The sequence below is a fragment of the Cervus elaphus genome, chromosome X (assembly GCF_910594005.1).
Source record: "Cervus elaphus chromosome X, mCerEla1.1, whole genome shotgun sequence".
Classification (NCBI taxonomy): domain Eukaryota; kingdom Metazoa; phylum Chordata; class Mammalia; order Artiodactyla; family Cervidae; genus Cervus; species Cervus elaphus.
Window position 1 is genome coordinate 149,203,078 of NC_057848.1, and position 288,358 is coordinate 149,491,435.

The 288,358-nt window shown below is 37.5% G+C and overlaps 1 protein-coding gene across 1 annotated transcript; it reads right to left on the reverse strand.

Annotated features, from left to right (window-relative positions):
* Positions 1–61,932: 61,932 nt before the first annotated feature.
* LOC122690527 (choline-phosphate cytidylyltransferase A-like) lies at positions 61,933–212,077 on the reverse strand. The gene is given in 4 exon segments (XM_043897462.1): positions 61,933–62,184; positions 62,187–63,094; positions 203,930–203,981; positions 211,981–212,077. Coding segments are annotated over 4 exon segments (1,194 nt in total). The 3' UTR covers positions 61,933–62,047.
* Positions 212,078–288,358: the final 76,281 nt, after the last annotated feature.

The window sequence follows — 288,358 nt, forward strand, 5'->3', positions numbered from 1 at the left end:
TTAATAGGAAATCGTATTTGGAGACCACAGTCTGGGCGCTAGTAGTGCAAATTGCTTCTGGGTTAGTCCTAGTTCCTAAACCTTTACAGTGAAGAGACCTATGAAATACATTGTGTTTTTTGTTTTTTAACTTTTGCTTATACCATGCAGCATGTGGGATCTTATTTCCCTGCCTGGGGATCAAATCTGTACCACCTGCAGTGAAAGTATGGAGTCTTAACCACTGGACCTCCAGGGAAGTCCTGAAATACATTTCTTTCCCATGAATTTTACACCATGCATTTCAATTCTTTCAATTCAAGTTCATGACCCTAAGAAGGTTTTTACTTTCAGAAATGTTATTCTTTTCTCCCACATCAAGCAAAAAAAAAAAAAAAACCTCAGTTACCAGTTGTACCAACATAATTTTTCTTTTCTTAACTACAGAGTACACACACAACTATGTTTGAATTACAGTATCAACATTGCAAAAACCTACTAACTATTGAAAATAGTTTGAGTTTGTTTTTTTTTTTTTATTTTTAGTTTCTTTTGTCTTCAGAGTACATGCCACCGGTGATATACAGTCAAATTATTGTACTTACTATTTTATTTAAAAAATTTTTTTAATTGATTTCTAATCTTTTGGGCAAGATTTTAAAAATCTTTTTAAAAATTTAATTGATTTAAAAAAATTTTTAATTTGGTTTAATGATATATGGGGACTTCCCTATAGCTCAGATGGTAAAGAATCTGCCTGCAATGCAGGAGACCTAGGTTCGATCCCTTGGTCAGGGGGATCACCTGGAGAAGGAAATGGCAACCCACTCCAGTATTCTTGCCTGGAGAATTCCACAGACAGAGGAGCCTGGTGGGCTACAGTCCATGGGGTCGCAAAGAATCAGACATGACTGAGCAACTAACACACACAGTGATATATATCTCATTCTGACTTTTGTTTCTTGCTTTGCTTTCTTTACAAGTTACTGTGTTTTAGGTTCTAACCATGTATTTATGACATAATTTATTGATTCTATTTGCTGAGTACTTTTTGGTATGCAATGGCTAGTTTTTAATCTATCTACTCTTGCAGGTAGAGACAGTCAGATTACCACATGATCTCCAACTTCCGTCAATTCTCAGAATCCCAAAATAATACAATGCAGGTCATCATGGCTGTTCACCTTAGACTGGAATTGCTGCATTTTAGAGTATCCATACATTTAGTTGTGCTAGGTCAGATGGCACCATTGTCTGCTCATACCAGTAATAAATGAAGTAGCCTAAAGCCTGTATCTACTAATATTTGGAATTATTCAACTTTTTGATGTTTTTTTTCAGTCGCCAAAATGTTGCTTTGTAATTGTACTGTATTTGAAGATAATAGGCCAAAGAATGTGCAGAGTTGCAGGCAGTGGATTGCATTTTCCTCAACCCCCACTCCTCAACCCCAATAGACACTAGAAGAAAAACCATCTTATCTGGGGCTCATACAAGAGATTACAGAAATATGTATTTAACAAGTGGAAGTTTTCTTGGGCCTTCTTGTACAGTTTTAGGAGAGGAACTCAAAGAAAAGATGAGACATCCAGATAATAAAATAGATGGAAACTCAGCATATCCAAATTTAGCTGTAGATAATACATTTATACTCACAGGTCAATGAAGCTAACAAAGGGACTACTAGTATTTTGCGCACTTGTGATGTCCTAAGTATTTTGCTAGTTGTGTTAATACAGGGGATCCTTTTGAGCCTCACAACAGTGCTCTAAGGCAGGATTATTTTTAACCTTACAACCATCGACATTTTGGGCAAATAATTCTTAGTTTTTGGTAGGGAGGTGAGCTGTGCATTGTAGGATGTTTAGCACCACACTGTTCTCTACCCATTAGATGCCAGTCGCAACCCTTCCGGTTGTGACAACCCAAAATGTCTCTACAGACATTCCCAAGTGTTGCTTTGAGGGTGGGATTGCCTCCAGCTGAGAGCCACTGCTTTAAGGTAACGATCACCATCCATATGTGTCTGGTAAAGACAATGAAGTTCACAAAGCTTGAATAACTTGGTCAGAAAACAAGAAAAAATTTAGGAGGTTGGATTTGGACCCACATATTCTTTGCTTAAAAGCCCCTGATATTTTCTTTACTATCACCAATAACAAAAATTTGCTTTTTATTTATGTAGTTCAGTTATTTTCAAACCATTTTCTCTGCTCCTATGCACAGGAAGGACATAATACTGAAAGAAAACCACCATGTTAGATAATTAGATCAGTCTTTCCTCTCCACATTCCTATTCTCAGAGAGGTACTCTGGTGTGTGCATGGTTTTCACTGATTATACATATCAGTTCACCAAACGTTTGCCATCTTTTAAGGCAGCAGGGTCAAGTGGTTTTCTAGAAGGAGAGAAAGAGTATCTAATGATAGTCAAAGAGTATCTAATGATAGTCAAGATGATGACAGAGATGTGTTAACCAGATCTTCAGAATCTTGGAACTCTATTCTCCCAACTATATCATATCAGCTAGGTAGAAAAAACTCAAGACTTGGAGTACAGGTCAGAGGGACTTACTGTTAATTGGTATGCAGTTTCGATTTTGTGACATTAGACCTTCTGGACATAGTGGTGATGCTTGCTTAATACTACTAAACTGTATAGTCAAAAATGTCAGCATTTTGTATTATGTGAATTTTACAAAAAATAAAACCCAAAACCCCTAAGCATCATATTTGGTGTTAGGAATATGCAAGAGAGACAAGTTTTCATTTATCAAGCCATTAGTTAGCTTTATTTTTACTATTGCTCTAACATACCCGAAGTCATAAATAAGACAAAAAGTTTACATAATCTGGGAGATCTACCAAAATGTTAGTTTAAGAGAGCAAACACAAAAACAATGTAACGCAAGTTGTTGTAATGTAGGCCTATTGCTTTATATTTAGTATGTCTGCCCTAATTCCTTTTTAGTTGCAAGGCACAATTACTAGTGTTTATTGCCAGGACTGTGTTATTTATGGGCTGAACTCCCATCAAGAGGGTCTTCTTTCTCTGTCAGCAATGGCTTAATGAAATCGCCTTTCACCTTTTGAGACAGGCCTTTAAATTCTCGCTGTACAAATGGAAATGCTGTAAGTCATTTTCTTCTAATTGCTTGTGGACAAGGATTGACAAGCCACCACACAATTTTGCTTGATTGGCAGGTACTTCTCTGTAGTCCAAGCCTGAACCAGCAATTTCAGCACAAGATTTAGATATCTTGTCAGAGCCTGGTGGTGAAAATTAGCCTTCTTCTGAGCTCTCTGAAAGAATTATTTTGAAAGGAAAGAGCAGTATATCACAATTCTTTAACACAAAATAGGAAGTTTTGTTTGACCATCCTGTGAAATAATTTTGATAAGTTGCTGTGTATTTGCCATTTGGTGGTTCTTTCATAACCCTCAAGTGAGAAACATACAGGAAAAATATTTTTTGGGCTCAGATTATTTTTATTTTAAATTTTTATTATTTATTTTATTTTTGTATGTATGGCGTGTGGGATTTCAGTTCCCTGAGGGGGAATGGAACATGTGCCCCCTGCAGTGGAAGCATGGAGATTTAACCACTGGACCACCAGGGAAGTCCTCTAGATTATTTTTAAATTATGTGTTTTTTAAAGTATTAAGATTAAAATGACTGATTAAAAATTAAGATTTTAAAAAAATTCAGTGTATATTAAATTGTGGTATGCTGTAGGAAATGAAGGGTAATGTATATGCATGAGTAACACTTTTCCTCTTAAAGAAATGCTCCTCTTCATCTTGATGCTATTTCTCAGTATTTCATCCATTATTGCAGATTGCCACAAGTGTTGAACTTACTGCCATATATGCCTTCACTTTGGCACATTTTGAAAATAATATGATTTCATATGTGTCTTACTTAAAAGAAGGTCAAAATTTTTGAACTGTTATGAAAATAACAGGTCAAAGCTTTGAGATAAAGAACAGATAGAAATAGTCAAATCTTCAGTAGTTCTCAAAATCTTTGGTCTCAGGAAAGCTATTTAAATTCTTAAAACATTAAGGAGGCTCCCCAGAAGCTAGTGTTGGTGTGGATTGAACCTATTGATATTTATCATATTAGAAATTAAAACTGAAAAGAATGTAAAACATTATTTAAAAAATAGCAATAATAAACCCATTACGTGTAGATATAATTTTATTTTAAAATGTATCTTCATAGTAAAACAGTAGTGCTAAATATGGCAATGTTTTGCATGTCTGAAACTCTCTTAAATATCTAGAACTATATTATTAGGGGACAAAATGGCACCCATTGGCTTTGGCAGAGTGACAGCATGAAAATGACACCCCACAGTCTCCCTCGCCAGAGAGAATTCCAGGAGGCCCCTGCCCCTCTGGTGAAGCCTTAAGATGAGAAAATGAGTCTTTTCACATAAAATCTGAGTGCTTTTCAAATGATTGCTCTTTCTCACATCTGTACAGCTCTTTGGGTCTCATGGAGGTGACCCCCACTTTTTTGAAAGCCAAATGCTCTGGGTGCAGGTCTCAAAAGTGGGATTGCCCAATGTAGGGTACGAACACTTCACTCCTCAGATGTGCAAAGCTCCAAGTTCATGAATCCCCTCCCTATCATGGGTTGCTTCCAAGGGTGGAAGAGGGGGAGATTATGGTAAAACTGGTTCTCTGCCTCTCATACTAGCTCAGTATGGCTTTTTTTCTCCTTTGCCTGATGTGAATGAAGCAGCTGCTCAACTAGTTTGCAGGTCTTTTTTCAGAGAAAATTGTTCCATAGATTTGGTGTACTTGGGGAAGGAGGTGGGTTCGGGAGCTTCCTGAGCAGCCATCTTGAACTGCATGGCTCAACAGAAGGCACTTGATTTCTCATATACATTTAATGAACCACTGGAAAATGTGATTGTAATTACTGAAAGAGAATGAGACTGAAAAAAGCAAATGACATTATTATTATGAAAATAGTTTTGCTTGCAGAGCACTGGGACAGTTTCAGGGAAGACTGGAGGTCCCTGGACCACACTTTTAGAATCCATGCCTTAGACTGAAATTTATATTACATAGAAGGTGAATTTTTATTTTTCTATTTGGAACTAATAAAATGTTCCTTTTGCTTGAGGCTAGCATGAGAATTGTAAGCTTTTCAGACTAATTTTACTACTTTTTTATTTAATGGTTGTATTTCACCTTCTGTAGAAAGCCTTCTCATATTTGGGCCAACCTTTCCACTGACAAGAGTATTGTGGGGATGGCATTCATAGCGTGGCAGAGAACTTTTTAATAAGATGCTTAAGGCTGCTGAATCACAAGATAAATCCAATTCTATCAAAGATCAAAAAAGAAAAGCACCACTGTTTATACTATATTTTTTAGAAGTACCCTTTTTATCTGCTCATCTGTGAGGAACAGCCCCAAAGATGACCTTGAGGGCAAGGTGAAATAAAACTAAAACCCATTTGTATGTGGATGGAATCTGCATCCATTTGTTTAAATTTTATATAGGGAACAGTCATACTATTGGTAATTTTTTTCATAGAATATTGTTCTTTTGTTACAGTCTCTTATTCTGGTATTCCTGGAACTATCAGAAATAGTGACAATTACTCTTACTATAGATTCCTATAAATTAATAAAAAATAATTTTAGTATTTGATCTACACAATTTATACATACTTTTACCCTAACTAGCTAAATCCCTGACCTTGTACTTACCTCACCTAGATTATGGCAGCCATATTTATGGCTTGGCTTTATATTTTTATATCTTTTCTTAAGTCCCTGCTAAAGTTTGTGTCATAGTCACCTAGGGATCTTTTTCAAAACTTAAAAGTCAGATAAACTTCTTGCATGTTCCTGATATAGACAACTTGTTGATCTATTTTGCATCTACCTTTTCTGCAATTCATAAGACATGTAAAGAATTATAGGCCACCTCAGTGGTGTGCTGGCATGCCTTGTATCTGAAATCCCCTGCTCAGGAACTGGTGAATACTTACCACAATCTCTAGAGGCAAGGGTTACAATTTATTGAAAAAATTTTAATTGAGGTATAGTTGATTTACAACACTGTTAGTTTCAGGTATACAGCAAAGTAATTCAGTTATATACTCTTCATATTTCCCATTATGGTTTATTTTCAGATTGAATATAGTTCTCTGTGCTACACAGTAAGTCCTTGATGTTTGTCTACTTTATATATAGTCACATGTATCTGTGAACACCATATTCCCAATTTATTCCTCTCGCCTTTTTCCTCATTTGGTAACATAAGTTTGCATTCTATCTCTGTGGGTCTATTTCTGTTTTGCAAATAAGTTCACCTGTATTATTTTTCAGATTCCACATGTAAGTGATATATGATATTTGTCTTTCTCTGATTTACTTAGTATGGTATTTTCTAGATCTATCTCTGTTGCTACAAATGGAAATATTTCATTCTTTTTTCTTGCCAAGATGAATGGATAAAGATGTGTGACACACACACATATGTACATGCACATGTATTTCACAGAATAATGAACTATTACTCAGCCATAGAGAATAATGGAAGGGTTTTCATCAGACTAGATAGAACTTCTCATTCCCTGAGAAAATTTCTTTCCAACTAATTCCACTTTGCTATGGTGCTTAGTCACTCAGTCGTGTCCGACTCTTTGTGACCCCATGGACTGTAGCCTACCAGGCTCCTCTTTCCATGGGGATTCTCCAGGCAAGAATACTGGAGTGGGTTGTCATTTCCTCCTCCAGCCTTAGCTATGGGAATACCTGCAATTCCAGGGTATATTTGTCATTTGCTCTAGTGTAGAGTTACCTTGGTAATCTTTAAAGAATCTGAAAACCCTTTTCTAGGCATTTGAGAGAGAGGAAGATGTTTTTAATGTAGTTGATATGAGAATCCCCTCTAGGGGATCCCCATGTGTAATCAGAGTATTCTTCAATTTCCCCAAACCTGTAATTGGAGGAGGTGATGGAGGGGGGTCAGTTGGAATGCTGAGCTGCTAGTAGAATCATAAGGCCCTTCTCATTATTCTCCCTGTAGGGGGAAAAAATCTGAACACTATGTTGGTTACAAAGCATTTTATTTGACAGTTTTTTTTTTAATATGGGAGATTGAAATCAATATATGATAGATTCTATCTGTTGATAGTTGAAGCAAACACATAAACTACATGCACAGTCAGAGTTTGGAATAATGAGGTGCTAGGAGAGACCTAAGATCCTTTCGTTTACAAAAACAAAGCTTTAAGAATGTGGTTCAAAGTCCTTGAGATGGTTCCATGATGATCCCTGTATACATACAATGTTGAATTGTGTGATTACGAACAGCCTCGCCCTGGCAAGTACAAAGTGTGGTGTGACTTCCTGGCTTAGGTATTAGAAGAATCAGGTACTAGATACAAAAGTGAAACCTATAAGGCCACTGTTGGTGTTCTGAGATGTCATGGCAATGCATACATTTAAATGTATGCAGAAATAACTTCCTTTGTTAGACAAATGAATATTCCTTTTAATCTTGTTCCTTCAGTTGTTTCTTTTTAATTTTTTTGCTTATTTGAGCTGGTAGGTAAATAATAATTATGCAATTGAGAATTCCCTGGAAGTCCAGTAGTTAGGACTCTGTGCTTCCACTGCAGGGGGCACAGGTTCAATTCCTGGTCGAGAATTAATATCCTGCATGCCACATGGCATAGCCAAAAAAAAAAAATGCACATTATCTCTTCTGTTTGTTTTATCTCTTCCCTTTCTACCCTGTATTTCAGTATTATCATTTCTATTTTATGGATAAAATTGAGACCCATGAAATGCTGATTTCACTTGGCTAATAAGTGATTGCCTTGGTATGTTCACCTTGCTGTTGTTCAGTCGTTAAGTCAGGTCCGACTCCCACAACCCTATGGACTGTGGCATATCAGGCTTCCTTGTCCTTAACTGTCTCCTGGAGTTTGCTCAAACTTATGTCCATTGAGTCGATGATGCCATCCAACCATCTCATCCTCTGTTGCCCCCTTCTCCTTTTGCCTTCAATCTTTCCCAGCATCAGGGTCTTTTACAGTGAGTCAGCTCTTCACATCAGGTGGTCAAAGTATTGGAGTTTCAGCTTCAACATCAGTTCTTCCAATGAATATTCAGGGTTGATTTCCTTTAGGTTTGGTCTCCTTGCTGTCCAAGGGACTCTCAAGAGTCTTCTCCAGCACCACAGTTTGAAAGTATCTTCATCTTGAATCCCTCTCAACCCCGACTCCAATATAATCCAGCCTCTTTTATCCATTTATAGATAATTAGATACCTGAAAACATTCAGCAGTGTAAATTATATAAGGTCAATTTATTGATCATTGAAACTTAGGAGGAGCAAAAGTGGGCCTTTGGTTTTCAGCTCTTTGACCAAATCACCCTTGATTTTTTTCCAACAAAAATAGAAATACAAAAATGGTAACTGAACATTTCAGTTTCAGTTCTCTTGGATATTTTGTGATATTTTAAATATTTTCATGATTTTGGTATAGCCATGGTTCATGAGGATTTTCTTCAGCTCATTTTCCTTTTTTAGCATGAGTCAGTGTTAATTTTACACACACAGACACCCTATTGTTCTAGGGAAAATATCTCTGGAGAATAATTACCTTGCCGTGTTGACAAATTGTTTAGCCTAAATAACAGTGCCATCTGCTGAAAAGGACGAGTGAGTCACAGAAAAGTTTTCAGAGGGCTCATTTTGGCTGGAGATACAAGGACTGAAGATGAAAAAAACAAAAACAAAAACAAAAACACTAGAGGAGGTGAAGTCAAACAAAGGCTAAACCTAGAGGGAGACAGAACCTCAGGGTACAATAAACTCCCCCCATTGATGAGGAACTCTACAGGCCTTGATGTGATATAAATTAAAACAGAACAACACTTTAGTCATGTTGAGAATTTCAAGACATTATCATTGAAGTCATAATTATAATACAAGTGAAATTCTGCAGTTAATCGAAGGGGGTGTGAAGAAATGGTACAAACTAATTAAAAATAAACAGGTCAATGAGAATAGGTTCTTCCTGTTCTTAAGCCTCCTCAAAAATATTCTGATGAAAGTTTGGTGATAGATGGCATTAAGACATCAAGATTAAGAAAGAAACATTAGTTGCTGCTTCTCAACAATACTTGAATTTTACTGATGTGTTCTGCAGTTTGTTAAAGGCAAATCAAATAGGCGAATTCACTTTCAAAGGACTGTCTTTAAAATAAACTTCTTAAATGTTATGTTATTACTTCCCATAATATTTGTAATTGCTGGTTGTCTCTTTTCTAACCCTGTCTCAGGGAAAGTTCAGCAATTACTTACTGGTGTTCTGAGAATGAATGGATGCTATGATTATAATGAAAGGTTTGTCCTAGAATGCTTTTGAATCAAAGTAAGTAGTATGTGGCCCTTTTATTACCATTAAAAAGAGAGAATCTAGAATGTGGGCCTGTTGAATATATTTTGATGATGTTAAATGGATCATTGCATTTTCCTTGTTTTAATGTATTTCCCTACTGAAGTTTTATGTTTTCCTTTTATGATATTATACAATGCCAAATGTCTAAAGGGAAAATGAAAATTTAGAACCTCCTGAACTACGCATTCCTTCTATGCACATCTTTTTTTTTTTTAGTTTTTTTCAATTTAAGTTTCTTTCATATGTAGCATATTATAGAATTTAGCATTGTTAACTAGTGTGAAAACATTTATTTTTGAGTGGATAAATTCAACCCATTGATACTTCTTGCTATGTTTCTCTGTCTCTATCTGCCGTATCTTTTTGGAATTAAGGAAGTTTTGACTATTTTCTATAATTAGTTTTTTATATATTTAGTCTCCTTGGCCTCCTTTTCATTTAGCTATACTTCATTGGTTCCCAACTATGAAATTAGTTTTAGCTAATTAATACCTTCTTTTCCATCTCTTCCCTTCTCTCTTAGCATCACATTTGAATCAGTCATTTTTCTTTTATTTAATGCTTTACACAATCTACAAGTTTATTTTACTTTTTGTGTTCTCTCCCATCTCTCTCCATTTTAGTTGAGATGATCTGTATTTTCAGAACATATTGGCCATTGCGTATTACATTATTAACCTTATAACCAACCAGTGGTCTTAAGTACAGATAATACTCAATTCTCACTGTCACTCTTGAAGTCGCCCTCTCTCCAGTCCTTTGGGATGCCTAAAGATAATTCTCTGGAACTTTACTAGCTGAAGTCTCATGGTAAAAATATTTACTGAGTTCTTGCATGTTCAAAAGATTGTCTCTGGCCCTGGTCTTAACACTTAAATATTTACTTACTGGGTATACAAAATTCTTAGCTAAGAGTATCTTGACTAAAGTTTAATACCTGGACATTTCCATTGCTTTCTGATATTAAGTATATACTTTGGGAAAATCTGATAATAGTTTATCTTTCCCTTATATGTGACTGAATTTTTGCCTGAATATTTCTCTTTTTCCTTATAATCTAATACTCATACTAAGATTTAAGAGAAGAAAATTGAAAATTTAAGGAAGGGATAGGGGCACCTCATAATCATTGCACTGTTTTTCTCCATAGCCAAGATACAGAAAAGATCTAAGTATCCATGGACCAGTGACTATACAAAGAAAATGTGGTGTATATATACAATGAAATAATATTCCTTGAAAAAAGATAATCCTGCCATTTGCAACCACACAGATGGACCTTGAGGACATTATGCTAAGAGAAATCAGGGAAAGAAAATCCTATGTGATCTCACTTACATGTAGAATCTAAAGAAAGCTAAAGTCATGGCAACAGATGATAGAATGGTGGATGTCAGGGACTGGGGAGAGGGGAATGAGGAGATGTTGATCCAAGGGTGCAAACTTTGTGTTATAGGATAAATAATTTGGGGGTATCTAATGTATAGCATGGTGACTATAGTTGAATGTTGTTCAAATGTTGCTAAGAGTAGATCCAAAACATTCTCAGCATTAAAAATAAAGTGATCATGCATGGGTGATAAATATATGTTAGCCTTATTATGGTAAACATTTCACAGTATATACCTGTAACACATCATCACCCTGTATGCCTTAAACTTACAGTGTCAGTTTTATGTCAGTAGAGCTGAAAAAATAGTTTTACTTACAGTAACGTGTAAGTTACTTTTTAAAAATCTGGTTTGTGGGCAGCCATTTCTTCTGTACCTTGACTGTCTATACATTATTTTGTTCTTTTTTTTTTCCATATCCTAATTTTGTATGGAGTTTTAACCAGGATCCATTTTTGTTTGGTATTTTGAAACCAAATTCATTTTCCTATTCTTTAACAGAACAATTTAGGCCAGGACAGCTTTCCTTACACCATCATTCTCGTGTTTGTTCTTTTACTGTTTTCATGAATTAACAATAAATGCTGCTTCATATATTCTGGAATCTGGCTCCTCTGTCCCTCTCCTTAAATTTTATTTGAAAAACTTCCCTTTTCTTTTCTCCTATTGGTCCTGTCCTCCTTAACTTGGATTATAATACCAGTAATTTCTTCTTAGTGATGGGCTTTATTCTGGTAGAAAATTTGTTTAAGCGGTCAACAGGGCTCACAACACAGTAAACCCTTCATTTCTTATCTCAATCCTTTTACACTCAGTCATAAATTTAAGGACATTGAAATATGAAAAGATGTATAGCATTTATAATCTTGTTTCCTTTCTGTATATCTAATCTTTTATTACTGTATCAATAATGTGAAAGTGTTCTAAATGCCACCTTATTAACAGCTGTCCTAAGACACTTCATATTCAATGTAGGCATCTGTGTTTGAAATTTGTAATTTTTAAAAGGTCTTAGACATATTTGCATTAAGTAGGTATATGGCCCTTGTTTCAATCATGTGTTGAGGATCAAAAATTTTGATAATTGTTATTGTATGCTTGAGAGTGAATGTGTAATGAAGTTAGATTAAAGAGTTAGATAAAATTACCTTAAGTACACTTTAATGTTATCTCCTAAGGAATCCTTCCCCAAAGTGCCACCCAAAATCTTAAATCATAAAATGGATGTTTAAAGATAAAAGTAAATAAGTCGGTAGTGAGTATGAAGGGACCAGATGAATAGTGTGTAGTTCAGAGGGTAGTTCTGGATGACTTTATATTTGAACTGAAACTTCTCCTATCCCCAGTTTTCTTGGGAAGGAAATAAGAGCAATGTTTTAGTAGTTTATAACAAATAATATTCATTGATTACAATTGTTATTGTCATTTTTGTCTTTATTGTTTTTTGATTGTTTTTTAATGTATTTATTCACAGGTATATCTAAATGGGCTTAGGAGATTCATATGCTTCATTTCCAGAACATTTCTGCAGAAATTCAAGTAAGGAAATTGCCTTATTACTTAAATTTTTTTTAATATAACTTATTTTGTGAAGAGCCTGTTCACAAAAGAGACTTTTGAGTTGTAAGAGTTCTTAATGCAATCTAGATACAAGGTCTTTGTGAGATGTGTGTTTCAAACATTACTTTTGTGTTTAGTGCATTTACTGTCTGTCTATATTTGCCTTAACCAAGACAGTGGAGATCTTTTTGTTTTATTTTTTAAGAAGCTTTATAGTTTTAGCTTTTACCTCTATGTCTATATTTTGTCTTGAATTCATTTTTCCATGTGAGTAGAAACTGAGGCTCGTATTTTCCTTGAAGGATATTCAGTTGTTGCTTCGTCATTTGTTGAAGATTGTTTTCCTGGTTGAATTCTGTTGACACTTCTGTCAAAATCAGTTCATCTATATATGTGTGTATTTCTGGACTTGATATTATATTGATCGAAGTGTATTACCTCAGATAAGGACCACACTGCCTCGACTGCTGAAACTTTACAGTAACTCCTGAAATCAAATCATGTAAGTCTGACAACTTTGTTCTTTTCAAAATTGTTTTGTCTATGCTAGGTCCTTTGCATTTCTATATTTCAATAAAGCCCACTGAGATATTAATTAGGATTATGCTGCATGTATAGATCAATTCATAGAAAGAAGAAATCTTAGCAATACTGAGTATTCAAATATGTAAACTTGGTAGAGATTTTCTTTATTTTGGCAGTAGAAAGGAGTGGTATATCTTTTGTTAAATTTATTCACAATATTTACATTTTATGCCCTTTTAAATAGATTGGTTATTTCATTTCCAAAGTTTTTCTTCCATATGGAAATGGATGCTTCTATATAAATTTTGAATCCTACATATTAGGTGGGTAAAATCTACATTTTAATTCTCATAGGATTATTTACACTCCTTAGGCCATTTTATGGAGATAAGGTTGTTGGTGACATTTTTGCTTATTATTTGATAAATATTATGGCCTTTATTTCATTTGCTTGTCCTACTACACTTACTATAACTTCCAGAACAATGTTTAATGAAACTGGTAAGAGCAGATGTTCTTGTTCTTTTCCCAAGTTTAGTAAAAAGGTGTTCAATGTAGCATGATTAAGTAAGAGGTTTGTTGTAAATATTTCATATGTGCCCTTTATCAGATTGAGATAATTTAAAAAAATTTAAAGAATCATGTTTCCTCTTCTAGGAATGGAAAAAAAAAGTAGCTATTTGTAAGAGTTGGAACGGGACCCTTTATGATGTGTTAGAAGGGAAAGGCTACCTACTCCAGTATTCTGGCCTGGAGAATTCAGTCCATGGGGTCACAAAGAGTTGGACAAGACTGAGCGACTTTCATGGGCTTCCCTGTGGCTCAGCTGGTAAAGAATCCACCTGCAATGTGGGAGATCTGGGCTCGATCCCTGGGTTGGGAAGATCCCCTGGAAAAGGTAAAGGTTACCCACTCCAGTATACTGGCCTGGAGAATTCCATGGACTGTATAGTCCATGGGGATGCAAAGAGTCAGACACGACTGAGCAACTTTCACTCACTCACTCAGAGAATCTAACAGAGATGAAAAATCTAGCTACAGCACCGTTAATTGCTAGGTATAAAATATGTATTTTTCAGTACATCTGTTTAATAAAGAAATACTAATAAGACCTACTATACTTCACACTAGGTATTCCCTAAACAAACCCATAATGTAGCCACATTTGTTGTTCAGTCACTCAATCATGTCTGACTCTGCATGGACTGCAGCATGCCAGGATTCCCTGTCTTTCACCATTTCCTGGAGCTTGCTCAAACTCATGTCCATTGAGTCAGTGATGCCATCCAACCATCTCATCCTCTGTCGTCCCCTTCTCTTGCCTTCAATCTTTCCCAGCATCAGGGTCTTTTCCAATGAGTCAGCTCTTCACATCAGGTGGCCAAAGTATTGGAGCTTCAGCTTCAGTATCAGTCCTTCCAATGAACGTTCAGAACTAATTTCCTTTAGAATTGACTGGTTCAATCTCCTTGCAGTCCAAGGGACTCTCAAGAGTCTTCTACAATACCACAGTTCAAAAGCATCAATTCTTCGACTCTAAGCTTTCTTTATGGTCCAACTCTCACATCCATACATGACTACTGGAAAAACCATAGCTTTGACTAGATGGGCCTTTGCTGGCAAAGTAATGTCTCTGTTTTTTAATATACTGTCTAAGTTTGTCATAGCTTTTCTTCCAAGGAGCAAGCGTATTTTAATTTCATGGCTGCAGTCACCATCTGCAGTGATTTTGGAGTCCAAGTAAATAAATTCTGTCACTGTTTCCATTGTTTCCCCATCTATTTGCCATGAAGTGATGGGACCGGATGCCATGATCTTAGTTTTTTGAATTTTGAGTTTTAAGCCAGCTTTTTCACTCTCCTCTTATACCTTCATCACTTTCTGCTATAAGGGTAGTGTCATCTGCATATCTGAGGTTGTTAATATTTCTCCCGGCAATCTGGATTCCAGCTTGTGCTTCATCCAGCCCGGCATTTCACATGATGTACTCTGCATATAAGTTAAATGAGCAGGGTAACAATATACAGCCTTGACGTACTCCTTTCCCAATTTTGAAGCAGTCCATTGTTCTGTGTCAGAACAACTGTTCTAACTCTTCTAAGTGTTGCTTCTTGATCTGCATCCAGGTTTCGCAGGAGGTGGGTAAGGTGGTCTGGTATTCCCATATCTTGAAGAATTTTCCACAGTTTGTTGTGATCCACACAGTCAAACTTTCACATAGTCAATGAAACAGAAGTAGATGTTCTTCTGGAATTCTCTTGCTTTTTCTATGGTCCAACCGACTTTGGCAATTTGATCTCTGGTTCCTCTGCCTTTTCTAAATCCAGCTTATACATCTGGAAGTTCCCAGTGTCTGTACTGTTGAAGCCTATCTTGGAGAATTTTGAACATTACTTTGCTAGTATGTGAAATGAGTGAAAATGTGTGGCCACATAGATACAAGCAAATAAATACACATTTTTTTTTTCTCCTGAAGATGATGTTTTAAAAAAGCAATTATAAGTATTCTGTACTTGTAATGATGATAAGTCCTTACAAAATATGAATTAAATAAAGACAACTTAAGTAAAAATATTTTTCCATTGAAATCTTATCCTGCAAATAGAGTAATGCAATATCTTTAAAAAATTAGCTTCAAAATTATAATTGTAGCTTATTTAATATTATCCATTTGCTTTCTTCATACCCAGGGCTAGTAAGATCTATATTATGATACAATGTGAATATTTAGTAATCACTGTTATTTAACTAGCATTAATTACTGTAAATTTGTGAATAGTTAATATTTAAGTAGATAAACTAGCCTTATGAGTTAAAATATATTTTCTGCATGTCTTCATACGTTTCAAAATTAAGAACTCCAGACAATTAATAAGTAAAATCATAATGTATCCCTAACATAGGTCCACTTGGTGGGTAAATAGTAATCAAATTCTGCATCATTTACTACATATATCTCCAAATAAGAAGTTTGGAAAGTCATATTTAATACATAGGAGACAAGGCTAATGTGACAGCCCTGGGAGAAAGAAAAATTAAATTCATCCTATCATAAAATCAAGCACAACCCTTTATTCAGCTTTTATCCAGAGCTACTGTTGCAAATAGGCATCTCATAGCAGCCAACAATTTATACTTGGATAAATGAAGGTAATATATTGAGAGAAAAATTGCCTTCAGTTGTCCAAACCACACTTAATTCTTCTTTTAGACAGATATTGAGCTCAAGTGGGAACCAAACTTACAGAAGAAACATATCCTAAGAGCAAAATCAAACCCCATGACTGCCGTAAAATCAAAATCAAATGAGTGGTTATCTAAGGTACCTCTAGAAAGTAAAATAATCAAATAGGAGCAAATTTTAAACAGTTTAATGAGAAGAAATTTGAGCAAACCAAAGGGCTGGAAAATGATTATTAGTAGAAATTTATTCTAAACATACTTAGGCATGTCTAATTTGGCTTATCCCAATTTGGACAATCTAGGTACCTCAACTAGGCTCTAATTAGAAAGAAAAAAACCATATTGTTTGACTTTATTTTTAGTATAATTATTCATTTAATCCCTTTATTTAACAAATGTTGAGTGTTGATTACATTCCTGGTACTTTATTTAGTGCCACTGAAATCATCAGGGGAACAACATGGCCAAGCTTATGCCTATCACACCAGTTTCCATAATACCAAGCCTAAGTGCTGGACTCAGAACAGCTTGCAATTGCACTGAGGCCTGGCAATGTGTGCCTGGACATCAGGGGCTGATCTTTTCCTCTGGCTTATTTGCGTGATTAGCAAGGCCAGTTGGCTGAAGTTGAGGAAGAGAAGGGAGAGGAGTAGAATAAAATATCAGGGGAGTCTCAGAGGACCGGAGCCTGTAGAACCTTGTAGATGAGGGTAAGCTTTTTGTTTCTATTCTAAGAGAAATGACAGGACTGGGAAGAACAGGTTTGGCAAGTGGGGGAGATGGGGAATTCAATTTTTAACCTAACAGGTTTGACATGTCTATTAGACATTCACATCCAGATATCAAGTGGGCAGTTAAATAACTGACATTCTGAGGATATATGAATTGGAAAGTGAGCCTGAGTCTGTTTGAGATGACCTAGCACAGAGACAGAAGTAATCAAAAGACTCAACACTAAGACACTCCCTCACTAGAGGATGGGAAGCTAAGGCAGCATTGGTAAAAGAGACTAAAAGTAGGCAGAGGGTAGGAGGAGAACCCAGAGTGAGAGGTGTCCTTGAAGTGGGGGAAAAAATGAGAAAAAAAACAATGTTAATTGCTGCCAGTAAATCTACTGATTTAAGAATTGAGAATTGGCTGATAAAGTTGTTACTACTGAGGTTGTTTGTGACCTTGTCAAAAATAAGTTATTGTTATAGCAACCCCAAATCCTCTGTGGCATGAAAGCAAGAAAGAATCAGAGGAAACAAAGTATAAGCAGTGAGCATAGACAATTTTGGGAGGATTTATATTGTAAAGAAAACAAAAATTAAACCACTAGTTATGTTATATTATAGCACATTCTGCTGCAATTAGAATTATCTCATAGGTTAGAAAGGAATAATATGGAGTTAAGAGAACTGCAGAAAAAAAAAGATGATGGTTTTTTTGCATTCGGGGAGGTATTGCCTTAACCAGGAACACACCAAAATCATTCATACCAGTGAGAGAAGTCAAATTACATGGGTATCAATTTGAAAATAAAGATTTCCAGGAATCATGAAAGAAGTAGTTTTTAGAATAGAAGTGAGCCAGCAACTATGTGTTAAATATGAGGGAAGGGGCCATTATACATAAATGCCTGCATCAAGGAGGAAATAATAGTGAGTGATATGTCAATGGTATTTACCTTTACATTTGAAATTTCCAGAGAGAGAGAGTAATAGTACAGTTGCCTGAAAGTGGCAATAAGAAGCAGGAAAGACACTGACCTTACTTTGAGGCTACATGGAGCATAGGGTCCTCAGAGGAATGAGTACTCTCAGGAAAACATTCAGGAAAACATTCAGGAAAGATGGGATTTTCCAGAGAACAGAGTGAAAAGATGTTGAGTGTTGGAGAAAGGCGATGATGATGTAAAATTAGAGTGCCCAGAATATATGCGATGAGTTCTTGGTGATGGGTAATAAGTGAAAGACCTTGGGTTTCTTCTTACTGATTCTGCATTAAGTATATTGAGAGTGTCTAGTGATGACCTTCCAGGTAGTTTTGGTGATGAAGTTTATTTTCTGAAAAGGTGGTAGTTTTCCATACCCACTTCTTCTTCTGAGACAGGTGGGCTCCAAATCACGCAGTGGTGGGGTTATGGGGAGTGGGAAGGCGGAGTGTGCTTCAGTTACATTTAGTTGCACTTGTCTCTGAAGAGACTTGAAACTGAAGTCTCAGTTTTCCTTTGATGTAAAAAGTAGTGTTATTACTGGCATTAAATAATGTTTTTTTCCCAATAAAGTGTTTAATGCATAATATGACACATGGCAGACGTTCATTAGCTAGTGACTTTTAGATATATTACTTAGGTATCATTACAATTGCTACAAATGATTTTAAGGACTTGATATTTAGGGAGCTTTTTAGATTATTAAAATGTACAGATATGCCTAAAATAGCATGTTCTAGAAAAGCAAATGGATGCAGTTTCTGATGATGTATGCAGCATTAAAAAATTTATTTATGGACTTATCTGCTTGTCAGAGTGCCTTTTTTTAAGTTGTTCAAAAAGCATGTCTTTGATGTAACTGTAATAGGACTTATAACTAATTATAATTCTGCATACCACTGTAGTTAACTCGTGAATTAACAAGGTGTTGAGTCAACAAGTCCTATGATGTCTGTAAAGTATTTCTGGCAACAGCAGAGTCTTTAAACACCAGTACTTGATCATTTAGTTTACTTCTGCATATTTGATTACATTGTCTCTATGGGTTTGCTTTGATCAATAGGTTATTAAAGACATTAATTTTTCTGTCTTACTAATTCTGATCCAAGAAATGCAACTTCTCAAAGGTGAGAAGCTAAATATAGTCTATTTATTCAGAAACCATTTAAGTATGCAATGATATGCTCTCAACATGTACTTTAGACATCTCTTTCTCTCAAAATCTTTTGGTCTGCCCATTCATTTGGTACTAAGTATTTGAAATAAGTTGATAGTGTTCATTGCTCAGTGGTGTCCAACTCTTTGTGGCCCTATGTACTGTAGCCCACCATGCTCCTCTATCCATGGAATTCTCCAGGCAAGAGTACTGGAGTGGGTAGCCTTTCCCTTCTGCAGGGGATCTTCTCAACCCAGGGATCAAACCTGGGTCTCCTAAATTGCAGGCAGATTCTTTACCAAGGGAGCCACCAGGAAAGCCCCTGACAAATAGTGGCCTAAACTGAGTATGAATAGACATGATTGGATTGCCCTGCTCTCTTGAAATAATAACTTTTATAAATGCGTAACACACTCTGCAAATCTTTTTGTGTTTCTCTCTGGAACAATTTATCATATTTGTCATATTTCTAGCCATGGTTGCTTAGTTGTGGAATCCTTAGAACTTAGGGACTTAGGATCCAAAATGATCTTAATTTTTTTAACAAAAGAATCACATGGATGCTCTTTATGAATATTATAAACCTAGACATAAAATAAACCATGTAGTTAAGGTGAATAATTATCATTATTGGCCTGAAAATATATTATGATTTCTTATGTTTACACTCTGTACACTTGGGCATCTACCAAGCACTTTGACCCACACTGTCTCTAATTCTTAAAGTCATCCACCGAGAAGTGTGTTATTACTCTGATATTACAGATCATAAAACTGAAGCTTGAAGAATTCAAGTGATAGTGCTTAAAGTTTCACAGAGAGCTCAAGAATGAGGTTCTACACACATACACATGGTTTTGCTGTGCTGCTTTGCTAGTCCTGTGTCTTTCCCTCATACTCTACACCAGACCATTCTCTATATAACATGGTATCATATGGCTTTGATTTTTTAATTAGGCAGCACATCATTGTTAAAATAATATTCAAACCCGAAATTGACAATCTGGTCAATGCCTTCAACCTTATCCTCTGTAAACTCATTTATCTTAGGCCTAGAAAAAGAGAGGCGGAAAGGCCACATGCCATATATCTAAGTATTTCAAAGATGGCCCATCATGCCATATAGTACATAAAATAAATTTTATGCTTTTATTTTCTTCCAAAATGAAACAGTATTCATCAAAAATCAGAAGATACAGTATAATTCATAAATGAATATAAACATTTTAAATCAAAATGATTGAAAACTCAGTTTTAATTTTAAAAATGTACTATTGACTCTATAAAATATTTTGTACAGTATCAGCTCTTTGCACTTCTAGTGTTTAGTGTCTGTCCACTTGACAATGTAAACCATGATGTGTCTATGTCTACACATGCGAATGCAAACTTAAAAGTAATTTAAATTTTGTAATATTGCCAAATATTTCTCAGCTGTCATATGCAACTTTGGAGAATTCCATGCTAATTCCTATGTACCTCTGGAACCATATGTTGGAACATTTAGAGGGGCAAAAGATGAGTATTTTGAAGAAGTCCTGGCAGATTCTGTTCCAACAGGAGGACCCTGTTTGCATTCATGCTGAGGGAAATAATTTAACAAGTTAATTAATTTGTCTTTTCCTTAAATGCTTCTGTCACCCAAAATCCGCCCCTAATTCTGAAGCAGTATTCATCTTTCCCACCGGCAATGGTCCAACTCTTAAACCTTTATGGCATTTGGATGCAGTAATCCCTGGTGGCACAGCAATAAAGAATCCGCCTGCAATGCAGGATATCCAGGTTTGATCTCTGGGTCAGGACAATTCCTTGGAGAAGGAAATGACAACCCACTCCAGTATTCTTGCTGGGAGAATCCCATGGACAGAGGAGCCTGATGGGTTACAGTCCATGGGGTTGCAGAGAGTCAGACATGGCTGAGTGACTAAACAACAACAAACAACCTTTTTTTACAATTTTACTTGATTTTTTAAAAGAGCATCTGGGGAAGAGTTTCCCTGGAGCCTGAACAGAGTTTGATAAGTTCAGGGTGTAGAAGTTATTCTGTGAGCATCAGACCCCACAGACTATAGCCACCCAGGGTGAATAACCACTTTAATTTTACGTGTCTGTGACATGTGGGACCTAACTGGGAGTTAGGATGTGGGAGTCCCACATCCTCTTGCCCAGATCTCTGGGTGCTACTGTACTACTACAAACCTTCCCATAAAAGCATACTGGTGCCTTTGTGTTTCCTTAAATGTTCTGATTTTAGGTTCCTCTGCTTATGAAATTCTATTTGTAATCTTCTAGCTTTAAAAGATTTCTTGTTTCCAAGGTCGGATACAAATACCAGCTTTTATTTTTATTTTATTTTTTATGTCGTCTCTAGACATTTAAAGTTTCTTTTTTTAATTTTATACTGGAGTATAGTTGATTGATAATATTGTGTTAGTTTCAGGTGTACAACAAACTGAATTAGTTATACATAGACTTGTATCTGTTTCAAGTAATTTTTCCCGTTTGGGTTATTACAGAGTATTGAGCAGAATTTCCTGTGCTATACAGCAGGCCCTTGTTGGTTATCTATTTTAAATATAACAGTGTGTACATATCCATCCCAAACTCCCAATCTATCTCTCTCTTCCACCCTCCCTGCTGGTAGCTGTAAGTTTCTTCTCTAAGTCTGTGAGGCTGTTTCCTAACACTAGTTTTTAGTCTTCACCAGAAGTTAGCATTCTTTCTGAATTCATGGGCCATTTATGCTCTACTTTGGCTCAAGTTTGCCATAGGTCCTGGAGGAGTCCCAAGCAGCAGGATTTTAAGAACTTGCCCAAGCCACCTTTAGTGAGAAGAGCTGTGTTTTGTTTTGTTTTATTTATATTTTGTTTGTTTCTTACAGTTGGGATATCCATTTAAGTTATTTAAAGAAAAATAAAAGAAGTCACAAATCCCTGGAAGTTATACCTTTTATTATAGTAATGAACTCATGCATATTACCCATCCCATTATATACTAGACTGCCACACCTATTGGGGAGAGAACAATGACATTTCATCACTTCTTTGCTCTAATACCGATGTGTTTCTTATTGAATAATATCATTCTCTCTCCATCCAGCACTCTTGGTCTTATATTCACAGTCAGATAATTTCTATTTGGTCTCAATGACTGGATAAAGATTGTAAAAAGGTAGAGAAGGACAGAGTTGAGTTCCATCTAAGCCAACAAATCATCCAAGTCACATGCTGTGCTTTGATGTCTCTTCAAAGAGGGTCTGGATGCCTGAAGAGAATGACTAGGAAGGTTATTAGTGAGAAATCAGAGAGGACATTTTACAGACACGTGTTCTGACAAGGCAGTTTCCGGTTACCATTAACAGGTCAAAGCAGGGTACCAACTTGAACTTGATTTCTGGCCAGCAGCCCAAGTTGCAATTCCTCTCAAGTACACACTGATGGAACTCTGTAGTGGGAAGAAGCGAAACCAAATCTCGAACAGAAATATGAAAACTCACTACACTGAAATTAGTATCACTTATCAAGCTCTAGGCAAAATGGCAACTTTTAAGAAATCAATGCTTTTATTCCCCCTCTTAGTGTATTGATTTTAAATCTCAGTTAAAGTAATAAGTTATCCTTCTACTTGTAACAATGTATACCTTATTCTAAGTTTTTCTTAGCTACATTTTCTTCCCAAGCAGCCTGAAGCAACCCTTGTAAGTAGGCTGGCCAGGTAAAATGCAGGAGGCCCAGTTAAATTTCAGTTTCAAATAAATAATGCATATTTTGTAGCATAAGTCTCAAATATTTCATGGGATATAGCTATACAAAAATATGCATTGTTTATCTGAAATTTAAATTTTAGACTTTTTCCTTTTCTTTCTCTTCATACCTTTGTTAGGCTGGTTACTGTTTATTTTCTAGTTTCAGATGGGGAGCTAGAATAGTTTCTTTTCCCTCTAGTCTAGAGATTTGAAACAATGACTCTGTATTTGAACCACTAGAACAACTTCAGAAAAATGTGCTTGGCCAAGAACCACCTAGGGATGAGATCCAGATATATTTTTAAAAGCTCCTAAGGTTGCAGTCATGCACAGTTATTACACCGAGAAGCACTCACTGAATTTAATGGCATCCTTCTACCCACCTAAGACCTGATAGAAAAGAAACACAATGTTCCCTAACCAAAGAGGGGACTAAAGGTTAGTATTTCTAAGTGCCATGTGGGAATTGACCCAAATTGACAGCAGAAAACCATTAGCCCCACCATAGAGCTGCCGAGCAGACGACCCACAAGCTGCAGAACAATTATACCAAACAAATTCTCTCACTGTTAAGAAAGTTCTAGGACCCACAACATATTTCCCAACCTGGGGGTCTGGCAAAGGAACTGAGAATCCCTAGGGAATTTGACTTCAGAGGCCAATGGGATTTGATTACAGAACTTCCACAGGACTGGAGAAACTGAGGACTCTTAGATGGCACAAATAAAACCTTGTGCACACCAGGAGCCAGGAGAAAGGAGCAGTGTCCCCACAAGAGACTGAGCCAGACTTGCCCATGAGTGTCCAGGAGTCTCTGGTGGAGGCGTGGGTCAACAGCGGCCTGCTGCTGTGTCAGGGGAACTGAATACAACAGTGCCTGCACAAGTCCTTTTCAAGGAGGTCACCATTACCATCATTACCTCCACCATAGTTTGGCCTCAGGCTAAACAACAAGGAGGAAACACAGCCCCACCCATCAGCAGAAAATTGGCTGAAAGATTTACTGAGAGGAGAAAATTTTGCCAAGAGCAAACACCCTCTTCCAACAATAAAAGAGAAGACTGTACCCATAGACATCACCAGATGGTCAATACTGAAATCAGATTGATTATATTCTTTGCAGCCAAAGATGGAGAAGCTCTATACAGTCAGCAAAACCAAGACTGGGAGCTGACTGTGGCTCAGATCATGAACTCCTTATTGCAAGATTCAGACTTAAATTGAAGAAAGTAGGGGAAAACACTAGACCATTCAGGTATGACCGAAATCAAATCCCTTATGATTATACAGTATAAGTGAGATATAGATTCAAGGGATTAGATCTGATAGACAGAGTGCCTGAAGAAGTATGGACAGAGGTTCCTGATTTTGTAGAGGAGGCAGTGATCAAGACCATCCTGGAGGAATAGAAATGCAAAAAGGCAAAATGGTTGTCTGAGGATGCCTTACAAATAGCTGAGAAATGAAGAGAAGCTAAAGGAAAAGGAGAAAAAGAAAGATATATCCATCTGCAGATTTACAAAAAATAGCAAGGAGAGATAAGAAAGCCTTCCTCAGTGATCAATGCAAAGAAATAGAGGAAAACAATAGAATGGGAAAGACTAGAGATCTCTTCAAGAAAATTAGAGATACCAAGGGAACATTTCACTCAAAATGTGCTTAATAATGGACAGAAATTGTGTGGACCTAACAGAAGCAGTGGATATTAAGAAGGCAAGAATACACAGAAGAACTATACAAAAATGAACTTCATGACCCAAATTAACATAATGGTGTGATCACTCACCTAGAGCCAGACATCCTGGAATGTGAAGTCACGTGGGCCTTAGGAAGCATCACTATGAACAAAGCTAGTGGAGGTGATGGAATTCCAGTTGAGCTATTTCAAATCCTGAAAGATGATGCTGTGAAAGTGCTGCACACAATATGCCAGCAAATTTGGAAAACTCAGCAGTGGCCACAGGACTGGAAAAGGTCAGTTTTCATTCCAATCCCAAAGAAAGGCAATGCCAAAGAATGCTCAAACTACCACCCAATTGCACTCATCTCACACACTAGCAAGGTAATGTTCAAAATTCTCCAAGCCAGGCTTCAACATTATGTGAACTGTGAACGTCCAGATGTTCACATCGGATTTAGAAAAGGCAGAGGAACCAGAGTACTAATTGCCAACATCTGTTGGATCATAGAAAAAGCAAGAGAGTTCCAGAAAAACATCTACTTCTGCTTCAGGGACTATGCTAAAGCCTTTGACTATGTGGATCACAACAAACTATGGAAAATTCTTCAAGAGATGCGACTACCAGACCATCTTACCTGCCACCCGAGAAATCCGCATGCAGGTTAAGAAGCAATATGACAGAGGATGAGATGGTTGAATGGCATGACAAACTCAATGGGCATGAATTTGAGCAATCTCTGGGAGTTGGTGATGGACTGGGCAGCCTGGCGTGCTGAACTCCATGGGGTCGCAAAGAATGACACACGACTGAGCGACTGAACTGAACTGATTGTGTAGAGGAGCAAAGTTGCCCATCCTAAATTTGTCTCCTTGGGAAACTGAAAACAGTCAAGGCCCCAAAGTCCCAGGAAATCTTTCTTTTTTACCTCCCCTTTAGCTTCCTAAACACTTTATGGAAAGAGCCTATAATGAGAATAGAGCTATCAGAGGTATCTTCAAAGACTTGAGCTAGATGTGGTGGACCAGCAAACATTTGTTTCCCGAACATTTGCTTTTCCATCTCCTTGTGAAGTGACTTCCCCCCGATTTTAGGTCCAAAATCACTACCCCCAACATCCTCTTCTGTCTTTAGATTGGTATTTAGGGTGAGGGTTTCAGCCAATTGATGAGTTACTCAGTTCTCCTGCATCTTTCCCATGTTATTAAACTTTTGTTTGATTCCCCCCCCCCCGCCCCGCCCCGTTAATCTATCTTACGTTAGTTTGGTTCCTAGACCAGACAGAATAACCAAGAAGGGTAGAAGGATATTTCTTTCTCCAGACCACAGAGATGTCTTGTCAGAATACAATTGTTCCTTTCTAGTTTGTCTAACAGAGAAGGCAATGGCACTCCACTCCAGTCCTCTTGCCTGGAAAATCCCATGGGTGGAGGAGCCTGGTGGGCTGCCGTCTATGGGGTTGCACAGAGTTGGACAGGACTGAAGCAATTTAGCAGCAGCAGCAGCAGCAGTTTGTCTAAAACAGGATCTCAGGAGATAACATAATAACAGCACAGGACATTTGCTTGTCTGTCCTGCACTCTTACCAAGGCTGAATGGGGTGGGGATGGGGGAAGGCTGCAAGCAGGACTTAAGCACTGTAGTTACATAGAATCTTGACAGTGGGCTTCCTCAGTTCACAAAGGAAGGCAGGGTATTTAGAGACTGGCTTCCCCAGGCAAAAATAATTTACCATTTCTTTTAGTACTATTAACGAAAAGCACTGTTTCATTTCAAGCATAATGTTGGTATATAAATGAAACTGTTGCATTATAATCAAGTAACACTAGTCCATTTTAATATCTGTAAATTAAAGACGAGTTGAATCAGTAAATGATCTGGTGAATCTAAAAGCAAAGTCTTCCTACTAAGTTATATTTGTTCCAAGTATCCTGGAACGTTATTCTACAAATTTTGTTTAGAAAAGCTGCCAGACACCATCTGGCACCTTTTTAGAAATGCAGAATCTTGGGAATTCCCTAGCAATCCAGTGGTAAGCACTCTGAGCCTCTACCGTGGAGGGTCTGGTTTCTATCCCTGATCTGGGAACTAAGATTCTGTAAGTGACATCACGTGGCCAAAAAAATAAAATAATAAAAAAATAGAAATACAGAATGTCAAGTCCCAGTTAGGAATCAAAATCTGCATTTTAACAGTATCATTAGGTGATTTGTATGTGAATTAAAGTCTGAAACACATTGCTCTAGAACCCTGTGTGGGTCATGGCCCAGAGACTTCTACCATGGCAGTATTAAAGTGCAGTATAGTAGGGAAATAATATATACTTAAGTACTTGGTGATTAACTAGTAACTTCTTATATTTTAAAGCATCTTTAAAATGCTAGGATGTATTTTATCTGTATATATTAATAAACTTGCTTAAACTTACTTAGGTCAGAGTCAACATTGCCATTGACCAGTTCAGTATTCATACTTTTAAAGTATGTATTCTTTTTCCCATGGTTGCATCATGAAATGTTGCAAAACTACTCTTACTGCTGCTGCTAAGTCACTTCAGTTGTGTCCGACTCTGTGCGACCCCATAGATGGCAGGCCGCCAGGCTCCCCCGTCCCTGGGATTCTCCAGGCAAGAACAGTGGAGTGGGTTGCCAGTTTCTTCTCCAATGCATGAAAGTGAAAAGTGAAAGTGAAGTCACTCAATCCTGTCCAACTCTTAGCGACCCCATGGACTGCAGCCTACCAGGCTCCTCCATCCATGGGATTTTCCAGGTAAGAATTCTGGAGTGGGGTGCCATTGCCTTCTCTGAACTACTCTTACATTCTTGATTAGAGCTCTGAACTGGCTATGTGTAAAATGATTGATGCCAATTCAACCAATCCCAAGGTTTGGGGCATTATAAATTAATGCAAACTTTTTGGTGGCTCATTTTTCCATATGGCACCAAAAGGCTTAAATTGGATGTGTCTGGCTGAAGCAAGTTCATTATTTATACTAAACTTTATAGTAAAGAAAAACATAGTGTGTTTTCCCTCCCAGATGCTATAACTGTTAGGTTATAGAATAGGGGATGTCGTTTAAAGACTGTCACTTCAGAGTGCATAATCAGTTAATATCACTGAGAGTTATGATGGTTTTACAGAAACAGAAGGAAAATTAAAAGTGCAGTAATGAACTGGGCAAAATATCAAGCATATGAAAAATATTAGTAATCAAATGCTAACTAAAGGAAGAGTGGCAAATTACTTATATATACTGTCTAGGTTTGTCATAGCTTTTCTTCCAAGGAGCAAGTGTCTTTTGATTGCTTTAATTTATGTTAAAAACAATATTTTACGTTATCTCCTAGGAGTTTGATCTTTCAGATCTTACATTTAGGTCTTTAAGCCATTTTGAGTTAAATAGATACCTATAACTGTTTATTAAATGATTTATTTCCAGACAGATTTCCCTAGGAAAAGGGCACAACAAATATATTTGAAAGCTTATATGTGCATATATGAAAGAAGTATTCTTGGGCTTCCCTTCTCAGCTGGTAAAGAATCCACCTGTAATGCGGGAGAGCTAGGTTTAATCCCTGCGTTGGGAAGATCCCTTGGAGAAGGGACCAGCTACCCACTCTAGTATTCTGGCCTGGAGAACTGCATGGACTGTATAGTCCATGGGATCACAAAGAATCGGACATAACTGAGCAACTTTCACTTTCACAGTACACTATGGGCCTCCCAGGTGGCCTAGTGATAAGGAATCCGCCTGCCAGTGCAGGAGACGTGGGTTCAATCCCTGGGTTGGGAAGATCCCCTGGAGGAGGGCATGGCAACCCACTCTGGTATTCTTGCCTGGGAAAACTCATGGGCAGTGGAACATGGTGGGCTATAGCCCGTGGGGTCACTGAGCACATATGCACACACACAGTACACTAGTTATGTATTGCATCTTCCATGGCAGCTAAGTGTGGCTCTGTGACTCGGCTCTGGATAACTGAATATATATTAGAGTGGTATAAAAAAGTCTGGGACATTTCCTTATGGGGAGAATGCTTCTTTAGAGGAGGAATCCTCCATTTTTTCTTAATAGTTAGCCACAAGGCAACTGTGATGTCTGGTGTTAGAGCAGCCATCTGATCACCACAAGGAAGTCACATAAAAGAATGGTAGCACATCACTACACACTGGACACATCACTTCTGTACCTGCTATATAATCCTTGCAATAACTGTCTAGGCTATTATTTAAAAGAAAAATAAACTTCTATCTTATTTAACCTGTGGTTATTTGGATCCTTCAACATCCACAGTGATGCCTGTGCTTACCTGATAGAGTGACCTTTTGGATTACCTGCACCTTTTTTGTTGTTGAAGGGACAGAGGAAGCAGCATTTGACAACTCTAACTAGAAACTCTGCTCAATCTCTGGCAATTTATATGTCCTATTCCACAGTAGCCTGAGCTTGACCTCCTATTAGAAGTTACTGCTGTTATTTTTACCTCTTCTTAAGTCAATTGCAGATCCTCTAGAAATGGGATTAGACAAATCCTGTCTGAACAGAGTAACAGAGCAAACAACATTTTGTAATTTGCTGATAGAACCTTTCTTCCAGCTTACAAAATAAGTCTCAGGAGTAGTGGGTAAAAACAGCTCTAGTTCAAGACAGTGCTTTTTACAAGGCTTTCTAAACACTACTGTATGTAGTACCTACCTTGATATTGATTGACAGAAATGATTGGAAAAAAAAAGATAGCCAAGACTCCTGAGTAAGTGAAATAATATTAAATTGACTTTTGTAATATATGGAGATGTTAAATTATAATAATTTAACACTTAAATAGTCTGTTGGAAAATATACTTCAGTCTATTATATACTGGTCTTGAAAACTAACGGAGACTTCAGTTGCTTTGAAAATATGAAGATATCTTTATGCTGTTTGAACTCTATGTATTTAATGATGATTGATTTCATATTCTTATGTGCATGGTCTTCCTTCATTCAGTTATTATCTGTGATATTAGTCTGAAAAAAAGGTCAGCATGAAATACTTTGTGTCACAAAGTGAAATAATGAAGGTAGTGTCTGTTACATTAATGTTGAAATCTGAATTAAATATATTCATTTAATTGAGGAAGCATTCATCATATTCCCAGTACCTGAAAATGGAGAACTTTTAACCATCCACAACTTTATTATACACTATAGTCCTTCAGAATATAAGATAAAACTAAGATGAGTGTGCTATTGTAGTTATCTGTTTCTAGAATGAACTTGCTAAAGGAAGGAGAAAGACATTACAATGATAAAATAATAAATATTTTTGAAAAGCATTCATTTGCAGCTCTGAGTCTTAGCTGCACATTTGTAAGTATAAATGTGACACCTATTAATCTTTCTTTGCAATAATGTAAGAATGAAAAGTAAGTACTAATGTTATTGGATATGGGTTAGCAAACACATATGGTTAATTGATTAGCTGCAAAATAAGAAATTCTTATTTGTTTTACTGTATTCCTTACAAAAAATTAACAGGCAATTCATACTCTATATTGTTTTGCTCCCAAGCAGCCTTTTTAAGGTTGCTTTTAGATAACAGTCACAGACTCACAGCTGTTAGACAGTCTGTGGATCCCCAGGGACATGTTTATTGGCACATTCAGGAGTTTTGTTTGCTTTATATACATTTGATAACATTCTCCTGTATTTTCCACCAACCCTCCTCTTGTGAAAAAGATGGGAATCAGGTAAACATATAACACACACACACACACACACACACACACACACATATAAATGATTATTTGAGACAAAGTGAATTTTGATTTAATAGTTAGCTATTCTGCCAAAGATTTGAGAAGGAGATATAAACTTTGGCCCTTGCCTATGTACTTAGCTGGAATCCTTCAAATGAACCCAGGATTTGATCATTGTACTCTCCAGGCCTATTGGCTGCAGCAGTTTTGGATGAAAATGTGAAAATGATAGCCAACATGGACTAATAGAATTAAGTTTAATCAGTTCAGAGATTCTCTATAAAACTCACAGCTTTATTTGGAAAACAAATTGTTGACTTGCGAGAGATGGCACATAAGAAAACTCTAATGGCCTTTACTGATTCTGTGTTCAAGAGAGAAGTAATGAGGTTTTATAATGATTTTAAAGTTTACAATATGTATTATAGTATTTCATATTTCTTATAGCATAATTAGCCTGTAGCACTATATATATGCATACTTGTCATATGAACACATATGTGCCCATATATGTATATTATATATGTCAAATTACTCATATCTAGAATATATAAAAAGCACCTATAAATCAGTAACAAAAGATTAGCAATGCAATTTAAAAATGGACAAAATTCTTAAAACAGAAGCTATGCAGATGACACACAAATGTCTAATGAACACATGAAAAAGTGTTCAACATCATTAAGCCATCAGGGAACTGAAAATTAAAACTACAATGAAATGCTACCACTCACTCTAAAATTAAAAAGATCCACAGCACCAAATATTGATGAGGCTGTGGAACAAATGAACTCTCATGCATTGCTGATGGGAGTACAAAATGTAAAATGGAAAGATTTGTTTATAAACTGGCAAATTCATATGTAAAATTAAAAATAACATCTTCCCTTTGACCCAGCCATTCATTTCCTAAGTATTTACATAAGACAGATGAAACTTTATCTTCATAGCAACTTTATTCATAATGGGCCCAAACTAGAATGACCAAGTGAATGGATGTACTAAATTGTAGTATATTTGTGCAATAGAAAACAGCTTGGTAATACCAAAAATGAATTACTGGTACAAGCAACAGTGTGGAAGAACCTCAAAAACATCCCATTAAGTGAAAGGATTCAGAGCAGATACTGCATGACTGTTTATATTAAGAGCAAAAACAAACAAAACTCATCTGTAGCAAAAAGAAATCAGAACAGTGGTTGCCTGTGAAGATGGGGATTGACTGCAGGGGATATGGGAACTTTTGGGGCATGATGGAGATGTGCCAAATTTGGTTTGGGTTCATGGTAGATATATCTGTTTAACTCACTAAAGTGTCCACTTAAGATTTGTGTATTTCACTGCATGTAGAATTTACCTAAGCAGTGATAATTTTAAAATTGTTGTTGTTCAGTAGCTAAGTTATGTCCAACTCTTAGTGACCACATGGACTATAGCACTCCAGGCCTCCATGTTCCTCACTATCTCCTGGAGCTTGCCCAAGTTCATTCCATTCAATGGGTGATGCTATCCAACCATCTCATCCTCTGGTGCCCTCTTTTCCTTTTGTCTTCAATCTCAAAACCCAAAACTAGACATTGCAAACAACTGTAGTTGAATACGGAAAGTTTGGGCTTTGCTTTCTCTTATCATTGCACTCCAGCCATTTCATTTGATCCTGGGCCTGTCACATTGTCTCTACTGAACCACAACCACAGTCCTCTTAAAAACCACCTGTGCTGCCAATGCACTCAGCGTTTCACTGAATAAAGACATTTAAGATTATAGCATACCCAACCTATCCAGGCTTCCCTGGTAGTTCAGTCAGTAAAGAACCTGCCTGCCATTGCAGAAGACAGGTTCAATCCCTGGGTTGGGAAGATCCCCTGGAGAAGGAAATGGCAACCCACTCCAATATTCTTGCTTGGGAAATCCCATGGACAGAGGAGCCTGGCAAGCTACTGTTCATGGAGTCGCAAGAGTCGGACATGACTAAATGAATACACTAAGAAGAGGACAAAAGGGAAAAATTCATACAAAGTCCAACCATTAGCTCATCATTGTAGCCTATTTGGAACAATTCTTTAAAATATACACATACAAGTACAGTTAAATGATTATGGAATCTCATACTCTTTTTTTAAATTTTTTGCCACTCTATGTGGCCTATGTGGTATGTAGGGTCTTGGTTCCCTGACAAGGAATCAAACGGGCAGCCCCTGCATTTGAAGTGCAGAATCTTGGTCACTGGTCCACCAGGAAAGTCCCATATTCTTAAATTACTAAATATGTATCTAAATGATTTTTTAATGGCTACCAGTGATGATGCTGGCTGAGACACTCTGGGCAAGAATTAAAATCTGATACCCTGGATAGGTGTTCATACCTAAATGATATATGAGGTTCTTTCAGGAATCTCCATGAGGAATATGAGGAGTTTCATGGTCGTGTCTCTTGCAGGCAATCAGAGGCAATAGTAGCTAGATGAGCCTTGGTACATAGGGAGACCATGTTGTTGAGACCAGACTACCCTCCATCCGTGCCATCATGACCATTCCACTTATGTGCCCATCATGGCAGTTCTGGGATGGCCAGCATTGACCATTGGCTAATATCAATTGGCCACATTGTTTTGCCTGTCTGGTTGTTGAGTGCCTCTTAGTGGAGGATGCTTTCCAGAGGGTGTTAACATAATAAAAAAGATACTCCCATTTAGTTCTCCTTCTCATGTCTATCCACGTGCCTTTATGCCAGACCTTCTTGTCTCTAATCTCCCAACCTTTCTCCTTCCAGACCCTGAGCTATTGACCAGGCCATTTACCACTACTCATGAATATATACAGATTATAACTTGTGGTCATTTCTTACTTTAGCTAAAGTGACTGACTCGGTGAACTGCTCTCAATTGTATCCACTGGGTAGATTTTCCCTTCTCAGTCTTTTTTTTTTTTTAATTGAAGTGTAGTTTATTTGCAATGTTGTGTTAGATTCAGGTGTCCAGTAAGGTGATTCAGTTACACATATATGTGTTCTTTTTCAGATTCTTTTCTATTATAGGTTTTATGAAATATTAAATATGATCTCTGTGCTAGGCAGTAGGTCTTTGTTGTTTATTTATTTTATATATAGTGGTGTGCATCTGTTAATCCCAAGATCCTAGTTTATTCCTCTCCTTTGATAACTAGAAGTTTGTTTTCTTTGCCTCCTCAGTCTTTTAAAGTCATTCGTGAGAGTGCCTGTAAGATAGTCACTATTCCTTCTCAAAACTGTCCCATATTCTGACCTGACATCAGCAGAGCAAGCCCAGGGTTTTCTTCTCTCAGTTCATCATTCAAGGCCTTTTTATACAGAGTAGATGTGAGCTGCAAAAAGACCAGTGTGGCAGTGGTAGGGAGTCATATCTGAATCTGAGCTTATTTTCTGGGGATAAATAAGAAGAATAGGCTACACTCAAGCTGAGTTGACCCATAAAAGACGGTCTGCTCACCACAGCCCTTGCTGATTAGTGACTCCTTTCATAAATCTAGGCAAATATCATTTTTATTCTTTGAGACTAAATTCATATTCAGTTTGCCAAGTTCCACATGCTAATGCAATTTTATAGCAATCAGAATTTAGGTATTGATTGAAGTTTTTATAGATAATATTGAATCTTTCTCAAAAGGGTAGTGACATGTCTCCATTTTATCAAAACTACTTTTGTCTTTCAATAGTTTTAAATTTTTCTTCACTTTCCTGTATGCATTTCTCATTAGGTTTATTCCTCTATTATTATTTGTGTTCGCTCATAAAACATTTTTATTGGGTATTGATTTAAAACAAAAGGTTATTTTTATTTTATCAGGAAAAGTTCATAAATGCTATTCTTACATGATTTTGTTTATCTTGGATTTTTGTTATGATTTGCAAATCAAAACATTCAAATGTTGCATAATTATTGCATAAATAGAATAAATCCTACCTGATCATAGTGCTTCTTCAGTTCACAGTCGCTCAGTCATGTCCGACTCTGCGAACCCATGGACTGCAGCATGCCAGTCTTCCCTGCCCATCACCAACTCCTGGAGCTTGCTCAAACTCACATCCATCGAGTTGGTGAAGTCATCCAACCATCTCATCCTCTGTCGTCTCTTTCTGCCTTCAATCTTTCCCAGCAGCAGGGTCTCTTCCAATGAGACAGTTCTTCACATAAGGTGGCTTAACTGTTGGAGCTTCCACTTCAGCATCAGTCCTTCCAATGAATATTCAGGACTGATTTCTTTTAGGACTGACTGGTTGGATCTCCTTGCAGTCCAAGGGACTCTCCAGAGTCTTCTCCAACACCACAGTTCAAAAGCATCAGTTCTTTGGCGCTCAGCTTTCTTTATGGTCCAACTCTCACATCCATACATGACCACTGGAAAAACCATAGCTTTGACCAGACGGACTTTTGTCGGCAAAGGTCTGTGTGGTGCTTCTTGCTTACATGTAAAGCATACATATGTATATATATTTTTTCTTTTATAAAAAATAAATATGAACTTCTATAACACTTTTATGTGGAAGTTGCCACATCTTTTTTCTCTTCTAATACTGTATATCTATGTCTTCTGTTTTGTGGATTTAGTTTTGCTACAAACTGTGATCAGTGCTTCTTGAGTTTTTCCAATGCCTGTTCCTAACACACTCAGTGAATTCAGCTTCCTAGGTTTCTGCAAGAAGGATGAAATTTTTCTTTAGACTCATGTTTCATTGATAAATCCATATACATTGTGTAACATTTTATGCTATATATGCATTTCTTTTGCTATTAAAATAAGTACAGTTGTTTTCTTTTTCTTTGTTTCCTCTGAATAGTCAAGGTATAATTGATAGTTTTTCATTTCCTAAAGGCTTTTGTCATCCTAGAAAATTATTAGTCATTCTTGTTGAGAATGCTTAGTCTAATCCAGAAGTCATCCAACTAAGGCAAACAGGCTAAATCCTGTCTGTTGCTTGTTTTGTAAATAATTTTTTGGAATGTGGCCACACTCATTCATTTACATATTTCTTTTGACCTGTGTGCATGGTACAATGGCAGCTTTGAGTACTAGCTAGTATGGCCTTCAGAGCTTAAAATATTTACTCTATGATCATTTACATAATGTTTGCCAATCGTGGATCTATATATTTATTAAGGAAAGTTCCTGTATTTTTAAAAAATGTGATGTTTCTCTATTTTTCAATGATTTCATATTAAACTTCTCTCCCATTTTTCATGGTTTTATTTGATCATTGTCTAACTCTTGGATTTAATTTTCTTTTACTTTTTATTGTGATTTATGCATAATCATGGAACATTTCTATTCTAATTTCTTCCAAAATATTTCTGGAAGTACATTTTTCCCTCATATTTTGATTTTTTAATTTTAAAAATTTGCTTTTGATTTCTAGTTTCACTAAACTGTGCTCCAATAGTGATACCTATATAAAATCCATGGTTTGCAAATGGGTTTTACTTATGGCCTATGATGTCATTTTCAGAACATTCTAAGAATATTTGACAAGATTTTGAAGTCCCTGAAAAAGAAGCATTTAAAAGTACATCTCTTCAGTTATTCTATTTGACTAACTGCCACAACCTGTAAGATACATCTTAAGCATTTCTCAGGCTACATCTGGATCTTGTGAAATGGGATGAAGCTTTGTCGAACTTAGTAAGAAAAAATTTATTCAATTAGGAGTGTGGAAAGAAAATGATAAAAAAGTTTTGCAGATAAAATAGGACAAGTCCCTGTGTTGCCAAATCCATTTTAAGGCAGGTGCACCACAATGGCATGCCTGGGGACACTTGCCTGTTCATAGTTTTAGACTCAGAAACCTGCCTTTCACAGTGCAATTAGGGCTCCAGGCTGCTGGGACAATATAGTTCTCTGGTTACAATATCCTTGCAGTAATAGAAAACTTGGATCCTAGTAATGAATCTTTGAACCTGTCTTTTAGTCTTAAAAACATTTGTGTTGACCCTCTGATTCTCCCCTAATTGATTTAAATACATGACAGTGAGTTCAGAAGCAGCAGATAATTTAAATCTATGACATGAATTAAAGACTAGAGTGGGAAAACATGTTTTATCTACTGGGTTGGCCAAAAGGTTCGTTCAGGTATTCCTGTCTTACAAAAAACCCAAGCGGACTTTTTGGCCAACCCAGTATTTCTTCTTATAGCAAAATAAAAAGGCTATTCACCTCCTGAACATAAATTGTTATATTCATTATAAGAACTTGGATAATCAGCTAAGGATAATCATTTATCTTTTATAAACAGTAGAAAACTAAAATTTTATATAGGTCCTCTGAAAAAAAAAGGACTGTAACTTTTTGAAACAGTAAAATAGAGTTTACACATTAGTGGTTATAAAATAAGTATGTAATATCCAAGAACTGCAGTACTTTGACTTCATAAATCTATCTTTTAGAAAGAAATATAATGAGTATTATGTAGAATTGATGTCACAAAGACAAACGCTTATAGAAATGAATTAAGAGTTGCTTTTAGTTAAACAAAACTGCAACCACATGTGCTGGAAATAAATTTCATTGTTAATGTGCCCAATACTCAATTATTTTTTCATGTTTTAATAGAATTTGTAAGAACGGCTTTCATTTCAGTAAGGTTTCAAATACCCTTTCTTCAGGGGGATAAAGTGTTTAATCACCATTTACTTTTACTTAAAATCAGTGCATAATAACGCTGTATAGTCTGGAGAGGCAATTAAAAGGGAAAATATGCCCCCAAAGTTGGTACAAACTGGCAGTATTGCCAATGCAAGACAGATGCAATGCAAAATATTTTTATTATTTTTACAAAATGGACAGTAGGATTCAAATTAAGAACCAGTCTATGGAAAACTGCCACAAGTCAACATTTGAAGAAATAATTAGTTTGTAAGGATGTCTAGCATCTCCTTAACCTCTTGCGTTGATGTACCAGCTCCTCCTAGAAAATATCAGTAGTAAGTCACAAGGCCTTTCCAAGACTATTAATTTAACTTTTAAAATGCTCTTTGTAAAAAACAAAAAAGCATGGCATATTTTTCAAATGTAATGTTTCACTATTTATTCTTTTTAAGCACAGCAGCCTTTTCAAGATATGTTTTTCTGTATAATTTAAAAACATGATTGGCCAAAACTAAAACAACAACAACAACAACAAAAAACATGATTGGTCAAAAAAACCAAAGCATGATTGGCCAAAACTGGTCCTTCTACTTTTGTCCCTTGAACAGTGTGACTCTGCCCAGCCCCCATGTAGTTGAAAATGTTTTACTCCCCATAAACCTAAGTACAAATAGCCTATGTTGACTAGAAAACCTACCAGTAATATAACCATAGGCTCAGGATTAGCAGCTCTGTAGATAAGGACCGTCCTGATCATAAACCTGACTGCATGTGTACAAAACCATAGAATTAACCTTAAATCCTGGAGCTTGTTTCTCTTCCCTACCAATGAATGTGAATGTCCTTCGTGGCATTTTTTCCCCCAGAATAGGGCACTTTCATCTGCATTAAAAACCTGTTCAGGTAGATCTCCTTTTTCCTCACAGATGTCTTTATGGCATCTGGGACCTAATGCACTCCAGTATTCCTGCCTGGAAAATCCCATGGACAGAGGAGCCTGGCAGCCGTCCATGAGTTCTCAAAGAGATGGACACAACTAAGCAACTTAGTACAGTACACATCGGCATTAAAAACCTGTTCAGGTGGATATCCTTTTTCCCCAGTGACATCCTTTAGGGTATCTGGGAACTCTTGGTCGGCAGAAACTGCTTCTCCTGTCATATTGACATTTTTAAAGCCAAACTTCTTTCTCAGATTATCAGACCATCCTTTGCTGGCATTAAACCCTAGAGCCTTAGATCTTTTGCCTTCCTTTTGCTTTAGGTTGTCATATAATGACTTTGTTTTTCTCGAATCCTGTTAGAGTCTGTAGGGTAGGCCTTGCTGATAGCAATGCTGTACCACATAAAAGCTGTATTTTCTCATATGAGATAAAAAGGTATTTCTTGCAAAAAGTGCAAGGCATAAAAACAGCTTCAGTTTCATGAATTTTCCTTTTCTTTCTTTCTTTCTTTTTTTTTTTAAGCAATGATCCTTATGCTGAACTCATTCATCATAGGGTGGTGGCAACTGCAGCTGTGGATTTCAATCTGCATATCAAGCAATTCAACTTTTTCTTGTAATGTCATGACTTCCCTCTGTTTCTTGGGAATGCTTCCAGCAGCACTAGTGGCACTTTGGGTCCCATGGTGTTCCTCAGGGTATATGGCCTCATACTAAACATGATGAGAAATCCCTGAGAACCCCAGGAGATCACTGTCTACAGAGATACGTAGTGTATGAGGGATGAACACACATCATCACACGACATGATTAGAGTCACAGGTTGTTTTAAGCAGATACTTGGGACACTTGAACTCAGTGTAATAGCAATAGGAGGTGGCCAGGGAATTATTACAGTAGGATAATGTGTATTAGGCAGTTAGGATGTAATACTGTGTCTTAATGTTCACATTTCTTTCGACTGTGAATGGTGCTCTGCATGTACTGAAAGTGTGTGTGTGTGTGTGTGTGTAAGTTTTGATGAATTTTAATTTTTAATAGTTCTCATATATTTTATGGTAGTAAATGATAAGATAGACTAGTATCTGCATATATTTTATGCATTACCTAACCTGAAGTAATTTTAGACTACATGGTTCATCTGTGAATTTTTTCAAATTGTCACCAATCTCCAAAACACTTTCCAATATGTATTGGAAAAAAAATTCCATGTATAAAGGGACCCAGGCAGTTCAAACTTGGGTTGCTCCAGAGTCAGAAGTATTTTCAACAAATCACAGATTTTAATGATATGGATTGGTAAGTGTATATAAATGCAAAAAAAAATTTAAACTTCAGTTGTTTAAAATATCCCATAGGATAAATCAAACTGATCTAAGTGACAATAAATTCCTAATCATCTCAAATACCAAAAGTAATTTTTGCCTTGATTATTTTGCCATTTATAACCATATATTTACAATATGGAATAATAAACTCTTTTTAAAAGACATTTTATTTTGTATTAGGGTATAACCCATTAACAATGTTGTGATAGTTTCAGGTGAACGGCAAAGGGACTCAGCCATACATAAACATGTATCCATTCTCCCCCAGACTTTCCTCCCATCTAGGCTGTCACATAACATTGAGCAGAGTTCCATGTGCTATACCTTAGGTCCTTGTTGGTTATCCATTTCAAATACAGCAGTGTGTACATGCCCATCCAAAACTCCCTAACTATCCCTTCCCTCCACCCTCTGCATCCCCTGGCCCGCCCACAACCATAAGCTTGTTCTCTAAGTCTGTGAGTCTCTTTCTGTTTTGTAAGTAAGTTCATTTATATAATTTCTTTTTAGATTCCACATATAAGGGATGTCATACCATGTTCAGCTTCAGCATCAGTCCTTCCAATGAGTATTCAGGGTTCATTTCCTTTAGGATTGACTGGTTTGATCTCCTTGCAGTCCAGGGGACTCTCAAGAATCTTCTCCAGAAACACAGTTTGAAAGCATCAATTCTTCAGTGTTCAGCCTTCTTTATAGAGTTTGGGGGAAAAAAACAAAAAACAAAACAGAAACAGATTCACAGGCTTAGAGAATGAACTTATGGTTACCAGGTGGGAAGAAAAGTGGAGAGAGATACACTGGGAATTTCAGATTGACATGTACACACTGCTATATTTAAAAATAGATTACTAGCAGGGACCTACTATATACCACAGGGAACTCTGCTCAATATTCTGTAATAGATTAAATGAGAAAAGAATTTGAAAAAAAATAGATACATGTATATGTACATCAATCATTTCATGGTACACCTGAAACTAACACAACATTGTTAATCAACTATACTCTAACATAAAATAAAAAGAAATTAAACTGTGAGTGAAGTGAAATATTTATAGATTGAGAGAAAAACCCCACCAACCTATAATTGTGTAGCATACCAAATCATCCTTTAAGAGAAAAGGAGCTATAAAGACTTCTTCAGACAAACAAAAATTGAGGGAATCTTTTCCAGTAGACCTGCCTTGCAAGAAATGTTTTTAATTTTTTTTCAGAAAGAAGAACAATTTTATAAGGAAGCAGTTCAGATCTATATTTTAAAAAGGAAGAGCATTAGAGAATAAGTGAAGATGAAACAAAAAGTCTCATGTAGAAGAAAAATGAAGAGCCGAAGGAACCACAATGAATCACTGAAAAGCAGGAAGGAAATGTTTAGAATGTTATTATATTAATACATGCACACTTTCTCTCTTTGTATCTTTGTTACTGTTGCAGTTAGAGAAAATATTACCTTAAAATCTATTGTCTGTTTAGAATCACTCATAGAATCATGTCTAAGATTAATTTTTCATGCAGAAAGAGCTTTCCAGTGGTAGTTTCCCATTGCTCCTTTAACAAATTAGCGCAAGTTGAGTGGCTTAAAATAACATGATTTCCTTGTAGTTCTGTAAGTCAGAAATCCAAGAGGGGTCACTGGGCTATAGTGAAGGTGTCATCAGGCCCATGTTTCTTTTAGAGGATTGAGAGGGGAATGTACCTTTTCTAGTTCCTAGAGGCTGCTTAGATTCACTGGTTCATGGCTCCTTCACCACTTTCAAAGCCATCTTTGTAGCCATTTTTCTCCTTTCCTGACCTCTACTCCCACATCATCGCATCTTTCTGTGCCTTGGTCCCTTTATCTCTCTGAAAAGGACCCTTGTGATTATACTGGGCCAACCTAGATAATCCAAGATAATCTTGTCTTAAAACCCTTAATCACATCTGCAGAGTCTCTTTTGCAGATATAAATTAATATAGGCACAGAGTCCAGCAACTTGGATGTGAGTGTCTTTTTGGGGGGGATGTAGTTGGGGTGGGGTGGGCTTCCAGGGGGGCATTATCTATTTCACAATATCTCTATATCACTTTTACTCTCTCATGGTACCCAAATAGCATCCCTCAGCCATCATCACTTTCTTTCACATTAGACTCAATGAGGGTTGGGGACTTTGGAGGTTAGTTCAGCCTTTGATTATTCCACTGTGTGCTGCAGTGGCTGGCATGCAGTAAACACTCTGAAATCCATCGTGAATGGATAGCCAAAATATATCCAGATCCCAGATGTCTCGACTCCCGGTCAGAGGCGCTATCTAAAACATCACAATGCTGCCTTTTTGATTAGTATTATTATTTTATTACATGTATTATTCTGAAAGTAGTTCCCATAGATTGATTTTATACTTAAATTAGATAAAATGCCTTCTTGTTCTTAGCACTGCTGAGAAGGTACTGTGTGCTCACATGTAATCCACATCAAGTACAATACAGGTTCGGATTGTAGTTACAAATACAAATACAATCAGGTTCAGATTGTAGTTAGACTGGATCATCACCCATGCTAGAGAATTTAGTCACTTAGTCTTCTTTTTACTTCTCATAATTTACCAAGGAAAGAGAAAACATGCCATGTTAAGTTGCAATTTTGTTTTGGAAAACATAGTTTGAAACTGATGGAAAAAAATGAATCAAAAAAAGTCTTTTTTATACATATTTAATTACTTTAGATAGTATTAAAGTAAGCAAATTAATATACTTGAAGCTATTTCAAGTTTTAAGAAAATAATGCTCCTCTTATATATCTGTAGTAAAGCAATTTTTATCTGAAAGGTTAGTCTAAGAAGATTGAAATTCCTTTAACACAGGAAAGAAAAAATTACATGCTCCATCCACAGGTTACCATGGTTTCAGTTTAGCAAAAAAAAAAAAAAATTGGAAGGTCACCAATAAGTTCTGAGCATATTCTTTTTTACAGAAAGAAGTCATCCCAATGCAGTGTAAAATCCTAACAAGATTTGGAACAATACAGGCACTTTGAAAATTACAAAACCATTAGTCAATGCATATTAAGGTGGCTTATTACCCTCTAGTGCCACAGCCTTTTAGCTGCTGATAGAGATCCAGTTAAGAAATAAGATTATGAGTCTTTTCTTGAAACTTTCACACACTATTTTTTCAGAAAAAAATCAGATAAGAAATTATTGTTCATATTACTTCTCAATTGGTAGCAATTTAAGAGGTTGATATTCAAGCTGAGAAATGTTTCCTGTCCCTGTACCAAAATCTTGTACAGTCACTTTTAGTTAAATGATGCAGAAGACTCCCTGATTGCAAGGAAGGAAACCCCAATTTGAACTTTATTAAAGAACAAAAGAGAATTTATTAAAAGAACAATGTCTCCCTAGATTATGTTCTAATAGCTTCATGATGAATCTCCAATATGAAAATCCCAAGGAAGGTTTTAAATACCCCTATGTGGGTTCCTACTTAGGTCACATGCCTCCTTGCTCTATGAATGGTTCTTTACCAGGTAGGGAATATCCTATGATTGACCTAAATTCACTCAGTTACCTATTGCTCACCTCTCTCTCTGATAGTGACCAAGATGGCCTCTTTTAGCAAATACAAAAGAAGGGTGTAGTAGGTAGAATAATGGCCCCTCAAAGATGTCTAAAACGTAATCTCACAAACCTGTGAATTTATTTGGTTATATGGTAAAGAGGCGTTAGGTTGGTAGGTGGAATTTATCAGGTCACCTTGAAATAGGGAGATTATTCTGGATTATAGTCAAAGCTATGGATGTTTTTTTCCAGTAGTCATATATGGATGTGAGAGTTGGACTATAAAGAAAGCTGAGTGCTGAAGAATTGATCCTTTTGAACTGTGGTGTTGGAGAAGACTCTTGAGAGTCCCTTGGACAGCAAGGAAATCCAACCAGTCAGTCCTAAAAGAAACCAGTCCTGAATATTCATTGGAAGGACTGATGCTGAAGCTGAAACTACAATACTTCGGCCACCTGATGTGACGAGCTGACTCACTGTAAAAGACCCTGATGCTGGGAAAGATTGAAGGTGGGAGGAGAAGGGGATGACAGAGGATAAAATGGCAGATGGCATCACCAACATGATGGACATGAGTTTGAATAGGCTCCAGGAGTTGGTGATGGACAGGGAAGCCTGGCGTGCTGCAGTCCATGGGGTCACAAAGAGTCGGAAATGACTGAGCGCCTGAACTGAAGTGATCTAGGTGTGCCCAGTGTAATCACAAGGATCTGTGAAAGAGGGAGACTGAAGAGAGGCAGAGAAAGAGAAGTGACAACGGAAAAAGGGCCAGGGAGGTGCGATGCTGCTGGCTTTGAAGATGGAGGAAGGGAGTCGTGAACCAAGAAGAAGGGTGGCCTCTAGAAGATAGAGGGCTTCCCTGGTAGCTTGGCTGATAAGGAATCCGCCTGCCATGCGGGAGAGTTGGGTTCAATCCCTGGGTCAGGAAGATCCCCTGGAGGAGGGCATGGCAACCCACTCCAGTGTTCTTGCCTGGAGAATCCCCATGGACAGAGGAGCCTGGTGGGCTACAGTCCACGGGGTTGCAAAGAGTCAGACACAACTGAGCAACTAAACACACTAGAAGGTAGAAATGGGAGGGAAATGGATTATCTCCTAGAGAGCCCTGCTGATAGGGAGGTACACTAACTAGGGGTCAAGAACAAATTTTAAAATGACAATAAAAGTTAAAATGTTAAAATTTATCTTTGTTATAAATCAGTGTAATTTGAGCAAAGTTTCTGTTCTTCTAATTTCTCTCCTGCTTCCTTGATTCTCTGCAATAAGGAGCCTGGGGTGGGGGTGTTGGTTGGGCTTTATTTACTATAATGGGAAAAAAAAGGGAACCTTGCATTCATGGAGTATATGGGAATGGGAATGATCTGTCCTCCTGGTCGCAAGGGGGAGTAGGGATTCAGTTTCAGTTATTGTCCTGTGGATCAGATACACAGCTTCTGATATCTTCTAGTTTGTGGACTGGTGATCATGTTTAATAAAGAGACCCAGATCTGACATTCAGAATCTAAGACAACAATCATTTGTTCTCAGCCAGTCACTTGGTCTACCTTTACCTCCACTTGTCCTCTTAGCACCTCTGAGTCTTCTTGCTAGGGCACTTATTATGTGCCCAGGCCAAGGTAAAGCTTCAGGCTCATCTCTCTAGCCATCTCTCTTGACAACCACTGTGCTGTTGCTCAAAGACTGTTGCATTTGGTCCAGAGAAAGGCTTGTCAGATATGTCCAGGGTTTTAGAGTCCCCCAAGTTTTACCCAGGGAGCAAATATGGCTTGCCTCCCTGATAATCTCAAGACCTCCATACTTACCTTGGTACTTCTAAAGTGCTCCCTTCCCTGGGTCCAGCCCAATTGTGAGTGGATTGAAGGCAAATTTTCCCACTGCCTTTCCCATTTCTCACAAACCACTATGGAAGAAGGGCAGACTCACCATTTGTTTTATATTATAAATTGCCCTAGATTGTATCTTTCTTCTTCTCTTTAGAAACTAAAATTCACTGCTCTGAAAAAGATGAGATTTCTCTATAATCTAGTCTTCCACCTCTCAATATGTTAATGGAGCTTCAAAGACTATGAAAATTCTCATCTTTCTTGATAAAACTTTTTATCTTGATAAAAGCTTTTAAGATTCTTATCATGCTTTTAACTGGAAAGTGAATTTTGAATTCCAAAAGCTGACTATTGATCCTTGTTTCTCTTTGTAATTCTGTTCCAACAATTCTAATCTTTCCCAAGTCAAATGAATGTCTCTGACTGAAGAGAGGGGTGTTGTAAGCATAGAAACATAAAAGATAAAGGAAAATGTACGTAGTTAGTGAAAATGTTATATCTTATACATGTCAATAGATTTATTTGTCATAATATTTTAAATGTTTTGAAAATACATTCATATGTAACATGTATGGTTAAGGAAATTCAAAGTATTAAAGTCTATTAGTACTTTAGGCACATGTCAAGATTGCTCACTACCCCAAAGATTTGGCAACACTAAGGTCATATATTCTTCACCCACAAGTCCCGTTAATCCCTCAGTGATCATACCTCATTTGTATGCTCCTCCTATGAGACAGAAAACTAAGGGAACCTTTTACCTGGTTGCCGAATGGACATTTTTGTATGGTGAGTTAGTGGAGTCAGAAGTAGCCACAACTCAAAGGGACAGTCACTCAACAACCACCAAGGAAAAACAATGGAGAAAAAAAATGAAAGGAGTTCCAAGTGGCAAGTGTTTTCTGCTAAGCAATACTGAGAAAATACATATAAAATATAAAATCTTGAACACTGCAAAAAACCCCTAAAATAGTAGAACAGTGTGAACTATTTTGATCACATGATTAGCAGTTAAATATAAATGGCCATGAAAAGTTCTGAGTCTTACCTAATATCATCTTAGATTATTCCAGTGGAATAATAACCACCACCACAAACATTGACTGGATGCTTATCCTGGGCTTGGTGTTTTTTCAAGTGCTAAGTATTTTCATTTCTAATATTCAAAACACCTAGTGAAATAGTTTTTATTGTCTCAGTTTTCAGTTCAGTCGTTCAGTCGTGTCCGACTCTTTGTGACCCCATGAGCTGCAGCACGCCAGGCCTCCCTGTCCATCACCAACTCCCGGAGTCCACCCAAACCCAAGTCCATTGAGTCGGTGATGCCATCCAACCATCTCATCCTCTGTTGTCCCCTTCTCCTCATGCCCTCAATATTTCCCAGCATCAGGGTCTTTTCAAAGGAGTCAGCTCTTCGCATCAGATGGCCAAAGTATTGGAGTTTCAGCTTCAACATCAGACCTTCCAATGAACACCCAGGACTGATCTCCCTTAGGATGGACTGGTTGGATCTCCTTGCTGTCCAAGGGACTCTCAAGAGTCTTCTCCAACACCACAGTTCAAAAGCATCAATTCTTCGGCACTTGGCTTTCTTTATAGTCCAACTCTCACATTCATACATGACCTCTGGAAAAACCATAGCCTTGACTAGATGGACCTTTGTTGGCAAAGTAATGTCTCTGTTTTTTAATATGCTGTCTAGGTTGGTCTTAACTTTCCTTCCAAGGAGTAAGCATCTTTTAATTTCATGGCTGCAATCACCATCTGCAGTGATTTTGGAGCCCAAAAAAATAAAGTCTGTCACTGTTTCCCCATCTATTTGCCATGAAGTGATGGGACCGGGTGCCATGATCTTAGTTTTCTGAATGTTGAGCTTTAAGCCAACTTTTTCACTCTCCTTTTTCACTTTCATCAAGAGGCTCTTTAGTTCTTCTTCACTTTCTGCCATAAGGGTGGTGTCATCTGCATATCTGAGGTTATTGATATTTCTCCCGGAAATCTTGATTCTAGCTTGTGCTTCATCCAGCCCAGCATTTCTCATGATGTACTCTGCATATAAGTTAAATAAGCAGGGTGACAATATACAGCCTTGACATACTTCTTTTCCTACTTGGAACCAGTCTGTAGAGATTAGCAAATTGACACACAATGAGGTTAAATAACTTTTCTTTCTTTTCTTCTTTTTATTTTCTTGTTTATTTATTTGGTTGTGCAGGGTCTTAGTTGTGGGAACTCTTAGTTGCAGCATGTGGGTTCTAGTGCCCTGACCCAAGATTGAACCCTGGCCCCCTGCATTGTAAGTGGGGAGTCTTTGCCACTGGACCACCAGGGAAATCCTGTTTAGGTAGATTTTCTATGGGCACACAGATAATTGGCGTGAAGCTTGACTTTTGATTTCTGTATTATTACTTAACTTCCTGCTCTTTATCTGTTAGCTGTGATATTTCTCCAGAGGAACTCATCTGCTTGATAGAGTTATAGACTTCAGACTTTGCCCAGGTATGACCAGATGGTTGTGCATGCAGCATGACTGTAATATCTCTGGGTGGATTCCTTAATTATTATCTAAAAAATCCTTAAATCTTTCTCATTTAGACATGCATAATCTACTATTACTCAAAGTTGATCAATGATTATCACTGAGAGTATGACAGTCTTAAATCCTGGTGTTGGGCTTTAATGAATAGGGACAGCCTCAAAGACTCAATCCAAAACTCAAGGAGACTTCCCTGGCAGTCCACTGGTTAGGACTTTACCTTCCAATGCAGGGGGTGCCAGTTCAATCCCTGGTCAGGGAGCTAAGATCTGGTCTGCCTCATGGCCAAAAAAAAAACACAGTGTAAAGCAGAAGCAATATTGTAACAAATTCTATAAGGACTTTAAAAATGATCCACATCAAAAAAACAAAAAAAATCTTTGAAACAAAACCAAAACTTAAACTACCACATGGTATGGCAGGAGGCTTCTCTGTCTGCAGCCTTAGTCATTCAAGAGAACTATTGTTTCCCACTTGAGATACTAACTGGTAAACAATTCAGAATACCTACCATCTGCTCTGCTACTGCAGAAAGTGCCCAAGCTTCCGCCAGTCTCTCTTTTGCCCACATAACTGTGGTTTTGTGGAGGACAAGGTTCTGCCACCATTCAAGGTCCTACCTAGAGTCTTCAGAGCTTGGAAGACAAGTGCCCTGGCTGAGAAAACTAGTCCTAAATTCCTCATGGAGACAGTTTTATGAATAAATGTATCCACTATTTATGACTTTGCTTTCCATTGGATGAGTAGTTCTGAATACCGTAATGAATGAAATTAATAAAATTAACAGTAGGAGAAATTTAAAAAACTACAGAAGAGCAAAAAAATCAAAACAAAAACCTACTTTGTGTCATAATCAGTCTGTAATTAAAAAACAGCTATGTAAGTTTTACATACACATTTTACTTTGGGCATTCAGTTAATAACAAAGAAACAAATTTAACAATATTGAGAGAAACATGACATAACAGGGCTGATACAATTTTATTGAGGTTTTGTTTAGGAATTTAGAGTTATAAACTATATTAGAAATAAAGTGAAAACCTAAATGCTAAAGTCTTGTTGTAAACTATTAGGAAATTTTGATAAAATAATCAATACTTGAAATATAATTGTAAATCTCTGACATACAAAATAAAATATAATAATAAATCATATAAATATATAAAATAAAATATAATTGTAAATCATTCATCTTATCAGCTCAAAATTTATTTGTGAATTTAAGAGAGTAAAACGTAGGAGTAGTCTATGATAAACAACAGTATCTATTGCATGTTTAGTGTCTGCTGACTGCCACACATTATAATTATCTTCTTAACCCTACCAGGAATCCTAAGATGGTATTACCCATGCAGTTTTACAGACATCGTAACAGAGGCCTAGAGATAAAGTCTCTTCCTCCAGATTAAAGTGAAGTGTTTGACAGAGCCGAGTTTCAAACTCAGACCCCTCTGAACCATTCCCATCAGTACTACTGGTAAAACAGCATTCTAGATATAGAAGAGGGAGAAGAGTCATTGATTGGTTCTATACACAAAGCACATTCTTACAAGACAAGAGGACTGAAGGTTTATTTTTATTCAGGTGAAGGATTTCTCATGCAACTTATCTCAAGTGGCATAGCCTATGAGAAGAAATCAAAGCCAACAAACAAAACAGAGGTGGAAGATGTAGAAAAAGCAAAGTCCTGAGCTGGTCCAAGGTTAATTGTTACATCACACCTGTGACCGGTCACCTTGAACCTGAGAAAGAATATTAGAATGAAAGAATGTCCTTCCTTGGGACACCTTCCAGAATATAAAACTCATAGTTTGTATCTGTATTTTTGTTGCTGTTGTTGCCATTGCTATTGTGATTGTTACTATTTTTAGAGATGATTGCAACAAGGGAATAAGAAAGATGGGCAAACCTTATCACATTGCTTTTTGGGTTTTGTTTCGTCTGCATCCACAATCTATTGAGTTAAAAGGGCGCTTTTTTAAAAACAGTGCTTGCTGAATATTTAATTCAGTTTAATCCTGGTTGACAGCACATGAGTAATTTCAAAAGAGATTTTCAGTCAAAGGGGTAAAGCTCAGTAGTAGACCATTTGACTGTAAAAGACATTGGAAGATGGTGGGCACAAAAGAGTGGCCCCTGATTTGCAGTACTGGAAGGGGACCTTTGTCCAGCTGAGAGCATGTGATTCAGTGTAACCCATGGCTCTTCTTTCAGAGATACACACACACACATGCACACACACACACTGACATATGTGCACACATGAATGCTTTTTCTCATCAACTCTGAAAACTCTGACATAATATGGCAGAAAGAAAACAGCTCCATGACCACATGTTATAAAGTCAGATAACCTCTGTCGGAATGGTGTCTCTCCCCCTTTATCCTTTTATTACCAGCCTGATTACTCCAAGTAAGTAGTTTCCCACATTATAAAATAGTTATAATTCCTCCCTCCTGTAATTGTTTTTTTTTTTTACCTTTTTTTTAATGTGGATCATTTTATAAGAGTCTATTGAATTTGTTGCTACCTTTTTTTTTTTTTTTGATGTGGATCATTTTATAAGAGTCTGTTGAATTTATATATGTCCTCAGTCATGTCCGACTCTTTGAGACCCTATGGTCTATAGCCCACCAGGCTCCTCTGTCCAGGGGATTTCCCAGGCAAGAATACTGGAATGGGTTGCCATTTCCTACTCCAGGGGATCTTCCTAACCCAGGGATTGAACCTGCATCTCTTCCATCTCCTGGAAGCAGTGTAATTGTCTTGAGGGGTAAATGAGATAACATGTGTAAAAATATTTAGTAAAATAACTGGAAATCACTTAGCAACCAAAGGTATATAATAAAATAACAAAGTTATTTTTATTCTTGGTTTTGAAGGGAGCTCTGTTTTTTCATTTTGTTTTGTTTTGGTTTTTGCTATGGCTACCTTGTTTCTCTCTCCATGAATGAGTCAGACTCAAGTTCAGATTACTCCATTATTCAGAAGAATCACTACAGTTTATGGACATAAATTAGACTATGTTTTTCCAATTGGAATTTTTCATTAAAGATGAAAAATGGTGGATAGGCTCACTGTTCTCAGTCTCCCTTTCAGATGGCAGAAAGGAACAGTGGCAACATTTCAGACATCAAGGAAGAGCAAGGATAAAACTTGGCCACTGAAAATGTCCTCCTTTGAAATTTGTTCTTCATTACATCACTCTTTTTAGGAATTCTTCCAGTTCTCTCTTGTTCTTTGTTTTTTGTTTTTTTTCCCATCCTCTGTTTGCTCATCTTTCCTCTGCCCACTCCTGTAGATAAAATGTCTCCAACTATGTTTATCACAAAGAAAAGTCTCCTTGATCAGGTATGTGTAAGAGAGGTTGCTCTAGACAAACTTATATAAATGTTCTGTGCCTCAGTCTGGCTTTCTGTAATTACAAAAGATGGCAGTAAGTTTAAAGTTACTGACAGATGAAGTCCAGGACTGCAGTCACTCTTTTTTGTCACTGAGGTGCAGAACCATGCCCTTTAGCTGTGCCTAAGCCAGACTGGCTCTGGTGAAAAAACCCTAACGAGAACATGTCCCTGCACAGAAAGTAGTTTTATCTGCTCCCAGAATTTAACCTAGTGAGGACTTAACCCACAGAAAGGGATGAGATTTTTCCTAGAAATGTTTATGGATATAACACTATCAAGTAAGCAATTGCTTCCACAAAGTTTTTCAGCCTTTGGATTTGTTTACTGAAGAAGGAAAAAAAAGAAAGCTAGAACCAAATAACCAATTTCTAAAATTAGAAAAAGACAGCCATAATGAAGCAAAAAATAAAATACATTTAGTTTTGCACAAAGTACTGTAACATGTAAAATAATATCTATTTTTGCAGAGATGGCTAATACCTGCTGTATAAAGAAGGCTCTTATCACTCACCTTCTAATTTGTAGATGAAAATATCAGTAAGAGTATTTAGAATACCATTTCATACAATTTTCAGATATTAGGACATCTTGACATATCTACTGTGTGTTAGCCACTCAGTTGTGTCCGACTCTTTGTGACCCCATGGACTGTACAGCCTGCCAGGCTCTTCTGTCCATGGGATTTTCCAGGCAAGTATACTGGAGTGGGTTGCCATTTCCTTCTTCAGGGGATCTTTCTGGCCCAGGGATTGAACCCGGGTCTCCTGCATTGCAGTCAGATGCTTCACCATCTGAGCTACTAGGGAAGCCCATCTACTACAGTGAGATATCTACTACAGTGATGAAATGGTAATAAAATCAGTTCTCCTCCATGTCCCTTGGCATTTATTTCCATCCTTTTTTTTTCTCATATTTCTTCATGATCCTTAATGTCCAAACTGAGTCACTATAATTTAGAATGACAGTGTCATTCTCCCAACTGTTTGTTCTGTCCCCTTGAGACCTAGCACCAAATAGCCTTGGAGAACCAGCAAAGTTGAAAATGAAATGTATAGATGTTGACAGAGATTAATCAACGTGGACTGTAAGACGTAGATGGCTGTCTTGCTTAAAGTCATTTTTTCACTTCTGAAGTGTGAGACACTTCCATTCACTGTTCTAATCAGTAGTCTTTTGTAACTGATGCAACCATGGGCACTTGAGTGGGTAAAAATGAGCTGGTCCATTTGTCATTTATGTGGAGAAGGGGACAACAGAGGATGAGATGGTTGGATGGCATCACCGACTCAATGGAGATGAGTTTGGGTAAACTCCGGGAGTTGGTGATGGACAGGGAGGCCTGGGGTGCTGCAGTCCATGGGGTCACAAAGAATCGGACACGACTGAGCGACTGAACTGAACTGATATTTACATATTCATTTCCAAATGTCCTTAAATGCCACAACCAACAAGAGAGGTTCTTGTGGTACCTAATGAAAGGAAACATGAAAGAAGCTTGAGAAAAATAAGAATTTGCAGTAAAATCTGCTTCTTTCTTTTATACTTTGATACACTCAGTTGTAAGAATGATTCTGCCAGATGAAGGTTTAATACTTTCAGATATGTAGAATGATAGGAGAAAGTTCTCTTGGTTTAAGGAGGCTATTAGTTGAGGTAGTAGGGAAAAAAAGCCTACAGGCTTGATTTGGGCATCAGGGCATGGGTACACTGTTTTTGGATTTTTTTTTCCCCACAGCTAGGAAACATTTTGCTTTCTCTGATACTGTTCACCAGATATTCTCTCTTTTTTAGAAAAAAATGACCTAATCTCTTAAAGTGCAATGAAGTTATTTTTGCCCTTCTAGTAATTTTTTGAATCTCTAACTTTTTCAATAAGATGTATTTAAAAGAAGCAAGAGGATGTATAGTTTATTACCAATATTCCTATGTTTTATATGTATGCTAATTGGATACCCCTATACAACATTTAAAGTATTTACTACTTTAAAAAAATTCATTAACATATGAAGCTGATAGACTTGATAGGTCTCTGTGAAACTAACACATTCTATCCTTATTGTATTATACATTTATATATTTATTCCTTTATTCATAATTATGTATTGTATCCCTAGGCAAAAATGTAGTGAGATTATAGACAGAATCTCTGTGGGAAGAAAGATAGATAAACCCAAACATACCCATATAAGTGAGTGTACAGGTGAGGAGGGGTCATGGAGGAGCAGAACCTCATTTTTGAGAGAAAGTAAAAGACTGTGAAAATAGATTCTGAGTGAGATGATAAAGAGCAAGACATGGAGAACCAGAGGGAGTTAGGAGTAGATTCGTATGCCAGAGGGAATAAAATCCAGTGTACAAAGATATTTGACAAGGCATCCTCCCTTTCCATTTCTTATTGTTAAATATAATTATGACTTTATCTCTAATGTCAAACCCCAATCCATTTTCCCAAAGCTAATGGAATATTTTTTCAAAAATCAAATCTGATATTACTACCGTGGTTACAAATTTGCACTAGTTTCCTATAGACCTTAGAAGAAACAGCAGTCTTCTTAAATCCTGCTCTGATTTGACCCATGTTCTATTAACCCCTTTTGTAGACAGCTTTTATAGACTTGAAACTTCATTTAGTAACATTAGTTTATATTGACAGTTATAAGAAATATTTACTTAAACCCAATAGCTCTGTTTATTGTTAAAATGTTGAACACAAATATTTCTATGAATCCAACAGCTGTATTTACAAGAAGAATGTTGGCAGTATTGTATATTGCATTATATGGGATTCTTTCTATGAGGACTCTTGAAAGAAATGGCTCTCTGGTCTAGAAATAGCTGTGTTTCTTTAGAGGAACTGTTTGACTTCATCCTGTTACGTGTATTCTGGATCATGTAACAAGTATTTTGCCTCTTTGACTAGTCTAATGGAATGCTTAGAACCCAGAATACATTATCTTCATTAGGAAATGTTTAGGACATTAAGGCATTTTTTAAAAAAGGAAACTAACCTTACTATTTGCCTTTATCTTACTTTCCTTTGTAATTTATCTTGACCCTATTTTTTCCTCATCTCTTTCATCTATTTTCCCATATAGGTATAGTGTAAGAGTCTGAAATTCACATTGAATTCTCTCAAACAAGATATTACTTGAAAGGAGGGAAAGGGGAGGGAAAAGGAGGGGAGGGAGATAGAGAAAAGCACACAGTTCTCTCAACTGTAACTTTTACTCTTTAAAAGTTATAAAGGGAAACAGAAAAAACTATTCCTCCATACTCAGGTTATACATGTATATACTAGCCTTCTCCTCTTTGTTTCTGAAATGTATCTTTGACAAGCATTGAGACATCTGGACTTGGCAGATTAGCTAAAAGAGTGCTTTCGTCTTTTGAGAATTTCTTTGGGGGGGCCATGAATCCCCTATTCTCACTCTGTAATTGCCCAGCTGACCCCCAAAGCCAGGAGAGGTCACACAGTCTAGTCCTAGCCATTTAGAACATCCCATTCCTGCAAGTAAAATGGCTGATTTGGGAATAAAATCACAACTCAAAGCTAGCCAGTCAGAGCCCTCTGTGAGCTTTGCCACAGAACTTGTATTGCAGACCAGAAGAATGAGGGAAACCTCAAAGAGCTTCACTTCTTGTCTTTCCGTTTGCAGAGCCTTAGAATTGGGCCACCTCTGTTAGGATGGAGAGCTGAAAGCAGTAATAGAAACTTAAACTAATGCAATTACACTTTCTAGATACCTAAGCCAATGATTATCTTTAGTACTTATATCATTTGATTTAGATCTTTGTCATTTGCAGAATCATGTGTCATTGATTCAAGCAGAGGAAAAAGGTCTTAGAGTCTAGTAACAATACTGCTACCCAAGGTTTCTCCTCTCCATGAACACACTATCTTTCACATTCTTTCTGCCACCTATATGCTGGGAAAGCCCTCCAATCTCACTCTACCTTTATCTTATTATATAATTAGGTCCTCAAAGTAGACACTTTGCTTAATATGACACAGTAATTCTCCCATCTGCAGTTTCCCTTCTCAGGTGTACTATGTGAATTACTGCAAGGAGTTTAATTATTAAATCAGGCTCACACAAATAATAGATCTTACCCAGCACCAATTCCACTAACAATCCGAAGGATACAGGTAAGCCGAGATGTAGGGGTATAGTGGTTAGCATAGCTGCCTTCCAAAGGATACAGGTAAGCATCAGGAAGAGATGGAAGTTGTCAGGTGTCCATTTTCTAATGAGCTGTGATAAATTTTGCTTTTGGATTAACATGAAATTTTGAGAATTTTTGACTCCTGCATTTTATATACTGTTAATTTCACAAAGAGGATAGTACTCACTTAACCCTCTCTCTCCAGCTAACCATGCTTATTGTTTATTTAGAATAAAAAAGACCTAGATCTTAAGTATGTTTATAAGATAAGCTGGTCATCACCCATCTCCTCTTGTTCTAGGTGGGAAGAGAACAGATGATAGGTCTGTGACTAGCTCTGAGTGCCTAAGCCCCCAATGTAAAGCCTAGATGATATATGGGACTGATAACAATGTTACATAAGTATTGTCAACTTTTTACTATACACTATGCCAGAAATAGAGGCTCACTTACAGCTAAAGGATGCTCCCTTGGCTTTACAGAACTCCTAGTATAGTAGGAACAATATGTAAGTAAATAATATAGTGTATTTGTGACTAGAGCTAAAATTGGTACCACATGATTAAGTTAACAAAGATGAAGGATACACAGATCAGACTGAGAAATCCATCACACAGCTTTGAAAAGAAGGTACTTGACACTGAGTCTTTAAAGATAATAATAACTTGGCTAAGAAAAGACAGGGTAGTCATACCAGATTCAGAAAATAGTAAGGATACAGACAATGGCCAGACAATGGAAACATTGTCTGATAAGTCAAGTGATTTTTGGTATAAATAGTTGGTTACAATGAAAGAAGAAAGTTTGTCAGAGTATGTTAAAAAAGAAACCAATGAAGCAAGTATGGCTTGGATCTAGGGTTTTATTTTCATTTTGGAACCTAGGGGTTTACAATGAAAAAATTTAAGGTCACAGGGATATATTATACCTATATTTACATTACTCTTCTCTTATTTTCTATTCAACTATTCACTACACTTTCAGCAGATATTAATATTTTTTGAGAGGCAGGCACTGTCATAGAGACTGATTTTACAAGAATGAGTGTATGAGACAAAATCTTTAATTTTACAGGTAAGTGGATAAGGGGAAGCAGATGAAAAGTAACAAATACTCATTATTATAAAATATGTCATTTGTGCCAAGCTCATATAGGGATCTCTGAGGATCAAAATACCAGGTGGGACCTACCAGGAGAGTTGGTCAGTGAAGGCCTTTCTGTGGAAGTCACATTGAGAAGGACACATGAAAGAAGAGAGAAAACCAGCCTGGTGACTCTGTATGATGAGCAGAGGGAACTCCATGAACTTCTAATGAACCAAATACTTTGGTGTACTTAAGGAACATATGGAAGCTAAGAGTAGAGTTAGGAACAAGTACAGAAGGTTTTATAGTAATTCCTGTGAAAAACAATAATGAGGATATTGATAAAGTTAGCATTTCTTGAGCACGTACTTAGAATCACATACAATTGCTAATATATACCTGTCTGACCTACCATATAGGTGTATATTAGTACACACTTATATGCTATAAGTACACACACACACAAATATATAGCATATATTTGATTTAGTTCAAATCCCTTAAGATTATACGTGGAAGTGACAAATAGATTCAAGAGATTGGATCTGATTGACAGAGTGCCTGAAGAACTATGGATGGAGGTTTGTGACATCATACAGGAGGCAGGGATCAAGACCATCCTCAAGAAAAAGAAATGCAAAAGGGCAAGAAGGTTGTCTGAGGAGGCCTTACAAATAGATGAGAAACAAAGAGAAGCTAAAGGCAAAGGAGAAAAGGAAAGATATATCCATCTGAATGCAGAGTTCCACAGAAGACCAAGGAGAGATAAGAAAGCCTTCCTCGTGATCAATGCAAAGAAATAGAGGAAAACAATAGAATGGGAAAGACTAGAGATCTCTTCAAGAAAATTAGAGATACAAAGGGAATATTTCATGCAAATATGTTCATTCACAATGAAGGACAGAAAAGGTATGGACCTAACAGAAGCTGAAGACATTAAGGAGAGGTCGCAAGAATATACAGAAAAAACTATACAAAAATGATCTTCATGACCCAGATAACCATGATGGTGTGATCATTCACCTAGAGCCAGACATCCTGGAGTGTGAAGTCAAGTGGGCCTTACAAAGCATCACTGCAAACAAAGCTAGTGGAGGTGATGGAATTCCAGGTGAGCAATTGCAAATCCTAAAAGATGATGCTATGAAAGTGCTGCACCCAATATGATAGAAAATTTGGAAAACTCAGCAGTGGCCACAAGCCTAGAAAAGGTCAGTTTTCATGCCAGTCCCAAATAAAGGCAATGCCAAAGAATGTTCAAACTACTGCACAATTGCACACATCTCACACACTACCAAATAAATGCTCAAAATTCTTTAAGCCAAGTTTCAACAGGATGTGAATTGTGAACTTCCAGATGTTCAAGCTGGATTTCGAAAAGGCAGAGGAACCGGAGATCAAGTTGCCAACATTCATCGATCATTGAAAAAGCAAGAGAGCTCAAGAAAAGCATGTACTTCTGCTTTATTGACTACGCCAAAGCCTTTGACTGTGTGGATCACAAGAAACTGTAGGAAATTCTTAAACAGATGGGAATACCAGACCACCTTACCTGCCTCCTGAGAAATCTGTATGCAGGTTAAGAAGCAACAGTTAGAACCGGACATGAAACAGCAGACTATGTCCCAAATCGGGAAAGGAACATGTCAAGGCTGTATATTGTCACCCTGCTTATTTAACATATGCAGAGTACATCATATGAAATGCCAGGCTGGATGAAGCACAAGCTGGAATCAAGATTGCTGGGAGAAATATCAATAACCTCAGATGCACAGATGACACCATCCTTATGACAGAAAGTGAAGAACTGAACAGCCTCTTGATGAAAGTGAAAGAGGAGAGTGAAAAAGTTGGTTTAAAACTCAACATTCAAAAAATGAAGATCATGGCATCCCATCTCATCACTTCATGGCAAATGATGGGGAAACAATGGAAATTGTGAGAAACTTTATTTTCTTGGGCTCCAAAATCACTGCAGATGGTGCCTACAGCCAAGAAATTAAGACGCTTGCTCCTTGGAAGAAAAATTATGACCAAACTAGACAGCATATTAAAATGCAGACATTACTTTGCCAACAAAGGTCTGTCTAGTCAAAACTATGGTTTTTCCAGTAGCCATGTATGGATGTGAGAGTTGGAATGTAAAGAAAGCTGGGTGCCAAAGAATTGATGCTTTTGAACTGTGGTGTTGGAGAAGACTCTTGAGAGTCCCTTGGACTGCAAGGAGATCCAACCAGTCCATCCTAAAGGAAATCAGTCCTGAATGGTCATTGGAAGGAATGATGCTGAAGCTGAAACTCCAACACTTTGGCCACCTGATGTGAAGAACTGACTCATTGGAAAAGACCCTGATGCTGGGAAAGGTTAAAGGTGGGAGGAGAAGGGGACAACAGAAGATTGGATAGTTGGATAGCATCAGTGACTCGATGGACAATCAGTTTGAGCAAGCTCCAGGAGTTGGTGATGGACATTGAAGCCTGGCATTTTGCAGTCCATGGGCTCGCAAAGAGTCGGACTTGGCTGAGTGATTGAAGTGAACTGACCAACTCTTACCACCGCAAGACTTAAAGCAACAGCAAGCAGATGATTATATGACTGAAGAGACAGCAGCACGTTTCAGTAAGTTCCGTGGTGGTCTAAAGTAAAATAGTGAAAGTAAGATTATGAGGTTGAAGCAAATGGAAAAACTCATCAAAGACCTTTCTGTGGAAATGTGTAGGGCATGAGAAAAATAAGGTATCTAGAGTGAGTCAAAACCTTTGACTTGAGTTATTAGGTAGAAAGTGACAGTATTAAGCGAAATTAGGACAAATGGAAGAAGAGATAAAAGTTCAAATTGGGGAATGTTCAGTTGTAGTGTCTGTGGATTTGTAACCTAATGGTTAGATGGGTAGGTAGAAGAGAGTCTGAGAAAAATCAGGAGATAGTTTTGAATTAGGAATTAGCATAAAGTTTTGGTGGTTGAGGTTTGGAATTTATTTTGGTTACTCATGATAAATATATCAAAAGAAGAGAACCAGGACAGGAAAACTGCTGATTCTTAAGTGCCATATTAAGGATGAGAATCCACTAAAAATCATTGTCCCTACTGGATAATTTTGATTAAATAAACAGGAACAGGATAAAATAGCATTGTGCGAAAGAAAGGAGGAAAGTACTGTTGAATGTTGGTTCAGTTTTCTTGTAATTCTAGAAAAATTTTGGAATGTCTGTAGTAAATAAAATCAATTAAAATAATGCACATGCATCTAATATAATCACTTAATTGCACCTTTCATCTTCTTTGGTCCTGTTCCCCTAACAGTGAGATGGGAAGTTTATATCAACCAGGGACGTGAATGCAGGGGCAAAATATGGCCGTCAAGGGGACTTCTCACATTATGGTTGAGACAAACCAAGGAAAAGGACTGAAGCTAAAAGTTTAGGGCTAGGCAGTTGTCAGGACTCATAAGAAAAGGGTATCCACATAAAATACAATAAATAAGAAAATCTGTACAATGTGAATTTGAAAAATTCCTTATACCTTTGCATAGTGGACATTATATTGACTTATTTTTCCTTCTTAACAGATAGAGCAGAACAAACAGATGAGTTAGTTTGCAACTATAAATTACCCATTAACTTATGAAAGCATATGTCTTATTACATCATATTTAATATTCTTTTGATTAAATGGTACTGTCATGTTTAAAAATGATGTAAGAAGTGGACTTAAAACAGGTGTACTTTCTAAGGACATTAACTTTGAACTTACTTGATGAAAGACAAAAGAAATAATAAAATGCTTTTGTTTTTGTCTATACCTAGGATATAATAAAATTTTAAACACACAAGTATTATTGTATATTGAGAGTGCCATTGGACTAGATCCCAGAGAGTGATATTTAAGGCTTATTATTACTGATGAGTAACACTGTAATTTTTTCCAGTTAGCTGGAGAGCATTATGAAACAGTTAACTGTGTGGCTAAGTTTAGACTACAAAGAACATTTCTGACCAGCCTAACATGCATTTCAAAGCACTAAATATAACTTTGGTACCTAGACAGAAAAGAAACTGTTTGCTGAATTCCAACAAAACTCCCTTACAGTTCAAAGAGACAATTAAGACCTTCCTCTTGTATCAAAGACTACAATTGGCCATTATACTAAACACTCAGGACTCTGTTTTAAAAAGCAATTTCTTGAAAAAGTGTATTTCGTCTCCAGGTCTAGACTAAATGGTCATTTTCATTTTTCACTTATAATAGTTCTCCCTCAAGCTAATAAACTACATGGGGTGCTTTACTGAGGTCCCTAAGTATAATTTTGAATATAATTCACAGAAAATAAAAATTTGGCTTACTTTAATATTAGGGCTCTTTATTGTGGAATATACATTTGCCACTGAATAATTAGGTGATGGTATAATTAATATCAATACCTAAGGAAGCATAAAAATAATTTGTACTTTATACAAATTCAGTTTTATTAATATTGGGTAGTGTACATTGTATCATCATTCAGCTAATAGTCATTAGCCACCCTGTCTCTACATCAGGGAATGAGTAGACTCCCTGCCCACTGATTTTTGGCATGGGGAATTGACTTGATTGGAACAATGTAAATGTGGCAGAAGAAACTATGAATTCCCAGTCAAGAAACTTCAGAAGTTTCTGCTTAGCCATCTGGGAGCTTAACTATAAGCATGAGAAAAAATTTTCCCTGGTAGCCATTGCCCCTTCATGCTGGGTTCATAATGAGACCCATAGAAAAAACCCTTCACTCCACTTGGAGGCTGAAGCAGAATTCTTGAAATGAACCACAGATGACCTACAGCTTGAAATGGAAAGACATACACTAATGCTTAGGTAGAAAAAGGAGAAAGTTTTGTGGTAAGCCATTGACTTTTGGGGTATTTTGTTATGGAGCATTATCGCAATATCTGGTCAAAAAAAATTCATAATTGTTCCTTAGAATTCAGAATGTTTTAAATAAAATCCTACCATCAATTGGGTAATAAAAATACATGTTATGGCTGATTCATATCAATGTATGACAAAACCCACTGAAATGTTGTGAAGTAATTAGCCTCCAACTAATAAAAAAATTAAAAAAAAAAAAAAAAAAGAAAGCATTTTACAGTGGATACCCAGCAAAAAAAAAAAAAAAAAACATGTTAATATTTGTAACTTTTAAATGAAAATTTCAAAAGACTATTTTACCCAATTTGCATGAATAGTGTAACATAATCGCTAGATGATAAGCAAAAAACAGAACATTTGTTTGTATGTCTTATTTCTCAGTGACAGCTTTGCCAAAGTGTTAGATTCTCCTATTTGGATAAATATTTTGCCAACTACGTAAAAAAGCAAGATGTATTTTTACTAGTATAAAGTATTCTACTTCTTTAAAAGATAGCACTGAAATGAAATTTCAACAGTTTTCCTTTGAATACTTTTCAGCTCCATGTTGTCACCTTTTGAGATGGTGTATGAGATGATGTTGTGAAAGTGCTTTACTCAATATGTCAGGAAATTTGGAAAACTCAGCAGTGGCCATAAGACTGGAAAAGGTCAGTTTTCATTCCAATCCCTAAGAAAGGCAATCCCAAAGAATGCATTATGCACAAATGCAATCACCTTACACGCTAGCAAAGTAATGCTCAAAACTCTCCAAGTCAGGCTTTAACAGTACGTGAACCATGAACTTCCAGATGTTCAAGCTGGATTTCGAAAAGGCAGAGGAACCAAAGATCAAGTTGCCAACATCCATTGGATCATAGAAAAAGCAAGACAATTCCAAAAAAATAATCTACTTTTGCTTTGCTGATTACGCCAAAGCCTTTGACTGTAGATCACAATAAACTGTGGAAAATTCTTCAAGAGATGGGATTACCAGACCATCTTACCTGCCTCCTGAGAAATCTGTATGCAGATCAAGAAGCAACAGTTAGAACCAGACATGGAACAACAGACTGGTTCCAAATTGGGAAAGGAGTATGTCAAGGCTGTATATTGTCACCCTGCTTATTTAACTTCTATGCAGGGTACATCATGCGAAATGCCAGGCTGGATGAAGCACAAGCTGGAATCAAGATTGCTGGGAGAAATATCAATAATCTCAGATATGCAGATAACAGCACCCATATGGCAGAAAGTGAAGAGGAACTAAAGAGCCTCTTGATAAAAGTGAAAGAAGAGAGTGATGAAGTTGGCTTGAAACTCAACATTCAAAAAATGAAGATCATGACATCCAGTCCCATCACTTCATGGCAAATAGATGGGGAAACAATGGAAAGAGTGAGAAACTTTACTTTCTTGGGCTCCAAAATCACTGCAGATGGTGATTGCAGCCATGAAATTATTATTTTTTTGACATTTTAAATTTTTTTCATTTATTTTTTTTTTTTTTTTGGGAGAGAAGAAGCTTTTTTATTTTCCCCACCATGGGAGAAAGGGAAAAAAAGGAGAAAGGGGCTTGCTTCCTCACTGACTGCTTTCTGGCCTGCCACCAGATTTCTGAGGGGAGCACAGCTCTATGGATCAACACTTTCCTCGGTGTGTCCACCCTGTCGGCTCTGTGGACCATAGGCATCATTTTTCGTCAAGCCAGGCTGCACCTGGGCGAGCAGAACATAGGAGCCAAATTTGTTCTGTTCCAGGTAACTATATCCAGTGCTCCTTCTGGACCAAACATTTCCAGGAAACTTCCAATGAATTCTCGGGATTTCTCTTCCCATTTTTGAATGAGGTCAATGCTTTTCTCTTCCACCTTCTGAACAAATTCTTTTGACTTTTCCTCCACATCTTTCACTTTCTTCTTTACTTTGTCAACTCGTTCCTGCAAGTGGTATTTCTTCTCATTGATAAAGCTGACATTGAGTTCCTTTGCTGTGTAGCCCCTCTGGAGGTTCCGCCTGGCATACACATCATAGTCACGGACAATTCGAGTGATGATGTCTGATGTGGAGATACCTTCTGTCCTCTGTGTTGGAGCAAACATGCCTGCTTCCTTGATGTGCTTATAAACATCATCACTCCCAGCAGAAGAATAAGGGATGTCATCGTGAGCCACAAAATCAATCCGGTGTTCTGCCAGGAACTCTGGTGTCAGGGTCCAGGGGGCATTCCTCACCACCTCATCCACATAGCGGCAGTGCTGCACTGCATCATAGCGCTCATTTTCATTCATCACGGTGAAGCCTTTGAAGTTGTGTGTTAGCTCATCACTGCAAACTCCCACAATGAGGTATGTATTAGGGAAAAGGTTCTTTGCTTGCATTAGAGCCCGGGCATGACCAGAATGAAATAAGTCAAATATTCCATCTGCATAAACTCTCACAGGCCGTTCACAAGGAGTTCCTCTGCTGGCTTCTTCCATAGTTACCCTGACATAGGGCTTACTGAAGTCTACTTCAATTTCATCAGAAAAAGGCGCTGGCTGCCGTAAACCAATTGCACAGCGTGGCATTTTTAAAGGAATTCCATCTTCTTCTGTCGCCCCATTGGGTCCAGGTGACCCAGTGACGCGGCGCTCTGAAGAAATTCGACGGGACAGTGACCAGGGGCCGGGGAAACGTGAGCTGCAGTTAAAAGAAGATGGATGCACAGAATTCAGCCAAAGTCAACACAAGGAAGAGGAGGAAAGAGACACATTTATTTTTATTAGTTGGAGGCTAATTACTTTACAATATTGTAGTGGGTTTTGCCATACATTGACATGAATCAGCCATGGATTTACATGTGTTCCCCATCCCGATCCCCCCCTCCCACCTCCCTCCCCATCCCATCCCTCTGGGCCTTCCCAGTGCACCAGCCCTGAGCACTTGTCTCATGCATCCAACCTGGGCTGGTGGTCTGTTTCACCCTTGATAGTATACTTGTTTCAATGCTCTTCTCTCAGAACATCCCACCCTAGCCTTCTCCCACAGAATCTAAAAGTCTGTTCTATACATCTGTGTCTCTTTTCCTGTTTTGCATATAGAGTTATCATTACCATCTTTTTAAATTCCATATATATGTGTTAGTATACTGTATTGGTCTTTATCTTTCTGGCTTACTTCACTCTGTATAATGGGCTCCAGTTTCATCCATCTCATTAGAACTGATTCAAATGTATTCTTTTTAATGGCTGAGTAATATTCCATAGTGTATATGTACCACAGCTTCCTTATCCATTCGTCTGCTGATGGGCATCTAGGTTGCTACCATGTCCTGGCTATTATAAACAGTTGCAGTCATGAAATTAAAAGACGCTTACTCCTTGGAAGAAAAACCATGACCAACCTAGACAGCATATTAAAAAGCAGAGACATTATTTTGCCAACAAAGGTCCATCTAGTCAAAGCAATGGTTTTTCCAGTAGTCATTAATGGATGTGCAAGTTGGACTGTAAAGAAAGCTGAGCACCAATAATTGATGCTTTTGAACTGTGGTGTTGGGAGAAGACTCTTGAGAGTGACTTAGACTGCAAGGAGATCCAACCAGTTCATGCTAAAGGAAATTTGTCCTGAACATTCATTGGAATGACTGATGCTGAAGCTGAAACCCCGATACTTTAGCCACCTGATGCAAAGAACTGACTCCTTGGAAAAGACCCTGCTGCTGGGAAAGATTGAAGGTGGGACGAGAAGAGAACGACAGAGGATGAGATGGTTGGATGGCTTCACCGACTTGATGGATGTGAGTTTGAGCAAGCTCTGGGAGTTGGTGTTGGATAGTGCTCATAATACATTAGGTATGGGCTTCCCTGGTGGTTCAGATGGTAAAGCATCTGTCCACAATGCGGAAGACCAGGGTTCAATCCCTGGTCAGGGAAGATCCCCTGGAGAAGGAAATGGCAACCCATTCCAGTATCCTTGCCTGGAAAATCCTATGGATGGAGGAGCCTGGAAGGCTACAGTCCATCAGGTTGCAAAGAGTCGGACACAACTGAGCGACTTCACTTTTTCACTTTATAATGATGCTAGATCAAAACATTGTTTTATATACACACACACTCTGCAGTGTAACACATTGATTCACATCACATAATCTATTTCAATAGACTTCTCAGGTTTTCCTCATCTCTTTTCAAGCTGCATACATTTTGGGCAGGATATCCAAGCTTTATAAGCTCTAATTTTCTCATCTGTATAATTGGGGATAATGGATAATCTACATTGATTGTGAGGATAATCTACATCATTGACTGTGATTATAACGGATAATCTACATCATTGATTTATATGTTGTTGTGAGGATTAAATGCAATAATATGAGTAAAGGCCATCAGCAAGTGTCTAATGTACATTAACAAATAGTATCTGTTATGTGCATTATTAAGCTAAAATATTTGTGCCTTGTATATGGGTATAGATTAGGTATTATGTCTGCTTATAACAAGTAGGTTGTTCTTGGATATGGCAGGGCAATTTCAAATTATGCATCTGGCTTTATATGAAGAACATACAAGCCAAAAAAAATGAAGCTTGTATGATATAAATAATATTTTTGCACTGAATGTACATTAAGCTGAATCATCAAAGCCAATTGCACACTCAATTAATACTACCTGTGTTACTTTCCAATTACATTTGTCTCTAGCTAATAACCTCAAAACAGGTATCTAACAGTAAAGTCTTGATAAGTTGAAATCACATTTTATTGATTTGGATACAAATACAAATAAGATTTGGGGATTCTAATATTGCTTGATAAAACCCCATTCTTTACAGATGAACAGCTTGAAATTCAATTCCAAATTAAACTATAATTACATCTCTGGCATTATTAAGGTATCAGTATTGGTTAATGACAATTTCCTTGAGATCTGACCATTTATTTTCCTAATCTGTGTGCTGCTCAGAGGCCTGCAGTAGCCACAGAAGCCCTGGTAAAACCTTCTCTTTACAGCAGCGAGTAAAGTGATTCTAGAGGGTGTTATTCTTTTTTCCTTTCTTTCCTTGTAAATAAAGTTTATGTAGGATAAATCCTCTGGCATTACCATTGCAGGATTCTATGCTGAGAGTTTTACAAACTCTTATTCATAAGAAATTACTTTCAGGCAACCTGTACTTAAAGTTGAAGGGAATAAAGTGGGATTATATTTTGCTATTCTTTTTTTTTTCATTTATTTTTATTAGTTGGAGGCTAATTACTTTACAATATTGTAGTGGTTTTTGTCATACATTGACATGATCGGGAGGGGGAATATATTTTGCTATTCTAAAAGTTTACAAAATAAACTCAAAACATTTTTAAGTACCATTGAGGAGTGCAGGGTGTCTGAAGAAGGATAATAAGAAAAACTTCTGGTCAGTGATTCTATTAATTTAAATTTTATAACTTCAAATAATTAGCACCTCATTAAAATCTTTTTTCTGTATTTTGTTAATAAACAACTCAAATATAACAACTGAACATCAGTGTTAGCATGGAATCTTTCACTAAACTATTGAGTTCAGTTCAGTCGCTCAGTTGTGTCCAACTCTTTGCGACTCCATGAATCACAGCACGCCAGGCCTCCCTGTCCATCACCAACTCCCGGAGTCTACCCAAACCCATGTCCATTGAGTAGGTGATGCCATCTAACCATCTCATCCTCTGTCCTCCCCTTCTCCTCCTGCCCTCAATCTTTTCCAGCATCAGAGTCAAGGTCACAGGCCCAGAAGACCCCTCCTCTTAATTCAGAGACACCAGCAGCATGGACTAGTTTCTTATTCTCAGTAACCAGAGTATCAGTTCCAGGAAGTCCCTCTTGTATGTTTCTAGGTTTTAATTATTTCAATCTCTTACCTCTGTTCTTTTAGCACTAGGGCAGTGGCCACATCCTTCCATCACTAACTTTGGAAGTTGCCTTGATCTTTTTTAAAGGTTTTATTTAATTGAAGTGTAGTTGGTTTACTGCAGCATGCTAGGCTTCCATTATTGTTGTTGTTCAGTTGCTCAGTCCTGTCTGACTCTTTGCTACCCTATGGACTGCAGCAGGCCAGGCTTCCCTATGCTTCACCAACTCCTGGAGCTTGCTCAAACTCATGTCCATCAAGTCGGTGATGCCATCCAACCATCTCATCTTCTGTCATCCCTTTCTCCTCCTGCCTTCAATCTTTCCCAGCATCATGGTCTTTTCTAATGAGTCAGCTCTCTGCATCAGGTGGCCAAAGTATTGGAGCTTCAGTTTCAGCATCAGTCCTTTCAATGAATATTCAGGGTTGATTTTCTTTAGATTGACTGGTTTGGTCTATCTGTTGTTCGAGTGACTCTCAAGAGTCTTCTCCAGCTCCACAGTTCAAAAGTGTCAGTGCTTCAGTGCTCAGCCTTCTTTATGGTCCAACTCTCACATCTGTACGTGACTACTACAAAAATCATAGCTTTGACTATGGTTTGTCAGCAGGCATTTGTCAGCAAAGTGATGTCTCTGCTTTTTAATATAGTGTCTAGGTTTGTCACAGCTTTTCTTTCAAGAAGCAAACATCTTTTAATTTCACAGCTGCAGTCACTGTCCACAGTGATTTTGGAGCCCAAGAAAATAAAGTATGTCTCTGTTTTCATTGTTTCCCCATCTATTTGCTGTGAAGTCATGGGAACGGATGCCATGGTCTTAGTTTCTTGAATGTTGAGTTTCAAACAAGCTTTTTCACTTTGCTCTTTCACCTTTATTAAAAGGCTCTTTAGTTCCTCTTTGCTTTCTGCCATTAGGGTGATATCATCTTCATATCTGAGATTATTGACATTTCTCCCAGCAGTCTTGATTCCAGCTTGTGAGTCATCCAGCCCAGCATTTTGCAAGATGTACTCTGCATATAAATTAAATAAGCAGGGTAATACATGTGATCACATATAATTTGTTAAACTATGTGTGCTCTTTGATAAAATAAAGAATTTAAAAATAGCAATCCTACAGGTCAAATTAATTTATTTTATTAACATATAATGAGTTTTATTTATTTATGGGCAAAAGCTGTAGGTCTTCTCTACAGGTTTTAAAAATGTCCAAGAGAAAAAAATATTTAACCATTAAGGTGCTTTTATCTGCATGAAGACAAGCAAATTTACAAATGTTCAAACAAAATAATAGATCACTGACTGGATCAGTATCTGATGTAAAATATTTGTATAATAAAGGTTCAAGTACATGAACAGGTAATGACGTGCTTTATTCACAGTCTTTGTTAACGATGCAGAATACTCAGGTTTGGATCATTGTTCATGATTCATTTCTGTATGCAATGGGAATGTGGAAATAGTGTTTGTTTATTGAGTGCCTTCCTGCCAAATAATTCTTATTCTCAGTACAGTAAGATTCATTGTATTTTTTAAATGTACATTTATAAAGACATAAAATAGATTCATTAGGATTAAGACAATAATTTATTCAGTTTTCAGAGAACTTGGACTAAGTGCTTTAGTAGACATTCTCAAATAAAAGGATGAAAAGAAAGGTAAATCTCAGTCCTGCCTACCAACGATTGACGGTATATAGTTGAACAGCAAACAAGTAACTATGTACATAAAACAATTCCATTACTCTCACTTGACATGTGATGGAATACTCAGCTATTTAATAATCTGTCAAAGTTTTTGAAGTGAGAGCATTGTGATTTGATCCTCAATTTACATTACTTTAAAGCTTCCTTTTAGAAACAGAAGATTACCTGTATCATTCTCAGAAATATTCATTTCAAAAACTTAGCAGTTGCTAGCAGATGTTGTTCTTCTGAGATTAACTCTCTATATGTTAGTGTTTAGCATTTTCAACAAGGTTAATACAGTTAAGTGCATAGATACAGGTTTGATTATCCCTGAAATCCAATGTGTTTTGCCTATTCCTATGGGGAAGAATGCTAGTAATGCCAACAGCTTGAGCATAATGAAAATCCCATGCCATTCATGTATAAACCCCCATTAGATAAAATTTCTATTTTGTAGCTGTTCTAAACAACTGAGAGTAGCTTAGAACTTTAGAACATGTAAGTTAATATTATAAAATTCAACTACAAATCTTATTAAAACAGTCTAGAGACATTAAGTGACTAGTGAAAGATCAGAGCTTCTGTGAGGGCAGTTTTTGGATGAAATACACAGGCACTAATACTCAGTCCCAAAAAGGAACATTGAAGAATCACCATCAGGACTCTGTTTTCAATATGTTACATTGATGGATTTTATTTCCTAATGATTTTATTATTAAATCTTTATAAAAATTACTGGTAGAGGACCATATTCTTTTAGAAAATATGTATGTTACAGTCAGTGAGAAAATTAATAGATATTCTAGAAAAGTAAGATGAGTAAAAGTGTATTATTTTTAAAACTCTAATAAACTATGAATATTATGCAAAATTCAGGAATAATTAATTGGCTATACTAGTACCCAAGAATAAATCATAAAACTGGGCATATTAAAAAGGTGACACAATAAATAAGCAATACAAAATAATAATAGTATTATTATTAAAACACACAAACAATAATAGTTATTCAGGGATCCATATGTTAGGATATTTATCAGATTTTTCTGAGTACCCTTGGTGGTGCTATATGGAAGGTAGCAAGTGAGAGTAGAAATTAGGGTAAATGGACAATGTCAAGTCATACCAAAAAAAAATGAAATAAACCAAGAGTGTGACCTCATACAGCCTGCTAGTCTGATAAATAGGATTAACAGAATTCACTGCAGCTGAAGTTCAAACAGAAATTTTTAAAAATTACATTTATCAAAACCAAGAAACCAACATTGGGACCTTATAGCAATCAAATTACAAATTCTAAACTTATATTTGGTAGATTTGCCACTAGTCTCCTTTCTCTGTTCCAGGATCCAGTCCAGGACTCCACATTGCATTTCTTATGACTATTTAGGCTCCTATGGTCTGTGGCACTTTCTCAGTGTTTGTTTTTCATGACCTTGATAGTATTGAGGACTAGAAAAGGTCAGGTTTCATTCCAGTCCCAAAGAAGGGCAATGCCAAAGAATGTTCAAACTATTGCACGATTGCCTTCAATTCACACACTAGCAAAGTAATGCTCAAAATTCTCTAAGCCAGGCTTTAACAGTATATGAACCATGAATTTCCAGATATTCAAGCTGGATTTTGAAAAGGCAGAGGAACCAGAGATCAAGTTGCCAACATCCGTTAGATCATAGAAAAAGCAAGAGAATTAAAAAAAAAAAATCTACTCTGCTTTATAGATTATGCCAAAGTCTTTGACTGTGTAGATCACAATAAACTGTGGAAAATTCTTCAAGAGATGGGATTACCAGACCACCTTACCTGCTTCCTGAGAAATCTGTATGCAGGTCAAGAAGCAACAGTTAGAACCAGACATGGAACAACAGACTGGTTCCAAGTTGGAAAAAGAGTACGTCAAGGCTGTATATTGTCACCCTGCTTATTTAACTTCTATGCAGAGTACATCATGTGAAATGCTGGGCTGGATGAAGCACAAGCTGGAATCAAGATTGCAGGGAGAAATTTCAATAACCTCAGATATGCAGATGACACCACCCTTGTGGCAGAAAGTGAAGACAAACTGAAAGCCTCTTATGAAGGTGAAAGAGGACAGTGAAAAAGTTGGTTTAAAATTCAACATTCAAAAAATGAAGATCATGGTATCCACTCCCATCACATCACGGCAAATAGATGGGTAAACAATGGAAACTGAGAAACTTTATTTTCTTGGGCTCCAAAATCACTGCTGATGGTGACTGCAGCCATGAAATTAAAAGATGCTTGCTCCTTGGAAGAAAAGCTAAGACAAACCTACACATCCCACTGCAGATTTCAAGCATACAATGTATTTTTATTTTATTTTTTTTTAATTAATTAATTAATTTATTTATTTATTTTTTCCAGTGGGTTTTGTCATACATTGATATGAATCAGCCATGGATTTACATGTATTCCCAATCCCGATCCCCCCTCCCACCTCCCTCTCCACCCGATTCCTCTGGCTCTTCCCAGTGCACCAGGCCGGAGCACTTGTCTCATGCATCCCACCTGGGCTGGTGATCTGTTTCACCATAGATAGTATACATGCTGTTCTTTTGAAATATCCCACCCTCACATTCTCCCACAAAGTTCAAAAGCCTGTTCTGTATTTCTGTGTCTCTTTTTCTGTTTTGCATATAGGGTTATCGTTATCACCTTTCTAAATTCCATAAATATGTGTTAGTATGCTGTAATGTTCTTTATCTTTCTGGCTTACTTCACTCTGTATAATGGGCTCCAGCTTCATCCATCTCATTAGGACTGGTTCAAATGAATTCTTTTTAATGGCTGAGTAATATTCCATGGTGTATATGTACCACAGCTTCCTTATCCATTCATCTGCTGATGGGCATCTAGGTTGCTTCCATGTCCTGGCTATTATAAACAGTGCTGCTATGAACATTGGGGTGCACGTGTCTCTTTCAGATCTGGTTTCCTCAGTGTGTATGCCCAGAAGTGGGATTGCTGGGTCATATGGCAGTTCTATTTCCAGTTTTTTAAGAAATCTCCACACTGTTTTCCATAGCGGCTGTACTAGTTTGCATTCCCACCAACAGTGTAAGAGGGTTCCCTTTTCTCCACACCCTCTCCAGCATTTATTGCTTGTAGACTTTTGGATAGCAGCCATCCTGACTGGTGTGTAATGGTACCTCATTGTGGTTTTGATTTGCATTTCTCTAATAATGAGTGATGTTGAGCATCTTTTCATGTGTTTGTTAGCCATCTGTATGTCTTCTTTGGAGAAATGTCTGTTTAGTTCTTTGGCCCATTTTTTGATTGGGTCATTTATTTTTCTGGAATTGAGCTGCAGGAGTTGCTTGTATATTTTTGAGATTAATCCTTTGTCTGTTGCTTCATTTGCTATTATTTTCTCCCAATCTGAGGGCTGTCTTTTCACCTTGCTTATAGTTTCCTTTGTAGTGCAAAAGCTTTTAAGTTTCATTAGGTCCCATTTGTTTAGTTTTGCTTTTATTTCCAATATTCTGGGAGGTGGGTCATAGAGGATCTTGCTGTGATTTATGTCGGAGAGTGTGTTGCCTATGTTCTCCTCTAGGAGTTTTATAGTTTCTGGTCTTACATTTAGATCTTTAATCCATTTTGAGTTTATTTTTGTGTATGGTGTTAGAAAGTGTTCTAGTTTCATTCTTTTACAAGTGGTTGACCAGTTTTCCCAGCACCACTTGTTAAAGAGGTTGTCTTTTTTCCATTGTATATCCTTGCCTCCTTTGTCAAAGATAAGGTGTCCATAGGTTCGTGGATTTATCTCTGGGCTTTCTATTCTGTTCCATTGATCTATATTTCTGTCTTTGTGCCAGTACCATACTGTCTTGATGACTGTGGCTTTGTAGTAGAGTCTGAAGTCAGGCAGGTTGATTCCTCCCGTTCCATTCTTCTTTCTCAAGATTACTTTGGCTATTCGAGGTTTTTTGTATTTCCATACAAATTGTGAAATTCTTTGGTCTAGTTCTGTGAAAAATACCGTTGGTAGCTTGATAGGGATTGCATTGAATCTATAGACTGCTTTGGGTAGAATAGCCATTTTGACAATATTGATTCTTCCAATCCATGAACACGGTATGTTTCTCCATCTGTTTGTGTCCTCTTTGATTTCTTTCATCAGTGTTTTATAGTTTTCTATGTATAGGTCCTTTGTTTCTTTAGGTAGATATACTCCTAAGTATTTTATTCTTTTTGTTGCAATGGTGAATGGTATTGTTTCCTTAATTTCTCTTTCTGTTTTTTCATTGTTAGTATATAGGAATGCAAGGGATTTCTGTGTGTTAATTTTATATCCTGCAACTTTACTATATTCGTTGATTAGCTCTAGTAATTTTCTGGTAGAGTCTTTAGGGTTTTCTATGTAGAGGATCATGTCATCTGCAAACAGTGAGAGTTTTACTTCTTCTTTTCCTATCTGGATTCCTTTTACTTCTTTGTCTGCTCTGATTGCTGTGGCCAGAACTTCCAACACTATGTTGAATAGTAGTGGTGAGAGTGGGCACCCTTGTCTTGTTCCTGATTTCAGGGGAAATGCCTTCAATTTTTCACCATTGAGGGTGATGCTTGCTGTGGGTTTGTCATATATAGCTTTTATTATGTTGCGGTATGTTCCTTCTATTCCTGCTTTTTGGAGAGTTTTAATCATAAATGAGTGTTGAATTTTGTCAAAGGCTTTCTCTGCATCTATTGAGATAATCATATGGTTTTTATCTTTCAATTTGTTAATGTGGTGTATTACATTGATTGATTTGCGGATATTAAAGAATCCTTGCATTCCTGGGATAAAGCCCACTTGGGACATTTCACCCCAAAACAATCAACTTCACCTTTTTCTCAAGTGCACACGGAACCTTCTCCAGAATAGATCACATCCTGGGCCATAAATCTGGTCTTGGAAAATTCAAAAAAATTGAAATCATTCCAGTCATCTTTTCTGACCACAGTGCAGTAAGATTAGATCTCAATTACAGGAAAAAAATTGTTAAAACTTCAAACATATGGAGGCTAAATAACACGCTTCTGAATAACCAACAAATCATAGAAGAAATCAAAAAAGAAATCAAAATATGTATAGAAATGAATGAAAATGAACACACAACAACCCAAAACCTATGGGACACTGTAAAAGCAGTGCTAAGGGGAAGGTTCATAGCATTACAGGCTTACATCAAGAAACAAGAAAAAAACCAAATAAATAACCTAACTCTACACCTAAAGCAATTAGAGAAGGAAGAAATGAAGAACCCCAGAGTTAGCAGAAGGAAAGAAATCTTAAAAATCAGGGCAGAAATAAATGCAAAAGAAACTAAAGAGACCATAGCAAAAATCAACAAAGCTAAAAGCTGGTTTTTTGAAAAAATAAACAAAATTGACAAACCATTAGCAAGACTCATTAAGAAACAAAGAGAGAAAAACCAAATTAACAAAATTAGAAATGAAAATGGAGAGATCACAACAGACAACACTGAAATACAAAGGATCATAAGAGACTACTACCAGCAGCTCTATGGCAATAAAATGGACAACTCGGATGAAATGGACAAATTCTTAGAAAAGTATAACTTTCCAAAACTGAACCAGGAAGAAATAGAAGATCTTAACAGACCCATCACAAGCAAGGAAATCGAAACTGTCATCAAAAATCTTCCAGCAAACAAAAGCCCAGGACCAGATGGCTTCACAGCTGAATTCTACCAAAAATTTAGAGAGGAGCTAACACCTATCTTACTCAAACTCTTCCAGAAAATTGCAGATGAAGGTAAGCTTCCAAACTCATTCTATGAGGCCACCATCACCCTAATTCCAAAACCAGACAAAGATGCCACAAAAAAAGAAAACTACAGGCCAATATCACTGATGAACATAGATGCAAAAATCCTTAACAAAATTCTAGCAAACAGAACCCAACAACATATTAAAAAAATCATACACCATGACCAAGTGGGCTTTATCCCAGGAATGCAAGGATTCTTTAATATCTGCAAATCAATCAATGTATTTTTAATTATAATCATCACACTGTACATTAGATTCTTGGAACTTAATCACCTTGAAACTGAAAGTTTGTATCCATTGACCAACATTATGCTATAAAAAACGTTAAATTTTATAGGACCCAGATAATTTAACATCCTGTTAATTTGAAACAGTTACTAAATCTTCAGTGAAAATATCTGGTTCTATTCTGAAGGTTTATTTTCAACATTTTTATTGTGTGATTAATTACATCACTATCAATTATGTCACTGATATTTTAAGTTTTACTTTTCCTTGCTGGCCTCATTCATTTCATTTTTGCTTTCTATCACACAAATGAAGGAACCACTGCTGATAAAACATGTTTTATAATGGAAAACCTAGTAGTTTATAGGGACTCTGGATCACATGTTGGCTATTAGATAAATCAGTAATTTAAGTTTTGATAGGATAACTTTTGCATAAATATGTAAGATCCTGATGATACTATGGAAACCAAAATTAAAATAGTCTTTAATATTTAGATATTTTGGCTGAGTCTTGACAGGACAGTTGACTTCACATTCTGGGTAGCTGTGACAAACCCTATTTACTTCATACTCAAGTAGTGGTTGAGTTATTAAAGCATTACCATGCTTTTGTATATGTCTAACAGAATATCCAACTAATAGTGACTAAATTAGTTATTAATATGGTGCAATATTGGTGAGAGCTAATGGAATACTTGGAATGGTCATCAGTCTGGCATGCTCTGACTTATTGTGTTTATGTGAAAAGTAGTGATGTTAGATTAGACAAATCCTTACTTTCAAATATGCTTCAAAATCATCTAATTCCAATTACATTCTAATGGCATTAGCCATTTATAGGAATATTTCAAGATTATGTTCCTGACTAACTTTCATTGGAGTGAATTAAAGTAAGCCAGGATGCAAGTTCTATTTTAGAATTGTCCTATAGAATATGGTTCTGATTTGGGTGGGGAAGCAGGAAATTAACTGATGGGAGAGGAGCTACTATCTCTGATGTAACAACACTGGGAGAGAAAGGAAAACTTTGCTCCCAAGGCCACGATGGATGACAGCAGAAACATGAGAAGGTTGATTTCCACTCTTAGGTTTTCAAAATGTGTCTGGGCACATCCTTGTTTTTCATATGAGGAGCTGCAACAGTTTTCAATACCTCATATGAATAGGACCACCAATCAGTCAAAAACGAGGCCATCACAGCTAAGGCCTTAGCCCAAAGTGATCAGGATGACATAAAGTCTATCAACACAAAGGGATATCTAGATCGTGAATATTTTCTAAATTTAGACCAAGGATCACAGAAATGTGACTTCAATCTTTTACTGTTAACTACATTTTTTCCTTTCTTTTATGTCCACAGCTACATAATACTTATTTTCTTTTCATGGTGGTGGTTTAGTCGCTAAGTCATGTTCAACTCTTGTGACCCCATAGACTGTAGCCCACCAGGTTCCTCTGTCCATGGGGATTCTCCAGGCAGGAATATGGAGGGGATTGCCATTTCCTTCTCCAGGGGATCTTCCCAACCCAGGAATCGAACCCAGGTCTCCTGCATTGCAGGCAGATTCTTTACCAACTGAACTACCTATTGATAAAATATGGCTAAATCAATTGATATAAACAAAGGAGAACTGAAAAACAATCTGTCTATGTAACTTAGACCAAGATAGAAGTCATTCTGAAAATGATGTATAAAAACTCATTTGAAATAGTTTCCATTTCCATTAACAGTTAATGAGAGGAAAACTGATATGCTCAAGACTTGATTTCCTGTCATTGGGAGCAGGTTTGTTCTAATTGATTCATTCGTTGATTCTCTATCTATCTATATAAAGAGAGACAAACACAGACATATAGTGGTGTGTGTGCACAGATACACATATACCAGATAAATGTAATTACCAGTTGGTAAACAGCATTTATTATTTGAGTGTTATTTAGACTTTAAAAAATTATTACATACAAGTTTAAAAAGTATTAGTTTATCATTTATTAATTTTAATAATTGACTAGTGGATCTATTTGTGATTTACAAGTTTACATTTTTCAAGTTGGGACAGAAATATACAAGAATTTTATCAGGCCATGATTATTAAAACGGAAGATAAAGTTACAAACAGAAACACATTTCATAAAGTTTCCTATTGTCCTTTCTAATTATGGGCACAAAGTTAATCTGGTCTTTCAGTCCTGGTACCAGGACATAATCAAATTTCCTTATTTAAAATTCAGAGAATTGTAATTAATCTTAATCATTCTGTTTACAGGATGCCAGTTAGAAAGTGCTTTACAATTACAGGTTTTAACAAAAGGAATACACTTTAGATTCTGAGGGAGCACGTTTTTATACACCCATGTTATGTTACTTGGTAGATTAAACTCTAGGTCCTGAACCACCTGCTGTGATGATGGATTTAACACTTCATAATGAGCGCTAAGTAATATTTACTGTGTATCCTCATTTGCATTAAGTTGCTTTATGTTAGAGAAAGAAGAACCTTATGTTGAGTTTATTAGAGTAGTATTACATTTAAGACCTCCAGACTTTTCCCCATCTGTTAACTGAAATAACTTTTACTTATGAAAGCAGACCAAAATAAATGTACTTCAATTAAACTACTTGTTTCATAGCCATGGAGTTTATTTTACATTTTCTGTCTCAGTGGGAGATGGAGACTATGCAGAGGTAATGATGTCTTTATTAAACTACTTGACTCCATTCAAGAAAAAGTAAATATGTTTAATGAAAAATATTTTTGTAAATTAAGGACAAACAAGTCAAGAAAAGTGGAAAATTTGCTGAAGCATGTAAGTAATAAAACTTATATAGCGTCTATTTTTTTTTTTTTGCTTTTTATATAAATTTCTGAAGAAAAGAAGAGTCAAGGTTAGTGTTTCTCCTCTGAACTCATTCCAGCTCTCATTTGTTTACTCATTTAATTCAGTTCTAGTTATTGAAAATTGTAGAGTCTTTTTGTCAAGAGTGCTGACAAATAGGTAAGTTGAGGGTAACCTTCATTTTTAAGACCTGTATGTCCAGTTGAATTATCACATTAACTACTTTTTATCACAACTGAATATGTGTGAATCTTTGGTTACTGCAATTCATTCCTACAAAAGGTCAAGTGTGGCCAGATATTGGTCATCAAAAATCTTTCTCTCTTAATGCCCCAAGTATTTATCATTAATATTTAATGGAAAATATCTTTCCTGCAATAGCCACAAAAAAAGGATCAGACCTACCTTTATATTTTTTGTTTGACAGTCTTCAACTTCATACCTTTATCCCTATTAACCTAGACCACTCATAGTCAATATATACATTTATTTTTAAAGTATCAAAACTAATTTGCTGCAGACAAGTTTGTGAACCTATGAATATGTCTTTTGGTGACTTATTTCCCCATTTATTATTTTTTCTAGATTTTTCTCAACTCTGAAAGTCACATTTTTTTCTATTTTACCACTAACAAAATCTACTCTAATAAAATACCTGTCTACCAAATCATTTTATAAATAAGGCCATAATTTCTGTGGATTAAGCTGTACTTTAAATAAGGAAAAAACTTAGTGATTCCTGATTCTAATAATGAAATTTCAGGATTGGGGGGCTGGTCAGTGAGATCTTTTAAAGAATGGAAGAGCTGCTTAAACCATATCATGTGGATAGTTTCTTACCTATTTTGCGGAAGGGCTATGTTTTAAATGAGAAAAATAGCATAGTTATGAAGTCACAATATTTATATCTGCCCCTTATATGTAAAATGTTTAAAGAAAATTTTGATCTCATTTGTAAAGGCAACATCTCAGGACCATCATAAAGAAGAGTTAAATATATTAGACTGCATGAGCTGTCAAGTCAAAATTCAGTCATTTTGCTCAAATTGAATGAAATTGGATCAATCAACTCTTCATTACATATGGCCTTTATATTTATAGATTTTACCAATAATTGTGCTGTTGTTAAAATACTTAAGAAGCTTGGAATATAAAAATTCCCTGTTTTACCAGTGTTTAAGTGAAGGATATAGAGAATTAGTCTATAGAGAATAGCTATGAAAATTTGTTAAATGATTGAGGAAATTGTCAGTAAATGATATTTAAATATGTTTATTTTAAGAAAGATAATTAGGATAATTTATATCACAATAAGGCTTTTATAAATCTGAACTGTGGGAAAGTTTTCCTTTATTAATACTTGTAATATTCAGGTCTTATTCTTAAAAGAATTTAAAACTGACTTAACTTTGATGTTACATGAAATGCTTTCTTCTCAAAATCAGCTTAGCATTAGTACTCACTGTAATTGTTGAACAATTCATGTCGGGATACAGAAATACCTATTTCTATCCATATTAATACAACAACATTACAGCTAAACATGACCTCAATGCATTCAGTGTTGAACTTTGACTAGCCTTGTTGGGATTATTAACTCTGCCTGCTTCTACTATGCTATATTTTCTTAAAAACTCCCAAGCATCTTTCAGAAGTGATTAGCAGTCGCCAAAAAAGAAGTTTGTATTTTTTTAAAAGCTAGGAAATCAGATAAAAACAAATTTCATAGCTCAATATTATACCATGCATTTTTTGCTCTCCATAGAAGTAGAAGAATCAGAAATTATGCCCCATTCATGATATTCCATAAATATTTAGGAACTTAATTTCTTATAAACATATCTGTACTTTGCTCAAAACTGTCCAAATAGAGTGGGGGAGGGATATATGTGGTTTTAGCAAATAATAATATCAAATAATTTGCATTAGTATTTAAATTGTTGTGCAGCCGCTAAGTCATCTCTGACTCTTTGCTACACCGTGGACTGCAGCATGCCAGGCTGCTCTGTTCTTCACCATCTCTTGAAGCTTGCTCAAACTCATGTCCATTGAGACGGTGATGCCATCCAACCATCTGGTCCTCTGTTGTCCCCTTCTCCTCCTGCCTTCAATCTTTCCCAGCATCAGGGTCTTTTCCAATGAGTCAGCTCTTCACATCAGGTAGCCAAAGTATTGGAGCTTCAGCATCAGCACTCCTAATGAATATTCAGGACTGATTTCCTTTAGGATTGACTGGTTTGATCTCCTTGCAGTCCAAGGGACTCTCGAGTGTCTTCTCCAACACTACAGTTCAAAAACATCAATTCTTTAGTGCTCAGCCTTCTTTATGGTCCAACTCTCACATCCATACATGACTACTGGAAAAACCATAGCTTTGACTAGACAGACCTTTGTCGGCAAAGTAACGTCCCTGCTTTAGAATACGCTGTCTAGGTTAGTCATGGCTTGTCTTCATGTGGCATCATGAGCCTACTACCATATCAAAATATTGATTGTATTGTATATAACAATAATATATAGGCCATTTCATGGAATTAGAAAAATAATAAAATGAATAATCATTCTCTCTTCTAAACCATGATTTATGATTAATCAGATATCTTCTTCTGATACTTCCTGTTTTGTTTTTCCATTTTATGTAATAAGAAGGAGAAAATAAGTTAGGGGATGGTACCAACTTGGGCTATGGTCAAAATCTTAAATAAGATTTAGAAAATTGAAAACTTTTACTATATATTTATCTTGAGCAGTAAGAGCAGTTTGCTTCACCATCACTATTGTAAGGAGTACAAAACTTAGCCAAAGAATTTAAATCATGGCAAAGACCTGAAGGAGGCTGGATCCATTCTATTACATTTTTCTAATTTAAATGTTTTTCATGAGAATTCTAGATGAATAGAGGTCAAGGTGATGAATCAGAAGGAAATTCCAGCACTCACCTCCTCCCACCAACAAAATTATGATTATTTACAGAGCAGAGTCTATGAAAATGACCTGAACACTGGCAGTACAGCTTTTTGGCAACTAAATACAAGACATGTAGGACAGCGGAGGCACAGTATGGTCAGGATTCATACCCCAGGGATTGTGACCTATGAATGGGAGTAATATCACAACCATAAGGGTCATCCCCAAGGGGTCTGAGCCCCACATTGGGCTCCCCAGCCTGAGGATCCTGCAATAGGAAGAGAAGCCCTCAGAGTATCTGACTTTGAAAATTACATACAATTGTGCACAGCAGTGAGACAGAGGAATATGTTCCAAATGAAAGAATGAGATATAACCTCACACAAAGAGATAAATGAAGTAGAGATAAGCAATCTGTCTGATAAAGAATTTAACATATGATCATAAAGATGTTGAAAAAAAATTGGGAGAAGATTGTATGAACAGGATAGTAAGTTAGAAGTTTTAAACAGAGTTAGAAAATAAAAAAGATACAAACAGAGATGAAGAATACAGTATCTAAAAATAAACTAGAAGGAATGCACAGTAGATTAGAAGACAGAAACAGCAGATGGATGATCTAGAAGACAAAGTAGTGGAAATTAGCTAAAGTGAACAGGGCAGGGGGTGGAAACAAACTAAAAAGGGAGATACCTCAGCAATCAGAAAAGAAAAAGAAATCCAGATTTGAATAGAAGAAGTAAAACTGTCTATTGTCTGCAGATGACATAATACTATAAAAAGAAAATCCTAAAGATGCTACCCTTGTGCACTGTTTGTGGGGTTGTAAATTGGTATAGCTACTATGGAAACCAGTATGGAGTTTCCTTAAAAAAAAAATACAAAATGAAACTACCATATGAATCAGTGATTCCACTTTGGGTATTTATCTTAAGAAAATAAAAACACTAATTTGAAAATATATATACCCTAAAATTTAATTTAGCATTTATTTAGGGTATCCAAGATAGGGGAGTAACCTAAGTGTCTATCAGTAAAGGAATGGGTAGAGTATGTGTGTATATATTTGCAATGGAATATTAGTCATTAAAAAAATCTTGCCATTTGCAACAACATGGGTGAATCTCCAGGGTATTATGTTAACTAGTATAAGTTAGAAAAAGACAAACGCTGTATCATCGTATGTGGCATTAAAAAAACTTAACAAACAAGATGAAAACAGATTCGTAGAGAATGAATGGGCGGTTTTCAGAGGGTAAGGGGATGAGGGCACAATAGATTGGGGAATCAAGAGGTGTAAACCTCTAGATGTAATATAAACCGTGTGTATGTAAGGTACAGGCTTCCCTGGTGGCTCAGACAGTAGAAAATTTGTCTGCTATGCAGGAGACCTGGGTTTGATCCCTGACTTGGAAAGATCCCCTGGAGAAGGAAATAGCTACTCACTCCAGTATTCTTGCCTGGGAAATCCCATGGACAGAGGAGCATTGTGGGCTACTGTCCATGGGGTCTCACAGAGTCAGACATGACCGAACAGCTAAACACTTCTCTATGCTATGCAATGTATAGCATAAAGAATATTGTCAACAATATTTTAATAACTTTGAGGATAGATGTTTGTAAATGTCAAATCACTATGTAATACACCTGAAACTAACATAATACTGTATGTTATCTATATCTCCAAAAAAAGAAACTGGCAACCCATGCTGAAAGCTCTTAAGTAGAGAGCCATTCCTACAGGGCAGAATCCAAGTTCCTTTGTATGGGTACATGGACGTTCATTTTCTGCCCTTGCCTGTTTTTCCAGTCTCCTCTTCTGAGCCTCCCAACCTAACCTATTACAAAACGATCTAGATGACAGTGTGTGTGTGTTTGTACGTTGATTGCTGGATTGAGCCTCTAAACTGAAGTCCTCTCAGTTTCTGTGGTACTCAGCACACACAAACTGAATATCATGGAGCAGTATTTTGCTCATGTTAATCATTTTGGAAAGCTCTGTTAAAGAGGTGTAACTGCAGGCCATATAGCTATAACAGGAAGTATTGCTTTTCCTTTCTTTGTTACATGAGTTTTTTTTTTTTATCTGACCTGCCTGTATTTTGAAAGAGTTCCCAGTTATCCAAATAAACCAACAGAGTTTAGGTTGAATGTGTTGTAGGCTAAATGGTGATTAATTAATGGTCCTCAGAAGAGGACCTTAACTTGACACAATCAATGGTAGATTGGCTACTTCCAGATGAAAATGGTTTTGCTCCCCCAAACAAAAGCCTGTTAAAGACTACTATGAATCTGTATCCAGTGTGAAGTGTGTTTCTTCTCTTCCCTTTTGGTTTGTAAAGTTTAAAGGAGTATTCTAATATGACACCTTTGTCCTGGACTAGTGTTTTACTGTCTAGTTGCTTATTGTGCTATAGTGGACAGTTCACTTATCACCTACCCAAAGGCTAAGCGGGGGGAAAGATTGAACAGAAAAAGAGACACAGATGTACACAACAGACTTTTGGACTCTGTGGGAGAAGGCGAGGGTGGGATGTCCTGAGAGAATAGCATTGAAACAAGTATACTATCAAGGGTGAAACAGATCACCAGCCCAGGTTGGATGCATGAGACAAGTGCTCAGGGCTGGTGCACTGGGAAGACCCAGAGGGATGGGATGGGGAGGGAGGCTGGAGCGGGGATCGGGGTGGGGAACACATGTAAATCCATGGCTGATTCATATCAATGTATGGCAAAAACCACTACAATATTGTAAAGTAATTAGCCTCCAACTAATAAAAATAAATGAAAAAAAAAGAAAGCATTTGAATAATATGGTAGAGAAATCTGTCAAAAATATAATTAATAACAATGCAAAAACAAATATGTAACATTTACTTCAAATTCCTTATAATGCTGTATATTTGTATAAAAATAATACTCTATTAAATCAACATAGCACTTTTAAGGAAGAGTTCTAAATAAGGTTCTGTGAACTGGTTGCAGGATAAGGTTCCAGTAGATTGTAAACAAACCATGCTCATGAGCAAAATCTTATGTGTATGGTAATATGGGGAGTTTTCTTAGAAAAATGACCATAGTTTTCATTACATTCTCAAAAGGTTCTGTGATGGTGCCTCTCAAAATAACGTCATCTTTGCGTTACATTTCTCAAAGCAACATACCTTGATTGTTTCTTTTCTTTTAGAAAATAAAACACCAATACAGTATACTAACACATATATATGGAATTTAGAAAGATGGTAATGATAACCCTATATGCGAGACAGCAAAAGAGACACAGATATATAGAACAGTCTTTTGGACTCTGTGGGAGAAGGTGAGGGTGGGATGATTTATTTGAGAGGATAGCATTGAAATATGTATATTATCATATGTGAAACAGATCACCAGTCCAGGTTCGATGCCTGAGACAGGGTGCTCAGGGCTGGTGCACTGGGATGACCCTGAGGGGTGGGATGGGGAGGGAGGTGGGAGGGAGGGTCAGGATGGGGACACATGTACACCCATGGCTGATTCATGTCAATGTATGGCAAAACCATTACAGTATTGTAAAGTAATTAGCCTCCAATTAAAATAAATAAAATTTTTTAAAAAGAACATAACACTGTGGAGAGAAACAAAATTATCATTGTTCTTATTTATTCATAGGAGAATGAGACGCATGAATGTTAAGGAACTGGCCCAATCTTACAGGCAATAATTTTAGAAATCAAGCTGAGGTCCCAGGAAATTTGATGGCTAGTCCAGTGATCTTTCTTGTAAGATGAAGGATGATGTAGTTAATTTTAAGCACATTGGATACACTTCTTTAAAAGTAAAACCATAGATTCAAATGTATTTTGTCTGAAATATAGATGCAAGATGTTTCTGTTTAGAAGCTGTCACTTGATTTGTCCAATACATCTTGGTCTAATACTACATCCCATATCCCTGCAGTGTTATATTTTGGATTCTGGCAGGAGAGAATAGTGCTTTATGAATAGTGTGAATATTGAACTCTTTGGAGAGTCAGAGGATGAGGGGAACTTATTTGCAAAGCAGAAGTCCTGAAAGAGCAATATTTCAGGTCTTTGCCCTCAATGATAAAAGAAGGCTATTTGATAAGCAAAGTCAAAAGGACTGTCTTTCTTTATACATGAAAGGCAGTACAATACTGATGTATCCAAACAAAAGATTACAGAAATAAAAATGAGTTTTTGTTTTTGCATTTTTTCCCTGTTTTGATTTGGCTTGACTTTTTGTCCACTCAACTGAACATTCAGGCAGTACTAATAAAATAGGGAGTAACTTTTGCCACCAATGAAAAGTAATATATCTTTTGGATGTCCCAAAGTTAGGGGAAATATACAGGATTTTAAGAGAAAAATAATTTTTGATTAGTAATAAGGTAACATTGCCCACATGCAAATATAAGAAATGAGATTTGCATAATGGATTGAAATAGGTGACCAAGTGAAAGATCTTACTGTCTTTCTAATTCTATCAGGCCAGGGCAATATTGATAATACTACCACTCAAGCCTCCTGTATAAAAGTTTAAACATGTTTTGATACATCATTCTTGTTATGAAAAAGAAACTCCTTTATTGGAGTGAACTTTTAACTTCTTCAATTCACAAAATATGCATTATCTATCAAGATTTAACTAAAGAAACATAAGCAATAGGAGATACGTGTTAAGGGATTTATTGTAAGCAATTGGCTTATGCAGTTATGGTGCTTGCTAGTTCAGTCTCAAATCTGTTGGACAGGCCACCTGGGAAAGGGCACCTGGGCATTTTTTTCCCTTAAGTCTTGCCTCTTCTCATAAGGTATTTTGACAAATTGAATTAGGACTATCTAGATATCAAGCATAATCTCCTTTACTTAACATCAGCTTATGATTGATATTAATTATTGCTACAAAATAACTTTGCAGAAATACTTATAAGTGTTTGATTGACTACCTAGCCACTGTATCCTAGTCAAGTTGACACATAAAACTGGCCATCACAATGTATTACTTATTCATTTGGCACTCAGTGTATTAAGTATTGCCTAGGCTAAGTTAATACTATTCATTCCCATGACTGTACTAGTCCAAAATTGTTCCAAACCCCAGATGTCAGCACAATTTTCCCCTAAAGAGAGAATAAATATTTTTAGGTTTGCAGACCATATGGTTTCCATCATAACAAAAGTACATAAATGAATGAGTGTGTTCCAATAAGACTTTACTTATGGAAATATGTGATCTTCCCTTGGGCTACAGTTGACTTACCTTCTGCTGTAAACCTGCATTTAAATTCTTAACATCATCACAGATTATGGAGCACTTGTGAATAAGATGCTGTCTTGGAGCCTACACCACTTGGACGTAGCATAAACATCTTAACATCTAGTTAGAAGAATGGATATGCAAATAGTGGAGTACAGGTCAAGGTTAAAATTGATGAAGTTCTACTTACAGTGTTCTGGGAAGACAGATAAGACTGTCTTTAAATACATCTGTGGGGTTTAGGTAGTGTTTCCTCAGATAGTTGACCTCTGATTTGGCCCCTCAGGACGTCTCTAAATAGAAGGGGTAAGGAAGGAGCAAAGAGGAGAAAAGGACAGACTCACGGAAACATTTTTGGAGGCAGAAAACTAAACAAGTTTGATGGGCAGTGACTAATCCAGCATCACCAAAAGATGCGTGGAAAAAGACTGGATTTTATACTAGGAAGCTGGGCTATTATCCTATAGGAAATGGGGAGACCATAAATTAAAGTCAAGGAGAGTATATATTTGATTACAAAACTCCAAAGAGTCTCACAACAACAAGCAATAACTGGGGCTTTCCTGGTGGCTCAGTGGTAAAGAATCCGCCTGCCAATGCAGTTGGAACCCTGGTCTGGGAAGATCCCATATACCATGGAACAACTGAGTCCATGCGCCCCAACTACTGAGCTTGTGCTCCAGAGCCAGGAGGCACGACTACTGAGCCCACACGTGGTAACTACGGAGGCCCATGCCCCCTAGAGCCCGTGTTCTGCAGCAAGAGGGGCCACTGCAGTGAGAATCCCGTGTGCCTCAACTAGAGAGCAGCCTTCACTCCCCGCAGCAAGAAAAAGCCCAAAGACCCAGCAGAGCCGAAACTGAATAATTAAAATGAAAAAAAAGCAAAAGCAGAAACCAAGTTATCTGCTAGATACTATTGGTGACCGGCCTGGTACTAATTCTCCCTTTCCTCTGTGTACTCCAATTCTTTTTTAAAGATGAATCTCTTCCCATGCAGACCGTGCACTTTGAGGAGAACAGTTCCATGTAGTTTGAGGAGTAATCTTTAATGTTCTAAGAATAATCTCGTCTGCGTTATTATGGGTACAAAATAAACAAAGATGCTTTATTCTATAAGAAAGGAAGATGAAGATATATATATATATATACACACACATATATAATATAATATATATAATATATTACCAATATATACCAATATATAATATAACATATATTATATTTTATATATAATATTACATATTATTATATATATTATATATTTTATTACACATATAATATATATATATAGCCACTGTATCCTAGTCAAGTTGACACATAAAACTGGCCATCACAATGTATGTGTGTATGTGTGTGTGTGTATGTGTATATATATATATATATATAGTTTGCAAAACTTCCCATTTGCAGATCATTTCTCTGACAACTAAAGCCTAACTTATTAAATATTTTCTTAGTATAAGAACTGCATGACTTCTTTGTACTAGATACCAACTTGGGAAGTAGGTTTAAACAGTTTTTAAAATTTTTAACAGATTTAAACAGTTAAAAATTATCTGTGGAAATTAAATAACCCAGTTAAACTAAGACAGGGCTTAAATAAGAGTGTAAAATAGAAGTTGTACTATATCCCTATTTGGCAGTTTAATGTTTCCACTATAATGCTAAAATGTAAATTTTATTTTAAAACCTAGACTCGCATGTGAAGCAGTCCAGTGGGGACACATTTATAGAGAAAAGTTGTTTTCATTTTGTAGACATACACCATGGCTCTGTTCTGTTCTTTTTACTACATGGAATGAATGTCTATATCCAGGAAAAATATGTTGCTTGAAATGATATGTAGCAAATTATTTATTTAGGGTATACTTTGAAAAGTGTATGTGAAATGCTAAGGAGGTGAATAGCTGTGAAGTGGCTTAGCCCCTTCTCGAGAAATTATGTGTCTTGTAAATTTAGTGTACCTGCTGATGTCTGTTTGCAATTTATATTTAGTTTTTCAAGGACCAAAAAAAGAAAAAAACTGCTTTTGTTCTCCTAACATTGGTAATTATCTCTAATTATAGGAAGAGTTCTCTATGTGTGTGTCAAACAGCCCCCGATTGTTTTCATTTCATCTGGTTGCATGTTTTAACTTGCACTGTGCTTCCAAGCATCTCTTGGATTAGGTTATTAGCATCTCCAGCAACATAGCAGTCAAGGGAACCACAAGAGTGTTTGCCTGCTGATAACCATAAGGGGGGGAAAAACCCACCACATCATTTGTTGTTCTCATTTCCAGTGAGAATCCTGTCAGTGAAAGTTGGCTTAATGTTCAGTCACAGAATCTGCACTGTTACAAAGGAAAACACACAAAGGCAAGTTCAGGATGAATTACTCTGGAGTCTGGATATGTTCTCTCCTGATTGACTCCTTTGAAAATTGCAGAAGTGTTTTGTGCATTATGTTTTCATTCAGCAGATGCACATTCCATTACTGCACCAAAATCCAGAAAACCTGAATGTTTCTTCATCTCAGAAGTAGCTAGTATTTTTCAGAGCTGTCAAGAGGTGTCATGAGAAAGCTTCTATAGCTTACTAAAGCAGAGCTGAAAGGTGTAAGACTAGGTAGTTGGGGGGTGAGTGGGACATCCCACGATCACTGATGGCACAATTTAGCCTCTGTTCACAATGAGGGCTTCATTAGCTTACCTTCTTCCCTGGCTTCTCCACTGTGGGTACCTGGGCCTGAATTTCTTCTCTATTCCAAGATCTACAAGAACATTCACTCTGGGCATTGCTGATGGACCAACATTTTTGTTTTGTTTTTTAATAGATAAGTAACTTAATTTTTCCCCCAATATTTATTTATTGATTTGGCTGCATCTTAGTTGTGGCACGCATGATCCTTGTTGAGGCACGTGGAATCTTTAGTTGAGACAGGTAGGATCTAGTTCCCTGACCCCAGGGATCAAACCCATGTCTCCTGCACTGGCAGGCAGATTTTTTACCACTGAGCCACCTGGGAAATCCAGCTTATCACAGACCAAGAGATAAGCTTCTCAGGATATGCTGAGTCCAGGCCAGATCAGATTATTCCTGCAGATACCTGAACTGAACTCATGTTTCTATTTGTTTGACCCTGAAGTTTTGTGATTGGTTGTTATATCATTGTAGCAGTGGAGACAATAAGGATTATGCCCAGAAGACTTCTTGCATGCTAAATTCTCCGCCTGGCAACTAGTCTTTATGGGGGCTCTGTATGAATTTTTAAATGTGTAGACATGCCTAGATGAATATCACTCAGGAGCCTTTACTCTTGACCGATCACCCATCCCTGAAAAGATGACCTGCATACTGTGGTCATTCATATTCTAAACCCACACTGCCCTCTCTAACCACAGTTAATATGACTGTGTCAACTTTGAGACAGATTGTGGGAGGCTTCTCTATTCAACAGCTGCTGGCAGACAAGACAAAGTTTGTAGGGAATATCCAGAGCAAGGTCTGGATAGAACGTAGCTGTGTATCCACGTGTATATTTTAATTGGTAACCATGTGTGTGCTTTCTGGAGGGTGTGAAGATGACAGTAGGCTCCAGAATTCTGGTGGGACACCATGAATCTCCATGTCTTCATTCTCATTTAATTTAAAGTCTGTGATTATGAATTGTGTCCTGGAAATGTGGAAGCTGTTTGCAATATACAAATTGAGAGACTGGTAGGTTGCAGGCTACCTGTGATCCTATGATTTCATAATTGGTGTGATATTTATCAGAATGTCCTTAAAGTTTTTCATTATTCTGACCAGATATATTGATCTTCTGTTGTGTACCCTGGGTGTACAAAGATAGCTAAGGCTCCCTCTCAGTTCCCAAGGGTGCCAGTATAGTTCAGTTCAGTTGCTCAGTCGTGTCCGACTCTGCAACCCCATGAATCGCAGCACGCCAGGCCTCCCTGTCCATCACAAACTCCTGGAGTTTACTCAAATTCATGCCCATCGAGTCGGTGATGCCATCCAGCCATCTCATCCTCTGTCGTCCCCTTCTCCTCCTGCCCCCAATCCCTCCCAGCATCAGGGTCTTTTCCAATGAGTCAACTCTTCGCATGAGGTGGCCAAAGTATTGGAGTTTCAGCTTCAGCATCAGTCCTTCCAATGAACACCCAGGACTGATCTCCTTTTGGATGGACTGGTTGGATCTCCTTGCAGCCCAAGGGACTCTCAAGAGTCTTCTCCAACACCATAGTTCAAAAGCATCAATTTTTTGGTGCTCAGCTTTCTTCACAGTCCAACTCTCACATCCATACATGACCACTGGAAAAACCACAGCCTTGACCAGATGGACCTTTTTTGGCAAAGTAATGTCTCTGCTTTTTAATATGCTATCTAGGTTGGTCATAACTTTCCTTCCAAGGAGTTAGCGTCTTTTAATTTCATGGCTGCAATCACCATCTGCAGTGATTTTGGAGCCCAAAATAATAAAGTCAGCCACTGTTTCCACCGTCTCCCCATCTATTTCCCATGAGGTGATGGGACCAGAGGCCATGATCTTAGTTTTCTGAATGTTAAGCTTTAAGCCAACATTTTCACTCTCCTTTTTCACTTTCATCAAGAGGCTTTTTAGTTCCTCTTCACTTTCTGCCATAATGGTGGTGTCATCTGCATATCTGAGGTTATTGATATTTCTCCTGGCAATCTTGATTCCAGCTTGTGCTTCTTCCAGCCCAGCATTTCCCATGATGTACCCTGCATATAAGTTAAATAAGCAGGGTGACAATATACAGCCTTGATGTACTCCTTTCCCAGTTTGGAACCAGTCTGTAGTTCCATGTCCAGTTCTAACTGTTGCTTCCTGACCTGCATACAGGTTTCTCAAGAGGTGAATCAGGTGGTCTGGTATGCCCATCTCTTTGAGAATTTTCCACAGTATATTGTGATCCATACAGTTGAAGGCTTTGGCATAGTCAATAAAGCAGAAATAGATGTTTTTCTGGAACTCCCTTGCTTTTTCAATGATCCAGCAGATATTGGCAATTTGATCTCGGGTTCCTCTGCCTTTTCTAAAACCAGCTTGAACATCTGGAAGTTCTCGGTTCACGTATTGCTGAAGCCTGGCTTGGAGAATTTTGAGCATTACTTTACTAGTATGTGAGATGAGTGCAATTGTGCAGTAGTTTGAGCATTCTTTGGGATTGCCTTTCTTTGGGATTGGAATGAAAATGGACCTTTTCCAGTCCTGTGGCCACTGCTGAGTTTTCCAAATTTGCTGGCATATTGAGTGCAGCACTGTCATAGCATCATCTTTCAGGATTTGAAATAGCTCAACTGGAATTCCATCACATCCACTAGCTTTGTTCGTAGTGATGCTTTCTAAGGCCCACTTGACTTCACATTCCAGGATGTCTGGCTCTAGGTGAGTGATCACACCACTGTGATTATCTGGGTCATGAAGATCTTTTTTGTACAGTTCTTCTGTGTAGTCTTGCCACCTCTTCTTAATATCTTCTGCTTTTGTTAGGTCCTTACCATTTCTGTCCTTTATTGAGCCCATTTTTGCATGAAGTGTTCCCTTTGTATCTCTAATTTTCTTGAAGAGATGTCTAGTCTTTTCCATTCTGTTGTTTTCCTCTATTTCTTTGCATTAATCACTGAGGAAGGCTTTCTTATCTTTCCTGGCTATTCTTTGGAACTCTGCCAAGGGTGTCAAAGTTTAGTCAAAAGACAAATGCAGAAAGTATTTTTGTATAGTATTAGAAGTGGTCTTTTTCAGCAGTGATTAAAGTACTGCGGAGAAACATGGTGAAAGTTGTTTGGCACAAGAGCACAGGCAGAGTTCATGGAAGGCTTCACAGAATAGAATTTTATAAGTGAGTGGGTTAAGTAGAAGTTCTAAGAACTTAAGTTCTTAAAAGACAGGAGGAAGGAAATAAAACTTCCTAGAGAAAGGGCACAGCAAGAGTACTTGAACTGTAGAGAGAAATGACGTCACTAGATTGATGATCGGTAAACTCAATGGTGTCTTGAGTCAGGCTTAAATGAGGAAAGAACAGAAAGATATGGGAAAATAGAGGATTATGGGAGACAGAAAAGAACTTTATCCTGTAAGCCATAGATAAATAGATATCCTGTTTGACTTTATCCTGTAAGCCATAGATAAATATATATGAAACACAAAAGTATAAAGATCAGATTTGCATGTTAGAAGTGGAATTGTGGAGGATGGGCCTGGAGGGTGGGAGCAATGCTTAGATATATGCTTTTCATATGGTTGCCAGCAGCCACATCTGCATACTGAATACTTGAAATGCCTCAGTCAGAATTGAGGTTTATGTGCAGAGCAGTGTTAAATATACACTGGATGTCAATGAAACAACTTAAATAGAAGATATAAAATATCCTTCTAATCATTGATGCTGATTATATTTTGAAAATGATATTTTTTGTATACTGAGTTAAAATGTACTATCAAATGTAATTTCATCTGTTTTCTTTTTAATTTGTTTAATGTGGCTACCAGAATTTTTTAAAATTATGAATGTGGTTTGAAATATATTTCTCTTGGACATCCCTACTTGAGATGATACATGATTGATGATCTCGTTTGTGACTAAAGTGTAAAGACAGAGAGACAGTTTGACAGCTATTAAAGGAGGGGAAACTGGCAAGAATCTTGTGGGACTGGAAAAACTGAAGAGGTCTAGAATTGCTTTGAGAGTTCAGACTTGATTGTCAGGGACAGTGTTGAGTTCAATAAGTAGGATACAGAACCCAAGAAGAATAAGAGTGAAAATGTGAGTTTGGTAGTCAATGTATCAAGTGTACTATTCTAGTTTTAATGGGCAAAGGTGGAAAATAAATAACAACTTAAATATTTCTGGCATTCAGAACCAAAACTGTACCTCTAAATAAAGACTTAGTGGGGAGTGGGTAGGAGGGAGGCTGAAGAGGGAGAGGATGTGTGTGCGTGTGTGTGTATATATATATATATTTATAATATATATAAATGAATATATATTATAACTATATATGTAATTATGTATATATAATAACTGATTATGTAACTATGACTGATTCACATTGTTTTGTGGCAGAGACCAACACAACATTGTAAAGCAATTATCCTCCAATTTAAAAAATACAAAAGTAGACTTATGAGTTATTGGCTTATACAAGAGAAAAGAAATCATAATCATCAATGATATTTCTTCAGAAAACAAGGATGGAGAAAAAGAAATATAAATCGTGGGATTTGGGAAAACCAAGGAGAGCCAGCCCTCTGTATCTGCAGATTCAACCAACTATGGATTGAAAATCTTTGAGGGAAAAAAAATCCAGAAATTTCCAAAAATGTGCCAGCATCTATTTACATAGTATTTAAATGGTATTAAGTATAAGTAATCTAGAGATGATTTAAAGGATGCCTTATATAAAATAGCATAGATTATATGCAATACTATGCCATTTAATATATGACCATATTCAGATTTTGGTATCCAGGGTTGTCCTAGAATCAATTCCCCCATAGGATGAAGCAGAGAAAGCCATTAAAAATGCAGTTGGAGAGATGGGGGAAGACTTCAAAGACTGTGGTCTAGGAAATTTGTGGAAGAGCACATCAAGAATAAGGGAAGCTGAGCTTTGTTTTTTGTCAAAGGAGAAATCATGTAATAGTAAGACATGGTCTTTGGATTCAAAAATTAACTCCATGGCTGATTCATGTCGATGTATGACAAAACCCACTACAATATCGTAAAGTAATTAGCCTCCAACTAATAAAAATAAATGAAAAAAAATTAACCCTCCATTCTTGACCTTATTCTGGTTCTGAACATTTTTGTCAGCATCTAAAATATTCTGTTAATTCCATGTTAGTAATAGCTTCAACAGTCTTGTCAACTTCAGTCAATATGTCTTCCTCTCAGTTGCTGTAATTGTCGCTTGAATTTGAAAACACAAAATAATGATCATCTATTTTAATAATTTGATTTGGGGGGCACAGAGTGTAAGAATTCAACACTATTTTATTCCTGTGACTCACCAAAGAGTTTGGATAGTTCTTTGATTTACAGAAATAGTCTATAATCTCTGATGTCTATTTCTGTCCAAATTTGAGGGGTTTAAAATATTGAAGTATATTGATTTACAATGATTGTATTAGTTTCCTGTGTGTGTGTGTATATATATATATATTCTTTTTCAGATTCTGTACCATTAAAGGTTATTACAGTATATTGAATATAGTTCCCTCTGTTATACAGTAGGCCTTTGTTGTCTATTTTATACATGGTGTGTGTAGTAGTGAGAATAAGTTGTAAAAAGCATTGGCAGAAAATGAAATAGTTTGTCCAAATGCACAAAGGCAAGGAAAAGAGCTATGGAGGACAGAAACCACTTTATTATGATCAGAAGATTCTTTGGATGTAATCAGCTCTCCCCCCAGGCACCCTCCTTCTTAAAACTGAAGGGTGGACTACTTATTTTTTCACTGTCCCTGACAGTTTCCTCAATGTCATTTCCCTGTCATTATTATGCCGTCTTCTCAGACCACATCCTACTCCTTGTGAACACCTACTAAGCAGCTCACCATCCTCTCACATCAGGATTTTGACCCTAGATCACAACTTCCCTCTCACCCCCTAAGTCTGTGATCATTCTGGGAAAGTTGTGTGCTTATCCACCCAGCACATGGGCCTCTCAGCTATTGACTAATATCAAGAATCTTTCTAATGAACCCTACTATTAGGTTTCTTTTAGTTTCAAGAATAGAGCTTCCCTGGTTGCTCAGTGGTAAAGTATCTGCATGCAAGGCAGGAGATGTGAGTTTGATCCCTGGGTTGCGAAGATCCCCTGGAGAAGGAAATACCAACCCACTCCAGTACTGTTGCCTGGGAAATCCCATGGACAGAGGAGCCAGTCGGGCTACAGTCCATGGGGTTGCTAAAGGGTCCAACACAGCTTAGCGACTAAAACAAACAATTTCAAGAATAGTAATTCCCCTAACTGCAAGAATCTTATTCCTCAAGGTATAGAAGAAATGTCAGTCTATTTTCCTTCATTGCCCTCAGCTTCTACTCAGGAAATGTATTTAAATTAGTATGGCTTCAATTTTGGCATCAGGTCACATGACCCTACCCTTTCTAATTATGGTTCTTTTGAATGGGGAGAAATGAACTCAAAGCCAGGCAATCTATTACCAACCAGCAGGCAATCAGAACCTCTGATTAAGGAATAGTCATTGCACCTGGGAGACATTGAACACCCAAACAGAAAGATCTGGTAAAGTAAGATCCAGAGTCAGTATATAACAGGCCAGAAAATTTGCACTTGTCAAAGTTATGAAGAAACAAACATTAAAAGGTTTTCAGAAATGAGCAGTCTTCAGAGAGGACAGTGGAACAGATGTAATAAAGAAACACAGATGAAAAACTATGGTCAGAAAGTCAGAGAGAAATTGAGAAACTGAATTTTGATGATTTTCTATTCCCCATGAGGCTCAGTTATAGTTTCTGCAGTTTTCTGTTCAGTGCAATTCTCCTATATTTTTATAATGATCTCTTTGTTTACTTGAACTTGCTTGACTGTACTTCTGCCTTTTCCTCAAAATGATCTCTAACCAATATAGATACTACCTCTGTTTGTTTCTACCACTGCATTCAGACTTGTGAAATATACATGTAAGTGATCAAGAGTCTTCTCCATTCCCATTTATGCTAGCGAGAAAAACAGTCATAATCAGTTGTGGAATTTCAGCCTTACAACTCCTGAAAAAAATTTATTTTTCTTGTTCACTTCTAAAACTAAGGACCAATATTTATCATTTTGATCATTTAAACAGTAAAACTGTCATTGTGTAAAATATTAAATCTTTTTCAAGTCATGCAATGACTTCATGTTTTGCAAGGATGTCTGTCTTATGAGCACTAGATTATACTAATAATACAGTTTTCATATGTATAATATAAAAATTTCATGAGTACATGAGTATAAACATTTTGTTTCAAAACAGTAAATAATATTTGACATTGTAGAAAATGAATGGGCACACTGTGGACTGAATCTAGCCTGTCACCTTTTTAAAATAAAGTTTTTTATTGTACCTACACCCATACCCATTCTATATATTGTCTGTGGCTGCTTTCATTCTACAATGGGAGGATCAGGTAATTGCAATGAAGACCATATAGCTTGTAAAAACCTGAAATATTTCCTATTTAGTCCTTCACAGAAAAAAGAAAAAGTTACTTACCCCTGCTTGTAGAAATAGAGGACACATGATTTACCAACTTAACAGCATAAACACTAGTAGAAAACATAAGTGACTTAAGTGGGGCTTAAATTTCTATATATTTACTGGATTATGAACTCACAAAATGCTCCACCTTCTTCTAGGGAATAACTGGATTTTTTTTTTTTTTTTTTGCACAGAATCAGGATAAGCAGGGAAGGATTGTTTGGTGATTTTAAATACAAAGTGTCTTTAATAAAATGATGAGACAGATGGTATTTTATTGTCTGCAATGAATAAAGTTAAAATGAAGTCAGTTCAAAGAAATGAAATTCATTAGGAAAATTAAAAAATAGGAAATGTGGGATTGTATTTAAAAGTATAGGATGGCTTCAAAGAAGCTAAGTAGGCAAAATTATAAAATTACAATGATCTAAAATGCTAATGGAAGTATCCATTGGATGGAAAGTAGGCTAGGCTATTATAAAGCAGAACAAAGGTATTTCACAATTAAAATTAAGGTCAACTTGTTTAAAAACACGAAGTTGTGAGACTGAAGAGACAAACTAAAATCCAAACTTTATATATATATTTCTCAAATCATAAATAGCATCAGAAAATATCTATTGAAGAAAGCATGTGTTAACATGATTATCGATAAATAAAGCACACTGTCATGAGCTAAACAGCTCTTTAAGTATGATATATTACAATGTTATACTGCTTGTTTTCTTCCCCTCCATATTCTCTCCTCCAACATAGAGATTATATGTTTGCCATTTCGTTTTCACATCCCTCTCCTCAATCAAAACTGCTAGTGATTTCCCACTGAACCGTGTCATTTTAGAGCTAAAATCATTAAGTGCCATCAAGTCCACTAACACACAAGGGCAATGAGAAATGTAAGGTGAAATAGTTTTCCTATGTGACATATCTGAACAAAAAGTGGATGTTCAGATTGAACCCCAAAGCCCCTGATAACTAGAACAGTGTTTGTCTACTATATTGAGCTTTCTTGTATACAGTTTTCTTTGATCTTTATGTTTACTGGTTTGTTACTTGAAAATCATTCTCTTGATACACTGCTTTTCTGGTTTTCAGCTTCACATTTGGCTATAAAATTCATGTCCAGTCTCAGTTTTTCTGCATTTCGTGCACGATAATAAAGTACTGGAGAACTTTGCACAATGCTCATTACATAGAAAGCACTGGTAAAGTTAACTGTATTTAAAGGCAAATAGGAAGCTCCTTTCTTCTTCTATGAAGCATGGTTTTCCTTTCTCTTAATTGCTTTAGAACATGTGACCTGATGTATTCATTTGGCTTTTGATACCTTCTCCCCTGTGTTGTCCTTTATTTTTTCCTGTACTTGTAACCATGGTGTAATCCAAATATATTGCGAGTCCTTAAGGCAAAGATGATTTGTAACACTTTGAACATAATAATTGCTCAATAATGTTTATTAACCACAACAGAAATTAAAAATACTGTTCTCCATAGTGGCTGTACCAATTTACATTCCCACCAATGCTGTAGGAGGGTTCCCTTTTCTCCACATCCTCTCCAGCATTTATTGTTTATAAGCCTTTTACTGATAACCATTCTGACTGGTGTGAGGTGCTATTCATTGTAGTTTTCATTTGCATTTCTCTATTAGTGATGTTGAGTATCTTTTCATGTGTCTGTTGGTCATCTGTATATTTTCTTTGGAGAAGTATCTATTTAGGTCCTCTGCTCATTTTTTGGATTGCATTGTTTGTTTTTCTGATATCAAGCTATATGGATTGTTTGTATATTTTGGAAATTAATTGCTTGTTGGTAGCATTGTTTGCCAGAGAAGGCAATGGCAACCCACTCCAGTACTCTTGCCTGGAAAATCCCATGGACGGAGGAGCCTGGTAGGCTGCAGTCCATGGGGTCGTGAAGAGTCAGACACGACTGAGCGACTTCACTTTCACTTTTCACTTTTATGCATTGGAGAAGGAAATGGCAACCCACTCCAATGTTCTTGCCTGGAGAATCCCAGGGACGGTGGAACCTGGTGGGCTGCCATCTACGGGGTCACACAGAGTCGGACACGACTGAAGCGGCTTAGCCGCAGCAGCAGCAGCATTGTTTGCAAACATTTTGTCTCACTTTGTGGGTTGTATTTTCATTTTGTTTATGGTTTCCTTTTCTGTGCAAAAGCTTTTAACTTTAATAAGGCCCCATTTGTTTATTTTTGTTTTTATTTACATTACTCTAGGAGACAGATCCAAAAAATTATTGCCGTGATTTATGTCAAAGAGTGTTCTGCCTATTTTTCCTCTAAGAGTTTTATAGTACCTGGTCTTACATGTAAGTCTTTAATCCATTTTAGGTTTATTTTTGTATATGGTGTTAGAGAATATTCTAGTTTCATTCTTGTACATGTATCTGTCCAGTTTTCCCAGCACCACTTATTGAAAACACTGTCTTTTCTCCCTTGTATATTTTTGCCTCATTTGTGGTAGATTAATTGATATTATTAAGTGAATGCATGGGTTTGTTTTTAGGCTTTCTGTTGTATTCCTTTGATCTGTGTGTGTGTTTTTCTGCCAGTACTATACTGTTTTGATGACTGTAGCTTTGTAGTATAGTCTGAAATCAGGGTGCCTGATTACTCTAGCTCCATTCTCCTTTCTCAAGATTGTTTTGGCTCTTCAGGGTCTTTTGTGTCTCCAATACAAATTAAAAAATTTTTTGTTCTAGTTCTGTGAAAAATTCCTTGCCATTGGTAATTTGGTAGAGATTGCATTGAATTGGTAGATTGCCTTGAGTATTGCAGTCATTTTAACAGGTTTCTTTTTTTATATGTGAAATCTAAAATAAAAGAAACCAGAGAAAAAAACCTACCAGGAAAAAAAAAAAAAACACACCATACATACAGAGAACAAATCAGTTGTTATCAGAGGTGGAAGGGTGAGGATCAGAAGAGGAGGATGGAGTGGGGTTGATGGGAATCTTTCGGATTCCCTATGTGGTTGCTATTGCAGCAGATCCTCACTGCATCATCCTAGCCATCACCATGGTGAAGTTGAACAAAATTTAACTTTTCTACAAAGAAAAGGAAATTATATGCATCTATCAGAATTAACAAAGTCTAATTTTACTGATGTGTAAGGATTTCCAAGGAGAAGGAAATGGCAACCCACTCCAGTGTTCTTGCCTGGAGAATCCCAGGGATGGGGGAGCCTGGTGGGCTACTGTCTGTGGGGTCGCACAGAGTCAGACACGACTGAAGCGACTTAGCAGCAGCAGCAGCAGCAGCTGCAAAGATTTCCAAGAGATAATGATTAAAAAAAAACCTAGTCAAGGAAGAATATAAATACTATAACCTCAGTTTTGTACAATATACAGCTTTTAGGAGAAAAATAAGATTTTAAGAAAAGGAAGTCTATTTGGCTTTGGACAGCAGGAGGTAATTGGAAATCTTAGTGGGTGAAGAAAGAAAACAAATGAAGCATTCACAAACAAAAGCATATCTTTACTAAGTTTATGTAAGACAATAAGAAAAAAAAATCAGTGCCTATGTTGAGATGGATGTAAAGAAAAGACCACTTTGTCTAAACTGTAGAGGAAATGCATGGGATAGAGATGTCTATTAATGTCAGGAGAGAGGAATTTAGAAAATATACAGTCAACTTCTCTAAGTTTAACCTTACACCTGGGCTGTGACTGTGTTCTGTGATTTGGGATACTGTCTGAGATTATAATCAGCATTGTAACAAGTAGCTAATTCATTCTAATAAGCACCATCAATGGCAGATAATGGGATTATTTGATAACATTGGTTGTATGAAAAAGAAATGACTTCCTTGCATTTATGTAATAGTCATCCAGTAAATTCAGATAGTTTCCTTTTTTCTTACATAGCAAAAATGGCTACTTGGCTGTTTAGTGACATTTCAAACTTTGTAAAGATAAAAAAAATTTATTAAAATATCAAAACACTTTGAAAACTTAGAAATGTAGTTTCAAAATACAGTATTAGTCATTGTCTTGGCCCTGGATCAACACATTAGGATCATCTGAGAACACTGTAGAAAAGAAAACTCTCAGAGTCCACCTGAGACCTACTGAATCAGAAACTCTGGGGTGGATCCCAGCAATTTGTGTTTTAATTGGCCTTCTAGAGGATTCCTTTGAAATGCCACAGTTTCAATAGTGTGGCTTTAATCCAGAGTCCAAATAATGGCAAAGGACAGGAAAAGGAAGAAGCGAAGACATGGATCTAGCTTGTCTTTCTGAATTATCTGAGATTTTATAATTCAGATATAGGCTTGACATCCCCTAGATTTTACTCAAATTTGAGAAATGCCAATTTTTCCCCTGACTGAGCTGAGTGCTAACAGAGCTAATTCCATGTGAAAAAGATTGATATCTTCTGTTATCACTGCTTCTATGCACAATAGGGACTTTCAAGGCCCTTTCTCTTTTCCTTTGTTGAAATGAATTTTGGGGCTTTTTCAAGTCATATGTTACTGAGTACAGCAATTTGTTTCCAAAATCGGACTGGTTCATTGTCATTTTCAACCAACAACAAAGACTCTGACTATTGAAACACAAATGACCAAAGAACATGAGAAACATATTCAGTCTCCTTTTTAATAAGATAAATTCAAATTATGAACACAGTGGGAGCATATGTTTTTGGTCTATTCTATTTTCATAGATTATTTTTAAAATGATGTAGTCATTACATACATATATACACATAAGCAAACAAACACTCAAAATGGCTTGGCGTTAGAAAGCAAATTGACAGTTTTTTTTCCTTCCCTTTTTTTGACTAATGTGTATTCTGTGTCCACAATGTGCCAGATATTATGGTAGAAACTTAACATGTATTATCTTATTTAATTCTCAAAACAAGTTTGTGACACCCTCCTTTAAAACAGACAGCTTCCATATTAGCTGTCAATTAATGAGCACTGGACTTTAAAACTTTTTACTGGACTAATACACAAAGTCATTTCACACCATCTGTCTACTGGATAAATTGCCTCAACATCAGAAGCTGATTCTAGGGTGGGCACACTAGAATACCCCATGAGGTGAGCCTGAAATATCCCTCATTCAATCCATTGTTATTAATGAATCCACTTCCATGAGTATGCTGTCTACCTGCAAATGCTAAACATCAGTCAGTCCAAGAGCAGGGATTTTTTTTGTTTCCTCTTTGAATGGAATGTGGATACAGTCACTTTGGAAGACAGTTCAGTGGTTTCTTATAACACTCATAATAGTCTTAACCTATAATCTAGCAAGCCGGTTCCTAGGTAATTACCTAACTAATTTGAAAACTTAGCTCCACACAAACACCTGCACTTGAATGTTTATAGTAGCTTTATTCATAATCACCAAAAAGTTGAAGCAACCAGGATGTCCTTGAAAAAGAGAATGGATAAGTGAAATGTGGGACATGCATATAGTAGAATACTATTTAGTGATAAATGGCAAAGCTAGCAGTGCAAGCAAAGACACAGATGAATCATAAAGGCATGTTACTAAGTAGAAAAAGAAAGTTGGAAAAAGCTGCATACTTTATGACTCTATTTATATTATACTCTGGAAAGTGCAAATGCGAGGCCAGGGGAAACCCAGAAAAAGCAATGCATGCTATGAACAAAGAATCTGTATCACTAATAAATGAGATAATCCCTTTGACAAACAATAGGAATATAATGTGCTTTGGAGATTAGTGGAGACTCTTAAGATGCAAGGCAAAAGGAACTCTACATGGGCACTTGATTCTAGTTGATAAGGCTGTTTCCCATGGGGTAAGGATTAAGAATTCTGAAACTGCTACACATGTCCTGTAGAACTGAACAATTAAGTTAATGGATGGTAGACTATGGCACCCTTGTTTTTCACCGTTGGAGATAGAGGTGACAGATAAGCAGGATGGAAAGGCTAGAATAACCCATTTGATACTGGATTAGAGTTGGAGACTTTAATATGAACTCATGTTTAATTTATTAGAGATTAAAATGGATACATATAGAAATATTTATAGATATGGATATATACATGTTTTAGTAGACACACACACACATTTTCTTGCTTTGACAACTGAGAGGGCCTGGAAATAATGAGTCTTCTGGAGCAATGAGTACATTCAATGCCCAAATTTTGATTTCTATTACCATCCCCCAAGAAAGGGAACCAGGGATCCTTGGAGAAATGGCTGATTCTAGGAATTGAGCGAGAACATTAATAGATGAGCCTGGAGTATCTTGTAGTGCCAGAAAATAAGGAAATGCTAAAGAAGAAAAACCCTACAATAGTGGAGTGATGTCAACATAATATAGGAGTCAACTTCAAAGAACGCCAAAGCAGAAACAGTTTGAACAACAAAATAAGCAATGTAGTGTTACAGTGTGACTCAAAGTATTAAAAAAAATCTGTGAGACCATACTAAAATAAATCAGTTAATGGGAGACAATAGACAAATAACCCATGAAGAAAATTTCAAATAATTTATTTATAGATTTTTTTCCCCTGTAAAGGAGGTGACACATAACTTCTAACTCCTTAAGTGTGGGCTGTATGTAGTGATTTCCTTCCAAAAAAGTACAGTATGCATGGGGGAAAATGAGAGACTCTATAGTAGGGACACTTGGTAAACACTATCTTAGCCACACCATCAAGGTTAACATCAGCAATGATAAGACTTGATGATAGCATAACCTCTTGATATGATGTGGTTAGAATGGTAGCCTCCTCCTCCCCAAACCTGTAACTCCAGTCTAATTGTGAGAAACACATCAAACAAAACGAAAATGAGGGATATTCTGCAAAATAGCTGATCAGTACTCGTTGAAATTGCCAAGGTCATCAAAAACAATGTCTTAGAATCTGGCACTGGGTGAAAGAGCCTAAGGAAACCTAAGGACTTAATGTACTGTTGTAACTGGAATGAGATCCTGGAATATAAAAAAGACATCCAGTAAAAACTAAGGAAATTTGCATAGAGTATGAATTTTAGTTAATAACAATGAAGTTAATAGGGGAAACTAGGTGTGGAGTGTATAAGAATTCTCTGTACTGATTTTGCAACTTTTCTAAAAATCTAAAATTATTCTAAACTTAAAAATTTTCATTAAAAATGTACTGTGACTCATGTGGTTAGACTGGATAAAATATGTTGAGAATTGTGTGATATTCTTGTGTAGTTGTTTTTCAGTCACTAAATAGTGTCCAACTCTTTGCAACCCCATGGACTGTAACATGCCAGGCTTCCCTATCCTTCACCATCTCCCAGAGCTTGTTCAAATTCATGTCCATTGATTTGGTGATGCTATCCAACCATTTCAACCTCTGCTGCCCCCCTTCTCCTTCTGCCCTCAGTTTTTGCCAGCTTCAGGGTGTTTTCCAATGAGTCAGTTCTTCACATCAGGTGGCCAAAGTGTTGTAACTTCAGCTTCAGCATCAGTCCTTCCAATGAATATTCAGGGTTGATTTCCTTTAAGATTGACCGGTTTGATCTCCTTGCAGTTCAAGGGACTCTCAAGAGTAACTTCTCCAGCACCACAGTTCAAAAGCATCAATTCTTTAGCACTCAGCCTTCTTTATGGTCCAGCTCTCATATCTGTACATGACTACTGGAAAAATCATAGCTTTGACTGTACAGACCTTTGTAAGCAAAGTGATGTCTCTGCTTTTTAATATGCTGTCTATGTTTGTCATAGCTTTTCTTCCAAGGAGCAAGCATCTTTTAATTTCATGGCTGCAGTCATCACCCACAGTGCTTTTGGAGCCCAAGAAAGTAAATTCTGTCACCGCTTCTACTTTTCCCTCATTCTTATGGGGAGTGGTCTACTTTTGGGAAGTTTTATTATTTGAATCAAGGTGACGATCATAGTTATGGTACAAGTTTTGCAAGTATGACAGATATATATTAATATGCTTTATGGTTAAAATATAAATTTAAATAACTCAGTAGCTGATGAGAATGTGGAAAATCCTTTTCCCCATGCCCTGCTGTAGTACCTCTCCTAATTCATGCAGTTGACACTTTCAGGGTATTTGGAAATATGAGTTTCTTTTATTCAGTCTTTTTAACAAATACTACCATTTTCTTGATCCTCATAATTAAATGGGCTCCCTATACAACCTTCTTCAAAATCCATGTACAACAGCGATCACAATTTATCTTCCCTGTTAACTCAAAATAATTGATTGTAGTAAAAGGCTTTTTAAAAATTTCATAGATAAGTCATCTTTCATTTCAAATTTCATTTCATTTTCATTTCAAGCTCATTATCATGAACTTTAACTTGCCTTTATAGTTTCTTTTTGGAACAAAAGTTCCATCTAGATTTCGTTAGGAATTGTCTCCCAAATTTCCTGCTAGGTCATTGACTCAACCAATATTTATGGAGTACCTTTCCCTGATAGCTCAGTTGGTAAAGAATCCACCTGCAATGCAGGTGACCCCGGTTCGATTCCTGGGTCGGGAGGATCTCCTGGAGAAGGGATAGGCTACCCACTCCAGTATACTTGGGCTTCCCTTGTTGTTCAGCTGGTAAAGAATCTGCTTGCAATGCGGGAGACCTGGATTTGACCCCTGGGTTGGGAAAATCACCTGGAGAAGGGAAAGGCTACACATTGCAGTATTCTGGCTGGCCTAGAGAATTTCATGGACTGTATAGTCCATGGGATCGCAATGAGTTGGACACGACTGAGTGACTTTCATTTTTCTGTATGTCGGATATTAGCTTAGGCTTTGAGATATAGTGGTGTACAAAATATACGAAATCCCTCCTTGCATAGAGTTTGAATTCTGATGAGTGTGAACAAGAAAGAGGGAAAGTATAAGAAAGTTAGTAAATTATATACATCAGATGATAAATTCTAGGAAGAAAAATAAAAGAGAACAAGATGATAAAAATGGATGAAGCCTGTGTGTTCTTTTTTGAATATAGGATATAAGAGCATGTCTCCTGATAAAGTAGGGAATATCAATAAGGTAGTGAGCTAGGTGGCTGTATAGAGAGGTAGTTATCAAAATGCATCAACCAGCAACATCAGCATGACTGGGCAACTTGCTGGGAATGCAAATCAGCTCATCCCATGTTAGACCTAATGAATCAGAAACCCTGGGTGTGGGATCCCACAGCATGTGTTTTAACAAGCCCTCATGTGCTGCTAATGCAGCTAAAGTTTGAGGGCCCCCCACCTTGCACCCCATGTTGTAGGGGCTATCATTTCATGTGAAAATAATAGCAGGTACAAAGGCATGGAGAAAAGAGTTATTTTGTTTGAAGAACAGCAAAGAGATCAAAGATGGCTGCCACAGAGTGAGTAAAGAGATCAGTAAAAACTAGGAGGTGAAAGTAGAGATTAGTGTGGGGATTAGGGAAGCAGAGTGTATTGTGACTTGTAGATGCTGTGACCTTGGTTCTTATTCTGAGTTGGGCAGCCTGTGCAGTATACTGAGCAGAGAAGTGACTTGATTGAACTGACTTTTTTAGAGCATCTGTCTCTAGTGTGTGGAGTGTGGCAGGTATGGCAGAGTGGAGGCCAGTAAGGGGGAAGGTAACTGCATTAATCCAGCTCTTATTTATTGTTGAGATGAGTGTCCCAACTTTAAAGCCTTGCTGTGAGGATTGAAAGACCTATGACTATTACTTACTTCCCAAATGATCTTTTATTTTAAAATTAAGTCTATTAGAGTTGGGGTAATTCCTTTGAGGTAAAGGAAGAACCAGTTGATGTTTGCCTACTCGTATTCTTCAAATTATCTCAATGAAGGCACTTTAGAAAGTTACAAAGTACAGAATATTCTGACTGTATAGTAATCTTCCTCTGAATTGTCCTTGTTTGTTCAGCTGTGTAAATCTTCTGTAAATTCTTGTGGTTGACCATTGTGTCACATATGGCAAGTGGTGGATGGTGTTTGATTCCTTTTTTCTGAAGTCCATGTGGAAATAATCCTTCCTCATCTCCTTGAAGATGGATAACTATATCCCTGCTTAAGTTCTGCTTCATGAGAGTGAGTCAAGGTGGTTTGTGTCAATGTGAGGCACTTTCCCCTCCTTTAGCTTGGTTTCTTGAGTAAAAGCATGAAATGTATAAAGTAATCACTTAAATAGTTATTGACGATGATGTGTCAGTAGCTGCTGCTGCTGCTAAGTCGCTTCAGTCATGTCCAACTCTGGGTGACCCCCATAGACAGCAGCCCACCAGGCTCCCCCGTCCCTGGGATTCTCCAGGCAAGAACACTGGAGTGGGTTGCCATTTCCTTCTCCAATGCATAAAAGTGAAAAGTGAAAGTGAAGTCGCTCAGTCGTGTCTGACTCTTTGTGACCCCATGGACTGCAGCCTACCAGGCTCGTCCGTCCATGGGATTTTCCAGGCAAGAGTACTGGAGTGGGGTGCCATTGCCTTCTCCGATGTGTCAGTAGGGGCAGAGTTAAAATTTCAACCCAGGACCATGTAACTGTAAACCCAGAACAGTTCTCTCAATGATATGGCCTTTCCCTTACTAGCAAAGACAAGTAGAATTATATCTCCATTGTAAACTCAAGATTATAGGGCATTGTCTTGCTTCTGCAGTGAATGAGCCCTGCTGCCTTAACACACAGTCCTACTTCTGTGCCTCCTTTCTTACAGATTGAAAGGAAAGGACTAGATGATGTTTAGAAGGGCTGTGGACTTGATGTCTGGGCTGTGGGGTTGAATAGAGCTGGACTCATGTCAATATTCCTGTCTTTTCCCAGAAGTAGTTGACGCTCCATTCTGTCCTATGCAAAATAGGGGTTCTTGCTCTCTGGTATGCTCTCTCTCTCGCACTCACTCTCTGTCTCTGTTTCTCTCTCAGATTTGTTGAATAACTTTTTAAAAACTCTCTATTTTATTAAACTGAAGTATAGTTGATTTTACAGTGTTGTGCTAATTTCTACCTTACAGCAAAGTGGCTCCATTATACACATGTATACATTCTTTCTTTATATTCTTTTCCATTATGGTTTAGGGTTTCCTAGGTGGCACTAGTGGTAAAGAACCCACCTGCCAAAGCAGAAGACATAAGAGATGGCATATTCAATCCTGCATCAGAAAGATCCCCTGGAGAAGGAAATGGCGACCCACTCCAGTATTCTTGCCTGGATCCTATGGACAGAGGATCCTGGCGGGCTGCAGTCCATAGGGTCACAAAGAGTTGGACCCTACTGAAGCGACTTAGCACTCACACACACATACATTCTTTTTTTTTTTTTTTTAAGATTCTTTTCCATTATGGTTTATCCCAGGAGACTGGATATAATTCCCTTTGCTATACAGTGAAAGTGAAAGTTGCTCAGTCGTGTCTGACTCTTTGTGACCCCATGGATTATACAGTCCATGGAATTCTCCAGACCAGAATACTGGAGTGGGTAGCCTTTCCCTTTTCTGCAGGACCTTCCCAACCCAGGGATCAAACCCAGGTCTCCCACACTGCAGGTGGATTCTTAACCAGCTGAGTCACCTTGCTATACAGTAGGATCTTGTTTATCCATTCTAAATGTAATAGTTTGCATATATTGCAATAGTAACTTCAAACTCCCAGTTCATCCCTCCCCATTGTTGTATAATATTAAATGTAGAAAGGTAGCTAGCCCAACCCCACATCCTGTCACACATTTATTATTTACTGCCTAATTTGTGGTAGCACCATTCTAGACTGATGGGATAATGTAGTGAATAAGATATACAAAAATGCCTGTCTTCAAGGAACATAAAAATATGAGGACAATCAGTGCAAATATCTTTCTTTTTCTCCAGGTATTGTTCCTTTCACTTTGAAAATATGCTATACTATCTCTCCTTTTCTTTCTAAAACCCTTTCCAACCCCCTTCTTTTATTTTATTAGTGTGTTCTGTACATGGCCAATTTTTTCACTGACGTTTAAAGATAAAATGAAACTATCTGTCTTTTTCACTGTATGGTCTATCAGTACTTTATGTATGGAAAATGGAAGATCTATCTTAAGACTGCATTTTGTAACTATGCAACTACAAAAAACTGAGAGCAACATAATAAAATCTTTCCTTGAAATGTGACTATTTAAAAACACTTTCCCTACATTGGCTGTAACTAGTTCTGTATCTATATCATCATCTTTACTGAACCATTTGAAATGAAATTATAGATATGATGATGTTACATCAGAAATAGTTCATCCTGTGTCTCTTAAGAATATGGACTTTCTCCTTCATAACTAAACTAGTACCCCTCCAAGGTGTTTAACAATGATAGAGTACTTGTAATCAACATAGAGTTCATAATTTCATTTCCCCAAACTTCCCTAAATGCTCTTTTTCAGATTTTTGTTTCTGGACTAGGATCCAATCAAGGATCATTTAGTACATTTGATTGTCATATGTCTCTAAATTCTTTTTAACATAGAAAGTTCCTGTCAACCCCTTTTTTCTTTTTTGACAGTGATATTTTGAAGAGATCAGGTCAATTGTCTTGTAGAATGTCCCACGTTTTGATTGATCCAAATGTTTCCTCATGATTAAATGCATGATAAAAATTTTTATAAGAATTCTATGAATGTGCACTTCTTATTAATAGCCTCAGAAAACACATCTTGTTGGCTTGTGCCACAATGGGTATCCTAGTTTGAAGACTGAATTAAGATAGTGTTTTCTCATTCTCCCTGTTGTAGAGATATTTTTATCCATTGTAAATAATAAACTATTGTGGCTTCATGCTATGAGACCATATTACTGTCCTCCTCCAACATTTCACCCAATGGTTTTAGAATCTATGCATGATTCTCACCCAAATCAGTAGTCATATTAGTGGTTGCAAAGGTCATTGGCAGTTTTTTATTGTATTGTTACGTACAAACGTATTAGCTAGCATTTTTGTACACCAAAGAGCTTTCCCTTATGTCCCTTTTCTTCTTGAGTATCACTATAGACTTGGTATTTCTTATATTGAATATAATATAAGCTATCATCATTAATATGTAGTTTTTTGATGTGCAAATCCCAGTTAGACCAGTGGGAGTCGTGTTGAGGCAACTCTTCTTGTTCCCTTTGGCATGATGTAATGGGGTGTTTAAACATTTTATATAAAGGTTTATTTCTTGAAACACTAAAATATATGTTGTACTAGTGACAAAACATTGGCTGTTCCCTTGATATTTCCTCTAATAAGTTAGAAATGATCATTCTAAGCCTATTTCTCCATTTTTTGTAACAGAATGAGTAAAAAAATTAAAAAAAAAATGAATCGCTTCATGAATGATGAGCTACTCCCAAGAAACTGCACATAAAACACCTGTGTCACAGCTGTTCTCAGCTGCATTTATGTCATCTCTGATCATTCTGAAGGGGGGGAAAAACCTGCCATTTTTTAATGAGGGTTAATTATGGAGGAAAAATTTCAGAGTTCTCATGAAGCTTACTACTGTTCTTGAGTAGTATCGGTGATGGGTAATGATTTATCACTGTACATAGTTGCTGATAAAGAAATTTTTGGTAAAGTCTTGACAATTTGTTATGACTGATATCAGGTATATTATTTTTTAATTGGCCTTCTCATCTCTAGCTGAGAAACAGGCCACACCATCTATCAGGCGGGAAGCTGGTTTTAAAATTGCTCCTGCATACCTGTAGTACATGTGTAATACTTGGTTTTCTGTGCCTCCTGAAGTTTGATATTTTATCACTTCTGTTTAGAGAGTAAATGCTCATCATTTTGAGTGTTTACTGGTATTTCATGTAATTATTTGCAATGAATATTTACCCTTTGGGCATAACTACAAGAAATCATTTTGCCCTCTAAGAATGACTGTCACAAGGCAATAAACGGCCTTCACAGTTCTAGCACCCTATTTGGCACTTACAGATATTCATTTTGTATTTTTATAAGGAAATAGATGAAGAATTTAAGAAAGAAAGAAAGGCACAGCAGAGTGTGATGGTGTCTAATAAAGATGCAGCTTATGCTCTTGGCTCAACTTCCCGTCTTGGAGCCAGGCCTCAATCCCCCCATCTCTTTCTTGCAAAACCTGGCCCTAGCATCACTACAATAGACAACCCAGCAGACAGGGTAAGAGATGTGGTGAAATCAGACAAGAACCTCAGCCAAAAGAAAAAAGGAAAACATCAGAATACAGGCTAAGTGAGAAACAACTCATCATTATGAGTGCCTAACTGAGAGGGTCATAATCCAATTAAATACATCAATTCAGAGTTGGTGGGACAGGAGGGGATTGACTGTGGTGAAACAGTCCTTATGAAACATTGAAACTCTGAAGCCAAAAAAGATATTAGTCAGGAACAGTTCTGCACTAACTCAGTTTCTCCTTGGCTAAAGATGCATCTCTGCTGACTCCTGAGTTCAGTCTAGGAATCCAGAAAGCCAAAAATGTATAATCATTCTCCTGAACATAAGCATTTGGATTATTAATATGAATTCTTCCAAAATAATGAGTAAATCCTTTATGTAAAGAATATTTTTAAAATCTTGAGAAAGAAGAATGAAACTGGAGGAATCAACCTGCCTGACTTCAGGCTCTACTACAAAGCCACAGTCATCAAGACAGTATGGTACTGGCACAAAGACAGAAATATAGATCAATGGAACAGAATAGAAAGCCGAGAGATAAATCCATGTACCTACGGACACCTTATCTTCGACAAAGGAGGCAAGAATATACAATGGAAAAAAGACAACCTCTTTAACAAGTGGTGCTGGGAAAACTGGTCAACCACTTGTAAAAGAATGAAACTAGAACACTTTCTAACACCATACACAAAAATAAACTCAAAATGGATTAAAGATCTAAATGTAAGACCAGAAACTATAAAACTCCTAGAGGAGAACATAGGCAACACACTCTCTGACATAAATCACAGCAAGATCCTCTATGACCCACCTCCCAGGATATTGGAAATAAAGGCAAAAATAAACAAATGGGACCTAATGAAACTTAAAAGCTTTTGCACAACAAAGGAAACCATAAGCAAGGTGAAAAGACAGCCTTCAGATTGGGAGAAAATAATAGCAAATGAAGAAACAGACAAAGGATTAATCTCAAAAATATACAAGCAACTCCTGCAGCTCAATTCCAGAAAAATAAATGATCCAATCAAAAAATGGGCCAAAGATCTAAACAGACATTTCTCCAAAGACATACAGATGGCTAACAAACACATGAAAAGATGCTGAACATCACTCATTATTAGAGAAATGCAAATCAAAACCACAATGAGGTACCATTACACGCCAGTCAGAATGGCTGCTATCCAAAAGTCTACAAGCAATAAATGCTGGAGAGGGTGTGGAGAAAAGGGAACCCTCTTACACTGTTGGTGGGAATGTAAACTAGTACAGCCACTATGGAGAACAGTGTGGAGATTCCTTAAAAACTGGAAATAGAACTGCCATATGACCCAGCAATCCCACTCCTGGGCATACACACTGAGGAAACCAGATCTGAAAGAGACACGTGCACCCCAATGTTCATCGCAGCACTGTTTATAATAGCCAGGACATGGAAGCAACCTAGATGCCCATCAGCAGAAGAATGGATCAGAAAGCTGTGGTACATATACACCATGGAATATTACTCAGCCATTAAAAAGAATTCATTTGAATCAGTTCTAATGAGATGGATGAAACTGGAGCCCGTTATACAGAGTGAAGTAAGCCAGAAAGATAAAGACCAATACAGTATACTAACACATATATATGGAATTTAAAAAGATGGTAACAATAACCCTATATGCAAAACAGAAAAAGAGACAGATGTACAGAACAGACTTTTAGACTCTGTGGGAGAAGGCGAGGGTGGGATGCTCTGAGAGAACAGCATTGAAACAAGTACACTATCAAGGGTGAAACAGATCACCAGCCCAGGTTGGATGCATGAGACAAGTGCTCAGGGCTGGTGCACTGGGAAGACCCAGAGGGATGGGATGGGGAGGGAGGTGGGAGGGGGGATCGGGATGGGGAACATATGTAAATCCATGGCTGATTCATGTCAATGTATGGCAAAAACCACTACAATATTGTAAAGTAATTAGCCTCCAGATAATAAAAATAAATGGGAAAAAAAGGAAAAAAATAAAATGAAATAAAATACCGTTTGAGAATTAATTAGTCTCCTTTCTCAACTCTAACAAGACCTTCCTTGTTCTGGAAGTATCCCAGATGTCCTTGTAGGGAAGGAGAGGGGAAAGCTATACTCCACAGAAATACTTGCTGTTCTCCATCTAGGGGGCTGCCTTGTTTCTGTTAAAGAAATTGGCAGCTCATATCAAGTGTGTTTCTTCCTGACCTAAATCCTGGGAGTGGTATTCTGAATAAAGGTTCATTTTACTTTCAGAGCAATATGTGTTTATAGCAACTGCATGTGAAGTGAAATATTTGCTCAGTCACATTTGACTCTTTGCAACCCCATGAACTGTAGCCCGCCAGGCTCCTCTGTCCATGGGATTTCCCAGGCAAGAATACTGGAGTGGGTAGCCATTCCTTTCTCCAGGGGATCTTCCCAACCCAGGGATCAAAGCTAGGTCTCCTGCTTACAGGCAGATTCTTTACTGCCTGAGCCACCAAGGAAGCCCCAGCAATCTTAGCTCCTAAATTACATCATTGTATTGGTTGCTACCTGCCTTTATTTCTGTTTTGTTTTTGTTTTTAATTGGGATATACTTTCTTTAAAATGTTGTGCTAGTTTCTACTATACAATGACGTGAATCAGCTATATGTATACATATCAATTACATTGAAACACTGCATGTTCATCTGGACATTTAATTATTGATCTCATCCTCTATTAGAATATAAATTCCATGAGGGCAAGAACTCTGTTGTGTTTACAACGATGTTGTGTTACAACTATATCACCAACACCAGAAAAAGTAACTTGGCTCAGAGTAGATGCTTAGTAAACATTTATGTCAAATGAACTCTAGTATGTACATGATTACATGGGCTTAGGAGCTTATTGATTTGGGGTATTCTTTATTCCACCCATTCATCTGAAGCAGAAAACAGTGCTTTCCTCAGGCCAAAAATAAATGAAGCTTTATTTGAGACACCCTCGTAAGAATGGAGGATGCACTGGGCAGGAAGTGAGCTCTTTGCTCTGGTAATTGAAGTGTCTACCTTTATTCTGAGCCTTTGCTCTATCCTCTCAACCTCAACCTTTTTAATATTGTACATGAACTGAAATATACCCATCTTGACTTCTCGTCTCCATTATTCTCCATTATCATTTTTGCTCTTTTGTGTGTATATGGGACAAGAGGGCAGTGGATCTTCTCTCTGTAGCACTCAGAATTGCCTCAGAGTAATAGATGACTTGCTCCTTGAGAAATGCCAGTCATTTCTATAGGCTAATTGAAGAAGGCATTTTCATTTTTTTCTGCTATCTATCCTGCTGAGAGGTGTGTATAGAATTGAATGTATTTCTTTTACTGTAGTCCTTAACCTGTTCATTATTGGGTGTCTGCCATAGTCCTGCTCTTCCTCCTAGCAGTCAATTCAGCCCAGCAACCTGGTCATATTAGTTAGAGGTAGGTATGGCCCCTGGATGTGAGCTACAGAGAAAGAGATGTCAGTGTAACAAGAGGGAAAACCCCCTACAGAAGTTCAGTACTCAGAGAGGCTATGGAAACACTTCTAGACTCTGAACCTTTAATTTTACCCTATAGAATCATCAAGAAAGAGCTCTTCTGATGTCCAGCTCTGCCTCACTTAGACTGACACCTAGCTAGGCATTTGCTCAACTTGAGTCTCATGACTGACCACATTTGCATCAGGAGCATTAGGGGCCTTGATAAAAGAGAACATTAAGGGGGAAGAAAGTGAGCACAAGATTGAGTCGCAAAAGCTAGGACAAGGAAAAAGTCAAAGGCTCAAAAAGAGAGTACTAAGTAGGTAAAGGAAGTCTTAAAAATGTCTTGGCAGATGTTAACACCGAAATCATTTTTCCAAGCATCCAAAACCTTTCATTATCTAACGTCAAATTATTTTTCATGATGATTTCATAACACTGTACTCCGCTCAGATGGACTTTGGATCTTGCTGAATATGCGTATTTATGCTTGTGTAGTTTATGTATAGATGTAAAAACCATAAGTTTATAAAGTTGAAGTGTTTTCATACCAATATAATAGTAATTAACACTAAATCTTCAGTGGCATAAGTTAAAATGTTTGACTTAACAGACCTATTTATAGAAAATATTCATCATAATTTCTTTATGGTTTCCTCTTTCACTTTGCTTTATGGTGAACAAAATAAGAATGATGAGGATACTGGTGGTTATTTCTCTACCATTTATCTTCCAAATTTAACAACAGCAAAAGATAATCAGCCCTGTTGTTCTTGGCAAAAGTCAATCTGGAAAAGATAGTCTGAGACCCAGGTGGCATGAGGCCCTCTGTTTTACTTTCAACCTGGGAACCAAACCTTTTAATATGGTTCATGGGGTTCTCAAGGCAAGAATACTGAAGTAGTTTGCCATTCCTTTCTCCATTCAGCAATGACCTAAATCAAATCCCTTACGATTATACAGTGGAACTGACAAATAAATTCAAGGGACTAGATCTGATAGACAGAGTACCTGAAGAACTATGGACAGAGGTTCCTAACACTGTATGGGAGGCCATGATCAAAACCATCCCCAAGAAAAAGAAATGCAAAAGGCAAAATGGTTGTCTGAGGAGGCCTTACAAATAGCTGAGCAGAGAAGCAAAAAGGCAAAGAAGAAAATGAAAGATATATCTGTCTGAATGCAGAGGTCCAAAGAATAGCAAGGAGAAATAAGAACGACTTCCTCAGTGATCACTTCAAAGAAATAGAGGAAAACAACAGAATGGAAAAGACTAGAGATCTCTTCAGGAAAATTAGAGATACCAAGGGAACATTTTATGCAAAAGTGGGCTCAATAAAGGACAGAAATGGTATGGACCTAACAGAAGCAGAAGATATTAAGAAGAGGTGGCAACAATACACAGAAGAACTATACAAAAAAGATCTCTATGAGCCAGATAACCACGATGGCGTGATCACTCACCTAGAGCCAGACATCCTGGAGTGTGAAGTCAACTGGGCCTTAGAAAGTATCACTACAAAGAAAGCTAGTGGATGTGATGGGATTCCAGTTGAGCTATTTCAAATCCTAAAAGACGATGCTGTGAAAGTGCTACACTCAATATGCCGGGAAATTTGGAAAATTCAGCAGTGGCCACAGGTCTAGAAAAGGTGAGTTTTCATTCCAATCCCAAAGAAAGGCAATGCCAAAGAATGTTCAAACTATTGCACAATTACACTCAGCTCACATGCTAGCAGAGTAATGCTCAAAATTCTCCAAGCTAGGCTTCAGCAATACGTGAACCGAGAGATCACAGATGTTCAAGTTGGATTTAGAAAAGGCAGAGGAACCAAGATCAAACTGCCAACATCCATTGGATCATAGAAAAAGCAAAGGAGTTCCAGAAAAACATCTACTTCTGCTTCATTGACTTTGCTAAAGTCTTTGATTGTGTGGATCACAACGAACTGTGGAAAATATGGGAATACCAGACCACCTGACATACCTCCTGAGAAATCTGTATGCAGGTCAAGAAGAAACAGTTAGAACCTGACATGGAACAATGGACTGGCTCCAAATTGGGAAAGGGGTACATCAAGGCTATATCTTGTCACTCTCCTTATTTAGCTTATATGCAGAGTACATCATGCAAAATGCAAGGCTGGGTGAAGCACAAGCTGGAATCAAGATTGCCAGGAGAAATATCAATAACCTCAGATATGCAGATGACACCGCGCTTATGGCAGAAAGCAAAGAGGAACTAAAGAGCCTCTTGTTGAAAGTGAAAGAGGAGAGTGATGAAGCTGGCTTAAAACTCAACATTCAAAAAACGAAGATCATGGCATCTGGTCCCATCACTTCATGGCAAATAAATGGGGAAACAGTGAGACTTTATTTTCTTGGGCTCCAAAATCACTGCAGATGGTGAATGCAGTCACGAAATTAAAAGATGCTTGCTTCTTGGAAGAAAAGATATGACCAAGCTAGACAGCATATTAAAAAACAGAGACATTACTTTGCCAACAAAGGTACATCTATCAAAGCTATGGTTTTTCCAGTAGTCATATATGGATGTGAGAGTTTGACCGTAAAAAAAGCTGAGCTCCAAAGAATTGATGCTTTTGAACTGTGGTGTTGGAGAAGACTCTTGAGAGTCCCTTGGACTGCAAAGAGATCCAACCAGTCAATCCTAAAGGAAATCAGTCCTGAATAGTCATTGGAAGGACTGATGCTGAAGCTCCAATACTTTGGCCACCTGATGTGAAGGACTGACTCCTTAGAAAAGACCCTGATGCTGGGAAAGATTGAAGGCGAGAGAAGGGGACGACAGAAGATGAGATGGTTGGATGGCATCACCGACTCAATGGACATGAGTTTGAGCAAGCTCAGGGTATTAGTGATGGAAAGGGAAGCCTGGCGTGCTGCAGTCCATGGTTTTGCAAAAAGTTGGACACAACTAAGCAACTTAACTGTATTAGCCACCAAGCTAACTCATCAACCTATATGATTCTTTGATCTTTGCTCGATTTTGTCAGTCAACTAGCTGCTAAAAATCAGAATAAACTGTGCCCAGGTGTGTGCCACATTTTAAGTGAACACAAGCCTTTGATATAGCCCAGGGGAAAAAATATCCCAAGCAAGAGGAAGTTGACAGCATTCCAGATAATGATGATAACAGCAATAGCAATAGTAAAGAATAAAATTAAAGGAGCAAAGGAAGAACGTGTTTTCCCAAGTTATGAAGCTCTCATGGAGTCCATTTCTATCCTATCTTGAAGAGGACCCTCTTTGAATTCCATGTGAATATTTTTGCAACTGAACTTTCTTCCCTATTGTGATGAGCCAAGCATAATTAGGAAAAGGAAAGCCCACAGAATGATTTGAAAATAAGGAATACACATTAGAGCTTACCCTTTTAAGCACTTTATTTTTAAGCACAAATGGCAGGGCATAAATTAGTGATAATTATGACAAGATGAAACAATGAATTTAAATAAAGATAGGCATGCCACCCAAATAGAATTTCATCAGAGAAAAATGCAGTTATAAGTAAATTAGTCAACATTTACCATATGTAATCTAAAGCAATCTTGTATTCTGTTTTTTTTTCCATCTAGTGTTAGATTTATGATTTTGTTTCCATTTGACAAAGATTGACAAAATATTACCCCAATGTAATTTTTCTGTAGCAATAATTATAAATATTTCACTGTAATATGTGAAGCCAAAATCTCATTTGGAAAGCCAAATCACCTAGGCTGTATACTAATAAATTAGCGTCAACAGATAAAAAACCAGCCCCTTCACATGAACTAGAAATATCTTTTTTGATCCATTAGAATTCACATGTCACAAAGTCATGGTCTGTGGTTTAATTTCCACAAAACATTAATTTTTTTTTATAAATTAATTACATTTAAACTCTGTTACAAATCATTCTGGTCCATGCAGTATATCACATCCACAGCAAAACTGTTGTGAGTCTATAATTAAGATAAAATGCTCATATGCTCGCTATACAGTAGTTAATCATGTGTGAGGTGGAAAAAAGGGCTACACACACCCACACATACATGCACACGTGAGTTCAAGTAAAACTGGGGAAATGCAAACAAAATCAGTGTGTTGTTTCACTCTCAATTTCCTGGCTGTGATATTGTGCTGTCATTTTGCAACATGTTTCCATAGGGGGAAGCTGGGTGGAGGATACCCAGACTCTTTCTATATGGCTTCCTACAACTGCATGTGACCCTACAATTATCTCAAAAAAAAAAAATCCTTAATATACAAGAAAATAGTTACTGTATATTTGACAAAGAAGACAGAGACCTTTGGAAAGTGGAAGCTGAAGAGAGTTAAGATAGGAAGATGCTAAATCAGGGCTGCACTCAAGAGCCAAGAAGGCTCTAGATACTCAAAGTAAACAGTTTAGAAGATTCTGTAACATTTTATTCTACTCTGGCTTGAAGTTAACCTGGCTGGAGTCAACAGCTTATATCCTTATACTTTTAGGCACATTCCTATGGGTTTCTTGTACTTGGTTTTGTTTCTGTTTCTTCTTAGTTAAACTGAAATAAGGTCAGTCCTAGTATAAGCTTATTCCAAACTCTCTAGTGGCAATGACAGGAGGGAAAAGTTAGCAATGTACGTAATTGGGGAAAGTATGAAAAAATAACCCATTGACCCTATATTTTTTCATCTTGTTTGTATTTTTAAATTTGTAATTGTCTTGATAAAAGTTACCAATTTTTAAGGATTAATTTTCTCTAAATTCACCTATGATTTTAGTCTAATCTGAATATAAAATATCAAGATGATTCTATTATAGAAATAATCCAACAAATGACTTCAAAGCCTATATGGCAGTAGAGAAGAAAACATGAGATGTGTCGAGATTTGCATTTAAAAGAACCATAAAGGCAACGAGCCTTATTTTAAACCAAAATGTGAAATAAAACTGAAGTAATTGAAACACGGTAGAATTAGTGGAGGAAGAAGCAAAAGTTGATAAAGAAGAAGAGAGAATTCAAAAAACGACTAATGTATAGATAAGAATTACATGTATGATAAAGATGCATTTCAAGCAAATAGGGAAATGTTATATTAAAATATATTAAGTGATGTTTGAAGAAAAAAACATCATTAATTGTACCTTTTAAAATTAAGCATGCACTCATCTCACACGCTAGCAAAGTAATGCTCAAAATTCTCCAAGCAAGGCTTCAACAATACATGAACAGTGAAATTCCAAATGTTCAAGCTGGTTTTAGAAAAGGTAGAGGAACCAGAAATCAAATTGCCAACATCCACTGGATCATCAAAAAAGCAAGAGAGTTCCAGAAAAACATCTATTTCTTCTTTATTGACTATGCCAAAGCCTTTGACTGTGTGGATCACAACAAACTGTGGAAAATTCAAGAGATGGGAATACCAGACCACCTGACCTGCCTCCTGAGAAATCTGTATGCAGGTCAGGAAGCAACAGTTAGAACTGGACATGGAACAACAGACTGGTTCCAAATAGGAAAAGGAATATGTCATGGCTGTATATTGTCATAGTGCTTATTTCACTTATATGCAGAGTACATCATGAGAAACACTGGGCTGGATGAAGCACAAGCTGGAATCAAGATTGCCGGGAGACATATCAATAACCTCAGATATGCAGATGACACCATCCTTATGGCAGAAAGCAAAGAACTAAAGAACCTTTTGATGAAAGTGAAAGAGGAGAGTGAAAAAGTTGGCTTAAAGCTCAATATTCAGAAAACAGAGATCATGGCATCCAGTCCCATCACTTCATAGCAAATAGATGGGGAAACAGTGGAAACAGTGGCTGACTTTATTTTGGGGGGCTCCAAAATCACTGCAGATGGTGATTGCAGCCATAAAATTAAAAGACACTTACTCCTTGGAAGAAAAGTTATGGCCAACCTGGATAGCATATTAAAAGGCAGAGACATTACTTTGCCAACAAAGATCCATCTTGTCAAGGCTATGGTTTTTCCAGTAGTCATGCATGGATGTGAGAGTTGGACTATAAAGGAAGCTGAGCACCGAAGAATTGATGCTTTTGAACTGTGGTATTGGACAAGACTCTTGAGAGTCCCTTGGACTGCAAGGAAATCCAACCAGTCCATCCTAAAGGCAATCAGTCCTGAATGTTCAATGGAAGTACTGATGTTGAAGCTGAAGCTCCAGTACTTTGGATGTGAAGAGCTGACTCCTTAGAAAAGATGCTGATGCTGGAAAAGATTGAAGGCGAGGGGAGAAGGGGGTGACAGAGGATGAAGTGGTTGGATGGTATCAATGGCATCAATAGACATGAGTTTGAGTAAACTCTGGGAGTTGGTGATGGACAGGGAGGCCTGGCGTGTTGCAGCCCAGTAGTATTCCTCTGTGTGTGTGTGTGTGTGTGTGTGTGATCACAGCTTCTTTATCCATTCATCTGTTGAGAGACTTGTATTTCCATGTCTTGGCAGTTGTAAATAATGTTGTAGTGAACATTAGGGGTGCATGTATCTTTTTTTTTTTTTTTTGCATTTATCTTTTCAAATTAGTACTTTTTTTTTTTTTTTTTTTCAGACATGCTGGGTATATATCTAATTTACTTTTTGGAGAAACCTCCATACCATACCAGTTTACATTCCCATCACTGGTTTATAAGTGTTGCATTTTCTCCACATTTTCACCAATATTTTGTTAATTGTGGCCTTTTTGATAAGAACCATTCTTACAGGTGTAAGATAGTATCTCATGATTTTCATTTGCATTTCCCTGATGATTAGCGATATTGAGCATCTTTTCACATGCATTTTTGTTGTTGTTGTTGTTGTTGGAAAAATGTTGATTTACTTCTGCCAAAGAAAATATGTGTACATTGTACAAATAGTTGGCCTCCTTCAGAAAATCACAACCAAATAGCAAAGAAATAGAGAGAAAGATAGATGTCATGGAGCTAAACAGATTTAACTTTATGAAAATAATGTAAATAAATGCACAAAAGGAATAAAATTAGTGAAATTAAATGGCAAGAAAATGACTGGAAGAAAATTACTTATAAAATGTAAAAGAGAAGTGGTCACAATTGACAGAAGCCTCAGAATACCTTTAAAACAGTAAGAAAACTGCAATACATTTGTGCAAAAAGGTTAATATAAAGCAAATTGCAAAATGACAAATACAAGTATCCAGTAAATGTAATCACTAGTGCTCACCCTCACTAGAAATCAGTAAAATACAAGTTAATGCAAAAACAAGATTATTTTGACCCTCAGATCACTGTAGATTCAAAAGCTTGATCATTTTAAATATGATAAAGAAATAGTTGTGTCTGACTCTTGCTGAGTCCATGGACTGTAGCCTGCCAGGCTCCTCTGACCATGGAATTCTCCCAGCAAGAATGGAATGGGTTGCCATTTCCTCCTCCAGGGGATTTGTCCCAACCTAGGGATGGAACCCTGATCTCCTGCATTACAGGCAGATTCTTTATCATCTGAGCTACCAGGGAAGCAAAGAAAGAGAGACTCTAGCTATCTCATATCACATTGATTGAAGTGAACACTGTTGAAACAATTGGCAGGATCTGCTAAGATTTTGAAATACCAATGGATGGACCCTGTGATCATATATTTAGTAAGCTATCATATAGAGGTATTTATGGGAAAATATAAGAATATTAATTACATTATAATTGACATTGGTTTCAAATTTGAAATGAAGTAAATATGCATCACTCTGGAAGCTTCTAGATTCATTTTGATTTGATAAGACTATGTAGTTGATATGCAGCTATTATAAAGTATTAGGTAAGTGCAGAAAAAATTACATTCACAGAGAAAGATATTTTGAAGCAAATTCTTGAAGAATTTATTCCCATTTATATTTAACATCTACATACATGGAGAAAAATTCTACTCTCCATTCTGCTCTATTTCTATGAGGTTGGCTATTTTTAGATTCTTCAAATAAGTGAGCACATACAATATTTGACTTTCTTGTTAACCTCTGGTTTCTAAATACCTTTGACTTTATACTTCAGAACTATTTTGTAAAATTAAGTACTGCCACTCAAGTTTCTTTCTAAGTTATCCTGTCCAAGTGGCAATGTTAAAAGAATTTCAAAGGAAATAATTTATGTGAATTGTAAATAGTGACATATGAAAATGAAATTGCTATGTCACATTTTAGGTGTTTCCAGTGAAAATGTAAATAATGTATTGTCTTGATGTTCATTATGATCTGCTTAAACATAAGCAAATATTTAATTCTTGATAGCTGGAAATGTTACCTCATTCCTTTCTAAATGTGACTAGCATTTCCATTCCATCTTTTCTACAAAATTTATCCTAATGAGATATACCTTCTGTTTATAATTCCTTTATTTATTACACTGCCATATTCTAATGACTAATATATATATTTTTAATTTGTATTGAATTAATTTCTAAGTATTATATTTTTATATTTTTAATTTGCTATGATAAAAAGCACTAATAAAATTTTTTGGTCAGTTGGAGTTGTCATCATGATATTAGTACACAGTCATAAGAATATAAACATGGCAGAATTTTGTGAAATAATTATTAAATATGAAAAATAATGTACTGTAACTTTTATCCATTAATGAGATGGATGGAGATTTTCTTTTCTTTTTCATAACTTATGCAATCCTGAATGGCTCTTACTACCACAATGAGTCAGAGTTGAACATAGACTTTATCCTCAATTTAAAATTTTGTAATAAAGAGTGACAGAAGTTGTTCTGTCACAACTTGTGAACATCTTGTGAACACACAAGTTGACAGAACTTGTTCACAAGAAGTAAAGAAATAGAATTTTTCGACAACAGGAATCTACTGTGTAGCCCAGGGAACTATATTCAATATCCTATAATAACCTATTATAGAAAAGAATCTGAAAAAAGTTAACTGAATCACTTTGCTGTACATTAAAACTAACACAACACTGTAAATTAATTATACTTCAATTAAAAAAGTAAGTAAAAAAATTTTGCCTTCCTAAAAAATAAAGAGAAATAGAAGTTTTGTTTTAGCAATTCAATTCTTTGAACTCCTAAGATACATGTCAAAATAACCAAATGATCCACCATCAAAGAGTATTTTAATAATCTGTTAACTGACACCCTGATTAGATTCCCCTTCAGTTCCTTGGATACCAACAAAGGGAAAACCACTTGCCTCACAAAGTAATTTGCTATCTAGTAAATTTCACTTTAAAGTAAATTTCACTTTCCCAAACCATTATGATTCTATTATAGCAAACTGTCCCTTTGTTTAGTATCCTGGAGGTTTTTACTGCCTGGGATAACGTTTAGGGGTAGAGTGGCAGTTTTCTCTTTTACAAGGGCCAGAGGAAGTTGTGAAAGGGGAGGAGGAAAAGAAGAACCAGCATCTCCATCACGTGTGTGCCTGTCTTTGATTCATTTTCAGAAAGACTATAGAAGTAGAAAACCTAGAAATCAGTGTCTTTGTATAATCTATGCTTTCTATTGTGAGGCAGGGTTTGCCTGAGCCAAAGGTACACATACTTTAGATGGATCACCTTGGACTTAAATAAGAAAGGCATTTATTGTTTATTTGACCAGATGTCCAGAGTTTGGCAGTCCTCTCGGTTGATTCTGTGATTCCACGGTGTCTTCTGCTACCCACACTCCTGTCCTTCAGTGATAGACATCTGATGACTGCAGTAGCTCCAAGCATCACAGTCTCAAGTGACAATATCAAAAACAGAAAACGAGGAAGGAAAGATTAGACATTTTCAGGAAGAAACCATGTTCCTGGAGGCCAAAAGTAGATTTTCCATTTACTAGATAAGGGACTCATGGTCATACTTCGATCAGTCAAAGGCAGTGGAGACAGAAGGGCCCTAAACATAACAGACCAGTTGTGATCCAGCCCCTAATGAACCAGGGCTATATATATTGGCACTCTCCAAAAGAAATCAGAATTTTTAAACAAAGAATTGAGCTATCGTAGCAGATGTCACCAGTGCACATGTCCCCTGGGATGATTTTATCATTTTTGTGCCCTTTACCCTTTTTTTGGTCTAACACATGCTTTCACTCCCGACCATCATCACCTGTATCTCTTTGTTTTGAGGGTTGTCCTCATGATAACCCACTCCAGTATTTTTGCCTGGAGAATCCCATGGACAGAGCAGCCTGGCAGGCTACAGCCCATGGGGTCGCAAAGAATCTCATAAGTCTTAGCGAGTATATCCCCACCACCACCACCTCAAGCTACCCAACTTGCTTAGCTTGGTGCAGGGAGAGCTGGAACTGCCTGGAAATTTACCATCCCTCTTCCCCGTCCCTGCCAGGAGGTATTGAACCCACTGGTATGGCGCTGGAGCTCCCTTACTGTCAATTACCATCAGCTCTGTGATTCAGATTCTTCTGTAGGATTTAGTCAGTTACCTCCCACGGGGCTTTGCTTGCTAGTGTGGCCTGGTTTTTGGTCTCTCCCCAATCCAGTGCTTCTTTCCTCCTCCCCTTGCTAATTTCCCAGAAATTCTTTCTAGCAAATCATTTTTGCATTAGTCGTTGCCTTTGGGTCTGCTTCTGGAATACCCAGCTGAGTGGAGGAGCGTTGGCTCTTGGCCAGCTATGGAACTTTCCTGCCAATCCCAGAGTAGAGGATTTTGTGATAGAGAAGCCTGGGGAGAAGGCATGTGAATAGTTTGCTATTTGTAAGATGGAGGCTGTCCATGATTCTTATGGCAGCAAACAAATTTGCCAGCTTATTTCCATAGCATGTATAACTTGTAAACAGACTCACTCCCCAAAGATGCCTCAGTATAGAATAGATAATTGTTAAAATAAATTCCAAACCTATAATGCTTTGGTTTATGAAATATAGCCTGATATAATTTTATCACACAAATCCCTTGCATAAATGAGAGAATTAAAAATTGAGGCATCTATGAATGTAGAATTTCATATATTTAGACTATAAAAAATACATTAGAATTATTTTATAGTTCCCCAGTAGGATGTACAGTAGCAGAATTATCTCTCCATGTTGTACAAACCATGTTCCCAAAACAGTAAGATTAATTCCCCAACTACATGCAGAAATCTGTTTTATTATTTCAAATCTATCATGTTACTTGATAACACCTCATATGAGGAATCTCTATGTGCATTTCAATATTCAGTAGAAATGCTCATATTTTAAATATAATAAAGATCACTCTTTAAGTTATTTTGAGCTAGAGAGTCAATTAATAGGGGATAGCTAGATACATAGATAAATAGATAAACATATCTTACTAGAATAAAGGGTTGCTGAATATGCCGGTGGAGGGAAATTTAATTTTTAAATCATGTATGTTGACTGTGCCAGTAGGGAAAATTGAATGGAATGATTACAAATAATAAAATTATCTCTATAAGTCTATTTGTCTACTCTATGCAATGTGCTGTGATATATAGCTTTTTAACCCTGATGCTGGGAAAGATTGGAGGCAAAAGGAGAAGAGGGCAACAGAGGATGAAATGGTTAGATAGAATCACTGACTAATGGACATGAATCTGAGCAAACTCCAGGAGATGGTGAAGGACAGGGAAGCTTGGCGTTCTGCAGGCCATACAGTTGCAAAGAATTGGACATAACTTAGCAAGTGAACAACAGCAGCACCAGCTCCTTATGAATTCATTGTAATTATGCCCATTTTTGCATAAAGGTCAAATGAGCTTCAACAAGGTTAAAGGTAATTTTTCCAAAGATGTACAGCAAACCACAATAGAGCTGGAATTTAGACACAAGTCTATGTGAACTTTAAGTCTGTGGTACTACACCATTGTGTCTGCTCCATTTTAAGATAAGAAATTAATCTTTTGGGGGAGAGTCATCCTAAATTGTTCTGATGTTAATTTGGTGTGCACTTCTAGTCTCCCTTAACAGCCCAAAAGATTTTAGATAAAGGGCCTGTTCCCAGAATAGAGATCTCTGCAAAGAATCTGCTTGAGGAGTGGGTGAAGGAAACCTACCTTCCCTTGGTCTCTGCCTGGCCCAGGAAACATTTGTTTATCAAACATTTGCTTTTCCATCTCCATATGAATTGCCTTCCTCCCCTTTGGAACCCTGAACAATTACCCCCAGTATCTTCTTTGGTCTATAGCTGAAGTTGGTGTCTAAGTGAGGGTTTCACCCATTTTGATGAGTTACTCCATTCTCCTGGATGTCTCCCAGCTAGACATGTTATTAAACTTTTATTCAATTCTCTCCTGTTAATCTGTCTCAGGTCAATTCAATTCTTTGACCAGCCAGAAGAATCTAGAAGGGTGGAGGATAACATATTCCTCTCCACCAGTGATAGTATTGAGTTTTCCAATCCATAGCTATAGTCAACATTTTTAGTAGGAAAAGAGTTGAATATGTTCAGTACGGCAAGAGAAGATTGGCATTAGATGTATACACAGTCTATCCGTTCTACCAATATTCAGACATATATTATACAAATATTACAATGAGATGTTTGATAGAAGGAAAGGTTTTACTATGATCACTTCCATTTCTCTCAGATAAATTAGTAACATGGTCATCACCTGAGAGAACAGGGAGTGATATTTCATGAGGAATAAGACATTGTCCATTAACTTAAGATAAGGGATAAGATAAGATACAAACATACATCAACAGGCTACAGTACTTACTATCATCATTTTGCTGAAAGTGTTAGTCACTCAGTCTTGTCCAATGCTTTGTGACCCCATAGACTGTGGCCTGCCAGTCTCTTCTGTCCATGGAATTTCCCAGGCAAGAAAACTGGAGTGGGTTGCCATTTCCTCCTCCAGGGGCTCTTCTTGACTCAGGGTTCAAACCTGTAATTTTGCTGACCTCACATTTATTAGCTTCTTTTTGGGTGACCCCTATTTCCCATGTGCTCAGGACCTGCCTGATTTTAGTGCTGAAGGTTGCCCATCACAGGAAACCCCTCAGTCCTGGGCAAACCGGGACAGTTGGTCAATCTATTTAGCCCTCTCTCTGATTCCTTATGACTTCAATTTTGTCTGTTGCATGTACAGTATGTAGAAGCTTGTTTGTAGATGTTATGTAGGAGAAAGCATTTGAAATACCCACCTCGGTCATCACCTAGGTAATCTTGGGTAATTTAATTACCTTTCAGTACAGTTCAGTCACTCAGCCGTGTCTGACACTTGCGACCCCATGGGCTGCTACACACCAGGCTTCCCTGTCCATCACCAACTCCCAGAGCTTGCTCAAACTCATGTCTATCAAATCAGTGATGCCATCCAACCATCTCATCCTCTGTCGTCCCCTTCTCCTCTCTCCTTCAATCTTTCCCAACATCAGGGTTTCTCCTAATGAGTCAGTTATTTGCATCAGGTGGCCAAAGTATTGGAGTTTCAACTTCAGCATCAGTCCTTCCAATGAATATTCAGGACTGATCTCCTTTAGGATGGACTGGTTGGATCTCCTTGCAGTTCAAGGGACTCTCAAGAGTCTTCTCCAACACCACAGTTCAAAAGCATCAATTCTTTGGTGCTCTGCTTTCTTTATAGTCCAACTCTCACATCCATACACAACTACTGGAAAAACCGTAGCTTTTACTAGACAGACCTTTGTTGGCAAAGTAATGTCTCTGCTTTTTAATATGCTGTCTAGGTTGGTCATAGCTTTTCTTCCAAGGAGCAAGCATCTTTTACTTTCATGGCTGCAGTCACCATCTGCAGTGATTTTGGAGCCCAGAAAAATAAAGTCTGTCACTGTTTCCATTGTTTCCCCACCTATTTGGCAGGAAGTGATGGGACCAGATGCTGTGATCATTGTTTTCTGAATGTTGAGTTTTAAGCCAACTTTTCCACTCTCCTCTTTCACTTTCAACAAGAGGCTCTTTAGTTCTCTGCTTTCTGTGATAAGGGTGGCATCATCTGCATATCTGAGGTTATTGATATTTCTCCCACAATCTTGATCCCAGCTTGTGCTTTGTCCATCCTAGCATTTCGCATCATGTACTCTGCATATAAATTAAATAAGCACAGTAACAATATACAGCCTTGACATACTCCTTTCCTGATTTGGAACCAGTCTGTTGTTCCATGTCCAGTTCTAACTGTTGCTTCTTGACCTGCATACAGATTTCTCAGGAGGCAGGTCAGATGGTCTGGTATTCCCATCTCTTGAAGAATTTTCCAGAGTTTGTTGTGATCCACACAGTCAAAGGCCTTGGTGTAATCAATAAAGCAGAAGTAGATGTTTTTATGGAACTCTCTTGCTTTCTCAATGATCAAACGGATGTTGGCAATTTGATCTCTGGTTCCTCTACCTTTTCGAAATCCAGCTTGACCATCTGGAAGTTCATGTTAGGGTTAACCTTAGACTTAACCTTAGGGTCTCAGTTTCCCCGTCTGTGTGACGAAGATAACAGTTTTACTTCCTCGCAGGGTTGTGGAGGGAATTAAATGAGTTGATGGTTGGTTGCTCAGAAGAGTTTTTGGTTCTCTGTCAGTTAACTATTGCCAAAATTGCTTTGAATTCATGGTCTCTATTGATAGAGAGTGGACACATGTGAAGATGGTATTGCTTTCAATAACAAAGCATGCAAATGATTATTAACAGAAACTGTGACATTTTAGCTTTAGTCAAAATCTATTATTTCTGATCTCTGGTTCTATTCAATTCAGTTAATTTAGAAGGAGAAGGGGAAAATTTGATTCAATGCTTGATAAGTCTCTCAGAGAGTGCATATGGCACTGGTTGTTCTTGTGTTCCTGGTGAGTGGAAGTTATACATTTCAAAAAAAAAAAAAAGAGAGATAGAGATTTAGTCATAATCATAGTAACTCATCAACTGTGGATTAAATAGTGATAGTAATTTTCAACAAAGTAATATAATTATTTTGGGTAGGAGTTATCAGTAGCACTTGAATATTTTTAACACATCTTTCAAAGGAAATAATAAAACAGATTTAAGCAAAAAAATTATAAGTCCCTGTTATTTTAGAGAAGAATAGTGAATGTAAATTTTACCATGTTACTGATAACCTTTAAATAGAATCATAATTAAAATCTGCCTTCTGGAAGAAATATTTCACTGCATTCACAATGCTAGCCTAGTGATTATATGTGTTCAACTTGCTCATAGAATATGACCTGAAAGCCAGAAAATAAAAAGGGACTAATTCTGCTACTTAAGTGGATTCCAGGGGGAAAAAGAAAAAGAATAAGAAAGATTAGAGAACAGTAAAAGTGAATATAGCATCAAATATTGGAAAGCAAATTCATATGGGCTATTTTTAGAGTCAGAAACATGATAGCATTATATAATAAGCCATTAAGTCTATTTCCCATGCCATGGATTTGGAGTTGCCTAAAAGAATAAAACGATTAATTGTTTGCATCTTTACCTAGTTTTCCTGAAACCAGAAATTCCAGGAAATAGCAGAAACACTTTGGATATACTGTGTCTTTCATATTGAGGAGAGAATGCCCACTCAACTTGTGAGAGGGATAAAAATGCAAAGGTGTAAGATTCATATTTCATCAGTTCAATTCAATTGCTCAGTCACGTCCGACTCTTTGAGACCCCATGGACTGCAGCATGCCACGCCTCCCTGTCCATCACCAACTCCTGGAGTCCACCCAAACTCATGTCCATTGAGTCGGTGATACCATTCAGCCATCTCATCCTCTGTTGCCCCCTTCTCCTCTCGCCTTCAAACTTTCCCAGCATCAGGGCCTTTTCCAATGAGGCAGCTGTTTGCATCAGGGGCCCAAAGTATTGGAGTTTCAGCTTCAACATCAGTCCTTCCAATGAACATTCAGGGTTGATTGCCTTTAGGATGGACTGGTTGGATCTCCTTGCAGTCCAAGGGACCCTCAAGTGTCTTCTCCAACACCACAGTTCAAAAGCATCAATTCTTCAGTGCTCAACTTTCTTTATAGTCCAACTCTCACATCCATACATGACTATTGGAAAAACAATAACCTTTACTAGATGGACCTTTGTTGGCAAAGTAATGTCTCTGCTTTTTAATATGCTGTCTAGGTTGATCATAACTTTTCTTCCAAGGAGTAAGTGTCTTTCTATTTCATGGCTGCAGTCACCATCTGCAGTGATTTTGGAGCCCAAAAAAATAAAGTCTGCCACTGTTTCCATGTTTCTCCATCTATTTGCCATGAATCGATGGGACTGGATGCCATGATCTTTGTTTTCTGAATATTGAGCTTTAAGCCAACTTTTTCACTCTCCTCTTTAACTTTCCAAGAGGCTCTTTAGTTCTTATTCACTTTCTGTGATAAGGGTGGCATCATCTGCATATCTGAGGTTATTGATATTTTTCCCAGCAACTTGATTCCAGCTTGTGCTTCATCCAGCCCAGCGTTTCTCATGATGTACTCTGCATATAAGTTAAATAAGCAAGGTGACAATATATAGCCTTGACATAATCCTTTCCCAATTTGGAACCAGTCTGTTGTTTCATTCTAGTTCTAACTGTTGCTTCCTGACCTTCATACAGATTTCTCAAGAGGCAGGTCAGGTGGTCTGGTATTCCTATCTCTTGAAGAATTTTCCACAGTTTATTGTGATCCACACAGTCAAAGGCTTTGGCATAGTCAATCAAGCAGAAATAGATGTTTTTCTGGAACTCTTTTGCATTTTCGATGATCCAGCGGATGTTGGTAATTTGAACTCAGGTTCCTCTGCCTTTTCTAAAACCAGATTGAACATCTGGAAGATCACAGTTCATGTATTGTTGAAGCCTTGCTTGGAGAATTTTGAGCATTACTTTACTAGCGTGTGAGTTGAGTGCACTTTTGAGGTAGTTTGAGCATTTTTTGGCATTGCTCTTCTTGGGGAATGGAATGAAAATGCCCTTTTCCAGCCCTGTTACCATTATTGAGTTTTCCAAATTTGCTGGCTTATTGAGTGCAGCACTTTCACAGCATCATCTTTCAGGATTTGAAATAGCTCAACTGGAATTCCATCACCTCCACTAGCTTTGTTCGTAGTGATGCTTCCTAAGGCCTGCTTGACTTCACACTATAGAATGTCTGGCTCTAGGTGAGTGATCACACCATCGTGATTATCTGGGTCATGAAGATCTTTTTTGCACAGTTTGTCTGTGTATCCTTGCCACCTCTTCTTAATATCTTCTGCTTCTATTAGGTCTATACCAATTCTGTCCTTTATTGAACCAATCTTTGCATGAAATGTTCCCTTGGTATCTATAATTTTCTTGAAGAAATCTCTAGTCTTTCCCACTCTATTGTTTTCCTCTATTTCTTTGCACTGATCACTGAGGAAGGCTTTCTTATCTCTCCTTGCTATTCTTTGGAACTCTGCATTCAGATGGGTATATCTTTCCTTTTCTCCTTTGCTTTTTGCCTCTCTTCTTTTCACAGCTATTGGTAAGCCCTCCTCAGACAGCTTTTTTGCATTTCTTTTTCTTGGGGATGTTCTTTATCCCTGTCTCCTGTACAATGTCATGAACCTCCATCCATAGTTCATCAGGCACTCTGTCTATCAAATCTAGTCCCTTAAATCTATTTCTCACTTCCACTGTATAATCTTTAGGGATTTGATTTAGGTCATACCTGAATGGTCTAGTGGTTTTCCCTACTTCCTTCAATTTAAGTCAGAATTTGGAAATAAGGACTTCATGATCTGAGCCACAGTCAGCTTCTGGTCTTGTTTTTGCTGACTGTATAGAGCTTCTCCATCTTTGGCTGCAAAGAATATAATCAATCTGATTTCAGTGTTGACCATCTGGTGATGTCCATGTGTAGAGTCTTCTCTTGTGTTGTTGGAAGAGGGTGTTTGCTATGACCAGTGTGTTCTCTTGGCAGAACTCTATTAGCCTTTGCCCTGCTTCATTCTGTACTCCAAGGCCAAATTTACCTGTTATTCCAGGTGTTTCTTGAATTCCTACTTTTGCATTCCAGTCCCCTATAATGAAAAGGATGTCTTTTTTGGGTGTTAGTTCTAGAAGGTCTTCATAGAACCTTTCAACTTCAGCTTCTTCAGCATTACTGATCAGGGCGTAGACTTGGAGTACTGTGATACTGAATGGTTTGCCTTGGAAACGAACAGAGATCATTCTGTCATTTTTGAGATTGCATCCAAGTACTGCATTTCAGACTCTTCTGTTGACTATGATGGCTACTCCATTTCTTCTAAGGGATTCCTGCCCACAGTAGTAGATATAATGGTCATCTGAGTTAAATTCACCCATTCCAGTCCATTTTAGTTAGCTGATTCCTAAAATGTCGACGTTCACTCTTGCCATCTCCTGTTTGATCACTTCCAATTTGCTTTGATTCATGGACCTAACATTCCAGGTTCCTATGTAATATTGCTCTTTACAGCATCGGACCTTGCTTGCATCCCCAGTCATGTCTACAACTGGGTGTTGCTTTTGCTTTGGCTCTGTCTTTTCATTCTTTCTTTCATATTTCATAATTCATATCCTTCATTCTTTCGTATTTCGTGGGTTTATATAAACCTGGTTTAGAACCATGTGTCAAAGAATAAGAATGTGAGTATGTAAGTGTGAAGAAATGTGTTTGTCAAGAGCAGGATTGTTGCTACCACCTTCATGGGATATGTAGTGACATGAGCTGATATGTGGCCATGAATATTGAGCAGCATTTGCCTTAAATCTCAGGACCTCGGAGTGACTATGGCATTTGTCACCTTACATAGTTTCAGTAGATTAACTGCAATGATCAGCTAACTTTCTCCGAATAGGTTTGGCATCATGGTTACCAAGGTACAGTCTCCTGTTTTCTGAGTTTAATTTCCCTGCCACAAATTCTGCCTTGTCTTTCTCAAGTCCCTTAGGAATATTAGTATTTGCTTTTTCCATTCTTTTTTTTTTCCAGTACATTAATAGGATATATGGTGTTGTAAATATTGAATCCTTATATACAGACAATTAAAGTCCTTGCTCCTTGAAACTTCTCTTCATGAATAAGATGTTTACCTTATTGTCTGAAAGATTCTTATGTATTATTTTGATCTGTCTGATGACAAAATGTATATATATATATATATATAAGTGTTAGTCACCCAGTCATGTCCAGTTCTTTACAACCCCATGAACTGTAAGCCACCGGGATCCTCTGTCTGTGAAATCCTCCAGGCAAGAATACTAAAATGCACTACCATTCCCTTCTCCATGGGATCTTCCCAACCCAGGGATGAAACCCTGGCTGTCACACTGCAGGCAGATTCTTTAATGGTCTGAGCCACCAGGGAAGCCCTTTTACAATAGCAAAATTACTTCTTAGGTCACTACCCATATAACCTATTTGATGGCATCAATAAATTATAATGTTTTTCTGACAGTGAAATAAATAGGCATCTTAGAAAACTAACAAAGTTATGTATATGTGTATATATATATGTGTGTGTGTGTGTGTGTTCACAATATGTATGCATATTTTCATATATATATATATATATATATATATATATAGAGAGAGAGAGAGAGAGAGAGAGAGAGAGAGAGAGAAAGAGAGAGAGAATAGAGTAATTAAAGAGAAATCATTTCATTTATCTTATCTTTTTTCTTCATCACTTCTTTCCCTTTATATTTCCCACAAAATTGGAATCATACTGCATGTACTAGTTCATAACATGGGGTTTTGCACACTTTATATATTACAGAAGATTTCCCTATATTATGATGTTAGTAGTTTCAAATAATAATAATAGCCACAATATACTAAAGGCTGGGAGCTTCCCAGGTGGCTCAGTGGTAAAGATCCTGCCTGCCAGTACTGGAGACATAAGAGACGTGGGTTCAATCCCTGGGTCAGCAAGATCCCCTGGAGGAGGGCATGGCAACCCACTCCAGTATTCTTGCCTGGAGAATCCCATGGACAGAAGAGCCTGGCGGGCTACAGTCCATAGGGTCGCAAAGAGTTGGACATGACTGAAGTGACTTAGCACACACACACTGAAGACCAGGTTCTAGTCTAAGTAATTTTCAGGTATAGCTCAATAATGTGCATGGTAACAATTTGATGTAGGTGATATTTTTATTTTGGATATTATTACCTTTATTTTAGATATAAAAAAAGCTGAATCTTTTAAAGAATAAGTGACCTGCTCCTGACCACATTGATAATAAGTACTAGAACACTGATTCAGATACTGGTATTATGGTTTCCAAAACATGCATTTTAAAAAAAAATCAACATTTTGTAAACTCATGATAATATTCAGTTGAATTAATAACAAATAATTTGTTCTACCAGTGTTCTCTTTTCAATATTTAGTGGTGCTTTAAAATAGCCAATTTTAAATTTGACTTGTATTGAGCATTCTTTTATAAGGATTCATATTCATAGTTCTCATTATTCCTGTAAGACAAATTCCTAGAAATCTAGCTGCTAGGTTAAGGCTCTGAATAGTTTTAACACTTCTGATATATAGTGCTGAATTGCACTAAAGGAAGTTTTTTTTAAAAAAATTAAATACCATTCCACTGGCACTGTTTCATTTTGAAGATTTCTTGGCAAATGTCCTTTTCATCTTTTTTAAGGTCATTTATATTTATACAGGTGATCATTCATAATTTTTATTATCCCCAATCTGGAGTGATATATATAGATCAAGATCTAGGTATATATTTCCCCAGGATTTGCAAACAAATGATATCCTGATATATACATTTTATTTCTTTCATCACTATTAAAATTTGTTGACTGTAGTTCTTCTTTTCAATTTCTTATTCAGATGTTTTGCCTTTGTAAAAAAAAATAATACATCCATCTCTTCTTAACTGATTTTAAAAATAAACTTTTATTGAATTATAACTAATTGATGTAGAGGATCATTCTCTTCTTTTATATCCTTATGAAATGAATGGGGCAAATGACCTTCCAGGATGCTCCCTTGCAGCTGATCATTGACATATGCATAAATTCTGATCAGCAGTGTTTATTGAGAATGTTATGTGGTAGAGTCTTTCCCTTGGTGACTCAGTTTCTGTGATGTGACTTTCACATACATTTTGTGAACTACACTTTAGTAGTTAACTGTCAATTGTCAACCGTCTTTCTTTCTCATGGGTCTGTGAACTGGCTGTGGCAGCTCTATGTCAGGCTGCAGATTTGGCTCAGTTCTGCTTCATAGGGCTATCATTCTGAGATCCAGGCTAAAAGTAGCAGCAGTGTCCAAGGCCTTGCCCTTCTCATGATGAGCAACAGCAGAGCAAGAGTGAGTGCAAATAAAAGATTATTCTTCAAACATCTACTCAGTACTGGCATAATTGCACAGTGGTTGGGATGGGGACACAGACTGTGTCTGGCCTACACTTCAATGGTGGACACTTCAATGTCACATGACAGAGAGCTTGGGTGTACAACCCAATAACATGGAGCAGAGCTGGCAACAAGAATCCAGTCTACCACACTCATTTATGTTCTGTTTCTAAAATCAAGGAGACTGTGAGACATTGAATTTCCTATTTAAAAAAATTCCTTTCTCATTCTGTTTTGAGTGGCTTCTGTTCTCTGTGGATAAATCCTGAGAGACATTTTCCAGAACATTTCTGTTTTTAACTCGTGCAGTTTATCTGCTGCAAGGTCAGAAAGAAGAGAGAATGTTCATCTGACATTTCTGCCACTAAACATGTTCTTCACCTGTACTCTGTGAAGCAGCTTGCTCTTTCACTCTCTGTCTATGGACTTTGAGTAGCATAGCCACCATACCAGGGGTAGAACTTGTGATTTCATCTTAATTCAAATAAAAATGGCTAGATACTGAAATACAGTGGGATTGGGGGTGATCTTATGGATCCCATGGTAATTAGAACCTTTGAAGGTCCAGGTAAAGGATTAAACCAGTGGAGTGATGAAAACTAAAGAAGTCAAAGTGCTGTTCCAAATATGAGCAGCTATTTAAGTACAATGAATGTGGCAGATGGGAATATCACTGCACTCAATAGTAGATCTAATGGGATATGATTAACTGATAGATGTTGGCTCTCTGAGAGTGAGACTGTTGAAGAAAATTTATACGTAGATATGCATTTGAGCATTATATGTATACCCCTTCTGTGTAGAGAGGAATTGAATTTTTTCAGAATTATTGTTTTTGATTAGTTCTGCAAAAATCCTCATACTGGTAGGGAGCATTTGAAAAGAGGTAGGAAAAGGTGAGTGAAAGGGAGAACAAATGAAAGTCGCAGGTCGCAGGGTAGAATTAGATTCAATTCAATTCAGATGGTTATGTATGACAGAAATAAAATTCGAGTTATTTTCTCCCACATTCAATTTAGGGAGAATTATTTTCTCCTCTGAAAGTTCTGATTTTTCTTGTCTCAACTTCACCTCTTTGTTACGTAGTATTGCATTTTCCCCTTGTACTCATTGTTTACCCACTTCAAGGGAATTCAATATGATTTCTAATCAAAATTATATAAGCCTCTACTAGGTAGAACTTGAAGCAAAATATGTAATACCTTTAGAAATAAACCTCTGACATGTACTTCTGCTCTCAGACACATGTATTATATTCCTTGAAGCATGGAGGGAGGTTGGAATAACATTCTATTCAGTTAACCAAATAATCATTGTCAGTATCAGATACAGTCTTCCTGTAGCTGACTCCATACCAACAATTACTCACATGAAATATATCCATAAACAATGCACATTTATTAGATTAAATAACCCCATTTTAGAAAACTTGACACTATGTGCCCATTTGGGAGATGTCAGTATGTCTTTGGAAACCATAAGAAACTTTATTGCTTCAGATTATTTGGAGGCTTGACTTCTGCTACTCACCAGGAGAGCTGGAGGCTATGAACTGGGTTAAATATGTAAAAAGAAGAAAGAAGAGACAAGATATTTCTCGGAAGTACTCTACACTAGGAGGATCAGAGGACAAATAAAATGTTACTAGAGTCATGAGGAAATAGTCTAGGGTCATTAAATCCAGGATCTAAGGGATGGAGTAGCAGAATCTAGAGATACCAGGCTCAGGAAATAATGGCCAATGAGCTGGAACTCATGTACATTGTCATGTAGCAAAGGTAAAAATGGAAACTCTGAATGGGTAGAATCTAGAAACTAGATATGAGTAACAATACTGACATACAGGCTGTAAGAAATACACTTGACTTTGTAGCTAGTTAAGACAAAAGATTAAGCTTCATGCATTTCAACTGGAAATTAGTCTCATTAACATTAGACTTTCTTTCTAGACTCAGATCTGGTCCCAGAGAATAAATTATCCCTAGCCTATGGTTGAAACAGACAGACTAGAGACAGGGCTACACCCTCATCTTCTCTAGTTTGGATTTGTAACTTCTGTGTCTATGTTCCCTGATCTCTAATTCAAATACCACTATGGCAGGGTTTTAATTAATCTTTGAATAGCTTTTCATTCAGAATTTGACTTTTTCATAATACTTGAAAATATAGGTCCAGATTAGGACTTTACATTTCATAATGTTTAGAAAAGCTGTTTAGAAAGTGCTTTTGCACTAAAATGTTACATTACTACACTTTTTCTCCAATGAAGCTCTATGCTTATCTTCACACTCAAAATATTTGTCTCCATTCATATGTGTATAATACACATTAAGTCCCTTCATGTCTGGCTTCCCAGGTGGCCCTAATGGTAAAGAATCTGCCTGCCAATGCAGGAGGCTTAAGAGACACAGGTTCGATCCCTGTGTTGGGAAGATCCCCTGGAGGAAAGCATGGCAACCCACTCCAGTATTCTTGCCTGGAGAATCCCAGGGACAGAGGAGCCTGGTGGGCTACAGTCCATAGGGTCGGAAAGAGTCGGACACAACTGAAGTGACTTAGCACTCACGTCCTTAATGTCTATTCATTTAATGGCTTAATATTTGCCTTCTGTTTTCATGCAATTTTATTTTCGTGGTCTTCGGTTATATACTAATTTAATTTTTCATCTTCTGAATGTTAACAAGTCAATAAAGAACCCACACACTGCATCAAGACCATCCCCTATAGCATTGTATGTTTCCATCAGCAGGAGTTAATTAGAGGTCTGTAGCTCTGCATGCTCATGGCACTAATCCCATGCTTCTTATTTACCTTAAAAAATCAGAGATTTTTCCTCCTAGGGAAAGTCAGCAATGATCTCTCCATACACTTTATATCTTTCTTGGAAGTCCCCATAGCAACCACTGGTCATTGTGGTAATGGGAATCTGTTCTGTTGTGACCCTACATCACACCCTGAATTAGTCAGGGTCCTACCATGAAATAGAATGCCACTCAGATGGCTCACCTGAAGAGATGTGATGAAAGAGCAATTTACAGAAAGCAGAATAAAGCAACCAACAAGAAGTTGATGTACCCAGAGACAAACAACAAAAAGAAATTACCATAAGGATAATGGAAAAAGAGTGTTTAAGGAGCACAGTGAAAGCATTGGAGGAGGAAAACGGAGGCAATAATGATGAAGAGGAGCAGACATAGTGTGAATAATGACTTACAAAAGGGAGAGAGGGGCAAGGAAAAAGTGGTATTCCCGTCCTCTTTCCTCCCACCATACAATCTTTTCTAAAAGAGTTGGCAGATGTTTGGTTCTGTCTAAAACATCCATGAGACATTTGGTTGAACAACAAGACTTGTTGTTCATAAGATACCTGATGCATGCCAAACTGTCCTTGATTGATAGAGGACCATTTGGTCCTATCCAAAACATCCATAAAACGTTTGGTCCATGCCAAAAGGTCCTTGATATTTGGTCTTGTCCAGAACCATTTGGCATGGACCAAATACACTCATGGACATTTTGGAAAACACCAAATGTCATGGATCTTTTGCCATGAATCAAATATCTATTGGCACTTTTGGACAGGTCCAACTGGCCTGCAAGAACTACAGTCACCACCTCTATCCAAAATCAAATGCTGACCAGTTAAGGGGATGGAGTCCCCTCCTAAGGGGAATAGGAGTCACATTCCTGGAGCATGCAACAGATAAAAGAAGGGTGAAGAATGAATTCGGGGGGGTGGCAAAATTTGCTCCTCCCCACCTACTGAAAAATTATTTCATCTTACCCAGTGTACCCCAGATCAGTTATCAGCAGAATCTCCTATTTTATCAAACTTTAATCAAAGTTTCCTTCTTCTTGCTCAAACTGTAACTAGGAATTCTTCCTCAAAATACTGCTTCCCCTGGAACAGTCCCAAGGGATAGCTGTTTTCTTCCTATACTCTTATACTCCTGTTATCTACAGGTAGGGTTACTCTTCACTGCTGCTTCCATACCATTCTTCTGCCTTCCTTAAAATATCCTGTTTTTGAATCTCTTGTCATTGGAGTGTAATACTCCTCATTGTAGCCATCCGCAGTCCCTTAAGCTCATATGTCTCATTTTACTCCTGGTTCATTGACATTTTCTGGTATACTACTCATGTTATATAGCTGATAGCTGATTTCAGTATCCATTTTAACTGTTGGCCCTGATTTTTATTTTATCCAATAATTTTGTCTTTCATCATACCTTAACCATAGACTAATGGCCATAGATTTTGTTACTGCCAATAAATATAGCCTCCTCAGAATCCCAGTTTAAGCCCCCCATCCTTCACTTACCAACTGTTATATCTTTCAACTTACTCCCTCAAGTTAGCCACCACTGTACCTTCATCTGGTTGATTCGATAATATCTTTTATGTCTCTCACATCTCTCCTGTCTTCACTTTGTTTTTTAATTCAACCTAAATTTCATACTCAATCATTATTATTCCTCCCTTGCATAGATCCTCAAATCTCTTGCTCTTTTCTCACTAAGTCATACCTTCTTGTACATCCTACAGCTAATTAACTCCCCATTTCTGCCTAGTCCTTGATGGCACACACATGGGTAAATATAGCAAAGTACATTCTATGGTATTTGTTGTTATTGTCATTTAGTTGTTGTTCAGTCGTGTCCAACTCTTTGCAACCCCATGGACTGTAGCCTGCCAAGCTCCTCTGTCCATGGGATTTCCCCGGCAAGAATACTGGAGTGGGTTGCCATTTCCTCCTCCAGGGGATATTCCTGACCCAGGCACTGAACGCAGGTCTCCTGCATTTACAGAGGCTTTTTTTTTTTTTTTTTTTACCACTGAGCCACCTGAAGAATTCTCCATGGTATTTAGACCCACTTAACTTCAGCACCACTCACTTTATGGGATCCTAATGCTGTTTAGCCAGAGAGGGCAATGGCACCCCACTCCAGTACTCTTTCCTGGAAAATCCCATGGACGGAGGAGCCTGGCAGGCTGCAGTCCATGGGGTCGCTAAGAGTCGGACACGACTGAGTGACTTCACTTTCACTTTTCACTTTGGTGCTCTGGAAAAGGAAATGGCAACCCACTCCAGTGTTCTTGCCTGGAGAATCCCAGGGACGGGGGAGCCTGGTGGGCTGTCGTCTATGGGGTCGCACAGAGTCGGACACGACTGAAGTGACTTAGCAGCAGCAGCAGCAATGCTGTTTGGCAATCACACTACATGTACCTGTCCATTCTCTCTTAGAGAACTAGTTTGTAATTTTTTTTCTTTCTTGTCACATTGCCAGTGTCTCCTTTTCTTTGATCACTCACCTGATGATGTTGCATTCCATTTCACAGAAAAATAAATAAATAAATAACGCAGTCAGAAGAAAATACAAGTTTCCACAACTATGTCTATGCTCTAGAATCTCTGGAGGGACTGTTGATATACCTAGATAAGGCCAATTCTCCACTAATGAACCCTACCCCTTCTCCTCTGAGTCAAGCACTTTGCCCCAGCAAGACTCAATTTCTCTCCTGAATCAATAATCTTCCCATCTACTGGATCATTTTCATGTGCATAAAAAATCCCTCATATTTGGCATCAGCTACAACCACAATCCCGTGAATTGCTTCTTGTGACATTTTCTCCCCCGACACCCCCACTTTTGGTTGCACCATGTGGCATACAGGAGATTAGTTCCCACACCAGGGATCAAACCTGCTGTGGAAGTGTGGAGTCTTAACCACTGAACCCCCATGGAAATCCCTGATGACTTTCACCTTGGTTATTTTATCTTCTATGATTTATAGTAATGAATTTGCTCATTGTTATACTAATTCTATTTCATATATTTTGCAAATATTGTCCTATAATTCTATACTGGATACTGAACTTTCTGCCGTCATTTTCCATACAAATAAGGAAATTTAGTATAGTCAAGTTTGTATGATATCCTTTTAAAATTTGTTCTTTCCTGCTAAGGAAGCCATTCCTAGCTCAAGATACTAAGCACTGTCTTTCTCTTTCAAAACTTAAATAGTTTGCTGTATTTTTTCTTTATGTTACTCTTTAATGCAGCTCAAATTTTATTTTCATGAGTTATGTAAGTCACAGCTCTGCCTTTTTTTTCCTTTTCTGCATATGTATATCAAATTGACTCACCTTTGAAGCAAACTTCTATTTTTTCCCTCCTGGTTTCAAATTGCATCTCTATCACACACTTAACTTTCACATAAATATGTGTCTGGTCTTACCTCTTAGTTCTGTTCCAGTGATCTATTTTCTGTATTCTCCTGTTAATATTATGCACTTATTTTTCTGTCAGACTCAGTTATCCTAGTTCCTTGAGATATGATGAGAAGATGAAATATACAAAATGGATTCTTTCCAGAAGTTTTGTAATTAATGTTTCTGTAGTTCAAGGGCTTCCCTGGCAGCTCAGATGGTAAAAGAATCTGCCTGCAATGCAAGAGACCTGGCTTCGATCCCTGGGTTGGGTGATCCCCTGGAGAAGGAAATGGCAATCCACTCCAGTATTCTTGCCTGGAGAATCCCATGGACTGAAGAGCCTGGCTGGCTACAGTCCATGGGGTCACAAAGAGTCGGACATGACTGAGTAACTAGCACTATAGTTCACTATAGTTATGTAGTTATAGTTCACTGTAGTTCAAGTAGCACAAAGAAAGGTCATCTGGTGACTCTTAACTAATCAAGTGTTCATGCATATACTTTTCAAGAGAGCAGCCATTAGAAATACATTTGTCACTCTGAGCTGTTCAATCTCCTCAGTGAATGCTCAGAATGACGAGCGTAGAGCATCGGTAACTTCATTAGCTCCCTGCCTGTTTTTCAATTGTTACCAAGCAGCAAAGCCAACAGAAAATCAATCGCTTCCTTTCCCTATCCCACAGGGAGAAACACATTGAGAAACAGTCACCAGTGGCCGATTGCAGTCAGCATTTTATGGCAACGTACTATTTCCAAACTGACCTGAGTGTAAATTACTCAGAAAATTCAAGTAAGGTAGATTTGGGAAAGGGTGCCTCATCAATCTGGTGGCCTTTGTTCCTCTTTTAGCAAACTAGATATTATTGTATACATAAATGAGTGATTTAAATATGAAGGTAAAGCAGCATTTTAACATTAGAAATCAATCTCTTATCATTAAAATGTATGATCATAGTTAATGTATAGTCATATAAATTGATTTCTAAAGGTAGAAAAGCTCATTAAATCCATTAAAGCGATATATCTTTTCTTTTTTTTTTTTTTTTTTTTTGAGGTGGGGTGCTTCCCGGTAGCTCAGCTAGTAAAGAATCTGTCTGTGATGCAGGAGACTCCAGTACTATTCCTGGGTTGGGAAGTTCCCCTGGAGAAGGGATAGACTCCAGTATTCTTGGGCTTGCTTGGTTGCTCAGACAGTAAAGAATCTGCCTACATTGCAGGAGACCTGGGTTCAATCCCTAAGTTGGGAAGATTCTCTGGCAGAGGGCATGGCAACCCACTCTAGTATTCTTGCCTGGAGAATCCCATGGACAGAGGAGCCTGGCGGGCTACAGTCCATGGGGTCACAAAGAATCAGACACGACTGAGTAACTAAGCACAGCATATCAATTTTTTTCAAATAGATACTCCCTTGTTTTTAAAGCTGAGGGCTAATCCTGAAGCAGATTGCTCACTTTCCTCACAAACATAATCATTCCTTCTTCTTATAACTTCTATCACACTTAAAAAGCTCTGTATTTTTCCTAAGAATATCTTACATATAAAATATTAACTTTTAAAATACACTAATAATGCCTCAAATGTGCATAGAACTTTAAGATTTACAATATGCTTTTCAATATTGGGTGGCCTAAAAAGTTCACTTGGGTTTTTCATAATATGGTTCTTTTATTTTTATACATGAGAAGAAGGCTTTTAATCACAGTTGCTAATATTGTGGCTCTTAGGAAGAACTCAGATTTGGGGGAAAGTTGGGAAGAAGAAAGTCTGATGGGTGCATTCCATGATTATAATTTATTGTCTGATTTTTGTGTGTGAATAAATTCCCCACATCCTGCCTAGTTCCCTTTTCCTTGTATCTACCCTTAGGAGGGCCACTGGGAAGCACTGAGGAGAAATGATTACACTTGAGATCATTTATTTAGAAATACAACTTCCAGATCTACCCTGTTTCTATTGATGATACCCCCTCTCATTTCCTGCCACCATGGGGCAATGTATCCCTCATTTCTCCTGATCTTTGAGTTTTCTGTTTAGCCTAGCTCGAAAACCTCTATTTTGGCATCAACCAAGTCCTCAACACAGTGAATAGAAATCCAAATACAAGTGAAATGGAGATTTTTGTGTTAACCTAGTTGAAAAGGAAAAACCTAAACCTTTTTATTATTATAGTACTAAGCATAAATTTAATATCACATTTATTATTTTAGTAATTCTGACATTAAAACACTAGGTGTAAAGGCATAGTGTTAGGTGGATATTTTTCCTAGGCTTCTTACTTATATACCTCTCCACGGTTTTCCTTATAGTTCTTAAATTCTCTCTTATCTTACTTTTGAATAGAACACACTTTCCTATTTAAATAAACACTTGATAATTATCTTTAGTTATGTCACTATCTTCATGGTAATATGAAGGGAAAATTATGTAAAATTAGGTAATGGTTAATTATCAAATATTAGTACAGTGGTTTATCAAGAAATAGTAGATGTTTCATGAGGCCATTTATGAGGAAGAAAAAAGAAAGGAATGCACACGGTCTAGAAACCTCATAAACTATGAGAAAGATCAAAAACCATATACACATCATTTCATATGTTAAGATGCCTGTTTTTCAAAAAATGAAAATTTCACATGTGTTGCTGAGGATGTGGAGAAATTGGAACCCTTGGCCATTGCTAAAGGAAATAACATGTTTCTAGGGAAAACAGTTGCTCAAAAACTGGAAGTTGCTCAAAAAGTGAAACATGGGATTACCATATGATCCAGGGACTCGCACTTTTAGGTATACACAAAAGAATTGAAATCAGGAGCTCCAACAGATATTTATATACCAATGTTCATAGCATTATACACAATAGCCAGAAGGTGAAAACAACCCAAATGATGCCTGTCAACATGTGAAAGGATAAACAAAAATGTAGTGTGTGTATATACATATATGTATGTGTGCACGTGAGTATATGCATATATGTATATAGACACATATATATGCAATATAATATTATTCAGCCTAAAAGGGATAAAATTTTGATGTATGCTGCAAAATGGATGAATGTTAAAAACATTATGCTAGTGAAATATGCTAGACACAAAAGAGCAAATCTTGTATGATTCTACTTATGTGAGGTATCTAGGATAGGCAAACTCATAGAGACAGAAGATGGTTGCCAGGGGCTGCTAGGAAGAGGGAGTGGGAATTGTTGTTTAATGGGTATAAAGTTTCTGTCTGGGAGGATAGTTTGCAGATAAACATAATCCCCATTACGTAGGACTTGTGAGAGTAAATGTTAGGCACAGAGAGAAGCCCTCTGACCACAGAGTTACACATTCAGAGCAGCTTCCTCTCTCTACCTATTAACCCCAATAAAAATCCTGGAGAAAAATGGCCAGAGAGGATCTTTGTGATTAGAATCTGGGGCCCCTCCTGTTGCACCTCCATTGTGCCCCAGCCCTAGTCATATATCCTAGACTCCAGAAATCAGGTCTGTTAAGGCAAATAGATGGGGAAACAGTGGAAACAGTGGCTGACTTTATTTTGGGGGGGCTCCAAAATCACTGCAGATGGTGACTGCAGCCATGACATAGAAAGACACTTACTCCTTGGAAGAAAAGCTATGACCAACCTAGACAGCATATTAAAAAGAAGAGACATTACTTTGCCAACAAAGGTCCGTCTAGTCAGGGCTATGGTTTTTCCAATAATCATGTATGGATGTGAGAGTTGGACTATAAAGAAAGCTGAGCACCGAAGAACTGATGCTTTGGAACTGTGGTGTTGGAGAAGACTCTTGAGAGTCTCTTGGACTGCAAGGAGATCCAACCAGTCCATCCTAAAGGAGATCAGTCCTGGGTGTTCATTGGAAGGACTGATGTTGAAGCTGAAACTCCAATACTTTGGCCACCTGATGCAAAGAGATGACTCATTTGAAAAGACCCTGATGCTGGGAAAGTTGGAGGGCAGGAGGAGAAGGGGATGACAGAGGATGAGATGGTTGGATGGCAATCACCGACTTAATGGACATGAGTTTGGGTGGACTCCAGGAGTTGGTGATAGACAGGGAGGCCTGGCATGCTGCGGTTCATGGGGTCACAAAGAGTCGGACACGACTGAGTGACTGAACTGAACTGAAAGATGGAGACCATTTGGTAAACTGGATACTAGGATATCTTATTGACAGGTAGCCTCCACTGTACATAGAAGAAGCTAGTTCTTAGATCAAGTAAATGTCAGAGAAAATGTTTTTAAAATGATTTTTTATGCTGGGCCTGACTTCCACCAATTCATTTTCCCTTCCACCACAACATTCCCAGTTGCAGAGGTGTGGTTGTGTTTGTAAAGCATCTTGTCTGAAAAGACACCACCTACTTTTTGTCCAGGGAAGTTTGTGATACTAACTAGTCCAGTGTATTTGTCTCATTCTTTGCAGTTCTTTATAGGCTATCACCAAACTAACTGGTATGCCTGACAAGGTTTTAATAACCTAAAATACATTCCATGGAATCTGCAATTTTTTTTTTGTATTTACAAGAAAAAGTACAGAGAGTTCTTAGCTAATCTTTAAGTCTTAAAACAAGGATGTTAATTCACTGGGAATGAGAGGAAAAAACCTTTTATGCAGATACCTAAACACTGCAAACCTACTTGATATAAATATTAACCTTTAAAGGGAGAGAGAAAATACTCTACACCTGAGAAAGTTCTAACTGCATGATTATTAACACATAATTCAATGGAGCATAAAACCAATTTGGGAACAAAACAAGTGAGGATATAAATGCCTTAATGGACAAAGTGGAAATGCTTAAGAAATAGATAACAGCTTACTGGATGTTCATCTACCCTCTATTCCAAGGAGCAGTCCATAGCCTGGTGTCATATAATATGGCAGAAATTTAATAGCTCATTTAAAAACACTTCATTCTCCTGATTGTAATATAATTTTTTATCATTTTTGGATTTTCCCTCCTTAAATTAACATTTTAATTTTTAAGGATAGCACACATATGCATGTAGATTATTTATGATCCATCTATTCCATTAAGATGAAAAATAAATTATTTAATAAGAATGTAAACTGCAGGGGGAAAGGACATTTTAAAAAAAACTAAAAATAACAAAAAGAAATTCTTATTTAAAAGAAAAAATGATGCCACAAAAATAATTACTGCTTTAATGCCCTCGTCATCTTATTGAGTAGCTGCTATTATATATATTCTATTGGAAACCTTGAAATTATCATTTGTCTTTCCCTGATTTTAATGTTAATCTTTTGCTCTGGAATGGTTTCCCTTCCTGAAGCTGTATGAGTTTTGCTTTTCATTTTAGGATGAGAGAGTATAAGTGTATACTATTTATCCTGCCTTATTTGAATATCCCAAAGGAATTTAAATTATACATTAGCATCTTAGCAAGTGTTACAAATGAGGACCCTCTCTTAAAAGGAACTATATTTTTCATCTAATGTACATTTTTAATTACTACTAACTTGCTTCCTTAAAAGATAAAACTTCTTCCATGATTGTGCTGTTTACTGAAGCAATACAAACCATTCTTTATTTGTCAAATCCATGTTAGCTCAATAAGTTGAAGGATACTAAAATTTGCGATTTCAGTATCCTGATATTAAATTATTTCACACATATACATGATGCTTATTTTCTTTAACATAAAGGAGCTAAATTATCTCAACAACTGAAATAATTTTAGAGCTATTAAATTGATTTAATTTGAAAAGATTAAAAGTTTTTACTTGTTCATAATTTTTAACATAGATATCTTGGTTTTACAACAGCTTTATAGACTATATATACACACAACTATACATCATAATTATGTGATATAATATTACATGGTGTGATGCTTTCTATATATTTATGATAATTTTAAAAAACAGAAATGAGATTTGAGAGGAAAGTTTTAAGTAACAGGCCACATAGTTCATGGAATTTCCAAGATGTCCTTGGAATTCAGTACAGATTTTCTTTAACACTACTAGTGCCTTTAACAGTATAAATGAGGGTAATGAACTTGAAATGCAGTGCAGACTCGCAGGGTTTGGTCTGCCTTCCTAAAAAACTGTGTAGTATACTGCACACGGTTGATGAAGAATTGATGCTTTTGAACTGTGGTGCTGGAGAAGACTCTTGAGAGTCCCTTGGGCTGCTAGGAAACCTAACCAGTCCATCCTAAAGGAAATCAGTCCTGAATATTCATTGGAAGGACTGATGATGAACCTCCAATATTTTGGCCACCTGAATCAAAGAACTGACTCATCAGAAAAGACCATGATGCTGGGAAAGATTGAAGGCAGGAGAAGAAGGGGGTGACAGAAGATGAGATGGTTGGATGGTATCACCGACTTGATGGACATGAGTTTGAGCAAGCTCTGGGAGTTGGTGATGGACAGGGAAGCCTGGCATGCTGCAGTCTATGGGGTCATGAAGAGTGGGACATGACGGAGTGGCTGGGCTGAATTGACTGTTACTGCCACATGCTAGAATTTGTGAATGCAAGAGGGCATTCATGTGTACTTAGGGTGATGCCTGAGTCAAAGGTTTAATCATTCTTAGGTCTACTTATTTCTGTGCATATCTAAAGGATATGTAGGCTTATTGATCACCTTTTGAGGAGACAATACAATGAGAGAGGAAAAAGGCATACAGAATGAACCTAAGGTGAGGAGAGAGATTACAGAGAGAAATTAACATGCCATTTAGATCATGCTCCTTTCCAGCCTCTTGAGCTCTTGCCAGAGTCCTTGCATAAGTCCTAGTAATCAAGAGAACAAATGAAAAGCTAAAGTTGAATTAACACACAGAGCAGATGTGTCACTGTAGCAGTTTTTTATTCTCCTGAAGAAATGGAGTGTTGTCTTCCAAAGGGTGGTATTGGCGTGTTTGTGGTTTTGCCAATGACAGGAGATAATAGTCTCATCTCAGACATAATCACTGTCAGTATCAGGCATTAGCCAACTTGATGGAATCATCAGCAGGCACTAACCACTGAAACACTGCTTTTGGCAGGCATGAACAACAGTAGTGACTTCTGGGGGAAATGACAATGTTGTTGCTATTAGCCTCAACAGAAAGAGGAAATGTTAGGGTAGAAAATTAAAGCACCATAGTCGAATAATCCCTGCTGCCACCTTTTGGCTGAAGAGACACATTAGTCACTCCCTAGGTACTTCAGGAACCATTTTGAAACACTTATCAATGTTAGGATTTCCAGAAATGAATGGGCATAGAGGCTGATAAACACTGATTCATGCCTGTTATTTTGAGCATTTTTTTTTCTTTTTGTGGCTTTGTAATCTCAGAAATACAGTTTACACATATAAATATTTTGAAATACACCCAATACATGCATTTTTGAAAAGTTTGCTATAACCTGTTGTATACTGAATGTTATTTTCATTCTTTCAAAAGTGCAGTGCATGTTTTTTCAATTTATTTGTTTTCCAGGCATATAAACTCATTTTAATAAGAAAAAATCCTTTATTTTTCTTTCTCTTTCAATTCATTTATCAAATCACCTCATAAATGTTTCTGGCTTACATACTATATTTCAGACACATACCACATCTACCAGTGATGTATCAATCTTTTTGTATAAATATACTTAAATAATCTCAAACTTGTAGAAACACTGAAAGAACAAATAATGTTTGTATTCCCCAACCTATGAGAGAGTGGGCAGTAACCTGGTGCACTAATTCTTCCAAAGGTTTATTTTCTATTCCTACATAAGTGATATAGGGAAATGCCCTTGTTTGAAGCATTTAAGTCAGAAAAATAACGTTATTAAATGGCCACTATTTAATTTGAAGTTCCATTTGTATTATAATTGTCCCAGTGATGTTCTTTATGATGAAATGATCCAATTTAGAATCAGATATTACATTAGCTTATTATATTTCCATATTTCCCATCACTCTGAAAAAGTTCTTTCATCTTTGAACTTTCATCTTTCATATTTTATGAACTTGATAGAATTTTATAGAGTTACTAATTACTTTATAGAATTTTCAATTTGGGTTTGCCTGGTGTTTCCTTACAATTATATTCAAATTATCAAGTGTTATTCTCAATGCTTCCTATTGAACAGTATTGCCTTGGCTCATTACTGATGATGCGCACTTTGTTCTCTTGAGTATAAAATGTCAGCTTCCGGGCTCTGTAAAGTTATGCTTTCCTCTCTTTAGTTCATAAGTATCTCACAGAGAAGCTAACTTTGAAAATATGTAAACAGCTTGTTTGGCTCAAACTCTTTATTTATTCACTTATATCAGTATGCAGCTAGGTTTCCTGTTTTATTAAATGGACAGTAATCCACTATGATTAGTATTTATCCCAATCTCAGACTTGGTCAGTAGGTGCCTTTTCAGCTAGTCCCTTTTTGACATGTCCCCATCTTTCTTTGAGTACTTCCTTGTTTCCTGACATAAGAGGATATTCAGGTACATGCTGTATTTTTTCTACTTCAACCCTAGAATCACGCATCTTCAAAAGCTTTGGTTTCTTCTCCTGGAGATTGGTATATAGAAGCAAAGATGTGGGTGCCAATAGCTCCATGCTAATATGTGGGTTGCTGCTCCAAGGCATATATCATATACATATACATTCCAAGGTGTGTGTGTGTGTATCTGTGTGTGTGTGTATAAAATCATAGGACCCTTTTTAGTTTTCTCCCTTTCCATATTTAAAAATTCTTTCTGAATCACTTTGCTGTACACTAACACAACGTTTTAAAACAACTATACTCCAATAAAATTTTTTAATGGATTAGTCTAACAAACCTTCTACACGTTCATCTTAGTCTCAGAGACGGCTTAACGATGAACCTCACCTGAAACACAGTGACACGGGTGTGGTGCTCCTTCTATTTTGTGACTCTAAAATCCTGGTGTCCTCTGCTTCCAGCCTTATAGACAGAGAGAAGCACTGTGGCTGATATATCATGGTGGTTTATGACTGGAAGTCATGACTACTTGTTCCTGGAAGTTGTGTGTTTGACTTTTTTCCATATCCCAGTGGCCAAAACTCCATAATAGGACCCCATTACCACCAAAAGGAAGGTTGAAAAATGTAATTTTCCTTTGTGCCACAGAAAAAGAAATAGAATCAGGGATGATCAAACTATCTTCTACCACAAAGAATATCTGGGAAAATCTAACTAGCCAACCTTGTTCTTAATGATAAAATAGTGGAAGCACTTATTAATACTTTCATTTAGAAATTTAAAAAAAAGATACAGATACCCACAAAAACTGCTTTAACCTAAAACTTTAAGTTGGGGCCTAGGTAGGGTGGGGCTTCCCTGGTGGCTCAGATGGTAAAGAATTTGCCTGCAATGCAGGAAACCTGTGTTCAATCCCCTGGAGAAGGGAATGGCGACCCACTCCAGTATTCTTGCCTGGAGAATCTCATGGACACAGGAACCTGGTGGGCTACAGTCCATGGGGTCGCAAAGAGTCGGACATAACTGAGCAACTAACACTTTCAGGTAGTGTGATAACACAGGTAAAATGAAGTAAGAGTTTGTAGTTTAGCAATGAAAGAATACCATTTATCAATTGTAGCATGAGACCCACATACAACACCTCAAACATCACAGCATATATTTTTTGAATAAATAAGAGAATATAACTGACTAGATGCATGATTAAAAATCAACAAGTCATGTGTACCCAACAGCTCAAAAATATGATTTTAAAAGGTACTACTGCATTCCCAAATGTAAGTTACCTAGTCTATCAAAAGTCTATCAAAAGATGGCTCAATTTGGGGAGGTTTTGTTTGTTTGTTTGTTTGTTTCAAAAACAAAAAAAGGAGACAAGTAAATGACCCTCCTTTGTGCTTTCCAGTAGAAATAAGCCTCTAAGAGAATATGATTTTAAGGGATCATGATACCATATACATTCCATTCTTTGTTTCATTAGTTACCAATAGGGGCTCTCTCAGCATGAAATCAGACATTATAGAGAAAAAAGCCCAAGTGCTTTTAGCAATGTAAGCAGTACAGAAAGTAAGCCAGTGAGAAGTGAGAAATATACATGCATATAAGTGCCTGATCAGTAAAGAGAAAGGAAGGGCCTTCTGCCACTTTTGTGTGTGTATGTCAATTGCTCAATCATGTCTGACTGTTTGCAATCCCTTGGACTGCAGCCGGCCTGGCACCTCTGTCCATGGAATTCTCTAGCTAAGAATATTGGAGTGCATAGCCATTCCCCTGTCCAGGTGATCTTCCTGACCCAGGGATTGAACTTGGGTTTCCCACATTTTAGGCAGATTCTTTATCATCTGGGTCACCATTTGTGTTCAATTTCTTTTTGGTAATTTTTTTTCTAAACTTTTTTTTTGTATTGGCATGTAGCTGATGAACAATCTTACAATTGTTTCAGGTGAACAATAAAGGGAAGGGACTCAGCCATACATATACAGGTATCCATTCTCCCCCAAACTCCCCGCCTATCCAGGTTGCCTCATAGCATTGAGCTGAGTTCCACGTGCTATACAGTAGGTCCTTGTTGGTTATCCATTTTAAATATAGCAATGTGTACATGCCCATTGTTGAAGAAGATAATTTAAGGCAGTTATTTGGTTAACTTTTTAGGAATGATTCTCCTATGATGATGCAAAAGAGAAAATGGCTCATTTTTAAGTTGACTGTTTTGATAGTGTAGAATCCCAGGAATAGTTACAACTTACTGCAGAAATTATCAGGGAGTCAGTAATTTTTTTAAAAAAAATTCTCCTTTGATATTTTTTTGTCCTCTGCTCTGCCATGTCAGCACCCTCGATTTCCTGTTCTTAGATACTTAATATGGAATTATTTGAAGCATTTAACTTCAACTTTCCCTCCTTGAGTCTTTAATTGAAGTTATTTTACTCGTAGAAAACCTATCCATTATAAAAAAGAGATTATATTTTAAATGAGAACTGTACTGTAGAGAGGGGGAAATTGATGGATTATATTAGGAAAGGAAGACTGATTGAGGTTTAAATTAAAAATGCAATATAAATGACATAAAAGTGGTGCATTTTCTAGATCCTATACTTTATATTTGAAGAGCACTTTTAGTATTCTGGCTACTTTCATAATTGCTGAAAATGATATGTTCATTTAGGGCTTAATAGGGCAGGCAGCCTTTTCAAATGTTATTTTTCTGAAACTCAGTTAACATCCATTTTATCCCTCTTCGATTGCTTTAGATGACTGTGCTTCCAGGATATTTATTTTGGGGTTGTAAGAAAACATTTGCCACCCCCAAATGTGTCTCTGGCATGGGAATTATTTCGAGCTGAAAATAACCAAGGCCTAAAAGACTTCAGAAAGGATCTTTGACCTTTGATCTAACAGCTTAAAGAATGTAGATGGAGGACCTGTTCCAGGAAGGGAGTTATTGGCATAGATAGCTATAGTATAGTAGGTAAATGCAATGTAAGATAATGTAATACAGTGTAAGCAGGTGTGTAGACAGAAAAGTACCTGGCAAAGTCTGTGAGGAACTTCGCTGGTAGTCCAGTGGCTAAGACTCCATCTTCCCAATGCAGGGGGCTTTGACCCCTGGTCTGGAAACTGTATCTCACTTGGTGCAACTAAGAGTTCGCATGTCACGACTAAGACCTGCTGCAGTCAAATTTTAAAATATAATTTCTTTGAAAAATCTGTTAAAATTCTTCTCTGTGTCCCATTGTCTCTGATGGGCCCAGCAAACATTTGCCTTTTGGTCTCCAGTCAAAGTGCCTTCCTCCCCTTTCAAGTCCCAAACCACTACCTGCTGTGCCACTCATATCCTCTTTTGTCTTTAGCTGAAGACAGTAAGATGAAGGCTCCCGCCATCTTGCTAAGTTGCTCAGTTTGTCTTGGTCTCTCCCATTTACACATGTGTGCTCAGTCACTCAGTCATGTCCGACTCTTTGCAACCCTATGGACTGTAGCCCTCCAGTCTCCTCTGTCCATGGGATTTCCCAGGCAAGAATACTGAAGTGGGTTGCTGTTGCCTTCTCCAGAGGATCTTCCTGACCCAGGGATTGAACCCACATCTCTTGCATCTCCTGCATTGGCAGGTGGATTCTTTATCATTGATCCACCTGGAAGCTCCCTCCTATGTATATATATTAGTAAACTTTTGTGTGATTTTTCTCCTGTTAATCTATCTCATGTCAATTTAATTCTTAGGCCAGTCAAAAGAACCTAGAAGAGTAGAGGAAAACTTTTTCCCTGACACTGTATATCTAACTACTAGGACTTAGAAAGATTCTGAGGATTGTTCATAGAAGGTAGAATCAGCCAAAGAAATTAAGATGGAGTGGACAGATGGGTTCAAGAAAAAACACTATGGGGCATTGTCACAAAAGCCAGTAGATGTGATCAACTTAATACTGCTTTAATATTGAGGTCATAGAAGTGTCCATTATGTTTTGTCAACTTGACCTTTAAAAGAGCAATTTTGAGAGTGATTCTATAACCAAGAATGGAATTACAGGCACACCTCATTTTATTGCAGTTCTCTTTATTAATCTTTTTGTGTGTGTGTTTTTTTTTTTTTTACAAATTAAAACTTTGTGGCAGCCCTGCACTGAGCAAGTGTATCAGCACCCTTTTTCTGGCATTGTTTGCTTACTTCATATCTCTGTGTCATATTTTGGTAATTCTCACAATATTTCAAACTCTCCACCAGCATAAAGATTATGACTTGATGAAGGTTCAGATGGTGGTTAGCATTTTTTAGGAGTAAAATATTTTTTAATAAAGTATATACATATGGTTTTTAGACATACCATTGCACACTTATAGACTGCAATATGGTGTGAACATTGTTTTTTTCGTTTTTTGTTTTTTCCATTTATTTTTATTAGTTGGAGGCTAATTACTTTACAATATTGTAGTGGTTTTTGTCATACATTGACATGAATCAGCCATGGATTTACATGTATTCCCCTTCCCGATCCCCCCCTCCCACCTCCCTCTCCACCCGATTCTTTTATATGTACTGGGAAACCAAAAAATTGTGTAACTTCTTTTATAGTGCTATTGGTTTTATTGTGATGGTCTTGAACCAAACTCACAATATCTCCAAGGTGTACCTGTAATGGCACAAAATTGCAGACTGTCAGGTAGTAATCTAATGAAGAAATCCCTTTGAGTTCTGGAGTAGTTAGATGTGATGCCTTATTTCCAACTCACCGCTCCTTTGGATTTGAAAGATGAATAGGAGAAGAAATTAAGAGTATGTGAGAAAAAAACATGAGTAAAAGGGAAAGGATAAGGTCCTGCTAATAGTTGATACATTCTCAGAACTTGAGCAGATGAAAAGCCAGTCTCCTAATTCCTCTTTCTTCCCATTTAGGCACTATTCCTTACTGCAACTCTGCATTCATGGACAGAACATTTACTTCATCTTCTTAAGCAAACGTAGCTGGGAGAACTCCTTTGAAGTTCATGTTAGTCCTTCCAAAATTCAAGGAAATGCAGTTTTTTAAAAGCCAGCAATCTATATTAGAATGTATATATACTTAACAACAACAACAACAAAAATCACAGAACGCCACTGTGTAGCTAATGGCTTCATCTGCAATTCCAGAATGGCAATTGCATTGTGTGACTATTTTAAAAGTAAGGCATTCTGCTGACGTGTGTGAAAATACACAAATCATTTCAGGGTAGAATGTTGACAGTGGATTCAAACCTGATAGATTTAGACATATGTTTCTAGTGGATTATCCAACCCAATCCTGTATAACTCTTAAATATTTGTATGAATATGACCACATGCAGTGGTTTCTAGAGTTACCATCTACTTCTTCCCAGCGCCCCCCCCCCACTGCCCTCTTGTACCTAAATACCAGCTCCACAGCATTTCACATTCATAGCAAGAGCCCCCAGGACCTTTCCAGTTTTATGTCCTGTCACCACACACTTTATACTTTACAATCTTTGGAGTCCCTAATTTGTATCACTAGTACTAAAGTACAGCTTTCTTTTTTGTAACATGTGCCACAGAGCCTCACTCTCATAAAATGCTCCATGAAAATAAAATGAAATTTTTTAAAAAGTATATACTTTTTAAAAGAGAAATGTCACTTATTACATTTCCCCCTATAAATTCACACTGCATACTAGCAAATAAAATTTCCAGAAAGCTGAAATTAATATTACCCCAGACTTTCACACTGCGAGTACTTTTAAGGAGTACTTAAAGCTCAGAAATACTAATTTAGCAGTGCTCCCCAACCCCAGAAAAAAAATAGAAAGCAGTTATCTCATACATCGGTATTTTAATTGTCAGATACCACTGAAAACAAGCCATTTCAAGATTACCTTAACAAGAATTATCAGAAGGAGTTATTTTGTGGCGATCACAAATTACATCAAAAGGATAGTTTGTTTTTTAATTCTCTATGATAGGCAAACAGACACTCATGACTTAACATTTCCAGTAAGAATACCAAATACTCAATCAAAAAGGCACTGTCTCTCAAATAACTTAGACTGAAGTAGTATGCGTTCTAGAACACTGTGTTAGGGGATGCAGAAAAGGGACCAAGGTAATGGGAGGACATTGATGTTGGGGTGGGATTTGAAGTGTCCTAAGAAAAGTATTTCATTAAATGTGAGTAGAATAAAGAAATATTTTAAAATCCTATTGAGTTGGCCAAAAAGTTCATTGACTGAACTAATATTTTGGCCAACTTAATATTTATATTATGAGATTTAAATATATGTAGCTGAATTAATCAGAGATCATAAAGAGATATTTGACCTTTTCCTCTATATCACCCTCAGGTTTTATATTTAAATTGGCTGAAATAGTTGCATATGAATTATGCATGTGCATGTGTGTCTCATTGGAATAATGGGGAATTGACTTATATTTGTGCTTATATACCATATCTCAGTCTATACTACCTTTGAGAAGTTCCCTCTGAACTCCTTTCCTTCCTTTTCCTTGTCTCTCTGCCAGGATTTCAGAGTTACCTATCTGTTTAAATAATTCCATGAAGTTTATCTCTGTCTTTTCTCCCTATCCAGATATTTAGCTTTCATATGTATTAGGACTTATCCCCTGGAGGACAAGCATGTATTTCATTGGATGATTCATTTCAAAGGATTGTTACAGTGCCAGGCATACTGCTCAGTGAATGTTTGTTAAATTAATTAACAATATTACTTTTCAAAGTAACTAATTGATTATCCCCAGATTTCACTTTCTTCTTTTGTTTCAAATCAGATTGAGTACATACATGATTTATTCAGTCAGTCAGTTCACATGCTAAAGACTTTGAAATTCCTAAATGAAAGAAAGTATAAAACAGCCTTGTAGATGAAAATAATCATTTTATCCTACAAACTTTCACTAGTTCTTTTCATACATCCCAGTTTCAGAGAAATAATATCAGTGAGATTTTTTTGATATCAGTAAAACTCTGAGCTTGTGAAAAATATAAAAAATTTTTTTTCATTTCTATGACAATCTTTTTGTCACAAACTTTGTGTATATATTATATCATTTCAGATTGCTAAGAATTATGCTGCACCATTGCTAAAAACTTGCAAATTTATAGTTCTCTATCATATTAGTACATTTCAGAATAATTAATTACTAAAACTGGTTGAGGTTACAAATAAAAAACTCATAACTGCTTCACTTTGTCAGTTTATACCTTATAAATGTTATGATTAAGATCTGAGCATGTGGAAAGAACTATAGTAACTGTACTAACTAATAATTTATGTAATTTATGAGCTTGATTCAGGCATTGAATTTAGTGACTATAAAAGGGAAAATAAAGCTTCAGAGAAATATTGTAAATGGTCTGTTCAACTTCTGTATAAATCAACCAGGTATAAAGCATTATAAATATTTAAACTTTTGTAATATAACTAGCTCTATTATCTAAAAACATGGTCATAAAATTAAATACTTTTCCTGAATTCAAATAAGAAATCCAGGAAGAAATTTACAATTCTTTGGGTAAATTGGGAAAGCAAATAACAAAGCAATTTCCATAAATTTCACCATTAAGATACCATATTTTTCATTTATGTGCTTAATTTTACAAAAGCTATAATGCTATTGCTAAAACACAACTTTGCTGGATTTTAATGTCTTTATTGACTAATATTTTCTATAACCTTAGGAACTTCACCTCAAATCTTCACATTATTTCCACTCATCAATAACATTATAGTCATGTAATATTTTAAGTATTTCTTTACCAATAGCTGATTTATACTTTAACCTAAATTGTTAGATTCTCTTGAAAACAATAAATGAAAACAATTAATATGCATAACCCTTAGCTAAGAGTCAGAAACATAAAGACACTGAGGTTTCCATTAGAATTTAATTAAATTTAGCGAGTTATAGCTTGGTACTTTCTTGACATACAAAAAAAGAGTTGACAAATCTCATCTTAATTATTTCCTGTCTCTCATCCATGTTGATTCAGTCCTTTGTTACAGAACCACATTTCCAAGTATCAATCATTAAGTTCTGACATAAACATATTAAAATTTGTATTGTATTACGACATTTCCCCTTGCTATCAGTGCAAAAGAATTAGGGGCTGGAAGGGGTCACTTCTTTGTCCCCCACTTTTCTGAAACTGTATTATTTTATTCTTTTGTAAAGTTACCTTTTTATATATTATACAGCCCACATTGCTTTGTCACCTGGTCTATGTTCTTCCAAATACAAAACAAAAAAAAATAATGTGTTTTACCAACAGACTGTAGTATCAACTTCCTTACACACATTCAGTTGACATCTGTGACATTGTGAAGAAAGAAAAAAAAGAGTTCTGCAAATTATATGTTAATAAGTCCTTAGTGTTTCTTTTCTGTTTATGTAAAGTAGGCTTTAAATTACAGTTATCTAACCAGAGGCCGGGTCTTCAGTGTTTAGTAGTGCAGCAGCTCCCCCTATAGAAATCTTGCAATTATATTTTGACCTGCTAATCCAGAGAAGATAAAGCTTATTTTTTTCCCTAAGTGCCTTAATTGTTGATCATTTTATTCAGTTATTCATTATTTTTTTTAGCAGTGTGTATCTTTAAAGTTATTTTCCTTTTAAAATGGATGGAGGGAAAGAAGAGAAAGAGGAGAGAGAATGAAAATAGTGTGAGTGGACTGCTGCCAAAAGCACCAAATACATTCCTTTTTGCTTGTTTCTGTCTAGTTTTCTCTTATTAGTCAGAATTATATGTAAGGGTCACCCAGACAATGGGAAGCTACAATTTCATGGTCAGTCTAAGAGGCTATAAAAATAGTAATACTAGGTACAGATTAGAACAAATCTCTTGTGTCTGGATTTAGATATCAGAGTATTTTGATATATGTGATTTCTATATTTTAGACAAATTAGAAGATGGAGCTGTGAATTAGAGAAAAGTTTAACACAAATAACCACCTCTAGGAATGCAGTCTAACATCTGTAGCTTACACACGAGATGAAAAATTTGAGGTTACTGCTAAATAATAATTGAACCAAATTAATCGTGTAATTAGTGTCTACTTCTTATTTGACATTTTGGCAGTGAAATATCAATGGCATTTCTTCCCTCACATGAGTTAGTCATTCTGAAATCTTGCATGGTGATTTTACTCTCTGGGTAAGTACTGTAAAAAACTAGCTGAGTTCAGTATAGCATAGTCAAATTATCATTAATTTCCATTGACTTGAGGTTGTAATGAATGTGGATTGTTGTGTAATTGCTAGCTGACACAAGTTGGTGTGCCCGAAGCAAAAGGAGGCCAAATAATACCAAAACATTGGACTTTGGAGCAGAGAAAGGCTTATGGCAAAGCCATGCAAGGAGATGAGTGGCTTATGCCCACCCAGCCCCCCAACTTCCAACTCCCCAAAGTTTCAGAAAAGCATTTTTAAAGGCCTGGTGAGGACTATGTGCTCATGATCATCAAGGAGTTAATTTCTTCCATTTGCTCATGGCTTTTAGCATCTGGACAACTGTGCCCCCGGGAAGCCCATAGAGGGAACCTGTGCCGTGTACTTAGTCTGTCAGTCGTGTCCGACTCTTTGTGACCCCATGGACTGTAGCCTGTCAGGCTGCTCTCTCCATGGGATTCTCCTGGCAAGAATACTGGAGTGGGTTGCCATTCATTTCTCCAGGGATCTTCCCAACCCAGGGATCGAACCCTTAATAATGCCTGTGTCACAATCACTGCCCTTTAATGGCAAACATCTGTGGTGAAATTTGATATGGAAGGCAGTGCATAGTGTCTGTGGTTTTCCCCAATTGTCCTCTTAATTGTGTATAGATAGGAATTAACAAATGTTTCTTTGTGGACCAGCATAATAACCTCTGAAGAAACCTTCTGGATAGGCTTTGCTAAGAGAGACAGTGGAATGATAGTACAAACTAGGTAAGGTTATATATACTTCAGTGGTGGCTCAGAGGTTAAAGCATCTGCCTGCAATGTGGGAGACCCAGGTTCGATCCCTGGGTCGGGAAGATCCCCTGGAGAAGGAAATGGCAACCCACTCCAGTATTCTTGCCTGGAGAATCCCATGGACGGAGGAGCCGGGTAGGCTACAGTCCGTGGGGTCGCAAAGAGTTGGACACGACTGAGCAACTGCACTTTCACATATACTTCAGTAAGCATTTCTGTCAAGGTGACATTAGGGGCAGCAGAGAATGGCCATGTTCCATCTGCAACAACAGAACATTACACATAGGAACCCACCACCAGATGGGAATGTTTTTGAAGTCTCATGTCTAGTGAGAAAGACTTTATATTCTCTTCAATAATAGACCCATAAGGTTTTTCATTTTTATTTTATTTTTTATTTTTTGGAGTAAAGTTGCTTTACACTGCTGTGTCAGTCATAGGTGTTAATTTAAAAAGAAATTATTCACAATTAAATGATTTGATTTTCTTCCCCCCCAAGATTTCATGTAGCATCAACATTCACAGTAGGTGCATTATACCTAGTTTTGGGCTTTGTGGTCACTTGGCAAGTCTCTGTGTTGTGTCTATGGAGCTCCAATTTCAGAAGCATGGGTAAAACAATACTTCTTCTATGAAACTCACATCTGTCCACTGATAGGGAGACTCATAAATTAGGTTGAAGTCTGTGTTGGATTTTTAGAATGCCTTTCTGAAGTCCACCATATTTCTGCTCTTAGAAATATGGTACCTGAAGTACATAACAAAACCTTTGCCTCTAAATGGAAGCTTGGCCCCGATAGCTGTGTAGTATTATTACATGCTGCAGAAGGATAATCCAATATCGTTCATGAGATCACTTATTCCCTTCATAAAGCAGGGACAGGGGAAAAAACCTTCTATTAAATTGCCTCTATTGCAGAACAATGGCAAAAGTTCTGCCAGATTTCAGAAAACCCTTCAGGAAAAATACAATTTTGATCCAAAGAAATATAACTATCTAAATAATTCTATCCTTACCTTGTACTATCCAGTTCAGCAGGGGTACAGAAATATGATGTGGTTGTTTCCATTTAAAGAGACAGAATCAATCTTAAAGCAAATACTGAAACAGTGCTGATTTTAATGAAAATATCAAGTCAATCAGATAGTCTCCAGTTTTATTATAATCTTTCAAATGATAACAATAATGGTGGCATAATTTGGTAACACCCCACCAATAGTCATATAGGTATTATTTGACTTTAAATGATGTCATTGTAAATGACATTTAACTAATTAAAGACTTGAGATCTTCTCTTCACCTAGGCTAAGTGGCATGAATAAAAAGTAGATGAGATAATTGTAGGAAATGTAGATTTGGAACTATTCTGCAATATGCAGGAATAAAGACAGGATGTGTTTCATCAACCATACTGAGAATTAAATGGTCTTGTCCTTAAAAGTTCAAAGTAGGAATAAGATGGGCAACTTGGAAACTTTCCACATTTTCTCAGAACAGACTGCTTTAACCAAGATTTTTAGCCAAGTAAACACGAAACAAATTAAATACCCGAAGAAAGCAATTAAAGAAAGCACATGTAAATAAACCGGGCAGTAACTTGGATTTAAAACCAACGAAAAGTCAAGTATCCATTCCCTAAAGCATGCAGTTACACAGATGGGGATAATGGGAGGAAAGGGACTAAGTACAGAGTGAAGCAATTTGAACATATGGCGTCCTTAAAGGTTCATATGAATTGGAGAGCAGGGAGCATTTGGGCTGTAAAGGAGACCAACAGATCACCCACGTAATTGGCTGGCTAATGGGGTTATCTTTGAACAAAGGAACTGTGATCATTTTACCTATAGAATATTATGCCTGATAAACAAAGAATCCTGTAATGCACAGAAATGGCCACGTTTATTTTTCTAGAAGAGGAGAATAGAGTAAGTTCCTGGAAGCTCTTAAAATAAAAGACATTATCATTCAGTGCTGAGAGAGAGTGTCATAGCAGACATCACCTGATGATGACACTACCAAAAAGAAGCTGTGAAGAGAAAGAATCAGCTCTAACACAGCAGTGTAAAGCAGTTACCCTCCAATAAACACCGTTTGTGAGTTACAAGAAAAATGTCTGGGTTATAAACCGCATATGTTGGTTTACTACACATGTTTATCGGTCAGTACAACTTATAAGTGCAGATGGAGGTGAAGCTAGTGACTATCTCCTCTGTGCCTGGTTCTCTCAGCAGAGGCATGTCATTTGTTGTTGTTCAGTCATTAATTCAGTCCAACTCATGGACTGCAGCATGCCTGGCTTCCCTGTCCTTCCCTATCTTCTGGAGTTTGCTCAAACTCATGTCCATTGAGTCGGTGATGCCATCCAACCATCTCATCCTCTGTTGCCCTCTTCTCCTCCTGCCCTCAGTCTTTCCCAGCATCAGGGCCTTTTCCAATGAGTCAGCTCTTTGCATCAACTGGCCAAAGTATTGGAGCTTTAGCTTCAGCATCAGTCCTTCCAATGAATATTCAGGGTTGATTTCCTGTAGGATTGACTGGTTTAATTTCCTTACAGTCCAAGGGACTCTCATTTAAGCTTGGCATATGCTTACAATGGAGATACTGTTATCAAAGCTGAGATCGAGAAATTAATTTACCTCGGGACTCTTCCCTAATATGTGTGAAAATTTGGGTTTTACTCAAAACTGTCAAAAAACCCTATTCTCTTTTTTCTATATCCTTTTTCCTTAACAAGTAAAATTTGAGGACCACCCATGATCACTCACTGGACATTTACAGGTGACCTTCATCTTATTTTAATGCTCTTTTTCACCAAGATGAAACATGGCCATATTATTCCTCTCTTAGGTGTTCAGCAGTCACAATTGCTGGAATTGACAATTTCTGCTACATGAAAGTAATTTATCACATAGAGAGAAAGCAGTAACCTAGCCTTGAAAATAGACGTTTTCAGACAATGTTATGTGGTTTTAAAGGGAAAAAAATCTTGGGCACCAGGCAGAAGTTTAATAGTGAAATTTCTTCTGGTTTCTTTTGTGGTACTTAAATATTTGCTTCTCATTTATTATAATTCAGTTGGTATTCAGCATGTTTTCTATTTTCTTTCAAACCTGCAGCTGCTTTTGAGATTCTTTGGTAGTAAGATTGGTGTCAAATCACCATACTGGCTTAGGGGATTCTTCTGCTCTGAGACCAATTTACTGTGAAGGCTGTAAAGCTAATACTGCTTTGGGGACTGTCACATAAAAGGGTTTCTCTATAGGCCCTAGGTTTTTTGATGTTGGCCTATGTGGGTGCTTTCTTCAATTTGTAACTTTGTATTCCCTTTCTTATTGTAAATAATTTTTATAATAAAGTTTGTATTTGTTACTGGAGATTCATTTTCATAAAAGGGGACTCCCAAAATTGTGTAGCCCTGAAGCCCTACAAAACCTGGGTACCCTTTCCTCCTCCAGCTGTTACCTAATAGTTATCTTAAAACTAACATGATTTATTTGAAAAGTTCAGTTTCTATGTTTTTTTTATATCTTTTGCTTCATTGAAAATCTGTGATGTCACATGAGAAAAAGTCTGTTCTACCATGGGTTCTAAAATTCTTTTAGGATGTGCTTTGCATTTATTCTTGTTTACTATGATTGACTGAGACAATATAAATATCGAAGAAAATGTTGCTCCGTTTTGACAGTGGAATGAAAAGAAGATTAGGAGGATCAAGGTATACTATTTAAAATACTGATAATACTTTATGAAACATACTCTAATCCCTAGCTGTACATACTGGCTTGAGATTTATTTGTGTGTCTATTTTATTTGCTGATGTTCAATTTCTTGATGAATATAAAAGCCCTACAGGGAGAGGGAACTCTGTCCGCTTATTCTTCCCAGGATCTCCACCACTTAGAAAAGGGCCTGGCACATGGGAAACGGGAAATAAATATTTGCTGAATGAATGACTGGATAAATTAATGTCATGTGCTGAAAATCCCCAAATATACTGATAAGTGGAAGTCATCACTTAAAAAAGATTCTATTGATCTAGCTGAGTCTTTCAGAAGTATTCAGGCATTCACAAAATTATACTAATTTTTACTCAGCACTCATCATTTCTGTGCACCAAGTTTCAGCCAGATGTTATTTAAAGTATCTGAATTATAGACCCTTGAAAGCTGGGGTTTGTAATGGAAATGCTGACAGCCACTTAACCGGATAATAGCACTAGTTCGCTTGGTGTGTATATATAGTGTCACTGCTAATATGGCTCTGCCATCTGTTCTGAGAGTTGCAAAGATCTGAGCTTCAAATGACTGGCTTAGGGAAAAAAAAAAAAACAAACAGAACCTGCTAGACAAATTGGATCCTAAAAGGTGAAGTAATGAAAGGACACCTTAATGCTTTAATTACATTGCTTTGGTGACTACCTAAGTGCAAATAGTGCACCAGGAAAGAGATGATATAAAATGGCATGTCACCTTGAAACCCACCAGGCATTTCTGTTTACAATTTTGTTCCTGCTAGGCAAGGTAGGAGAACATTTTGCACTCCTTATCATTTTTTTTAACAGCCTAATAATAGTGTAGGTGTGTGGTCAACAAGGTATGGTGAAAATAGGTTTTTAAAGTGCCAAATGGCTGTGCCTCTGCTGACTCTTATCTTGAAGAGAAAGGTCAGAGACAGTCCAGATGGCCATCACAGACGCTGCAGCAATGGCTTTCCCTAATTACTGACACTTGACAAGTGTCATCCCCTCTCCCCACAAGGTAGGCTTTCAAGGCACTGGAAGTTAATTCTTAACACCTGTGTTATCAGGGCTGGCAGCCTGGGAGATCTTCTCTCTTGCCTTACAGCTCAGTGCCTAGGAGAGTCTCCCAACCTCTTAGCTATTTGGTAATAGGAAAATCATGGCAAGTATACAGACTGGAAAAGCTCAGAGGTCACAGAGTAAGACTCACCCTTCTCTCACTATAGCTGTCGAGTGTCAGATGGACATGGGCTGCTTCTGCTACAATTGCATGGTGTGTCCAATGGAGCCAACCAATGGATGTCTGGAAGCAAAAACAGGAGGTCCATCTTCAAGGAGCTTTCCTTGTGGTCTTCTCATAATCTATTGATAGTTTCCCGAAGAACCTAGACTTGACCTTCACGAGACGCTTCTCCACTTCCTGCTACAGGCTTCTACTTTGTTCCTTTACTACATGTATTTCACAATTTCCTAAGAAGAAAAAAATGTGTTATATTAGGATTCAGGAAATGCTTCTGAAATTTAAAGAACTTTCATAGCCTACAAATATCTGTGGTAGAGATAGGGGGAAAAGTATTAAATGTTACATCTGATGCAAATTAAAATACAAATTAAGGTACATAAACTATATTTCAGTAAAAATTGTTTTCAAACTATACATAAATAAAGGGAGAGAAGACATTTTTGAAGAAAAATATTAAGGAAATAAGAGCAAATATGCTATCTCATCATTAAGTCATTCATTCACCAGGTAGTTTACATTTACCACATGCTAGTTTGTGTTCAAATTGATGTAGAAACTTTGGAGAGCAGGGCTTTTTTCTTTTTTGAAGGCTTAGATATTTGTGAAGATGGAAAATCAACAAATATACAAATAAGGTTGAAGCCAATATATACAATTAAAGACTTGGTTATGTTTCATAAAGCAGTCTCAATATTTTAGGCAGCGTTTCATGATCCTTCTAATCTTAGTTTCATCCCACTGCCAAAAGAAATTCACCTAATTACGTGAAATCAACACTTTATGCATGCTCAGTTGCTCAGTCGTGTCTGATTCTTTATATTTGGAGGATGGTTTATATAAACGTGGAGGATGCATGTTATATATGAAAGTTAATAGAAGAAATCCTAAGAATTTTCATCACAAGGAAGAATATTTCTGTATCTATCTGAGATAATGGATGTTCAGTAAGCTTACTGTGATATTCATTTCATGACAGACGTGTTACCGAGCAAAGAGCTTTCTGCCCAATGTGCACAGAAGTCAATACTATGTGCCTGCTTTTGAGAACAGAAAAAGCTTTATTGCAAGGTCCACCACCAAGGAGACAGGAGGGCAGGGCTATAATGAGTTTCTCTGGTGGAGGATCTCCATCAGTCTTCTATGAGTAAGGGAGGATAAATATATTTGGAAGTGCTAGAGTACAAATTTCAATTGGAAGGCTTTGAAACTTGGTCATTTATGGTAAAATAAAGTGAGGGGAGTGGCTTTAGCATGTGATCCTCCTAGACAGTGGACCCTTTCCTTCTGAAAGGGATCATCGTGTTATTTGAGGTCACAATTATCTCCTCTGTACATGCTTTGGCTTCCTGACATCCAGTTTTGTTCTATTTTCCCTGAAAACCACTCAGTATCTTGTTCGAAACAGGGTGGGGAGAGTCTTGAACTGGCCTTCTGTGGTTACAAAGCGTTATGCTGTACACCTGTACGTCAAATACATCTCAGTAAAAGTGGAAGGACAATAAATTGCAAACAAAAAAATAACAGTTAATGAAGTAGTGCACATCCGGACTGTTCAGAAGTGTCTGTCACAGAGCAAGCACTTAGTAAAATGTAGCTATTTTCTGTTGTAGTTTACATTCACAAGTGAAGCATTCTTACCTTGAAACGGCTTCACAAGAAAAGGTAGCTATTAAATAACTACCAAAATTTTTCCTCCTGTGGTCCTAATTACATTTAGGAATAGAGAAAAAATTTGAGGTCAAAACTTTTCATCACTGACTTCAGTGCCTCAGTGAAGGTGACATGGATGAGCACAGACAGCAGTGACAACGACTGGCTTTCTGCGCAAGCTCTTTTTGTTTTTCCTAACAAGAGTCAGCCCCCTGCTAACACCTGAACTGCAGTCTATAGTCTAGAGGAATAATGCTACCACAAAAATCTGTTCAAGGAAATTCACATCCACCTTTATGTGACTTTGAAATTCCTGATAGCCAAACCTAATGGACTTTCACATTTGAAAATACAGCAGATCGGAGGGGGAGCTCTTTTCCCTGATTTTAGCAAGTTAAAATGCAGCTTTTGATATCCACTGTCTTTTTAGTTGCTTATTTAATCTGACAGCTGTTGGCTCTGTTACCAGAGAAAGTGTTCTTACAAACACTAAACATGAGGTCTACCCTTTTAACACAATTTTAAGTCCACAACACGATACTGTTAACTATATATACGCACTGTTTTGGACAGCAGATTGCTAGACTTATTTCTCTTGTATCACAAAAAGGTTATACCTATTACATAGTAGCTTCTTCCTTTTGCCCCTCCTTCCAGCCTCTGGCAACAGCTATTGAAATTCAGTCTATGTACACCAGTGGTAGATTAAATCTTGGAGAAAGTTTTGGGTGAAGTCGAAAGAAACAGCTTTATTGCTCTGCCAGGCAAAGGGGGTCACAGTAGCCTAATGTGCTCAAGAATGTGAGTCCTGCCCTGGATCAGGTGGTAAGGAGTCTGTGTTCAAGGAACAGGGTGTGATCAGTTCATGGACATTCTTCTGATTTGCTGCTGGTGGGGTAGTCAGGAGTCAGCATCATCAACCTTCTGGTTTCCACCCATCTAGGTCTATGTGCTTGTGGGCAGCAAACCGTTAAGGTATTCTACCTGGTGGGGGGTTTCAGTATCTGCGGAGTGGCCGGAAGGACATGGCTCAGAATAGTATCTATAGTCCCTGGGGAAGAACTAAAGGCCCTTGACTTTGTTTAATGGCTAAAGAATTATTATTTTGTCTTACTTGACTCTTTCCCTTTCTTTCTGCATTTTCTAACTTTTCAGATTAAATTTTATTTGATGACTAAAATGTTTCTACAGACAAAAGACAGGCAGAGAACATGGAAAGGAGTCTATTCTGGGAAGGTCTCATAGGGCCCTGCTCATTCACACAACCATCAGTCTCTTCTCTGTGAATTTGATGACATATTTTTAGATTCCTCATGTAAGTGGAATCATGCAGTATTTGTCCTTCTGTGTCTTGTCTTATTTCACTTGGTGTAATGTCTTCTAGGTCTATTCATGATATTACAAATGGTAGCATTTTCTTCTTTTAGAAATGTTGAATAACATGTGTACATCATATTTTCTTTATCCATTCATTTATTGATGGACGTTTAGGTTGTTTTCACCACTTGGCTCTGTAAATAATGCTGAAATGAATCTGATCTAAATTCTTTTGGATATATACCCAGAAGTGGGATTCCTGGAGCATGTTGTAGTCCTATTTTTAACTGTTGGAGGAAACACCATGCTGTTTTCCGTTGTGGCTGTACCCATTTACATTCCCACCAACAGCATGTACCTGTCCTCTGTTGAAACTTTGTATCTGTTGCCTCATTAAGCAGTTTCAAAAATGAAAACTAAGATGTCATAGAATTCATGGGCAGTAATACTAATATCAGAACTTTCTTCCATCTAGCAAAAGTCATCATCATTCAAACTCATTCCTGAAAATGGCTCACATATAATTTTTCTCTTTATAGCTATTTTGTAATTATCCTTAGATTTTTGGACAGCAGTTATGAGGGAACAGGGGAAGGAATTGGCAAAAAGATATCAGACCAGCTTCAGCTAATGGGAAAAAGAGAGAGAGAAAGGTGGGAGAATGTGCACAGAACACGGAGAGATGCTACGTGAAATCCTAACATCTTTCAGTCTGCCATGTGAATATAAACTTGCTGGAGCTTGGAAATAACACCTGCAATAACTCAAATGGTAAACATTAATTTTTAGGATGCCTTGAAAGTGAAGTCGCTCAGTCGTGTCCGATTCTTTGCGACCCCGTGGACTGTAGCCTACCAGGCTCGTCTGTCCAAGGAATTCTCCTGGCAAGAATACTGAAGTGGGTTGCCATTTCCTGCTCCATAGGGTGCCTTGAGGCCCCTGTAAACCTAGAAGAATTGATGGGAAAGGACATAGTTTATCAGCTATCTTTTTAATGAAGGAGGAATGGTAGAGTTAGGCTTTAAAATGGCTGTGTTGCACCTACATTGTCTCTAAGGTTAGCTAAGGTTTTGTTGGAGACAGTACTTCCCCTTGCTCTCAGAGTTCCCAGTAGAGAAGAGCAGTAGCTATCTGGGAACACCACCTGCAGAGTCTTTTAGACTATTAAAGGATGATTCTAGAAACTCCATTTGAGCACACATGCACACACTAAATCCGATTAGTATTTTGTTATGTTTCTCTGCTGTCACTTGGTTTTGTAACCATCCTTTCAATATTTTATATTTTATTTTAGTTTTTAAAGATTTTTAAACTTTTTTTAGTACTTGGTTTTACATAAATAAGAAGTGCCATTTTGTAGATTCCACATATATGCTATTATGGTATTTGTTTTTCTCTGCCTGCCTTACTTCATCTTGTATGACAGTCTCTAGGTCCATCCACGTCTCTACAAATGGCCCAATTTCATTCCTTTTAATGGCTGAGTAATATTCCATTGCATATATGTATCACATCTTCTTCATCCATTCAGTGGATAAATGTCAGTGGACATTTAGGTTGCTTCCAGGTCCTCACTATTGTAAGTAGTGCTGCAATGAACATTGGGGTGCATGTGTCTTTTTTTTTTTTTTTTGCATGTGTATTTTTGAATGATGGTTTTCCAGCAAAAGAGACACAGAAGTAAAGAACAGACTTGTGGACTGTGGCTTAGGTCCCAAACTTGGATTAGTAGTCAGGAAATACCTAGCCTTGTTAGGAATCGAAAGTTCGGAAGCTAGATGGAACTCTAGCTACAAGAGCACCTCTGAGGTTAAAGGTTACTCAGATTGGAACTAATGCATATATACAGAATTTAGAAAGATGGTAATGATGACCATATATGTGAGACAGCAAAAGAGACACAGATGAATGTTGGCTTTCTCCAGGTATACGCCCAGGAGTGGGATTGCCAGGTCCTATGGTAGTTCTATTTTTAGTTTTTTAAGGAACCTCCATACTCTTTCCATAGTGGCTATATCAATTCACAATTTGCATTTTAATCAAGCATGAAATTACAGATGTTGCTATTTTGGTGCTTTTTATCAGATTAAACAAATTTCCTTTTATCTCTGATTCATTCAGAGATCTTACCAGGTGTTGAATTTTATAAAATTCTGTATCTGAAAATATATTTTTCTCCTATATTCTGTTAACATGGGGAATTATATTGACAGATCATATGTTAAGACAATCTTGATTCATTGAAATAAAACCAACTTGTGATGTACAATTCTTTTACAATATCACTGGATTTCATTTGTTAATGTCTTATTTAGGATTTTTGTCAGTTTCTATGTTCAGAGTGGCCTATAAGTTTCTTTCTTGTTCTGGTCAGTAATGTTCTGGTCAGATTTTGATATCATGATTATTCTGGCTTCATGAAACAAAAGATCTCGTTCATTTCTCCCCCTGACTTTGGAAAAGTTTGTGTATGGTTTTTGTTGCTGCTTACTTAAATATTTAGAAGAATGCAGTGAAGAGGCTATATCATCCTGAAAATTTCTTAGAGTATTTTAACTTATGTATTCATTTTAACAGAAATAGATGATTATATATGTACATACAATTTCCCTCCCCCCAGAACGTTGGGGTTTTTTCCTGTGCCAGGTTGGGTAAATTGTGTTTTTCAGTAAATTTATACATTACATCTAAAATTTTAAATTTAATCATGTACAGTTGTTTACAGCATTCTCTTATTTTTAAATACCTCTATTGGATATGTGTGATGTGCCAGTGATTTCTGATAATGGTAATTTGCCTTTTTTCTTTTTTGAATCATCATACTTTTGAGAGTTTACAGACTTCTAATTATTTTCGAAGGACTAAATTCTGCCTTTGTTAATTCTATTGTATATTGATCTATGTATTAATTTCTATGTATAATAGAAATTTATTATTATCTATGTATATTAATTAATTTCTATGTATAATACCCATTATCTTACTCTGTGGTCTTACTTTGTGGTTTGTTTGGGTTCATTGGTGGACAGAACTCTAAATTAATGAATTCCCGCTTTTCCACATTTTTCATTTCAAACACATGAATTTGAGGCTATAGCTACTTTCTGAGCATGGTTTTCACCACATTCTTCATGATTTTCTATGTCATGTTTTTGTTATTCAGCTACAATATTTTCTAAAAATGATTATGATTCTTCTGTCACCCATGGATTATTTAGGAGTGCATTGCCTAATTTACAAACATTTAGGGATATCTTGGCTTTATCATTGCTTTTGTTATTGTTTTATTTCACTGTTGTCAAAGAGAATGCACAAACTCCGTCAATCCTTTCAGCATTTTTGAGGTTCGCTTTACGATCCACAGGCAATTTGAGTATATGTTCCAAGAGCACTTATTTACAGCATTTAATATGTATCTACTAAGTCAGAACTATTAATATTGTTCTGCATTCTTACTAATTTTTTTGTCTATGTAATTAGTTACTGCGCAAGGTGTTTAGATATTATTCACTATATTTGTTGATTGGTTTATTTCTCCTTGTCCATTCTTTATCAGTTTTGAAACTTATTATTAATTTATCTAAATTTAGAATATCTCCTGATAGATTGGCTCTTCTGTCATTTTAAGAGGTCCCTCTTTGCTTCTAGTCTTATCTTGAAGTCTATTTTGACTGAAATACTTTTACATCAGTTTTTTTTTAAGATAGTGTTAAAGTAGTCGATCTTTTCACCTTGAATTTTTGTATAATTGTTTATTTAAATTAAGACTTTTTCACAGCAATTTTAGATCCATAGTATAATTGAGGGAAAGATAGATTTTCTTTATAACCCCTGCCCCAAACATGAAGAGCCTCCTTTACTATCAACATCATTCACCATAGTGACACAGGTTTCGTGAAGGATGAAACTATGATACATCATAATCATACAAGTCTATAGTTTACATTATAGTTCACTCATGGTGTTGTATTTTATATGAGGTTGAGTAAATATATTGTAAAGAATGACATTTATTCATCATTATGGTATCACACAGCATATTTTCATTGCCCTAAAATTCCTATGCATTCTACCTGTTCACCCTTCCTGCCCCCCAACCTCTGGCAATTCTTTTTACTTTCTCTACAGTTGTGCCTTTTTCAGAATGCCATATACTCACAGTCATAAACTATGTTGACTTTTCATATTGATTTCTTTCACTTAGTAATATGAATGTCATGTTCCTCTATGTCTTGTCATGGCTTATTAGGTTATTTCTTTTTAGCACTGAATAATATTTCATTTTCTAGATGTACCACAATTTATCCATTTACCTACTGAAGGATATCTTGATTGCTTCTAAGTTTTGACAGTTATGAATAAAGTTGCTGTAAATACCCATGTGCAGGTTTTTGTACGGACATAAACTTTTAATTCCTTTGGGCATATAGCAAGGTGTGCCATTGCTGGATTGTATGGTAAGACTACATTTAAGTTTTGGAAGACACTGCCAAAGTGGCTGTACCATTTTATATTCCAACCATCAGTGAAGAAGTGTTCCCTATTGTTCCATATCGTCCATAGCATTTAGTGTTGTCTGTGTTTAGATTTTGGGCATTCTAATAGATGTGCAATAATTGTTGTTTTAATTTACATTTCCCCAATGGCATGTGATGTGTGGCATCTTTTTGTATGCCATCTGTGTGTATCTTCTTTGGTGAAGGGATTATTAAGGTTAGGCCCAATTGTTAATCATGCATGTTTTCTTATTGTTTAATTATCTGAGTTTTTTGTATATTTTGGATAACAGTCTTTTATCAGATATGTCCTTAGCAAATATTTCCCCACAGTCTGGCTTGTATTCTCATTCTCCTGATGCAGTTGGATTTTAACTTAAGAAATCATTCTTACTATGTTTTCTATTACTGATTTTAATTAGCCCATTTTTCTCTCTTTTTGCCTGCAAAATGGAATGACCATATCTTTCCTTTTAAATTCAATTGCCCCTTCCTCTCAGCTTGTAAGTTACCCCTTTATTACTGTTATTTTTTGGTGGCTTTTTACAGTTGACTATAACTTAAATAGTAATTTTTCTAGATGTTTGTAGGGCAGAAGTGGAGACACAGATGCAGAGAATGGACGTGTGGACATGGTAGGGGAAGGGGAGGGTGAGATGAATTCAGAGAGTAGCACTGACATATATACACTACCATGTGTAAAATAGCTAGCTAGTGGGAAGCTGTTGTATAGACCAGGGAGCTCAACTTGGTGTTCTGTGATAACCTAGAGGAGTGGGATGAGGGGTGGGGTGGGAAGGAGGTCCAAGACGGAGGCGATATATATATATACATATAGCTGATTCACTTCATGGTATAGCAGAAACTAACACAACATCATAAAGCAATTATATTCCAATTTTTAAAATTTATTATTTTTTAAGTTTCCAGAGAATAATAGAAAGTGTGATCATTTTATATTTACTGCCTTCTCACCTTTTGTAGAATTGTTATATAATTTTATACATATTTAATGCCATAAGCTTAATGAACATTGTTCATAATATTCTATAGTAATTTATGTACAAAATACCTCATAATCCTTTGCCATTTTCTTCCTTTGTTCCTGTATTTCCAGGGACAAAGACTTCTACCTTGGATGATTTTTCTTCTGCTGGAAGAAGTCGCTGTGCCTTTTACTGTGAGGCAGTTCTGCTGGTCATGAGCTCTCTCATTTGTTTTATATAGCTTAATCTAAAGTTCATCTTCATTTTGGAAGGTTTTTAGATGGGTAGAGAATTCTAGATTAGTCATCATTTCTATTTTTTAAATGGCATTCCATTGTTTCATGGCTTTCATATTTTCTGTTGAAAAATCAATTTTCAATCTTATATGAAGATAATGTATCTTTTCATCTCCCTCCTTCAGGATTCCCTCTTTATATTTGATTTTCATTATTTGAACTATACTATACTTAAAGATTTTATTTATACTGATTATGCTTAGGTTTTAGAATTTGTCGAGGCTGTGTTGTACTTTTTTTTTTTAGGTTCTATCTTCTGTGAACCTTGGCCCCTCTTGTTCTGGTTCATGTTCTTGATAGTCTGACGGCAGTTTTCATTTGTGAGGCCTGTTGCTTGCTGAATCTCTGAGCCACAGCTTTCTGCTTGGAGTTTGCCTTCTTTAGAACTGGCATTTGATATCCAGTTCTATTTGATACGAGAGGAGTGTTTGCTCTCCTTCTTTTCTCTCACTCTTCTTATACTCTTGCTTTTTTCATACTTCCTAAAAAACTTTCACCCCAGGTTTTGTTCTCCAGTGACCCTAGGCTAAGACAAATAAGATCCAGTGGCCCTAGGCTAAGACAAACATGGCTGTGTTGAGCCAGTTTCTCTTTGTTCTAAAACTTTGGCAGATTCTTCTGTCATACCCTCTGAGTGCTGTCATACCCACTGGGCACTGAGTTAAAAACTCAGTTTAAAACTGTCACGGATATGTGAAAATTAAATGCAGATGAATCGTTGCTTCAGGGATTGACACAAGAATGTTTCCTGTGCACATGGCCAGATATTCACATTTGGATCAGTGGGGGATTAAAATTCTTAGACACATGTATATGTGTTCTTGGAAGTACACATAGGTCTGTTGGGTCTGTGCTGACATTTTTCAAGTTCCCAGTTATAATTTTCCCAGCACCGCCTGTAACTTCACCCCTTTCTTTAGTCCTTACTACATTTAGAGAGCTGCTTACCCATTCCAAATCTCTGATATGCCTGGGAACATGTAAATTCTACAGATGCTAACAAAGTAGCAAAAGCTTGGATCTCTGATACAGCATTAACTGTGTTATTATTTCAAATCACTGTCAGTTTGAGATTTCAAACTAAGCAAATTCCTGAATTAAGGGCCATATCTAGCCTGTGATCAGATATGGTTACCTACAACTCCTTTTTGGAAACTTACAGTTTTTTGAGGTATTTAAAGTAGCAGTCCTTAAACCTTTTAAAAGTCACAAACTCCTTGGACTTCTGGTGATGTGTATACATGCTATTTCAAAATATTATAATAAAATGCATAAAATTAAATGCACAGAATTATAATGGAACTATTTGGAATGTAGTCATCAGTAAGGGTAGGTACATTTCTTTATTAATGCTTTTAATAACAACATCTGTTGGCAGATTTAATAGCTAGCAATTTTTAAGTCATTATAACCATAAAAGACATTTTAGGAGATCTGTGACAAATAGAATATGGTTTAATATCTGTGACTTCTACTGGTTACAAAATCAAAGTTACTACTAATACTGTGGTTTATTACTTAGTCATGATTAAAAGAAAAAGGTCAATTCCAGTTCAACCTAGTGAAAATAGTTTTTCCATCCAAATTCACGTCTCCCTTGAATTCTACTCATAGAAGTCTTGTGCTTCTGTAGATGCCACATTCAGTTCAGTTCAATCACTCAGTTGTGTCCAACTCTTTGCGACCCCATGGACTGCAGCACATCAGGGTTCCCTGTCCATCACCAATTCCCAGAGCTTGCTCAAACTTATGTCCATCAATCAAGTCGGTGATGCCATCCAACTATCTCATCCTCTGTTGTCCCCTTCTTCTCCTACCGTCAATCTTTCCTACCATAAGGGTCTTTTCCATTGAGTCAGTTCTTTGCATCAGATGGCCAAAATATTGGAGCTTCAGCATCAGTCCTTCCAGTGAATATTCAGGACTGATCTCCTTGCAGTCCAAAGAACTCTCAAGTGTCTTCTCCACCACCACAGTTCAAAAGCATCAATTCTTCAGCGCTCAGTTTTCTTTATGGTCCAACTCTCATATCCATACATGACTCATGGAAAATCCATAGTTTTGACTAGACCAGTAAGGTATGATTAGTAAAGATGCCAGGTTAACCCCTGCTTTAAAGAGAAACTATTCCTAGTGTTCTGAAAATCCAATAGAAACATAATGAATACTATTTACTAAAGGTCAAATATTAGGATTTTCTAGAATCTATCCTCTAAACACTATAGCCCCTCAATCTTTCCTGTGGGGCCTAGAATCATGTGAAACCTACACTTGCTAGTTTGGTTTGAACTCACAAGTCTCTCATATTCTATGTTAGATTCCCATTGCTTTGTTAATACCAGAAGCACTGTTTCCCGTCAGAAAGGATGGAGCGGGAAGGAGGAAGTTTCCATAAGTGTAAATTGGTATACTTTATGTTTATATGAATCTTGTGTATGTTGGATATAGTAAATAAAACTACATCCCTTCTGGTGGGATTCTTTTTTTTTTTTTTAATGCTTAACCCTGAGGAGAAACCGAGATGTGGGTCTCATGGCCAAGGGCAACTGTATATATGGGGTGAGGAGCACGGGCCAGGCTGCTGGCCCAGCTGTAGGCTGGCCCCTTCCACACGCTAATTCCAGCCCCATCTTGGAAGGGAAGCTGCTTCCTGGTGACCACAAGAGCCAGGGGTGGGGTCAGGACCCTGCTTAGCTGCCCTAAAGCCCAGGGAGGCCCTGGGAGGTTCTGACGAGTTGAAGATCTTTTGCTGGATACAGTAAATATTATGGTGTCCCTAGCTGTTTTTTAATGAAAAATTTAAAACCTTTTTATCTAATATATATCTGGTACCTTCATTTTAGTGTGAGCCTCTCTGTTACTTATCTCCAACTGATGACATGTTCATTTTAATTAAACAGCAAGTGCTTTCTCCTTCAGAATACAAGGACAAACAGCTCTTCTTTTTTAAGTCAGTGACCACTCCTATCAAACTCTGTTTATGCATAATTAACATAATCAGCTACAAGTACTATTCCTAATAACTGAGAAGGAGCTTCTGAAAGGAAAAGCTAGTTGGTTGGGAGACTTTTAGAAGTTGGTCCTGAAGAAACCCTCAGTCCTTTTTTGTTGGGGGGGCGGGGTTCCCATTATGTGTATGGATCAATGTGATTGGGAGTGGAGATGGTAGTGATGGTTTAGAATAAGACGATGTTGACTTAAGCATCAATAATATTTTAGTCAAACACAGAGCAAAGCTAAAAAGGTGAGAAGGTTCATTAAATGGCAGGACAGATTTCAGGAACTAGTGGGCAGATCTTGGCGTGTAGGGAAAGATCGAAACAGCTCAACCAAGGCACAGATTGAATTATGCACCTGGTCTGCACAACACACAACTGAACCTCATTTCTGTTGTTTATTGACTTGGAGCAGAGCTGCCTTGCAATCCTAGAGCAAGGGAAGATAAGAATATAGAAGTAGAGCTTTTTTTACAATTAGAAAGACTTCTAGAACTGGCTTAAGAGTTTAAGGTTCATGTGAAAAGTATTCATACTAAGTGTACAAATTCCACAGTTGTAGTCCTGCCTATAAATGTTTATGTATTATCTTCCAGAAGTTTACTGCTTGAGTTCTCAAACCCTTAGAAGTGTTGAATAAATATGAGTGAACTGTCTCCTCAAAGTCAAAAGTCATACATATTTTTCAAAATTGGTTTTTATTTCACTTCCTTTTGCCATATGATGGTTCTGTCATTCTTATTTTAATGGGGTAATACTCAAAATCATGTGCATTCCAAAAATAACTGTAGAAACTACAGTAACTTGTGGCAGTAGTTACCAAGGAAAATCTCTAAAATGTTTTCTTCCTTGCAAATGATTGGAAAATTGCCTGTTCTATAATTTTAAGCATAGAGACTACTTTGCAGTGATAAATTCTTATTCAGCTTTTTTTCTCTATCATGAAATAAAAATGGAGTGTTGAGTATTAATGAATGAAAGAACTGTGCAATTATTTCACTCTTAAGTGTACATCCTATGTCAGAGTTTTAGGGGTTTATGTAGCACCAAAGCCCAGGATGCTTATATAGTCATGTGCTATTTGAATATAGGTGATGACAGGTATCAGCTGAGAACTTAAGTTATTTAAACAATCTATGCTTTCTTTGGATTTCTCATGTGTATAACTGGAAAATATGTGAGCCAACTACAAAGAGTTATGTTGAGAGAAAAAGTCTTCAAAATATGTACGAGTGGTTATTGATCAGTTCAGTTCAGTCGCTCAGTCATGTCCGACTCTTTGCAACCCCATGAACTGCAGCATGGCAGGCTTTCCTGTCCATCAGCAACTCCCAGAGCTTGCTCAAACTCATGTCCATCAAGTCTGTGATGCCATCCAACCATCTCATCCTCTGTCGACCCCTTCTCCTCCTGTCTTCAATTGATACCTACATTTTATATCAGTAGTTGAGGGTCTTGGAAGCAAATGGAAACAAATTTTAGCTTATAAAGGGTGCCTTAAAATGTTTTATCTTAAAAAGAATGAAAACTTGCCATTTGCAATCATGTAGATAGACTTGGAGGGAAGTCTCCTAGATGAAATAAGTCAGAGAAAGAAAAATACTGAATGTGGAATTTAAAAAATAAAACTAGTGAACATAACAAAAAAGAAATAGATTTACAGAAAGAACAAACTAGGGGTTACACTGGCAAGGGCAATTAAAAGATACAAACTATTCTATATAAAATAAGTTATGAGGATATATTTAACAACACAGGGAATAGAGCCAATATTTTAAAATAACTGTAAATGGATAACTTTTACAAATTATGAATCATTATATTGAATGAGTGAGTGAGTGAAGTCACTCAGTCATGTCTGACTCTTAGCAACCCCATGAACTATAGCCCACCAGCCTCCTCTGTCCATGAAATTCTCCAGGCAAGAATACTGGAGTAGGTTGCCATTTCCTTCTCCAATGGATCTTCCAAACCCAGAGATTAAATCCAGGTCTCCTGCATTGTAGTCAGATTCTTTATACTTTATTTATACTTTAAAATTATTTATTCTTGTGGAATTTTGTTTAAATAAACTTATTTGAGGATATATTTATAATTACAAAAAATGTTGCAAAGATGTTAGAGTTCCCAGCACCCCAGAAATTAACTCCTTAATATATTATTGTGTTATATTTGTCATGATTAATGAACCAGTATCAATGCACTATTTTTTCAAAAATTAAAAAATTTTTTTTTTAATTTAAAAATTTTTATTGTGGTTCAGTTCAGTTACTCAGTCGTGTTCAACTCTGCGACCCCATGAACCACAGCACGCCCGGCCTCCCTGTCCATCACCAGCTCCCGGAGTTTACCCAAACTCATGTCCATTGAGTTGGTGATGCCATCTAACCATCTCATCCTCTGTCATCCCCTTCTCCTCCTGCCTTCAATCTTTCCCAACATCAGGGTCTTTTCAAATGCGTCAGCTCTTTGCATCAGGTGGCCAAAATATTGGAGTTTCAGCTTCAACATCAATCCTTCCAATGAACACCCAGGACTGATTTCCTCTCAAGAGTCTTCTCCAACACCACAATCCAAAAGCATCAATTCTTTTGTGCTCAGCTTTCTTTATAGTCCAACTCTCACATCCATACATGACCACTGGAAAAACCATAGCCTTGACTAGACTGACCCTTGTTGACAAAGTGATGTCTCTGCTTTTTAATATGCTGTCTAGGTTGGTCATAACTTTCCTTCCAAGAAGTAAGCGTCTTTTAATTTCATGGCTGCAATCACCATCTGCAGTGATTTTGGAGCCCAGAAAAATAAAGTCAGCCACTGTTTCCAAAGTTTCCCCATCTATTTGCCATGAAGTGATGGGACTGGATGCCATGATCTTAGTTTTCTGAATGTTGAGCTTTAAGCCAACTTTTTCACTCTCTTCTTTCACTTTCATCAATAGGCTCTTCAGTTCTTCTTCACTTTCTTCCATAAGGGTGGGGTCATCTGCATATCTGAGGTTATTGTTATTTCTCCCGGCAACCCCAATTCCAGCTTGTGCTTCCTCCAGCCCAGCATTTCTCATGATGTACTCTGCATATAAGTTAAATAAGCAGGGTGACAATTACAGCCTTGACGTACTCCTTTTCCTATTTGGAACCAGTCTGTTGTTCCATGTCCAATTCTAACTGTTGCTCCCTGACCTGCATACAGATTTCTCAAGAGGCAGGTCAGGTGGTCTGGTATGCCCATCTCTTGAAGACTCTTCCACAGTTTATTGTGATCCACACAATCAAAGGCTTTGGCATAGTCAATAAAGCAGAAATAGATGCTTTTCTGGAACTCTCTTGCTTTTTCGATGATCCAGCGGATGTTGTGGTAAGGACCCTTAAATAGAGCCAACCTCATAATAAACGTATAAGTGCACGATAAAGCAGCGTTTGGTATAGGTTCAATCTTGTTCAGCAGATTGAACTTATGTTGTACAACAAAGTTCACATCCATTGAATAGCAATTCCCAATTTCCTACTGCTGCTGCTCCCTGGCAACCAGCATCCTACTGTTTCTACGAGTTTGCTCATTTTAGATACCTCATATAATTGGAACTATTCAGTATTTGTCCTTCTGTGACTATCTTATTTCACAATAAGGTGAAATAAGTCTTTCAAGTTCATCCATGTTATCAAATATGGAAGGATTGCATTTTTTAGGAGTGATTAATATGTATTAATTAGTATGAATATAACTAGCTTTTCTTTATGCCTTTATCCATCAGTGTACATTTAAGTGTTCCTACCTCTATGTTATTGCTAATATTGCAATGAACAAGGGAGTGCAGATATTTTTTTGAGATTTTTTTGAGATCAAGACTTTTGGATACATACCCAGAAGTGGAATTGCTGGGTCATATATTAATTTTTAATTTTGAGAAATTTCCATACTGTTTTTCAGGGTGGCTTCAACATTTTACGTTCCCAGTGTGAAAAGATTGTAGTTTTTCCACATCATCACCAACACTGATTATCATTGTTTTAAATAATAGCCATCCTAACAGGTGTGACATAATATCTCATTCTGATTTGATTTGCATTTCTGGGATAGCGATGCGAGTATTTTTCCATATACCTGATGGATATCTTGTATGTCTTCTTTGGAAAATGTCTATTCAAGTTCTTTAAACTTTTCTAATCAGGTTGGTTTTTTGCTATTGAGCTTTAGGAGTTACTTGAATATTTTGGATATTAAGCTGCTATTGAAGATATGGAGTCCAAATATTTTCTGCCATTCAGTAGGTTGTCTTTGTACTCTTTTATTTCCTTTGCTATGCAAAAGCTTTTTTAGTTCAATGTACTCACTTGCCTGTTTTTTCTTTTGTTGTTGTTGTTGTTTTGTTTTCAAATCCAAAAATTTCATTGACAAGGCCGGTGTCCTAAAGCTTGTCCCCTATGTATTATTTTAGGAGTTAATAGTTTGAACTTTAATGTTTAAATCATTCATCCGTTTTGAATTGATTTCTGGATAAAATTCAAGAGAAGTGTCCAGTTTCATTGTTTTGCATTTAGATGTCTGGTTTTCACACCGTTTGTTAAAAATCTTACCTTTGCACATGGTGTATTCTTGGTGCTATTTTCTAAGTGTGTGTGGGGTGGGGGATTTATTTCTGCATTGTGTTCTGTTCCATTGATCTGTCTCTTTTTATACTGTAATTACTGTCGTTTTGTAGTACATTATGAAATCAGAAAGTATGATGCTTTCAGCTTTGTTCTTCCTCAAAATTTGTTTGGTATTTGGATCGTTTGTGGTTCCATATGAATTTTAAGAATACCTTTTATTTTCCAGGAGGAAAACAACTGTCATGGGATTTTGATGGGTTTACACTGAATGTATAAATCACTTTAGGTAGTATGGACATGTTAACAATTTTAAGTATTCTTATTCATGAACATGGATTTCCTTCCATTTATTTATGTCTTTAATTTCTTTCAGCAGTGTTTTAAGTGTTCAGTATAAAAGTATTTTACCTCCTTAGTTAAGTTTATCTCTAAGTATTTGATTCTTTTTCATGTTACTGTCAATGAGAATGTCTAATAATTTCTTTTGGTGATAGTTTGTTGTTACTGTTCAGAAATACAATTAATTTTTTTTAAACTTTGTATTTTATAGTGGAGTATAGTAGATGAACAATGTTGTAACAGTTTCAGGTACACAGAAAAGTGATTCAGCTACAAACATACAGGTATCCATTCTTTTTCAAATTCTTTACCCATTTAAGTCATACGATAATAGCACTGAGCAGAGTTCCCTCTGCTATACAGTCAGCCCCCATCAGCCATCCACTTTAAATATAGCAATGTGTACATATCAAACTGAAATTGTCCTACCATCTCCTAACCCCAACCCTTCCTCTCTCATGACCCCAAGTTCATTCTCAAAGTCTGTGAGTCTGTTTTGTAAATAAGTTTATTTGTATCATTTCTTTAGATTTTGCATATAAGCAATATCATATGGTATTTCTCTTTCTCTAATTTCACTCAGTATGGCAATCTCTCGGTCTATCCATGGTGTTGCAAATGGCATTTCATTCTTTTTAATGGCTGAGTAATATTCTGTTGCATATATACACACCACATCTTCTTTATCCATTGCTCTGCTGATGGACATTTAGGCTAGTTCCTTGTCTTGGCTATTGTAAACAGTGGAGCAATGAACACTGGGATGCATGTAGCCTTTAGGTAAGTTTTTTAAGGAACCTCCATACTGTTCTCTATAGTGGCTGTACGCAATTACATTCCCACCCACAATGTAGGAGGGTTCCCTTTTCTCCACACCTCTCCAGAAATTGTGGATTTTATTTCATAATAGCCATTTGGACTGGTATGAGGTGATAGTTTTGGGTTGTTTGTTATGACATGAAGCCACATGAGCTGCTTGGAAGTTTGAGAGACTAATCCCTTGTCAGTCACCTTATTGGCAAAGTTTCTCCCATTCTGTGGTCTTTTTGTGTTGTAGATGGTTTCCTTTGCTATGCAGAGCTTTTGAATTTAATGACGTTCCCTTTGTTTATTTGTTTTTATTTCCATCCTTTTTTCATTACTCTCTGAAACAGATCCAAAAAGATATTGCTGCAGTGTATGTCAGACTGTTCTGCCTGTGTTTTCCTCTAGCAGTCTTGTGTTTTTCTTAACGTAGCTAAGGGTTTATCCATTTTGTGTGTCTCTCGAGAAACCAGCTCTGAGTTCTGTTGTTTGTATTTTCTGTTATATACTGTTTTAATGAAGTACAGAACAACAGAATGATTCAATACTTTTACGGATTACAGAGCATGACAGGTTATGACAAAATGATGGCTATAATTCCTGTGCTGTACAATACACACTTGTTGCTCTTTTATACATAGTTTCTCTCTTAACACCCAAGCTTTTGTGGTTCTCTTTCTTTCTTTGTGGTTTGATTTTCTTCAGTAGTATGCTTATATTCTTTGGTTTTTCATTTCTGAGTTGGAGGTGTACGATTTGTGCTTAATAAGGGGTTCATACATGTTGACGTGTAACTGTCTACTTCTCTTAAACTGGTAGTCATTTAAACTCACACTCATTGTAGAAGATCTAAACTTGTACCCCCTCCATTTTGTGTCTCTGATGTCCTATTGTATGGATGATTTTTTTTACCTTTTACGATAGATATTGGCTAATGAAGTGGTAGATCCTCAGTCCTTACTACATCTGTGCATTTCCTAGTGGGAGTTTCCCTTTTCCATGGCTTCTTACTTTTCCACTTAGAGAAGACCCTTCACCCTTTCATTTAGGGTAAGTTTAGTAGTGTTTGCTAACTTACAAACTTAAGTTTGCTACCTTAGTTGTTAGCTTCTTTGTTAAGTTTTCTCTCTTTCCATTCTAAATGGTAATCTTGCTATGTAGAGTCATGTCGGTGTCTCCATTTCAGCACTTAGAATATCCATCCTGCCACTCCCTTCTGCCCTTTAAAGTTTCTACAGCAACGTTAATTGATAGTCTTATGGAAATTCCCTTGAGTATGACTTTTTCTCTTGCTGCCTGTAGAATTCTGACTTTGGCCATTTCAATTATGGCATGTACTGGTGTGGGTCAGTTTGGGACCCTCTGTGCTTGCTGGGCATTTTAGGTAAGTTTTGGACTATGGTTCAAGGTAAGCAAAAAAGCTCAGAAACAACAATTTTTCCCTTTGCAGTTGTTTCTGCCAAGCACAGGAGTTTGTACCATCCTGGCCAGAAGGAGCTCACTGCATGGAAAATGGCTGAACAGGTTTCCATAACTGGGTTTGTTTGTGATGAGTTTCAAATTTAGAATATGAAAGTAATTGAGCTGTGCTCAGTATACTTTGCTCTCACAAACTGTCCTCTAAAACTGTGTATAAGTCTGTCTTCTTTATGACTCAGCATGATTTCTACTTTTTCTTGGAGCCATTCTTATGCTCTGTAAAGTCAGGGTATTTGTTGGAGCAAAGAGGGAAGCAGAAGCTAAGTGTTTGAGAGTTCCTAGTTGGTGTAGTGATTAGGCAATTGCTTGGTAATGCAGGGGTCATAGTTTGATTCCACAGCTAAGGAGAGCTACAGCGACTTACTTACCTTACTCTCCTAAGCCCGACTTAGAACACTATAGTTTACAGCAAGAAAGTCTCCTTAGAACACTATAGTTCAGAGTAAGTCAGTCTCCTTGGCTCTGCTTAGCCCTACATAGCTCTCTTTATTTTTTTATTTTTTTTTATTTTTTTAAATTTTTTTATTAGTTGGAGGCTAATTACTTCACAACATTTCAGTGGGTTTTGTCATACATTGATATGAATCAGCCATAGATTTACACTTATTCCCCATCCCGATCCCCCCTCCCACCTCCCTCTTCACCCGACTCCTCTGGGTCTTCCCAGTGCACCAGGCCCGAGCACTTGTCTCATGCATCCCACCTGGGCTGGTGATCTGTTTCACCATAGATAGTATACATGCTGTTCTTTTGAAACATCCCACCCTCACATTCTCCCACAGAGTTCAAAAGTCTGTTCTGTATTTCTGTGTCTCTTTTTCTGTTTTGCATATAGGGTTATCATTACCATCTTTCTAAATTCCATATATATGTGTTAGTATGCTGTAATGTTCTTTATCTTTCTGGCTTACTTCACTCTGTATAATGGGCTCCAGTTTCATCCATCTCATTAGGACTGGTTCAAATGAATTCTTTTTGACAGCTGAGTAATATTCCATGGTGTATATGTACCACAGCTTCCTTATCCATTCATCTGCTGATGGGCATCTAGGTTGCTTCCATGTCCTGGCTATTATAAACAGTGCTGCAATGAACATTGGGGTGCACGTGTCTCTTTCAGATCTGGTTTCCTCGGTGTGTATGCCCAAAAGTGGGATTGCTGGGTCATATGGCAGTTCTATTTCCAGTTTTTTAAGGAATCTCCACACTGTTTTCCATAGTGGCTGTACTAGTTTGCATTCCCACCAACAGTGTAAGAGGGTTCCCTTTTCTCCACACCCTCTCCAGCATTTATTGCTTGTAGTCTTTTGGATAGCAGCCATCCTGACTGGCGTGTAATGGTACCTCATTGTGGTTTTGATTTGCATTTCTCTAATAATGAGTGATGTTGAGCACCTTTTCATGTGTTTGTTAGCCATCTGTATGTCTTCTTTGGAGAAATGTCTGTTTAGTTCTTTGGCCCATTTTTTGATTGGGTCATTTATTTTTCTGGAATTGAGCTGCAGGAGTTGCTTGTATATTTTTGAGATTAATCCTTTGTCTGTTTCTTCATTTGCTATTATTTTCTCCCAATCTGACGGCTGTCTTTTCACCTTACTTATAGTTTCCTTTATGAGGCCACCATCACCCTAATTCCAAAACCAGACAAAGATGCCACAAAAAAAGAAAACTACAGGCCAATATCACTGATGAACATAGATGCAAAAATCCTTAACAAAATTCTAGCAAACAGAATCCAACAACATATTAAAAAAATCATACACCACGACCAAGTGGGCTTTATCCCAGGAATGCAAGGATTCTTCAATATCCGCAAATCAATCAACGTAATACACCACATTAACAAATTGAAAGATAAAAACCATATGATTATCTCAATAGATGCAGAGAAAGCCTTTGACAAAATTCAACACTCATTTATGATTAAAACTCTCCAAAAAGCAGGAATAGAAGGAACATACCTCAACATTATAAAAGCCATATATGACAAACCCACAGCAAGCATCACCCTCAATGGTGAAAAATTGAAAGCATTCCCCCTGAAATCAGGAACAAGACAAGGGTGCCCACTGTCACCACTACTGTTCAACATAGTGTTGGAAGTTCTGGCCACAGCAATCAGAGCAGAAAAAGAAGTAAAAGGAATCCAGATAGGAAAAGAAGAAGTGAAACTCTCACTGTTTGCAGATGACATGATCCTCTACATAGAAAACCCTAAAGACTCTGCCAGAAAATTACTAGAACTAATCAATGAATATAGTAAAGTTGCAGGATATAAAATTAACACACAGAAATCCCTTGCATTCCTATATACTAACAATGAAAAAACAGAAAGAGAAATTAAGGAAACAATACCATTCACCATTGCAACAAAAAGAATAAAATACTTAGGAGTATATCTACCTAAAGAAACAAAAGACCTATACATAGAAAACTATAAAACACTGATGAAAGAAATCAAAGAGGACACAAACAGATGGAGAAACATACCGTGTTCATGGATTGGAAGAATCAATATTGTCAAAATGGCTATTCTACCCAAAGCAATCTATAGATTCAATGCAATCCCTATCAAGCTACCAACGGTATTTTTCACAGAACTAGACCAAAGAATTTCACAATTTGTATGGAAATACAAAAAACCTCGAATAGCCAAAGTAATCTTGAGAAAGAAGAATGGAACTGGAGGAATCAACCTGCCTGACTTCAGACTCTACTACAAAGCCACAGTCATCAAGACAGTATGGTACTGGCACAAAGACAGAAATATAGATCAATGGAACAGAATAGAAAGCCCAGAGATAAATCCACGAACCTATGGACACCTTATCTTTGACAAAGGAGGCAAGGATATACAATGGAAAAAAGACAACCTCTTTAACAAGTGGTGCTGGGAAAACTGGTCAACCACTTGTAAAAGAATGAAACTAGAACACTTTCTAACACCATACACAAAAATAAACTCAAAATGGATTAAAGATCTAAATGTAAGACCAGAAACTATAAAACTCCTAGAGGAGAACATAGGCAAAACACTCTCTGACATAAATCACAGCAAGATCCTCTATGACCCACCTCCCAGAATATTGGAAATAAAAGCAAAACTAAACAAATGGGATCTAATGAAACTTAAAAGCTTTTGCATAGCTCTCTTTAGAACCCTATACTTCAGAGTAAGTAAGTCTCCTTAGCTCTCTTAGAACACTGTAGTTCAGAGTAGGTAGGTCTCCTTAGCTCTCTTAAGCCCTCCTTAGAACACGTTAGTTCAGAGTAAGATTGTCTCCTTAGCTCTCCTTGCTCTCCATATCTCTTCTTAGCTTCCTTTAGCTCTCTTAGAACACTATAGTTCAGACTAAGTAAGTCTCCTTAGCCCTCCTTAGCTCTCTTTAGCCCTCCTTAGAACATGTTAGTTCAGAGTAAGAATATCTCCTTGGCTCTCCTTAGTCTCCATACCTCTCCTTAGCTGTCCTTAGCCCTCCTTAGAACACTAAGTCAGGGTATGTAAGTCAGGGTACATAAGCCCCCTAGACCCATCGTGTTCTAAGGAGAGCTAAGGAAACTTACTTACTCTGAACTATAGTGTTCTAAGGAGAGCTAAAGGAGACGTACTTATTCTGACCTATATTGTTCTAAGGAGACCAAAGGAGAGCTAAGGGGACTTACTTACCCCAAGCAAGTGTTCTGAGGACAGCAAAGGAGACTAAATTACCCCAAGCAAGTCTTCTAAGGATAGCTAAGGAGAAATAAGGAAACTTACTTACTCCAGCAAGTGTACTAAGGAGAGCAAAGGAGACTTACTTACCCAAAGCAAAGTGTTCCAAGGAAAGCTGAAGAGAGCTTTGGAGAGCTAAGGAGACTTACTTACCCCAAGAAAGTGTGTTAAGGAGCACTAAGGAGACTTATTTACCCCAAGCAAGTCTTCTAAGGAGAGTTATGGAGAGCTAAGATGACTTACTTACCCAAGCAAGTGTTCCATGGAGAGCTAAGGAGAAATAAGGAAACTTACTTACTTCAGCAAATGTACTAAGAAGAGCAAAGGAGACTGACTTACCCTAAGCAAGTCTTCTAAGGACAGCTAAGGAGACTGACTTACTCCAAGCTGAAGAGAGCTTTGGCGAGCTAACAAGACTTACTTACCCCAAGCAAGTCTTCTAAGGAGAGCTATGGAGAGCTAAGGAGACTTACTTATCCAAGCACATGTGCTAAAGAGATATAAGGAAACTAACTTACTCCAGCAAGTGTACTAAGGAGAGCAAAGGAGACTTACTTACCCCCAAGAAAGTGTTCTAAGGACAGCTTACCCCAAGCATAGTGTTCTCTGGAGAGTTAAGAGCTATGGAGCACTAAGGAGACTTACTTACCCCCAGCAAGTGTTCTAAGGAGAGCTTGGTGTTTCCCTGGTACCTCAGTTGGTAAAGAATCCACCTGCAATGCAGGAGACCATGGTTTGATTCCTGGCTCAGGAAGATCTGCTGGAGAAGTGATAGGCCACCACCCCAGTATCCTTGGCTGAATTGGTGCTTTTGAACTGTGGTGTTAAAGAAGACTCTTCAGAGTTGCTTGGACTGTAAGGAGATCAAACCAGTCAATCCTAAAGGAAATCAGTCCTGAATATTCATTGGATTGACTGATGCTGAAGATGAAGCTCCAATACTTTGACCACCTGACGAAAAAACTGACTCATTTGAAAAGACCCTGATGCTGGGAAAGATTGAAGGCAGGAGGAGAAGGGGACGACAGAGGATGAGATGGTTGGATGGCATCACAGACTCGATAGACATGAGTTTGAGTTGATGATGGACAGGGAAGCCTGGCGTGCTGCAGTCCATGGGGTCACAAAGAGTTTAACACAACTGACCAACTGAACTGAACTGGAGGAGGGATAAGGAGACTTTCTTACCGCAAGCTAGTGTTCTAAAGAGATCTAAGGAGAGCTATGGAGACTTACGTGACACAGTGTGCTTTGGAGAGCTACAGGGAGTTCAAGAGACTTACTTACCCCGACATAGTATCCTTAGGAGAGCTAAAGACAACTAAGAAGACTTACTTACCCTAACCAATTGTTCTAAGGAGAGCTAATGAGCACTAAGCAGAGCTTAGGAGAGGCTGCACAAGTTGGTTTCCAATACTTTTTATTTCACATATTTAATTCAACTGGATGTCAAATGAATTAAGCAATAAGCAGAAGCCTGGTGTGCTGTAGTACATGGGGTCACAAAGAGTCAGATATGACTGAGGGACTGAGCACTAAATCCAATGACTGCACTTCTCATAAGAGAAAGGATAGGGAAAACTTGGACATGGATGCTTTTTCCACACAGACCCAGAGGACACAGACACACAGAAGAAGACCATGTGGGGTTGAAAACAAAGACTGCAGTCACCAGTCACTTTCTCATAATCCACGGAATGAATGCCAGAAGCACCATACATTGGAAGAAGCCAAAAAAGTATTGTTGCCTAGAACCTTTGGAGTGAGTGTAGATGGATTTCACACAAGTACAAGAGAGTACATGTCTGTTACCTTAAGCCACAAAGTTTGTGGTACTTTGTTACAACAAGGCTAGGAAACTAATACAAGTGTAAGGGTAGTTCTGCAGATACAAGAAGTCTGTAAGTGAATGGCATTTACTAGCTAAAACATTTCCTTCCAAACTGTGTCTTGATTACATATTAAAGTTTTCCTTGTTAATAATAAAATGATTGAGAACAGTTACCAGCTTAAATTGTCACAGAGTAAAAATATGAAGTTGGAAATATTTTAATGCATCTTTACTGATTAAATGTGATCCTTAAAGATTCTTGTAAAGGCTGTTTATTCTGTCCATTTCCCAAAGGTTAAGTTGATGGCGTAAGAGAACATGGAGCTCACCACAACCACACCCCACCACCCACACACCCCTGTCAACCAACACATCAAAAATTCATCTACATGCGTAAAACTTCTCACTGACAACTACCTGGGAACTAGCAAAAGGATTCCGGTATAACCAACGCTGTAAGAAAGATAGACACATAATTAGCAAGGAAGGGAAGAAAAGCAATTATGTCAGAACCTGTGTCCCTGGGAGGGAACTGAGAGGAAAAGGGAGATGACATGGGGAAACACCTACCCTGGGGAGTGAGCGGTTCAAGGCCCAGAGCAGGTGCCCCAGTCCTGGGGTCCTCCATGGAGGATACAAACTCGCTTGACTGGTTAGAGGGCCAGTGGGACAATTAGAAGTGCTGTGGGAAGCCTGGACTCTGCATGCGAGGATCCTCCATTCCTTGCGTAGCTCCTGAGGCAGGATGGAGAGGCGTCTGCTCTAGCACCTGCCAAGTTTCTCAAAACCACCTCCCCACACACCGTGGCCCAAGCTGAGTGAATCTTCCGTGACTGAGCTATGCTCAACTCCATGCCACAGTCCAGCACAGGCTCTGCCGTGTCCATAATCAGGGAAAACAATCAGCCATGTGACGCAGAGCCGGGGTGGGCTGGCAGTGGCCATTGTAGGCACTTACTAAAGCACCACCTCATAAGCCACCCCTACCTCTGACAGCAGCCAGTCCACCACACCTCACTGCCCTTCCCCCTACACTCATAGCAATCCTGTGGGCCCTCCGGCACTGCAAAGCACTTCCACAAGAGGGTGGGAGTGGGGGAGGCGGGATACAGTGATTTGCTCTTAAAGACGAAGAGAACTTGCCCCAGAGGCAGGTCAGAGAAAGGTCCCCTTTGGTGGCTGTCAGATTTCCTGCAACCGCCTTGCTGCACAAAACAGCACTGGCTATGGGCCTTCCACAACCAGGGGGAAAGACTCGATCAGAGGACACAGGAGACCCCATCCCAGGGCACAATATGATCCTGCAATCCCACTCCTGGACATGTATCTGGAGAAAAACATGGTCCAAAAGGACATATATGCACCCCAATGTTCATTGTGGCACTATTCATAGCCAAGACATGGAAACGATCTTGATGTCAGTTGCCAGATGAGTGGATGCAGAAGATGTGTTACATATATACAATGGAATATCGCTCAGTCCTTGAAAAGAATGAAATAACGCTATTTGCAGCAACATGGATGGACTTAAAGGTTATCATGCTGAGTAAAGACAGTCAGAAAGAGAAAGATATATCACTTATGTGGAATGTAAAATATGACACAAATGAACCTGTCTTCAAAACAGACTCTAAGACATAAAGAACAGATGTGATTGCCAGGGGGGAGGGAGGGCTGGTGGTGGAGGGATGGGTTGGAAGTTTGGGATTAGCAAAGTCAAACTACTATATATAGAATGGATAAACAATAAGGTCCTATTGTATAGCACAGGGAACTATGTTCAATATCCAGTGATAAAACATAACGGAAAATAATATGAAAAAGTGTGTATATATATATATATACACATATAAGTCACTACTGTACACCAGAAATTAACACTGAAAGTCAACTATACTACAATAAAATTTTTAAGTATTATTTTAACATCAAAAATCATCCCATTATAATACTTACTACATAATTGTCTCACTCTACTTGGGACTTTGCATTTTTGGACTTTGATTGCTAGCATGTTAAACCATCATTTGATGTATATTTGTTTAGCAGCTGAATCCTGCTTGTCCCTGACTAGGAACGATGGTTCTTCAAGTGATTCATTAGCAACACCTAGAAACTTGTTATAGAGCACATGCCAGCCCTGCACCAAATTTCCTGGGCCAGACTCTCTAGGGTAGTATCCAGCAAGCCCTCCTGGGATTCCAATGGTCACTGAGGTTTGAGAACCACTGAGATAAAGAATACTGAATGCAAAAGTTATGATCACTAGAAATCAATGAAATTCAGTTGAAAGCACTAGTTTCTTTTCCAACTATTTAAAATTAAATGCTCAAATATTTTGATGGCAAAATGGAATGTGATGTGTGATAATCATAAAGGCTAAATAACCTTAAAATTCTGATGCCAAACATTTGACATGTGTTCTACACAGAAAAGTATTGGCAAGAGCTTCATACTGAATTGATTATACAATCAGAAGACAAAGGTTTAGTGAAACATAAGGTTGAAACATAGGGCTTCCCTGATAGCTCAGTTGGTAAAAGAATCCACCTGCAATGCAGGAGACCCCAGTTCAATTTCCTGAGTGGAGAAGATCCACTGGAGAAGGGATAGGCTACCCATGTTAGTATTCTTGGGCTTCCCTCGTGGCTCAGCTGGTAAAGAATCCACCTGCAATGTGGGAGACCTGGGTTTGATCCCTGGGTTAGGAAGGTCCCCTGGAGAAGGGAATAGCTACCCACTCCAGTATTCTGGTCTGGAGAATTCCATGGACTGTATAGTGTATGCAGTTGCAAAGAGTCAGACACGACTGAGCGACTTTCACTTTTACTTTTTCAAGGTTGAAATATCTGTACATTGAAGGCCTACAAGGAACAATTAAACAACTGAAAGCATTAGGTCTTATATTGGAATATACAATAATTATTTATTCATGCTTATTAAATTTTTCAGTGTTTTTGTTATTGAATAATATTGCAGAAATACATAAAATATTTCAAAATACAGACAATAATCCAGTCACTTACGTTAAAAAGGTATGTAAAGTGAAAACAAAACCTAAAATGGGCTTGTACTATTAAATCTTTGGTTGCATTCCATGAAACATAGTGTTTAACTTTGAATCATAGTTTGTTTCCTATGTAGTGGAATCAATTTATGGGAACATTTAGTAAAAACCACAGAAATAAAAACTCAATATCAAGGTTAATTACTGACCTTTCCTCAATATCTCATTTTGTAAGGACCAGTCCAATGTTATTTTCTGGTATTTCTGCTGCAGACTTTAGCTTTGTGAGCTCTATGTCCTTCTTGAATCTCTCCCCTTCTACTTTCATGATTTCCTTCTCTGATACCAGAGTCTGTTTTGCTTTTCTTTTTTCAAAAGAAGATCTTTCTGTGGTCTCTTCCTCTACTTCTTGCCTGTGTTGACCAGGTATATAATGACTTAAATTTTTGGAAACTTTCCTCTTAGATTTCTATTGAAAAAGACACTGATGCTTTCACTCCTATTTATAAATCTAAAACCTTACACCTAACTTTTAAGCACAAATTCTTTTAGGAAATCATATTTGAATGTCATCATTTAAATCAAATAATCCAGGATTTGGAAAGGTAAATTAGTAACTCATTCTCCAACATCTTTCTGATCCCAACTCTGTATTTCTATCAAAGGCAGCTTTATTGAGCCACTTTCCAATCACAGCACTGCTTTCAAGTTCCCTTTTGATCTTCTCTAGGTAAATAATCCTGAAAACATTTCATTCCTTTTTCTCTTCTCTTGCATGCCCTCTGCTAGGATCTTCATCAAGGTTTTGACCTAGGACGTGAAGCAGTGTAAAACCTAGTTTTCTGCCATCTCTTGTCTTTTGAAGATGTCTTTTTATGGGCCCCTGCTATATGATTTCTGTTCCTAAAAAATATGATTCAATCATGTTTGACCATACTTAAACCTTTTACTAGAACTTTCCTGTATCAGGGAGGAAGAGATTTTCCTCTTCCCTTCAAGGTTCTTCCAGCTAATATAAGAATTCAATTGACATGCAAGGTTACCAGGCAAAAATCAAAGAAATGTTTAAAAACGTATACACATGGGAGAGACCCTACAAAACTAAGTCAATTAGCAAAATGGCCAAAACCCCCACTTAAAATACCACTGTTAGCTAAAGGCAAAAGAAAATGTTGTGGGTAGTAGTTTGGGACTTCAAAAGTAAGGAAGGCATTCACATGTAGATGGAAAAGCAAATGTTAGGTAAACCACTGTTTGCTGGACCCTGCAGAGACCGTGGGACACAGAGTGGACTCTGATCTCCAGGCCGCCCTTGAGTTTCCCCCACCACATCTTTGCAGGGATCTCTGGTGATAGCTCTATTCTGGACCACTGTCTAAATGATTTTAGGCAGTTAGGAGGAAGGTCAAAGTTTTTTTCTGAGACTTTTGGGCCTTGAGTATTTTCAGCTTGAAATAATCCACACGCCAAAGAGATTTTAGGGTGGCAAGTTGTTCCCCAATAGCTTCAAACAAGATTCATCCAAAAAACAATGCCTGGAATTTAAGAACTTCCAGACAGTACTATTTAATTTATACAGTGATATACATAGTTTATGGGGCTTCCCAGTGGTAGAGAATCCGCCTGCGGTGCACGGGTCGGGAAGATCCCCTGGAGGAGAAATGGCTACCCACATAGTTTATAAAGACTTTCTATGCATTTTAATCATTTATCTTTTCCCCAACTTTGAGCTGTGTGTGAAAAATTAGAAAACTATGCCTCAGATTCTACATCAGTGATCAAGTCTAAATTGGGGCTGGGTACTTTCATTTTTTACTTTTTGAAATACAAATGGTTCCCAGTTTTATTGTGGTATCAATGGCAAATTAGAATGGTATATATTTAGGTTGTACAATGTGAATATTTTGAGGGGTATGATTGATCATTTAATCTATAATACATACACAATGTGAAATGATTACAACAATCAAGCTAATTAACACATCCATCAATTTACATTGTTACCGTTTGTGTGCCTGTGGTGAGAACACTTAATCTACTCTCTTAGCAAATTTCAAGTGTAAAACACAGCATTACCTCTAATCACCATTCTGTATATTGGATTTACATTTTCTTCATACGTCACTCCTTATGGCTTCTAATGAGGAACTGAGTGCAACATCAGAGAAATATGTGTTTAATTATTATAATTAATTGCCTGTGGGTATGATTTATTTGACCTTGAAGAGAGCTGTAAGAATGTTTTCTATCAAAAATATGTAAGAATTTATTTAGATCTAATACACTATCTCAGTTCCAACTGGTCAAAAGTGAACTTACTTGCTTTTCAGAAAGAAGAAAACTGAAGTACAGGAGAGAATTCCTGAGCAACCACATAAATGAAACAGAATCTGGACCTATATTTTGTGCACTGGCTTTGGATTTAGGCACTCCACCCAAAGTGAGGCTGTCAGATCACTTGGATCAAAGGACAGAGATGACTGAGATAGTTCAGGGTAATGGATTAGGAGAGTAACATTATTTTCAATGGTCTTTCTTCAGTGTGCAGTAAAAAAAAATGTAACTTAAGTTCTCTGTTTATTATTGGAAAGAGATTATTCTATCTCATTTGGCAACTTGAGTGGATTTGGAATTTCTTTTATTGTTAGCACTTTTTTTTTTCTTATGAAAGGAGGATTCCAATTTTCTCTCAAAAATCTACTTAATCACCTCCCACTTGTATTAGACTTGATTCCCCAGCAACAGAACTCTGGCAGGACATTGTGGTGCAGATGGCTTATTTGAGAAGTAAGCCCAGGAAGCCTAAGGAACTGGGAAACTGACCCAAGAAATGAAGAGTCAAAGGTGAGTTAAGAAGGGGTTACTGCTATGCGCAACTGGATCTCAATCGCACTGTGGAAACTCTTAGATACTGTGTAGAATAGAGCTCAGATTATCCCACTGAGGAATGAGAAAGCTGGCACGTGTATTTACCACTCCTGATTGTCAATGGTTGAGGGATATCCATGGAGGTGTTTAATCCCTAGAACTTCTTGGTGGGCCCGAAAGCAGCCTTACAAATAGTCAGCTGCACCCAAGAAAGCTCTCAGAGAAGCAAAGAGATAAACACTGGAGGTAAGACTTTGAAAATGTGTATAGAAAACTGACTACAGTACCTGCAGTTGAACTGAGAAGAGGCATTGGGAGAAATATCTCAGCAAATCAACTGTGCCTTATAGTGTATTTGAAAAAAAAAAAAATATTTCCTTGGAATCTATGTACTAAGTGTCAGCAACATATTGGGAAGATACAAGTCAGCAAAACCAAAAATCTAGCCTCCATTACATAAATAGTCCCCTACTTCAATCCCCAACCAAATGATCTCCACCATGATGAATTTTATTCCAAAATATTTTCTGATGTCTTTTCCTCTCTGATTTTTTTCCAGTCAATGTCCTGCTTTAGGCTCTCAGCATACTTATTCACATGGATTACTGCAGCTATCTGTTAAGTAGTCTTCCTTTCAGTACCACCCTCCTTAAAATCTTTCAGTTTCTCACAATCAAAACTTTCATCCATGGCCTATTTGTTCATCATTTTCTGCCCTCCATCCCATATGAAGTATATGGTTCATCCACGTCCAGACACTTTGTGTCCCAAATTCATCAGGTGATATGCAGTCTTTGGGCACATTCTAATCTCCTTTTAAGAATACATCTCCACCCCTTAGTAGCAACTGCTACAAACATATTTATTTTCTAAATCACTCCTGTCAGTTTGGGTGATCTCTCTATTGACCCTGCTTAATTTCCAATAATTTACTTTACTATTAACAGAATACTTCATCACACTGTATGGTGGATATTTGCTCTCCAACTCATTCATGAACTCCTTTAAGACAAAGATTTTTATACTTCATGTTGGTATCCATGTCTCAAATCCTGAAATTTGTGTTGGTAATAATGTTGTATGCATACTGCTTAATGAAAGACAGCAATACCCTAACTGCAAAGAAATCAAATAACAAGGCATGTTGTCTGCTCTTTAGGAACTTGCTCTCTGATTTTGGGAACTTTAACTACTTACTAGAGCATTATATATAATAAGGGCAGATTCCTTCCCATTGAGTTCTTAAGACCTTACAAAACAAGATCTCATTAGAAATATTCACAGTAAACCAAATTTCCCTGATATTAGCAACAGGCTTCTTTCTGGGTAATTATGGTCCTAATTTTCTCCCATTATTCCTGCTGAGTCTCACTACAATTTTTCTTAATGCTGAGACCCATATATGTTCAATCCAATTAAAACCCAAAATTTAGCACCAAGGAGGCACGAGAGTTTAGAATTCCATGGTTCTCTTTCTCTTTGATTCATTTCATAGATGCTCATAATACAGGATTCTGTTTGAATGAGACAGCTGGAAAAAGGTTTCTTTCTGATTTTATTTAGGGATTGCTTCCTAATGCTGGAAAATAGCACCATTTTCATGACTCATCTTCTGTAACCCTTGTATAAGCATGTAAAGGAAGTAAGATGTCAGTGCATTTATAACAATAAAACATTATTACTGGCATTGTTGTGGGCTCCTTTATTTGATTTACAGATCCAGACTTTTTTTAATGGAAGACTAGTCAAATACTTCCCATCTGATAAGACTAACATAAGTATTACTGACAAGATCATTGTATTGACACAGAGTTCACCTTGCCTGAACATTACACAGACTCCTCTGAACCCTCCTGCAACTAGGACTTAACACACAGAAAGCTGGTACACTGCCACAGACAGCAAAATGCAAACAAACCAATTGAAAAATAGGCTGAGGTCCTAAATATGCATTTCTCCACAGAAGAAATACAAAGGGCTAACAGGCACAAGAAAAGAAACTCAAGATCGCTAAAAATTAGAGATGTGTAAATCAAAACTATTATGTGGTAAAACTTCATACTGGTCAGCATGGACATCGTTAAATAACTCTACAAATACAAATGCTCAAGAGGATGTAGAAATGCCTCCTACACTCTTGCTGGAAACAGAAGCTTCTACGGCCACTAAGGAAAACAGAAAAGTGAACATAAAATAATAGCCATATGACCCAACAATCCAACTCCTGGGCATATATCTAGACAAAACTCTAATTGAGAATGGTACATGCGTACCTATGTTCATCACAGCACAATTCACAATGCCCTAGAAGTGGAAACAACATCGATGTTTATTGACACATGAACAGATGAAGAAGCTGTGCTACATACTTAAAACAGAATGCTTCTCAGTCATAAAACAACAAAATCATAACCTTTGTAGCAAGTTCGAAGCAACTAGAGATTAGCCTACTTAGACTTGTATGTACAAACATAAACCCCTCCCTCAGGATATCTCTTTCATGTGAAATCTAAAAGATGATACACAGATCTATCTACAAAATGGAAACAGACTAAGGGAGATGGAAAACAGATGTGTGGTTGCCAAGGGAAAGGGTCCTGGGGGATGGTTGGAGTGTAAGGTATTGGCTAGCAAATGTCAGCTGTGATATGTGGAATGGATTAGCACCAAGGTTCTAGTATATAGCACAAAGACTGATACAAAGTATCCTAGTTACCATGATGGAAAACAACATTTAACATAGAATATGTATGCATGCACTGATATATATAGACATATCTATATACATATATATACATCTACACCACTGAATCACTTTGCTTTACAACTGAAATTAATAGAAGATAGTAAATCAACTCTACCTCAAGTATTAAAAAAAAAATGAAAGGGGGAAAAACACACACACAAAACCTAACCAAAATTTAGTCACACTGCTTCCTATTGGCCATCAGACATTTGTAGATATTCTCAACAATCAGGACACTGGAAGAACAATTGTACACCACTTCAGACATTCAGAAAGGATCCACCAACGTTTGTACAGGGAGGTTACTTTCTGAGATTTATGAATAAAACATAAAAGGCTATTACCAAATGGAGATGAACAAAATCAACAGTGATGGCACAAAAACACAGATTTCCTAGAGAACTGGTAAAAGCTAGGTGTGCCAAGGCATCCTTCAGTTGGTGCCCCAACGTTCAAAGAACCGAAACTGGTGCCATCCATGCATCCCAGGTTGAAGAAATTTAGTGCATTAACATAATAAAGTCAAGGGGATTCCTCTCCACTAACCATGAAATACCAGGTAAGAGATATTGAAAAAAACTCATACCTTTGAAAATAGCATGCCCAAATTGAAATATTTAACCACAAACTTGACCAGGAAGGATAGACACCTATAAGTTGAGAAACTAAACTAAAATTAAAGGAAACTAGATGATTCAAAGAAATGAAATGATCTTGCATGCTCATGGATTTGGAATAATTAAGATTTTTAGGAGGCACTCTCCTGAAAGCAACCTACAGTTTTCATGCGACCCCTCTCAAGTTACCCATAATATTTTACACAGAACAAATACAAATAATATGAAATATCAACAAAAAATCTTACAGCTTATGGAGGGCCATTGAAGACCCAGAATTCCCAAAGCCATCCTGAAGTAAAAGAACAAAGCAGGAGGGAAAACCCTCCCAGACTTTGGAAACTACTACGACAGTACAGTAATGCCAATGCCCTGATACTAGCACAAAAAGAGACGTACAAGTAAAGGGCACAGGAGAGAGAGCTCAGAAATGAACCTGCACACCTAAACTCAAAGGATCTTCCACAAAAAAGTCAAGAATACACACTGGGCAAATGACAGTCTCTTCAGCCAGTTGTGTAGGCAAACTTCAACAGCCCCATGGGACTCTGCCAAGTTAGAACACACCCACTTAGCATATCATGGAAGTCAGTTCAAGATGGCTTCAAGACTAAATCATAAGCCATGACACCATAAAACTCCATGAAAAGATCAACTATGCCAATCAAACTGACATAAAAAGGAACAATATCTACTTTAGGTCAGTCAACCCAGGCAACAGAAATTTTAAAAAAATACATAAGTGAGACAGAAACTAACACACTTTCAACCACAAAGGAAAACAGTTAAAAAGAGAAAAAGACAATGAGCGGATGGAATGGATTCAGTTCAGTTCAGTTCAGTTGCTCAGTCGTGTCTGACTCTTTGCAACCCCATGAATCGCAGCATGCCAAGCCTCCCTGTCCATCACCAACTCCCAGAGTTTACTCAATCTCATGTCCATTGAGTCGGTGATGCCATCCAACCATCTCATCCTCTGTCGTCCCCTTCTCCTCCTGCCCCCAATCCCTCCCAGAATCAGGGTCTTTTCCAAAGAGTCAACTCTTCACATGAGGTGGCCAAAGTATTGGAGTTTCAGCTTCACCATCAGTCCTTCCAATGAACACCCAGGACTGATCTCCCCTAGGATGGACTGGTTGGATCTCCTTGCAGTCCAAGGGACTCTCAAGAGTCTTCTCCAACACCACAGTTCAAAAGCATCAGTTCTTTTGTGCTCAGCTTTCTTTATAGTCCAACTCTCACATCCATACATGACCACTGGAAAAACCACAGCCTTGACTAGACGGACCTTTGTTGGCAAAGTAATGTGTCTGCTTATTAATATGCTATCTAGGTTGGTCAAAACTTTCCTTCCAAGGAGTAAGCGTCTTTTAATTTCATGGCTGCAATCACTATCTGCAGTGATTTTGGAGCCCAGAAAAATAAAGTCAGCCGCTGTTTCCACTGTTTCCCCATCTATTTGCCATGAAGTGATGGGACCAGATGCCATGATCTTAGTTTTCTGAATGTTGAGTTTTAAGCCAACATTTTCACTCTCCTCTTTCACTTTCATCAAGAGGCTCTTTAGTTCTTCTTCACTTTCTGCCATAAGGATGGTGTCATCTGCATATCTGAGGTTATTGATATTTCTCCCAGCAATCTTGATTCCAGCTTGTGCTTCCTCCAGCCCAGCGTTTCTCATGATGTACTCTGCATATAAGTTAAATAAGCAGGGTGACAATACACAGCCTTGACATACTCCTTTTCCTATTTGGAATCAGTCTGTTGTTCCATGTCTAGTTCTAACTGTTGCTTCCTGACCTGCATGTAGGTTTCTCAAGAGGCAGGTCCGGTGGTCTAGTATTCCCATCTCTTTCAGAATTTTCCGCAGTTTATTGTGATCCACACAGTCAAAGGCTTTAGGATCAATCTATTAGGAATAGATACAATGGACAAGAATTGATTTCATTTCCAAGATGCACAAACAGCTCATACACCTCCACAGCAAAATACAAACAACCCAATGGAGAAATGCCCTGAGGACCTAAAAGGCATTTCTCCACAGAAGAAATACAAAAGGGCCAATAGGCACATGAAAGGAATCTCAAGATCACTAAGTATGAGAGAAATGCAAATCAAAACTACAGTGTGGTAATACTGCACACTGGTCTGCACAACCATCATTAAATATTCCACAAATAACAAATGCTCATGAGGAAGTTTCAATGCCTCCCCCACTCTTGCTGGGGATGGAAACATCTACAGGCACTATGGAAAACAGAAAACAGAACGTGTAATTGTCATTTGACCCAACAATCCCACGCCTGGACATATAGCCAGACAAAACGCTAATCCTGAAAGATAACAGCATGTCTTTGTTCCTCACAGCCTAATTCGCAACGCCCTCTATGGGAAAACAACCTCAATGTTTATTTACAGCTGAACAGATAAAGAAACTGTGGTACATACTTACACTGCAATACTACTCAGTCATAAAAAAAGAACAAAATCATACCCTTTGTAGCAACTTGGAAGCAACTAGAGATTAGCCTACCTAGGTTCCTATGTACAAACACAAACCCATCAGGGTATCTCTTTCATGTGTAATCTAAAATATGACACATGGATCTACCTACTAAATGGAAACGGACCCAGGGAGAGAGTCAACAGACCTGCAGTATCCAGGGGAAAAGGTCTGGGGGGGCTTGATGGAGTGTGAGGTTTGGACTAGCAGATGTCAGCTCTGATATGTGGAATGGATTAACACCAAGGTTCCGGTATATAGCAGAGACTGATACATAATACCCTAGGATAAACCATGATGGAAAGGAACAGTTAACACTGAATATATATGTATATAGACATTGCGTGTAGGCTTTCCTGGTGGCCCAGCTGGTAAAGAATCTGCCTGCAATGCAGGACACCTGGGTTTGATCCCTGGGTTGGGAAGATTCCCTGGAGAAGGGAGCAGCTACCCACTCCAGTATTCTGGCCTGGAGAATTCCATGGACTGTATCGTCCATGGAGTTGCAAAGAGTAGGACACAACTGAGTGACTTTCACTTTCAGACATTGCGTGTGTGTGTGTGTGTGTGTGTGTGTGTGTGTGTAGACACATCTATATATATATTCATACCACTGGATAATTTTGCTTTACAACTGCAATTAACAGAAGATGGCAAATCAAATCTACTTCAAGTTTAAAGAAAAATGACAGGAGAAAAAAACACACACAAAAAAACCTAATCAAAGTTTAGTCACACTGCTTCCTACTGGCCATCAGATATTTCTAGATATTCTCAGCAGTCAGGACACATGAAGAGCAATTGTCCAGCATTTCAGAAATACAGAAAGAATCCTCCACCATTTCTGCAGGGAGGTTAATTTCTGAGATTCATGCATAAAGGGGGAAAAAATTATGATTCTCAAATGGACATGAACGGAAATCCACAGTGATGGCATAAAAACACTGGTTTCCAAGAGCACTGGAAAAAGCTCAGCATGCCAGGCATCCTCCAGTTGGTCCCCCAATAGTCAGAGAACCTTAACTGGTGCCATCCGTGCATCCCAGGTGGAGGACAGTTGAACAGCAAAACACAGTCATGACAATGAGAAATCTGACCAGCAACCACTGAGGGCAAAAAAATAATGTAGAAAGTCACATAGAGCCCAGGTCCCTTGGCTTGATTACTCTCCAGGAATTCCTAGCCTCTATCCAAACTGAGCTTATTGATCAGTGGATAAAAAGGACATTATCTGGACCCTTTCTTATGGGAATTTCATGAACTCTAGTACCAAAACCCTGGGCTTCCCTAGTGGCTCAGACAGTAAAGAATCTTCCAGCAATGCAGGAGACCTGGATTCTATCCCTGGGTCAGGAAGATCCCCTGGAGAAGGAAATGGCAGCCCACTCCAGTATTCTTGCCTGGGAAATCTCATGGACAGAGGAGCCTGGTGGGTTACAGTCAATGGGGCCATGAGCAACTAACATAACAACTGAAACCCACTGGTGAAGCTCTGAATCAGGCTACAATTAGATTGAAAGAATATAGAAATGTAAGGTTTACAGAGACTGTGAAAGCGATTGATGAAATAACCTAAGTGTTTCTGAGCAATAGATATGTCTCCCTGGGAACACTTCTTCCCTTTAGTGTGATACTAAAAACTGTTCCTGAAGCCCTAATGGAGGCAATCCTTATGAATGTAGGAGGTGATGGCATGAATGTAAGAGGTGTGAAGGAGAAGTGGACCATCCGAATACGCTTGGTGTAGAACAGTTGCCTGTTCTTCCCTGGCTGCATTATGGGGATGGTCATTGGATCTCACTGAAGAATGGGTCCCCTCCTTGGTATCCTAAGACACAGGGCATGTAATCCCAACCTTCAGGCAAGACTCATGGGACATGTTAAGGAAACATAAAATATTGCTTGAGACAAACACAACCATCTTTTCATTGGCCTCCCAGTTGGAAATGTCCCTAATATATGGAACCCAACTGATGAAAACCTAGTTGGATGGGTGGATCAACCTGGGATTGCACTTCACTGGCATTGTTCCAATCTTTCCCAAACTGGAAATGCACACCCAGAGGCCCTTTGATTTGCACATATTGTTTCCCATCCATCCTAGAAGCTCTGCTCTTTAGCTTTGGAGGCATGTAAGCTCTCCAGGAGATGAACCCTAGACCATTTCCAACTCTGAAATTTAATCCACGAATTGATCAATTGAGAGAAATGCAGGAAAGAGGAGTTTCAGGAGATACAAACTGCTAGGGAAGCACATTTGCCCCACAAGCAATAGTTCAAAACAAAGTGTTAAACAGAAGCAATAAGGTCTATATTTGCATGTCTGTATGCTAATGTGTGTCTATGTGTACACATGTGTTAGAGATGGCTGGTATTTTTTGTACATTCAAATGCTGTTCTAGATTGGAAGGGAAGAGGTAAAATTGTCATTATATGCAAATGACATTATTTATATTGACAAAACTTTTAAGACTTGACACGTAAATAACTGCAACTGATCGAGGAATTCAGCAAGCTTTCAGGATAGTATATTAACATACTAAAATCATGGGGATTTCTTTCCAGTATCCATGAAATACCAGGTAGGAAATATTTAAAAATCATATCTTTGAAAATAACATGCCCCAAATTGAAATATTGAGGCACAAACTTGACCATGAAGGTTAGACACCTATAAGCTGAGAAACTAAAATATGATTAAATCAAACTGTAGATGATTCAAAAAATGAAACAATCTCCCATGCTCTTGCTTTGGAAGAGTTAATACTGTTCAGAAGGACAGTCCCCAAAGCAATCTAGTTTTCCAGTGACCCTGATCAAGTCACCCATAACATCTTACACAGAATGACAACAAATAATCTGAAATATCAACAAATAAATTTAAAATTTATAGATAGCCATCAAAGACCCAGAATCCCCAAAGCAATCCTGAAGAAAAATAACAAAGCAGGAGGCAGTACCCCCCCAGACTTTGGAAACTACTATGATGGTAAAGTAATCCAAACAGCCTGACAGTAACACAAAAATATGCTTAAGGATCAATGGCACAGAATAGAGAGCCCAGAAATAAACCTGCATGCCTAAACTCAAAGGATCTTCCACAAAATAGTCAAGACTATTCAATGAGGAAATGAGTCTCTTCAGCCAGTGGTGTTGGCAAACTTGGATGAACGAATGCACCTGCACTAAGTTAGAACACACTCACTTACCATGCACGAAAGTCAATTCAAGACTGAATTGTAAGCCATGACACCATAAAACTCCATGAAGAGATCATAGGCCAGTCATGTTCTGACACTAATGGAATAGTATTAACTTAGATCAATCACTCCAGGCAACAGAAATAAAAACAAAATACATAAATGAGACAGAATCAAATGAACACACTTTTAAACCACAAAGGAAAACAGTTATTTAAAAAAGACAGTCTATTTGGAAAAGATGCCACCAACAAGAATTGATTTCCAAGATGCACAAACAGCTCGTATACCTCCACAGCAAAACACAAATAACCCAATGAAGAAACACCATAAGGACCTAAATAGTCATTTTCACACAGAAGAAATACAAAGGGCCAATAGGCACATGAAAGGAAAATCATGATTGCTAAGTATTAGAGAAATGCAAATCATAACTACAATATGGTAACACCTCACACTGGTCAGCATGGCCATCACTAAATACTCCACAAATAACAAATGCTGGAGAGGATGTAGGAATGCCTCCTACACTCTTGCTGGGAATGGAAGCTGCTACAGCTACTACAGAAAACTAAACATCAAATTACTATATGACCCAGGGCTTCTTTCCTGGCTCAGGGATAGAACCTGAGTCTCCTATGTCTCCTGCATTGGCAGGCAGGTTCTTTACCATTAGCACCACCTTAGAAGCCCTCTTATGTATATAGGCTTCCCTCATGTACAAAATTTTCATCTGTCTCAAACCATTTCTTAGAGCAGCCAAAGGAATCTAGGTGGATAGAGCAAATTTCTCTTTTGTCACAATATATCTCCAGCTGTCTTTACTGTATTCAAATTTGGTCTAAATTACTTACCTACTGTCCTGGTCTTGACATCTGTCACAATAGTCCTGAATAGTCATATTTACTGTTTTAACAATATCAGAATTATAGGTTTAACAGTGTTAAATCAATGGTTAGTATGTATAAAAACTTTAGACTCCTTATTCTAAATTTAACTTATTCTAAAATCAAATAAAAATTATTTTGTGTACTTCCCCCTGCCTCCCCTGAAAATACATGTCTAAATAATTCAGTAGAGACATGTGTGGTGAGACCTATTCAATTTATCCTAATAGTATTGATAGTAATGAACCCTTTTATGTTATTTCCAGTCAGGCCCTTTCTTCACATTGTTTCTTTTGCCTTGAACATTCTTCCTCTCCTACATGGCTGACTTTTTCTGACTACAGTCCGGCTTTTCTAAATAATGCCCACCCTTATTGCTTTTCATCATACCCATATGTAATTTAGAAAAAATATGTACTGTCATTTGATAGTTTTTTTGTCCATTTAGATAAGCTGTATGTTAGAGTCAATAATTTATTCCCAAATAATGTTAAAAATTAATGATGAAATTATTAAGTGATGACTTTAAAATTAATTATGACATTATTATCTGCATGTAAATCAGTGAGTATTACCATATTTGTTGCCATATTGTGCAAATTACACACTAGCTCTAGACCCCCTCCCCCCCACAAATACCTCAGTCTATGTTATTGTGTCCAGGATCTTCCCTGGTGGCTCAGAGGTTAAAGCGTCTGCTTGCAATGCGGGAGACCTGGGTTCAATCCCTGGATTGGGAAGATCCCCTGGAGAAGGAAATGGCAACCCACTCCAGTACTCTTGCCTGGAGAATCCCATGGACGGAGGAGCCTGGTGGGCTACAGTCCACAGGGTCGCAAGAAGTCAGACATGACTGAGCGACTTCACTTTCACTTTCAAGCAGACTAGAGTACAAAACTTCAGAAAGTCTAAGAAACTTGCACAAAATAGTATGACTAACAGAGTTGAGAATCAAGGACAGTTTTTTTTTTCTCATTAAAATTTTTTAAAAAGATATAATGTTGTGTTAGTTTTAGGTATACAGCAAAGTGCAGAGCTTTTTGACCGTAGTATCCATGCATTTAGACAATCTGTGAAAGTGTCTCTCCAAGAGACATACTGGATCATTACTTTCTGATAAACTAGAGATATGCAAGTACCCATCTGTTCCTTTGCCTTTAATCCTACTAGTATTTGCATGCTACTACCGATTTGGGTGCAGAACAAAAATTCCTGAACGGAATGACATACAACGTTTTTTTTCCTCAGAGTGTATGCCCTAAGACTGCTCAGGTAGACCACATAATTAACTGCCCCAATGACTGGCTCTCAGGGTAATGGGAATAGCCTTGTAAAGGTCAGATGAGGTTAGAAATTCACACATATGCATAGTTTAGAATTAGAAAGGCGATCACCATTTTAATCCTTTGATTCTAAATATTCTTTTGCCAAAAATAATCATGGACTAGTCCAGAATAGCATGAAGGACTCAACATTCACAACATGTAATACTTTTCTTATCTGACCATGCTCAAGCGATGGAGGTGTCACTCAATTGTTTGCAGTGAACTGTTCACATCACTGCACATGTTAGCTCTGATGTGCTGGATTTATTCACTTCCTTCATTAAAAGAGATATGGCTTTAGGTGCCTCCTCGAACTCTGGTGGAATCAGTCCAAGACATGAATTTGCATTCACTTTGACTTCTAACGTGCAGAGTTTAGAAGGAAAAATGGAAAAACATTACTTTACTTTCTGCCATAACCAACATATTCACTGGAGGGGAATTTAATTTCTCATGGCAAAATACGTCTCTTGGCATTAAGATTATTTTGAGCTAGTTATTTAAGAAACACCAGACTAGGCTACCCAGATGGCACTGGTGGTAAGGAACCTACCTGCCAATGCAGAAGACCTAAAGACACGGGTTCAATCCCCACATCAGGAAGATCCCCTAGAAAAGGGCATGGCAACCAATTCCAGTATTCTTGCCTAGAGAATCCCATGAATAGAGGAACCTGGTGGGCTACAGTCCATAGGGTCACAGAGTCAGATACAACTGAAGTGATTTAGAATGCACAGACCTATGAGAAGCTCTGAAAACAAAGTAGAAGTTACCCTTTTGTAAGAGACATTTACAGATTTATGAGACAAATCTCCATTTTTAAGGAAGAGAGGGTGACCATCTCTAGAAATTCTTATAAATGGAGAAGGCAAAGACTTAAATCTGTGTAACAATTGTAATCTTGTTTAATGTGGTTTTCCTTGATTACCTCCCATAGTTGAATCCTCCTCCACCCCAACATCTTTTGCCTTTAACTGGAGGTGGTATTTAAGGTGATGGCTTGGACCATTTCATGGTACTAAGTTTTCTTGAGTATCTCCTGTGTGTGTGTGTGTGTGTGTGTGTGTGTTGTTATATATGTTACATGACATAATATATATGTTATATATTAATAATATATATGGTATATATGTTATTAAATTTCTGTTTGTCTTTCTCCTATTAATCCATCTTTTTATCTCAGAGAGGTCTTAGCTAAGAACCTAGAAGGGCAGAGGGAAAACTGTTTTCTCACCTATATCACTTAGCAAGTAAAGTCATAGTCAATTTGAGATGTGAATTACCCTACGATAATGAAGTGTCAATGTCCAGTGTGTGAAATATACTCTATAGTCAATTTATGGCCCTAAGTATTTCTGTCTATAAAAATTGTATTGGTATATATATCTGTAAATAAGTCAGTCACCAATAAAAACATATGAAATAAACCATTTCAAAATACTGTTGATAAACATTTTCCATAGTAAAAAAATCTTTTGAGAGTATGATATAAAGAAATAAGCACACTCAGCCATAAAAAAAGAACAAAATAATGCCATTTGCAGCAACATAAGTGAAACTGGAGATTACTCTAGTAAGTGAAGTAAGCCAGACAGAGAAAGACAGACATCATGTGATATCTTATCATGCTTATCTGTGATATACTGAAAAATGATACAGATGAACTTATTTGCAAAACAGAAAGAAACTCAGAGATAAAAACAAACTTGTGGTTCCTAAAGGGTAAAGATGCAGGAGAGGGATAAATCAGGAGTTGGGGATTAGCAGATACAAACTATACATAAAATAACTAACAAACTAAACAACCTAAATGTCCATTGACAGACAAATGAATAAAGAAGTGGTACATATATACAATGGAATACTACTCACCCATAAAAAAGAATGAAATAGTGCCATTTGCAGCAACATGGTTTCAACTGGAGATTATCATGCTAAGTGAAGTACATCAGACACAGAAAGCCAAACACCATATGATATTGCTTATATGTGTAATCTAAAACATGACAGAAATGAACCTATCTATGGAACAGAAACAGGCTCACTGACATAGAGAACAGACTTGTGGTTATCTGGGTTGGGGAGTGGGGGAGGGATGGAGTGTGAGATTGGGGTTCAGTTCAGTCACTCAGTCGTGTCCGATTCTCTGCGACCCCATGAACTGCAGCACGCCAGGCCTCCCTGTCCATCACCAACTCCTGGAGTCCACCCAAACCCATGTTCATTGAGTCAGTGATGCCATCCAACCATCTCATCCTCTGTCGTCCCCTTCTCCTCCCGCCCTCAATCTTTCCCAGCATCAGGGTCTTTTCAAATGAGTCAGCTCTTCTCATCAGGTGGCCAAAGTATTGGAGTTTCAGCTTCATCATCAGTCCTTTAGGATGGACTGGTTGGATCTCCTTGCAGTCCAAGGGACTCTCAAGAGTCTTCTCCAACACCACAGTTCAAAAGCATCAATTCTTTTGTGCTCAGCTTTCTTATAGTCCAACTCTCACATCCATACATGACCACTGGAAAAATCATAGCCTTGACTAGATGGACCTTTGTTGGCAAAGTAATGTCTCTCCTTTTCAATATGCTGTCTAGGTTGGTCATAACTTTCCTTCTAAGGAGTAAGCATCTTTTAATTTCATGGCTGCAGTCACCATCTGCAGTGATTTTGGAGCCCAAAAAAATAAAGTCAGCCACTGTTTCCAAAGTTTCCCCATCTATTTGCCATGAAGTGATGGGACCAGTTGCCATGATCTTAGTTTTCTGAATGTTGAGCTTTAAGCCAACTTTTTCACTCTCTGCTTTCACCTTCATCAAGAGACTCTTTAGTTCTTCTTCACTTTCTGCCATAAGGGTGGTGTCATCTGCATATCTGAGGTTATTGATATTTCTCCCGGCAATCCTGATTCCAGCTTGTGCTTCCTCCAGCCCAGCGTTTCTCATGATCTACTCTGCATATAAGTTAAATAAGCAGGGTGACAATTACAGCCTTGACGTACTCCTTTTCCTATCTGGAACCAGTCTGTTGTTCCATGTCCAGTTCTAACTGTTGCTTCCTGACCTGCATACAGGTTTCTCAAGAGGCAGGTTAGGTGGTCTGGTATTCCCATCTCTTGAAGAATCTTCCACAGTTTATTGTGATCCACACAGTCAAAGGCTTTGGCATAGTCAATAAAGCAGAAACAGATGTTTTACTGGAACTCTCTTGCTTTTTCAGTGATCCATCGGATATTGGCAATTTGATCTCTGGTTCCTCTGCCTTTTCTAAAACCAACTTGAACATCTGGAAGTTCACGGTTCACGTATTGCTGAAGCCTGGCTTGGAGAATTTTGAGCATTAATTTACTAGCGTGTGAGATAAGGGCGATTGTGTGGTAATTTGAGCATTCTTTGGCACTGCCTTTCTTTGGGATTGGAATGAAAACTGACCTTTTCCAGTCTTGTGGCCACTGCTGAGTTTTCCAAAGTTGCTGGCATATTGAGTGCAGCACTTTCACAGCATCATCTTTCAGGATTTGAAATAGCTCAACTGGAATTCCATCACCTCCACTAGTTTTGTTCGCAGTGTTGCTTCCTAAAGCCCATTTGACTTCACATTCCAGGATGTCTGGCTCTAGGTGAGTGATTATCTTGGTCGTGAAGATCTTTTTTGTACAGTTCTTCTGTGTATTCTTGCCACCTCTTCTTAATATCTTCTGCTTCTGTTAGGTCCATACCATTTCTGTCCTTTATCGAGCCCATCTTTGCATGAAATGTTCCCTTGGTATCTCTAATTTTCTTGAAGAGATCTCTAGTCTTTCCCATTCTATTGTTTTACTCTATTTCTTTTCATTGATCGCTGAGGAAGGCTTTCTTATCTCTCCTGCAGATGCAAACTATCATATGTAGGATGGATAAACAATAAGGCCCTACTGTATAACACGAAGAACTGTATTTAATATCCTGTAATAAACCATACTATAAAAGAACATTAAAAAATAATAAGTATACGTCTGGCTGAATCAATTTGCTGTAGAGAAGAAATTAACCCAACATTGCAAATAAACTATACTTCAATTAGAAAATTAAAAATAGAAATAAGCATAATGAAGTTAAACATTGAATTGTAAGTTTCAATTGAGATAGTGAATTAGGTGCCAATATAATTGTACCTCTACTTAATGACCCTTTAAAAATCACCTTTAGCAATAATTTTTCATCTTATAGTTTTAATCTGTTAAGTATTCAGCTTTTCATTTTATTAAAACATTTCATTTATTGAAATATAAACTAATGATATGGTATCGGGTTTCTTTTTACCTCATATTTCAAGTGGCAAAGTACTATTTACAAATAGGATTCAAATCCACACTTCATAAAATATTTTCTAATTTAACCAAGTAAGCTTGACTATCTTCCACCTATCATAAGAATGTGGCTAAAGAAGTGTAAAGTTTTTTGGAGCTAAAATGTCAAATGTGAAAAACAAACTGGAAAAACTGGATGGTCAGATAAGTGACGGAACAGTTTGTATTAAGAACCTGCTTCTGTCTATTTTCTAATGTCATGATTCTCAAAATGCAGCCTCTAGATCAGCGTTGTCACCATCATTGGAGCTTGTCAGAAAAGCTCATTATTGACCCACATCTCAGATCTACTGAATCAACAAACTCTAAGATTGACAACCTGGCAACCTGGGTTTTCAAAAGACCTCTCAGTAATTCTGATGTAATCCAAAATTTGAGAACTCTGCTCTAGTCCACTCAATTCATTCATTTATCACATGTATTTCTAACTTCTTAGCACATGCCAGGTACTAGGTGAAGAACTGGGCTACAAATAAAGACTACAGTATCAACAGCGAACATTTACTGAGAGCTTACACTTTGATTAAGACACTTTCATACCTGAGATCATTACCCTTTGTAACAACCTTCTAAGTATTTCTATTATGTTCCAAATACCCTTTTGGGAGGACAGTTGCACCACAGGGCAGCAACCAGCATTGTTGGAAAAGTGCCTGGCTCTGCCTGAGAGGATCTAAGGTGGTTACCCAGTGGAGGTGGCACCTGAATTGCCTCAAAAATCAAATGCATCCCAGAGGAATGGGGTGGGGAGGGAGGTGGGAGGGGGGATCAGGATGGGGAATACATGTAAATTCATGGCTGATTCATGTCAATGTATGGCAAAAACCACTACAATAGTGTTAAGTAATTAGCCTCCAACTAATAAAAATAAATGGAAAAAAATCAAATTGAATTTCCCAAGAAAAAACAAATTATAGTAAAAGAAACTAGGTATCAGATAATTTTCCAGGCAATTCATATTCTGCAATTTGTTTATTTACAACAACCCTCTGTGAAAGTTAGTGACTCTTGTTTAAAAATTAAAAAAAAAAAGACAACCCAACAACATGAATCTAAATACATAAGCAGTTGTCTGACGTCATAAATTTTCAGGTTCCAAAGAAGGGACTTGAGCCCTGGCCTGAACCCTAAGCACCAGCAGATCCTCTGAGGTATGACAGGACATGGTCAGGAAGCTTAGTATGTTAAGAGGGATTGAGTTTGGGGTCTATGAAGATCGTGCTTACGACTGAATTCAGAAGTGAATGAATGTTGGGATCCATATTGTCAAGAGTTCTGACTACTCACCTGATAAGTTCAGATGTATTTCTGCATTAAGGTCTTGGTGGAAATACAGACACAATGAAACAAGATCACACGTTGAATTAATGCCAACCTGCTAGCTCGTGCGTCAGCAAACTTTTCATGTAAAGGTCCAGAAACTAAAATATTTTCAGCTTAGCAGGCCATACAGTTTTCAGCGTACCAACTCAAACTCTCTTAGTACCTTTTAGTGTCCTGTTAGAACCCCCAGTTAGGATCCATAGACCAGTAGTCCTCAGCCTTGTTCGGCACCAGGGACTGATTTCATGGAAGACAGTTTTTCCACGGATGGGGGCACGGTGGTGGTTTTGGGATGATTTAAGCACATTACATGTCTTGTGCAGTTTTTATTATTATTATATCAGCTCCACCTCGGATCATCAGGCATTAGATCCTGGAGGCTGGGAACCCCGGCCGTAGTCAATACGTAAATGAGTGGGCATGATTGCATTATAAGAAAACTTTGCCTATGTACACTGAAATATGAATTTCATGTAACTGCCATTTATCATAAGACATTTTTTTTCTCATTTAAAAATATAAAAACCAAAAAAAAAATATATAAAAACCATTTTTAGCTTGCAGGCCATACAAAAAAGATATGAGCCCCAGTTTGTCCCACGGGTCATTGTTTGCTGATTACCTCAAAAACCCAGAGGGATTTAAAAGTCATGGAGATGTTTTAAAAGGAAGAGAGGCAAAAAAAAGGAGAAAAACACCCATCTGAATACCTGAGAGGAAGGGTTAAAAATGGTTTAATGCATTCATTGTTCTCAACAAGCAAAAAAACAATCTCTTGCATCTTCCCACACATAGAAAAGCCCTAAATTCTTTAGCTTGAAATTAACAGTAATCTTTTGACATCAGACTACATGCCCTTTGGCTACAAAACTTCTATATAACCTGCATCCCCCCTACCCCCAACCACCTCCTCAGAATTTTCTTTGGGTTGCTAGAGATGCTGCCTCCTTGCCTTGATGCCCTAAAAGCTCCCACTGAATAAGACATAACTCTCAAGAAAAAAAAAATCTCACCCTTACCACCCAAGGCTTACCTTTTTCTTGCCCAATGCACAGCAAGCTGAAATTATTTGCAGCAAAGAGAAGGTTTATTCGCAAGGTACCAAAAGGGGAAAAAGCCAGTTTTACCATCGCCGAGCAAGGGACTTCTGATACATCTGATACAAGGAATAAAGCAGTGCAATGGTTTGAGGCGTGGGAAACGGTGATTGGAAAGAGATGTGACAATCCTCGTTCTGCTCAGGCCTAACTAAGCTACAGGTCTTTGCTCATTCCAAAGGTCACCCAACCAATGCTGGTGCATGCCCAGTTGAAGGCTTGACAATTATAGCCAGCCTTAACCAGCTCAGCTGGAACTAGACCAGCTGACTCCAAGTTCCTAGAAAACAACATGGGCAAACATCTTATTAGGGTACAAGCTGCTTGGAAGACAGGCAGGTTTTTGGTAGCAACAATTAGAATGGCCTTGATTAGTGACAACAGGTCACAGATGAAATGGATTTAACTAATGCTTATCCATGGTTTCAGCATCTTTGTGAAATGTAGAAAAATGCCCATCTTCTCAGGTGGAAGCATAGGCTCTACAGCTAAACTCTAACTGGATTTCAGCCTCACTTACATCAATGTCAAATACTTTTGGTCGAGGCACACCTTGTACAACTGTTTGTGGCAGCCCTAGATTCTTAATTATCCCATTGCCTTTTATCTTTTTTTATGTCTTTATTTTTTGTTTGTAAATAAATTCTCATATAACAAGTCTCCCACGAGCAGAATATTAAGTACACGATATTTTTATTTTCCCTGTCTAGCACCAATCAATTAGCCATGATTAGTAAAGGCTTGGGCCAACAAAAGATTATCTTCCATCTTTCTTTTATTTCAAGTTTGATGATTATTGCATAGTATTCTCAAGAGAAAACACGTGCTTAGATCCTTTTTGCTGAGCTAATATGGAAAGTTAATTCAGGTCAGATTGCAGTTAAAAGAATGATTGCTAGATGAATTATAACTAAGAATATTAACATACCTCCAAAAATCACTTGAGCCTAAGAAAATTAAATTATTATTATCTTTTACATAACTTGACCAATGTTTATTTCTTCAGTGAAGCCAAAATTGTTTTGGCATTTCTTGCTTCTTCCACTCTTAAGATTCCATCACCATAAAACAAAAGTCTTGTGTTAATTCAAAGAAGCATCACAAAATTTTAGATTCTAGTAGACTTGCTTTAAAATGTCTGTTCTGCCAATTTAAATACGTACCTTTGAACAAGTTACCTATTTCGATGAGCAGTAAATTCTTCATCTATAAAGTTGTCATCATACTTCCTACTTTATAGCTGTGTGTGGGGGAGAACCGAAAGGTAGATATAATCAAGATAAAGGTTAAATCATAGATATCATAATAAAACTGCAGAAATCTATTGATATTATGAATTTTCAAATCACTATAAAAGGGTAAGCATTTATTACTCTGAGTGAATCTTAGCCTTTGCTGAATTATTGATAATGTTTTTACTGTTCTGATATGTGGCATGGTTGACATTTATGTGTTTTAGGAATTCAAACACGTCATTTGCTTATGAAATCAAATGGCTTTTCAAAAAGATGAAATATGTTGTACAATTAAAAATATGACAATAGAAATACTAACAAAATCTCCATTCACAAATTTCCAATTTTTCTTTCTTAATCCACATTAATAACAATACCTTAAGTATAGGTGAACCAGATATATTATAGTAAACTTTGATATACTACCTTGTAACGTACCAAATCCAGTATCTTTTCACTTTGGTAATTGAAATTCTATGAAAACTTATTTATTAGAATTAAGTTTTCTAATTCATATTGTTGAATCTCCAAAAAATATAGCATATTAAGGCTCCAACTACATAATAAGAGTGATTTTATTAGATTTATCAGACAGAGGAGATGGTTAGATAGGGACGAAGGGTCATGGAAATTAGGAGAGTCAGGCAGAACTGAAGGTGGGTTTGATCCCCAGCTCTAATGTGAATTAGAATACTTGGTGTGGAATTTGGGGGCTAATTACTTGATCTCTGTTTGCTTTATGTTTAATATGGGGACAATGATATTTCTTACCACAAACATTTGTTGTGAGCATTAAATGACTTAAGACATGAAGATGTAAAAAATGTAGAAAGTACCTGCCACCTATGATGAATGTCATCTATGATGATGACGATTATATCCACGTGGATAAAATCATCTCAGAAAATATATATATAATATATATTCAACTTATATATATATATAAAATATATGATCAACTTAGAAAATAAAGTACTGCCCTTCTATCTTACTGTAGCTGGCTCTTTCTCCTTTGTCATGGTTTCTGACCCCATCCCTTTCTTAATCAGCCAAATTTAAAAACTGGCAGGCATCTGGGGCTCTTTCTGCACTGCACCTTCCACATCCAATAAGTCCTCATGTTTATGAACTCTACTTTCTAAATATCTCTTAAATAGGTCCGTTCTCTTCATCCTCTTTGTTCTGATTATAATTCAGATGGTCATTACTTATTTTGATTTTCCTAATTATCTTATATCTGGTTTGGTTGTTGGACCTTTTCTCCAGTAACCAGTGTCCAAGATAGCCTCTGGTGATCATCATCTCTTTTATGCATGCTGTTGTGGATTTGTTTTCTGACCAATAGAATATGGTGGAAGTGATAGCATGTCATCTTTGAAAAGCTTTGCAGCTTTCTCCATGGTCCCTTCGTCTATAGCCATCATGCCAGGAGGACACTCACACAGCCCCATTGAGGCTTACCTAGAGAGAAACTGAGGCCTCCAGTCAACAGCCAGAAAAAACTTGCCAGTCATGTGAGTCACCTTAAAAGTGTATTTCATAGACCCAGTCAGGCCTTCAGCTGAATTCAGCACCCACCAATATCTTGACTGCAACCACATGAGGACCCTGAGTCAGACCCACAGAGTCAGCTGCTCTTCAATTCTTGAAGCCCAGAACCTGTGAGAGATAATAAATCACTATTGATTTGGTCAAGCTACTATGTTTTAGGGGTGGTTTGTTATGTAGTATCTCTCTTGGGACCGCTAATATAACAGAATAATCTTTTGAAAACACAAATTCAGTCATGTCGCTTCCACGTTAAAACCCTTCAGTGAACCCTGTTTGAGCAGCAAATTAAAATAGAAACTCTTAGTCCTCATGAAGTTTGAAAGATCTTCTCCTGCATATTTCCCTGCCTCATCTCTATACATCTGATGTTCCACACATATATAGATAGGCATACACAAGTATAAGATACCATTTTTACTTGCATATGTTCTCCTTTATTTCTGGAATATCCACATGAGCTCGTCCTATCTGGAGAACTTCTCAGCACAAGCATCATCTTCACTCCACAGCTTTTCTGGATTTCCTGAAGCAGGTATCCTATCCTCTAGGCTACCATTACATGCTGAGTATATTCCCTAGTACAGTAATTATCATATTTTAAAAATATTTTGTGGTGTGTCTGTCTACCCATTATTTCCCTCATTAGACTGTGAAGTTTTTCAGGGCCAGGCCAAACACTTAATAGGTATCAATACATACTTGCTAAATAATTGTATTAAAAAATAAATTAAAAAAATAATAATAATAATAGTATTTTTGAACAGTTTCCAGTGAAAAGTTGTACTGAAGGAATTCCTATACACCCCCAATTTCCTCTTGTGACATGTTAACCTATATCTTTGAATTACTTCTTCAGGTTCAAGATTATATGTGTGTCTACATGAAAGAGAATGATTGTCTATGTGTGTGGGACTTGGTGAACTGAGACCTTGATGTTGGTCTTAGTAACCCCTGGGTTCTAATTTTCACTGGTCAAGATTATAAACAAATTAACAAATGTATTACAGTTCCATTTGTTTCCTTTGTAATACTACTATGGTTTGGAAGTTCTCATTAGTTTACTACATTTGAGTGTCCCTGTGGAACATAGTTGTTCTGATTTGGCAGGGTTTTTTATGAAGCTTCACAGCCAGTTTTTGGCAGTCAATTTATAAGCTTGAAAAAGGGAACGCAAGCCAGAATGTGGATCTCTTTCATTTGATTGCATGTTACTGATTTAAAATATTTTGTTTTCTAATGTAGATGACAGGAAAACAGTATCACAACAATAATGAACAATAAAACTTAATATGATAAAAATTAACTTGTGAAAAGAAATTTTATGAAGATGGACAAGTACACTAATGTGAAGAAAAAAAAATTTTAGGAAAAGTTGTTTTCAAATTCAATTAAGATGAACCAGTGAGATGCCAAAATGTGTCTCTTAGATTAACTGAAAAATGGCCACTTGTTTCAGTCAAGACACTAAAGCATGCATAAATCTCTCATTTAAAAATACCAAACTACTTAAAACTTTGACCGTTTATTAACATATTGCTTCTTTAAAATATGGAAACTAAATTGTATAATCAAAGTGATTTTTCAAATAGGCAAATAATATTATACTGGTTTTTAGCATATGTGAGCAATACAAGTTTATCTAGCTAGAAAAAAATCATTAGCAGACATTTCTTATGAGCTCTCAGATTACTAATTAAAAACTAGTCAATAAAGAATTGAACTATGAAAATCTTATCTTCTTTAAATGCCATTTAAAATACTTTATTTCAGAGGTCTTGTTATGTGGGTGTATGTGCTTATTTTTATCTGTAAAATGCCAACAGAGATCAATCTAATACTCAATGTTTCAAAAAATGTGGGTGAAAACACAGGATTAATGAAAGTTGTTACCAAAAAGCTTGCATATATATAAACAAGGTCATGTTTATAAGGCACAAACATAGAAAATCATAGAAGAATATATATGGAAATCATCAGATTGTACTAAATTAATTATTTTCAGGGTTTGGGGAAAGTGATATAGCAGTACTTAAGAGTACCCAAAAATAAAATTATTTTCATAGCACTTTGTACTACATTTAGCAATTTAGTTCTCTTATTAGGTCAGGCAGAACAATAAACATTAAGCAAATAAAGTACACTTACTAAACTGTATTCAGAGCACTTATCAAATAGAAAGTTGAAATAGAATCAGTGTAATAACTCTGCTTCATTAAATAATTTTTCGCTGCATGACTGCTAAGTCATTTCAGTTGTGTCTGACTCTTTGAGACCCCATGGGATGTAGCCCACCAGGCTCCTCTGTCCATGGGATTCTCCAGGCAAGAATGCTGGAGTGGGTTATCATGCCCTCCTCTAGGGGATCTTCCCAACCCAGGGATTGAACCTGAGTCTCTTATGTCTCCTGCATTGGCAGATGGGTTCTTTACCAATAGTTCCACCTGGGAAGCCTATAAACTTTATTGTAAACTACTGAATACAAGTATGTTTCACACTTATCCTTTGGTTCTACTTTTACTATTGACATAGAAATATTCAAAGCAACTTAGCTATCAAGAATTACAGAATTTTAGCCAGCTAAAACATGGTTAAAAAAAGATTAGTTGTAAAAATGTGAATTGGGTCCATTCGCTGATGACCTATTTACTTTCAGACTATTTGAAAAACATGGTAGAATATTGTGAGAGAAATGAATCTACTTTGTTCACTTATGTATTACAAATACCCATATGGTTAGTACTTAATGAATATTTGATGAATTACTTTAATCAAGTAGGTGAGCAAGCAATTACTTACATCTAACTTGGTTTCTTTATAGTCAGTGATTCAGGATTATATGGCAATGGTTTAAATGACTAAATATTGACCAAGAGGCACACTTTAAAAAGGGCAAATACATATTTTCATGTTAGGTGAGTAGATTTTCATCTAAATGGGTTTACACAACAAATAACAGTTCCATGCCTACGCTGTGTCTATCAAAACCACTAGACTATAATTTCTAGAAAATAAGATCTACCCTCAGATTATGGGACACGATTCGAGTGACTAACACTTTCACTTTTATATTTTTTTTCAGATTATTCTAAAATCCCTAGAACCTTCTACAACCAGAGACTGGACAGACTTTATTGGAAGGGCATATCCAAAAATATAACTTACTTGGGGTCAATTTCTCTTTATTAAAACCTAGTTATCTCTTCATTATAACATATTTGCTTAAGAATTCTGAATTAAATGTTCTGGAAATCTGGTTGGTATAGGCATTCTGAACTTTGTGAGGATATATATTATAGAAATGAATATGTGTTTGAGCCAAGTTCTCCAGCTATCTAAGTTCAGACGCTGTCAAGAGAAAATGCTGAGATCTAACTGCAGAATGAAATTAAAAGATACTTGCTCCTTGGTAGGAAAGCTATGACAAATCTAGACAGCATATTAAAAAGCAGAGGCATCACTTTGCCAACAAAGGTCCATATAGTCAAAGCTATGGTTTTTCCAGTAATCATATATGGATGTAAGAATTAGACTATAAAGAAGGCTGAACACTGAAGAACTGATGTCTTTGAACTGTGGTGCTGAAAAGACCCTTGAGAGCCCCTTGGACAGCAAGAAGATCAAACCAGTCAATCCTAAAAGATATCAACCCTGAATACTCACTGGAAGGACTGATGCTGAAGCTGAGGCTCCAATACTTTGGCCACCTGATGTGAACAGCCGACACACTGGAAAAGATCCTGATGCTGGGCAAGATTGAAGGTGGGAGGAGAAGGGGACGACAGGGGATGGGATGGTTGGATGGCATCACAGACTCAGTGGACATGAGTTTGAGCAAACTCTGGGAGACAGTGGAGGACAGAGGAGCCTGGCTTGCTGCAGTCCACGGGGTCGCAAAGAGTCAGGACACAACTTAGCAACTGAACAACAAAACCACAGAATCCTTCAAGTGCTTGTTGGAAAGGCACCTTGGGTTCACCCTGAGCCAAATAAAAGCCAAAAGGCCCATCTTCTACCCAATGTACAGCTAGAAGGAACAGAGTTGAGCTGGGGTTGTGGTGGGATTAATACTGCATAAAATTTCTCCAATCAGTGGGTATTGTCTGGGTTAATTTGCAGTGAGCTGCTTCAGCCTGGCCATCTCTTGTGACTGTACTTTAAAGGTGCTGAGAAAGATCAACCCAAAGTGTATGAAAAGGTAGGGATGAAAGAGTAACAATATAGCTTGGCTTGAGCCCTTACTTATGGCTTTACCTGGAGCAGAGGCAAGTCCTATTTACAAATTATTGATTTCTCTTCCCCCTCAGGCTTCCAGGATCAAGTCCAAAGAACTTACCTGGCACAGTCTGGGGTATAAGAGAAACTGAAAGATGTTAGGCAGAGGGTACAGAGTTTCAATTAAATGGGATAAATATTTTCTGGAGATCTTATGTAAAGCTTGGTAACTATCATAGTGGTGAATACTTCAAATTTTCTAAAAGACTAGATCTCAAATTAAATATTCCGAATGCAAAGAAACACAAGAGAGTAACTATGTAGATATGGTGGATAACTTATTTAGGTTGATTGTGGTGATCCTTTCACAAAAATACACAAAAAACATCAGGATGAGATGGTTAGATGGCATCATGGACTCAATGGACATGAGTTTGAGCAAGCTCCAGGAGTTGGTGATGGACAGGGAAGCCTGGAGTGCTGCAGTCCATGGGGTCACAGAGTTGGGCACGACTCAGTGACTGAACTGACACTTGAAATGTATACAATTTCTCTATGTCAAATATATGTCAATAAAATTATTTTTAAAAAGGGTGGGAGGGAGGGACTTACCCTGGCCACTCATCTGTTTTTACGGGAACCACTCTATGGAGAATAGGGTCAGATCAACTATTCTTGTTTATTTCTGTGGGAAGTGTTGAGTTACTTTCTGACAGCTGCTGCTGCCGCTAAGTCACTTCAGTCATGTCTGACCCTGTGCGACCCCATAGACGGCAGCCCACCAGGCTCCCCCGTCCCTGGGATTCTCCAGGCAAGAACACTGGAGTGGGTTGCCATTTCCTTCTCCAATGCATGAAAGTGAAAAGTGAAAGTGAAGTCACTCAGCCATGTCTGACTCTTAGCGACCCCATGGGCTGCAGCCTACCAGGCTCCTCCATCCATGGGATTTTCCAGGCAAGAGTGCTGGAGTGGGGTGCCATTGCCTTCTCCGACATTCTGACAGCAACCCTAGATAAAAACAATCATTATTGTATTAAGTAGATAATGGAGTCCCTGCAAATCTTACTGACTGGTTGATCCACTGACACTACTGTTGAACTTTAAGACCCTGTTCAATGTAATATTCTGAAAAAGAGACTGACATTTCACTGGTCCATGTTGATCAATCACACAATCCTTACAACCTTCAGTCCCCAATCTTTTTGGCACCAGGGACCGATTTCATGGAAGACAATTTTTCCATGGACTGGTAGGGGGGCAATATTTTCAGGATGATTTGAGTGCATTACATTTATTGCACACATTATTTCTATTATTATTACATTAGCTCTACCTCAGATCAGCAAGCATTAGCTCCCAGAATTTGGAGACCCCTGCATTACTAGCTTCAGGTAGATTCACATATAGGCACCACTCCCAAAGTGCTCCTTCCTTGTGGCTTTATTTGGCAATAATATTGGTGACACTTCACTCTCCCTGATATTCCGTTACTCTACATGTTATTGCCAAAACCTCAATCTTCATTCTAGACTCCATTCCTCACAAGTCTATTCTGTCATTATCCTCATCAATATTTATTCTCTTTACTGGCTTTGCTCATTCCAGACTACGATTATCCTATGCACTGTTTTCAGAGCAGACTTAGCTGAAAATGCAACATTCATTGAGAGCATTTCAGATTAATATAAATATTCAAAGAGGAGCCAGAATACAGGTCAAGTGTTTTCACTTTTTTTTTTTTTTTTCACAAAAAGCAATGAGTTTATATGCTTGTACATTTTAGACAGAGATAGAAAGGAAATGTTGGGATGAGTGTTACTTAAAATGTATTATGTAAATGCATGTATACTCACATGTATTGTTACATATTTTGAGAAGTTGTAAAATCTTTTGTATAACAAATTACACCAATGAAGTTTTGGAGATTATTTTGTATTTACAGATGGATATCTGCTTGCTCTGGTTTTTAAAAGTGAAAACATTAAAAGATTTGTGAAAACAGGCTTTAAAAATCTTCTCAATTATCAAAAACTCTATCAAAATGTTGTTCCAGAGCCAAATTGTCAGGGAATCATAAATATTTATTATGTTTCTTCTAACCTTCAGAGACAAGAACCTAGGGCTTTATCAACACATCCAAAGAATGTGAGATATCGTTATATTCAAAATATAAATGGGCTCACTCACTGAAGATGATATTTTTCAGCATTTGTTTTAGGAATGGAAAATCTCACTTGGTAATATTTAGGGAACACACATTTAACAGGGTAATATTCACAAGTAATAGTGCTGCTAGGAAAATTCCAACCCAAATGTTCATATTGTTCTTTAAAACAAAGATTTTTATACCAGTTCTTCCACCCTTCCCTCCCACTCCAGTGACGTGCTGAGTCCAAGGGCATTTTGATATGCTCATTCTTTGGAGTCTTTACTGTCCTTATTTTTGTTGACCAGTTTAATTTAACTCACTTCAGCAGTTTGGTAGCTGATTTATCTCTTAAAAAAAAAGTATTTCCCTTATGAATAATTCAAACCTTTGCTGGTTATAAAAATGCATCTTTGGCTCTCTCCACAGCCAACTGCTTCTTTCAAGTAGCAGATTCCAATCCGTGAGTTTGTATCATGGGCCTGACATCTGGAAGGGGGGAGGGAATCAAACCCAAGATTTGTTTTAAACAAACTTTCATTTTCTCTTCACAGGCTCCAGGATTTGCTTTTTATTGTTGTTGTTCATCAGAAAATAAAGTAGTTAATGTTTTCTCCAGATTCTGTATTCTGGGCTTCTTTTTTGTGTGTGCTGAAGTTGAAAGAGGAAGAAAACAGGAACAGAGTGTTGTAAATAAATGACTCAGGATTGAGAACATCTGCAAAAATAATAACAATATATGGGTATTTTTGGCCTATGTAGAGAAAGCAACTGCTAATTTTCACAATATCAGATTTTATCACCTTCTTGATCTGTATTTTGAAAATTAATTTTGCCTAGATGAGATACATTTCTTCTTACTATCAAGACACACTGTTTTTAATAATTTTAAAGATATTATTCAGGGCTTCCCTGGTGGCTCAGTGGTAAAGAATCTGCCTGCCGATGCAGGAGATGTGGGTTTGATCCCTAGTCCAGGAAGATCCCACATGCCACAGAGCAACTAAACCCAGGAGCCACAGCTACTAAGCTGGCGTGCCCTAGAGCCCATGCTCCACAACAAGAGACGCCACCTCAGCAAGAAGCCTGCACACTGCAACTAGAGAAAACTCACATATAGCAACAAAGACCCAGTGCACTCAAATAAATAAATTATATATATAAAATATATTACTCAGATAAGTATTAAAACTTAGGTAAAACTTTCAAAGTCATATAGTGGCCACAAACTTATTTTTTTTCCAACTAGAAAGAGCATACACATTTGACTTGAAAATGTTTTATGTGACTATAGATTGTATAGTATTTGTTTATTTTTCATTTGAATAAATGAAGAAGTCATTCCTTTCCTTTAGCAATATATATTTTAGTTACAGTCTCATAGGACTCTTTGAATATTGTCCTTCTCATCCAGTTTCAATTTACTTTTAAAAATAGATTAAATTTTTCTACTTGCACATACAATGCATTTCACTGTTTTCCCCTCTTAATCCCTATTTGTCAAGCAGACCAGGAGTTATCGCCATTGTGACTCAGGGTTCAAAGAATGGGACAGCATGCTATATAATGGTAGTCACTGGTAAACCTGCTAGAGGTCACTGTGTGTAGCAAAGTCTTAATTATCTTAACTTTGCCTTCATCTGTTCCTCAAAAGACCCTACAACTGTACACTATGGAGAATAGGATATGGTTAGTAATGAGTTCTAAACTACATAATGTTTTCTCTTGGAAATGACTTCTTCTGTAACATACATCTTGTTCAATTCTACCTTTAAAATACAAGATACTTCCATTTGGGACACCACAAATAGAACTGTTAAGGCAAATGAGGCCAAAAGATAGTTGAAAAGACACTGTTTTCAGTCTTATTTGGGGTACTTTCAGTTCTGTTTCAGACTTTTAACTGTTGGGTGACTATTTTATCCCATTTTTTAACTGCTTTACGTAGAACAAAACAGATTTACTTCCTCTGAACACAACCCAAATTCTCGTCTTTCAAGCTTTTCATGATGAAAACAAAGCTTTTGTTGCCATGTGCATGGAATGGAGCCAAGAAAACCATTAATGATGCTAAGAGGTAATCATTATTTCTGGTCTTCTTTTGAGCCCCTTCAGATTAGTTCTCAATGGGATTCTACAGTGAATGCCCCTTTATGGCTTACATCACACTAAAATGGTATAGTGTTGCTGCTGCTGCTGCTAAGCCGCTTCAGTTGTGTCCGACTCTGGGGCTTCCAAAGGTTGAATATGCATATATGTGTGTATCTATGGTTCTTATGTCACATAGTACAAGATCAATTTTGTCTGTGGAAAACAAAGAAAAATGAAAAAAAAAAAAAGCCCCAAACAAAACAAATCAGTCAAAACAAAACAAACAAATAAAACCTTATTCACATTTTTGTTAGGGGGTTGTAGAAGCAGGCTAAAGAAGAAATCTGCATGGTGTTTTTTTCATGAAATATATTGACAACTAAATCCCATAACTTGCGGAAATAAACCACATTTGGGGATAATCAGTCAGTCACTTGAGACAGCATTTGAAGTCAGAAAAATCCAACAGTTACACAAATGTCATTTCTATCAGACAATGAAGGAAGTGTGACACTTCAATTACCTGCGTGCTTGATATTTTTTTTTAAAAGTACAAGTCTTTTTTCTTATTTCAAATTAGTGATATGGTGTTTTGCCTTCTCTCATTATCTCTTTTTGTGACAGTATTTCCCTATTCACCCAGTGACCTTAGCAGTGAGGTCAGTATTAAACAAAGTGGGTCTTAGAGTTAGATTGATTGGGCTTGTGTTGAAGTAGATGTTGTGTGATGTTGGTCAAGGTTCATGACAGACAAATATCATACCATAGCACTTACATGTAGAATCTTAAACAATGATACAAATGAAGTTATTTATAAAACAGAGACCACAGACATAGAAAACAAATTTATGGTTACCAAAGGGGAAAAGGGGGTGGGAGGGAGATAAATTAGGAGTTTGGGATTAACATATACAGGCTACTATATATAAAATAATCAACAAGGACTTACTGTACAGTACGGGGAACTTTACATGATATTTTGTAATAACCTAAAAGGGAAAAGAATTTGGAAAATGATATGTATATTGTGTATGTGTATGTATGTATAACTGAGTCACTTTGCTGTATATATCTGAAACTAACAACATTGTAAATCAACTACACTTCAATTAAAAAAACAAAGGTTCATCAACTCACAAAGCCTCAAACTTAGTTACCATTGTCTATAAAAAAGGAAAATCATAGTACTTACCTCATGTTATGTTTTGTTTTGCTCCTCTAAGAATTAACTGAGATAATGCATGTTCAATTCAGCTCAGTCGCACAGTCGTGTCTGACTCTTTGTGACCCCATGAACCACAGCACGCCAGGCCTCCCTATCCATCACCAACTCCCAGAGTTTACTCAAACTCACGTCCATCGAGTCGGTAACACTTCAAATTGTGCTCGGCATAGAGCAAGTGGGCAACAGCTGTCAGCTATTATTATGGCCATCGCTTCATAACATTATTTCAGTGTTGCACTGATATGTCTGGAAGACTAGTTCTCCATGGGTACTTTTGTTACATGAACTCTTTGTTGCTGGAGGCAAAAAAAAGACTAAAATTATTAAGCTGTCTCTACTAGTAGAATTTTTTACTGTGAGGTTTGGTAAATGACAGGAGAGCCTGCATTATCTGTTTGTTCCCTCAGGACACTAGGAATTAGAAAGAATTCTCAGTAACTTTTCTCATTTGATTTGGGCTCTTCATTAAAGTACTTAGTTCATTTTGGATGACAACTTTAAGCACCCAGAATGGTCAAATTAGGAAACCATTTTTCTGTCAAGTTGCTGCCTTTTTTCTTAATTGCAGTGTTTATTTTACATGTAGAGAGACATTGCTAGGGGGAGGTTTTTAGTCCCTCTCCTGCCAATAATTAGATGACTGTAAACAAGATAATTAGTATTTGCTTTCTTTTCTACAGCATTATAAGCAAAATGAACATGAAAAATATATTTTTCTACTTTTATATCCTTCATATGTTGTTGCATTTGTGGGAAACTGGAGTAATTCCAAAGAAAACCTAACAGTGTGGTTTGAGGCAAAATAAGTCCCTGTCTCTGGATAATTTAAATTTTTAATCCATCATATGATAAATATATATTAACTCAATTCTACCTCTATCAACCTGACTTGGCCAACCTCCCTCTTTTATGATTAAGTCAATTAGGCAGAAAAAGCATAACAGGAATTTTTTCAGATAAAATAATAATGAGCAATGTGATTTGCCTGAAAAAGGACCAGTGGGAGTGAGCAGAACTAGTAGGAAAAAACCATTTTGTAGTCTGTTTTGTTATATGACAAATGTATTTCCAACAATTGAATTACTCTCTGGTTTCAATTTATAGAGACAAAATAACAAATTGTTGTATTTCTTATCCTAAACTTGTACCTGAAAATGCAATTAATAAGTATCTTATTCATTATGCTCACTTGGATCACTCAAAACCTAAGTCAATATTTTAAAAAATGTATAGTGAGGACTTACCATGTCACCAAAATAGGTACCAGGCTTCAAATGTGCAAAGGAACAGTTGTAGAGAACACCAATCTGTAGAGAACACCATTCTTGCCTGGAAAAATTCCCACGGACAGAGGAACCTGGTGGGTTATAGTCCATGGGGTCACAAGGAGTTGGACAAACATAGACAGGGTATTAAAAAGCAGAGACATCACTTTATTGACAAAGGTCTGTATAGTCAAAGCTATGGTTTTTCCAGTAGTCACATACAGATGTGAAAGTTGGACCATAAAGAAGTCTGAGCACCAAAGAATTGACGTTTTTGAACTGTGGTGCTGGAGAAGACTCTTGAGAGTCACTTGGAGTGCAAGGAGATCAAACCAGTCAATCCTAAAAGAAATCAATCCTGAATATTCATTGGAAGGACTGATGTTGAAGCTAAAACTCCAATACCGGCAAACTGATGTGAAAAGCCAACTCACTGGAAAAGACCCTGGTGCTGGGAAAGACTGAGGGCAGGAAGAGAAGGGGATGAGATGGTTGGATGATGTCATCAACTCAATGGACATGAATTTGAGCAAATTCCAGGAGACAGCAAAGGACAAGGAAACCTGACATGCTATAGTGCATGGGGTCACAGAGTCAGACAGGACTGACTGAACTGAACTGAACTGACTGACTAAACTTCTCAATCCTGATGCACATGCTATTTGCCAGGGTTGAATTTTGGATTATGCATTACTATATCTTTACTAAAAATGAATAAAAACCTGCTAAATGATTTAAGTATTACACTCAACAGAAATAATTTTTCAGTTTAATTTATTCAAGCATCTGGCAGAAGATGGGCATTCAACATAGGAAAAAGATAGAGCTAATTGCTGTTTTAATATGCTCTATTTTCTTTCATAGGTATTCTTGAAGGTGATTTTAGGCCTGTAGAGATATAGAGACTGAAAGTATCTCAAAGGTTTTCTCCAGCCATTGCTGTACCCAAGAGTCTAAGAGGCTCAAGATTAGGAAGATTTGCCACTGACATACTGAACAGCTCAGTGGCCAACAGATAACACATGTGGAGAGTCAGAATTTGCTTTAGAAAGCATGACAAGCAAAGGAATTAAAGAAAGTATACACTTAAGAATTTCAATCTCGAGATACCAGATGTCATATAGACACCTCAGAGTAAAATAATTACCCAGCTGGCAATCGGGTTGCTGCTAGTGGATAGCTATGCCATGAAAATAGGAAGCTGCAGAAGGTTGAAACTTGCTGCAGCAAAACTAAACAGACTGAAAATCTCTAACTCTGTGTGGCAATTCAACTTAGATGTGATTTCTTCTACTTGCCAAACAGACTGTGTTCAGAGGCAAGTTTTCTGGTACCTGGACCATGTATAAGTGAGCCAGGAGATGGATGAGAGAAGATACTTCACATTCCTAATTTGCATATTATTTGTGCTTATTCATACTGTTCATACTGTTCATGGGGTGCTCAAGGCAAGAATACTGAAGTGGCTTGCCATTCCCTTCTCCAGTGGACCATATTCTGTCAGAACTCTCCACAATGACCCGGCCGTCTTGGGTGGCCCCACACTGCATGGCTTAGTTTCATTGAGTTAGACAAGGCTGTGGTCTGTGTGATCAGACTGGCTACTTGTCTCTGATTGTGGTTTCAGTCTATCTGCCCTCTGACGCCTCTCTCAGCACCTACCATCTTAATTGGGCTTCTCTTACCTTGGAAGTGGGGTATCTATACATGGCTGCCGCTCCTGACCTTGGACGTGGGGTAGCTCCTCTTAGCCACTCCTTCGCCACACAGCTGCTGCTCCCACAGAAAGGCAATGCCAAAGAATTCTCAAACTACTGTACAATTGCATTCATCTCACTCGCTAGTAAAGTAATGCTCAAAATTCTCCAAGCCAGGCTTCAGCAATACGTGAACCATGAGCTTCCAGATGTTCAAGCTGGTTTTAGAAAAGGCAGAGGAACCAGAGATCAAATTGCCAACATCCACTGGATCATCGAAAAAACAACAGAGTGCCAGAAAAACATCTATTTCTGCTTTATTGACTATGCCAAAGCCTTTGACTGTGTGGATCGCAATAAACTGTGGAGGATCCTGAAAGAGATGGGCATACCAGACCACCTGACCTGCCTCTTGGGAAATCTATATGCAAGTCAGGAAGCAACAGTTAGAACTGGACATGGAACAACAGACTGATTCCAAATAGGAAAAGGAGTACATCAAGGCTGTATATTGTCACCCTGCTTATTTAACTTATATGCAGAGTACATCATGAGAAATGCTGGGTTGGAAGAAGCACAAGCTGGGATCGAGATTGTTGGGAGAAATATCAATAACCTCAGATATGCAAATGACACCACCATTATGGCAGAAAGTGAAGAGGAACTAAAGAGCCTCTTGATGAAAGTGAGAGAGGAGAGTGAAAAAGTTGGCTTAAAACTCAATATTCAGAAAACTAAGATCATGGCATCTGGTCCCGTCACTTCATGGCAAATAGATGGGGAAACAGTGGAAACAGTAAGAAACTTTATTTTGGGGGGCTCCAAAATCACTGCAGATGGTGACTGCAACCTTGATATTAAAAGATACTTACTCCTTGGAAGAAAAGCTATGACCAACCCAGACAGCAAATTAAAAAGCAGAGACATTACTTTGCCAACAAATGTCTGTCTAGTCAAAGCTATGGTGTTTCCAGTAGTCATGTCTGGATGTGAGAGTTGGACTATAAAGAAAGCTGAGTGCCGAAGAATTGATGCTTTTGAATTATGGTGTTGGAGAAGACTCTTGAGAGTCACTTGGACTGCAAGGAGATCCAACCAGTCCATCCTAAAGGAAATCAGTCTTGAATATTCATTGGAAGGACTGATGCTGAAGTTGAAACTCCAATATTTTGGCCATCTGATATGAAGAACTGACTCATTGGAAAAGACCCTGATGCTCGGAAAGATTGCAGGCAGGAGGAGAAGGGGACAACAGAGGATGAGATGGTTGGATGGCATCACTGACTCAATGGACATGAATTTGAGTAAGCTCCAGGAGTTGGTGATGGACAGGGGGGCCTGGTGTGCTGCAGTCCATGGGGTCTCAAAGAGTCGGACACGACTGAGCAACTGAACTGAACTGAACCCAACCAACTATTTAAGGAAGAAATAACACCAATTCTAAACAAATTACTCCAGAAAATAGAAGAGCAAACATTCTAAAACTGATTTTATAAAGCCATTGTAATCCTGATACCAAACCAGACAAGAAAATCATGATAAAAGAAAATTATAGATAGCTGTATCTCATGAAGGGGCTTCAATAGCAACTCAGTGGTAAAGAGTTCAGCTGCAATGCAGGAGACTCAAGATTTGATCCCTGGGTCGAGAAGATACTCTGGAGGAAGTTATGACAACCCACTTCAGTATTCTTACCTGGAGAATCCCATGGACAGAGGAGCCTGGAAGGTTACAGAGTTGGACATGACTGAAGAGTCAGACATGACTGAAGCAACTGAGCATGCACACACATTCACAGATAAATATCACAAATATCTATACACCTATACATCATGAACATTCACAAGTATCTATAAGTATTTGAAATACTTCTGAAATATATAGGTTACTACTAAGTGAAAAAGTAAGCTTTATCTCATGAAGCAAGATTTACTTATCATTCACAAATCAAGCACTGTAATTTATCATTTTAATGCTAAAAAGATAACCAAAATATAATTATCTCAATAGTTTCAGTAAAACATTTGACAAAATGTAAAAGTAATTTATTATAAAAATTGGAACATCCTTCACCCCATAATGGTAGGCTACAGTCCATGGGGTTGCAAAGAGTCGGACACAACTGAGTGACTTCACTTTCCCTTTCACCCCATAAAGGGCCTCTATGAATAAACAACAGCCAATATATGCAATGCTGAAGGAGGGAAAGTTGTATTCCTAAGATCAGAACTGAAGCAAAGAGATTCCCATTTCTCTTCACTTTTACCCTGTCTAGGACCTGGGTAAAGAAATAAAAATGCATGAGGAAATGAGAACCTACTGCATAGCACAAGGAATTGTACTTAATGCACTGCAGTGACCTGAATGGGAAGGAAGTCCAAAAGGGAGAGGATATATGGATGTGTGCATGTGTTCAGTCATGCATTTGTGTCCGACTCTTTTGCAGCCCCAAGGACTGTAGACCACCAGGCTCCTCGGTCCATGGAAGTTTCCAGGCAAGAATACTGGATTGGGTTGCCATTTCCTCCTCCAGGGGATGTTACCAACCCATGGATCGAACCCGTGTCTCTTGCATCTCCTGCACTGGCAGGCAGATTCTTCACCACTGTGCCACCTGGGAAGCCCACATATAACGTATGGTTGATTCATTTTTCTGTACAGTAGAAACTAACACAACATTGTGAAGCAACTATATGCCAATGATTTTTAATTAAAAATAAAATAAACTAGTCCCTCACAATTTTTGTTTCTCATAATAATTTTTAAACTAAAAAAATGCATGATGACTGGAGAAGTACAAATCTTTATTCAACATGATTGTCCATGTACAAAATCCAAAGGAATCTATTTATTACCTATCTATCTATGCTAAAATTAGTAAGATCAACAAAATCAAGTTTTGAAGAGGCTTCCCTGCTGGTTCAGTGGAAAAAATCCACCTGCCAATGCAAGCAACCCAAGTTTGATCCCTGGGTCAGGAAGATCCCCTGGAGAAGGAAATGGCAACCCACTCCAGTATCCTTGCCTGGAGAATGCCATGGACAAAGAAGCCTGCCAGGCTTCATGGGGTCACAAGAGTTAGTCATGACTTAGTGACTAAACAACAACAACAAAATGATGTAGATCCACCAAAACTTGCACGACTTGCTACCTCTGATCAAGAGTATTAATATTATTTTGCTAGGCCTGATGTAACATATAGCACAGATTGGGAAACTTAAACAACAAATTTATATCCTCACAATCGTAGATGCTTGAGGTTCAAGGTCAAGGTGTCCACAAGATTGATTTCTTCTGAGATCTCTCTTTAACTTATACATAGCCATCTTCTTCCTCTTTCTTCACACCATCTTTCTGCTATACACTGTCCTAATCCACTATTTTTATAAAGACACCAGTTATACTGGATGTGGACCCACACATGTGACCTCATTTTACCTTCAGTTCAGTTCAGTTCAGTCACTCAATTGTGTCTGACTGTTTGTGACCCCATGGACTGCAGCACACCAGGCCTCCCTGTGCATCACCAACTCCTGGAGCTTAACTCAAACTCATGTCCATTGAGTCACTAATGCCATCCAACCATCTCATCCTCTGTTGTCCCCTTCTCCTCCCACCTTCAATCTTTTCCAGCATCAGAGTCTTTTCCAATGAGTCACTTCTTCACATCAGGTGGCCAAAGTGTTGGAGTTTCAACTTCAGCATCAGTCCTTCCAATGAATACTCAGGACTGATTTCCTTTAGGATGGACTGGTTGGATCTCCTTGCAGTCCAAGGGACTCTCAAGAGTCTTCTCCAACACCATAGTTCAAAAACATCAATTCTTTGGTGCTAAGCTTTCTTTAGAGTCCAACTCTCACATCCATACATGACTACGGAAAAACCATAGCTTTGACTAGATGGACGTTTGTTGGCAAAGTAATGTCTCTGCTTTTTAATATGCTATCTAGTTTGGTAATAACTTTTCTTCCAAGGAGTAAGTATCTTTTAATTTCATGGCTGCAGTCACCATCTGCAGTGATTTTGGAGCCCCCCAAAATAAAGTTTCTTACTGTTTCCACTGTTTCCCCATCTATTTGCCATGAAGTGACGGGACCAGATGCCATGATCTTAGTTTTCTGAATATTGAGTTTTAAGCCAACTTTTCTACTCTCCTCTTTCACTTTTATCATTTCACCTTAATTACCCCTTTAAACTCTTTGTGTCCAAATGCAGTCACATTCTGTGGTGACAGGTTTAGGAGTACAGCACTGAATACCAGGGGGACACAATTCAACCTGAATACCTAACAAAATCACAATTCTCATTAAATCTAACTCTCCCAAAACTTTGCATTTATTTTTGAATGCATGTGTGCTAAGTCACTTCAGTCGTGTCTGACTGTGACCCTATGGACTGTAGCTACCAGGTTCCTCTGTCCAGGAGATTCTCCAGGCAAAAATCCTGGAGTGGGTTACCATGCCCTCCTTCAGGGGATCTTTCTGACACAGGGATTGAACCCAGGTTTCTTATGTCTCCTGCATTGGCGGATGGGTTCTTTACCACTAGTGCCACCTAGGAAGCCCTATTTTTGAGTAGCTGAATGTAATTTTAAGGAAAAGGTACCACCACAGTGACTGGTCAGGTGGGCCCTCAATATATCTCAGTAATCACACAACTTTCCCCTAGTCCAGTTATTCTTACTCCCCTATTATTTCATGCCTTCCCTGACTCCAATACTTTACCTCTCAACTCCATTCCCTCCTTCTTTTCTTTTTTTAAAATTTTTGGTCAAGCTGAGCAGCATATGGGATCTTAGTTTCCTGACCAGAGATCAAGCCCAGGCCCTCTGTATTGAAAGCTCAAAGTCTTAACTACTGGACCACCAGGGAAGTCCCTCCATTCCCTCTCTTAGTTCAGTCTTTTTACTTCATTGAGAAAATAAAGCCTATCTTGAAGAATATTCATAACTCCATAGCATCCACTCACCTACCTACATCTTTTCAGCTACCTTCAACCTTCCTTATTATTATTGATGGCATTTCCATGCAGCAGGCTGGTTGGTCTACAGGGTACAGTTCTTGCCTCAGGTATGAGAGGTCCCAGGTTCAGATCCTGGACAAGTCCCAAAGCTGAAAGGTTGTCACTATGAGCTGTGAACAGTGCTGGGATTCTTCGCTTCTGGAGGAGAGGAATTCGATCCAGGGCCAGTGATGAGGCTTGATTGCTCAAAGCTTTTGTGTAATAGAGTTTTATTAAAGTATAAAAGAGGTAGAGAAAGCTTCTGACATAGACAACAGAAGGGGGCCCAAAGAGTTCTCCTTTGCTAGTTTTTAGCAAGAAGTTATATATCTATTAGCAAACTGCTAATTAGAGAAATGAAATGTCTCAAAACTCAAGAGAGTGTCACCAGGCCCCTCACCTACAACATGCATTTTGATATAGCATTGGTACAAAGAGAGTCATCCTGGGCCATAAAACAATTGACATGAATCTTGAAGAAAGGCAGGTTTCTGAGCAAATACATAGTTTCATTAACATAGCTTAAGAGAACATTTCTATGAGTAAAACATACTGGTTTGTTGAGCCATTATTGGTTCTGAGTCTTAGGCAGAACCAACCTGAAGAAAGACAGTCTAAGGTAAATACATAGTTCATTAACGTAGCTTAAGAAAAACATTTCCATAAGAAAAATGCTTTGGTTAGTTCAAGGTTTGAGAAAAGTTAAGTTCAGGTGGAAACAGGTGTTGTCATGACAACACAGAGTTTTAAAAGAAACCTCTTTTTAATTTTGTATGAAGAAGTAGTTTGTTTCCTCCTGCCACTTAAGGAGGCATATAATATAATTATTATTATATTAACTACAAAGAAGTAGTTTGTAGTTTGTTTCCTCCTGCCACTTAAGAAAGAAAAAATATCTGACACTGAAGCCTATTTTCTCCATTTTGGGCCCCTAGCCTTCCTGCCTGTTACTCTCTCAATAGGACAACCTGTATCCCCAAGGCAAGGTTCCTCATAGATGACTTACTCAAGGCTATTATTTCCACTATTCTTGTCTTTGTCTCCTGCTTCATTTCCCCTTTCAGCTGGTCTGTTCTACTGATCCCACAACATGCTGATATCTATTTCCACTTTAAAAAGTTGCTTTTGTTCCTATTTATTTCTCTAGATGTCATTCCATTTCTCTTTCTCCTTTTATGTACCACAGTTCCTGAAAGAGCTGAGCATCTGCTCATTACCTCCGTTGTTTCTCCTTCTGATGGTTCTTAAACCCAACTCCCAATTAGGTTTTTCAACCACCATGTTTCCAAAATTATTTTCATTAGCTCATTGATGAGATACACATTGCTAAATCTGGCATGGTGCTCTTTATTAACCTATCAGCAGTATTTGACAAATGTTCATACTCTCCTCATTGAAACATTTTCTCTCTGCCAGCTTTATTGAGATATGATTGACATGTAACACTCATAGGTTTAAGGTGTACAATGTGGCGACTTGATTCATGTATATATTGCAAAGTTGTTATCACAGTAAGTTTATTTAACATATCCATCATCTTACATAACTGCTTTCTGTGTGTACATGATCAGAACATTTAGACTTACTCTTTTCACAACTTTAAAGTATATAATATAATACCATTATCTGTGCCATACTTTAGATCCTCAGAACTTAATTCCTCTTGTAACTGGAAATTTGCACCCTTTGACCAAATTTTCTGAATTTCCCCCATCCCCCAGCACTTTGCAACCACCATTTTACTATTTCTATGAGTTTGACTTTTAAAAAACATGGCTGCAGGAAACCCCAATTACACTCATTGGCTGTATCATCTGTCACTTTTGGTAATTGCTACTCATGTCAGAGACTTCTAATTTAGGGTTACCATTAGACCTCTTCCCTTCCTAGCCCTTCAACTTTGGTGTCAGGAAGCTTTAAAAGCAATCTCTGAATCAACTATTTCATGATGTATAACTCCAAGCAGGTCCTTTTCTCTGAATTACTCTCTTATATCCAACTGATTACTCAGCATCTCCCCTTGGATGGTTAAGAGACATTTTGCTTTTAACATGAAGAGAACTCAGCTATTCATCTTGCCTCACAAACCTGTTCTTCAGTCTTTCCCAAGCCAATTATTGGCAATTCCCTCTGTCTAGTTATTTAGGCTAAAAACCTTGTAGTCAGGGTCGACTCCTCTCTTTTTCAATGTCTTTCATGCAATCTGTTAACAAACTTTATGGGATGTCAGTGCAAAACATGCAGAATCTCACTCACTTCTGACCTGGACCACTGCGATCGTTTTCAACCTACTTCTAACCTTTCCTTACTCTAGTCTATTCTCAACAAAGCATCCAGAATGAACCTGAAAACTAGATCAGATCGCATCACTTCGCAATTCCTAACTCTCCAGCACCCTCTACCAGAGTAGAAACTAAAGCCATTATAATGGCTAACAAATGTCAGGAATTTTTCCCTCTTCAAGTCTCTGACCTCATCCTCTATTATCTCCATTTTGATCACTCTTCTCCAGACACCTATTCTCTTTGTGATTCCTTGACTCTCTAATCACTTGCTCAACTCATGACCTTAGCATCTGCTGTTGCGTCTGCCTATATTGCTTTTTCTCTGGAAATGCACATACCTTAGTTACTCCCTCATCTGCTTCTCATTTTTATTCAAATATCACTCTCAAAAGAAGGCCTTTCATGGACCTTCTTTTAAAAACATCAAACCTTCCTTAATACTCCGTGTTCCTCTTCCTTGGCTTATGTTTCTCTATAATACTACCATCTAACAAGAGTGTTTTACTTATTTTCTTTACTGTCTCTTTTCTCATTATAGAATTTAAGCTCTATGAAAGTAGGTAATTAATAAGTACTAAAGGCTTATTGTTTCTTTTTATTACTGCTTTTGTTGTAGTTTCCCCAAGTGTGTCTGTCACAAAGTATGTCCTCAGCAAATATTCTTTGAATGAATGTAGTCCAATTTCCCCATTTGAAGAAGTTTACTTAGGCTTTTTCTTCTGACATAATCTCTCTAGATGGATTTGATCTACATTGAATCTTGATATGAAAGCACAATGAAGTAAATTTAACTTGTTGTGTTATCTTTATACATTAATAGAATAAATTATGTAGTAAGTACAACTTAGTGACTGAACAACAGCTCTATAAGATACTGTAGAAAAAGAGGTCATTGTTTAGCAGAATAAAAATAATAACTTTCTCAATATTAAAACAGACCTCAGTAGCAATGTTACATCTTTTATTTAATCAAATTATTTAAAAATATGTTTATAAATGGACAGCATGATTCATCACAGGGCAAATCAGTATATTCTATTTTGTAAACCTCAAGCACATCAAGTTCAAACTATAAATATTGAAAGTGATCCCTTACCTTAAGCAGCAAGCACATATTGAACCACTGTGATAATCACATTCACATTTCACTCAGCAAATATTAATGGATGGAAATAATAATAGCGCATATTACTCATGACCTTTCAACAGAGAAAATTAAACTGTGCCTTAAATTGCAACTAGACATGTAAAACATTATGTCTGTTTGCTTTTTCAACCATTAACAATCAGAGCTTTGATTAATTAAAGCAACATTGTTGTTGTTGTTGAGGCAACATTACAGCTGAATAATCTTGTCATTCACTTAATTGAACAATATGATAAGATGGTTATATATATTCATAAATACATGCAAATTTTAACTTTAAAAAATGTTGAGAGTTGCCCAAATAATTTAAGACTATTTCAGGAAGTGGAAGCAATATTGGGTTAAGAATCACAATGCCTACATTATATTTTCTGACTCTGCCACTGTTGGAACTTAACCTATTAGAACTAGAGTACATGGTAATATGGGGCTCCCCAGGTGACTCAGTGGTAAAGAATTCGCCTGCAATACAGGAGATGTGGGTTCAATCCCTGGGTCAGGAAGATCACCTGGAGGAGATAATGGCAACCCACTCCACTATTCTTGCCTGGAGAATCCCATGGACAGAGGAGCCTGGTGGGCTACAGTCCATGGGGTTTCAAAGAGTTAGACATGACTTAGGGACTAAACAACAACAACCTTAAGTCCCCAGTCTTTTTATCTGTAAATATTAAAAGTGTTGTTCTCTTACAGTTCATCTAACTGTTAGATGAGTGTTATTTTTACCACATTTACAAACTTTTAGTCTCTGAAATCAAATTGCACCTTTTCAGGTAATGATTTTATTTTTTTTAAATTAATGTCAAATCTGAGAAACTAGAAGTTTCTAATGTTTTGTGAGAAAGAAAATACTTTCCATTTTTTTCCAAAATTCCCTTTTACCTAGTTAACCCTTGCCCATCTTTCAGTTCTCAATTCAACTGTTACTTCCTAAAGGAAGTTTTCCCTGATCCCATCTGTTACATTATTCAGCACTGTCCAACAGAACTTCCAGCAATGATAGAAATGTTCTATGTTTTGCTGTCCAACATGGTAGTCAATAGCCACATATAGCTACTGAGGATCTAGAATGTGGCTACTGTGATTGAGGAACTGAATTTAAAAATTTTATTTATATTTCAGTTCAGTCACTCAGTCATGTCCAACTCTTTGGGACCCCATGGACTGCAGCACGCCAGGCTTTCCTGTCCATCACCAACTCCTGGAGTTTGCTCAAACTCACATGCGCTGTGTCAGTGATGCCATCCAACCATCTCATCCTCTGTCATTCCCTTCTCCTCCTGCCTTCAATCTTTCCCAGCATCAGGGTCTTTTCCAATAAGTCAGTTTTTCGCATCATGTGGCCAAAGTATTGGAGCTTCAGCTTCAGCATCAGTCCTTCCAATGATCACCCAGGACTGATTTCCTTTAGGATTGACTGGTTTGATCTCCTTGCAGTCCAAGGGACTCTCAAGAGTCTTCTCCAACACCACAGTTCAAAAGCATCAATTCTTCAGCACTCACCTTTCTTTAGAGTCCAACTCTCACATCTATACATGACCACTGGAAAAACCATAGCTTTGACTAGACATACCTTTGTTGGCAAAGTAATGTCTCTGCTTTATAATATGCTGTCTAGGTTTGTCATGGCTTTTCTTCCAAGGAGCAAGCACCTTTTAATTTTATGGCTGCACTCACTATCTGCCGTGATTTTGGAGTCTAAGAAAATAAAGTCTCTGTTTCCATTGTTTCCCCATCTATTTGCCATAAACTGATGGGACCGAATGACATGATCTTCATTTTCTGAATGTTCAGCTTTAAGCCAATTTTTTCATTCTCCTCTTTCACTTTCATTAAGAGGGGCTCTAGTTCCTCTTTGCTTTCTGCCATAAGGGTGGGTTCATCGGCATATCTGAGGTTATTCATATTTCTCCCGGCAATCTTGATTCCAGCTTGTGCTTAGTTAGTGGCTATCATACTGGATAGCACAGTTCTAAACCTTGACACTCTCCTTCACTCTATTTGTAACAATTATGACTTTGCATGTCTTTGTGAAATGACTTGACTAACACTTCACCCCACCATTAGCATTTAATTATCACAATGAAACTGGGCCATGTAAATTTTACTTATCTTATATCTTAAGGACCTAGCCAAATGTGTGGCAAAAATAAATGCTTAATAATTTATCATGGTAGAGCTGCTGCATTGTCTAACTTAAGGGGCACCATCCATATTTCTCTGTATGTAAATAGCACTTGCATGGAATTGTTCAGTGCATTTATGGCCAATGGGAGGGCATGACAGGGTGGATCTCCACCAAGGTAGAGCAGGGCGGGGAGTTTACTAAGAGTGGAATCTACAACAGAGAAAGGGTCATTGTTCATGCTCCCCCTTTCTAAGAGAGCTTAGTGATTAGCAATGAAGCATTAAGATTTACTAAGTAAGAATCTAAGATCATTTAAAGTTTGGTTGGGAACACTTATTGATTGACCTATGTAAGTAAATACTCTAATTTGTTTATTTATAGCCAACAATTTCAAGACAATATGCTTTAATCTAGGGATTTTCATTATACATGTAAGAGTCTAAAAAAATAAAACAAAACAGAAGATGAACCAAGGCTTTCCTTAAGATACTGTGTGTCAGAGCCAATCATGAACTGTCTATGACTTGTTTCCTTTGCATTCATACAGTTTCCTTTAAATAAAATTCTAAATTTCTAAAATATAAAATACAAGGAGATTTCCAAATTGTTAAACAAATGCTACTGAAAGATCACAAGCCATCTTACTTGAGCCTTAAATACATATATGTTCACATATGAAATCCAGTATTTTTTTTGCTGTTCTTAACATAATCCCTTTAATTCAAAAGATATCATTTTTTTCATTTAGAATAAAAAGTCACTGAGTTGAGGCTTTCTTCAGTGACTGTTAATTTTCCAAGAGGTAAGCATCTTTTAAGTTTCTCTCTTTAGGCTACTTGTAGCAAATCTATTGGTTTCAACTTCCTTCTTTTTGACCTTTCTCTCTGACTCATCCTACCATCACCCACCAGATCAGTCAAGAAAAGGAAAGTTAATAACCAGGTTCCAAGCCAAGAATGAGATTAGATTCACACTCAAGCGAGGGAAGGTGAGGTTTGAATTTTGAAAAGAAGCCCTTCAAGGGTCATGTAATTACTAGGGTGTTATCAAAAAATTATTACTGCTGCATATTCCTCATTTGGGAGGTGGGTGCTACAATGCCACAGGGCAGTGGAAAGTTATAAATGGTGACATGCAAATGAGCCAGGCAAGCACATACATTGGTGTTCGGCTGCCCCATCGGCTAATGGGAAATGCAACATCAGAAAGCATGCCTTTCATGGAGAATGACATATCTAGGACATTGGCGGGGATTTATAGCCAGCCATCTTTTTGCTGCTTCATTGGCTTTTACAATTCATTTCAATTTTCACTTATAGGAAAAAATAATGGTGCATAGATTAGCATAGATTCCCCCCGTCATGCTTCTTTTGGCTGTTTCTTTTACTTGTGATTAATTTTTAAAATTCAGTTAATTTATTTATGTGATAGTTCTTGAGAGTCATGACTCGGAAAATAATTTTGCCTTCATCAAGACTTGCCTCCATAACAATATTCTTATATCTTTGTACTAAGCAATTGCTCTGCTCTTTAAATTCTACCTTGACTTAAACACCCGCACTCCTTTTATTTTAAAACTAAAGAGTCTAGTTCCAGATTTTTTTGTTGTTGTTGGTTAAAGAAAGGAAAAAGAGGATAAATTTTAAAATGACAAGCTTCTGGACTAATGTATAAAAGATCTGAAAATCACAAATCATTTAGTGCTTCCTGTATCAAAACATTAATTCTTAAGAAAATGTTTTATTCCAATTTAATCAGTACCTCAAAGATGCCATCTGAATCTTTTGAGATTTTTGCAACCCTTAATTCTGACCCAGTTTTTTAATTTTTAAGGTGTTGAAGAAATACTACTTTCTGCATGTAAATAGGAAATCAAAACCATTTTGAATAGGTTATCTCTTATCTACTTGACTGGTAGACTTAAGCATATTATTTTCTTTTACCTGAAGGAATGCTGATAGCACGAATTATATACCCTGAGACCAAATAATTAAAATGTGAAGAGACTCATTTCATTTACAGGGGCTTTTCATAAAGCTCTGAGAACAAGTAGGATGTGAATATAAATTAAACTGTTATTTGTGCTATTATTACATTATATTTCTGAACATAGTATCACAGTATACTTTTAATAATTGTTTAAAACTTTTAAAATATTTTGCTGCCATATAAACAAAATGAAGCACATGCAAAAATGAATGAAATCATCCTTGCTCGAACCTTTCATTTACAATCATGTACATCAGCTAAGAAAGAATATTAAAGTAATAATAGGAATCATGCCTGTAATATAATGCTTCTTGGGTGCCAGTTTCCATGGTAATATTTTACTATTACAACCCTATGAGTTTGAAATTTCTTTAAGTTATAGATTATGAAACTGACATTTAGTTTAAGTAATACTTTCAAAATCCATGTCTAGTAAGTAACAAAAGTCGAAGCAATGCTCATGTCTACCTGGCTCCCACATTCTTAACTGCTCTATTATTTCAAGGTCTCTTATTTTTTTCACTGGATCAAGAAGTCAACCTGATTCAATGTTTTCAGAGGCTGACAGCTGTATCATAGCACTTTGTATTACTGAAACCAGATTATCACAGTAGAACTAAAAATAAAATGCTCATCAAAGGACTTGCTAATAGTGATTCCCTTTTTTTAGATATTGGGCTTCCCTGGCGGCTCAGATGGTAAAGAATCTGCCTGCAATGCAGGAGACACATGCAGGAGACCTGGGTTCTATCCTGGACTCAGGAAGACCCCCTGGAGCAGGAAATGGCAACCCACTCCAATATTCTTACTTGGAGAATTCCATGGACAGAGGAGCCTAGCAGGCTACAGTCTGTGGGGTTGCAAAGAGTCTGATGCAACTTAGTGACTAAACAATAAAAACTTTTATAAAGACAAGTATTTTAAGAAAAATCAAGAGCTACTCAAGCCTTAAAGAATAAAATTGGATTAAGATCAGTGACTAATGGCAGAAAGACACCATTCCCAGATTCCTAGAAGGAATCTTCATTCTTAGCATCAGTTTGGTACAGCAAATACCTGCCCCCTATTTCTGACAGCTTCTTACAAGACTTGGTTCATCAGTAATCTTCCTTTCTTAGTGCCTTTAATTCTTCTTACATCATAGACATTTACCCATGCCAAATATGCTCAAATAGTCCTAAAACAGAAATTCATTTTTCAGCCAGTGCCACCATATATTGTTTTTCCTTTAATATCAGGTTCTCAAACACAGAAATCTACTCTTGCCATTCATTCCTCAATCTTCCGCAACTAGGGGCCAACTCCCAACATTTTAAATACACTCTGAAATCAGATGAAATCTAATGCCCAATCCAATTCTATTCCAAAGGTCTACTCTACCACCTCATTTATTAATTTTGTTCATAAGAAATTTCATATTATCGAGCATTGTATTATAAAAGTTATTTAATGGAAAAAAGGAAGCAGAGTGCTAAAAAGAGTTTTAAGAGCATCAGATAAAAGTTCTCCTCTTCTATAAGAATTTTAAATAATAAATGTTTTGCTTAATATATGTTGTTGGTGTTCAGTCAGTAAATCGTGTCCAGCTCTTTGTGACCCCACAGACTGCAGCACACCAGGCTTCCCTGTCCTTCACTATCTCCTGGAGATCACTCAAATTCATATCCATTTAGTCAGTGATGCTATCTAACCATCTCATCCTCTGCTTTCCTCTTCTCCTTTTGCCTTCAATCTTTCCCAGCATCAGGGTCTTTTCCAATGAGTCAGCTCTTCACATCAGGTGGCCAAAGTATTAGAGTTTCAACTTCAGCATCACTATGGCTTCACCCACTTTTCTATCCATCTACTATCTACCTTTCACCTGAGATACTCATGAGTCATTTCCATCACAAGTACTCTAAATAAAGAAAAACAAACAAACAAACAAACAAAAAACTAAAGCATGACCATAATGGAAATCATGGTGAAAAGAGATTGCATAAATTTGGGAGCTACTGGTGGGAGGAAGTGTAATTGGATCCACTGAATTTTTTGAACAGAACTGTTAGATGATTAAGAAGGCTTATGGGAAAAGTGTAGAGAAACAGAATGGAATTTGTCTCCAGCAAAAAAAAAAATGAAACTAAATCTATACCAGAGATGGAACATTATAGGAAGGGAAATTGAAGGGAGAAGTCTAATACCATATCAATAAGACATATCAAAGAAGTATAAGAAGGAGCTATAAATACTGAATGACTTTTAAGTTTCAGTACCAAGTGACAGGGCTTCAGGTGGTGCTAGTGGTAAAGAACCTGCCAGCAAATGCAGGAGACATAAGAGATGTGGGTTCGATCCCTGGGTCTGGAAGATCCCCTGGAGGAGGGCATGGCAACCCACTCCAGTATTCTTGCCTGGAAAATTCCATAGACAAAGGAGCCTGGCAGGCTACACTCCATGGGGTCTCAAAGAGTTGGACACGACCAAAGTGACTTAGCACTCATGCACCAAGTGAGAACATGCTAATGATCCTATTAAGTTGAACTGAGGGTTCATGTTATATGAATTTTGATTACCAAAAATATGCTGAAATCCTAACCCCTGGTACCTGTGAAGGTGACCTTATTTGGAAATAGTCTTGGAGGTATCATCAAATTATGATCAAGTCATTAGGGTAAGCCGCACTCCAATATGACTGGTATCCTCAAAAAAGAGGAAAGCACCATGGAAAGACAGAGACACACAAGGAGAAGGTCATGTGATAACAGAGGCAGAGACTGGAATGACACAGATGGCAAGCCAAGGAATGGCAAGGACAATAGCAGTCACTAGAAACTAAGAAGAGACAGGAAGGATTCTTTCCTACCAGTAAATTTCCACTGTTTTAAATCACCCAGTTGTGGACTTTATTGCAGCTACCGTAGGAAACTAATACACTTGATAATCTTAGTTTCTACTTGGTAAATGCTATGTTTGGGAGGCCTTTGAAACACCCATGGGGAGATGTACAGTAGACAGTAAAAACACAAATCTAATGCTCAGGGGAATAGTTCAAGGTTAGAAACACGGCTCTGGGAAACTTTGATATATCGGCCATAGTTAAGTCATCCTATAAGAAGGGCATAATATACTGCATTAATCAAGGTCATTAGTGCTAGCTGCTGTTAATATCCTCCAAGTCTATCATAATATAATTAAGCTTTCCTATTCACTTCACAGTTGAAATAGGTTTTCTGAAGGAAGCCTTCCCTGTGGTGGCCAAGTGATCCCAATCCTCACATTCTATGGCTCCACTACTTTTAAGGGACCTCTCAGATTCTTCACTGGGTTCTACATGCAGGAGTTTGAAGAGCAGAGAGTAGAATCGTGTGAGCTATTGTATGAACCAGGCTTCTCCACATTCCCCTAGCTAGAACTCAGTCGCTTGCCCTAAACCTAAGTGCAAAGGAGGCTGGGAAATGTAGTCTCCCTGTTTAATCAGATGACCACAGCTGCAGATTCTATCATAGATGGACATAGAAATAAATGTATGCAAGATGGAAATTGACCTTCATGCCTTAGCAAGTTCAGACAAAATTCTATTACTTTCAGAGGTGAGAGAGAGCAAGACTATTTTTGGCTATGTAAAATTAAAGTACAGCAATATTTGTGTTGAACTTTGAAGAGACTGTAGGATTTGAACAATGACAGAAGGAAAATGCCTTCAGGAAGAAAAGAACTGAATGAACAGAGCCACAGAGGCAGAGGATCCCAGGATTTCTTCTGAAAATAGCATTTGGCCGGTTTGGTTAGCACATGTAAACCAGAATCCAGTTAAAATGGAAACAGGACATTTATCTATCACTAATTCTTGCCCAGATCAGTAGCAGACTTACCCTTTCACTTTACCTTTGCCAAGGGGATTTAAAATTCTGCAGACTCTAATTTACTAAAATTTACTACTGAAGTGAGAGTGACAGGTATTTCTTTCCACTTCTCAGTATGGGACCATAGTTTTATTAGAATGCTTGGCCTCTGAGCTCAGCAAGGAGCATGTTATAATTAGATGAGTATTACAATGGAGACTCTGTTAATGGGATTTTTGAGATGTAGTAAAAAAGAAAACCTATAAGAGTATCTCCATTACACTCTATATAAGTGAGAGAAACCTGTCTTAGGAGACCACTAAAGAAATCAGCAGGAGTTAGTTAACTGAAGGTCAAGCAAAATGACGTGATAAGCCTTGGGGGATACTGTTAAAGTAATCATTGTGAATAAGGGACTGGCTGACTGTCGAGGTGCCCATGCACATTTCTAACATGAAAATGAAGATGGGAATTAAAACAGCAGAAATGGCCTCTTTGTTTTTGTATAAGCTTGAATACCTCCTATCAATAAACAATATTAAAATATATTTTTTCTATACATGGACATTGTGAAACCATGGGACCTCCTATAATGGAATTGTTCCATACATAGTATCTAAAATGATGCTTCCTTGAGGTCAAGTAGCCCCCTGACTACTTTTTTCAGTGTATATATTTTTTCTGAAGATATTGAAAAATATGCCCATTGTTAGAAAACTTAGAAAACAGAAGATAAAGCACCTAAAACACCACAAGTTAGGAAAACTCACTAACTCTTTTTATGTTTTTCTATTTCTTATTTGTCAAGATCTTATTAATGTACCCATTATAATAATGTATATTTATTTTTTTACCCAGTAAAGTAAAATAAAAAAAAGTGAAAATGTTAGTCACTCGGTTGTGTCTGGTACTTTTCATTAAATATTTTGGATTGATTGGTCCTTTTTCTTCCTTTTACTTAATCTTGGAAAGATCATGTAAAACATCCTTAAAAATAATTACAGAAACTTTAATCTAATCAGTCTGAAATTCCTCTAAGGGAAGTTAAAGAAAATGAAGTCAATTATTTTGTGCTTATTCAGCATAAGTCTGTACTGTCTTTGTTCAGGTAAAGAAAATCATATTTCCAGAGAAGAGGAGATACAAGTAGGACAAGGGAGCCTGTCACATAGGTGGAAGCCTTTCTTCTCAGTGGGTCTGCAAGTTGGCATTATAGTTCCCTCTGACTGGGGGTTTCTCTAAACACCTTGTAGTTATGAGAGGGCAAGGTGATAAAGGGCAGGGAATATATAGGGACTTGATCACTTCTTTGAAGATTTCTACCTCAGAAACTAGACTAACTGGAATAAGACTCGCTGCTCAGAACCTCTGACCTCTCCAAATATTCAAGTCCTGTCCACAGATAAAAATGGTCCCTCCTATATGGATTCATAAACCAAAAAGGTATATGCTTTCCCTAGCATATAGCTATGAGAAAACACAAGCATTTGGTCCTGGTATTCAAAATGACATGACTTTAGGATTTCATTCTGTACAGTGTTTGTTATAATTTAGAGTGCCAGAAGAAATTAAATAACAATATTGTGTGAGTGTGTTTGCTCAGTCACTCAGTTGTGTCTGACTGTTTGTGACCCCATTGACTGTAACCTGCCAGGCTCTTCTGTCCACAAGGATTTTCCAGGCAAGTATACTGGAATGGGTTGCCATTTCCTCCTCCTGGGGATCTTCCTGGCCCAGGGATCGAACTTGCAGCTCCTCTGACTCCTGCACTGGCAAGCAGATTCTTTACCATTGTACCACCTGGGAAGCTCAAATAACAGGACTGCTGCAATTAAATGTTGTGCTTTTGACCTAGCACGAAATGAGCAACTAAACTAGGAGAAAGGACAGCTAGGTGTTATGAAGGTGAAAAAATACTGTTCCATTGCAGGCATTCATCTCATTAATAAGATGATTAGATTGTGAGTCACATTCGACTATTGTCTGTGTCCAAGAGGACGCCTTCTTCTACCCGTTTGAGACTTGGATGTTATTTGCATAGGACTAACACATAAAAAAGTAACTATACTAAAAACAAAATTTTCTTATTTCTTAATGTCTTTCTAGATATAAAATGTAGGAGAAGGAAATGGCAACCCACTCCAGTATTCTTGCCTAGAGAATCCTGTGGACAGAGGAGCCTGGTGGGCTGCTGTCCATGGGGTTACACAGAATTGGACACAACTGAAGCGACTTAGCATGCATGCATGCCTTGGAGAAGGAAATGACAACCAACTCCAGTGTTCTTTCCTGGAGAATCCCAGGGACGGGGGAGCCTGGTGGGCTGCGTCTTGGGGTCACACAGAGTCGGACACGACTGAAGCGACTTAGCAGCAGCAGCAGCAGATATAAAATGAAGAATGTACAAAACACACAAACGTTTCCTCATATGCTGTCTTCAGCCATAACCACGTATGAAAAGTAGAGTCTTGGGACCTCCCCGGTGGACCACTGGTCAACAGTCCACACTTCCACTATGGGGGGCACTGGTTCAGGTTCCGTCCCTGGTTGGGGAACTAAAATGCCACATGCCTCCAGGTGTAGCAAAAAAAAAAAAAAAAAAAAGTTGAGTCTTAATTTCAGTAATCAATTGTTCACATGGACTCAGGAGATTTTACTTCCAGTTTTAGAAGTAAAGGTTTGAACAGTAGATTGAGACATCCTGCTGACCTAAGTTTGAATGGTTAAATTCATATATGTTTATATATTCTGATTGGAAGGTAAAAAATGTATCGTGCTTGCATCAAATCAGATGAGAAAGTTCTTGTTATAAAAAATGATAATAACGTACTTGGAAATGAACAGAATTAAAAATTGAAAATTATTTAAGTATGTGATATACATATATGATTCTTTGCACATAACTATGCCAAAGAGTTGCATGAGATTGGATCAACATTTAAAATATGACTCCTGTCAGACTATAAATGGTCTTTGACACCAAATTACTTTAGCTGGTGAATGTTAGAATCTATTTTTTATTTTCTGCTTTACTTACATATTTTTTTTTACTAAAATGTTTTTCATTTTGGTGTTGTTTTATTTTTTTTTTAACTTAAAAAATGAGCAAGTTCTTTGCTAGTCAAATCAATTCCTCCTTTTCAAATCAATTACTCCTTCAAAAAGGACATAAGGAAGGAGATAAAGAGTGTGAGAAGGAGGGAAGATGGGGAAAATTAAAGATGAGACTTGAAAGCATTACCAAAATCCTCATTTGACCTTATTTTTTCTTCTGGTGTCATGAGGTCCTCCATAACTAATGGCACTAAGTGCCATTGTTCACAATTTTTAGGACTGTACCTTATAAAATTTTTAAAAGAAATTTCAAATATGTCCTTTGAACAAATAACCATGACCATTTCTCCTCCGGTAGATATAAACTTCCAATTCCAGAAGACCAAATAAAATCAAGTAGATTTAAATGGGTGTGAAGAAAAAACCATGGTAACAAAAGAAAAGAAATGGTATGATGCCCAGTGAAACAAGTGATCATGGAATGTTGGAGCTACACAGAATGTGATTGAGTAAATTTGCCAATTAAAGCATATTTCTCTGGTCCATTGATCTCATAATGAAATTACATACTGTTCTTCCTCTTTTTAATTTAATCACTTAAACACAGGCTTCTTGTACCTCTATATCCTCCTAGATTCTCTTCCTTTTGGGTTTAGTCCTAAATAATGAGAAGTTTCACATATTCTGAAAACTTCCCTTTACTGTCCCACCTCATCATCCTCCCTCAGTCTGTTTCCAAGTTCACATCTTTAAATATCTGTTTCTAAAATATTTATTCAAAATTTTCTATCAGAACCACATTATCTTAACAATAGGATACTTCTATCTCACCCAAAGCTTTACTATTACATCTTATATGTCCATTATGGTCAATATTGGACATTTTATTAATTCCACCAATGCCTGATTTTATAGATGATGCCAGGTTTTCCATTTCCTAATTTTCATTTTCTAATTTATTGTGTAATTTTGGGATTATTTCTGATAGTACTAATTTTTACAATGTGAACTATTTGAGGAAATGTTTTCAGTTTTAAAAAGTCAGAAAAGCAATTACATGGATGATGCGTGGCCAGAAAAAATTTTCCCTTCTTTTCTCCTAGCTTCTCTGGCTGGTCTAATAATTAAATTGACATAAAACAGATTACCAGGAGAAAAACAATTAATAGGAGTAAAAGCTTATGTAGAAGAAACAGAGTATGTAAAACACAGAATATGTAAAGCTTATGTAAAAGCAACAGTTAGAACCAAATATGGAACAACAGACTGGTTCCAAATAAGGAAAAGAGTACATCAAGGCTGTATATTGTCACCGTGCTTCTTTAACTTCTATGCAGAGTACATCATGAGACATGCCGGGCTGGATGAAGAACAAGCTGGAATCAAGACTGGCAAGAGAAATATCAATAACCTCAGATATGCAGATGACACCACCCTTAAGGCAGAAAGAGAATAAGAACTAAAGAGCCTCTTGATGAAAATGAAAGAGGAGAGTGAAAAAGTTGGCTTAAAACTCAACATTCAGAAAACAAAGATCATGGCATCTGGTCCCATTAATTCATGGCAAATAGATGGGGAAACAATGGAAATAGTGAGAGACTATTTTTGGGGGGCTCCAAATTCACTGCAGATGGTGACTGCAGCCATGAAATTAAAAGACGCTTACTCCTTGGAAGAAAAGCTATGACCAACCTAGACAGCATATTAAAAAGAAGAGACATTACTTTGCCAACAAAGGTCCATCTCATCAAAGCTATGGTTTTTCCAGTGATTATGTATGGATATGAGAGTTGGACTCTAAAGAAAGCTGAGCATCGAAGAATTGATGCTTTTGAACTGTGGTGTTGGAGAAGACTCTTGAGAGTCCCTTGGACTGCAAGGAGATCCAACCAGTCCATCCTAAAGGAAATCAGTCCTGAATATTCATTGGAAGGACTGATGCTGAAACTGAAATTTTAATACTTTGGCCACCTGATGTGAAGAAGTGACTCATTGGAAAAGACCCTGATGCTGGGAAAGATTGAAGGTGGGAGGAGAAGGGGATGACAGAGGATGAGATGGTTGTATGGCATCACTGACTCGATGGACATGAGTTTGAATAAACTCAGAGAGTTGATGATGGACAGGGAAGCAGGCCTGCTGCAGTCCACGGGATCGCAAAGAGTCAGATACGACTGAGCAACTGAACTGAACTGAAAAGCTTATGGGAGCCAGATACACACATGAGAATTTCTGGCAGCAAGGCAATTGAGCCTTATATAACCTTCTCAGCTAAAGAGAAGTGGGTCAGGGGCTGGGGTCTCAATTCACAGGAAGATGGGAAGAGCAAGTGTTTCACAAACAAATGTTTGCCATGTTATGCAGACAAGTACTTCTGACATTAAAATTTACTTTTGGTAATAGCTCTCTCCCTGGTACAGGGCCCCTATTTAATTCTTTCAGGCAGTTAAGAGAGAGGTAGACAGCTCTTCCTGAATCACTGGGCCTTGATTGTCTTCAACTTGAAATAAACCACATGTCGAAGTGGCATCATCTGGGGTGACATTCTGCTCCCTATTACAGGCTAAGCTGAGTATTATAAAGCAAGAATATATGTTTAATACACACTGTAAGAGACTTACTGAATACCTTATTTATACTGGCATGGAAATCTTGACAAATTGCACAAGATCAGAATTACTGCCTAGTCTCTCACAACAGTCATTTCTGCCCACAGGAAGCAGCAACTCATAAGACAGTTTCTTGCCTTAGGAAAACAAAAATGGACTTCCCTCATGGTACAGTGGATAAGAATTCACCTGCCAAAGCAGGAGACATGGGTTCAATCCCTGGTACAGGAAGATTCCACATACTGCAGGATAACTAAGCCAATATAACACAGTTACTGAGCCTGTGCTTTAGAGCCCATGATTCAAAACAAGAGAAACCACTGCAATGAGAAGCCCAAGCACTGCAACAAAGAGCAGCCCCTGCCCGCCACAACTAGAGAAAGCCCACCCACAACAATGAAGACCCAGCGCAACCAAAAATAAATAAATTAATAAAGAAAAAGAAAAGCAAAAGTGCTTTTAGGGCTGATTTTGTGTTCAGTGATAGAACAAGCAATGCCACCAGAGGCAGGTCACTTTTGACATCTAAGAGGAAATGCCTTGTTTATTTTTTCATCCACCAACCTCTTCTGACCTACAAAGAACCTAAAAGTATCTCCCACGCTTTCTCTTGTGTTCATCAATATAACCTTAATACTCAGAAGAGTGCTAGAAAAATAGTAAGTGATCAATAAGTATTTTGCTATTCAGTAAGTCCCATCACTTCATGGGAAATAGATGGGGAAACAGTGGAAACAGTATCAGACTTTATTTTTCTGGGCTCCAGAATCACTGCAGATGGTGACTGCAGCCATGAAATTAAAAGGCCCTTACTCCTTGGAAGGAAAGTTATGACCAACCTAGATAGCATATTAAAAAGCAGACACGTTACTTTGCCAATGAAGGTCCATCTGGTCAAGGCTATGGTTTTTTCAGTGGTCATGTATGGATGTGAGAGTTGGACTGTGAAGAAAACTGAGCGCTGAAGAATTGATGCTTTTGAACTGTGGTGTTGGAGAAGACTCTTGAGAGTCCCTTGGACTGCAAGGAGATCCAGCCAGTCCATCCTAGGGGAGATCAGTCCTGGGTGTTCATTGGAAGGACTGATGCTGAAGCTGAAACTCCAGTACTTTGGCCAACTCATGCGAAAAGTTGACTCGTTGGAAAAGACCCTGATACTGGGAGGGACTGAGGGCAGGAGGAGAAGGGGATGACAGAGGATGAGATGGCTGGATGGCATCACCGACTAGATGGATATGAGTTTGAGTAAACTCCGGGAGTTGGTGATGGGCAGGGAGGCCTGGCGTGCTGCAATTCATGGGGTCGCAAAGAGTCAGACACGACTGAGTGACTGAACTGAACTGAATTAAAAGAAAATCTGAATCTACTGCTCTAGATACCATTTAATTAATTTCCTTCTATTTCAAAATTAAACTTAACATAAGAAAGTGCTTGATATTTATTGTCCCTTCTTCCTCATATCCAGACACTTCTAAGCCCACCAAAAGTAATTGTCTATGTACACCATTAAAATACAACTTCTCTATATGGCACTGTGTAGCAGCCCATCCGGAGCTGTCTTTTCTCTCATCTTCCAAACTGACCTTCTCATGGCAGATGACTCTTTGAAGTTCCCTTTTTTCCTGAAACTCATCTCACACTTTTATAATGAGATAGGACCTCTATTTCTCTCCTTCCCCTTCCTGGTTATAACCCCAGATTCTTCTGAGAATCTATTTAATAACTAGCTTAGGAAGTGGTTAAAAGTATGGATTCTGGAATCAGATTGCCTGGTTCAAATTCTGGCTCCTCTCATTATAAGAGCTTCAGAGCATGCTCCTAAACCTCTCTAGCTGCTATAAACCATTATAGCCCCCGTAAAATAAGGGAAAGAATTTTACCTACTTCAGATAAAATAAGGTAAAATACAGAGTCCTTAACAATGCCACATGTATTGATCATTATGAGAGACTGAAGAACAAAATCTAAATGCACTTCATTTCCAGATCCCACAGCTGGACAATTAGTCATGTGCAATTCCACTTTTGCTCTCATCTACTCATCCAGTCAGTTACAGTATATTATCTAAATCTGCTCAAAGTGTTCTTCTCCAAATCTATCTCTCCACATCTAGTCCTTGTCTAGAGTTTTGCAGATGTGGTCATGGTTTGGGGGCATGGGTTAGATGTTGGTCAAGAAGAGAAACTACCATGTGTCAGAGTACAGTTGTTGTTCTAAACTTATTTCATTTTGTTTTCTTTTTTTTTATTGAAATATAATTGCTTTACAACGTTGTGTTAGTTTCTGAAGTACAATGAAATGAATCAGCCATATGTGTTCATATATCCCCTCCCTCCTGGACCTACCTCCCTTCCACCCCCTCATCCACCCCTCTAGGTCATCACAGAGCACCAAGCAGAGCTTCCTATACTTCATACAGCTTCCCACTAGCCATCTACTTTACACATGGTAGTATATATTTGTCAATCCCAGTCCCCTAGTTCGTCCCACCCTCCCCTTCCCCCTGTGTCCACATATCAATTCTCTATGTCTGCATCTCTATTCCTGCCTTGGAAAAAGGTTCATCTGTATCACTTTTCTAGATTCCATATATATGTGTTAATATATGATATTTGTTTTTTTTCTTTTTCTGACTTACTTCACTCTGTATGACAGACTCTAGGTCCACCCATGTCTCTATAGATGATCCTATCTCATTCATTTTGTTTCCAAACAGTCATGTAAAGTAGGTATTATCCCTCCCCCACCCCGCCCCACTCAGTAGACAAAGCAGCTAGAGTTCCAACGAGCCAGTTACCTTGATCCTGGTAACACAGTAAACAAGAACAATAAATGCAAGAACTGAAATTTCCCATTAATATCAAGTTATGCCTTCTTTGTTTCTTAAGCATTCCATCAATTAAAACTCCTAAGGAAGGAAAAGGGCGGGGAGAACTCTTCAAGGATATTTCTTAAGGAAAATTGAGGTAATAAATATACCCTGAAAAGATGTAGGCATTGGCATTTTTCGAGTGTTTTGATGTCTCAAGAAGACTCTGAAGCTGTATTAGACAATGAGATTATAAATTTTTATGAGTTAAATTAGGCTTTATCTAAAAAAAGATCTACTTCTGTTTGCTTTATTGACCACGACAAAGCCTTTGACTGTGTGGATCAAAACAAACTGTGGAAAATACTTGAAGAGATGGAAACACCAGACCACCTGACATGCCTCCTGAGAAATCTGTATGCAGGTCAAGAAGAAACAGTTAGAACTGGACATGGAACAACAGACTGGTTCCAACTAGGGAAAGGAGTACGTCAAGGCTGTATGTTGTCACCTTGCTTATTTGAATTATATGCAGAGTACATCATGAGAAATGCTGGGCTGGATGAAGCACAAGCTGGAGTCAAGATTGCTGGGAGAAATATCAATAACCTCAGATATGCAGATGACACCACCCATATGGCAGAAAGCAAATAAGAACTAAAGAGCCTCTGATGAAAGTGAAAGAGGAGAGTGAAAAAGTTGGCTTAAAACTCAACATTCAGAAAACTAAGATCATGGCATCTGGTCTTACTTCATGACAAATAGATGGAGAAACAATGGAAACAGTGAGAGACTTTATTTTGGGGGGCTCCAAAATCACTGCAGATGATGACCATCTGCAGATGACAACCATGAAATTAAAAGACTCTTGCTCCTTGGAAGAAAAGCTATGAACAACCTAGACAGCATATTAAAAAGAAGAGACATTACTTTGCCAACAAAGGTCCATCTCGTAAAAGCTATGGTTTTTCCAGTGATCATGTATGGATGTGAGAGTTGGACTCTAAAGAAAGCTGAATGCCAAAGAATTGATGCTTTTGAACTATGGTGTTGGAGAAGACTCTTGAGAGTCCCTTGGACTGCAAGGATATCCAACCAGTACATCCTAAAGGAAATCAGTACTGAGTATTCATTGGAAGGACTGATGCTGAAGCTGAAACTCCAATACTTTGGCCACCTGATGTGAAGAGCTGACTCATTGGAAAAGACCCTGATGCTGGGAAAGATTGAAGGTGGGAGGAGAAAGGGATGACAGAGGATGAGATGATTGGATGGCATAACCAACTTGATGGACATGAGTTTGAGTAAACTCCGGGAGTTGGTGATGGACAGGGAACCCTGGTGTGCTGCAGTCCATGGTGTCACAAAGAGCTGGACACAACTGAGCGACTGAACTGAACTGAACTGAAAAATAGTTCACTGCACGCTAGCTCTTGAAAGCCTCTGGTCCTTGTAAGTCATAATACACAATGACTTCAACTGATGATTTTACTAAATATAATCAAGAATATTCTGCAAAGCAAATAGACAATCCTTTATGCAGTAGTAGGCACTAATGACAGGGTTTCCCTGGTGGCTCAGTGGTAAAGAATCTGCTTGCAAGATAGCAGTCGCAGGTGTGATCCCTGGATTGGAAGGATCCCCTGGAGAAGAAAATGGCAACCCACTCCAGTATTCTTGCCTGGAAAATTCCATGGATGGAGGAGCCTGGCAGGCTGCTGTCCATAGGGTTGCAAAGAATCAGACTCGACTGAGCACACACAGGCACACAGGCACTAATGGCTGGATTGCATATGTGTATTTAATCTAGTCTGGACAGTGAAGTATTGGCATCTATCTGCTATATTTCTAGAGCTCTAAAGCAAGCAAACAAGAAACAAATGGAACAATTTATTCCCCATATAACTCAGTAAAGCAAGATCAAATCCAACCATGTAGACCTTGCCCACTCTACGATGATATAAGCCTATCTAAGAATTGACCAGAAAGCCCTTAGATGTGCTTTTAAAATAAACTGTGGCCCTACTTCATGAAATAATATTTCATGATATTACTTCATGATTAGACTACTGCAGTTTTCTTCTCAAGTAATTTTTTTAATAGTTAAAATGAACTATTTTCAGGCTTCTCACCATGCAAAGCAGGATACATATAAAGACTCTTTTTGATCTGGTGTCTGGTATTAATTTAAATTAAATATTCACTACTTGAGTTTATTGCAGCAGATGTCCTCAGCTACCCAATTATTTTAGCACAATTTGGCACATATATAATTTTAAAAGAACTTGTATCTAGGCAAAGCATTTAATTTCCTACCAAATTAATCCCTTTGGAACATTACATTGGATGCCATGGTGATTAAAAAATAGACTCTTTCATAACAGCAAGTTGCTCCAGTAAATACCCAGTACTCTGCACAAATGGAAGATCTGCATTTATTTCCTCTGTTATATATGGTGCAGGTTTCCTTATTACTAATTACATGCTCTTTCTCAGCTCAGGCATTTTTAATAACAACGTGTGCTACACCCTCTCCTTGATAATTCTGGGGTTTTCTGTTCCCGTTTGGAGGAGAAGGTATGGTTTTACTGACCCCAAAAAGACAACAGATGTGGACTGTCCCAGAATTCTTTAGCAATGTGGTCTGGAACAGGAAGGATCAAAGAATGTTCTCTTGAAAATTTTGCTTAGCTAAATGGCATATACCACAATGCGCATTTTCAATACTTATTTAATATAGGTTAACATCTCCCAGTTACTGGAGCTGTGTAACAAATCATCCTAAAGCATTCTGGAGTAAAGCAACTATTTAATTACGGGCACAGAGTCTGTGAATTAGATATTTAAATACAGAAGAGCAGGGCTGGTTTGACTGTGGTCCATGATGGCTGGGCCCTCAACTGGCAAGACTCAAAGACTAGGGATAAGGTAATGGCTGAGAACTACACTCATATGGAAGCTCCTTTGCATGCATGCCTGGCACATGGGTTGGACAGGCTGGGAGGCTTAGCTAGAAATGTTGACTGAAACATTTATATACAGTCTTTCTCAGTGGTTTTGGTTTCTCAATGTGTGGTGACTACTTTCTCAAGGGAAGCATTCTAGAAAAGGGCATACAGAAGCAAGCATTCCAAAAGAACCAGGTGACAGCTAATCTAACCTTAGCATTCACATGGCATCATTCCTTCTAAATAGTTATAAGCAAATCACCAAGGTCAATCTAGATTCAAGGAGAAAAGAAACAAATACAATCACTTAATAAGAGAAGTTCAATTTGTGGACACACAGCAAGCCCCTACATACAAAAAAGCTCTGTTCCCAGAGCATGTTCATAATTCCAATGTGTTCGTAAATCCAACAAAATTAGCCTAGATACCCAACTAACAAAATCAGCTATATAGTGCTGTGCTATGGTAGGTTTATGATATTTTTCACAGAAAAAAATACATAAAAAACAAACACTTTCAATCTTATAGTAAAGTACCTTGAAAAGTACAGTACTACAGTACAAAAGCTGACATACAGGGGCTGGTATTGAGTGAAGAGGCATGAAGAGTTACTGACTGGAGGAGGGAGAAGAGGTGGGAGATGGTAGAGCTGAAGGATGGTCAGCAATAGGAGACAGAGGACAAGCTGCGATTTCACGCATGCCTGACGTTGGTGGCACAGATTCTGGTTCCTTGCTGGATTCGATTCTACCTACCCTCTTGAAAAAATGATCCAGTGATGTCTGGATGTGGTGGTTTTAGTCCCTAAGTCATGTTCAACTCTTGCGACCCCATGGACCATAGCCTGCCATTCTCCTCTGACCATGGGTTTTCCCAGGCAAGAATACTGGAGTGGGATGCCATTCCTTTACCCAGGGGATCTTCCTGACCCAGGGATTGAACCCTCGTCTCTTGCATTGCAGGTAGATTCTTTACCACTGAGCCACCAGGGAAGCCCTGATGTCAGGGAAGTAGCTCTTTTTTCTCATCATGGATGACATAGTAGCACTGGATTGCATTTGGAATGGCTGTTACAACCTTTGTGTCCTTTGTGTATGGTTCTACATTCAGGTCCAGTGCCTCAGAAAGTAACAATGTCTCCTCACATCAAGAAAATCCCATTACCATTTCCGGAGTCATGAATCTCTTCAGTTTTTCAGTTCCTTTTTCTTCCTCTTATCTCTCTCCATCCTTTCTCTGGGCCTCCACTTCTATCAGGTCTTCATTAATCAGCTCCTCATGTGGCACCCATCAGCTCCCATCTGAGCAAAGTTCCAAAGAACAGCAAGGAGAGATAAGAAAGCCTTCCTACATGATTAGTGCAAAGAAATAGAGGAAAACAATAGAACTGGAAAGACTAGAGGTCTCTTGAAGAAAATTAGAGAAGGGAATTTTCCAAGTGTTCTAAATGTTCCAAGGGAACATTTCATGCAAAGATGGGTACAATAAAGGACAGAAATGGTAAGGACCTAACAGAAGCAGAAGATATTAAGAAGAGGTGGCAAGAATACACAGAACTGTACAAAAATGGTCCTAATTATCTGGATAACCATGATGGTGTGACCACTCACCTAGAGCCAGACATTCTGGAGTGTGAAGTCAAGTGGGCCTTAGGAAGCATCACTACTAACAAAGCTAGTGGAGGTGATGGAATTTCAGCTGAACTAAATCCTAAAAGATGATGCTGTTAAAGTGCTGCGCTCAATATGCCAGCTAATTTGGAAAACTCAGCAGTGGCCACAGGACAGGAAAAGTCAGTTTTCATTCCAATCCCAATGAAGGGCAATGCCAAAGAATGTAACTACTGCACAATCACACTCATTTCATATGCTAGCAAGGTAATCCTCAAAATCCTTCAATAGTATGTGAACCAAAAACTTCCAGATGTACAAGCTGTATTTAGAAAGGCAGAGGAACCAGAGTTCAAATTGCCAACATCATAGAAAAACCAAGGAATTCTAGAAAAGCATCTACTTCTGCTTGATGGACTACGCTAAAACCTTTGTTGTGATCACAGCAAACTGGAAAATTCTTAAAAGGATAGGAATACCAGACCACCTGACCTGCCTCCTGAGAAACCTGTATGCAGGTCAAGAAGCAACAGTTAGAACTGGACATGGAACAACAGACTGGTTCCAAATCGGGAAAGGATTACGTCAAGGCTCTAAATTGTCACCCTGCTTATTTAACTTATATGCTGAGTACATCATGTGAAATGCCAGACTGGATGAAACACAAGCTGGAATCAAGATTTCCAGGAGAAATATCAACATCCTCAGATATGCAGATGACACCACCCTTATGGCAGAAAGAGAAGAGGAACTAAAGAGTCTCTGGATGAAAGTGAAAGAGGAGAGTGTAAAAGCTGGCTTAAAACTCAACATTCAGAAAACTGAGATCATGGCATCCGGTCCCATCACTTCATGGCAAATAGATGGAGAAACAATGGAAACAGTGGCAGTCTTCACTTTCTTGGGCTCCAAAATCACCTCGGACAGTGACTGCAGCTATGAAATTAAAAGACCCTTGGAAGAAAACCTATGACCAATCTAGACAGCATATTAAAAAGCAGATTCATTACTTTGCCAACAAAGGTGAAAGTTGGACTATAAAGAGGGTTGAATGCTGAAAAATTGATGCTGTTGAACTGTGGTGCTGGAGAAGACTCTTGAGAGTCCCTTGGAAAACAAGGAGATCAAACCAGTCAATCCTAAATTTTAGGAAATCAACTCTGAATATTCTTTGGAAGGAATGATGCTGAAGCTGAATGAAACTCCAATACTTTTCCCACTTGATGCAAAGAGCCAATCCATTAGAAAAGACCCTGATGCTGAGAAAGATTGAAAGCAGGAGAAGGGGGCGACAGAGGACAAGATGGTTGGATGGCATCATTGACTCAATGGACATGAGTTTGAGCAAACTCTGGGAGATGGTGAAGGATAGGGAAGCTTGGCATGCAGCAGTCCATGGGGTAGCAAAGAGTCAGACATGACTGAGCAACTGAACAACAATAACAAAATGTTGCACATCAAGGAGTTTAGTGAAGTCGTCCTATTGCAGATCTAGCTTCAGCTTCTCCCTGAGGGTCATTAAGTTACTGAACGTCTCTTTGGATTTCTCATCCACCTTCTCAAATCCACGTAAACTGTGGACAAACTGTGGGCCAAAGTTCTTCCAAACCCCATATATGGTGACGGGTGTAACCTCTCACCAAGCAAAGTCAATGTTTTTAATGTCCTTGTAGTTATTAGTTTGTTCCTGATTCATTACTCGCCTTTGTTGCCTGATGAAAAATATGACATAAATAATATTTCTTTAGAATTGCTATTACTCCCTGGTCCATGGGTTGGATGAATAATGCTATTTGGTGGTAGATGCAATATTTTGATGCTGGAATGAAAGTCATCCATAAATGGGGGGTGGCCTGAACTGTAGAGCAGCACAAGAATGCTCAGTGGAATGTCCTTCTCCAAGCAATATTTCTCTACCTCTAGGGTAAAGTGGTGGAAAAGCCAGTCTTGAAAAATGGTCTGTGTAACCCAGGCTTTGGGGTTTCTCTTCCACACAACAGGAAGAGAGCCCTTGGCTATGTTTTTTATGGTCTCTGAATGATAAACTAAGGAGCTGAGGCTTCAGCTTCATATCGCCAGAAGCACAGCAAAAACAACAGAGTTAGCCTATCCTTCACTGCTTTATTGGCTTCCCTGGTGGCTCAGATGGTAAAGCGTCCGCCTGCAATGTGGGAGACCCGGGTTCCATCGCTGGGTCGGGAAGATCCCCTGGAGAAGGAAATGGCAACCCACTCCAGTATTCTTGCCTGGTAGGTTACGGTCCATGGGGTCGCTAAGAGTCAGACAGGACTGAGTGACTTCACTTTCACTTTCCTTACTGCTTTATAGCCTGGCATTAACTTTTCCTCCTTACTGACGTAACTTCAGTCTGGCATCTTTTCCAGTACAGTCCTGTCTCATCCACATTAAAAAACAAACAAACAAACAAAAAACTGCTCAGGTAAGCACGTGCCTTCACCAATAATTTCTTGAAGTGTTTCCAAAAATTTCCAGGCAGCTACCATATCTGTACCATATACAGACCTTTGTTTAAGTCTTCATAAAGGCTTTTAGCTTTTCTCTTGAATCAGCATTAATCATGAGCGAGACTCTATGCTGATGCGGATGCAGATCCTACATTCACACACACAGAAGTTTTTCCATCTCCATCACTTTTCCACACTATTTTGATATTATGGTCAATATCATCAGCACAGCAGCCTGCATGTATTCCATGATCTTGTCCTTGTTCTTCAGAATCATGCTGATTGTTGAAGAATTCATGTTATAAGACTGAGTGATGTCTACAATCTTGTCTATGATCTTTTGGCCTCATTTCACTCTCTCAATGGCATTCACTTTTGTTTCCATCTTTAGCACTTGGTGTTTCTTAGCAGTACCAGCTACGTCACTGCTGCTTTTATGCTTGCTTCCAGACACTCTGGGCTTGAATAAAGATATTGTACTACTGTACTCTATACAGTGCTCTAAAGTACACAAAAGCGCAACCACTTTTAGAGAATGAACACATGTAACAAGGCTCACCAGACACATGAACTAACGTGATTGGACATGCGAATGTATGTTCTTATATTTGAAAGTCCACAACTTGAAAGTTCGTATGTAGAATACTTATTGTATTTAAAAACCACAAACAGATCAGCAAGGAAAGAAAAAAAGAGAAAGCTATTGTGTATATGTTTAAGATTGTTGTAGGCTATATGTAACCATTATGCATCTCTCAGCTATGAGGAGATGTACCAAAGTTTAAGTAGAGTGGGTAACAATATATTCACTATACATGTTGAAGCTCAACTTTGAATTCTGGTTGGGAATTCTTGATTACAAGTCTTGATTACATTTCTTTATGATACGTACAGTTCTAGTGACATTAGCTTTCTAATGGTTAGTAACAGAAGTAGAATTCTTTAGTTGCTACAAGGCAATAGCAAGATTAAAATAAATAATAAAAACATAAAAGATAAGCATATAAATAAGCATTGTTAACAACTATCTCTAGTCATCTGTTTTAGTTTGGGTTCCCCCAAAATTAGATATTAAGGAAAAGCCTTGGATGCATGTTGTTTATATGGGAGGTGATCTGAGAAAGCATAAATAAAAAAGTGAGGAAAGTGATAAAAACCAACAGAATATGTTAATGCATAGGTATTAATAATTATTGTAAGCAATCGGCACTCAATCCACTGAGGACCACCTTAGGAACCACAAGTAACATGCCTCAGCATCACCTCTCCCTAAGTGGTAAAAGGCTGGAACGTTTAACCATCTATGACTTTACCCATCGTTTTGAGGGCTGGGATGAGACATATTAGGGACTCCACACTTGCCCACTGCTCTCATTTGCAGTAAGCATTATGCCCTGCTGCCAAGAAAACCCTTAGAGAAGAAGAGACACTCAAGTCCTTGAGGCAGGGAGCTGTCAGAGCATGTGGGAATCATCCACCAGCGCTGCTGGTGGACTCGTGTGGGCCGAGGGAACCATGGGACTGTGTATCAACATCTCCATCTTTTTCTCTTCGAGAATTATTATTTTATAACTGTATTGTATGCACGTGGTTCCAGGAGCAGCTGCTTACTCTACTTTCTCCCTATCCTCACATCTCATGCCTCTAGGAGCACTCATTTCCAACTCTTAGCATTCTCTTCATCTATTTAGCACCACTTTTCTAAATAATATGCATATTGTGATTTATCTTGATTTATCAGGTTAATAAAGTGTGTCTTGCTTTCCTATTCTAGCAATAGAAAATTTAATATTTTACACTATTCTACCTCCCTCCAATTGCCTTCTCTCTATGTTTCCAATATAATCATATCAAAATTCAAGGGTAACTCAATATCCATATCATTTTGGCATTACAAAGGTTTTCTAGTACCAAGACAAATAGTACATAATGATAATAGATCTTTGCTTGAAAAACTTGATTTTCCTGAAGAAAAGTACTTTCATTTTTATTTGCTTGGTTTTTTTTAATGTACCTATTGTTAATTCCCAAATGCTCTATGAGCTGCATAAAATGTATTTCAGCAGTATTGTTTACATAGTTTAAGGCAACATTTCTATTTTTTTAAATGGATGTTTCTTTATTGGTGACCCCCACCCACTTCAATTTTGAGATTTCCTTTTGCTGTCATTCTAGAACTTCTCTTTGCTTTTCATCTGAGTTTAGATGACTTGTTTCCTGCCTTCTGGAACTTGTTTATTTTTTCCTCTTTCTTGGTGTGTTGTCTTCATTTAGTTGATTACATACACTAAGAGTTTTCTGAGAGTTTCCATAGGTGGTACATTTTTTTTTAGGGTAATTTGTTTCTAGAAGTGGGAAAATGTCTATTTTATTTACACATTTGTTTTCCAGTTTAAATCATTATAACATTCTAGCTTGAATACCATTTTTTTTTTCAGAATTTTAAAGTCATGCCCAAATTGTCTTCTTGCTCCAGGTGTCAGTGTTGGGAATTTCTGTGTCATGATAATCTCCAACACTTATAAGTAACCTGTTCTGTGCTGTTGCTCTCTGCTTATTTTTGTTTTTCTTCCTGAAAGCTTTCATGGTTTTTCATTTATCCTTTGCATTAAACTATTTTGTTATGGTAGTACTTAGTGTGGTCTCTAGTATTCTCTTTTCTGGGCTCAGTGGGTCCATTCATATTGATATTTATGCCTCAAATTTCTGAAGAATATGCTATTTGTCCCTGTCATCTGTTTTTTATATTTGCTGGGAGAATGCCCTCCTAGGGCATTTTCTCCTCTGCACTTTCTGTAACTTTACAAATCAAATAGGAACCATCTGGTTTGATCCTTTTATATTCTTACCTGTTCTCTCCAACTTTCCACCTCTGACTTTTTTCCTCCTTTGGGGAGATTTTACTGACTTTATTTTCTTGAGTTTCTATTTTGGTGCTGATATTTTTAATGTCCAAGATGACTTTTTTCTTCATATGCATTTTTCCAGTTCCATGTACACAGTATCTCCAATGAGTGTCATTTAATCAACATTTTCTCTTCTATGAATATATATATATATATATATATATATTTAATTTTTTTCCTTTTCTAGTTTTGTTGAGATATAACATACAGCACTGCATACATTTAAGGGGTACAGTATAATGATTTGACTAACATTCATCATGAAATGATTATCATTGTAAGTTTAGTGAACATTCATTTTCTCATATAGATACAAAATAAAAGAAAAAGAAAAAAAATGTTTTTCCTTGTGATGAGAACTCTTAGGATTTACTCTCTTAACTTTTATTTATAACATGCAATAGTGTTAATTACTTTAATGCTAATCACATTGTACATTATATGCCTAATACTTAATTATCTTAACTGGAAGTCTGTACCTTAAACTGCCTTCATCCAATTCCCTCTCCCCCCATCCCCGCTCTGACAACCACAAATCTGATCTCTTTTCCTGTGAGGTTGTTTGCTTGTTTGTTTGATGTATAATTGGCCTACATCACTGTGTTAGTTCCTGTGGGACAACATAGTGATTCGGTATTTTTTAAATTGAGGTATAGTTGATTTTCTTGACATTTCTATATATTACAAAATAATCACCTCTCTGAATATATTAACTATATTTATTTGAAGTTTCTTATTTTGCCTACATGATCTTGTTTCCTACAACATTATTTTTATCTACTTTCAGTTTATTTTTGTCTCTTCCGTGTTGGAAGCTCTCCTTAAGTATTTGTTATCTTTGTCTGTTCTTATTAAGAAAGGCACTGTTTATAATAGCCAGGACATGGAAGCAACCTAGATGCCCATCAGCAGATGAATGGATAAGGAAGCTGTGGTACATATACACCATGGAATATTATTCAGCCATTAAAAAGAATTCATTTGAACCAGTCCTAATGAGATGGATGAAGCTGGAGCCCATTATACAGAGTGAAGTAAGCCAGAAAGATAAAGAACATTACAGCATACTAACACATATATATGGAATTTAGAAAGGTGATAACGATAACCCTATATGCAAAACAGAAAAAGAGACACAGAAATACAGAACAGACTTTTGAACTTTGTGGGAGAATGTGAGGGTGGGATATTTCAAAAGAACAGCATGTATACTATCTATGGTGAAACAGATCACCAGCCCAGGTGGGATGCATGAGACAAGTGCTCCGGCCTGGTGCACTGGGAAGACCCAGAGGAATCGGGTGGAGAGGGAGGTGGGAGGGGGGATCGGGATTGGGAATACATGTAAATCCATGGCTGATTCATATCAATGTATGACAAAACCCACTGGAAAAAAAAATAAATAAAATAAAAAAAAAAAAAAAAGAAAGGCATTAATTGCATATCTTAATTGCATCAACAAAATTAGTAGTTTCACTTGAAGATGACCAGAGACTAGTGAGAGAGCAGAGGAGGAACACTATGCTCTATAAGTGCTAATGGAAAATAAAAACTTCTCCATTAAGGATCTGTTGTTAAACTTTCAGAGCTCCTTGAACTCTTCAATATTTAATACAGAAGTGCAGACATTAGTACGTGTTTTATTTACTAGGAGGATGGTACATAGCATTAATCAGTTCTTAAAAGGTCCCATCATCTCAGAAGATTAACTAGCTTTGAGTTATAAGATGGTAGAGATTTAGCTCACTTGACGAAATGACAATTGTCTTTGTATGAGTAACAATGGTGTAGAGTGTACTAGAAATGACAATCAGTGGATTAGTTCTAATACTGAGGCAGAGAAAAACTTGATTTAACATTTTTTAAAATATTCATTAGATACTCTGGCACTTCCATCCAAGATAGAGTCACAATTTGAATTTATTTTACCAGAAAAAATACAAACCAAACAAACAAACAAAAAATAATATTTTTGAAGGCATTAGATACAAGGCAAGAAAGCACAGTGATCTTTCCCCCCATTCCTTCTTCTTCTTCTTTTTTTTTTTTTTTTTGTAAATTTGTTTATTTTAATTGGAGGCAAATTACTTTACAATATTGTAGTGGATTTTGCCATACATTGACATGAATCAGCCATGAGTGTACATGTGTCCCCCATCCTGAAACCCCTCCCACCTCCCTCCCCAGCCCATCCCTCAGGGTTGTCCCAGTGCACTGGCCCTGAGTGCCCTGTCTCATGCATTGAACCTGGACTGGAGATCTATTTCACATATGGTAATATACATGTTTCAATGCTAGTCTCTTAAATCATCTCACCCTTGCCTTCTCCCACAGAGTCCAAAAGTCTGTTCTTTACATCTGTGTCTCCTTTGCTATCTCACATATAGGATCATCGTTACCATCTTTCTAAATTCCATATATGTGCATTAATATAATATGTTGGTGTTTTTCTTTCTGACTTACTTCACTCTGTATAATAGGCTCCAGTTTCATCCACATCATGAGAACTAATTCAGATGCATTCTTTTTAATTGCTGAGTAATATTCCATTGTGTATATGTACCACAGCTTTCTTATCCATTCATCTGCCGATGGACATCTAGGTTGCTTCCATGTCCTAGCTATCGTAAACAGAAGCACAGTGATCTTTGAGAAGTGGGAAGTAAATGAGGCAAGCTCTGTGGTTATCCAAAGTTATTCCCTTAAGAAAATGTTCAAGTGCTGTACAGGGAGGGGAAGCCAAGTGGAACCTCCTAGACTCTCTGAATTTCAAAGATGGAGCTAAGAGTCCAGGGAGAGCAAGGTGGCTTGAGTTTATAGGTTTGACTGATGGAGAGGAAAGGGCTGCACAGAGAGATGTGCATCCAGGAGATGTGCACAGGGTCCCCCTCAAGTATATTTACATGTGGGAAACTGCCCAAGGCCACAGAGAAAACTATCTATAAGTGCTCAGATCTCTTATAGGCTTAGGTACAGTGCCTGCTCCAACCAGTCAGGCTGGGGAAATTCATAGTTCATAGGACACAGGTACTTTTCTTGTTGTTGTTTAGTCCCTAAGTCATGTCCAATTTTTTTTGCGACCCCATGGACTGTAGACCACCAGGCTCCTCTGTCCATGGGATTTCCCAGGTAAGACTATTGGAGTGTGTTGCCATTTCTTTCTCCAGGGGATCTTCCTGAACCAGGGATCGAACCCATGTCTTCTGCATTGACCCATGGATTCTTTACCACTGAGCCACCAGGGAAGCCTAAAAGTAGATTACTCAGAGGGTTTTGCTTCAGTAGTGGGGAAAATCAGCCCTAGACAAAATGCTACTCTGATCTGTCCTAGCAAAGTTTATCTTTGGTGAAGAGAAAAGGATTCGTGATTGGGACAGCAAGAAGATCAAACCAGTCAATCCTAAAGGAAATTAAGCTTGAATATTCGTTGGAAGGCTTCCCTGATAGCTCAGTTGGTAAAGAATCCACCTGCAATGCAGGAGACCCTGGTTGGATTCCTGGGTCAGGAAGATCCCCTGGAGAAGGGATAGGCTACCCACTCCAGTATTTCTGGGTTTCCCTTGTGGCTCAGCTGGTAAAGAATCTGCCTGCAATGCAGGAGCCCTGGGTTCGATCCCTGGGTGAGGAAGATCCCCTGGAGAAGGGAAAGGCTACCCACTCCAGTACTTTGGCCTGGAGAATTCCATGGTCTGTATAATCCATGGGGTCGCAAAGAGTCAGACACAACTGAGTGACTTTCACTTTCACTATTCATTGGAAGGACTGATGCTGAAGCTGAAGCTCCAATACTTTGGCCACCTGATGCTATGAGCCAACTCACTGAAAAAGACCCAGATGCTGGAAAAGATTGACAGCAAGAGGAGAAGGGGGCAACAGAGGGTAAGATGGTTGGATGGCATCACTGAATCAATGGACATGAGTTTGAGCAAATTCAGGGAGATAGTGAAGAACAGAAAAGCCTGGTGTGCTACAGTCCATGGGGTCACAGAGAGTTGGACACGACTTAGTGACTACACAACAACAAAGGCATTTCTTTTATTTTTTAAATTTTTATTGAAATGTAGCTGATACAAAGGAACTTCTGATATGCTCAGTAACATTCCATTATTGACCTGGAATCATATCATCAAGCTAAATATTTTTTAAAGCTGAAAGTTAATGAGCTAAACATCTATTTTTAGAAGTTAAAGAAATGAGAACAAAACAAACCCAAACTGCAAGAAGGAAATTTTTTAAAGATAATTAACAGTAGAGAAAGCACACATAAAATAGATGAACAAAGTCAAAAGTTGGTTCTTATCAAAGACTCATGAATTTTCAAACTAATAGTGAGACTAACCAATTGAGAGAGAGAGAGCCTGTTAATTAATGCCAGGGATGCAAAAGGGTGTGTAACAACAGCTGATGAAAACACTGAAAATGATAACAAATTTGATATTTGATCAACTTGCTGACTTTTAATTTGAAAATTAAAAAGAAAAAATCTGAAAAATATAAATTAACAAGTTGAATGATTTAATTTTCCCATGCTCCAAATAATCTCTATCTTCTAATTAATGTAAGACTTTAGATTTAGATCCAATTAGATGCATAAAGAAGGAAAAATGGTTCTTTTAATTAAAAGTATTTTTTAAATTGTAATCACAAATGACCTGCAAACATTAGGTATCTTTGAGATCATGGAAACAATGGTGGAGCAGGAGACTCCTAAAATGGTGCCTACATTCTGGTATCCACTCCTGGTGTAATCTTTCCCTTTGTGTGGACTGTACCTAGAAACTTGCTTCTAACAAGAAAATATGGCACAAGTGATGAGATGCCAATTCCAAGATTAGATTATAAAAGACTCTGGCTTCTGTCTTGCTTCACTCTTTCTTGCTCTGATGCAGCTGGCTGCAATGTTGTAAGCTGCCTGATGGAAAGTTTCACAAGGCAAGGAACTGAGGGAGGTCACCAGCCAACAGCCAGAGAGGAACTGATCCCTAACAGCCTTGGAGATATATCCTTCCCTCTTTGAGCCTTGAGATGTTTGCAGCCTGTGAGAACTGCTGAACTGACTCATTCGGCTAAGCTGTGCCTGGATTCCTGATCCACAGAATCTGTGAGATCACAAATATTCTACGACAATAAGTGTTGGAGTAATTTTTTATGCACTAAAAAATGATGAATTTAGAAAAGGAGATCTAAAACTTGTTGGAGGTGACATCTCTGAATGGAATCAAGTGCCTAAATACCACAGAAGAAAGATATTGGTGAAGTTAGGAGAGCCTCTCACTGAGGCGTAAGAGATATCTGAGTTTCCACTCCACTGGTTGTCAGAATCTGCCATAATCTGTTGTTACTAGGTTCATATGCATTATAAAATACCAATGTCAAAACCAATTTTCTCAAGTACTGCTATAAAACCACTCTATGGAAACCAGTAACAGAAGCAGCAGCTGATATGGCAACCTGGCATGTAGCAATCAGAAACTGCTGTCTCATTTTCAGCAAGTTCCACCAAGTAGCACAAGAGACAGCATGTTGTGTCCTATCCTTCCAAAAATGCCTATGGCTGTTAAGGAAAACAAAATCATTCCTGTCTTCTGGCTAAAAAGAAACTCCAAATTTATACATGTAGACATAAAGTCATCTAACACACACACTTACATATTTGATACCTATATATATGGTGCGTTGCTAGGATGTGTGTGTATATTCATTCATTTGTATAAATATACAGAAATAAGTGAAGGACATTTACCAGACAGCAAGTATTGATTCCACAGTAAAAAGGAAAGGAGAGAGGGAGATTCTTTTTTTTTTTTTTTGAGGGAGATTCTTAAATTTTTCCATTTATAAACTTTTCATATAATAAATACCAATTTTTTATCATGTAAAATAATAAATATATGTTTAAATGTAAATAAAGATAAAATTACTGTGACTGCATTTTTTGAAGCTTTTGCTCATACTTGATTTTGACATGAACTGTAAATAATCTAACTCTTTAGACAGTAGAGAGAGCCCACACTCATGGTAGCTGTCCAAAGGAGAGTAATCTCCTTCTGCAACATTGTGGTCCAGCTTTGTTATTTTTGAAATATCTAAAGTCATCTTCCTTTAAACCATATCTTCCACAAACTTTACTAGGAAAGTCAAAGAACAGAATGGTAATGAAGCTGATGCAGTGTATTCTCATTTTATTAAAATTTTTTCACTGATGTAAGAGGCTAATTCAACTTTTTTTCTACTTCCTGGTTTTTGTTTTGTTTTTATTTTTCAAATAATTATATACTTTTTTCTTTTTCAAATTTAAAAATTAATTTATTTTTAATTGAAGGATAATTGCTTTACAGTATTGCATTGGTTTCTACAAAACATAAACATGAATCAGCCATAGGTTTACCCATGTCCCCTCCCACTTGAACTCATCCTTCTTAGCTCCCACCCCACTCCACCCCTCTAGGTGGTTATGGAGCCCCAGTTTGAGTTCTGAGTCATATAGCAAATTGCCATTGGCTGTCTATTTTACAGGATGTGTCCTGTGGCATTAAATAAAAAGCCCTGCCATTAAAGGATTAGAAGAAGTTGCAGGGATATCCCTAGTGGTCCAGAAATTAAGACTCTGTGCTTCCAATGCAGGGGATGCAGGCTCAATCCCTGATCAGGGAGCTAACTAAGATCCCACTTGCTTTACAATGGGGCCAAATAATAATAATAATAATGAAGTCATAATGTGTATTGGGTTCTAATAATAGCATAACACAGCCTGAAAGGAAATATAGACAATGGACATTAGAGTGCTAATTATGGTGTTTTATTTAATTCAAAAAACCTTGATGGAGTATAATGAAACCCAAATAAGAGCTCTAAAATCTTGCATGTTTTCTTTTGATCCTAGAGATTAGTTTCTCTTTCTTTTTTAGATGTTTTCCTTTTATTTCGTGTTTCCTAGTCCTAAGCAAACTAAATGGTTTTTGTTTTTTTTTTTTCCTTTTCTGGAAACAGACTCACAGACATAGAAAACAAACTAATGGTTACCAAAGGGAAAGGTGGGAGGGATAAATTAGGAGGAGTTTGGGATTAACAAGTACATATCACTATATATAAAATAGATAAACAACACAGACCTACTGTATGGCATAGGGAACTATATTTAATATCTTACAATAACCTATAAGTGAAAAGAATATATTTAAAACTGAATCACTTTGTTGTAAACCAGAAACCAATACTAAAATGTAAATCAACTATACCTCAATAAAAAATTTTAAATATTTGTTTATAAACAAACTTTTTCATTTAATAGTTATTTTCAAAAAGCTATGATTTATTTACTAAAGAAACATATCTTACAGTGTCATATGTGTTTAGAGTATCTTAGGAATTTTCAGAGAGTTACATTACCATGTGTAAAAAAGATCAGTTCAGTTCAGTCACTCAGTTGGGTCCAACTCTTTGCAACCCGATGGACTGCAGCACCCCAGGGTTCCCTGTCCATCGCCAACTCCTGGAGCCTACTCAAACTCAGGTCTATCCAGTCAGTGATGTCATCCAACCATCTCATCCTCTGTCGTCCCCTTCTCCTCCTGCCTTCAATCTTTCCCAGCATCAGGGTCTTTTCCAATGAGTCAGTTCTTCACATCAGGTGGCCAAAGTATTGGAGTTTCAGCATCAGTCCTTCCAATGAATATTCAGGACTGATTTCCTTTAGGATGGACTGGTTAGATCTCCTTGCAGTCCAAGGGACTCTCAAGAGTATTCTCCAACACCACAGCTCAGAAGCATCAGCGCTGGTGCTTTCTTTAAAGTCTTCAGCATTCTTTAGAATTCTTCAGTGCTCAGCTTTCTTTAGAGTCCAACTCTCACATCCATACACGACTACTGGAAAAACCATAGCTTTGACTAGACGGACATTTGTTGGCAAAGTAATGTCTCTGCTTTTTAATATGTTGTCTAGGTTGGTCATAGCTTTTCTTCCAAGAAGCAAGCATCTTTTAATTTCATGGCTGAAGTCACCATCTGTAGTGACTTTGGAGCCCAAAAAAATAAAGTTTCTCTGTTTCCATTATTCCCCCTCCAAAAAAAGATTTTGCCATGAAGTGATGGGACAAGATGCCATGATCTTCATTTTCTGAATGTTGAGTTTTAAGCCAACTTTTTCACTCTCCTCTTTCACTTTCATCAAGAGGCTCTTTAGTTCTTCTTCACTTTTTGCCATAAGGGCGGTGTCATCTGCATATCTGAGGTTATTGATATTTCTCCTGGCAATCTTGATTCCAGCTTGTGCTTCATCCAGCTTGGCATTTTGCATGATGTAGTCTGCATATAAGTTAAATAAGCACGGTGACAATATACAGCCTTGACGTAATCTTTTCCCTATTTGGAACCAGTCTGTTGTTCTACATCCAGTTCTAACTGTTGCTTCTTGATCTGCATACAGATTTCTCAGGAGACAGGTCAGGTGGTCTGGTATTCCCATCTCTTGAAGAATATTCCATAGCCTGTTGTAATCCACACAGTCAAAGGCTTTGGCGTAGTCAATAAAGCAGAAGTAGATGTTTTTAGCGAGTGGGAAGCTGCCGTGCAGCACAGGCAGCTCAGCTCGGGGCTCTGTGACGGCCTAGAGGGTGGGATCGGGGAAGAGAGATCCAAGAGGGAAGGGATTTATGTATACATATACTAGCTGATTCACTTTGTGGTACAGCAGAAACTAACACAACATTTTAAACCAATTATATCCCAATAAAAAAGTAAAGTACTTAGGAGAGTTTTTTCTTAAACAATTTTTTTCTTAATGATCATCTAGAGTAAGTATATTTTAATATCTTCTCATGATGTTTCTGAGAGCTCTTTCAGTAAATAAGTAATATGCTTAAAAAGCATGACAAGATTTCTATGGTTTTAGAAATATTTGGATTTTTCACTTAAGCTTTGGTCTCAATAACTACATTTGAATAGTTTGTTTATTATCTATTGCTACATAAGACATCTCCCAAACTTAGTGGTTTCAAACAAACATTTACCAGATCACAGTTTCTGAAATTCAAAAATTTAGGAGTCAGTTAGCTGTGTGGTTCTGGCTCAGAGTCTCTTACGAGATTGCAGTTGAGGTGCTGAGTAAAGCCGAGGTTACTTAAACGTTGACTGGGGCTGGAAGATCTCCTCCCAAGCTCACTCACATGGCTGTTGTCAGGAGGCTTCATGTTCTCAGTGTGAGCCTCTCCATAAGATTTCTCAGGATAGGGCACCTACCTTCCTTCTAGAACAGGTAATTCCAGACAGACAGCACAAGCAAGCAGGCAGCCACAATGCCTTCTAAAACCTAGAGATTCTAAAGACACTTATATCACTTCCGTTTTATTCCATCTGTTACACAGACCAACCCTGAAACAATGTGGAAGAGAACTATATAAGAGGTAAAAACCAGGAGGTGGGGGGCCATTGGGGACCATCTCAGAGGCTGGTGACCACAGATAACACGTAAGTCAAGGCTTGATCAGACACACAGAACCATCAGAAGTGACACAGGATAAGAGCTTGCTTCTGGTCTTATGTATTATGCTATTGTGGAAGTTGGTTGAACAGTTTATCCAAGACTCCTACTTTTCTGTACCTGGTGTCGTGCCTGAAGTTAGCATGGCCAGCAGTCAAGAAGGAAAGATGGACTTGAAGTGAGAGACAACAAAGGCAAACTGAAATTCACAAGGACATACTGGGCAAACTGACACCTGTGAGGACAAATTGGAGACAATGAAGACAAACCAGAATCCTGTTCCTATCTTTATTACCTCCGTCTTTAACTATGTGGGTCACTGCGGGATTTGGGGTGGGGAGCACCTTCACCATAGAACTGCTCCAAAACCTGGCCCAGGATTCAGAGGAGAGGGATGTGGCAGTTCAAAGAGATGCATGACTGGCTGTCACACCCCATGGTAAGCTGGTATCTCAGTGACAACCTCTACAAGAGGCCTTGTCTTTTGCCCTCCCTTAGAGCAAAGCAAAGTCTAGGACTTCACTTTTGCCTTCTAAATGGTGTGCACATTATCACTGAAACCAACAGCAGCCCAGAAATACACAGTGAGGGGAATTCACAGAACATATAGTTCCAATTAACTTCTGTTAATACAAAGCCATTACAGATGGGAAAAAATAAAATAAAATATAAAGGGACCAGAACAAGAACATAGATATTTTTCTTGAGCATAGTTTTAAAAGAGCCTTCTTAATAAATATTCCATGGAAATATCTAGAGTTGAAAGCACTGCACTTAAGAATAATTGAAAGGAACTTTGTGTACCCATTGCATATACACAACTGTGTACCCTGGGGGGTGCGGTTCATGGGCCCCCCACAGTAACCTGAGCTACCCCTACAGGGGACCACACCCCACTTGGCTGTACTCTCATTTAGTCAAAATGCCTTCTAACATATGGTGACCCTAATTAAATCAATCATCCTTCTTAGTGGGTATCAGGAGACTTAAGAAGGCAGATTGATTTAATAGGGGTTAGGAAATCTAAGCAGTTTGATTGGTACAATCGGCATTAGGACATTTAATAAGGATGATTGATTTAATGGGGGGGTCAGGATTTTTAAATGGGCTGATCTAATAAATGGGAGTAACCTGATTTATGGGAACTGATTTAACAATAGGAGTTCTGTGATTCAGGAGACTGATTGAATAAGCCAAGCAACCCACAAGGGGGACAGCACTTATATAGCAACTGTATATATAATATGTGTACACAAAGGAACTTGGTGTACACAATGTATATACACAACTGTGTACACAATATATGTCTACCTAAGAAACTTGTGTATACCACACACACACACATACACACACACACACACAAACACACACACACACAAAACTTTGGATGTTCTATGTGTCCACAAAGGATCTTTAGGCACACAATACATATACAAACTGTGTACATAATATGTGTCCACAAACAAACTTAGGTACACAATATATATATAGAACTGTATACATAATATGTGTCCACAAGGAACTTTGTGGAACAATGTACATAAACAACTGCATTAATGCTATGTGTTCACAAAGGAACTTTGAGTACACCATGTATAAACATATAGCAAAGTTATGTGTTTTATTTTGTAGAAATATTAAAACATATTCATTTTAAATCCACATTAATGTTTTGATTAAAGTTTAGAGATACTTCCTGACATACCTAGTCATAACAGTAGCTAAATAAAAGACTAAGCAAAAATAGGAAGAAAAATCACAAAAATTATGATACTTAGTAAAAAATTAAAATAAATAGAACACTGTAATTGCTTAATTTATCTTTGGAAAACTGTCCCATGTAAATCACTGTAGTGGAAGATGATTTTTTAATGATATATCCATAAATGAAACATATATAAATTTAGGGGAAAAAAGACTAATCCACCTCACCCACTGCTTGTTAAAACTTTTAAAAATATATAATAACCATTGTTGATATATGTATTTAAATACAGAAAATAAATCTTATTGACACAAACTGAATTATAACAATTATCTATTTGAGGAGTTAAAGCAGGGCATGTTTTCTTCTTAACTGCAATTACTTTAAAAATACTCCATGGTATTCTGTGTTATTTTAAAATTTATTTTATATTTTTTAAATATAAATTTGTTTGCTTTCATTTGTGAAGAAGACTTTAAAATCTCATTTCCATACAGTCTCATTCTATAAAGTCTCCTACTATAGTGTGCCAAATCTAGTAGCAAACAAGTATGTGAATTATAATTGTAAAGTGAAAAAAATCTTAGAACTAGAATTAAATAGGCCTTATTTAATTAGACTTCTCATTTCTCTGCAATATCTACCGAGTGGGTAAGTGTTGTCCCATGTACTAGCCAAAAAAATACAGTGATCCTGACTTTTATCCATTCTAGATCTCCTGACTGGATCATTCCAGTATTTCTTTATATATTAAGTTCTGTCAGCCCTCTTCTCATCGAGGGGTGGGGTCAATTCCCCTTCCTCTTTCATCTGGACAACATTGTAACTGTTTTGACTAATAGAGTGCAGAAGATCTGATGCTGTGTGGCTTCCAATACTAGATTATTAAGCAGCCAGCACCTTACTTGACTTCCCTGGTGGCTCAGACGGTAAAGCATCTGCCTACAATGTGGGAGACCTGGATTCAATCCCTGGGTCAGGAAGATCCCCTGGAGAAGGAAATGGCGACCCACTCCAGTACTCTTGCCTGGAAAATCCCATGGATGGAGGAGCCTGGTGGGTTACGGTCCATGGGGTCGCAAAGAGTCAGACACGACTGAGTGACTTCACTTTTCACTTTCTCAGCACCTTATAAAAAGTATGACTACCCTGAGACCACCATGCTAGAGAAGTCACTTAAGGTGCTCTAGTCAACTACCTCAAAGATCCCAGACAAAAAACAATATCAAGTACCAACCTCATAAATGAGCCCTTCTGCGTGTCAGGCCAGTTGAAACTTCAGTCACAGCAGCTCCAGCTTACAGACGAGAATTCCCAAGTAAGACCCATTCAGGGAGTGCTTTCACAATTCCTGACCCAGATTCCTGAGCAAAATAGAACAGTTGTTTAATTCCACTGCACTTTGAGGTAATTTATTACACAGAAATAAATAAGCAGAACATGTTGGGCTGTGCTTAGGCACTCTGTCGTGTCTGACTCTGAGACCCTATGGACCGTAGCCCACCAGGCTCCTCTGTCCATGGGTTTCTCCAGGCAAGAATACTGGAGTGGGTTGCCATGCCCTCCTCCAGAGAATCGTCCCAACCCAGGGACTGAACCCAGGTCTCCCTCATTGCAGACAGATTCTTTACCATCTGAGCCACCAGGGAAAGCCCAAGAATAACTGGAGTGTGTGGCGTATCCTTTTTCGAGGGGATCTTCCCGACCCAGGGCTCGAACCCAGGTCTCCCGCACTGCAGGCGCAGGATTCTTTACTGTCTGAGCCACCAGGGAAGCCCAATCAGAACATAAACTTATTTAAAAGTCAAAGACAAACAAATAGTGGGTAGTGGGTAGCCTATCCCTTCTCCAGCAGATCTTCCTGACCCAGGAATTGAACTGGGGTCTTCTGCATTGCAGGTGTATTCTTTACCTACTGAGCTATGAGGGAAGCCCCAGACAAATAAATACTTGGTGAAAATTTTCTCCTTTGGGATGTGTCTCTTTAAGATCAATTGGAATGAAAAATTCAAATCTTGTCAAACAGGTAAAAATATCACTATTTGCAGGTGACATGATGCTCTATATAGCGAACCCTAAAGACTCCACACAAAAACTACTAGAACTAATAAATGAACTCAACAAGTTAGCAAGATACAAGATTTATATACAGGAATCTGTTGCATTTCTACACACTAATAGTGAAATATCAGAGAAAGTAATTGCAACGGATTAATCTCCAAAATACACAAACAGCTCATGCAGCTCAATATCAGAAAAAAAAAATTCAATAAAAAAATGGGCAGAGGATCTAAATAGACATTTCTCCAAAGAAGACATGCAGATGGCCAAAAAGCACACAAAAAGGTGCTCAACATTGTTAATTAATACAGAAGTGTAAATCAAAACTACAATGAGGTATCACCTCACATCTACAACCTCAAAAAATCTACAAACAATAAATGCTGGAGAGGGTGTGGAGAGAAGGGAACCTTCCTGCATTGTTGGTGGGAATGTAAGTTGGTATACCCACTATGAAGGTTCCTTAAAAAAACTAAAAATAGAACTACCATATGGCCAACCAATCCCACTCCTAGGTATATATCTAAAGAAAATCATACTTCAAAAAGATACCTGCACCCCAACGTTGATTGCACCACTATTTGCAGTAGCCAAGACAGTAGGTTCAGTTCAGTTACTCGGTCGTGTCCAACTCTTTGTGACCCCGTGAACTGCAGCACACCAGGCCTCCCTGCCTATCACCAACTCCAAGAGCTTACTCAGACTCATGTCCGTCCAGTCAGTGATGCCATCCCACCATCTCATCCTCTGTCAACCCCTTCTCCTCCCACCTTCAATCTGTCCCAGCATCAAGGTCTTATCCAATGAGTCAGTTCTTCACATCAGGTGGCCAAAGTATTGGAGTTTCAGCTTCAGCATCAGTCCTTCCAATGAATATTCAGGACTGATTTCCTTTAGGATGGACTGGTTAGATCTCCTCGCAGTCCAAGGGGCTCTCAAGAGTCTTCTCCAACACCACAGTTCAAAAGCATCAATTCTTGGCACTCAGCTTTCTTTAGAGTCCAACTCTCACATCCATACATGACTACTGGAAAGACCGTAGCTTTAACTTGATGGACCTTTGTCAGCAAAGTCCTTTTTAATATGCTGTCTAGGTTGCTCATAACTTTTCTTCCAAGGAGCAAGCATCTTTTAATTTCATGGCTGCAGTCACCGTCTGCAGTTATTTCGGAGTCCAAAAAGGTAAAGTCTCTCACTGCTTCCATTGTTTCCCCATCTATTTGCCATGAAGTGATGTGGCCAGATGCCATGATCTTCATTTTCTGAATGTTGAGTTTTAAGCCAACTTTTTCACTCTCCTCTTTCATTTTCTGAATGTTGAGTTTTAAGCCAACTTTTTCACTCTCCTCTTTCACTTTCATCAAGAGACTCTTTAGTTCTTATTTGTTTTCTGCCATAAGGGTGGTGTCACCTGCATATCTGAGGTTATTGATATCTCTCCCAGTAATCTTGATTCCAGCTTGTGCTTCATCCAGTCCAGCATTTCTCATGAGTACTCTGTATATGTTCAATAAGCAGTGTGACAATATATAGCCTTGATGTACTCCTTTTCCTATTTGGAACCAGTCTGTTGTTCCATGTCCAGTTCTAAATGTTGCTTCCTGACCTGCATACAGATTTCTCAAGACGCAGGTCTGGTGGGCTGGTATTCCTATCTCTGTAAGAACTTTCCACAGTTTGTGGTGATCCACAGTCAAAGGCTTTGGCATAGTCAATAAAGGAGAAGTAGATGTTTTTCTGGAACTCTGCTGCTTTTCTGATGATCCAACAGATGTTGGCAATTTGATCTCTGGTTCCTCAGCCTTTTCTAAATCCAGCTTGTACATCTGGAAGTTCACAGTTCACATACTGTGGAAGCCTGGCTTGGAGAATTTTGAGCATTACTTTACTAGCATGTATAAGTGTTAGTCGCTCAGTCGTGCCTGACTCTTTGCAACCCCATGGACTGTAGCCCACCAGGTTCCTCTGTCCAAGTGATTTTCCAGACAAGGATACTGGAGTGGGTTGCTATTTCCTTCTCCATACTAGCATGTGAGATGAATGCAATTATGTGGTAGTTTGAACATTCTTTGGCATTGCCTTTCTTTGGGGTTGGAATGAAAACTGACCTTTTCCAGTCCTGTGGCCACTGCTGAGTTTTCCAAATTTGCTGGCTTATTAAGTGCAACACATTCACAGCATCATCTTTTAGGATCTGAAATAGCTCAACTGGAATTCCATCACCTCCACTAGCTTTGTTTGTAGTGATGCTTCGTAAGGCCCACTTGACTTCACATTCCATGATGCCTGGCTCTAGGTGAGTGATCATACCACTGTGATTCTTTGGGTCATGAATATCTTTTCTGTATAGGTCTTCTGTGTATTCTGGCCACCTCTTCTTAATATCTTCTGCTTCTCTTAGGTCTGTTAGGTATATATATGTATATGCATAATTGATTCAGTTGGCTGTACATCTGAAACAAATGCAACATTGTAAACCAACTATGCATCAATATAAAGTAAAAATTAAAAATAGAAGGAAAAAAAAAAGGCTTCTCTTGGTCATTGCTGCGTAGACCAAAAATAGGACTTGAACTTCCAAAAGACAATCTCCTTTATTCTCAAACCTATGGTATTTTCTTCCTTTGAAAGATGGGTTAGGACAATTGGCTTCATCTCTCTCTTTCTTTCTGAAACCTATATAAGGGAATATGAAGAAAATATGGAAAATATAGTTATAAATAAGAACTGAAGAAATGGGAGACTCAAGGAAATTAAATTCATTAGTAAAGAGTGTATTTCGCCTCAAGAATATGAAAGCAACATAAGGACATGTCCTCAGAAAACACCAACTTGAACCCTCATATGGACTGCACTGTATCCCCTCAAGATTCAGTTAGGAAGTCCTAAACCCTATCATGACTATCTCTGGTGATAGGGCTTTTAAAGGTTAAATGAGGTGATATGCATGAGGATCTGATCCAATATAACTTACTTCTTTATAAGAAGAGGAACAGACACGAAGGATGCATGCACACAAAGAAAGAGGCCATGTGAAAATACATTAGGAAGGTGGCCCATCTGCAAGACAAAGAGAGAAGCCTAAGAAGACGAACCCGTGACACCTTGATCTTAGACTTCCAGCCTTCAGAACATTAAGAAATCAATCTTTGTTGTTTCAATCATCCAGTCTGTGCTATTTTGTTACGGCAGCACTAAATCCCAAAGTGGGCGTCAGTTAATTAAAATTTGCACATAGATTACCTGATGAGTTTGTGTTCTTCTATTAACTAACAAGATAATTTATGGGAAGTTATTTAATCTCTGTTGCTTACTCACCTAGATGATGGAATATTCACAGTTAAATAAGATATTCACAAATTTAAATTTAACAGGAATGATGACATTCCTAATTATGATGACGTTCCTAATTATGCTGACCTATCAAGGTTTCCCATTCTCTTGACAAATGCATTTAGTAAGTTGCATTACCCAATTGTAATTGCGTAGAACCAAAAAAAGAAAGAAAGAAAAAGTAAAAAAAAAATCCCGTTTAAAATTACATTAAAAAAAATACCTAGGAATAAACTTAACCAAGGAGGTTAAGACTTATATGCTGAGAAGTATAAAACACTGATAAAATAAAGTAAAGATGATTCAAAGAAATGAAACCATAAGCCATGCTCTTGGTATGGAAGAATTAATATTGTTAAAATGACCATACTACCCAATTTAATGTGATCCCTGTCAAAATACTGATGACATTTTTCACAAACAATACTAAGATTTATATGGAACCACAAAAGACCCAGAATTGACAAGGTAATCATGAGGAAAAAGAACAAAGCTGGAGGCACAACCCTTCCAGACCTCAGATAACACTACAAAGCTACAGTAATTAAAGCACCATGGTATTGGCACAAGACCAGAAACATAGATCAATGAAACAGAATAGAGAGCCCAGAAATAAACCCACACATCTATGGTCAGTTAATCTATGACAAAGGAGGCAAGAATATACAGTGGAGAAACGACTGCCTCTACAGTAAATGTAGTATTAGGAAAGCTAGACAGCTATATGTAAATCAATGAAATTAGAACACTCCTTCACACCATATACACAAATAACTTTGAAATGGTTTGAAGACCTCCATATAATACATGACACTGTAAAAGCCTTAAAGAGAACATACACAAAACATTCTTTGACAAAGATCATAGCAATATTTTCTCAGGTCAGTTTTCCAAGGCAAAAGAGATAAAAGCAAAATAAACAAGTGGAACCTAATCCAATTTATAAGCTTTTGCACAGCAAAGGAAACCATCAGCAAAATGAAAAAAACAATCTATAGAATGGGAGAAAATACTTGCAAACAATGCTATTGACAAGGGGTTAATATCCAAAGTAAGCAAACAGCTCATACAACTCAGTATCGAAAAAACAACCCAATTAACAAAAAGGGCAGAAGACCTAAGTAGATATTTCTTCAAAAAAGACACACAGATGGCCAACAAGCACATGAAAAGATGCTCAACATTGTTAATAATTGGGGAAATGCCAATCAAAATTACAATGAGGTATCACCTCACATGGGTCAGAATGCGTGCTCAGTCTTTCAGTCATGTCTGACTCTTTGCGACCCCATGACTGTAGCCTGTCAGGCTTCTCTGTCCATGGAATATTTCTAACAAGAATACTGCAATGGGTTGCCATGTCCTCCTCCTGGGGATCTTCCCAACTCAGCGATCTAACCTGCATCTCCTGCGTCTCCTGCAATGGTAGGCAGATTCTTTACCACTGTGCCACCTGGGAAGCCCACCGTTCAGAATGGCCATCATCAAAAAGTCTACAGATAAATGTTGGAGAGGATGTGGAGAAAAGGGACCTCTCATACTACTGTTGGTGGGAATGTAAACTGGCACAGTCACTGTAAAAATCAGTCTGAAGATTCCTTGAAAAATGAAAAATCGAGCTACCACATGATCTAGCAATCCCATTCCTGGGCATATATCTGGAAAAGATGAAAACTCTAATTTGAAAAAATATATGCACCCAAAGTTCATAGCAGCACTATGTACAATATCAAAGATATGGAAACAACCTGAGTGCCCATCAACAGATGACTGAATTAAGAATATGTGCAATATACATACAATGGAATATTAATCAGCCAAGTAAAAGAATGAAATATTGCCATTTGTAGCAATGTAGATGGAACTAGAGGATATCATACTAAGTGAAGCAAGTCAGATAGAGAAAAATAAATATCATATGATATCACTTACATGTGGAATCTAAAAAATATTACAAAAAGTATGTATATCCAAAACAGAAACAGACTCACTAACATAGAAAACAAGCCTATGGGTACCAAAGGGGAAAGGGTGTGGGGGAGGGATAAACTAGGAGTATGGGATTAACAGATACAAACTACTATATATAAAATAGCTAAACAACAAAGATTTACTGTATAGCACAGGGAACTATATACAATATCTTGTGATAACCTATAATGGAAAGTAATCTGAAAAAATATGTGTATGTATATATATATATATATATATATATATATATATATATAAAACTGAATCACTTGTCTGTATATCTGAAACTAACACAATATTTATTATAAATCAACTACATTTCAATAAAAGAAAAATTTCAAACTTTTCCAACTTCTCAATTTCTGCTTTTTATATTGAGAGAGTACTCAGTTTAGTCCAATCATATTTTACATGGGATAATCCTCTTTGGATTATTTGGCTAATATTCTACATCAGGATAATGTTGGCCTAGGCAAAGTTATTTCAATACTGTATTTTATTCTTTACTACTCCATGGAGAAATCTATTAGACAGTGAATATGGTCACATTCACTTTTCTTTTTTGGCCTTTCACTCTCTATAAAGGATACACTGTACCAACTCAATATTGGCCCCCAGCTACTTATACTTATATCAATTTCTGTAAAAGTCAAAATGATTGAGTAGTCTATTGTCAAACTTAGTAATAATTCATGGTGGAAAAAAATCAGTGGTGTATTCTGCCTTCTTTTCTTTTTCATGTTTATGTTCCTGACAAACCATTCTGAATGTTCTAGTTCTATTTCCTATCCATTGAGATCAACAGCAAAGTGGATATTTTCCTATAGAATAATGGCATTTTTTTGGGTTTGCTTGCAATATAACTATCATCAGAAAGAATGACTTATACCCAACTATTCTAAAACAAAAATCACTTTTGACACAGTCCCAAGCATTGTTTATATCTAGCAATTTTCTGTAGTAGGTCAAATCATTTTATTTAGGTATATAATTTATAAGCAGATTATCCTGGGAGATCCATATATGTTACAAAACTTAAAACTAGATAGATGATTGATAGATACTTTCATATTTGTAGTCATAGAATTTGACTGGTTTGAATGCATTAAATATTTTCCAAACTAAACTATTGAGATTATGCTTTATGTGATAGAACTTTGTATCCTAAATTCTCATTTACCTCCACATGATAAAAAAAGACTCATGTGTTGTGTCAAAGAAATGTTGATCTTACTGACAATTATTGCTGGAAAGGTGGTTTTCATGTACATAGGCAGGTGTCCAGTTTACTCAATTTTCGTATAAGGTGTCAAACATGCATTTTACTCATTTATGAAGTATAAAGATTTGTTTAAACTCATTTGCAAAGGATAGCTTCATACTGTGTTCTTACAAAAGAATATGACCTTAAATATCTTTGTTTAGTCTGCCTTGGAGAAGGAAATGGCAACCCACTCCAGTATTCTTGCCTGGAGAATCCCAAGGATGGAGGAGCCTGGTGGGCTGCCGTCTATGGGGTCACACAGAGTCAGACACGACTGAAGCAATTTAGCAGCAGCAGCAGCAGTCATAGTCTACTAAAAGTACAAATAAAAAATATGATTTACAAAAGAGCATCTGAAGGCTGTGCATATTATTTGTCTCATTACATTCTAAAGCTGCATTGTCCAGTCCTGTAGCCACTAGCCACATGTGGCAATTGGGCCCTTGAAATGTGGCCAGTCTGAAATGAGCTATGTCATATGTGTCATTTGAGACATTTGAAATCCACTGGATTTCAAAGACTCAGTACCAAAAAATGTTAACTATCACATCATTAAAATTTAATATTGATCACATGGTAAAATGATAATATTTCCTATATATTGGGCTAAAGGAGATAAGTCATTAAAATTAATTTTACATGTTACTTATATATGTAACTTTCATTATGCATCTACTGTATAGCACTGCTTTAAATGTAATTCTTGGATTAAATAATAATAAAATCAAGTGCAGTGATCGTGAGAGTTTTGATCCTCCAGGAAATCATCATTATATTGTTCTTGGTTTTATTCATGCCATAACTTTTTTTTTCCTTAAGAATGGCATTTTTTAGGGTGTTGTTTAGGATAGGTAACTACATTTCCTAATGTATCCTAAATGAGGACTGGACTAGTCAGCATAGGGCTGGGTTATACTGTAGTAAGAAACAACCTCCAAAGTCTCAGTGGCTTAAAATAGCAAAGTGCACTTCTCCCTAAGGTTTCATGTTCACTGTAGTCACTTAAACATTAGGACAGATGGGACATTCACCATCTCAAATGTCGCTAATCTCTGAGCCAAAGGGATAGAGATCACTAAAGGATTTCATGCCAACAATTAAACATTGGGTTGGCCAAAAAGTTCCTTTGAGTTTTTTCCATACCATGTTATGGAAAATCTAGAACGAACTTTTTGGCCAACCCAATATTATAGCCCAGAAGTAACCCATGTCACCTAAGCTAAAAACTCATGGATAACACCTACCTCTACTGTCCCACTCAAAGTTGAGCAGTCAAGAACTTCAGGCTCCCCTATACCCAGAAGGAGAGGAGAAACAGACAGCAAAGAGCCACAGTAATGATTATCACAATGGCCTATCAAAGAACTTCTCTCATGAGTCAATACTGAAGAAATAACATATTTAAGTTTTCTCAGTTTTAGATAGCTACTTGTTTAAAAATAACTAGACTATTTTATCTTAAAATACTTACTACTAATTATGTTTTGCTATTGTTTTGACTGATATTAACTTGATCTTTGGGCTTCCCTGGTGTCTCAGATGGTAAAGAATTCGCCTGCAATGCAGGAGACCTGGTTTCAATCCCTCGGTTGGGAAGATCCCCTGGAGGAGGGCATGGCAGCCCAACTCCAGTATTCTTGCCTGGAGAATCCCCATGAACAGGGGACCCTGGTGGGCTGCAGTCCATGGGATCTCTAAGAGTCAGACACGACTAAGCAACTAAGCACCCATGGACGCAACTTGATCTTTAAGAAAATGTTCAGAACCCTGGACTTTTTATTGTTCTGCCTTTAGCGTGCCATCTTCCATAGTTTCCCACTTATTTTAATCTCTTTGTTTTACATACACCTCTGTAAAATTTTGAAATCATTTTTGAAATAAAATAATTGTGTGTATGCTAATACATGAGAGAAAAGATTTTAAGATAATTGTTAGTGAATACTTGCTACATTATGGTATGCAAAATTACACTAAATATTCATATTATCATAAGTTTAATAAATAAAGCTCCAGTTCCTAGTGCTCAGTGTTGTAAATGTATATTGATAGTGAATTTACCTATATTTTCTAAGAAAAAAAGTGTTTTCCTTCTCAATAGTCAGCTTTTCATTATTCCTCTTCATATTCTATCCTAAGGAAATGACTGAATTACCCACTTTTGTATTTAAAGAGATTTCATTTTTTATTTCATTCAATGTGTATATACATTACTTCAAATTAAAATTCAATCATTTTATGAGTGAATAAAAATAAATTGAATGTTATGAAATTAGAATAAAATATATTTAAGTGATTCGTGCAAATACAGTTAAATCTGACTTCAATGCTGGTTTTGAAGTCAAGTTCCATAACTACCCATAACATTATATCCAAAAAAATGACATATTATTTTGACCTGCTGGACAGTTAAATCATGATGATATATTTTATTCAAGTTTTAGTGTTAACTTCTCTAAATAATGTTAATAATATCTGTCAAATAGGGTTAACACTCAAAAAGTTTTTAAAAGTCTCTCTATGAGCAAGGACCAATGGCAGTTGAAAATATTAACACATACTTGTAAATGACTAATTTTTGTTTTAAAAATTGCTTTATTGAGATTGGTAAATGTATTAGGCCTTCTAAAAGAAAGCCTGTGGAGAGACTGTCATGTTTTCCAGAATTCAAAGGAAGTTGGCCACAACTGCAAATATTTTAGTTCCTTAAATGTGTGCTAGTGAATATACATGAAAGTTCCCAGATAGTAGCTCCCCTGTGATCATAAAAAATCATGACTAATTACTGTCATACTTTGATTTTTTTACTTGTTACTTAATAGCTCACTTTCTGTATCTAACAATGATGTCATTTTTACTGTGTAACTGGAAACATCACTAAGAAGTTACTTGCATGAGATTACAGCTCAGTCACCAGTTTAGGGCTGGAGAAATACATGCTCAGTGATCTGCTGGTTCTTGTAGCACTCAGTTTCTATTCCATTATGCTGAGGTCACAAACAACCCCAACATTTCAATAGCTTACCACAACAACATGGTCTATTTCCTGCAGACATTATTTGTGGAAACGGAAAGAGTTGTGCCTCTGCTGGGCTCCATTCAGTCCTGCTATATATTCATTTTTCAGTCTCAGAATCAGGCTGAAGAACAGATAATAAAGGGAAATCTCAGATTCACAGCAGAGAGAAAATGAGGAAGAAACTTTATGGAAACACATGATCAGTCTCTAAGTGTTTACTCTTAACTGACATTCATCAATTCTATTCACATTTCTTTAGTCAATGCAAGTCATATGGAATAAAAAAAATGTAGACTCTGCCCGCAGGGGTAGCACTACATGTCACACATCAATGCTCAGCAATAAGTAATCCTCTTAGTGGCAAAGGAGAAGTGAACATTTGGGAATAATTATTCAGTCCACATTATATAAGGATGTAATAAAGTTGGGGAATAGAGAAGGGCAGAGGACCAACACTGGTGCACTCCAGCATGAAGGTCAAGCATAAAGAAAGGAGATGGCAAAAGAAGGAATAACAGGTTAGGAAAACCAGGCACGTCTCATGATCAAAACCACAGAGGTTTTTAAATAGGAGAGTGGGGTCAAATTCATTTGATGCCTCCAAATAGTCTAATAAGAGGATGACATATGTAGTTCTCCACTGTATTTTTCAATATGAACAAGACTGGTTGTCCTTGAAAAGTGAATTCTAAGGAACACTTTGAAAGTAAGAATAGAGTAAGTTCAGGAGTGAACGGTCATTTCTTGTTCTGACATAAGGCCACCTGAATGAACATAAAACTCCTCCTGGGTCAGAAACTCCTAGAAATCCTGGATAAAGTATAACAACAGCAAAGAGATATTGCTGCACTTGTAAGAAAGAAAGGAAAATCCTGAAGTTCCAGGAACAAAGAGGAAATGCAAAGATAGGGTCACAGCACTGCGCTGGTTGTTATGGAGGTGAGAAGAGGCAGAGAAAGAGCTTTATAGAACCTACAAACTCATTTTAAGGCTAAAGCTAGAATTTTCTTTCTTTTTTTTTTTTTTCTTTTTTTTTTTTTTTAAAGCTAGAATTTTCAAAGCTTACCAAGATATGGGAATGCCTTGCACCACCAAGAAGTTGGAAGTTAAGATAGATGCCCCTAAATCTGCACATACCTCAGTGTTCATTGCAGCACTGTTTATACAATAGCTAAGACATGGAAGCAACCTAAATGTCCATCGACAGAGGAATGGATAAAAAGATGTGGTAGATATAGGTTCGTTAATTGTAACAAATATATCATACTAATGCAAGATACTGATAATAGTTTATAGCATGAAACTCTCTGTAGTGTTGCTCAATTTTTTTGTAACTTTAAAACAGTTCTAGGGGACTTTCCTGATGGTCCAATGGTTAAGACTCCATGCTGCCAATGCAGGGGACTCAGGTTCCACCTCTGGTCAGGGAATTAAGATTCCACATGATGAGCAGTACTGCTAAAAAGATTAAAAAAAAAGCAGTTCTAAATATAAAGTGCAAGTCAAGAAGCAACAGAACTGGACATGGAACAATGGACTGCTTCAAAATTGGGAAAGGAGTACATCAAGGTTGTATATTGTCACGCTGCTTATTTAATTTCTATGCAGGCTACATCATGCAAAATGCCAGGCTACATGACTTACAAGCTGGAATCAAGATTGTGGGAGAAATATCAACAACCTCAGATATGCAGATGATATCACCCTAATGGCAAAAGCGAAGAAGAACTAAAGAGCCTCTTGATGAAGGTGAAAGAGGAAAGCAAAAAAGCTGTCTTAAAACTCAACATTCAAAAAAGTAAGATCCAGTCCCACCACTTCATAGCTAATAGATGGGGGAAAACATGGAAACAGTGACAGACTTTATTTTCTTCATTTCCAAAATTACTGTGGACAGTGACTGCAGCCGTGAAATTAAAAGATGCTTGCTCCTTGGAAGAAAAGCTATGACCAACCTAGACAGTGTATTAAAAACCAGAGAGATTATTTTTCCAACAAAGGTCCATATAGTCAAAGCTATGATGTTTCTAGTAGGCATGTATGGATGTGAGAGTTGGACCATAAAGAAGGTTGAGAGCTGAAGAATTGATGCTTTCAAACTGTGGAGCTGGAGAAGACTCTTGAGAGTCCCTTGGACAGCAAGAAGATCAAACCAGTCAATCTTAAAGGAAATCAGTCCTGAATATTCATTGGAAGGACTGATGCTGAAGCTGAAGCTCCCATTGGCCACCTGATGCTGAAGCTGAAGCTCCCTTTGGCCACCTGATGCAAACAGCTGACCCACTGGAAAAGACCCAACTCATTGGAAAAGACCCCAATGCTTGGAAAGATAAGAGGGCAGGAGGAGAAGGGGGTGGCAGAGGATGAGATGGTTGGATGGAATCACAGACTCAATGGACATGAGTTTGAGCAAACTCCTGGAGATAGTGAAGGACAGGGAAGCCTGGCACACTGGAGTTGATGAGATTGCAAAGAGTTGGACATGACTGAGTGACTGAATGACCAATAATTAAAAAAATCAAGAAGTCACTGAGCTGTAAATTTATATTCGTATGTTTTACCCTATGTAATTTGTGCTTAAGATAATGTAAAAATTTTTAAAACATCCAAAACAGTCTAAAAATACCAAAACACAATCAAAACATGTAGATTAAAATTCTTTTGATTAAAGAAAAAACTTGCTTGAGCTCAATATTTTCAAAAGATGCAAAATTCTAAAATATAGAATTATCATTGGACAATAAAGTGAAGCCTGGAAAGCCCCAAGTACTGGACCAGAAAGTTCAGTATTTGCATATTGTGATATCCCTTTTTATAATTACTATTCAGTATTGTTATTCAAGAAAGACATGTACCAAATATTACTAGACTATTCAATGTCACCATATAACATCTGAAATGCCCACTTATCTAAACTCTGTAATTTTTTAAATTAATTAATTAATTTTAATTGGAGGCTAATTACTTTACAATATTGTGGTGGTTTTTGCCATACATATAGATGGTACACTTTTAGGACAATCTTCTCAAATTTTATTTGTTGTTTCCTGAAACTTTGTATATATAACACTCAATTGCAAGGAAAATCGGAAACCTCTACTTTTCCTTTTTTTTTTTCCGTTTCCACAGTCTGATGCCAAGGACAAGACCCAGCAGTGGTGGGCTTCATGGATGTTTGCCTGAAAGCTCAAAGTGCTATCTAATCCACTGGGTTATACTCAGATTTCCTTTTGAAGGAAGAGATTAAACAAATCTACTGCTTTAATTAAGAGCAGACATAAAAGCAGAA